The following is a 251,573-nucleotide window of genomic DNA, read 5'->3' on the forward strand; positions in this document are numbered from 1 at the left end:
CGACAGAAAAGAAACATTTCTAATGCTGGTTTTTCCCTTTGGATGAAATGAGCTTGTGTAGAGCTACAAAAACGAACTAACATTATAATGCCAGAGTACAGGCATGGCATGCTCCATGAAGAATCTGTTCGTATCTTCCATATGCTGTACAAACACAAAAATAATGATGTGTCTGAGCAAAAATACATTTTATTTATGAAGAGAAAATTATTACTAAAACTATTTTGGGATTGCATTAAAAGCTACAATGATAAAAATAAAGGTAAGTAAATAGCAAAAAGTGAGATGGTTTTGAATGCTAGACAGGTATACGAATTATTTCCTAAAACTTCTTTCAGTTACTATTAAGTGTGCCATTCTTTATGGCTCATCTTTGCCCAGAGAGCTCCACTATTGATCCAGTGCAGATTGTTGATTAATTCTTCATATTCTCTGTGTATGACTATATTGAAGTACAGAAAAGTAAAGATACACAGGACTTACACCATCTTTCTTTTCAGTCAGCAGTTACATCTCTTATTTATTTTGTTTAGTCTCTCAAAGGGACAAGGGAAGGAGAACAATAGGTTTTTTCTGAAAAACACTGTTCATAATATATGATCTCTACTTCCAAGTATTAAATTCAACTTAATATACGCAGTCATCAATAGATATGAACTCCATGGAGCAGTGGGGTAGTAAGGCTACAGCGATTAAACACTACCATAAGTCATGAGTACTGCTGGTGGCTATTCTCTGTCTTTCTACCCTAAAGGTTTTCTCTTCCCTGATGTACCAGTAGATTTACATTATAAACCTGATTTTTTCTTATGCATGTGATATATTTTAATATATAAGTTCAGCCACGACAATTGCAGCAGTTTAACATTCAACACTTATCTCTTCTTCATGATCTTCATTTACCTTATTTATTATCAGATAATGCATATACATAGGATTCTTACATTCCATTGCCATCTATGAATTTTAACAGCAAATGAGATAATTTTTTCTTCATAACAAACAATGCAGCATGTTATTTTTATGTACCACTAGGAGAAAACTGATAAAGAGGAAATGAAGCAGGGGAACAGAAAAAAACAGTAAGAAGTGAAATCCAAGTTTCTAGTGCAGGGATGTAATGCCAAGAAACTGCTCCAGAGAAACAGAGTAACTGCCAGCTTTTCTACCTGTTGCCAAGAAAATGTTGCTGTGTTCACTGATCCTGTAATTAAACTGAGAATGTTCTGAAACAACTTCTTCTGAATTGTGCCATCTTCTGTGACGGGGGAGGGAGCTTCATTCCTATAATACACCAATAGAAAGATGGTTCTTCTCCAAAAAATTAGGTAGGAGAGCAAGCTTGGTTTAATCATGAACACACATTCTTTAAAGAAAAAAAACGACATTTGGAAAGAGAAATCTTATTGCCTACAGACCTTTGGAGGGAAGCACAGAACTGTAATTTGCATCATTCAAAATACTCATGTGCAGGGCAGAAAGTTTTAATAGCTATCCTTTAATGTCCTGTAAAAACAGCAGTCTTGCTGAATTCTGCTGTTTTATCAACATTTTAAAATGTGAGTTACTAATTGTAGTGTCTTGCAGCAAATTCTTGCTAGGACTTTTGATATTTAAGTTATTACAATTACCCATGCTAGTCAAGGTATTTGTATACAAGTATGTCAATAAGCCAGATCATACCAGTATACTCCTCTTCCCACATTTTATCTTGTTCAGCCCAATGTTGGTTAACCATGATTTCGTAAAGGCTGACTATATTCTCTTCACCTCTACTGTAGTCCTCTGGGGTCTTCTCGTAAAGCTTTATTTTACTTTGCACATCTTTTCTGCTTTCCTCATGCTTTTACACCTGATGGGTTAATGAAATGTTGGCTTTTCTTAGCCGAGTAATTCTTTGCTCTGTGGCTGGCTGTGGTAGGCAGGACAGTGGCCATCTCAGACATTTGTCACAGAGAAGGACCGAACAGTTGGGGTTGGAAGGGATCTCTGGAGATCATGGAGATCATGAAGCAGGTACACCTAGAGCAGATTCATAGGATCACATCTTTATTGGATCAAGAAATGTCTGGATCACCTAATAAAAGTGTCAGAAAGCCCTTGCTTCCAAAACAGTTCCTAATATTCTGCAGCAGGTATCTGGAATCCCAGTGGAAGATACCACTGCTCCCTTATTCTTTCTGTGTGCATCCTTGGTACATTCCTACCAAGCCATTCAAAGCAGAAACATCCCTGTGTAGTCTTACTACTTCTATGAGCTCCATTCAACTCATCTTTAGATTCAAAGCTCTACAAATCTATACTGTACAACTTCCTTTCAAAGGTCCTTTGCATCACTGGATGCTTTGCCATGCTCAGCGTGAGCTCTGCAGTTTAAACCATCTTGACTTTAAGCCAATTTACTGAGCTTTCTTTTTAAAGATACAATACTTATGGAACTAAGAGGTACTGTAATTAACAGCAGTTTTAATGCAATTTTTGTCATATGAAAGGAAATTTAGTTTGTATCTAAACGATCAAATATGAAATATGTTTTTGTTTGGTCATTAGTTTCTTCAATCTTTTTCTTATTACCTATAATTATGAAACCAAGTATTTTATTTGGTATAAAGAAGTCCAGAAAATAGCAGTAAAACTAAGTTCATTCTCTAATGGCTTTGCTGTAATTTACTAAAATTATGTCTTGTATGCCACTGTGGGGTATACCCAGCCACTGCCCTCACTTACTATTTCTACAAAGAAAAAAATTAACACAATCCGAAATATAATAATATTAATGATTATTAAACTCACAATTTCCAGTTTTCCTATTCATTTTTGTTAATTATCTCAGCAGTGACTGAAAAATGACGATTAGAAAGGAAGACCTCAAAAAGGTGGTTGGGGAGAGTGTGTGTATGCTTGATAGTCAAACTGAAAAAAATTTAAATATAAGAAAATATTACAGATAGTGCCCAAAGATGACAAGGCAACATCTCTGCCATGTGCTAGCTGGTATAAATTTTGAGGTAGTCTGTTGCTCATGACCAATCCTCTCTTCAGGTCGAGGAAGCAAAATATACCTTGTTAAGCACCATGCTTCAAATCATACCCAAGGGCATGATCCCTTGGACTAAGGACCTACTGCAGACCTAATCAAACACAGATTTTCATTCTTGTGCAGAGGTTCCCTAATGGCACAGAACAGCCAGAGCTAAGAGCATTCAGTCCATGATGTATTTTAGCTATGATCCTCTCACCTGTTCCTCGCTATACCTCTAAGACAGGAGGGACTTGAGGGGAAATGCAGCTGTTGCATTTGTGTGGAGTTAAGCTCAGAAGCCCTTTGTGTCAGAAGTATTTTACACCTGTCAAAAGCATCTGTAACTGGCTCCAGCTGTGGAGTGACTCCAAGCCAGAAAGAAAGCTACTTCCATAGGCAACTGAAACTTTAGGAAGGCTGAGCACTGAAAACTTACTTGCTCCGAAAGTAACTTTCTGATGATGACATGGGACCTCTTAAGATGACTACACTCAAAATTTACAAACCAGCACCTAAAGTTATGCTGGACAAAATACAGTCTGTGAATGACTGAATGAAGGTGTGCTAACAGAAGAATACTTCCTCCTTACTGTTATGGAAGTATTTTCCAACTTTTCATAAAGATTTTTTGCTGCTCTCACATAAATGAATTGTTTGGATTTGGACTCCAGAAGACTTTATCTGAGTTGTTCTCAATATCTTTTCTTTGATCCTCTCCCCACATATAGTGATAACAACTGTCTGAATGTGCAGGCTGACAGGTTCACTCTGGAGCAAAAGCTGAGCACAGCTGGCACCCACACTCTGCTTCATTTGCAGGAGAGTTGCTTTGTTTTAATTCTGTGTTGGCTTATTTAGTTGATGAGTAACAGATCAGAGTCATTCACCAGACAGAAAACTCTGCTACTAATCTGCCTCCAAAACAAAACTCAGAAGCAGACCCAGGTCACTCTTTACTTTCTTGGCTTGCATCAGTCCTGCTCTCTCTTGCTGACATCAGCACTATCCACTGACTTGAGTGGACATGAATATGCCCAGGTGGTCCATTACTGATCATTGCTTCTATTCCTAACATCAGCTAATTAATTCTTGTGCTTCCAAGCCAAGCTTTGGACAGTTTAGCACAGAATGAACAGTTAGCTGTTGGTGTTGATTCATTATCACCTGTTATTTCTTAAGCTGTGAGCACTGGTTCCAAATACATCTCTTCACATTTTCACTGCTGAGCAGTTCCACTTGCTATGGACCAAGAAGCAAAAGGTTTCCACAGCTAATAATATTATGAGTACTTTTCAAACACCACTAAATCTACAGCAAGAGTAACAGAAACTTTTGTATAGATTTTGACTTGCTGTGAGAAAGGCCAGAAGACAGACGCACAGTTATATTGCACCTGTTCAAAACAGAGTATGTTCAGTAAATACTGGGTTTTCAGTAGCCTTTCCAGTTGTTATCAGGAGAGCTAACAAAGCTGGCTAGCAGGCAGAGCTCAGCTTCTTTGAGCTATTACGTGTTACAGTGCTCTCATCCTCTGTTTGTGTCTCTGTCCTCGTGCCTGCCCTTACAGCAGGGCTCACTGCACACTCATCGGGTCATGTATGAGAAGCCACCAAATTTCAGAGGCGACATTACCAGCACAAAGCATCTTGTGTGAGATGTGACATCTCACAACTTAATCACATAATTTGGAGAGGGAAATTCAATCTGGCATACAGCACTTAATGTTGTCAATGTATGACCTAGATTGCATTTTTCTAGATAGATTGAGACATTTTTCAAAAGCTTTATTAAAATTAAAATATACAGCTGCCTATTCCTCATTCACAAGAGCTGCTACCCTGTTGTAGAGGGAAATCAAACTCGCTTAACTCGGTTTGTTGTTCACAAACTCATCCTGTTACTCACTTCTTGCTTATCTTCTGGATGACAGAAAATTATTTTCCTTAGTTTATTCTACAATTTTTTATTTTCATACTTAGTGAAAGAGAAATGACTTGGATTACTGAATAAAAGTAGTACTTGCAGTTAAGTTACAGGAAAATTCACCTGTTCTTTGTAGTCTGCAATAGTAAAAGACATCTAATTTGATCAAATGCTTTTAAAATAGGTTTGTTTCTTCATTTTTCCTCTTAACCTTATACTGTTTTTAACATGCCTGGTTACCCTTTACAACTCTAACAGGATAGTGCTGTAGCAGCTTTGTGTTCTGCTGTCCCCTTCCTTTTTGACCATCCCCCACGACGTTCAATTTCATATTCTGCTATTATTAATAATTTTTAAATCTTCCACTTTATTAACAAATACATTATTAATGGCATTATTATTAAAATACCTTGTTCATATTGCTAATCTTCAAAATGGTTAAAAAATCCACAATCAGTTCATGCCTAAAATCCTTTGCAATAATACTGTCATGTGAAAACTCTTCTTTCTATTCCAATGTATAGAAGCAAAACCTTTACAGCTGCACATGGCTTTAAAAAATAAAAGAAATAACACCTTGAACTTCTTATTCTATGACATGTTTTGATAATTCAGTCAACCTTTGCAACAGGTGAAGTTGTCTTTGAGATTGAAGGCCACACCAAGTTCTTTTAGAGCAGTGAAGACATTAAACAATCTTTTTGTGAGGCAGATTGCATACTTGCCATTGTTTTACTGGGCTTATGGGTTAAAATTCATTTGCAGGGAGTTTTGGATTTCCCTTTAACATCAATCTACAAACTATAAAAACTAAAAGTGGTTTTTCTCTATGGATGTTTATTTTATGTATCACCACATACACCACTTGGAATATAACAGTAAGAAGAGCTTTTTATGTACTCAAATTCATTAGTTTATAAGAAAAGATTTGACAAACAGTGTATAGGTTAGTTCAATTGCTTACTTAACTGCATTGATTGCAAAATGCTGAACTCAAACCAGCTCACACAGGATTTGTTTTAATTTATCTCTGTTGGAAGAAACAAAACAAATAAAACGTATAATTTGATCCAAATTCCAATGCTGTGCTCTGTGTTTTACTAGTACATGCCATCTAAAATGTATTAATAATGCCAAAAAATGAAACACTGAATGTGCTTCTATTTATTCTCCATGTATCATTTTCTCATTTCGGGAATCAGGCTCTGAAGTGCTGGCAATTGAAGTAATCTGAACCATAAGTTTTTGAAAGCTATTCCTAAATATAGACCTTGATTACCTTTGTGGGTGGTGTTTCCTTGTACCTACATGAAAAAAAAAAGTTGTCATGACTCCTTTTTTATGCCCCACCTACAACTCCCTTACTCTTTCTAAAGGTTCAGATAGAAAGCTGTGTTTTTCTCCCTAGATCTCCTGATAAATATGACAAATGCATTTCATCTGTTTAGAAAGATGAATATGCTTCAATTATGAGAAAGTAGTATTGGCACACATTTTTGTTGGGCCTGAATTGTAAGGGATTAACTATTACACTTATAAAGATTTCTGGACTATTACAGTAAATACTTCTTTGCTCAATGGATTTAGATGACAATTTACTAAGTAAATCTGCAGGCTTGTTCAGTTACATTTTTAGAGTGAATTTAACAAGGATGTGGAATTCTTTCTGGACAGTGCAGAAGAAAAGGTCTTTCCTTTTTTAGTTGCTACCACATATGTGTATTTCACACAGGCTTTCTAAAGAGGACTCTGCCAGCATAAAATACTAATTGGAAGACTTTCTCAGTGCTTTCTATCATTGTAAGAAAACAAAGCAGAAGAAGCAGGACCCTTACTATCATGATTCAGGGGAATTGATTTTTTGTAGATACACCAATAAAATTGTTCATCTAAACCTGCACTGTCTGCACAATCTGGGGAAAATGGAAAGCAGAAAAGCTGCCTTCTGGAAGTGACTACTTCTTTACTGGGAAAAAAATGGTGGCCATTCCCTGGGAACTGACTCTTCAGGAACTCTAGAATAACAAACTGAGACTAAACAGCCAATTTTTAAAAAGGTGGAGTGAGAACATTGTTACAGAAGACATAAAAACTTAATCTCTGAGTTGAGCAAGGATCAGAACAATCAGCTCACAGAAATTACCTGGGAACTGGTCCATCAGAAATGGATGTTTGAATACACACAACTCATAGCTCTGAAATTAATGGTGTTGTTTGAGTTTTTTTAACTGGTGATTCCCTAGAACCAATCCTGCATAACTACAGACAGCTGCAAATCAAATGTAAGCCTACAGGTGGTAGGCCAATTTGTATTGTGTAGCACATCATGTAGCATTGAAGACTATCATGGAAACAACATTACTACTATGGAAATTTTTTGTAAGCATAATGGTAGCAAAAAAATTATTTTAAACTAACATTTACTCTTCAAGTTTGCAGCAAAATGTAGCTTTCATCTGAATGTGTGTAGGTAATGTCACTTCACCTCCCTCCAAAAGTGACATAAAGGATGCATCTTGTCTTAACAAAAAAATTGCTGAGAAGTTTAGACTCACATCCTTCACAAGTGAGAAATGTTCCTTAACTTTAACATTAAAACTTTGTCATTAGGAAAATACATATGAAGTACCTAAGATACATACACGCCACAGTACAACTGTGATTTTAAATCCACACATGCATATAAACAAATGGAACCAAAATTATTGGTAACAGTAATACCATGTTTCCATGGTACAAAGCCTGTGCCCAGAAGTTCAGAAATCTCATATTAGTACTGTAAAACATTCAAATGGCACTGCTCATCATTACAGCCACATTTTTAGTCTGATTTGGTCTGCTGCCTTCAAACTCTGCACGGTCTTAAAGAGCAATTTTCATGATCTAAGTTCCTCTAAGAATGGCACTTCCTTCCTAGTGTTTCGGCACTTTAGGATTACTGTTGTTTGGCTTTAAATCACAAAGCTAAAAGTGTCTCAAATACTCTATGTCATTATTTTGTAAATGAAGCTTATCAAAGTCTATATGCCAGGAAGCCAGAAAATCTGCTTTTAAGCACCAGTATATCTCTGAAGCCTTAGGTGTTATTTCTGGAAACTACATTCCAGCATGACAATAACACTACTTTAAGATGGACCACCTTCTGAAGGTAGCCCCAGTACAATTCAAGAAAATAATTGTGATTACTTATATATGTGCACTAAAAGGTACCCAACTATCCTAATCTTGTCCAGCTATATCCATTTCAACAAGTTCCTTTTCAGCTTTCAGACAACACAGCCACTTCCCTATTGATATTACCTTCCTGCTTTTGTAAACTTCTGACACCTTTTTTTTTGCTGTTCTATTTTCTTCTCGACAAGAGCAGCTCCTTCATTCTGTTTAATAAAAGGAGAACTCTGTGACTAACATAGTGCATGAACTTAACAATATCCTCAGAAACATCAATTTCAAGGACTTCTATATGTTAATTTGATAATATACTCATTTTTAAGCATACTGCACGCATTCAAGGACAAATAAGATTTCTATTAAGATAATGGATTGACTATTAACTATGCAGGTGGGTTTAGACAATACAATTATTTGCTAAGAACAGGATAAGCTACAGGGCAGAGATCAGCTTGTGGAGCAGCCCATGTTTCTGACATTTCCTAGTGCCAAGAAAGTGTCTGGGAATCACCTTGCTAAATTCATAAAGGTGTAAAATTCTTCCTGCTGCTCTGAGTGATCAAGACAGAAAAATGTGTCAAAAATCATCCTATACTAGTTTGCTGAAAATGTAAGATAATGAAAGAATATAGGGATTCACAATGGCTCTGGGAGTTCTTTGGATTACTGGGAGTAACTTGAACTGTTTTTTTAAGCAGCAATTCAGTATTTCTCAGTAAGCATTCATGATTAGAATCATGGCTTTTTTTTTTTTTTTTACTTTTTTGACCTTTTCTATCTGGGACAACATATTTGTGTTTTGTGAGCTTCCAAGGCAAAGGTTTTATTTCTTTCTTTCTTTCTCCCAATTCTTGTGCGAGTAGGACAAATTCTTTGGGAATGAATAGAAGCTATTTGGCGTACAAAACTTATCCTTTTTTGGTTCTATCTTTCTCCCATGATGTCATGCAGTTATTTTTCTGAATGACTTCAATGTGTTTGCCTCAACAAGTCTGCTATTTTATTATTATTATTATTATACATATCTTTTTTAAAAGGAAAGTTCCACCTTTTCATTTAAAAAAACCTCAAAACCAACAACAAAAAACCCCAAACAAGAGCACATTTTTCTTTTCTTTTTTTTCCCCTTTTTGGTTCATCATAATATTTGGGAATTGTATTGTAAGGAATATATAAGATGGTAAGTACTACATGTGTCCTGTAAATATCAACTCCTGCGACAATTTATGTATTGAGAATCTCTGATAACATCAAGCTGACTGTAAATAATTAGTAGGCCTCTTCTATAATTTTAGTCTTACTGTTTTTCAATCTGTTATTGTCAATACCTCTGTACTCCATTCTAATATTTAATTATTATTATGATTATGAAAGTATATTACATTTGATACAATTATATTAGTAGGAATTTTAAAAAGATTCCCTCCACTCCCACCCCTCCCCCCCCCAAAAAAAAAAATCTTAAAAGAAAGGTTTCAATAGAAAGGAAATTTTAAAATAATTCTAAAGATTTCTGTAAAACAAAGATTTCTGTGGTAACTGAAAATATACAGATATTTCCCTCTCATCTGGCTTCAGAAGTAAAGGGGACAAATTCCAAATTGCTAAAATGGAATTTGTCAATGTAGAGTTTGGAACAGGTAAGCAGGATAGCAAACCTGATAAGAAGATAATTTGTAACACTGACTACCTTTCCTGCCTAGCTTCTTGGTAAAACAAATTTGAATAATCTGATTGTTGGTCTCTCAGTGCTAAAATAACTACAAATTATTTCCTGAGAAGCTGGAGGAAAAGCACTGTTCTCCTAGCACTGCATTTTTTCTCTACTAGTGAGAATTTACAACAGTATCTTGTCTCTTGAGAGTATAGTGGACTTAAGTGGTTACTGTGTACACATTGTGGTACTTTATGGTGGCTACAGTCAGAAAAAACCCAGAATCTGTACCAGCAGCAGTTCTGACCTCGGGAACAGAGGTATTCTTTCCACTGCACTTTCCTGGGGTGACTGTTCCTCAGGAGGAGATGACGCTCATGGAGGGACTCAGGGACACTTGCACAGCTATGGACTACAGCAGTGTGGAAAAGAACTCCCCTGGGAACAATACCAATGACTACAAATCTGTCCTGAATATCTCTGATGTACCCTGTAGCATTGTTTCAAAGATGGCACATGTTATTTATATAATATTTAAAATCCCCACAAATATTCCGTTTCTGTTGGCTTATTTCCTCTTTATCCTCTCAAGTCCCTGACATACCACAGCTGTTTAAATATCCATTTTCATCTCAAAAATAAATTCAAAACCACACATATTCACCCAATTTTTTGACGTTTCTCACTTTCTGAAAGGCTTATGAAACTAAAATACAACCATTATGATTTTTAATCTATTTTGACATTAAAGATATATTCTTCTATACAATTGATCACTGACAAAATTACATACCTTTGCAAAGTCCTTTAGCTAGCTTTTAGACTTGAACAATTTGAAATAAAAACATCTGAATTAAACACTCCACAAAATCCTGAGTAATTTCAGAAGTTTTAAGCAAGACTTCTAATTCTTTTTCCATGGTCCCAAATCACATGTACAAAATAATGCCCCTCGGTTAGAACCTCTGCTTTCTGAAACTCTTTATACACCTCTGTTATGTGCTGTGCCTTTATTTGTATTATCTCACAGTGTGTGCATTTATAATACAGCAGGTAAAGGTAATGAGGAGCTGGTAATAAAACATGAGAAATAAAATCTTTGTGCTTCTCTCATGTTCTTCAATGCTTCTCTAGGAAAAGCCCAGAAGAATTCCACATTACAAAGCCACACAGAAAAGCTGTCAAGGACTCAGAGTAGGCAAAAAAAGAACCAGAAAACCTAGTCACACAAATATTTGTACTATGGGAATGTGGTAAGTGAGTCTCTCTCTGGTTATCAAGAAAAATTTTTTTGTACTGCCATTTCTCTCATTCTCCAAGTTTTCAATGAAATTCAGCTGGTTAAAATCTAACCTTTCTAATCAGAGCTTGTCAGACTGTGGTCTCCATGAGACAGAAGTTGCTCTATGAAATAACTGCAATTCTTTTTTAGAGTTCTTTTTGGGGTTGTTTTTGTTTGGTTGGTTTTTGGGTGGGGGTTTTTTTGTTGCTTTTTAATTCATGCACTTTCATTGCCACTCATGTAAAAAAGAAAACACCCCATTCTGCAACGGAAAACAAGGAATGGAATTCAACCCATACACTATTTTTATTCATTTATAAGTCATGCTTTTGGCAGTAATGCATGGAATTGTCTATGTACTTCTTTTTTCACTAAACTAAGACAGTTTGCTTTATATTTTCTGCATATTTAAAATACATTGTCCTCACTACCATAAGCTAAAATTAACATAAAAAAAACCTGCTTAATTTCTCATTGGAATATATATCAAGCTGCTTGAATACTTGGTGTAGGAGAACCATGGAATAATTACTCACTAAATGGAATATTTAAAAAGAAAAGCAAAAGCCAAAACCCCCTTCCTTTTCTGTCTCTTCAGTTACAATTTTCTAACAGACTGTCCATACAGATCAATTGATATAAAGGACAAATTGTTAATTTCTTTTTAAGCAACATTACATATTAGTAATTTCACATTTTTAAATTGTAAATAATGTTGCTGTTTTCAAGAAGTGCACTGTTAATGAAAATATGCTTTAAAAAAGGGGTAGATCTAATAGGCAAGATGCAAAGGATGCAGCAAACTCACTAGAGTTTAATTATGGCACTGATTTATCAGAAAGTCAGTTATCCAAAATATTTTGAGTTACTAGAAATTTTCCCAGGTATTTTCCCAGGACTGACAGGAACTGAGAAGCTTTTTAGCAAGTGGAGAGCATTCTTAGCAGATAAGCCTAATATTGAACATGATAGAATCCTTGCACAAGCTTTGCAAAGATGCAATAGGCTCAGGAGAAAAAGATAATCAACATAAAAGAATTGTTTACACGTAGTTTATTTCATTCTAAATATTATGTTTATGTCAATAAAATGAAAGCATAAAATAACAAGTATCTGGAGTTAAAAGGAAGTGATTTTTGGGGCCTTATTCTTTCCTTTGTGGCACTTGACATACATATTCATTTGTGTGTGAACTGTAAGTTAAACTAAGATTTTGTACTCAGTATTTTAACAGTCATTTGCACTAATTTTTGACAGACACTGGAGACAGCACAAGGTGAGAGATGACTTCCTGATTCCCCTTTGCAAGTTCCATGTGTAGCTTTATATGTGCACTAATGTGTGCTTATGAGATGATTAGAATTTTGTTGCTCGAGATTTATTTCACTGCATAGTTTTGTATGAATGATGAATTCTTTCTGCTCTCAGTTTAAGATGTAAGTATCCAGACCACTTAGTCATAGTGCAGTCAGGAACCCAATATTTAAACAGACTAATCATAAAAAATTAGTCATGACAAATCTTAATTATTAAAGATGATAAAGGCCTGAGAAAGGTCAACATTAAACTGATGTTCCCATCCCAGTGAATTATTTCTTTTAAAAAATGTTTTTTTCAAACATCTGGATTCTTAGAGAAATCCTAAATTACTCAGGATTTCTGTAAAATTAAAATAATTACATTTCATACTTATTTAATAACTACTACAAGGAGTGAAAGAAATTACAGAGAGCAGAATTCATGCTAAATCATTGAAAATAATTCATTTATACAGCTACCAGTAACTCATATAAGGTGGTTCACACATAAAATTGATTCTGTAAAGAAAAATCTCTAACTCACAAAGACAAAGCAAGTTCAGAACTTTTGCTGTTCAGTAGTTTTCCAGAATGCCTTGGAAAAACATCCTTTAAACCATTATAATCAGATTTAACTGTTGTGTCTCTTAAGTCTCTTAGCAGCAGGTGAAAAGATTGAGTAACTGCAAACACTTTGTAACCATTAACTGCTGGTAATATCAAATAAGGCCAACCTTTCACACACTATACTTTTTTCATGCTAGCCACATCCAAAATTTAGGTTCATAACCTTTTATGCTAATTCCTCAGGATAAAAACTGGGGGGAAATCTACAGATCACTGCTGAGCAAGTGAAATGAAGCTGCTATTTTTAAAATTTTAACACACAGACGCATGACCTGCAATGACCACAAAGCCAATATTCCTTTGGCTCTGCAGCCCTAGAATGGGACAGCTAAGCTGCAGAGCTGACAGATGAAGTGAACTCTGGAACCAAGAAATTCACCTACCTGTTCCCCAGATGTGGTCAAACACTTCAGAGACAGTTGTGATAGTCTTAAGATGTCACTCCTTTTACTAACTTTTTATCATCCTCAAGCCCCAGTAGATAGAACTGCCTTCCTGAGCTTGTTGGGTTCAGCTGAATTACCTTCTACAGCAGTTAAAGATTTCTCAATTCATTATGCCCAAATATCTGCAGTCCAGTCACACTGAGACCTGTGAAGGGACAGAGCATATCCAACAGCTCAGTGGAGCTCGTATGCACATATTTTGTGTGGAGAGAGGTTATGGAAATAATTGGGAATACAATTATCAAAGATTTCACTGTTTAAATCTAGCGGTCATACTAGGAGTTATTCCCAAAAGGGTTAAATCCTGGTTAAATACATAGATTTTTCACAGAAATAACAACAAGCACATGCTCAATGGGCAGGTCACTTTCCTGCCAATATCAAATCTCAATTCCAAGCCTTTGGGTCATTCCACTATTTCAAAGAATAAAGTTGCCAGACCTTTGTTTTTCAATAAGGATAATACAGAACACACGTCCCTAGTTTACTTTTAAAAAAAAATTTGAAGTTTACCATGTTGATTTTCTAAGTTGTCATTTCTTTGGACTTCATGTGTTTGTTTGTTTTAAGGATTGCTGTGGTATTCGTAGGTATCCAAACTACATCCCAGACTATCACATGTGGATACTTAGTACAGCAGCACAACTTCTAGGAGTACTCATTTAGAATTTGTAGACTTTTGGACTGAGTGCCAAAACATTAATCCCGCTGAATCTGAAGCATAAAATTTCTTTCAATTATATTCCTCATATACAAGAAATATATTTAACGCTATGAGATACAAGCAGATATAATAAAATGTACACTGATATAAAATTGGAACACTTAAAATTAGCTCTTAATAATTCTTCCTTCTAAAGAGTTTTTAACACTATGAGTTTTAGCTAGTAAGTTCATATGTACAATAGTCTGGGAAAATCTAAGTAAAGCAATTTAATTTGAAAATGCTCAACATGACAGAGAAAGTGAAGGAGCTAATGCAATGCAAGTCCTTAGGCACTAACATTAGGGGCTCCTCTTGTCTCTGGTCACACATTCTTACTCTCTCTCCCCAAACCAGCATCTCCTGACAAGATGCTGGTCAAAAGGACCCTGCCTATCTTTTTTAGTAAGCTCAAGGAATGAAGCAAGTAAGATGTTATCCTTACAAAAAGGGAATTATTTTCTGCCAGTTCACTTCCCTGAACTGGTATAACAGCAAGGAAGGAGTATGAAGCCAGGATCAAGATGACCATTCCCATCTGGAAGTTTACTGTGTGCAAGTCAAAAATAACAGATAATGCTATTATTCTCTTTGAAACAACAGCAGGAAAAAAAAAAAGATGTGGCTGCCCGGGGAGGTGGTGGAATCACCATCCCTGGAAGTGTTTAAAAAAAGATTGGATGGGGCACTTGGTGCCATGGTTTAGTTGAGGTGTTAGGGTTGGACTCGATGTTCTTAGACGTCTCTTCCAACCTGGCGATTCTGTGATTTTGAAACCACAACTTTCAAAGCCAAAATTATGTTTCCAAGCTTCTAGCCTTCTATGTGTCTATTAGTTTTTCTCATGTTTCTGATTCATAATCAGTATGAGATTCTCTTGCTCAGAGAAGTACTGGTTATATCTTAAGATTTATATAAAGCAGCTGCTGGCTTTGTAAATCACCTTTCTACTTAGAAGTTATGTGGTGTGATAATTCTCACTTTTCATATTTTATTCCACACTAACACCTCTTACATACTCTTCACATAAGAAGCAGTCAGGTGAGTAAGTATTGTATGAAATAGAGAATGCCACCAGCGCAGCTTGTAGGTAAAATGCTCAGAACTGTTAAGAAATTACCTTTGGAAAAGCTCTGTGCCGACGTGGGAAATCTATCTGTGTGTGAAGTAGGAATTGTGTTCGTGGTTATGAAACTGCTGTATCATTGAATACCTAAGAAGTATTAAAAGGATGTGAAATCAGCCATATGCTGTCAGGGCTGAGTAATCCATGTCTCAGACGTGGGGCTGTGGAAAATGTCCCACCCTAGCAGCTTCCAGTTAAGAGGGAACATAAAATGACAATGGAATGTCTGAGCCAGACGGCAACAAATTCACCCAAACTCTTCCTGCAAGCCAGGGTCTTAAGCTACAGATTTCCCTCAAAAATGAAAGGAAGATCAACAGCTACAACCAGACCTCAAAAGCTAAAGCATTTCAGAAGTGCTGTGGATCACAGAAAGATGGAAAACTTGTGCATGGAGAAGGAACAGTGAGGTGTGCTTTGCTAACTGAGGGCCGGCCAAATGAAAAGGAAACTGGCTTCAGAACTGTGACACAGACATGTATGCAACATAATTTAGCAAAGCTATATACAGAAGTGCATGGCACAGAGTGCACAGACTATGCCCAAAACAACATTAGAACTGAGGAAGGGAAGTATACACAGTATATTCAGTGTTTTCTCAGCTGTATGATAGACGCCAGATAATACAAAGAATCATTGATTTTATGAAATTTTTACACCTGTCCTTGTCTCCTTCAACTATCACATCTAAGAGGTGAACTATAAACCCTGAGTGAGTAAAAGGGGGGCAAAAGGAAAAGCTGTGCTTAATCTTTCAGAGAATGTAGTGACACAGCTGTCAGTGCTCATCCTTGGCGGGGGGCACACGTGCAAGCAGCCAGCAAAGTCTCACACTTACCAAGGAATAGAAGACAAATAATCTGACTGAAAGCTGAACCAGAGAGAAATCTGCTTTCCACTTAGATCAAACAAAGCTTAAAGGTATATGGGCTTCAAGAGAAAGAATGGAAACAAAGCAATCCATTTCCAGCTGACTGGACATTATGAAGCCTGTGACAAGCCTGTTTCTTCTCAGTTGTCAAATTTTCACTTTCAATAAAAGTTAACATAATTATGATTATTTCAGGAAACCTTCCATGCAGTCATACTTACAAGTGGATCTTCACTACAGAGATGCTCTTCATTAAATAACTTCTACAAAATTTGAGCTGTTACTTGTCTGTTCTTTCTATGCCAGAGGAAGATTTCGTACCTGAGACAAATACTTGCTCCCAATGAAATCTATATTCTTCAATATATTGTAAAATTACATCCAAGCTACTAAACTGGAATTTCAAACCATTTGTAGATATACCAAAAATAGGATCAGGACAACATTCAGAGCTGTTTTCTTAACACTATAGGTAACTATTTCTGTCTTTGACTTCTTTACTCATAAGAATTATTTATTCATAAGATAGCAATTTGCATTTTTAATACTTTCAATGCCTCTTCATTATTACATATTTCTTACTTGTTTGTAGGAAAAAAGTATGACGGTGCATTGTGATCTTCTTCTTTTTTTCTGGGTGGAGAACCACAAGCAGGAACTTTGGAAATCACACATTAGCACAAAATTCAAGTCAAACCATGTCCAAACAGCTCTGGCTGCCTGCACTTCAAAGCACTGGCAAACCCCCACACAGTGTTCTTCCAAGGTTTGCTCGATTGCCATAGTGGTGAATCATGCATGACCATAAAAGAAGCTGTGTGAATGTTGGTTGGGTTTTTTCTCTCCATACAGGAAACAATAAAACATTAATAAAAAAGTAAGGTCAAGAGAGAACTATAGAACTGTTCTTCAGTGAGATCTAAGTGGCCAATTTTTTTTTGACCTGGGACACCCAGTCAAAACATTCGTTACTGAAGATCTCACTGTGACTCACATGTTAAAATTCCAGAAACAGTTTTAACTCACCCCTAACTCTGACAAACTGTGACAAACAAACTCTGAAACATTTTATATCAATAAATCTGACAGAGTTTTGTATATGTCACTCCAGAGCATTCTAGCTTGTTTTGGGTTTATTACTCAGACAAAAATTAAAGTATGGCAAAATTTGTGTCACTTAGCTCATGGAAAATTTAATGTTTTGCAAAATTAGACATCAAGGCTAATTGACGGAAGCATTAACATATATCATGAATTTGCATTACCACAAATCCTGATACAGAGATTATGAAATGTTTGTCTTTTCTTTTGAGAGGCATTTAGAGTTTAACAAAAGATCTGCATGTTCTCAAAAAAATTGCTCATCTTGCCAAACTTTTAAAAGTAAACGAATCTTTCAACTGTATGGCAAATCTTGCAAAATCTTGATTAGTACAATACTTCTCCAGAAATATTTCCTTTACAGCATTTCAATTTTTTTTTCTTGCAGATATAAACCTGATTTTTATTTCAACTATTATTCCTGTCAGTGTAGGATAGGATATGATCTATAAAATCTTTACATGAATTCCCTTTTTTGAAAGCACATATCCATTTAATGACAAATAAATCATTATATAATTCAAATAGCTAAGACCTGCTACTAGTACTCTGAATAGTACAGAATGCATTCTAATTTATTTTCTCATTATGAGTATCTACTTGAGAAAAAAAGTGAATTGTAGGCTTGAATCTCAAGGGAGAAGAACAAGGAAAAGCAAAGCTGAGTGAAATATGAAGTTCAGATATCTTTTGGAACTCCATACTCATGTAGAAAATAGCCCTTCACTTCAAGATGTCAAAGTCAACATCTGAATTACCACTTTTGTACACCAAAAGCACACAGCAACAGTACAACAGTAGTTGCTGTATACTGACTTTCAAAAAACCTGTCTTTAAGGACAGTCAGTCAGGTATGAAAATAGCAGAAAATTTAAGACTTCTGTGCAGCATTAAATATCACCCATTCAACTGTCAGTCCTACTCAAAAACCTGTTTTTATTTAATAATTTTCAAAGTAAGCATTAAGCTAACAAATAGCTTTCAGTAGACAAATTTTACAGCTTCAGCTCTTGTCTAGATTAAGAATATTGAAATTTAAATATCATAAAAATGTAAAAGTAAAGCTGTAACATTTCAAATAAAAGACTTCCTATTTCCAGTGAACATATATCTGTATGAAATGTGTTTGCTGTTGACAGGGGCTGATGAGAGCCAACTGGATTCAGCATTAATTTACAATTGTTTCAAACATACATAATACAGAACATTATGCCAAAGTCAAATGAGAACAGTAAAGCTCCTTTACAAAATACAGCTATGTTTAACAGTTTCCATTAAGTTGGTTTTTGGCTCCAGAAAGATTCCTATGACCCAATTTCCACCTGCTTATTGGCTTTATATACCATCCAAAGTAAAGCACCAAATGGGAAACTGCTAAGGAAAAGGTAACAAAACATGAAGGTTTTTACAGTTTGCCATGTGTATGACATTATTTCTCCACTTAACTTATGAAAAATAATTATCGGTTAGGGAAGTGATGGAGACTGTGAACATTAAATTTCTTTAGGGAAATGCAAGTTAGGAGATCAACTGATTGGTGTTCTGACAATTTATAGCAGCAAACAAATAATCACAAACATTTATTAGAGTTACTATATAAATCCCAATATTTTTATATCCTGTGTGTGGGTTTCACATAATTATGAATGCAAGAGTCAACAATGCAATATCAGGTAATGCAAACACTAATATTTGATTCCAAGTCCTAGATCTTTTTCAAACAGATGGCTTCCCAATGGTGATATTTATTGAATTAAAATTCCATTTGAGCTTTTCAGGGGAAAATTGTTTAACTGAAACCATATTTAATAATTTCTAATTGTATATGGGCAAAACAGCTCAAGCTAATGGGCGGTAAGTTAGGAGGTCTCATGCTGCAAATGTAACACAACATTGGCAAGTGCAACAATGGCAAATTTATAACATTTCAAATAGAAAATTTCTCCACAAGGTAAAATTTACATCTTAAAATTCTGTGGGGAAACACACTGGCAACTCCCCCTTATGTGCAGCCTCTCAAAAAGCTTTATCTCAGTCTCTTTCAGCCACCCAAGAAACGTCAATAATCAAATCCATTCAAGCCACTTCAATTGCACCTGTTTGCACAAGGCTTGAAATCTAACTTGTCTGAAGTTGATTTAGTTACCAAAATCTCATTATATACTGCTATTTATTGACTCAGTAATTTCAAACATCTATTGGTTTGCATAAGCCTGTGCAAAAGTGAAATTAAGTTCAGCCCTGAATACATTTGGAGTGTCTTGTTTATAAAATTGGTCTTTTTATTAAAAAGCAGTTAATAACACACAGTTTGTACTTGGTCTATACAAAGTCCCTAAAGACTTTGAATTCTGCACTGCAGATTTTTAAATTGAGGTCAAAGAAATTACAGTATGCTTTTGGGAAAGAAGAAAAAGTTTTCAGGAAGGTCAGACCAATGAATCTTTGGAAACCCTGGCCTTAATATACTAATTAGGTCATCCTGAAATAGAAAGTAGCTTGTTACATCATTTGGCTCTTCTGCAAATAAAGATGGTATTTTCTTAATTCCCACTTATTTATTACATATTTTCATGGAATCATAGAATATCCTGAGTTGGAAGGGACCCACAAGGATCATCGAGTCCAACTCCCGGCCCTGTGCAGGACATCCCAACAATCCCACCATATGCCTGAGAGCATTGTCCAAATGCTCCTTGAACTCCTAAGCATCAGACCATAAAGGAAAATTTGCTTTGTACTTCAAAATTATTTTAAATAGGTGGCTTAAATACACTTCTCCTGCCCACTATCTTCCACCAAGGGAAAGCTTGCTATTAAAATCACTCAGATGTTTTAACCACAGTCACATTTCGATGTGTACCTTTCTCATAAGGGACTTGTCATATAACTGTAGTGCAATCTCAATCAACTCTGTTGCATATAATCAAAAACTTATAAAATCCAAATAATTCAATGTTAGCACAGTTTGAAGGTTACTCTGATTGCTTTTACTGTAATGGTAATAGCTCATCTAAGATGTAGCTATTCTTTTAGAGAAGATAATTCCCACAATATACTTTGTAGCATCTTCATATTCCCTCATCTTGGAAAAACTCCTGATCCTATTTATGTGATCTACACTAAAGAAACTAACTAAAGGTTACTTTTTAAAAAAACAAAAAAGAAAGGTATTTGTATTTTTACTTTGTATTAATAAATCTCTTCCTTGTATATTTAAGGAGAAAGAACCTCCAACTGAAGCAAGCCTGTTGGGTGGTGTTTCAACACTGCAATTCTATTAGTCTTGATTGCACTTGCCTTTTCCATTCCCCCTTTCTTTACCTACAAGGCTTCGTAAGGTGGTCAAGTCACTCCTCATGCACACTCCAACAATGCCGTCTGTCCCATTGTCACATGAGGGTCCAACAGCCCAGCACTAGGAGAAGAAAGATTTCTTCAGAAGTTCCTGTGATACTAAAGTTACGTGCATGTCCACACACTACTACTTCAGGGCAAGGGAAATAATGTGAAAACTAACAAATGTTCACCTTTTAAATTGAGAGCATTGTGTACTCCAGGACTCCACAAGCTTTTAATCAGAAGCATTAATTACAGTATTTCTGTTTAAAAAGGTGATTTTCTGTTGCAGCAATCTAAGACTGCAACTTCGAAAAAAAGTCAGATGAAGGTCAGGAAGCTATAAATGCTAAAGTTAATTTGCACAAAAATCCCTCTTTTACTGCACACATTCAACACTGATATCACAGCAAAATATTTTTAACTTTACACTGTAAATTTAAAAAAAAGTGTAAGTGACATGTATGGTTCAACTTGGCTAAATTATTTTGGACCAAAGTAAGCTCAAGTTCAAGCCTGAGGTGCTTCTATTACAGACTTGGATACTGGACTTTGCAGGCACTGCATATATTACATGAAGAATTATATCCTAAGCAAATTAAAAATTTTTTTTATAGTTTGCTACCTTTCTTTGTGAGCCCCAGAGACTTTTTCTCTACACTCAAAGAACTCTCTCTGCATAAATAATGTATTTTATGAGTTCCTACTCTGCGTGGTTTTTATATCCCAGACACCTTCAAGCCACCTTCACAAGCCTTCTCCTGGAGATATCTGGCTCACCGATAATGTGCGTAGTTGGCAGAATGTACGCAACTTTTAAAAAAAGCAATCTTTACTTTTTGCTTAGATGTTCTATTAAGTCCAAACACAGCACAAGAGAAAACACTGTACTGGAATAAAACAAAAGAAAGACTTTGTACAAACTTTAAAAAAAACTTGAATGTGAAATTAATGTTAAAGTCTTCATTCAAAAAATAAAACTGTAAGGATACAAAGAGAGCATACATGGAAGTTGAAATAAAAAATAAATTGAAGCATTGTTTCTTCTTTGGTATGCTCTGTCTTCCACACAAACTCAAAAGCAAAAATAATAATTAGATTATTAAAACAAACAAAATCCAAATTCAACTTACTCCCATTTGTAATGCAATCAGAGCATTCCAAGTAAGTGGCCTGAACCTTAAGAGTCCTGGTCTGTCTGTTAGGGAAGACGGAATGCACTAGATGTGAACTGAAATTAGTATGTCTCACAACACTGACCACATGCAACAGGATAAACCCTTCTCTTTGTGCTTACATGATGCTTAAACTACACCAGGAGAATATTTGAAGAGAACTGTAGCAGATACTAAATGTCACTGGAAAGTATTTTTGTGTATTTATTCAAAGAATTTTAAAAACATTTTGCCTTTTCCTACAAATATCAAGATGAAAAGTTTTATGTTGTCCCACAGAACTCCATTCCTGCATGAATACAGAAATATTAACCAAGAATACTTGGACTATGATTTCTAAGAACAGCTATTCTAATTGTTCTTATACTTCATTTCCCCTGCCTCCTCCCACCTGCATTATTCCTGTGCACCATTCAAGTTGCATTAAAAACCAGCTTCTGTGTAGCAGTGTAACTGCCCAGGTAGGTTTACAGTGAATATTTATCTGCGGGACCCCAGGCATGCTTTCAGTGCCTACTGTTGTGAAGACATCTCAAAAAGTAAGAATTTGTAATTTTGCCTAAGGGAACTGCTCAGAATGAGCTTCTATATGAAGTCTCTTACACAGTGATTATGTTCCAAATTCATAAAGCCTTCATACACATTGTTTAAACTAACATCCTCACCGAATGAACACACATTTCTAACTCCATGCTCTGTGCTGGGAGTTTACCAGGAAAAGTTGCATTGCAGGTCTTTTCAGGACAAGAAGGCGGAGAGGGGCAGGGAGCGAGATCACTGCATAAACTAAGACTCTATAAAACAACACTGTCCCCACGCATTGAATTGAAATACAGAATAACACAGCTTAGTTAAAACACTATGGAGGCAGAGGGAAGGGGAAAGGACCAAGACACAAAAACATGGTATTTTACAGCGCAGACAGACCCAGGAATGATTTCAGAAAGAACAAATGAGGCAGAATAACTTATGTGTTTATGGAATAAGTGTTTATGATCATATTTGTCAAATGAAATTGAAGAAAACTGTCATACCTGATTTTGTCAAAAAATTTATAATAGATGTAAAACAAGTTAATTCACTATGTACTGCTTTCATGGAAAAAATTCACGTAGTCCCAAGTAAAGAAGTACTAAATTCATTTAAGCAATTATTCTTTTAATATGCAATAATGCCTCACATGAAAATAAAATATACTTATGGAGCTTAACTGAATTCAGTCTCAGAGTAGCTTCAGATATGTAATTATCATTTCCATTTTACAGATGGAGAAACCAGAGACGCAGAAGGGTTAAAGTGTGTTGCCCAATGTCACCCTAAAAACTGGTGGCTAAGCTGACGGTGAGGAAAATCAGATTATCCAGCGCCATCCTACCAGGAAAAAAATTATCTGTCTCATAAATAACAGAGCAGCTCAGAAGTGTTTCTCCACTTTGCCAACATTGTGGATAAATGTTGGCAGTGTAAATGTGTGGAATTTGGCATAGAGCCTCTTTCCTTACAATGTGTCATTCATCCTCATTTTTAGCAATTCAGTGGCTGTTCCTTTTAGGTGGCTATTAAAGGGAAGAATAACAGAACAAAACTAGATAATAGAACACACATATTACACTAATGAAACATAAGTGAAGTACAACATCCTCTAGTAACTTTGTAGCATTAAAACAGCTCTACAATAACCATCAGATTAAGTGCCAGAGCTGTTCTAGTCCTGGGATCTATTGAAATATTCATTTTTCTGGTTTGATTTTGTTGGAAAAATGTGAAGTTGATTGTGATACGATTTTATAGTAAACTGAAAGAAGTGCCAGTAAAATTGCCAGAGCAATTTACTCTATCTAGAGCAAGCAAAGACAGGAAATACTGTACTGTTTCCCCTTACAATGCTGTAAATCTTCACAGCTTCCCTGAAGAATCATCCTCAACTAAAAACTTCAGCTAAATACAATATTAAATTCACATTTACAAAACACTTGAAATCTCTGCAGGTTGACTCAATTTTGAGTTTCCCAGCCACAGCTACTTACATATAGTACCAATAATTAAGGATTTCTGTCTTCCGAGAATAAGATTGTGTCTCAAGAACAAAAAGCACTGCGAAGCCAAGAAATCCTTTAAATTGTATCTTATTCTACACCAAGTTTGAAAATGCATTTGTGAACTGTTCTGGTTAAGTTGTATGCTGCTGTATAATCCTCATCAGAGCAGTGGAAATACAAATAAACTGAAGGAGAAGAAAAATTCATTATTCATATTTGTTATAAAATCTCAACTAAGTGCATATAATAACAAAGATCAAAATGTTTGCAGATTCCCACCAACCAGGAATTTCAGTGTTAAACTTGTGATAAACATTCCAGGGTGGAAGAGAGACAAATCACTCTATGAAGAATTGCTTTAGTTTCAGACAAATGATTTCTAGAGACTTTTCAGCTTCCAAGTTCAGGATAATGTAGAATACAATATCCAGTAGCACGTATGGCATAAGAATTGGGCGTTGTACAAGGGAACTCAGGCAGCTGCTCAAACTCCAAGCCTTGCATTTGTAGGCAAATGTAGAGCCTTGCATTCCCTCTCAACTCAGTGCTAAAAGAAAAAAACATCTTCCAGAGCATGAAAGGTGTGAGACAGTTGCAGCCACGTGAGAGTGAGCTGGATCACAGAGAAGTGCATGAACTGGCATGTCTGAATATGACTAAGTGCCAAGCAGTTCTACAGTGATTTAAACATGGCTCAGACTTCAGGAAATGAAGGGGGAGTGGGACACTGATTTTGAATGTGGCATAGTATTATTTAATCACTAAGCCATTACCTTCTTCTAATGAAATATAAGTAAAGCACTCATGATTTTCAATTCAACTATGTCAATTCTCCAGTTATTCTTCTGTTTGGATATTTCAAATTTTATAAGGGCTGTTAACTCCCTGCCTTGGTTTTATTATTAAGCAGATACTGTGTATCTATGATTATGGATGCTTTAACTTATTTATATTACCCATTTTTTCCATTCCAGTTTCCAGTAATAATTTCAGTTACCTAAAACCCAGACAGAGCATGCTAAATTGGATCCACCCAACCAGAGAGATCACTGGCACAGTTCGGAATTTCTCTCAGAATCATTCACACTGATTTCTGTTCCACAGAAAAAAGTCTGGAACATGGCAGCACCCTCAGTTTGTAATCTACAATAATAGCTCTGTGTGGTTTACACTAGAAGTTTTGAAAATTCAGTGTGGTGGGATTTTTTTTTTAGTTTGAATATAGATAGATCTTAGTAGGGCTCTCCTAATCTATGGAGTAAACACTGATGTCTGGTAGGTTCAGAATACACAAAGCAAGAGCAGCAATGAAAAATATATAAAACTCACAAGTCTTGCAAATTTTTCTGATCTACTACAAGTACTTGTATTTACATCTCACTACAGTAAACATTTTTACTTTCTGTTTTTCTAGGTTAGACTACATTAAACTTGGCAAGCAACTCACTTCTCCTTAGAGGAAACTTGAAAATCATCTGACCTTTTTGCCAGACTGAACTCTAAAGCTATCTGATATGCAAATATATTTCAGCATTAAGAAAAAAGGACAAACCCCCAAGTTTCCTGAAAATGAGTTAGCTGGCACTTACATTACTCAGAACACTAGACAAGTGTCAGCTTCCTGCTGTTTTTTCCCAGAAGTTTCTACAGTTGGACTGTTAGCAAGTATAACTCCAGTCAGATTTACAGGCCAGAAAGATCACTTACTCTGTTCTGTTTCCCACAGTACTGAGATGCCAATGCTTGGCCTTATTCTTCCTGTGCATATCATATACACATCTGCAGTCATCACATACTCCCATCTAGAGCTAGACAACACATTTTTGTATTTTATTTTTAGAATGTGCCTTGCAATACGACCAAGACCTCCCAAAACCAGGATGGAATAGAAACTGAATATTCTCTTCAAAGACTGCATGATGGCTTTCTCAGCAAAATCTGCTAACAGTAATTATCTATAAACTGAAAAACTAAGCAGAAAGCTGAAAAACTTAAAGTGTATCTAGCATCTTCCAGCTGTCCCAAAGAAACATACAGATAGTAAACCTACTAGGAATGCTTGATAAGAAAATATTTCTCACTTTTACAAACTAAAATTAAATGACTAAATGAGGTGTCAGGGTTCTTACTAAGGATGTAAAAAGAATCAAGTAAAGGAATTTGTACAATACAAACCATTTCTTTCATTTTACACTGTCTATTTGACTAAATGTTTGTGTATTGTTTGCTAACATAAAAAAAACCCCCTAGGTTCTTGTAAAGGTTTGTGATATAAATACCATAGTATTGGCATTTAATAGAAGAGCTGTGCAAACAACTAGTAGCAACCTTAGAGCTTGTTACACTATTACATTCATGTTAAACAGTAGTATATCAGTGACTATGAATTAGTTGTCGCTAATAAGGACAAGACACATAAAATCTTCCCCAGTGTGAAACATCTATATGCTGTGGTCCAGCTGAATGCTCAACACTTCCAGGCAGTGCTGATAGAATTGCATGCTATTCAACAAGACAGGAAAAAAACTTTATCTTTTCTCACTCTAGTGTCACATTTGTCAAAGGGCATCCCTGCACAAAATTTTACCTGCACAAGACTTTTCAGTTCTGTTTAAGAAACATTAAATGTGAAGACATAGGCAAGAGTTCAACAACTAATTAACTTCTTCTCATCTTTACTGATAACCTTTGTCCATTTTCCTTCAGGAATAGTAGGATTTTTTTGGTTTTGGTTTTGGGTTTTGCCTCCAAGCAAAACTCTTGCAGTTTTCTCTAGCTTTGATCATGTTTGACAATACACAGCTCTCAGGCTGTTAGATGAGCTCTTTGTCAGTGCCCCCAGCCTTCCCACTTGCAGGAATCCCCTTGCACTGGTGGCAGCACAGCTGAACACAATCCTTGCAGTAAGTTAAACAGTCACCATGCCAGATTATTCATTTTATGTTCCACTTCAGGTAAATATTCTGCATGTGGAGATGCAGTGCTCTACCCATGAACACACTGAGATTACACAGATTGCCTGAGTCATACAACAGCCTGTGAGAGGTAAAGAGACTGCAATTTCAAACACAGTGATAATTTCAGTTCTTGCAGAGAGAAACAACGTGAAGCCTATTTGCCAAAATGAGTAATAGAGCTATAAATACTGATTACAGTTCAGAAACCTACCTTAAACTGTGTGATTACATTTGAAATTGTACTCCATGTTCAATTCAAAGCACAACGTTTATCCCAATAATTTATTCCTAAATATAAAGGTAAAATACACACAAGTAAAACTATGTAATGCAAACATTCAACATTTTTCAAAGGTTTTTTTACTGCATTTCTAAATGCTGTGTTTATGTGTGTGTTTGTTTTCAGAAATGCATTCAGGAAACAAGAAAGTGTTTTGTTTAGCTAACATAAGTGAGCATTTTGTAAATAGAAGTAGATGAGAACGTGATAGCCACCTTTAAATTAGTTGTGCATTACCTAAAACTGTTGAAATATGCTCAGGAAGGAACGCAGGGAAGAACCTTTATTTAAGAAACTGGAATTCAGGACATATCACAATTCTTTTCTTGTCTGAACTCCTGTAGAAGCAAAACACAGAACTTTCCAAATTCCTTATATGAGAAAACATCTACACTAGATTGAAAAGCATCTACTGACAGAAAATCTTCTGTTTCACCAAAATACACGGGCCTGAGTGCCTGTTTTGGCAAGCCAGAATAAGAAAGTCTGTATGCTTTTGAAGATACTGGGACACATGCACAAAAGCTTTTAGCTCGTGCTCATAAAACTCACACCCTAAGATTAGGTATCATACACACAAAAATAAACCAGACAATGTCTCTTCAAATATGAGTTTGTACATTCAGCATGTCTTCAAAAATTGCCAGACTATACTGGGAATCCTCTCAGAACACTGAAGCCTTTTTTTGCCATGAAAAATAGTACACTTTCCTCAGAAAATGCTACTTTTTACTGTTGCTTATTAGATCTATTTTATATGTTGGAGTAGCAATTTCAAACACACATCTTTCACAGATTACTTCCGCGGCAGAAAAACAGCTCCACCTGCTAACATTTGAGTGCTACTAGTATGGAAATATATTAAATTGAGCATCATTCTGTTCTTTAGTCTTCTTACAAATTCAACAGTTTTGTAGAGTTTGTATAGCTGCTGCTATAATTTTTTTCAGGATAAACTACATTAATTTAGATTTTAGTATGAGCTAGTCTTCATACCTAATTGACTTACTACTACTGTCATCATCAGTGTTTCAAAATACCTTTCAGAGTAGTTGCAAGGAAAAGAGGTATTTGTTAAAACCATCAGTCTAAAATATTTTCATACTTAGTTTATATTTAGTCTAATTCTTCTAGCTCTTTTTTCAAAAAGCAAAAAGAAGGCATAAAGAAGCTAAAAGACATTAAACAAATGATTCTGCCACTGAATCGCCACTTTACTTCAGACACATCCTCATCCCAAATTTCATGTTAGACATGAATTAGATGGACAATAAGATGTTAAATTCCTGTTCTTGGACATTATTAAAACCAAAGGTGTGAGTCTCAAAAATTCCTCTCAGCATAGTTGCAAATATCCATTACAAATTATTAAGATGTTATAAACACTTCAGAACATCTTAGTGCTGCACCCTCTACGAGACAGAAGAATTTACTTCAATTAAGAAACCTGACTGAAGTACTAAAAATACAGTGATCTGTTCAATGAGAATGGAATGCTACACATTTCAAGCAACACCTCATTTACCTCCTAAAATTTGCCAAAATATAAACACTTCCCATTAACTTCTTCACAGACTCATCATTTAGTACCACCATCCTTTAATCTGTTTTAGTAACAACTACTGTAAAACCTCAGGGGAGTATGGCACAACCCAGCAGAAAGGGTGATTAGTCTACAGGTGAGGGAGCCCAGTAATACTGAGGTGAAATTCTCTGGTAAATCATCTCTTTGCAACACTGTGTCATTCATTGAAGACAACATGCTCAGCACAGGACCAAACAACTGAACTATTATTTCCACTTTCAGCAGTTCTACGTTATTGTAGTAAGAAGTTTCTAATCGTAACTGGCAGCTTCTCAACAGCACATCAAAAATAGGATAACTGAAATTAAATCGAGCATATGAGAGAATTGAAAGGAAAGGCTGAAGCGTAAACCTTTTCTAAACAGAACGGAGAGTCAATTTTACATTACTGTGATATTGTTAGCAAATATGTATCAGTTATTTATTGCAAATGAGGCAAGAAACTTCCCGTAATGCAAAAGACACATGCATATGCTTGGAGCAGACTTATTTTTGAAGTAAGAAGCATCCTACAATTAAGTCATCTAACATCTAATTTAAAAAAACTCCACCCCCCTGAGTATATACATGAACTAAACATGTTCAGTCATCCTTAAACATTCTAAGTTTAAAATCCAATTTGAAAGAAATATTCAAAGTTGTAACATATTCAGAATCAAACAAAATAGCCATTCTTACCTCAGTAACAGTGCAAAGCTTTTTGAAGCTTATAAAAGGAACTGGTAACTTCAAAAAAAATTTTTTGAAGCAATCAACTTTAATACAATCGTATTTTCAGTCATTCGATGGATTAAAACCAGATCACAGATTAGGATTCAACTGGCTCAGCACAGCCACAACGTCCAGACTTTCATGTTCAGCTGCACACCACTACCAACCCCATCACACAGGGTCACTCCGGTACAACATTGTTTGCAAAACTTGTAGACTATAGACTGGCTCATGTATAAATACAACTATCAGCTCTTTTAAGAAATTAATATAAGCACAGGGAAATCTAACTTTTTCCAGTTTGGCTGAATGTTTTCCATATTGCATTTCTGAACAGATGTGTTCCATACAACTTAGCCTTGAGCTGGGACCAACTTGTGATCTGCTATAGCACTCATGGAAGCACATGGCTGCCAATAATTATTCTGATGGGAAAAAAAAAAACTTTTTAAATGAGCTTCCTGCATACCTGTTAGAGCAAAAAGAACATCTTAAATATGAATACAATGACCCTACAAACCTCAGTCTAACCCACCATCTATTGCTCAACATCCAGTGAGGGTATGGCAGTATTTCTGTAAAGCACACATGGAGTGTTAGTTTAGTGTAAGTTTAAAGCTGCAACAGTACAATACAAACAAGCAAATGTTTATTCATTTACTAAATGTACTGTGGAGTAACTCAAGGAATCTGCTTCAACGTACATATCTGCTCTGCCGGCAGTAGTCTAAACACATCAAAAGCTAAGAACTTTTGATTTTCAGGACTCATCTTTATGCTCCGAATTGCCGAGGACATTTTTGTCTGCATTACATTTACTATGATTTAAAGACAGAACAAATCCAGGGTACTAGATGTTTTCTGGGCACCATGACAGAACTCAGAAGTTTAAAGAAAGAAAGAATTGCAACATTTACTTTTTCCCACAATCACCAGAAGTTTTAGCTTTCCATCTCTCTCTTGGTTTTACCACTGGGTCCATAATAAAATTTAGTTCTCCATCTAAATCATCTGAAGCTTTTAACTTTTTCTCCAAACCATAAGCTCAAATCTTACACCAAGAACAGGCCGTTGCACTCGCAGCAATCTTAATTTCACATGGAATTCATTCAGTCTCTTACCTGCCCCCATTCAAATCCATGCTTTAGGGACACTCACACTCCTTCCCGAGTCTAAATTACACAATTATCTCTACTTCTCATTTACCAGCAACTTCCTATATCCTGTGCTGCAATCCTGTGCATTTTGACACGTTAATACTTCTCACCCATAAATACTTGAGATAAAATTGAAAATTATTACTTCAAATACAGTTTTAACGTGCTTTCTGAGGCGAGCAATGAAGTACTCCATCACTACAGATAAATTATCACTGTCAAGTCTAAGTTCCAGCCAAATAAGCCCATTCTTGTTCCTCTGCGGTGGCAGGATTTCAGCTCACCTACCTCATTTGTTGCTGAGCCAGACCTCCCTCATGTTTCTCCACACCATTTCCTCAGATACTCCCATGTTCAGGTCTACACTGCCAAGTGCCCCTTTTTTTTTTAAACACTCCTCACAAAATTCCCATATTTTCTCAAGGCAATTCCTCACTTCCTTCAATGCTATCTTCCAGCGCTTCTATACATTGTTGATTGTTGCTTCCTACACCCTCCTCAGCGTCCCCCCAGCTCCGTCCCCTCAGAGCCAGCGGTGAGGACCGGCCGCTCCTGACCCTGCCCCAAGCAGGAACCCACCCAGCTGCACGGCTGCTGAGGAAAATGTTCCACGTCAGCGCTACCGAAGGCAAGGTAATACTGGCTCCTTCGGACAGTCGGAAGGCACAGGCACAACCCCTCAGGGCGGCTGCAGCCCCCGGCGCCACACGGCCGGCGGGGAGGGCAGGGGCAGCGGCCCCGCCGCCAGCGCCCGCCCGGCTCTGAAGGGAGCGGGAGAGGAGCGGAGAACCCGAGCGCGAGCTGAGCCGGGACAACGCTCCCAGGCACGCGGGGGAGGCTCGGGGCTGCGGGGTGCAGGGCCAGGAGCTGGACTCGACGATCCTCAGGAGATTCTGTGATTCAGTGACCTCTGAAGTCAGTTAACAGCACAAACCCCCAGCGAGCAGGAACCCCCAGAGCCATCACAACTAGTGATGACAGCTTTGCTTGCCCAAAACAAATTCTACACACATATTTTAAACGTACATTATGAAATAAATGTGGATCTAATTTAAGCTACATTCTTTCCCTCCTAGAATTAATTATTTCATTTAAGGCGCAGGGAAGTGGACCAAACCCCACACAACAGCGAGGCCTGGTGCAGGATCAGTGGGGCCAGTCCCTGCTTAGGACACCACCGTCCCTGACCTCTGACACTCGTCCACCCAAATTCAATGTTAGAAATATTACAGCCCCCTCAAGCAGAGTTTAGTAGCTTACCCAGGTTATCAACAGATAAAATCAAACACACAAAGACTAAGACATGCAAGAACCCTGCTTTCTTAAGAGGTATTAATTATTGATAGACATCAGTTGATGAGGCTGACAGCTGGACTGGAGGCCTCACAGAGTTAGACCTAAAGACAGTCAGAATTTACCCATGAAAATATTAGTGAAATTTTGCAGCTTCAGTGAAACCCACAGAGAAGGCCAAGAAGACAATCAACGAGAGAAGATGTTCTAGACACAAGGAGAGGATGTTCTTGTTATGGGACATTAAGAGTGTACAAGGAAGAATTTGTGGATAATATGTAGCAACTATACCTTTGCTTGTATAGCTAATTGTTTTACAGCCTCATCATTGTTTGCTAAGCAGCCAGTCTCAATAGGCCACAGCCATTGTGAAGAGGTATAAGAATTGCAGTAGAGAAAAGAAAAGATCTTTTCTATCTCTCTCGAATATGGATTATGACTAGTGTGTGCTATTATGTCCGCCTCGACAAAAGCCACATCTGGGGACTAAGACATGCAAGAACCCTGCTTTCTTAAGCAGTATTAATTATTGATAGAGATCAGTAACATCCTGCTTCTCACAATGACAACTGAGAGGAGGCACGTAGAAATACTGGGTATAGCTGTTAACCTTTGTAGTGAAGTATGTACGTAGCCTACTCTGAAGAAACAAGTTATAAGGGATTGTATTGTGATGTAATTAAGACCTGTATTTTCCCTGCAGGTATGTAAGCATTGCTGTTCAAGAGTGAAAAAGATCCTAATGGCCTCGGGGTACAGACTCCAGGTGGATTCTCTGTGTCAGCTCAGCCCTCTGTGTCTCTTGAGCAGCTAATTCCTTGCCCCTTAACCTGTACTTCTGACAATCCCTTTAAATGCTTTTGTAGCCTTTTGTCATCATGACTCTTAAGCTCTGTCCCAAATCATGTTATGCCAGTTCTTTAGGATATACAGTTAATAATTCACTCCAACATTTGGAGAGAACACTGTGTGATTTACCTGAATCACCTCCAAGAGAGATGAATGCTCTATACAACTTTTATTAGGTGTTGCACATATTCAGAGAATTAAATTTGCAAATTGGTTTGGATACTCAAGATCAAAGTGATTTAAGTATTTAGTCCCAAGGTCAAGAGAGTCCTGGGGAAGAAAAGTCTCTGGCTCCTTGAGAGCAGAAGAGTTCAGTTACTAATTTTCCCTTGCATCAGTAATAGCAAGACTTCTTTCCCACATTTTAGTGTGAGAATGTGATGATAGAGCTGCTATTAAACGATTTAATTATAGTACTTCTGGGAGTATTCTAAGGTTAGAAATGCAACATTTCACATTTAACATCTTGAAATTATTTTTCCCTTTGCAATGCCAGTTCACAATCATTTAAAAACCCATGAATTTTGACATACCTTCAAACAGGTTATTCCATGTTTAAATGGCAGTGCTTCCCACTCTAGTGTAAATACTGTATGATGAAGCCTTCTTAATATTCCACTCTTACCCAGCAATGGTTTTGAACTTGCTGATTTGTAGAACTCTTTTGTTTTCACCCCTCCAAGGGAAACACAGAGCAATTTAAATCTTACGACAACAGGCTTGCTTTTCTTGGTTACATTTCACAAATATCTTGAAAATAGTCCATGAAACAAAAGGGTCTGATACTCAGGATGGCCAAAAAATTGTTATATTAGGAAGAAGGAAAGAAAAGAAAAAAAAAAAGATTTCACTAAAACCATTTCAGGTGCTAATAAATAAAAACAAGCCAGTTCCTAAGAAAATGTCTTTAATTTTCATGTTATGGAAATACATATTTTGGTTTTATTTCCATGATACAAAAATTTAAATATCAAACATTTTCTGAAATCTACCAATGCAGATCCTTTTTTAAACAAATAAAGGTCTGGTGCAGTTAGCAGGTTTATCACAGGTACCAAAAAACATTTTTTACAAAATCAGGATTTAAAAGTGGAAACAACAACAGATGTGAAAAAGAAAAACTACCTCCCACCAGGAAAATAATGTTTGAGAAACTTTCAAGTTACAGTTTTTTGAAAGGGTAAGGTATGTGTAATGCTGGTATTTAGATGAATACCACCTGCACAGGGGGTGGGGGTAGAGAACAGAAATTCAAAAAAATGTTCCCAGGTAAAGTAACTGGTAGAAAGCAAAACATGAAACTGCAGTTCTACCTGTTTCCAGAATGCTGACAGCATACTGATGCTGCCTGAAAAAACAGCTAAATATTAGGAGAGCTGTGGTAACTCCCCAAGCAGAGAAAACGGCCTAGCACAAAATCACAGAGTGCCAGTTCTTGTTGTACAGTTCATAGCCAGCATGCCAAAGGAGGTGACTAAAAGGACATTGAGTCTTGCTTCTTAAACCTAACATCAGTTACAACAGCAAGGATTTCACAGGATCAACGACAAGTCATATACTAGGTGATATACACACAAGTAAAATTGACAGTGATTGTTCAAGAAACAGTTTAAAATAATTAAACTGATTTTCAGGACACATACTGCTTTGTTAACACCACTTTATTTAAATAAAGTATGGCTTCCAAGAGGTGTATTCTCTTAACTGCTTTCAAACAATTCCACTTGTTAAGGCAGTTGTTTCCTACCATGTTTCAGGGACCTCAAAAATTCCAGTGGAACTAGTTGTGAGGCTTCCTAAAAGACAGAATCATAGAACAAAAATTAAATCAAGCTTGGTGGTTTTTTTGTTTTTTCAGAGGATATTAAGACATATTTTCCTGTAGAGGGAAGCTCTAGAAACATTACTGGTAAGTCAATATTTATAAAGAGAAACCAAGAGACTGTTTATGAATAGGCACTTAAAAAAAAAAAAAAAAAAAAAGAAAAGAAACAGGAAAAAAATAAAGGTTCATTTCAGGCTTCTTACATAAATGGTAAATACTGTATTTTTAACCCTAATAATTAGGTAATTTCAGTTTTGCAGTTTTTGGGATGATAAAGTTAAATACTATTTCCCCAAGTGTACTTGTCGTTATTTTTATTTAGGCTGTTAAGACAGGGAAGAATATTTCCATCCCAAATTAATTGGAGAATAAAGATGACTCACACTAATACCGATAACGCATATTCCCATAATGCCAAACACAGAGCCTGAATTTTATACTCAGAATTACAGTACACACTCTTGTCATTTTGCATATGCTTACATGCCCCAACTGCCCTACTGAATAACAAGACGAAAACAATTTCCAAGGACAGCTTTGGAATCAGCTAAGAAAAGATTTTACCAAATCAGGAGAAAGGATGCTTGGTATATAATAGCACTTTCTGGATAAAAGCTGCTAGTGCAGATATTGAAATGAAGCTTTAATTATGAATATTTGAATATACTTCAATGCAGGCAGTGCTCCAGATGACTAATATGGTATGGTCATCTGGACCAAATTAAGATAAGACAATTTTTGTTATAGTCCAATTTCTGCAAGAAATTACTAACAAACATTGAAATAGAATCAACAATAAATGGATCAATAAAAATAAAATCTTTTGATGTTTAAATTCATGTGACCTAAGGTTAGTTATTTCCTGTTTTTTGTACAAGCTAATAACTCACAAAAACATTACAAAAAATTAACAGGTGAAACATCATCATATGATTGTAGCCTGCCTGCATTTAGTCAGACATTCACTTCCAAATATTTTGACTAACAAAATATATAGGTATTAAAATCTGAAAACACCCACCTTCACTTCAACCCTAGGTGAAAAGTCTTCAGCCAAATAAATCACAATAAAGGTTATGGCTACAAACACCACACAGAACATTGCATGTATTAATGCATACATCAAAACAGAGTGCCTTCAATTTTGCTTATGACATGCAAAACACATTGAGTAACTTTAACTACAAAGTCACATTAAAAAATGTTAAGAATAGCTAAAAAATATTCAAAAAGCTTTCTTTTAAGGAAGAAAGTTAGCAATAGTAATAAAACAACTACATTCTGATTCCTTTCTTTGGTTGGTGTCAGACTGGGTTTTCATTGGTTTTGAGTTTTTTGGTTTGGAGTGAGTTCTTTGCTTTTTGATGTTGTTTTGGGTTCGTTTGTTGAGTTTTTTTCACAATTTTTGTATGATGCCGTCTTCAGTTTCAAGAAGAACTTGGAATGTAAAGAAGTACGTTACTGCTCGAAGTGAAGACTTTCAAAAAAACATTTTCAGTTCTGTTCAGGCCTAGGACACTTTCAAACAGAAAAGAAAACCATGTGCATGAACATTGCACTTACCTGCTGGAACTTGCTCTGTCTTGATCTTTTTCAACTTTTTGGGTCTCTTCTTACCATCTGGAAGGGACTCTGCACAGGAGTCTGCCTGATCATTTTCTGGACCTTGGCCTTCTCCCTCTTCCATATCATCAGAACCAGTTTCTTCCTCAATAGGACTCATGCTTCTCTTTCCCACTGTACTGGTACCTGTAAAACTGGAACACAGAAGAAAGATGATCATGAAAAGTCAAGAGTAACTATTACATAGGTACACGTTGTTGTACATCTATTAAAGGTTTATGAAGGTAGAAAAATAAACTGTCATAAGTGGTGTACCATGAAATTACATTACCTGGAAGATCTGACTTCCATAAATTTACTATCTAATCCAATCTTATGTAGATCAAGGTATTCATTCTTTGTAGTATCGTTATCTCAAATTTAGCTGCTATTCTGATGAGATCACTCATCTGAAATGTAATTAAATCAGTTCTCTATCCTTGCACAGTTTTACATTTTATTCTCATAGTTATGCAAGCTCTTGTAAAGCACTGTCAATAGACACCAAATTACATACAACTGAAGCCTCAAAAGCACATCTTGATATTGAAGGATTCTACATGCTAACTTCATCCTCTCTCCTGGAACTACAAGTAGTTTTAAAAGCATTTCTATATAAAGGTAGAGAAAACCATCAAGCTCCATATAAAAACTTTAAATCCGGCTTTAAGAGTCCTATTATTCGTGGGGCTGGTAAAATAAAAAGCACAAAAAATTGCACACTCATTTCATTAGCAGCACTTGAATGAAGCCTGACTAACACAGTATAAAGATGAACTTAGAGCTCCACTTCATTCGGCGCACACCGGAATAACCCTGGGTAGGCTTTCGTTCCACTGGAATGCTATTGTTAAACTTCCTTAAAAGACAAATGACAATATCAAAACCAAATTAGCATGAGTATAATAAAGAATGCAGTAGCAAGGGGGCTAATTAAAAAACAGTTCCCATTATGAACCTCTAGATATGTAAACACCAGCTACTTAAATGTCTAATATAACGCTTTTAGAACACCAATTAAAAAATGTAGTTTTAGACTTATAAACTTCCATTTTTAAATTCGAACTATACAACATGGCTGTATGCACCTAAGCCATGTTCAATCCTGTGAGTTAAATAAATATTAATACTAAGTTATAAAACAAAGCCTTTCAAGGTATTTTTTTTCTTTTTAATCAACAGCAGGGAATTATGGTGTTTCAGTAAGGTTTCAGCCAAAGGAAGAACTGTTAAATTTTGCAGTATAGTTTTGGCTTTGAAATGGAATTTTTTCAGCTGAACATTTTGCAACTTAAAACAGACTCTGTCTGGGATGTCCAAAGGCAATAAACAAAGATGAAACATATGATTACATCTCATGCTCTTGCTTCCACTTTAGGAGCACAAACACCATTTACTTTGATGAATAGCTGGTTTTTGCTCCAAACATTCACACACAGAAGGCCTTCTTGCATGATTTCTTACAAATCATCATTGTGAGTCATACCACAACTACCACCAATAAAAAGATGGAAGCTAAAAAGCTGGATAGAATTGTTAATCCTATGTACACACTTCAATATTGCAAAACAGGCAAAAACTAGGGTCAGAAAGAAAAAAGTCTAGGGAAGAAGGAGTATTTAAGAAATGAAAAACTACTATTTTTAAAAAATATAGTTTAGAAAAGCCTGTAAGAATTCTACTTTGGGGAAAGCCATTCTGAAAAATACATTAGGAAGAAAAAACTCAGGAGCCATAAATTCTGATCCCAGGATTTCTTCAGACGTATGAGGAGCACTTGGCTCTCAGGAGGGAACTTGGACTCACGGTAGGAAGAAGATCCCTTCTTGAACGGTCTCATGGCTGAATTTACCTTTTTCTAACTTATGACTCTCACAAAATTATTGCAAATAAAGAGAAACAAGTTCTTGACCATCACTGCACATTTAGCTGGGTACCAAAGTACAACATAAAAATTAATTTTAGGCCTTATGGTCCTCCTGCAGATATCTTAAGGGGAAAAAAAAAACCCACCACCAAAAAGTGGCAGTACACAATAAACATATTTTATAATGAAGAACCATTGACTTCTTGCTTTCTCCCAAAATACTAATTTTATTTTATATTCATTTATTGATTGCATGGCTTCTAAAGGTGAAAGGCTTAATTTTTTTACATCTTTTTCTTCTTTAACCTAAAATAAGATTCAAGATTACAGCAACATTATTTATGCACTTAGTAGTAAATGAGTATGGTTGCATATACGAGTTAGAGCACCACTCAGTTCACTTTTCTAATTGTAACACTTATTTTGGATGTGTCCACGTATCTGCCTCAACTTCCTGATTCAGCTGAGAAACAACTGAACAAAGTTAAAGATTTAAACACAATAATAGCCTCAGTCATTGTCCAATGCAGACAGACTTCTTTTATGATCCTCAACTGTCTGGATACCTGAACCATTCAGAGACACAGATTTACACCACCCTCTAACTACGTAACACCTGTACAACAGCTATCCAGGCAACAACTGTATTTATTTTCTAGAGAATCTATTTCAAGAGGTACTAAATAGCAGCAATCCAACTAGTACCACGGTAATTAAATTGAAAGAATCAGCAAGTGGAGGGGGGCAAAAGATAGGAAAACAATTATGATCATGTAGCATTGAACATTTTCTGTTTTGGGAAAGCATATCTGAGTTTTAGAAGAAACACTTCATCACAACAAGGCATTTGAAACTGGCCTGGATATATGTGGAACTACAAATAAATTTCACTTACACAGAAACCTAAGTTCTCTTGACACTCAAAACAACATTGAGGGGTGTAGGGAGTAGATACTGATCCATCATAAAAATCAGTCATTTCAGCTTAAGAGCAGGTGAAATCACCTGAAATAACACTAGAACACAGGAATACTACAATAATTTGCTTGCAATATTTGTTATCTATACCCTTAATACCTCAGCTTCTGCCAATTATTATTCTTCAGTGGGTAATAAACCACTATAAACAAACATTTCTGTAAAAAAAAAAAAAGAATCATCGGTAGAAACATTTGAACATTCCAAAAATTAGATAATCTTTGGCAAAATGAAGACATTCAAGGAAGTGGTGCTACAAACAGCACCCTGACTTGACAGAAGATGCAGCATTCATAGTTTTAGATAGAATATTTGTAAGGCAAAGTGATGTATCCCTTTCCTGTACTTCATACGAGTCTTTTGCCATTGGCCTTATCCTATTTTACTACTCCTAGATGATGATTAGGAGAATAAATAAGTACAAATAGAGCAGGACACCTAGTTTTCCATAGAGCATACCCTATGTGACTTTTCCTGCTATGGTTTAACACTATTTTGCTAAGGAAAAACTCTTAAAGCCATGCATTTAACAGTCAGGGCAGAGCTGGCAGGCAGACATTTGCTAAGCACAACATAGCCAGTTCCATCTGTTTCCTAAGTGTGTTCTGAATAGCAACAGCTTTAGACAAGGGGATCTTATTTACTATTTGAAGTTTTGTCAAATGAAGCAGTTTTTCCTCTACTTCTCCATCGTATATCAATAATTAGGCATATTTCCATTAAAATAAATTTTTCTATTTAGCAGTAGTATTAAGTTACATGCAAGGAATATATATTAATTATAAATAATTTTACGTTGTGACTGCTACTAATAAACTTTATTTTCTGAAGAGAAGGTCCTCTACAATATAGGACTACAGTTTTATCAATAAGACAAGAATTAAAGAACCTTTGTTACATATTTATCAATCTATCTGTCAATTTAAGACAAAAGTTTCTCACAAGAAATACCCAACAACTTCCTCACTCTATGAAAAAGTAGTCAGGACATATTGTCATCATGGAGACAAGCAGCTATTCTGCAGCTGTGCTCCTTGGCAGAAGCTGATGCAGCAAGCTTATTAAATAATAAATAAATAAAGGATGCAGTAACATGAAGCTATTATAAGGGATCAGCTGCTAGATACATCACAGTACTGAGTGCTCAACTAGATATGACTTCAACTAATCTGGACAAACATACACATTTATACATGCATACACATATAAATCTGTCCTAATTGTTTATATAAACATTGATATTATATTTTACATAAAATTATTATGGAATACATAAAATATAAATATTTTATACACCTTTATATATAAGTATTTTTATATACCTTTGTCTGGAAAAATAAAGTGTTCATCTTGAGTGACATGAAATACCGTGGTTTGCAGTTCCACATTCTATCTAATCAGATTACACTTCAGAGGAAGCATTTACAAAATATAAATTGACAAAAGAATAAAATATAACTAGTAGCAAATAAAAAAAAATTAAGAAAAACATGTCAAAAGACCTGCATGAGAAGGAATTTGGGACAGAACCAAATCACTTTATTAATGGAATAATAAAAGAACAAAAATTTATGTAACATCAATTACAAAAGATGATCTCTCAACAAAATAAAGGCTGCTATCCAAGGATATCAAAATGTTGATCATGTAAAAACAAAAAGCTACTTGTAGAATTTTTTAACACTAGATGAAAAAATATATTAAAAATTTTCAAGGAGAGTAGGAGGATTGCTTAGACAAACAACCCTTTGGGGTATGTCAAACTTTTAAGGAAAGAATTTACTGAAAATTTTGTTCAGCAATTTTCCAAATTACACATTTGTGTGGACCTTAAACTTCTTTGCAAGACAACAACAAATCAGCTTTCTGTATTTCCTGTTCTCCATAAGCTGCCACCGTTACCATCTGACTGGAACCTGTGAGGTACCCAAAACCCAACGCTCATTGAGAAGAGACACTTCCTCTGGCAGAAACAAAACTAGGACTTAGTATTTCTTTGCAGCAAACTCAAGGAGCAGTAAGTGTTTTCACACTGTTTAATAGTTTACTGCCTTAGTTACAGCCCTAAGCCTTAGCCACGTGCAGGCTAGTGCCAGGACAATCCTTAAAGCTCCTCAGCTCCTCACAGCATGTACTCTCCACGCTTCCTAAGTACAACAGTTCAATTAAACTAACTTTATTTCATACGGACTTTATCATCAGCTTCCTCCATATGTTTTTTGGAATCAAACATGTCTATAGCACATTTAGAATTCCCACCATGACAAAAGCCATGAACATCTGACAGCTGGCCAAAATACACACCTGCAAAATCATAAGGTCATGAGAAGAACAGAAAAAGTTCAGCAAATTTGTTACACAACAGATTAACATTTACAGGAAGATATAATGAGAACTAGAACTTAATGTAACATTTCCAAGAAAGATAAAGCAGAAATACCTCAGCACCGGTTTTATGACCACCATATTTGGTTTGTCTAACTATGGAGCAGGGAAGAAAAGGAGAAACAAACCCCCCCCAAACGAAACCAAAACATAAGCTTAGAGAAATGTAACTTATACACTCTACTTAAACTAATTCTCATATAGAATTGATGGAACTGGGGGGACAGTGCAGGAGAAGGGAGGGGGGAAGAATGGCAATAACTTGATGGGTTATTTATACAATCATATTAACACTGAAAAACTCTTCACATGCTCAGCTACACAGATGACTGAGAAAAAAGCTACCTGTTACCATCATATCCAAAACCTGTCATTAATATCAGAAAGTAAAAATGGAACAAGAAATACACACAGCAACACAGGAAACATACTGTACCAGAACCAAAAGTGGCATGTCCTGACTGAATTTTGCCCCTAAATAATGAACTAAAACCTTTTTCAAGTTTTATACTAGAAGTTTAACACCATGCAAGTATCATCATTTGCTATCCTGTTTCTGAAGCATATGGACAACTTCATCAGGACTGCTCTAGAAGGGAATTTATACCCTTCTTTGTGGCACTATTATCACCACAGAAAGTCCAAAACCAACATGGTCTTTACAAGGATATATGATGACAGCTAAGTATCCACATGACACAAGCCATCTACAAGTGTCATATGAATAAAGAAAATAATTTTTTTATTTTGGTTATATGAAATGGTGCTGCTACATCAAGCTCAGAAGCTGTGATGCAACCTGCCCTCAAGATCCCAGAATTTAGAAATCTGTCTAACCACATTTGTGATGAAATTCCCTCTGTTCCTTTACCTATAATCTTGTGATAGCTGATACACCACTACTGATTTATATGCAAAGAAATACATACAGAAAAGTGTCCTGTGTTAGTTAAGAACTACCTGAAAATTGTTAGATTTTGAATAGAAGTGCAGTAAGAACATGAGCTGGCAGCACAGACATCTCACCTGTTAACACAGTAGTATCGACTCGGGGAAACGTAAGGTGTGCACTGGGTTTTTAACCTCTTCCTCTCCATCTCCTTCCAACTATCTTCTGTACATTTTCTCTTGGCCTGTTTTTCTTCATGTTTTTTCTCCACATATTCTGCATATGTCTGGATCCTATAACTTTCAGCATACCGGCTGGTGTTTACAGCTATGGAGAAGAAGGATGATGTTATATACAAAACACTTAAATGACAGCATGCCCTCTCCTGAAATAACTTGTTTTGAAAAGCAGAAGGCTGCAAGCTATTTGTTCTGTTCATAAAACACTTTTTAGTTCCATTGTTAGCAATTAAAAAACAAACCAAAACAAACCCAAAATGCCATGCTCTCCAAAAGTCACTCTCTCTGAATTAGATGCTCAAAGCTCTTCTCAAAGTCAGACTTTGTGCAAAAAGAGTTAAATCTGCTTAAGACGTTTCTTTTAAATTAGAAACTATCAATTCTTCAGTCGTAACCCTCTTCCAGATTGCTTGTTGGCAAGAAAAGATTTCCAGGATTTTTTCCCTTTTAGTCTCATTACTTAACCCAGCAGGTTTATTTTGCAAGTCTGCCAGGAAAAGACGACATTTGCAAAGCCTTTGCCAAAACTCTGTTTGATTGCTGTGAAACATAAGCTTATTTGAGCTGCATTTTTGGTTGCACAAGATATCCATGGAAGAAGCACTTAACTAATAGCCAGCTGTTCCATCCTTGTATCTTTCTGATGTCTGATCTCCCTTCAACTAAAAAAGACTGCAAGTTCAAGGTAGAAAGATTTCTGTCAATGCAAAATTAGAAGCACTTCAAAACTAAAGACAAAAACTTTCACTGCCTCCACTCAGTAACAATTTAACAACATTCCTTCAAGTCCCAGCATCTTCACAGCTCTCAGCCTTTAGTCTGTGAGCCAAGCTCTGGCCTGATGCCATCCCTGTAACAGATGAATCAGCAAATTAAACTGACAGTCAACTGGTGTCTTCTGCTGCTTTCAGCCTAGCTCTCTGAAAGAAAGTATCGTAAACCAACCAGTAAACCAGTTTAAATGTAAAACAAAACAAACCACCCCAAACCTCAGATTGTTTTTTTGCACATTTTAAAATACTGCAATTGTAGTGGAGACAAAATCCTGATATTATTATGCACTTTCAATTTTTTTTGAGCAATTTCAGATGCATATCCAACTTTTGGATTCTAGCTGAGCTGTTTGAAATACAGGTATTCTGTGCTACGTCTGGTGCAAATGAAATGGCAAGCTCCAACATCAAATTTCAGAAAAAGTGAGGAGGATGGAAGTACGAGTTTTTTTCTCCTCTTTCAGGATGGATCATCTATTCTGTATATTTGCTGTGTTACAGTGAAATGAGTTATCCATAATACCTGCCATGGTATATAGATGCTGCTGTTCAATGTCTGTAATGCACATAAAACCAGGCAAGAGTGTTGTCTATTTACTTTTAATTCCAAGTACAGATATCAGTAGTTATGATTAACAGCCCCATGAGATTGTTGCACTAACCAACAAGTGTCAGACATACCTCCTTTCACCCCCCTTCTATTTGTTTTGAACTGTGAAGTTACAGGATCTGTAAGAATTAGAACAGTATTTATTGCCCATGAAGTTATGCTGCAGGCATCATGAATGAATTAATAAGGCTCACTGGAGTTTACTCCATGCCAGCTGACATTCCTCAGGGTAAAATTTGTTTAGTTAAACTCAAGCATGTTTTTACTTGCTAAAATCAAGCACAAAGTTACCATGGATCATCTGATACATACTCATTTGTTAAAACACAATAACATTATTTGTTTTGCTACAAGCTATGAACCAAAGTTATGGGTCTGCCATTTAATTTCCCAACAAACTCAGCCCTTTTTTAGGAAAAAAACCAAACCAAATCATTTGAGGCCTAAAGGTAATTCTAAAATAAATCTGTGCAAGAGTCAGTATTTTTCAACAAAGACAACCCTGCTTTCTTGAAATATGGCATGTATTTTGCAGCAATCCATTCTTATGGCACATACACACACAAATATATGGATATACATATATAACATATAAAAAGTTATGTGCTGAATAAATTGTTTCATCATTGAACAACTGAAATGAAGGCATATGGAGAAGTCTAAGGAGCCACACAAATAAATAAATCTCTCATGGTCTTGAATTAAAGAGCAGCTCCCTGTATGAGTTTAATACATTTGCTGATACTTTTTTGATAAATGCTGTCCATATTGCCTAACAAAGCAAATACAGTTACGTTGTTCTGCACTCCCAGCAGAAGAAATGCATTGCTAGAATGCTCTGTGAGTTCTAAAAAGCTGAAGAGAACTCAGGGGGGCTATTTACTTATTTCCTTAAATTGTAAGAGATGAGAAAAATCTTTCTGTGAGAAACCTGACCTAGTTACCAACACCACATGGCTGCCATTTCACATTACTTGCAGCCCTAAAGTTTGTGTCTCATAGCAGAATAACAGTAATTGCAAATTATTTTAGGAAAAGCATTTCTAGAGGATGGCACCTTCCCTTGTTACTAGGGAAGACATTGAACAGGCTGACCGTCATTGAGTGGTCCAAGAGGAATGTGTACAAAGATACCCTTTTGCCAAGTCCTTGCTTTTATGCAGAGCAACATCCTGACAGATGGACACTGACAATATTAAGCCTCTTAATAAATAGACAAATATGTTGGTGAACTGTGTAGGTAAAAGAAAAAGCCACAATATACAAATACAATAAACACACAGAGCTATACAGATTAAGGCTGCAATACTAAACACTTAAGCTTATGAAATACTGAAGTAAAATTTCACCTGTGAAGCCTTTAAGTGACCTCTGTATCGATGCTGCATTAATCTTATCTGATCATGTTCTACTTAAAACATGGGACCATTGCCGCAGCCAGAGCAACAGTGTGAAATTAGTGAGTAGCTAACTTAGTGTTTTGTTTTACTCTCAATACTCACTGTATGGTTCCACAGCCTTATTTATTGACTACTAGGGCTATTCATGCCATGTAACAATCATGATGCTTGCCATGATGACAAAAGTGCACATGTATAGTCCACTATTTCAAAGTAAAACTCAGGAGTGGAAGCAGCAGTGCTGTGTGCCTATTTTATACACAGAAAGCAGAAGACTCAAGATCCCAAATTAGAAGGCATCTTTTTAATTAACCTAAATGGAATTGAAGTGTCCCCTATAGAACATTCAGGGCTGAGCTCCTCCACAGCAAATGTACAAACATATTCCCAGAGAAGCCATAAATCCTAAAGAAACAGTACATGATCACATAACCGTGGACATTATCAAGGCATAAGCAGAATTCAACTACATTATGTTAAATATTAGTGAAATTGTCATTGTAATATTAATGGCCCTTTTTGTTAGCCTATATACAGTTTTCAGTCTTTCAAGCATACCTGGACAATTTCTGCTGCAAGGCATCAAAATGTTAACACACATGACTAATTAGTTAGACCAGAGTCTCTTAAGTATACTTGATAATAGGAACTATCTGCAGGCTGTACCCAAACTGGTAACACCAATTTGTACACGGTGCTGCTCATCCCTTTGTTTTCCTCTCCTGTATCAGTTTAAGATTGAAGGTGCCTAAAAAAGAGTGTTGTACAAAGGTGGTCATCTCTTGGTATCTGAATGCAGAGCAAGGAGCAGTATTAATGCAGTGAAAAAGCAGCTCTTCACCTTGCAAAGGAGGATGGCAAGTTAGACAGCAAACCAAAATGAGGCTTTAAACCTCCATGCTGGATAACAGGGGAAAATGGACAGGTAGTCTGAAAGAAAATGGTTTTACAGAAGAAAGATAAAGTACTAAGTACAAAGCATGCCAAAGAAAGAGGAAGGATCCTTATGCAATGCTTAAACTTAAAATATTTCCCTCAACAAAGAAGAGAGATGATAGTGTAAGTCCACTGAGACATTTCATGCTATGCACATGTATGTAGATTGTTCTAAAGGACTTTAACTCCCTTACAGATGAAGTTATTTAATTACCGAAAGAATTCAAGCTACTTAACCTTTGCACCCTGCTAATTACCTCAGTAATTAATACATTTCACAGCTTTTGTTTCAACTCATTTCAAAAAATCCAAATCAAACGAAAAGGCAGTCACAAGACTTCCAATGTTAAGAAAAAGCCCTGTTCGAACTTACGGAGGACAAAGGGCATTTGGGGTTTGGGGTGGTTTTTTGTTTGTTTTGTTTATTTATTAGCTGATGAGAAAAAAATACGGCTGCAGGTGCCTTAAAGGCAAGTCTATAATCTGTCCTCTTAATATCACATCAGTAGTGCTGGATGTTGTAAAATAGCTATCTCTAATATGATTTATACCACAGGTTCCACTGTAATTCAGTAATTAATTTTCCTGCTGCAGTTGAGATTCCTGAACACCACAAGCTGAAATTCACCACATCTCAATCCCTGCATCCACTACAGAAATGATTTTAAATAAACACTAGAAAATTTTTACTCCCAGGATTGCTAGTGAAGTGTTCATATCTGTGAACCTACAAATTAAAAGCGTAATGTGTTTAGAACATTTCCATTCTAGTCAGAAATTCTCCATGTCTATTATTACTCAAAGCTCAGAGAGCTCAGACCTGCAGGACTTTCACACAGAAATGGGCACAGTCTGGCCCCACAGCTGATTTCACCTTGGTACCAAATGGGAGTACCCTGTGCTTTGCTCCCTAGCCACTGCTCCAAACCACCTGGTCCCACTCTTTTAAATACCTCCAGGGATGGTGACTCCACTGCTTCCCTGGGCAGCCTGTTCCAATGCTTGACAACACTTTCAGTTAAGAAATTTCCCCTAATATCCAACCTAAACCTCTCTTGGTGCATCTGGAGGCCATTTCCCCTTGTTCTATCGCTTGTTACCTGGGAGAAGAGACCGACCCTCACCTGGCTATAACCTCCCCTCAGAATGTATCTGGCATGAATTTCACATTAACTTATTGCTGAGTACACAGTCATATGAAATGTAATTTTTCAGACTTTGGGTAATACAGAATCTACTACGTGCACTTTCCCCAAATTCAGTGAGGAGGGACTGATACACACACAATCTCAAAATACTTTTTAGATATTTAAACTGTGGTGGTAAGCACTCATGCTAAATAAAAGGCTCTATAGTAAACCTCAGAGAACACTAATAAACCATGAAGTCCAGCCCTGTCTGAGAAACTCAGAAGTTCAGAAAGATTAACGATTTAAACACAAATCACTGAAAGGCAGTCACAATTCCAGCTGCTGCACCTGCTTTAGTCCATTGCTCCCCTGCTGTCTGAATGCACTGGGCTTCTCAATGCCGAGAGGAAGAAGATATCCTGCACACACTAGATTCTATATGAGCTCATGTATCAGGGCACCAACACATGGAATAACTTAACATTACTTCAATGCTTGCCATTTATGACAAGCAGTTGCTTTCCATATGTATTTAAAATTTCAGGTTAAGTATATTTACTGCATTTTAAAACAGCAAGAAACACATTCTCAGGAAGATTCTCAGGTTAAAATTACTTCAAAGTTGAACCAGTGGTCTTAAAATACTGCAGAAGTTATTCATAACGAAAATAGAGATATTATTAAACTGCACCTAAGCCTTAGGTAAAGGGAATTAAGTGCAAGTGTTGGCTGCTAACGGAAAATAATTGAGGTGTATTTTTGAGGTACCATTGATAAATTTGTCCATTATTTTCATTAACATATAATCATGTAAAATGTCTCAGAAGCCCAATTTTATTTTCAAGCACTTTAAAACTTTAAACATATTTATAAGACTTGCCCATGTTTTAAAAATTAACCCATTCCAAGTACCAGTGGTTTTTAAGAGTACATTTTAGATGGCCTATAAAGACTCCACAAGCGCAAAGACATCTACAGGAACCTCCCTTTAAGAGTCTATCAAGGTTCTTTTTAGACCAGCAACCTGAACAGTCGAAGTTGGATGACAACAAAATTCAAGGAAACCATGAAAAACAAGAGCTTAACATCGATTCAAAGCATTCACTGAGGACTCTCAAAGTTAACTGCACAGAACAGTTGAGGGGCTGAAGTGGTTGAAACACAAATACTTCAGGTTATACCAACTTATTCATTAAAATAAAATACTGGGCTTACTTGACAGTTAAGACAAGCTGAAGTCTCTCCCATTTTTCCCACCATTTCCAAACTATTTGGATGAAGTCTAGACCCTTGTAAGTCACAGGATCATTGAAACAGCACTTACTCCATATAAACCTCTCCAAATGAAAGGCCAACTTTATAAACACACAAAGCTGAACAGAATCCAAAGGCAAACTTATCTAGCAAGACAGGAATCTTAAGAGCCAGAAGTTGTAAGCCAAAAGTTAGTTCTGAAGTTTCTTGTGTTCATCAGCTCTAAGAGTGCACAGTGTTTATCTTTTACCACACACTTCACAAGTATGTGCTTCACATTTGACAGAAATGCTGAGACCACTTGCAGTGCAACTTGGCAACAGAAAGTTTTGTCTCCCAGATGTCCAACTAAAGGAATATCAACCATTTAATCAATTCTTTTTAACTACCTACTTTGAACAGCAAATCCCAACAGAACATAGATTGTGTTTACTGCCCATTATAGTTTTCAGGTGCTTGTAGCCTGGAAATCAGTTTACAGCACAGCATATTGCAAAAAGCTAGACAAATTAGAGCCATTTAAACCGCCACTGTCATTAACCTGTTACTGGCTTTAAGATGACATTGTGGCAGTCCAACAGTAAGAGTGACACAGAGCCCACTGGAAGCCAAGAACCTTCCCCTGGCAAGGATCAGGTCCAGCTGGCACAGACAGGCACAGCAGGGTGACTGTGCAACTGTTCCCTTGCATTTGTCAGGCTGCAGCTTCCACTTCAAGCTATAGAGAGCAATATGATTTTATACAAGGACAAACCTTTTCTATGCATAATAAATCGGAGAGACTGCCAATGTGTGAGTGCATGAATAACCAAATAAAGTGAAGATTCTTGGACATTACTATAAGCAGCAAAATGAGAAGTTTAAGGCATTTGACTCTTGTTTCCCAAGGCTTCTGGTTTGTGCGTTTTAAGCATGCCATATTCAGTTGGAAAGTTAGAAGCAGCTCCAAAATTGCCCATAAAAATACTGCCCTTTTCCCTACTTAGTTTTTCAGAGGAAAATAAGTGGAAGAGGAAACAAGTCTTTCTATATTATGAAAGATTCATAGGTCCTTCAGGGTAACATTTTAACAATTAAAAAATTGGAATGCATATTCTCCCTGGCCACATAAACACTACTGATTACCACATGAAATTTGAGGAGCTGCTTATTAGCTGAATTCAGCTAATCAAATGTATATTTCATAAATAGAAAATCTAATGGACCAATGTTATATCAATCAGTTTTGGACTAGGTTTTAATGGTTACCATCCATGATATTACCTAACTCAGGAACATTGTTTTAAAGAGCACTGGGGGATGAAGAGATACATTTTATTCCCTACACACTCAAAACGGATTTTTGAATCTGTGAGAAATCCAATACATTCCCAGGGTACTGATGAAGAAGTTTTTAGCCCATTTAAAATACTGAAGCCAGGGGAGTTAGAAGCAACAGAAACAGCATAGCATAGCAGAAACAGCTTATGCAAAGTGCCACATTTTGAGAGGTCTGCTAAAGGTTAAGCATGATAATTAATTATTTGAAATATGAAAGACAACTATCACAATTTCAATATTACCCTTAGATACAGTTACACAAAACTAGTAGTATAGACAAATCATATTTCAAGTTGTCTTGTAACATCTATGAAGCTGAACAAAATTAAAAGGCATTGGAGATAAATTGTTAAGAAACCAGGTAGATTCACTAACTGGTTATCTTGAGCATGCACATCAAGGGAGGACAGCAGATCAGTCTTTAAACGATCTGCTGTTCAAGTCTCTAACTTTATGTTAGTTCAGACAAATATCCAGTATTTGATCACTGCTGCAACAGAGAAATAAAGACACCTCCCAGGTATGAACTGGGTTTCAGAATCTGATAGACCCAGAATCACTTAACGCTCCATGCAGATAATTACAAAACCAGTCCCATTTTCGTTGCTTTTTCACACACCAGTTCCTTATTATAAAGATGCAAAGTAAGTCTGGATGTTTTTACAGTGCTTAAGACTCATCTATTATGGAAATCTGAACACTTTAGGGGAAACTTCCATACACTCTTCATGTCCTTGATCCATTTATGTCCCACAGATGTTTTTGTTGCACTCATGTTTTCTTAACTATATGTATTAATACCAGCTCAAAGTCAGAAACCTCTCTAAGAGGTAAGCATAGAAGCACACCTGTAGCAACATCTTGCCTTGTATTCATATTGTTTCACAGGCCCCCAAGGCTTTTTATAAAGTCCAGAAGATGAAGACATTTATATAAACAGGTTAATAAACTGGCCACATTATTAGTTTTTCCTAGGTTCTTCACTTAAGCACATCTCGCTAAATCACAAATACAAACAGTGACTTTTATTACCTAAACAGTTCATTAAAGAATTTAAGATCAGGAAATGGAATAACAAAATTGATTTTATGATGTATTTATTACAGAAAAAAACCCCCAAGCCAACAAAATACCAAGAATTTTAAGCAATTTTACAGTAAAAATCACACAATTTTTGGTAATTGAGGTTGCTATAGTTTATCAGCTTGGTTGGCTCACTGCTTTCAGTATATGAGCTTCCACTAACCTGATTTCATAAAAACCTATGAAAGACTATAATCACTTGAGCTTTCAAACAAATAACGTTTCCCAGCACACAGGCCACAGAACAAGCCTCCCTGTTTGTCAAAACAGAAAAAAAGACACAGAACAGTGCCAGAAAGATTCAGTTTCAGTATTTTGTAGACATTCAGTTTTTTCCAAAATATGTAGCTGTTATAATGAAAACAAGAAAAAAAACCAAAACCAAGCCAAACAACAGAACAATAACAAAAAAAGTAGTGGTGATAATGTATATGCCAAGCATTTACACAATGGCTAAGTAACTGAGGTGACAGCAATGGCAAATTTACTGTAGCACCATCTAGGAAGGCTTTATTTGACATAATTCTTTATCTGGAACTTCTCATTAGAAGTTATAACATTCTTACATCTATATGTAGATGAAGAAACAATGACTCTTGCTGCTATGGAGCAACTGCTGTAAGGAGGCTGCTGGTGAGCTCTCAAAATCCTCTGCAGAGCTAGGAATGTATTAGGAAGTATGATAAACACTCCCAGGATGTTAATAAGGAATTAGAGAGATGCACTGATTGTGCATCCAGACCCTGAAAGCTTCTCTATTTGAGCTTAGTAAGAATAGATGATGGTCAACTCAGTGGGGTTTTCTAATCTGTTTTATTCCTTTTTAGAACTTAATCATGGGAATTCTTTCTGTATAGCTCTTAAGTGCAACAAGACTTCAGCCAGTTAATCAGAAGTGCTACATATACTGCTGTTCTCACTGGCTCCCCAGCATTGGGTGCAAGTGTTTCAGTAAGTGGGGATAACACCACCAGAACATATCCCACATGGATCATCTATAATGGCCTACTTCCAGCCAGTGCTCCCTGAAAAAAGCGTATGGGTCAGTACTCAAATATATACCCAAAAGAACTACAAAAAACTACAGAAACTACAGAGCTTGTGGATTCAACTACAGTCAATCAAATATCTTTAAAGAACCCCATCCCGAAACACAAATAAACCACCCCCAAAACAACATAAAATCCCCAAACCACAAATAAACCCAACCTAAAACCCACACACACCAAAAAGACTGTCCTCCCACATAACTAATAGTAATATTTTCAAATGTTTAAATAAAAATTTAAAAACTTAGGTCTGGAGAGATTGCACATTGTTCATACACAGACTGTAAGCACATTAGCAGTCCATGCTCTTCGGACACTATTTTTTTGCATGTGTTCTACAATGCATCAAAAGGCTTCTCACTGCTTTTGTTCCTTGCAAATATAAGCCAAACTAAATGTGCATCAGTCCAAAGGGTATTTGGAGCCATAGACCACAAAAGACTTTGATAGTTCTACTCTGTGCAAAGTTACAGTAAAAAACCTCAATAAATACTGCACCAAATGAAGAAACCAGGACTACTCCACCTACAGGTTCAGGTACTTGGAGGATCATGGAATGAAACACAAAAATCTCATCCACGTCCAGTTTGGGCTTGTCTTTGCTGCCACACATGTGCTACTGCTATGGAAGTCCAGTTCCACCAAGCAAGTCAGTGGTTTTGCCATCAGAGTCACAGACCCTGCTGGCTCAGAGCATTCTGCAGGAGCCAGCTAAAGTCTTAATGCTAAAGTAAATTCAGTAACACTTACCTATTTGTACTTGCTCTGGCTGGCTCAATGAAACAAATGCTGATGTATCATCAATCCATGAAACCTGAATGTTACCTAGAAAAAGCAGAAGAAATTATTATGACCATTTTTATTTTAGACTCAGTCACAAATTTTTATCTGATGTGCCATGACATAAAAGAGCCAACTAAGAGTAACTTGCACCTCAGGCTTTTGTCCATAGGTGTGTAGTTACACACCCAGTTGCACAAGGGCCTGGAACTGTTCAGAAAATTAGGGCTGCACGTGCATCCTGTACACCCTCAGACCCTCCCATCCTCCCTTCATGGCTTCTGTATAATTCTACTAAATAAATTGAAGACATTTTCTGGGAATTTCAGCCCTTTACTCAAATAAATAACAGCTCTTTGAGTGATGATAAATTCCAGTCAAGCAGCTGGTAGTAGGTAGAAGACTGATCACATCAACGGAGAACTCCAGTATTGGGACACTAAATCTTCAAACACTGGTTTGTTTGAATTCCACTATACATCATTTCCTGGATGTGAAATAAAAACTTAATTTGAGTCAATATGAGGACAAATGCACAAAATCATGGACCTCATTTGGAAGCTGTTACAATGGAACAGTGACTGGAAATAAGTTCCTCTATTCATCAAGCGTTAGTGCCTTTTCTATGTGAATGGCACTAGCACTAAAAGAGCTCATAATCAAACAAAAGCAGAGGAAAGGATTCCCATTCCAGACACAAGGTCTGAAATCCATTTACATCTCCTGTCCTTATCTAAGTGCTTTACTGTTAGTACAAGTCACATATTGAAAATTGGTGCCTTTTTTTCACGTAGACTAGAAAAATCAAGTTATATATAATGTTACACCACCATTTAACCTTCAGACATTACAAGGTTAAAAACAATGATGCAAAAGGGCTTAAAATACATTTATTCTCAGTTGTTTAATCTATTGAAATCTAATTTAGTCTACAGGTTACAAGGTTACAGAAGTCTCTTCTGAAATCCAGCCAGATTATAAACAGATTTTCTAATTATAAGAAAATAAAAGCCTAGATAGATTTCGTTCACATGCTATACATTTGAGTAGCCAGCTATTTAGGAGTTTAAATTATAATCATTTTGATCATTGCCAAAACCATAATTAATTCAGTATGGTTTCTGACATCTCCCTGTACTGAAGGGCTAAGGGTGATATCAAGATGAGCCTACACCATGAAGTTAGAATTTCTTTAAACATTTTTTAGGGCACATAAATTCAATTTCTAATAGTTCTGTCTTTGAAGAACATAGAACTTTGCTGCCTATGGGTAAGGGTCTTTACTGTAGGGAGAACATCCTTTTGGCAGGACACTAACTTTCACAATACAAGGAAAGCCTGATCTGACTCAGGACTGCAGCTCAAAACTGTAGTGCATTTGGCAGGACCCTGACACTGAGCTTCCCTTACAGGACAGAAATTACTGTACAAATTCATATTGCTCCACATGCATTGACAAGTCATTGCTCCAAAATTCTTCATGTATCAAGTTCTCCATTTCTGTATTACTAATTATAAAATTTTCTAAACAATTATTTGAGACATCTGAGACCATATTCTGTTATAACTCTGGAACACAGAAGTGCTGTTCAGATTGTGTCCCTTTCCTATATATACAGTTAATTAATTTCAATCTACCTGAGCGGACTGAAAAAGATCAGAAAGAAAAACTCTCCTGAATATCTTGCAATTGTGCCCTCAGTGAAAAATAAGAAAGAACATCAGTGACAGACGAAAAAAAAAACCTCCTAAAGGAATTCAGCTACTATTCAATTGGACTTTAGCATCCATATTTTCACTAAGTACCAAATAAAAATAAATTAATAAAAATCCAACCTATTGGTGGCACATCATTTCAGTATCAGATCCTTATTCATTGTCGCAGAAAGGCTGCTACTCTCTATATGACCCCTGACTTTGTATTTTTGGCTAATAGAGGGTTTCAATGCCTGCCAACATATGGTGCCTTTATACTCATATTTATACATTTTAAATACAGAATTTAAAGAAAGTCAAACATTAAATAGCAGCCACTGAGTTACAATCTGAAGTGAACCACAACAAATGCTCTTATGCAACTCTCCATGCTTAAGAGATGCTCTCTTCAGACTATGCCACGATTCATCATTATTAAGAAGTAAGAATTTAGGAGAGATAAAATTAGTAAATTAAATCATTCGGCAATGCTGCTAAGCACTCAGTAAATATTGTGCATTTCAAAAGTATGGTGAAATGCAAATAAAGACCTGGAAAGCAAATGCATCTGTACCTGCAGTACAATATTTAGCAATCACTAGAGCCCCGTGCCAGCTCACTGCAAGGCCAGTCCAGTTAAGCCATGGACAGCAATGTAATGGAATACCAGCTCTAGAGAAATAAACCAAGAAACTTCTCTCTCTGCACTTCTAGAATACATCAAGAGTCTTCAATACTTTGAAGAATGCCACTGGCAGACTACGACATGAAGGTGCAAGTAACATATATTTCTTCTATAAATAAATATGAAAATTCTCTATGTATCAACTCAAACATGCAAACAAGATTAAATCCACAGAATAAAATTATACTGATGGATTACATCACTGAAGCATTTTCCTTTTTATACTCAGTTCTAATACATTTCCTACATGGCTTTTACTGGTAATTAAGCAGTAGCTTTTATAATACTTTGATAATATGAGTTTCAATTAAAAGCCCAAAGACATTCATTTAAGTAGAAGTGAAGGCTATACATTAAAGCTGTATTCTAGCAAATCATATTTTAATTACTTCATATTTCACATCAGCATGACCAAATAAACAACACCAATTTAAGATTCTAAAGTGTTCTAAGAGACTGCATAGTGCTGCAAGTACTTGTACAGTGAAACTACATTCACCCCTGAGACTATAAAAACATCTTGCATGAACAGGTGTCCATTTGGTATGCAGGCAGTCCTGAAGGATTTCAGAATCATGAACACCCCTTCTAGAGTAGCAAAAGTAAACCAGTTCCAAGTGTGACACTGCAGCCATTTCAGCTGTTTCATTGCTTTCATTAGAAGCTTCATGGAAGATTATAACTTTGCCTCAATTAATTCTAAAATAATTTTTCTGTAAAATTTGATTAATACTGCTTGATTTTAAAACACTTTTTTTAAACTGATGTAATATATTAGGATAATTCTTGTCTCTTACTGCCTTTTTTTTTTTTTGCTTTTGGCAAATCACTGAACCTCATGCTGCTCCACTCTGCCCCTGACCACCTACAACTGGAAAAGCATGGATACCTTCTGTATTCCAGAATTTTGGAAGGAATAACCTGCAGTTTGTTTTGAGACGCCATGGCAATTAGACCTAAACAACAATATTGAGTAATTATCGAACCTGGAGTTTGTAAATAGAAATATGAAAACATTCGGCTCTAAAATCTGGAGAAGTGCGAGAATTGACAATTCCCAACCCGAGCATTCCGCGGTGGGCAAGTGCGCCCCCTGGCGGCCGTGCGCGTCCCCTGACACAGGGAAAGCCGGGGAACTGAGTGGTTGAAAACCCATGGAAATTCGGTCCAAACGATGTTCTCATCCCGGAACGGCAGCTCCGGGAGAATTCCTGTCATTTCTACATTCTCACATTCTACATTTCCCAGTCGGGACTATTAAATTCTATCTACTACACCGGCCCCTGCTGCAGTGAAGATGAAATGGTCTGAAAGAACTGAGGGAGTTTTATACAGGTCCAGAGAATGTGCACGTAGTACAAAGCCACAAGAGTAAGGAGCAGAAGACCACCATCAATTAGTTCAGCTCCCCAAGTCCCTACATTTTATACTTAGTAGAGCAACACCACAACTACTGGTCCTCAGTTATGAAATACCCTTTCTGCTGTTTCTTCTGGCTTGGGTGCTGTTCACAGTATTGAAAAATTGGTTATTTTCAAGCTTGCTTGCCTAGACTCACACATCCTGGAGTTTGGTTTTATGCAGACTGCAGGATGAACCTTGTTCCTAAAGCCTCGCTCTGCCTCACACCAATCCCCATTTCCTTTATCCACCTATATAAACTCTTACCTCCTTTCAGGAGAGGCTGTAAATAAAAGGATAAAAGATCCACAATATATTCAAAAAGCACCACATAAAGATTTCTAAAGAGCAGTTAATAAGAACAACAACTTTCAACACATCACTACAAAGTCCACACCATTAAAAAATTACAAAAAGACATTCATCATTATGTACACCAGGAGTAAGTCTGCACCCACAGACTAAAAATAACAAAACAAACCAGAAGTACTTGTCAATAATAACAACAACAAAAAAGAAAGACAGACTGTATCACTCACCAAAGGCACTAAAAAGCTGGTATAGATCACTAGTCTTCCACTCTTTGGGAAAAGTAACATGAAGAACATTATCTCGTTTTGGCTGCACTACAAAACAAAAATGCTTTTGTTAAAGTAAGAGTCACTACTAGTATCTTTAGAATATCCTAGAACAGTCATCTAACATGGTCATGTAGCTTTTTTTTTTCCCCAGTTTCCTTTTTAAATAAGAAAACAGGCCAAGATTTATGCAACTAGATAAGGCACAGCAAGAATGTGCGTGCACTTAGGCATGAAAGACATACTAAATCCTACTAGCTCATCTGTATAAGAATTGAAACAGCATTTCCTGCAGTGGGGAAATGCCCACAAAACTAGTCCTTCCCATCCCTTGCATCAAACCAAGTTCAAGGACAGAAGGAAAAAAAAAAAAAAAACAAAAAAACAACAGCCTCTTCACGCTCCACCTTTAAAAAATTCTTAGCAATGATTCAATTTTGCCATTTTTCTGTCAATAAAAAACTTCCTGTGAAAATGTTCAACTCAGTTTTCATGTAATATTAGGTACAAGCTAGAATATACACACTGACTTTTTATTTCTACTACAAAAACTTATTACTCAAAACTACACCAGGAAAAAAAGACAGCTTATCAAGGCCAACATCTAAAGAAATGCAGAAGTCTTTGGGGTATATTGAAAGTCATTTTAAGCTTTGTCAACTTGAGAGACAGAATCCAAATCAAACTGCTGGAAGAGGTAAGAGTACAGCAGAAATTATCACATTATTATTATATATCTTACACACTTCTCCTAACTGAAGTTCCTTTCACTAGAGAGGTGAGCTTTTATAGCCTGTGAATTCCTATCATATTTTAAAAAGAAAAAAGTGGAACACTGTATTTTCAGGGGCAAAGATACTGAAATATTTTACATTTTCCTACAAAACTATTTGCAGATCATTAATTAAGCCTCTCCCCAGGTATCTGCAGAGATCTATCTTGTAATGTACGACACATTGCTAAATCTTACATGGTGTTTTACATTGGACAACAGAGGCCAAACCATTAAAGTCGAGTGCTCCACTTCCCACTGTAGTGCTCCAGTTTGTTCAAGGTAACTCAAGGGTTAACTACACACAGCTTGATGTGATCAGATTTTAATGTGACCACCTGGTAACACTCTAAGGAAAAGCTTCTCTCTTCTTTTGGTATAGCAACATAGGGACTGTTTTTCATTTTAGTGAATGAACTAGCGACTTACCCTCCTGAATTTTTTTGTAATACAAACTTTTCTAGTTTCTGATCTCCTTAGCTTTCAGCACTAAAACTGGAGAGCTTTCCAAGATGTATCTCATTCATAGAGCAGGTGTCCAAAATCAGACCATCAACCACTCGTTATTGCTAAATAATTTAATCTGTTTCACCTAAACAAGTGGGTTAGCTTGAACCGGCCATAAACTCCCTAGTAATAAATTACAGGTGTACATGAGCATTGAGAGCTCAGGCAGGCTGGACAGAGACAAGTAATTAAGGAAAGCAATCCCTTCATGAGCACAGGTGAAATCCTGTTCCCTAAATCTGCTACTTAAACAGAAAGGACACAAAATTTTTTAAAGACAAAACCTCAATTTTTTTTGCACTATGCAATTCAAAAACCAAAACCCCATAAGCAACAGAAGATCAGTTCATTGCTGCACAGCTTACTAAACAGAGAGCAACTCGAAGTTTAATTATTTGTAATCCAGTAGTAGAAAATCAGAGCATGAACAACTCCAGTTTCAGATATTACAGCCTTTTTATATTGATTAGAGAAAAGAAACTATTCCTAACATTTCTGTATCTGTTCATTCCTAAATTCACTGTGAATCTGCTGTTAAAATCTCTAACTTCTACCTTGGGCGAAAACTATTTGATTCCTTTTCTGCTTTGCAGTCATTTTGCGCAGCAACTTCATTCTTTTAAATGAGTTTCTAACACACGGTAACAAAAGAAGATGATGAAATTCACATATTCAATACTATTTAACTTAGCATATGTTATTGAAATCCATTATTTCAGGAAAAATTGCACAAACCTGCTATTTCACTACCTGACAAACAGAAACACACAACTTACAACAGTCACTCAGTGAGCTGTGCCTCATCTCTTTTTTAAAAATAGACTCCAAGTGCACCTCCCACAGAAACATGGCGGTACTCTTTAGGTGGCTTTGCTTCTCTGCACAACAGTCCCCCGCAGACAACCACCAGACAGCTTCCTCAACCTACAGTAGTGTTTCCATCTCAGAATAGCAACAGAAGTGTCTAAAACAGCCAGCCCAACATGCCACCCCCTACAAGTGCTTTCTGTTTCGAGGTTTAGAAAGCCTCGCTGGCTCAGGTTCTCCGTAACATCTGCATCAGTCTGTTCTACAGGAGTGGCTTTCAGATAAAAGAGACAGACTTTCAGAGGCAGACTCTTTTTTGGCAACCCTTCTTGGCAAAGTATCAAAACAATCCTGTAAGTCGGCCAGCAAGTGGAAGTAGCATCTTTACAAATTAGTAGCTTTGGCATTCTCTCAATGACCCAAAGTATTTACCCATTCTTCCACTCAGTATCCAACAGTTGGGGAAGGAAGATGCAATGTAATTAGATTACCATTCCAACAGAGCCAGAGCTCAGTGATCTCACCACCTAACTGAATTTAAAATTAAATATATGCCCTTACAGCATGTATTTTTCTCTCCAACAGTTACTTCCATCTCTCTAGAACTGCATTCTGTTACTATTACACTGGCATCTAACAGAGTCACACTCCAGTCTGAGCTTTCTGATGCAAGGAGTGGAAAATGTATCCACATCAGTATTGCTTCCAAATGGGTATAATTTTCAAGACATTGTGTATTTGACTCCTCAATATAAAATGAAGCTTTTATCTAATCAAGGACCAGACTGACCTCCAGGGCCCCACATTCTCCTAAGTCAAGGCATCAGTGGGAACACTCATGCAAAGCTTTCCCCCTCATCATGAAACATCCCATAATAGTATAAGGACATTCAGATTAGTAAAATCTGTTTGCATTTAAATGTATTATTATAAACTAATTACAGCTCCAGGTTTGTAAACTGAAATAACCTGAAATGTAAAAATGTTTTAAAGTAACATTTTTCCATTATCATAATCCCATGTGGCAAAAGAATTCTGATGTTTAGGTTGAAGTCAAGGAGAGGTACTGCTGCACATCACTTGAGAAACAAAGTGGCCACAAGATTTTCAGAACCATTTTCTATTCACTAGAACACACACCTCCTGTATTTACTGCTGGGGTGAGGGGACAGTGTTAAGATCCCACTTTTTATGTGATACAGTACATAAGAATAGTAACCCAAATAACAATAAAGCTGCTAATTTCAAACTCTCTCATTTAGTAACAACTTAATTTGTTCTCGTCAACCCCCTTTATAATGCAGATTCTCTGGTCAAAGTTGAAGAATTTCTGGGTTTACTGTTTTGTTAAAGAAAAAAAAAGGAGCAGACACATTGAAATCATTTCATAAGTAGCTAATAGCCTAAATACAGCTAATAGATATGCTGATATCCATTCTTTAGATATACATAATTAATCTTTGCACTTCCTCCTCCAGGAAGTTTGTCAGAATGGCACTAAGTTTACAATGAAAGAAGCTACTTACAGTCTGGTCCTTCCAAATTGAGATACGGTATGTCCATTACTCTCATAAGAAACAGCCTAGAAGCAAAATGGAAAAGAACCATCAGCAAATTTCTGCCTGAAGACCTTTTCCTTTTAATAGTTTGTTCACGTTTCTTATGAAAAAGCAGAATTAACCATCCCAAACTTATCTTAAGCTATGTTAAAACAAACAGACCCTCTAAGCCCAATCTCTTAGCTAACAACCAGATTCAAAAAGTTACTTGGCATCATGACAGCAATTCTACATATTCAAGAAAACAAGGACAAAAAAGGCCCCAATTGTTACTGCTGAAAACAATAAAGACAAATGGGAAAGGAACATTAAGAAGCGGCAGCTCTGTGCAGTAAGAGACCCTTGCACAGCGGATAGTGCAAAACCTGCCATCATTCTAAATTTACATAAACCTCTCCATTTTCTGAGCACTTCATCCTGCTTTAGACAGAATGGATCTTAAAACCCTAAAACTGCAAAAGCCATCTTGACTTCTCTGGAGATAACTGGAATGAGTCTTTTCCTCTATAACACGTAACTGAAGAGTTTCTCAAAACATTCAAGAAATGCTTTCAATAAACGCTATTATTCAGCTCTGAAAACTATTTCCTTCCAAAATAAGATAAACAGGTTAAAATCCTGTCATAGGTACAGGTGTCACATTGATGTCACAAAACATTTGCTGTGCATAGTGCTCACTGGAAGGCTAAAATAAGTAATGTTTTCCATCATAACTTTAAAAAGCTTCTAAAATGCTTATCAGATTACAGTTACAGCATTCAACTAAATACTAACTGATGTAAACAGCTGATAAAAACATTTTAAGTGTACAGACTGATCTGTAGTTCCCTAGAGATTCTTTGTATCATACTCCACTCACTAGTAGTTTCTAAGAGTTTGAGTATCATGCCCTTTCAGTGGTTCCCTGTATCACTGAAAAGTCTTCTGGAATGCAGTTGTTAACTTGGCTTTGCTATAAATAGAAGAAAGAAAAAAAACCCCAAACAGAGGTAAAATGTACTGCAAGGCAGGTTCATGTGTGAGCCACAGGGTGTGAGAACTGGCACCAATTGTGCCAAAACTGTCCCACCTCAGTTATCTTTGGAGTCTCAGGGAAGACACAGTATAACATGCACTGCATCCTCCTGAGCACTGTAGCACCTAAAAGGATCTTTATCAATAAAAATTACAAACATCTGCATCAATTACTTCAGAAACTTCACCCATTCCAGCACAGCACTGAGTAATGAAGACATTCTACAAAGAAGCCAGAGTTTCTTTTTATGTTTGACTTTAGGTGCCACACTTCTGTAGACTTGGCTTCATCATAGCTGTCTGTCTAAACTGGACAGGAGTGGCACCTTGGGAACAAAACGGGCTTTAAAAACAGCTCCCACAAGGAAACCAAGGAAGATATCCTTACTCTGACATATCCAAGAGAGCCAGGGTAATTGTGAGAGCACTGTTGGCTCAAAAATGAAACATAAAACCGCCATCCACCCAGAAAATAAGGAGGCACAGTGATCACACCACAAGGGTATCTTTTGTGGAATTAAAGGAAGGGGGAAAACAAAGAGGGAGCATGGGACACATCCTCCAAGGAACAATAGAAGGGATGTGACTACATTCCACCTCCGGTGGAAGACATCAGGCAGGATCACAACACCATAGCAGTGCACCCAGCTGGGCAGAAAAGAACTGGGATCTGTGCTCTGCCAGCAAGATGGACTGCAGACTGCCAGAAGACGCTCAGTTTGATTTATTACCTACAATCTGTGCTCACATCTTCATCTGTAATGTCAGTGTCACTGTTAGTAAGAGACACAGCCTTCTTCAGACCCCAGTGCAGGTGATAAGCACAGCCTAAATAGGCTAAATACAGTTTTTCTACCAGTCAGTAAAAGCAGTTTAGTCTTTGCTGGATAGAGGACGTCATCATCCATGCAGGACAGCAAAAGTGGGAGGTTTTATTAAAAAAAAAAAAAAAAAAAAAAAGGCAGGTTTGTTCTAAGCTATCTGAACAAACATTTGCCAAGTTCTTGAAACCTACTACTTTTTAAAGCACTCCAATAACTGGTTTAAGTTTTGTAGGTAGCAGTTTTCATAAAAATAAAAATGGCATCTACCAAAAACACAACAAAAACTTCTGAGGAGAACACTACTTAAGCTTCCCTCCTGGAGGTTTTATCATATTCAGGAAAGCAATACAGTGGCCAACCCCAAGAACAGATTTATGCCAAAAAAATACATATACCTGAAGTGAATTAAGATCAGTTTTTTATTCCCTGAGACAAATCCTCCATTTATTTGTTTGGCAAAACAATTATGTCCCTAAACAGCACACATACACACAAACACACATACTCCCTGTCGTCTAAATACTGATTTTAGTATTAATTGCACTTTAGGTATGTTACAGAAGTAACTGCATCTTGTAGCACTAACTTACACCACGTGGATTATGAACACTGAGTTCCAACATAATCCATAATTAAGCATCCACACCTATTCTAAGATTCCTCATCTACTTGTAGCACATTTAAATTAATAAGACTTCTCTGTATGACAGCATGAGCTCAGTATTAAATTAGCTAGATTCATGAGGTTGTGAGTTAATGTGAAAATCAATGTCATAGTTACACTTCTTTAAAAGGTAAGCAGACCAAGCTAAAAAAATGTTATTTCCTACACTGTTCAGGGACTATAGCCAGATCACACAGTCAGAGGACAGAGACCCATTTCTCAATAAGAACTATGAGGTATTTTGAGGAAGCTACTTGAAAGACAATTATTTCTGTGGCAAGTCAAGTAAAATGAGGAGAGTAACATTATCATTGTGCCATTCACAGCAGTGCATAAATAGTCTCAAGGAGTCAACATTGTTCCTCTGCACTGAGCTAGGATGAAAGTTTTCACAGCTGTGTGGTGAACTGTGTAGAGAAACTGATCCAGCTGAAAAAAGAACAGGCATTTTTTTAAACCCAGCTCAGTTTACCAGTCCAGGTCAGTGACTACTTCAGCCACATGTGGCTGCAAGCACAAGAACAGCAACTATTTACTCCAACACCATGAGTGCAAAGCTACTGGTCAAACTGCACAAAAGCACACCAATCTCCTTTTGCAGTAATTTTGCAAAGAAAATTAAACATAGAAAAGCTGAGGGATTTGCAATGCACGCCAGAGAACATAGCTCCCTATGCGAAATTTTCTACAAGTATAGCACAAACCCAAGTGATTTGCACAGATTTTGGTTTCTGATATCCATTGTATAAAACATTTCTAAGCTAATTTATATTTCTACAGACCATGATGCTATTCAGCTCAAGAAAACATGGTGTTCTCATTTCTCTACACCTCTTCCACCCCCTGCCTCCAGCTACATCAAAAGAATAAACAGCATTCAAACAACCCAAAGAGATACAAAAGAACATTGTCATTAAAAGTTTGTGAGGAGCTTGTGGGTGAGGGCAGGAAGATACGAAAGGAAAGAGCTCTTGCCCTAAACCAGTCAAAAAATTTCAAATCAACTCCAAAGTATATGAGATAATAACAGTATCCAAATTATACCTATAAGAGTTTAGATACTGCAATAAAGAGTCCCATCATCTCAACTCATAAATGTTCATCAGGGATTACTCACAGCAGATGAGCAGGATTTTTCAAAGATATTGCATATACAAGAAAGCATAAAGATTACAGAAATGCATCTCTGGAATTCCTGGCTTATTGAGTTGTTTATCATAGAACTTACTGCATTATGCCTAGAAGAGCCAAACAACCCTAAGGGAATGTCTGTTTTTAATCAGTTCCGCTCTCACAAAAGCCCTAAAACTAAAGATTTTACCTATGTTCATCATTAACCTATATGAACATTAACCTACACGCTGGCCATCACTCTTGAACAGGAAGCCGGGAAGTTCCTTAATTTTGCTGACATAATGAAAGACATCAAAAATGCTCTTGAAGAAAGTATTACCCTCATTTGAAAGCTAAGTTCATAAAAATCAAAGCTTGATTTTTTAATGTTAAATTTACTCCCACTAATCACATTAGTGACAAACCCATTCAAATAGGAAACATTTCCAAAACCCTAGCAATGATGTTAAAAGTTTAATCACTAAGCTGTACTTAAGTATTAACATCTACTACTCAGAGATCTTGAAATTAAGATTTTATGAGCAACCCAAAGAATCACGGTCTGCTCTAAAGAATATTTTCAAGACTATGTGGATAATAGTTCAAACTGAGAACACTGCTTCTAAATAGCTGCCCTACAATAAACTCCTCTGCTCAGCTTCTTTCAGGAAACACTTGTGACATAAGATATAACTTTCATTTGTTTAGCTTACTATTTGCATGTTGTAGTTTGTGTTTTGCTTGAAGAACATGACTACAGCACAAAGGAAAAGGTTTCCTTGTTCTGACTGCTGCCCACAGGATCAGGTAGAACTTCTGGAGGAAGGAGGAAGATAGTTTTTTTTCTCCCCAGCAGGAAGAGAGGATGGTCAGCTAGGGAAAGATTCTACATCACAAACTAGAAACAACTAGGTGTAGCAGGAAGCTGGCTGGCAGCCCAGAGCACACCTGCCAAAAAGCCCCAGGAGCAACACACTCACTAGGGACCTTTAGGTAACACTGAACTGCAGAGCCTTGGATGCTCCTACAGGTGCTAAAAACACCACATGCTGCAGACAGAGACCTGGTCTGCAAGGACTGAATGAATGCAGAAAAAGACCTGTCCATTTAAACACCTCACAGCTCCAACTTCTGACATGCAGTTAAATCTTATTAAAAAAAAAGAAAAATAGAGTTGTCTTATTCTGGTTTGTTAGTTTGCATTATAGGAGAAAGAAAACTAGCTCAAAAAATACAACCCTTGGCCTGCTCACTGTAAGGAAAAGGTGAGACAGTCTCATGTCTAGGCTCTGACTTAGGTGATGTGGCAGATGGCTGATGTTAGCTAGAAAATGGCAAAGCTTCTAAAATCATGTGGAAGTTAAGACACGGCAAGTCTTCCAAGTTTCCATGATTTAAAAATAATATAATAGCTTTTCTGAAACAAGAAGCTACAAGTTCTGAATAATGACAGAATGGATAAACATTCTTTTCTTGCAAAGAGTAATTTTCAGTTCTTGCTTAAAAAAGAAAAAAAAAAAAAGAAAAAAAAAAAAAAAAAAAAGGCAGCTGCTCTCCCTACAGTTTTTTTGTTAACTCTTCCTTTCATTACAGTTAGGCAGTGTTAACTCTGAAGCCAGAACAGACACAGCAGGTTTCCTCTCACTTACTCTCACAACTTTGAAATGTCACTCCTAGAGGAATATTCCATTTCAAGTACACAACTAATTTGAAAAGCTTAAATTTAATGTATTATTGTGACAGTTTTAGAAGTTGCAGTTTGTACTTGTTGCAAATATGCATTTCTAGAAAGAATTTTGGTTATGACTGAAAAATTAACCTGCTCAATTGGCACCTACTATTGGTATGTGTGTGTTGGTGTGTGTGTGTTGGTGTTCCTGAAAACAACCTAGTGACAAATCCCATCTTAAAATGAAATTGTACCGATCAGTTCTATCTTCACCTTCGCATTCAAATCAAGTCACTGTGGGTCCACGTTTAATCTACAGAATATTTGTAACATCTGCTAAATTATATGGAGTTACTGCCTCACATGTCTCAGTGTCAAGAGAATCACATAACTGCTGTCACTATAATAATATGATTTTCAGAACAATGAAAGGTGAAAGCCACTTATCACAATTATTTCCTAATTTGTGAGGGCCATCTGAAGCTAAAATAATTAATTTTGCCAACCCTTGTATTACACGGTTTGAAAGAATGGAATTTTTCCCGAATTTAAACATTTAAATTCAAATTAATTTTTTAATTCAATTTAAATTCAGCATTAGAACCTTTTTAATTTCAACTCCTTTTCCTTTATGTGACAGATTGCAGCACCTTTAGAAGTTTCCTAAAGTAAAATCTACAGATTAATTATGTAAAGGATCAAATCTGTGCATAAAGGCTTCTAGATTCCTCAAGTCCTTCCTTACTTCAATTTGTTCAAGGAGTTTGCATGAAGATCCAATTCAAAAGCAAAATACTTCTCATAGCATCATCCCATAAATCATGTATGTACAGTTCTTATGCCATCTTATAATTGGGTTACCTGACAATGTTAGTATCAATGCTTTGTGTTATTTGAATTGACATTACCAGAGGGATATTTTAGTTTTTCCAGACTGTTGAGCACACTCAGTTTTCACTATCACCGGTTTCTGAGGCTCCTACAACATAAAGAACACCTGACCAGTTTTTCTTCAGTTCCACTACTCCCAAAGCTTACTCCAGAAACAATTTTCTAAATTGTAAATATATCCTCAACACTGGCATAAACAAGGCCATTAAAGCAGTCCGGGTACTCTTCTAAGTGTCCTTTCACAGGTCAGCAGAAAGTAAAGAAAAGGTATTTACTTCATAGATTCTCTCCAGCATTACCAGCATGAACCAGAAAGCCAATAAAACCTCAGTTTAAAGAAAAATGCAGTTAGTTATTGATTCCAAGGCTAGAGGTAGATCTGCTAAAGCTGATGCTGTACTTCCCTGTTTTAGCAGGTTTTTTAATACAACAACTACTTACTTGTTAAAAAAAGGTTCAATGAGTTTTGATCTAGCAGACACATGGCTTTTCGGAGGACTGAGGAATGAACCTGATGAATGAAGAATAAATTCAGTATGTATAAGCAGCTATGGACAGCACCAGGGAGAAGGTTTGGAAAAGACATTGTAAGTACCCAGGAAATTAGCCATGGAAATGAAGCACAGTCCAGTAATGTAAGCGTCATATCCTGCTTCATGGAGTTGTTCAGATGCTGTATCATAACTTGGAAATCCTTCTGCACTTTCTGAGGGGAAAAAGACATTTATAAATATATTATCACAGAAGATAGATAGTCCTGTATGCTTACCCACAGGCTTATTTTGTCAGAGCTTAACATCATTTGGGGAAGTCTATACAATTTTCAGACTCTGTGAAATTTCTTAAGCTCTTAAAAAAGCAGTTTTCTTTGGCATTTTTAAGTAAGAATAGGTTTGTAAGATGGAAAGTCTTTCCTACTAAAAAGCCCTTAATCCCCAGACCTACTTAGCCAAATGGAGTATTAATTCTAAAACAATGACAGCAGGATTCCCCATAAAGAGTATCTTTTTTTCTGACTTACTTGCATTTAAGAGAACAGACACTCAGTCTAACTGAAAGCTTCACTATTAACCTGTTTGCCAACCATGTGATTGACCTATGGTCAGATTTTTCAAGGTATTTAAATGAAGATGGAACTAAGTGATTTAAGGATGTCTTTATTGATAAATGCATTGGTGTTTATGCTCTGCACATTCAGCAACATAAAGTACTACTCATCTTGATTTTTATCAAGCATTGAAACTTTCCCTTTCAACATACTCCACTCTTCAATATCACCTTCCCTTTTCTAAATCAGCAGTTTAAGAAAAATTCCAGAACCTTGAGCTAAGATTGCCCCTTGATTAAATACCCTTGTGATCACCTCAAAGTAAAAAACCTTTTCCCTACTAGAAGAACTTCAGTAATGTCCAGAACACACACGACTGGTCATTACTGTCTAAGTTTTCTTGGTTTTGTTTGTCCAAGTGCCTCTTAGAGTGCTCTGGCTTTGATCTGAAGACAACCACCAAACGGAAGTTTTAAATGAATTTCAAATTAATCCTCAAAAATCAACCTAAAAAAAAAATCCATCATTAGAAGGTGATGAAACTGCTGTTCACTGAACACATCCATTCTTTTACTATCTGGATTCCATTTAAGTTCCAGGTATACTTCTAAATATAACTGCACTGTATGTATAGTGCCCTCATTTAAAGTCCCTTCATCAAAACACTAAGTATCAGTAGGGGAAAAGTACCAAGAACAAAAATAGTCAAAACACTTTGTTTCCTCTGAAGGAGGAAAACATTTCAGAAATAAGAGCATTTTGATATATCCTTACCAACTTTAGGAGGGCTGAATGGAACCTCTTTTAAACGCTTTTCCAGTTCTGCAAGTGATGTATTATTAATGATCTCCTGCAAGAAAAGCCATCATTAACTGCCAATGCCAAGCACATTTTCCCTGGAAACTGAAATCAAATAGGATCAAAGGAGTATTTACTGCTGCCACCTTGTGTTCTCTAAGGATTTACACACAGCCCCATTTCAAACTAAGGCACCAGAGGTGTGTCAAGACAAGTTTCAAAGTTAACTCGCCTCACCTGCATCATGAGTCATGAGCATTTATTAATGCTGCTCAGAATTATTGATAGATTATGCCAAAGTAATATTTCTGTCTGAATCTAGTTTCATGCAGGGCACATGTGGCAAGGGAAAAGACAGCATGAACAGCAGGGCAAAATATTCTAAATATTGATCATAATAGTTGAAGGCATTCAAGGTGAGTATTGAAATGCTTGCTGACTAGACATTCTTGAATAGTTTTGTAAGTGTAAATTCTGCTGATTTAAAGTAATACAGAGACAGTGAAAGAAGCCTGACAATCAGAAAGTTGCTCCTACACTTCAACTTGGCTGAGTAGCATCAGTGAATCTACTGATAAATTATATGCATAAAATAAAAAACCACAAAGATGTATTAAAGATTAATCCTTTACTGAAGTTCTTAATCAAATATATGTTGTCAATCAGTACTACCGAGACATGCAGAATCAACAGCCAGGGAAGGCAAAACATCTCACACAATCTTTCTTAAGGCTGTCTGAGATCTATGAGGACCAGATTTCCTGTGGTTCTCAATCAAGCTTAGCTGTTCACACTCTTCATCAAGTCTGCAGACTAAAAAGTTACCAAGAACTAAGTACAGTGAACAAGCTCAAATGATGCATTAATTTGGCATCCCAAAGCAGCATTTCATAAACATAGCCTAAAAACCCAAGCATCTGCTGTAGAATTGCAAATATCAACACAACTGTACCAAACATAAAACTTGTGGAGGATTCTTACTTTTCAGAATGCCAAAGCTTCCATTCTTAGAGAGCAGTGTGCATCAAAAACCTGACAATACCTACAAGTATATTGTAGTAGCACTTCATTATGCAATGCTCTGGAGTTACAGAGCTATGCACAAAGACAGATGCTGCTTCCTCAGCATGTTTTTTAATTAATTCAAAGGCACATGGGAAAACAAGAGCTTATGAACACTTATCTCAATACTTCTTTAGAGAAATAAAACTCATGCTGTAAGAGATTTTAAGAGAAACCTGTAATTTTTTTCCTCCTGCTGACTACCCACTGAGTTACTGGCCACAAGAGAACCTCATGATGATAAAGCATTTTTCCAGACAAATCTAAGTCAGCACTCACAGTACTCTAAGGTTTTGAGTATACAAGAAACTTCCAGATCCTGTTTGTTCATGAACAGCACTTTTTTTATCTCCTGAGGGGACATGCTACTTAACAAGAAGAAAATAATGTACTAATCACATTTTACATAGCAAAAATTCTACATATTTTGGAATCCAAAGCTGCCAAACACAAAAGTCACTAGTAGGAAAAATTTGCATTCTATACATTCTGTAGGTTTAGATAAGGGGTAAAGAAAAATCATTCTTCTAAGCAGCATCACAGAAAACGTTATTTTTACATTATATAGCTTTCTCTACAAAGAAATATACTTTGTTTCAATAGACATGTATTAATTCAAGTTTGTATCTTCAAGTCATTCTATAATATTAATTTACCTTAAAAGGTTGTGTACTTGCCATCAGTTTAGTATCCAGTAACCTAGAAACAAAATAAGAGCTAAATAGGTTGAAACAGAAGAATGCCCGTTTTGCCAAATCCTCAAAAAGTATTTTAGTGTATTAGCTTGGAAACAGCAGATACACCCTACTGAAAATTACTGTTGGATCTTGGAACAGCCAAAACATTCCTTGGCTTTGTTCAGCATGAAAAAGGACAGCAACTAAGGAACAGCAAGAGATGCAAACAACTACTAGCATATAAATCTTGTTCCAAATGAAGTGTAGATTCAAAACACCAAACATCATGCCAAACCCAGGGGAGTAGCAAAGGTGCATCTTTTGCCAAGAAGTGAACCAACAGCACTGCTTTTCTGAAAAAAAGCTGCTCAAAAATACTTTAAAAATTGTATTTATCTAACTTGATCCCAATTTCTTTTCCAGTAACAGCCAGGGTACAGGGCTAGGGCAAACAATATCAGCTTCCTGAAACTATACTGAAATGGTTGAAAGTTTGAACTAAGAACTTACCGGGGAAAGACACATGATGTTACTTCCTTGAACTCACTTAGGTCCTAATTTAACATTAAACCGGAAGATAAAATCCAAGTCAGTGAAGTGTTTACAATCTCGGGAGGACAGAGAGCAGTAGCTACAAATATCCAAACAGCCTCTAAAAGTGAGCTACAGTAACTGAATTCTCTCCATGTTAAGAGATGTATCTGTCAGCACTACCATAGACACCACCTGCAATTACACACAACTACAGACTAAGTATTTCTGATTTGTCTGTCATTAGCAAGAAAGTGTTCCATCACTGCCAACGCCTTATCCTATTTTATAACCTAGGCTACCTCTAATTCCCACCTACTTAACAGTTCTTCTTAAGTGTTCCCAGCATTTAGTATTTCAATGGAATATAAGCAGTCACCCCAGGTATACAGTCAGTGACTGACTACAGGTTTAGATGTGCCAAGGGTCAAAGTACAGGAACTACTGACAATTGCTTAGGTTCCAACACCATCCAAATCAGTCCCAAACTTCTTTTTCCCATCTTATGATCAAGTGTTTCCCAGAACACCCACAAGTCCTTTAAGACTGCAAGTAACAATGTCATGTGAGCCATCCTTCCAATGAGACCTTTGGCTTCTTCAGACAATGTTCTTGGTGCCAATACACTGCTCAGCTTAACTGAAGTGTGAGGCTGTGCAGTCATGAACTGTTAGACTGCCCTGCTGCAGTCATCAAAGTGTGCTCCCTCCAATTATTCTGACATTACACCTCTTCACCCCAGAGAACATCATCCTGCTACAAGACTGCTTAGCATTTTATTAAGTGCACTATATTATATGAAAATACACGTTCCCATTTTGTAAACTACAAGGGGGAAAATGCCACATAATTGTCATGAAGCTCCACACCAGTATCTTGTAACATGTCAGTTAGTTAAATAGAGCTGATATAAACAAAAAACACAATTCCACTGTTCGATTTGTATATTTTAAAAATGCAAAGGGGAACAATTCAATCCAACTAAACTTTCTACATAAAGATTTATGAAAATAAGGCAGTAGCCCAGAAGTACCAAATGGATTATTTTAAAATGCTTTTCTGTACTTCTTCACAGACTGACCAATTCTTCCAATCAGAAGAAAGTGTGGAGAACAAACTAAAAGACAAATACAGTAAGGCATTTATTTTTTCATCTGAACACTCAAAAGATTACTTACATCAGGTAGGGGACAATAGAACTGATGTATGGTGTGCATAACATCCAGCAGCATGTTGTGCCCAATAACAAGCTTGCCCTGCAAAAAGAACATTAAATGTCTGTTACACTTCCAGTCCTGGCCATGGCAAAGGGTATCTGTGAAAACCCCTCTCAGATGCCAGCCAAGGGCACCTGGGAACAAATACACACCAAACTTCCCCATTTGCTCTCTGCCTGCCCCACACACTCCTCCGTTCTCTCAGAGCAGCCACTCCTTTTTCCTCTACTCCCAACCATTTATCAGAGGCTTCTGCAGCAGCTTCAAATGTTGAGAAGATGCACTAGAACAGCTACTTACAACTTGGGTTCCAAATGTTATCTACTTAAGATTGAAGTCAAGGCATTTCTCAGTCCATTACCTTTTAATTTACTTATATAACAACACAATATATTCCTCATGGTTATAATATACAGTAATTATTAAGGGCATGGTCTGGCTCCTCACAGTGCAGAACCTTTCATGCCAGATTTTGTACAAGCAAGCTCCTTGAAAAAGCTCAAGCAGTTTTTTAAATGTTAACTTTTGATTCATTTGACATGACAACAACCCTTTTTGACAGCCTTTAACTGCCAGGGAAAAAAAAGAAAAAAATCCACAATCTTTTCAGAACAGAGAAAAAAAAGCCACCAAAGTTCATTTACGTAAGAGTCCTAAGAAATTGCTATTCTTGACTCTTACAGAGAATAAGATTCTTCATGTTATTCTTTAGTTTAAGCTTACTTAACTTACTACACTCAACCACTGTAAACATGAAGAAACAAACTTCAAAAGTCACTTTAACTTGAATTTCATCTTCTCTTCCAAAATGTAACAGCAAAAGAATGCTTTCTTTGAATAATTTATTTTTTCTTACTAACAAAGGTAGGTTAAAAATCACATTAACTTACAGAATTAGCAATGGCATGAACAACTCTGGAGAATCCTACAGCATCATTCAATTCTTCCTGTAAGCAAAAATTCTGACATTAGTGAAACATAAATACAAATATTACCAAAACTGTACCTGCAAACTGGCAGATGCCCCCAGTTTGCCTCAAACTGTTTCTCAGCCATAGCCAAGAACAGACCACAAAGGAAATGTCAATATCTGGAAGATACAAGAGGCCAAAGCAGGATGCTGCTCGCAGAATTCCTGTTTTATACATAGCTCTAGCTCACTGTCAAGTAGGACGAGTCACAAGCTCCTGTCCTGGGTTGCCCCTGGCCAGAAGCCAAACAGCCATTCTGCCCTTTGCTCACTCCTCATCCAAAATTCAAATAGAGACAGTAAGACTTGTGGATAAAGATAATGAGAGCCCTTCAGCCTCCTTCCTTTTGGGGGAGAGTGGGAGAGAAAGCCTTGACACTGTGCAAGTGCTGTTCAGCAGCAGACAAAACACATGGATGGTATCACTAGTGTTTTAGCCACAAATGCAAAGCACAGCAAAATACAGGCTGCTACAAAGAGGGGTAACTCCACCCCAACCAGAGCAGTAACAGCTGCAGTCAGTTCACTGTCAACACATGATCTCCAACAGTGCTCAGCAGCTATTACACTGCAAACAGCTCAAAAGGTATTAAAATTAACCTACATATCTTCAGCTGTACTTTTTACATCTATTGTTTAAATGCAACAGGTTGAATCCTGATTGTTACTCCTATTAAATCAGACCATATTTTTATGCTAACACAGATTGGGGAAGAAACATTTTTCATTATTATATAAACAAAATCAACAAGAAACATTAAAATGTGTGACATATTATATAACACTGTAGTTGTATAAACTGACTCTTGATAGATTTGGAGGGATCTGACTACAGCACAAACTGTTCTGTAACAGATTTTTCTTTTTCAGGTCTAGGGAAGTAATTTCTGCCTTGTGTTATCTGTCTTTATTCAACCAGAACTGAAATTCAGTAAAAACATTCACTGCTACTTTAGTTCAGCTCTGAATGCTGCTAGTCCAAGCAAGTAATACCCCCACTAAAAATGCTTCAGAAAAATCTACAGTAGAAGTAAATTGTTCCTGACTTGCCTTCTGGAAAAAGAGATGCCACATTAGTTAATGTCTCTTTAGATATCTCTTTCCCTCTTAAAAGGCGTTCTGCATCGAAGTATTAGTTGCTCCACCCAAATTGACTTTATCTTGATACATGAAAGCACAAATCACAAGAGTCTGATCAGGAATTTCCACAATTCCAGTCTTATGACCCCCTGAAACTTGCATCACTCAGTAAGCAAAATACAAAGACCCATAAACAGTGAGAGTTCCTGAATATAGCAGGTGTGACCTCCTGGTCAGCCTGTTACCACAGCACCTAGTGTACAGTGTGTTTCTATCAAGAAATGACACATTAATTGTACAGGACACTAACTCCAACAACTAAGAGCAAGCAAGCTTTGTAAGAGAAGGGAAGACTTCTTTGTGAATCCAAACAATGTGCCAACTTACTCAAGAATTTCTGCAAGAAACTGATGTTTCCTATTACTGGGCCACGCTTCTGTGAGAGCGCAGATACCTGTAAGGAGGTATTCACTGCTCCAGAATACTCATTCAGTACTCCACAGATTCTGATTTTTTAGAATTTTTTAGAGTGCCATGCAACTCTTTTTGCTCTGTTGCAAAGCCTAAGTTATCTGGTAGAATTTAGAAGATCAGTTTCAGCCAGCCACAGCAAACCAAAGGGAAACGACACCAAACCCTATCCCGCATTTTTGCATTGCTGAGAGAAGTCAAAGATTCTCACCCTACCCCTCTCACATAAACAAATGAAATTGAATTTATTTACCTGTTCTTTTGCTTGTTTCTGCTGCTCTCTTCTTCTTCGTTCCTCTTCATCTACCTTACTAATAACTATGTATCTCTCCTTCTAAAGCAAAAAATGAATCGTTTAAGGAATGACTCTGAGAAGTTCAGATTTAAGGCTGCTGCAAGTTGCTGTAAATTTACATTGTAAAGAAAACTGTCATACCTCAACAGCAGTTACTTGGCAACACAACTGTTTCTATTGTAGGCACCACATTATCACCTACTCCCAGAAGCCTACTTTAGAACGATGTATTTGATTCATCCACCAAACCTAATTTTTCCTAAACTCAATTTTTTCTTCTCAAAAAAGGTTATCAGCATTTCCTTGTAAATAGTTTGTGCCAAATACCTTTTGAAGCAGAAAACTGTGATGGGAAGTGAGGACACAGCATGTGATGCTGCTGTTTTTCCTTTAAGATCACAGCCTACTTTTCCCTAATATTGAACATCAGATCCACTGTACTTTAAAACATCTTTATTATCTGTTTAAAAAGTAATATTATGCCACACAAATACATGCCCACCATACATGTTGGTCAGATATAATGTTTAGGAACTAGTTCGCTGTATTCCATTTAAAACGTTCTCCATTTGCATAATAACAAAGCTCAAGTTAGATCTAAAAGTCAGGAGAGATGGTGAAATTGAGAAATACAATTTCCTTTAAACAGAACAAATGTTAGAGGCAGTAACAGGCCTAGTTACCTTATCTGATTCCAGCGTTTCCACATGGATACCTTTCGGATACCTACATCAAAACAAATGAAAAGAAAATATCAATAGCTATTCGCTTGGCATTTAGCATACTGAAACCACAAGAGTGATTCAGTAATTTCATGTTTCATTATTACTGTAAGTCTTAGGTGCAAAAGAACTACCACAAATCTCTTTTTAATTCTAATAATGGAAAATTTGAAGCAATAGGCTAGTTTAACTGGCTCCTTACATTACCTAACAGTAACTAGCATTTACACAATTTCCCATGCTATTGTTATGGAACCTGTAACTTCTTACTTTAGTGATATTAAGTAAACATCATCTAGATATTTCATCACAATCTAGAATCTTTGCTTTCAAGAAATCCAAACCAAAAATTCTGGTGAGAATGCTCTTTTTTACTTGCAGCCCCAAGACTGCATGCCTTTAATACATCAGTTATTTGGGGATTTATTAACAACTCTGAACTTTCTGCTAGCAGTAGATTTTAATAAGAATTATTAACTCAAATGTCATCACCTCTGCTACAGGGTTGCATCATGCCACTACAGTCACATTTAATTTCCAAAGTACTGCCATACACAGAGCCACAGAGCATCCAACTGATAGCAAAAGTAAGAGAATAGTGCCTTTTACTGCTAAACCAGTAGCAATTACTCTCATCTCATTATAATAAACTAACCACAACTGTGCAACCACTACAGAACCAGCAAATTTCCTTGTCCTCTGGCTCCTCCTAAAATTAGTACTGGAGAGCACACTCCAAACACTGTTGTGTCCTCTCCACGCTGACTGCTCACAGTTGAGAGCCTCAATCTCACTTACGAGCTGCCTCATGCCACAAACCTTGGATGCATCAAAACACTGATGCACAAGAGAACACTTCAATACAGAAAATGAGCTGTGAAGAGGTCAGGACACAAGGGCAGTCAATAACTTCACTCTTTTCTGCTTTAATTATCTCCATGCTACCTTCACAGCTTGGCTTTCTCTCTCCAACACACACAGAGTATACTCGTGTACAGCAATACTGCTGAATGTTAAAAAAAACACAACTCAAGAACACATTCTTCCATCCACTCAGGGAAGACGCAAGGATAAGTGTCGGACAAACATAAAACTACATACTACAGGAAGCAATAGATATTTTACTGATCTATTAAAAAAAAGACACTGAAAAATTGTCAAAAACAATTCCACTGTTCTTCAGGTTAGTTCTCGAGCTCACTTCTTGCGATTCCATTTTATAAAGAGAAGCTTTATTTTATCCACTTTCAGTACTGCAGCACTGAATTAACTAAACATACAAAAAAAAGACTTGTGTATTTTCCACATCTTACTACTGCAGTCATAACAGTGAAAATCTTACTCTACAGCCTTATAGTTTCTCCTAAGGCCTTAAGGGATATATTTAGGCAATATACTAAGTTATCAGAACTGCTTATGCTTGGCATCCAACAGAAAACTATAACCATACCAGTACCTACTACAGAGTTACTATTTTTTCAGGTACCTACTACAGAGTTACTATTTTTTCAGGTAAAGTCCACAATCTGTATAAGCACATGCACTTTCTGTTCAGTAAAAACCTAGCATGCTGCACTTGTTACATAACTCTAGGCTGCACTGCTCTATTCAGAGATTTTACATAGGAATGAAAAAACAAATACTAAGATTTAAAATATCTACATTAATCATCACAAGTAAGTTTAATGTAACTTATCTTCAGAACATTACAAAAGTCGTCTGTTAAAGGGAAAAAAAAATGTCTATATGAATCACCCCAAAGTTAAGTAGATCAGCTCTTACCCAGATTTCTTACCAAAAGTACTAAAAATATACAGTAAGGCAGTATTACCAGTAACTTACTTCCAGCTCAAGGTCTGATAAATTAATTTCCTTTGAAATCTAAAACCAAAAGACAATAGTGTTACTAACAATCCTTTTACAGAGTGTTTCCTAGTAATGATTTTCAGTTTAAGCTGACTCGAAATGTACGTTTGTAGGAAGATTTTTTAAAGCAAGAGTCACTGCAATCAGAACCTATAGGCTAGGAAGAGATTTACTGAATTCCAATATTCAGTTGCCAAGCTGTAAAGGCATTTACACCATGTTTTACAGTTACCCACATATCTTCCCCTCAGAGAGTATTCTGTAGTCATGGTCACTCTGTATAGATACAGTGATGGTACCTTATCCCCAGCTTCACCATGCTGTACTATTTCTAAATTCAATTTTTAAAAAAAATTTTTTAAATAATCATGCTCTCCAAATATCTACTCTCCAAAGCAAATTAGATTTTTGGGAAGGAGACCTACTAGAAACAGTCATACACTGCCAACAGTGAACAACCAATAGCTCAACAGATTTGAAAAGTTTGTTTATAAAATGCATCTCCAACGCTTATGGAACACTTCAACAGTAACAAAAGGCAGCTCACATATACAAGACATTTCTTGGCTATACTTAAATATTTTACCACTACATGCAGAAGATACAGCTCAAAATAAATTACAACACCCGTATACATCACCACATTTTCTCAACATTCAAAAATTAATCAAATGTAGATTTTGCTACAGTTAACCCAAGTAAACATATTCTTCCCTATCACTCCCCCAATTCTGTATGACCAAAAAAAAAAAATTTTTTTCGAAGAGATGCAGTTTCAGAAACTGACCCTGTACATGGCTCCAGTTCCAAACTTTCACTTTCTTCATTCTTTAATAAGTCTTCTATCTGTTCCCTGGAAGAAACAGATTATTTGCTTCTATAACTACTACTTGATTTTTTGAACATTTACAGCCCCTCCCAAAAGACAAGAAAATGCTTCAAAACAAAAAGAGCAGTGTTTGTTACAGTGAACTAATAGAAATGTCTTCAACATATGAAAATGTTACTACTGTTCACATTTTAGTTTTAACAACATCAGAGTACATTAAACAGCATTACTTACATTACTTTCTCAACAAATTTTTTCTGATCTTCAGGAATTGTTACAGGGCACTTTGTGGAATTAGGAGAAATGTATGACAGAGATCCTGCACCATTGGCTTGAGACCGTTTTTCATCATACTGTTCCCTTAGCTGTCTCTCTTCTTCCTGATTTAAATATGGAATTCCTAACAAAAAAAGTGAAAGCTCATCATAATTAGAGACAAATTAGGGATGTGTAGGGATTCAAGCATTTGCCTCTGTTACACCCCTGAAGGCTGAAATCAAACCCTTCCCTTTCAGTCATCTGCTCTAGATGTGTGTCTGTCCAGGCATCCAGCACATGCCAGGTTAGCTGGAACCACTGCACTAAAGAGCCTCCTCTGCACAAGGCACGAGCCCCAGCACTGCAGAGCTGCAGGTCACCACAAAAGTATTGAGCACTTCTATCCTTGCTATCTGCATCACTTCAACAGCAGATCTGTAGCAGCCCCAGTCACAACGGACTGGTTCCTTTCCTAGACATTACCACTGATGTATTACACAGCTCCATACCTTGTTACTCTCTCTATTCATGCTTTGCCTCTATACAAAAATAAACAACCAAGCTCTCATGTAAGTGGGAATTCCATTCTGTTGAACTATGCAATGAATTCTTAGGAAGGGAGTTACCACCAGCACAACAGTAGACTGGATAAGAGTAATTCAAGAACTTCATTAGGAGTTAAGACAGTGTCATGGATGGCAGCCTTCTTTCTCTTTGTGGAAAATAATGAAAGGTGTCATCATAAATTTTGCAGACATTGAAAGAAATTTTTAAAAAAACCACAAAACCACAACAACTCACCGTTGCGAAAAACTTTATTAAAATCAAATCCTTGGTTTGCTAAAAAATCTATACTTGAACTCTGCAACAAGAGAAAAAGGCTTTACAATTGGCAAAAGTAGCTGTGGCATTAAAGATCAGTTCAGTTATCTTCATGCTTTTTTAGAAATTACACAGAGTCCAAAGCCAAGAACAACCAAGTTTGTGACCCTAACGAAGACACTGAGAGTTTAGCCTATGCTACTTTTCTTATTGGTTTTCAAATTCCATAAAGTACAAAAATAATGAATATGCTAAGGGTTAAAGATGAAAGAACAAACTATGTGGAGAGAGGAAACTAAAGAAAGCAAAATGTGGTTCAGGAGAACAAATCTGAGACCAGAAAAATGTTGGCAATAGCCAGGGAAGCAGTGAAAGCAAGATAAGCAGATGAGAACAAAGGATTAAAAAAGCAAGGAAACTGGAAGTTCAATGAGAAAGGGGAAAAAAATAGAATTATCTTGCCAGGTTTGGAACGTTATCTCCAATTCCAGAAACCACACAATGCAATGCATAACAAGATTTAAAAACTGAAGTCAAGGATATTATCTTAAAGCTCATTTTTGGGATTGCTCTTAACTGATGCTTATTTTTTTTTAATAAGAAAAAAAACCCCAACCCAGAAACTTACATTTTTCTATCTTTAAAGTTGAAGTTTGTTTTGGGTATACCTTAACCAAACAAAATTTAATTGTTTTTCTACTAACCTGACAGACAAACTTGACATCTGGTGAATTTCTGTTAAAGGGTTTTGGAAAAATATAGAAGTTAAATGACTTCATTATATACCTGTAGAAAAGACAAGTTACATATCAATACAGCTTATCTGTATTACTTTAGAAAATCCCCAATTAAGAAAACAAGAATTAAAAGAATAACATACTTTTCTTCTGTGTCATCATATTTAAAAGTGCAAAGGCCAAACTGAAAGAGCAAAAAATCCATGGAATGCTGTAAAGGAAAGGAAAACTTTGCATAAGAATAAAATACGCACACATTTAAAGATTATCAGGGTGCATCCATATATGATTTCTCTCAATTTCAAAATTAAGTAAGGTGAATCTTCTTAACCAATATTTGTTTTGCTGGCAATTTTACACACCAGATTTTTTCAACTAGTTTTCATCCCTATTTAATCATCTTACTATTGGCCCAAGATGACTTTAATATGCACTTCCATTCCACAAAGAGACAAGAACCATGTCTCTTCCTCCTCTTGGTCACACACACAAGATGCTGCACCAAAAGCAGGTTCAGTTTTCATTTTAGTCCATGTAAACACTTTACCTTTTTAAGTTTCTGATACCTTTCTTCTGGAGTGTCAAAGCCATTTGTTAATGCACTAACTGAAGGCCCATCACTGATCCCTGAAAAAGTAATACGTATTTTTCTTTGAGTAAGCTTTTCAAAATTAACCACAGCAAAGAAATGCAACAACCAGTAATTTAAGAGAACCGTTTTCACTTAAAAGTACGTGTTACAATTATTTCAGTTGAGAAAAATACTACTGCATAAAACCCATTCCTTTTAATGGCGGTGTTCTAGAAGCAAAGCTCTTCTGCAAAAGTTCTGTCATTCTGGCTCCTATTCAACATACCAGTAACAGGCCAAGACCTACCAGTACCCTAATGTAAATGGGCTTCACAACACAACGCAGGATCAAAGCAAAACTAAAAATGCGAAGAGTGTTGCCCAGAGATTCATTGAATAACTTACATCACCTTAACCAATATGCAACAACTGTATTTCCACAAGCACCTCATGTAAGAAAACCTAGTCTTGCTCACATTTGTGTCTCATGGATGAAGTGAACTCTGCATCCCAAAAGCAAAGTACCTATTTGAAGCATCTCTCTGCTGCATGTACCCTCTGGGTTTCAAAAACACACAAGTTCTTAGTGCTGCCTTTCCATGTCCAAACATTTGTAGGGCCACCCTCACTTATCCCAATCCATTGCTTTCCTGATGCATACAACACCTTCTGGTTTTTTCACCCTCAGCTGCAACAATTATCAGTTGTCATGTTGAAAGATTACTGTGGGAGCAGAAGCAGCATGAGCATGACACGTATCTTTGACCAAAGCCTTGCTATCGCGCACGTAACAACTGGTTTAATCACTTTGTGGTAGCCTCAGCTTTAGCTTTTCAAGCCAACCCTGAGACACATCATAGGAGCAAACTCGGGCACCGAGGTCAAACCACCCCCCCTCAGACACTGCCAACAGTTCACAATCACAAAACAGGTGTGACTGTACCTGAAAACTCCCCATCGATGGCCAGGAAGTCCGACTCTTCAATGGCTTCATACACTTTGTTTAGGTTATCCTTAAAATCTGCAGGTAAAGGGGTAAAACACACCTGAGACTACAATCGACATCGTCCGGCAGCCCGGCGCCCCTCGGGCGGGCAGGGGCGGCCAGCGCCGGCCGGACACGGCGGGGCAGGGGCCTTCCCGCCGCCCGCTCAGCCTCGGGGCCGCGCCTCCCCGCTCAGGGCTGCGCCTCACGGGTTGGGGGGGGAGGGGGGGAATGGGGACCCCTTCGCCATGAAGGAGAGGCTGAGGCCGGAGCGGCCACCTGCCCAGGGCAAGGAAGCCGGTACGCCGGAACACCGGGACAGCTATGCGCCAGCGGCGCAGAGCTCGGGGCGCAGGGCCGAGTGGTCACTCACTGCTCCTGATCACCTCCATCCCGCGCCCCCGCCCGCCGGAGCTCGGCCCGGCACCGCCCGCCGCCGCCGCCGCCGAGCGCTTCCGGGACCGCCCCGCGCGCCGCACGTGAGCGCGCACGTGAGCCCGGGCCGCCGCCATTTCCTACCGGGGCGGAGCCCTCAGGGCCGCACCGCCCTGGCCGGCTGCGGGCCCGGCGCCGCCAGCTTTGAACGGTGCCCTCGGCCGGAGGCAGTGTGCTCTGAGGGGGACCGGAGTGGCTGCAACCCGGGGGGAAGTCTTACACCAGCCGCAGTTCCGTGGGGTGTAGTGAAATGTCATAGATGTGGCCTCGCTCTCAGAGCCAGAAATGCGTAACTAGCACCAGCAAGGAAGAGATAGGAATCTGCCTAGGAGACACCGGGAGGATGGTGGAGAACTGCTCGGGACGATGCCTTAATGATTGTAAGTCCAGGGGAACTGGAAATCTTGGCTTACTGCAGAAGAAGCGTCTTCCTATTACAAGCGGCAGTTTGACACCTCCTTGTGGAAGAGCAGAGCTCAGCACCCAGCAGGATGTCCCCGCAGCAGCGCTGTGGGAGGAAGACCTGCCCCAGAGAGAAGGTGCTGCACGAGGGCAGAGGGCAGGAGCTATGGGCACGGGGGGCACAAGAGTTCAGTGTGTGTGCTGCAGGGCTGGAGTTCACACGGCTCATGAAGCATCTTTTCCAGAATTCCAGCAGAATGAAAACAAATGAAAAATTCCCCACAAATTGGGGGGGGGGGGGGGGGGCGGTAATTTCTGTATACAGAGAAAGATAAATAATTGTGCAGGCATTAGTGGAGGGAGCTTTTAAAGATTCTTCAGTATCAAGATTTGCCTTTTCAGTATAAGCTATTTATTCAACAGACATTCCCAGCAAATCATCTAATATGGTTAAATGGTTCACAATAAGATGTTAGTTAAAATTGCAGAGATGTTTTTATTTTGCAGTAAATTGGCTGAAGCCTAAAATTTTCATGTTACTCCTCAGGTTTTTAATATGCATTTCTGCAGTTTCTAGTTAAAGTGCTCATAGCACTTTAAAGTTTTATTTTATATTTATTTTTAAAAGCTGTTTTAGAAGCCTGACATTTTCCCCCAAGTAGCTGACAAATCTGGGAACTCTTTGCTTCCTTCACCTACAAAAGAAACTGCACATTAAACACTAAGATACTGTAATAAAGTACTTCAATAGGAATTGAAGTACTATGTCTTACAGATTAAACATTTGTTACTTCAACATGTATGTATTGTTAAATAAGCAGAAGGAACATCGAAAAAAGTGGGAGAGGGCAATACAGGCAGTTAGTTTTGAGACTCCATAGCTTTTTTAGATGTCAAAAGTTTTATAAACTAGAACAGAAATGCCATATTTTCACATCATTCAAGTCTGCTGCACAGACTATCAACCATTTGTATGTTCCGTTACTTTACTGAACATTGAATGTGAAGCTAAGTGAAAACACACACAAAAAAGTAGTAAAAAACTATAATCTAGAACAAGGCCTGAGTATTCTGGGCTGCATTTTCACCTTGTGTACCAAGGTAGATCTAGATGAACTCCCTCAGATCTAGAAGAGGTTGAATTCTTTCATGCTAGGGTAGTTAAACGATTTGCTGATTGGTTCTGTGGAAAAAATTGGCTAATACAGGAGAGAAAACAATGAGAGCCTACTATTTTATTTTTTGAAATAGGCTGGAATAATTAACTGAAATGGCATTTGAACTGGACTTGTAGCTTGCATCAAACTGGAACAAAATCTTCAAGAAAATGTCACTGTGTTGAACAGTGAAAAAGTACATCTCAGAGGTACTTCAAAAATTCACAGAATCACAAAATCGATTAGGTTGGAAAAATCCTCTGAGATCATTGAGTCCCACCTGTGACCAAACACCACCGTATCACCCAGACCGTGGCACTCAGTGCTACGTCCAGTCCTTAAACACCTCCGGGGATAGTGACTCCACCACCTCCCTGTGCCGCCCATTCCAATCTCTAATCACCCTTTCCTAATGTCCAACCTAAACCTGCCTTGGTGCAGGTTAAGACTATGTCTTCTGGTTCTGTCACTTGTACCCTGGGAGAAGAGGCCCATCCCGACCTGGCTACAACCTCCTGTCAGGGTGTTGTAGAGAGTGAAACTTTTTTTTGACTAGTCAAAAAGAATTTCAGTAAGGGAACAGAGACTGATACAAGTATTGTGAACGTGTGGAGAGATAGACTCCTATGTGGTAAAAATAGTTTCTGTGCAGGCTGCGTTAGCACTGCAATCAAACTAGCACCTGAAAGTCTCATTTACTTCTGAGAATACACCTCGAATCTTTATTGTAAAATCAGCCTTGAAGAGTTTCTGCGAAGGAAGGCTACCTGGGTACGTAGTGCACAGTAAGCACACGTACCTCAGTTCTCACGAATATGGAAGTGCGTGTATTCCCAGAAACGGGAGTGTAGCAGTGCTCGTGTCTGGTGATTTTAAACGCTTGAAATAAAAAAGATGAGCGGCCATGGTGTCGCCCAGCGGCTGCGGCGACGGAGGAGCCGCAGTGCCGCCGTGCTCGCGGGGCGGGGCGGGGCGGAAGCGGCAGGGCGGGCCTGGCCCGGTCTCTACTCAGCCCGTGGCTGCAGCCGGGCCGTGCGGGGCCCGAGCCTCCTGCTGTATCGGGCGGGGGCCGCCCCCGCGCCGGCCCGGCCCGACCCTGCACTGCCTTGCCCGGGCAGGAAAGGCCGCGGGCCCGCACCGGCCGTGCCGCGCCTCAGGAAGCAGCGCGGAGGGCAGGAAGCTGAAGCTGGGAAGAGACTGGAGAGGAGAGAATTATTCTGCTGCTGGCTCTTACTTGGCGCAGACTGAGCGGTGAAATATTTTTCCTGTATTTTCCACAGAAGTCCTGTGCCTCTGTCTTTCAGGAAAACTAGAAGAATGTTTTTAGGTGCAAAATCATGTTTTTATTTCTCCATTTATAAGTGCTGTTTCAGGTTTGTGTTTTAGAAAGCCAGCAGCCTGTGCTTTGCCAGGGAAATGCAGGTTTGTAAGTCTGAGGATTTTAGTTTCACTGTTGAACTATTGGTTTCTGTTCTTGAGGTTTTTTCTTAATTTTTATTCTTTACCTGCTTGCATGCTTGCCTCTTTGTGCTTGATCTGGATGGCAAGTTGGTAAGTTAAGTAGTAAGCAGGAGCCACATGGTGGAGAGTGTAATCATATTTTGGTTTGCTAGTGCCTGAGGAGAAAACTGTCTAGTTCTTGGTATCTTCTAACATACCATGAGTGATGAGTGAATGATCTGGATCAGTGTTTTTATTAAGAAACTATATACTGTTGTGTAAGAGAATGGAGTAGGAACATCAAGCAAATAGGTTTAAATTTTTGGTAAGCTTAGAACCATCTTAAACTCCTCTTATCTGTGCATTTTCTGTAATACTAACAAAATAACTACAAGTAAAGTTAATGTGGAATTCAGACCTTTGAGAAGGTGTGCAGATCAATCCTTTATGATTCTGAAGCATATGACTTGGTTGATCAAACTTTTCTCTTTTTTTTAACGTTGCCCAGCAATGTCTAGCATTGACCTTTGTTAGTAATGTTTTATTCCATATGCTTGGAAAGAAGAGAGATGAAGTAAATTAGATCATTACATTATATTGGTATTTTATCTTTGTATCCTCTGATGGTATTTTCTAATAATATTTCCTTTGACTGGTGTATTTTGCTAAAACCTTGATTAAAGCTACTGTCAAAAGTCATGTGAATCATAGTGAGTTATTTTGTTTCACTTTCATGTATTTTGTAACATGGGAGAAGAAAGTACCAGGAGATTGACCCCAGCTATTTACATCTAGAATCTGGTTTTGATTGTAGTTAGCAGTGAATGTGTTGTTGAAAAAGTAGATCATGCTTCATTTTGGGGGGGGCTGAGTTACTTAAAAAGTTTAAAACCATCCGAGTGACAAAAGCGGTGCAATGATAAACCACATTGCTTACAATTCTAAACTTCTGTAATAGCTTTTTTCTTGTTGCTTTACAGAAGTAATGCCTTACCTGGTTTGAAGATCTAAGAGAGCTTTCTGTTTGTGTAAGGCATAAAAGAGAATGGAAGAAGATGAGAGTTTACGAGGGGAAACAGAGAGGGCAAAAGTTGAGCCACGTGCTACTCCTGGCCCCGGTCGGCAGATATCAGTCAGTGAGTTCCTGTGCCACTGCTGCTACGACATTCTGGTCAATCCCACCACCCTGAACTGTGGGCACAGCTTCTGTAGGCATTGCTTGGCCTTGTGGTGGGTATCGTCCAAGAAGAATGAATGCCCTGAATGCAGAGAAAAATGGGAAGGATTCCCCAAAGTCAACATCCTCCTCAGGTGAGTGAACTGTTTTGTGAATGCCATTTTTGTGTAAATGAAACCACGGAAATTAGCTGTCTGGTTTCTTGAGCTTGCTGCAGATTTTCTTAGTTTATTGGTAATCTGAACTGTCGCAAAAATTTAAATCCCAAAAGCTTTCAGCTTCTGCACTTGTAATGAATTATTCAAGTACATGGAATTAAGGGGTGGGTTGGTTGGTTTTGTTTTGAGGGAGGAGGTTTGTTTGGGGGGAGGGCTTTCCCCCCCTTCTAAATGTTTTGGGAGATGGAGAGGCAGGATCCTGAGCCTTCTAATATAGCTGGTTGTTTTCTAATAATTCTAAGTTAGATTGATCTTGGATAATTGTGTAGTTATTTCTGTAATAGGTACTATTTATTGGAAGAAATGTGATCATATTGCAGAACAAAGCTAGAAACATCTCTTTGACGTCTTGAATTACCCACAAGTTGTTTTGTTAATAACACTTAATTTGGGGTTAATAATATTTTAATAAATAGATGGTAGGATTGATGGTAGGCTTTTATGTTGTCTTTTGCTTAGCACTTTTCAATAATTGAGGCTTGCCAGTAGCACACAGAATTCTAATTTTATTTAAGAAATGACTTGGGAGTTATGTGGTATTTTAGCTTTAGAAGCTAAGGAAAATGTTGTTTGGCTGTGACTGATATAATTTTAAGTTTACTAAGATTTAATAACTAATTTTTTCTTGCTTTCAAAGATGGTAGTCTTCAGTAGAGACTGGAAAACACAAATCCAAAAATTAGTCCCTTTTCTGAATATTAAGCCTCAACGGTTACAGTATAATGACAAATATTTTTCCTATTAGGGATGTTATTGAAAAGCTATTTTCTGATGCCATTGAACAAAGAAAAGAAGATATTCAACAAAACAGTGATGTAGCACACAGCTTAGCAACTTTCCAAAAATATGGGAATGACCAGATGCCGACAGTTCCAAACACAAGAAGAATTAATCCTCGAGGAGGAGGGTTTTTCTCAGGCGTTCTGACAGCTTTAACTTGTGTAGCAGTAAGTTTCATCTGATTGGTTTTCCCTATTTGCTTAATTAAGCATGCAGTCAAATATTCTTAAATTACATGCACAGAAAAAAGATTGTCAGGACAGACGAGACTCCAGCTGGGCAGACTAAGTAAAGTGGCCTTCAGAGCTGTCTGTCAGGAGCTACAACTGCAGTGTACAGCAAATGGAAGTCAGTGGATAAAACTTCAAGATACTTTCTTATGAATATTCTAGTCTCCATGAAAAGGAAGATTCTACATGTCAAGCCCCTTACTGTGTGTTTATTTATATCATTAATGTATTTGCTTTGCAGGTAAAGGATCTTTGTTTATTTATCTCTGTAATCTACCTGTAGGTAGTTCTACTTGGCTATCACTGGAGTAGCAGAGAATTTGAAGATGATCTTCTTGTCCACAAGCCTGTTGCTAAGTGGACTGCTGAGGAAGTGATACTCTGGTTAGAGCAGCTGGGCCCATGGGCTTCACATTACAAAGAAAGATTTTTACTGGAGAAAGTAAATGGAAGGTGAGAGGCCTGATGGTCAAGGACAACTATCATGTGATTGGACTACTGATAGATTCATTAGGGATGGCTTGTTGTGAAATGACCATACTTTGTTACATAGATTGTGGGAATATTCTGTAGATGTATCAGAATAAATTTCAGAAGACGTTTTACCAATTGCCATTGAAAACTTTTAGTAGTAGATACTTACCAAGCTACCTGACAATTTTTGAAGAACTTTTTAAAACACTGACGATGCAGACTGAAGTGATACTGAGAGTAAAATTCTACTGATGTATTATCCACCCCTTCCACTTTTCCTTTCTTATGGAAACATGCACGTGCTATATGCATATGTATTCCACCCAAGAGCCATGCTGAAAGCAGGCAAGAGGAAGCTGGAAAAGAAGGAAATTTAAAACCCAGGCTCTGAGATGCAGTTGGGGTAGAACTCTTGATATGGAATGTAATGATGATCTTTTAAAGTCCCTGCCAACTCAAAGTATTCTATGATTCTTTCACCCAAAAGGTGCTACTTTGTATCAGTAGCTTAATGTTTCAGTATGCGGTTGTGTATTTGTTAGTCCTATCTTTTTTTGGTGAATAGGCACTGTTTACCTTCTGAATTCTTCTGCTTTTGTAGACTCCTCCTAACACTGACTGAGGAGGATTTCACCAAAGAGCCTTACAGTGTAGAGAACAGTAACCATAGGAGAGCTATTATGGCAGAACTGGAATGTGTGAAAACTTTAGGTGTTAAACCACCGCAGAACCTTTGGGAATATAAGGTAAATTTTATATAAGTGTGTCATGTCATGTATATTGATTATTTTAAAAATAATGTCTTTAAAACAAGATTCTCTTAAAGCCAGGAGGAGTGTTAAGGTAGTGGAATTACCTGTGTAAAAACTACTCAGTTTAATGAACTGTTGTTTTGAAAAACAATCCTTTGAAAAATGATTGTCAGAAAATCTAAGAACTCGCATGTCCCTTTCATTTTATTTTTTCACTGATTGAAACTTGATAATTTGATACCTTTATAGGCCGTAAACCCAGGAAAATCACTCTTTCTTCTGTATGCAATGAAGAGTTCTCCAAGACTCAGTATGTTATACCTATATTTGTTTGATTATGCAGAAGCTTTCCTACCTTTCATCCACACAATTTGTCCACTTGAAGACAAGTATGAAGATACTGTCACAAAACTGCTAGTAAGTATTCAGAACATTAAATATGCTACTTGCATTAGTTATAGGCATTTCAAGACTAGCAGCATAAAAACACATGATGTAATTATTCATCATTTCATCTATTTACACTACAACTTTAAAAACAAAAACCCTAGAGAGTAAGTGCTTCCTTGATTTTATTGTATGCAATCACCACTGTTGGAACCATTACCTTTAATAGGATTGATTCAAGGCTTTTAGACTTCAAATGTGTGAGACTGATTCTTCTGAAGTTCACATGACTACAGAAAGGCTCTTCACTCAAATTACCTGTATTTTAACAAATGGCATTATTGGGTCTGGCTGGCTGTGATGTTCTAATCTAGTGGAAATTACTGCATTACAGTATTACCTACTAGCAAGTATAATAAAGATAAATTACTGTTTTCAGTGTACAAAACCCCTAGCTTTTCAACGGAAGACTAGTGGAAATAAGCCAGTATTAAGTTTGTTTAATAGAAAATTGATTAACAGTCTTTTTATCCTAATTTACAGGACCTTAAAGATCCTTCTTGGAGGCAATGGAGAGAATTCATTGTAAAGTATTTATTTTTGCCATACCAGCTGATAGCTGAATTTGCTTGGGATTGGCTAGATGTGCACTACTGGACATCAAGATTTATAATTGTAAATGCCATGTTGCTCTCTGTTTTGGAATTATTGTCCTTTTGGAGGCTCTGGTCAAGAAGAGAATTAAAGTAAGTCTTACTGAGCTTGTGGAAGAGGGTAGGAAGTACATGGCCTTATAAACAGTCTTACAATTTCACAGTTGCTCACTGAAGTGAGTGTCTAACCTGAGCTCTGAGGTTAATAACAACATGTGAATCTGAATTACCACATGTGCTACTGCTTGCTCTTGAGTACCTTTATTTCTGTGAATGCTTCCAAGGGTTTCTTACAGGTGGTTTTACTGATCAGATGTAGCAAATGCGGAAACAGTAACAGGCATGTTCTTAACCACTGGGAGATATTAACCCTTACCTTGAGAACTGCTTCTTATGGTGTCTGGTATTAGCTGTCAGCTCAGAACGAAATGCATCAGAATTTAGTCATGATACAGTGTAGTTATTACAGGATGAGTCCTCAGAATCCTAAGTAAGTTTAGTTATACTGATACTAGTTCTGATAATTTATCAGAATTTCTGTTCTACCTCAGTCTTAATTCAAGCATATTAATATTCATAGTTGGTGGGACCTTTTATTTCCAGTTTTTGCAAATTGTATGGGAGAAATTCTTGTTTTGGTGTTTAGTGGATTTTGCCTTTGCCAGCCGATAGAGGGCAGAACGTGCCCAGAACAGCACAGGAGACATGGGACAACCTGAGGAAGAGCTGGGATGTGGCACTGGAACCTGCTGGGCACTGGGGTCTAAGTGCACTGACTCAGTGCTTCTTCTTTAAATCTGGTGCTACTGGGTTTTAAGAAAGCTTTTCCTGAAGTGCAAAATGGTGGTTTTTACAGGTACCCGAGTAAGGGCTAAGTAATTTAAAGCTGCAGCACCTACTAGCTGTTCTTAGAACTGGGTAAAAACAAACCAGAAAGTTCCTCTAAGCCTTTCCTTTTCCTTTTTCACAGGACTATTCCTCACAGAATGTGGAGACATTTCTGGAAAGTCTCAACCCAGGGACTTTTTGTTGCCATTTTTTGGCCTTTTATTCCTCAGTTTGTCTGCAATTGTTTGTTTTACTGGGCCTTGTATTTTAACCCAGTTATAAACATTGATCTTGTGGTTACAGAGATAAAGCGTCTGGAGACACAAGTGCAGTGATTGGCATTGGAACTTTTGAGTTGTTTAGCTTCTAAAAATGGACATTTTTGAATAAACTTTGCTTTTCTTCTTTATGTACGTGGCAGTGAAAATGGTGGATTATGTTAATTTAAACATACAAAAAAGCTTTAAGGTAAGTTACTCTTAAACCAGCTGATTCCAAATTGGAGGATGAAGGAAAAAGGAATTTTCTGTTGAAAAAAAAAATGCGCATTCGTGTATAGCCATGTAAAACTCATACAGTCATCTCACCCTATTTTTGGTCAGATAAATTTCTTTATTCTGTCCTGAGCATTCTGTGTATTTTCAAGCCTGCCTTAAAATCACTGTCTTCTGCACTGCTTCAGCGATTTCTTTTTTTTTCTTTTCAAACTTAGCATTTCATACTTAGCAATGTGTTCCTCAACTTAAGTTTGCCAAAGGAATGTCCTTCCTGGATAAGCTTGATGTTGAAAGTACTTCATTTATTTCAATCTTCTTTACATGTAAAGTTGTAACTACCTTATACACAGTCTCACAGTAGAGTTTGTTCCAAAATTCCTGAAGTTGAAGGCAAAGACTACTTGAATTTTCTTGTGTCTTGGAAAATATGGTGATTACCATGGAAAATTTTTTATTCAGATCAGTTAGACTTCATCAATAGCTCCTATCATTCTCTCTTCTTGAATTCTGTTGCTAATTCATAAATTCAGGGTTATCTCTTAAAAAGGATTATTTTGGAAAAGTGACCTGACATTGTAATTACTTATGGCAATATAATGTGTGTATCTATGTCTGTGAGCAAATATTGACTGGAAAGTTAGTTTGTGTAAGCAGGATTGACATTTGTTAATGTATGTTCTTTTGACTGAAGCAAAAGGTAAGATTTTTTTGAGAGCTTTGTCCCCTTGCATTCTGCATTGGTTTGTTGTTTTGTTTATTTCACTTGTGTCAGTAATATGAACTAAATTTCCATATGAATATTTTTCATGATTAAAGATCTCTTTTGAAATCTTCACTATTCCTATAGAGGTGGGTTATTTTGTTTGGGTTTTGATTTTTTTTTTATTTTTAAATATTGAAGTACATGTTATTAGCTCTGACTTGTGCAAACCTGTTCTCTAGCCTGCATCTTTGAGTAAGTTGAGATGGGTGAAAATAGACATAAAACACTCCTGGCTCTATAACTGTTAAAGTTAGCAATTACAAAAAAGTGTATTATTCAGCAATTCAGGGTATTGATTTCTCTTTCCAAAAGGTTAAAAACGTCCATGAAGTGACCCTAGCTAAAACCATCTTTACATCTTGATGAGGTATGTACACTTCTGAACTTCATAAACTCTTGCTGTGTAGGATCAAGCACATGTGGGAAAGCCGGCTGGTCCTAACGACTTCTACATTTTTTCATGTTTCTGTTTTGGTGATGGTTTGCATTTGCATTTTTAAATCTGGCTTTTAAGTTCTAAGGGTAGAACTCCTCCCTGTGCTTACAGGAAATTCTGGATGTACATAGAGTAAGGAGCTTGAGCCATAACAAATAAGCAGCTGTTTAGAAAACTCTATTTAAAAAGTAAATGCTAGAAAAAAAGAATTATATTAGGCTTTCTTTAATGCAGGTAGGATTACTTAAGGTGAATGAGATTCAACAGTTAAATTAGGCTTTATAAGTGTTTAGTGTAGATGAGAGGGCTCTTTGTGCTGACACTGTCACTTCATGCACTTTATCCAGTCAGTTCGACGTTAACAAATGCTAAGATACACGTTAGTGGAGAAGTTTGGTTTGTATCTTACAGCCACTGGAGGGGGGATAAAAAGTTCACAGTGAATGATATTATGAATCTGAAACATCTGTGAATCTGAATATAAACAAAAATTAATATTGTCGGTTACTCCTTAAGCTGATAAACTCACATTTCTGTTTAGTCAATAAAAATGCATGGGAGAAGGTAAATAAGAGGAAAAATGTTTACTTCTGCCATTCTGGGGGTGGAGAGACTGAGGTGGCATGAAGGAGTACCAAGAAAGGGGAAAATCATTTGTTGTCATTACTGTGACCAAAAAAAAAGTCATTTTAGATTTAAATATATACAGAGTTACATATCTAATACCTACACAAAGGCTGAATCTCACCACACATAAAGTCTGGCCACAAAAGGTATTTTCTATGGTAGGGAGCTTTAGAAAAACATTTGGCAGCTTCACGGTCACATTCACATGCCATTTTTTGACATTTATCTTCTAGTGAGTCTGAAAGAAAACACAATAAGTTTGATATTAGTCTGAAGAAATTAAAAATACCAAATGGAATACCAAGAATTGCTCCCTCACGTTCCATATTTGGCCAACTATGCCTCTTCGATTTCAAGTGCAATAGGAACTGTACTGAACTTTGATAAGACTGAGAACCTGTGGATCAGTCAGTAATCACCAAACTTGGCAGGTGAAAATACAATAGCCAGATAAAAACTTAAATACTCCTCTTCCAGTTTTTTAATAAAGGAACTCTGATAACTGATCCCTCTTTAGAAAGTGGTATGTGACCGTCCCTGCCTTCCCTCTTGCTCTAGTGAAACTTGACTTTGGGAAGATACTTCCTCCATTCACATACCCTTTATAATCTACTATAGGATGTAGCATTAAAAATAATATATGGGATTTATACATGGCATGCAAAGATGTTCCACGTCCAGCCTAAATTGTCCACCTTTATTAATTTGTGCACTAAGAAGTTAGGTAAAGTGTGTTTGTGTGATAAAATCCATGTCTTGTCATGTTTGTTTTATAATTGTCGCGTTGTAACTCAACAGATTTCTTGGCATGAGCCTTTCTTCTTGGCATGAACATTTTCTTCTACAGCAATGTATTTTGGCTTCAGTGTGCCAACCCAGAAGTGTGTGGTTTTTTCTCTCTGTAACTGTAAACTGAAGAATCCTTGATTACATTTTGTCTTAGTGTTTGCCATTTTAAAAGCTTAGCCAAAACTCTGCTTGAGATTTGTCCAGGAGCAGAACAAGTGTTCAGTTTTGTGAATGAACTCAAATTTTGCCATGAAATGGAAGTGTTCTTAAAGTATGTATATGTTTATGCTGCAACTAGCTGTCCTAAGACCTACTCAATAGCATAAGTAGCATGAACAACATGATAGGATAAAAAAATCAAAACATGTTAACTGAGAACTATTCTTCTCCTGGTATTGCTCCAGACTTTATCTTCTCCATGCTGCACTTTGTTTCCTGACAACATGCCTGCTATCTTGGCCGGTATTTTAAATATTGTCAGGAGCAAAATCTTCACAGCCAAGTAAGGGTGGACTGTAATGTGATTAATTAGTGTGAGAGAGAAGATGCTTTGTACATCTGGGGCAGGGGAAGAAATGAGCAAGTAGAGATTCTGAATGACACTTGGGCAAAGTAAAGGTTGAATGTGAAGAAGGAAAGGAGGTATTCCAAAACTTTCATTTGTTTTTGAGGCAAATTCTAAATTGAGTTATGAAAGGGGAAGTTTTTGTGTTCTCTGTGAATGGCCAACTGTGTTGCCTTTAAACCATGGTAGTCAGAAACTCAGACTTGTTTTAAACGAGTTTATGTAAGGGTTTTTGCATTTCTGTAGTGCAGATAATAACCAGTTCTCAAGCTCATTTGCATTCTAGGTAGAAGCATAAAATTACATGCAAAGTAACTGACCTAGCACCTGATTTTAAAAACAAAACAAACAAAACCCCAAACAACACACAGACAACAAACTAATACAAAAATTTGATCACAAGAAGAAAAAAGCTCAGCAAATGCTGGGGATTTGTGAGAAGCTACAGTTTCAATCAGTGTTTGAGGTATATGGAAAGCATTTGTTAAAATTTTGGGAGTTGTGAATAAAAAATACAAAAGAAAGCTGCTGTTTTCCAATAACCATTTTTTGGGGTTTTTCTTTCTTTGCGATCTCTTTGTCCTTCCCTTACTTCAGCATGACAAGTATATTTAGGATCAATCAAACAAAATTTATCAGGATGTGGTCAGCAGTCTGTTGCAATTTGTACACTTGTATTATGTAAATATTTTCAAATTAATATTTGTTAATTTAACTTCCAGAAATAAACATACTCATCAAATATTTTATTACCTCATTGTTTGAAACTGTAAACTGTAATTATGAATTCATTCATAAATTGCAGCCATCAGTGCAACTGATCAGGGGTAAATCTGCCAAAAACTTGTCCATTATAAACTTGCAAATGGTATGAAATATTTTCTGCCAAGTAGGGAAAAGATCCTTTTTAAAATGTTAAAATTTTCTTGTCTCCTGTTTGTAGTTGCTCTCCAGCTGGAGACCTGCAGGGAGTAGCATAACATGGGTTCTTCAACAACTGTCAATGCTCAGTAAAAGAAGGAGGGTTTTGATTGTGTTTTCTGAAAAGGTAAGATGCTTCTAGATCACAGTTTTGTTTGCTTACTCAGTCAGTAGGGGTGGATTAAGAAGAAACAACTGCATTCAGTTGGTTGGTTTAGCTGTGCTTTCTGGAGGCACAGTGTATCCTGGCAAAAAAAGTCACAAAAGGAAGGATACTAAACTAAGAGTTTTACAGTTAATTAAGAAAATACCTTTCTAATGAGATAATCAGTAGAAGTAATAAACAAACAAACAAAACAAACAACCCACCCCCAAAACCAACACCAAAAAACTCCCAAGTGCTCACTCACCACACACAGCAGAATTGTCTTTGCATTCCCAGTGGTAACTTTCAGTCTTTGGCTGACAACCTGCTTGTTCTGCCCTACCATAGCAGCAGTCGTGGTGAAAGCAGCACCTGAGAGGAACAGAAATGGTGATTTATGGTCACACAATCTGGGTGGGGTTTATCAGTGGGTTCCTACAGCTGTGAAATAATAAAACAGTCAACATCAGTGCATGTACAAACATTACCTGCTCAGGAACCAAACCAGGGTAATTGTTTATTAGATCACCTGGAAAAAGTTACTGCTTTAAATGTCTGATATACATTGAGCTAGTTGAATCTTCAAAGCATTCTGTTACATATGTGTATGCCTTCCTCCTAGCCCCTTCTACAAAATAAACTGTTAGCTCATTATCATTAGAAAATTTGGAAAGTTGCTCAAAATTATTATTTCAAAATTGTTCTTGTCATAATTGGCACAAAGAATTTATAGACTTTCTATGGTGTTGTGGAACTGAACAGTACAGGTAAGAATTAATGACATTTTAATGCTTAAAAAAGGCATTAAAGTATGCTGGTGCAGTGTCTCTGGTGCAGAGTCATCGCAAACCCAGAATACCAAGGGGGGGAGGTAACAAGGACCTGAAATTAGGCAGCTTGTAAGTTTTTGCTGCAAACTAATTACACCCTTTCTTTTTGACTTGGTGGAAGAACAGGGTGTTTCCACAAAGTCAGTCTTCATTCATTCCTTCTTTCCTTCATTCCTTCAGTTTCCTCCTGGTAGCCTAAAACTATCAGATCACAGTAGGCACGTGGTGTTTAGATGGTGTTTAGGTTGCCTGAGGAATTTGTGTCTGCAATAGGAAAAGTTAGTGCTGTGAGCTCTCACTTCGCAATTACCATTTTTTCCTATGCTTATTAAGTAATTACCTGGTCGTTCCCCACAAATCACTGTGTAAAGATCCTGTGGTACATAACAGTTGAACAACACAGCTCAACAACTCCATTTCATGCATAGAAATTAAAAAAAACCCCAAACCAAACCACACAACAACAAAACAAAACCAGAACAAAACCCAGAAACTCATCATCGTCAGCTAATGTTCAATTATAAATTACATTGATGATAGTCAGTATGCTGAGATATAGTACTAAATGGAAAGGTTTGGTTTTTAGAATTCTTATATTTCAACAGGTTGAATTTTGCATAATTTTTAATGTATTATTTTGAATACTAGTAACATGGAAGATAGTAAAATCAAATGATTTTTCAATTGCCTTTTAAAAAAATTTTTACATAGCTTCAATGTTTGAGGTTTAAAGCTTCTCCAGTAAGACTTTAGTTATTTAGCTCTTTGCCAAAAAGCAACAGCAAAGGAACTCTGTTGTACTGTGAATCCTTTATTAAAGCAATGAGAATTTGAATTAAAGGCAAGATCATGTACATCTACGGAAACACAATTTGAGTGCTTCAGAGTTTCTTAGCAATCTGAGGTGTGTTTAAACTGAGTTCCCTCTCTGCAACAGGCCTAATTTATATTTTAGTCCTTTTATCTGTCATCCGCATTCAGCACTTAATCACTCATATAAAAGTTACTCTCACCAGTCTACTCTGTCCTTGGGCCATCCTTTTCCTCCCAGGCCACAGTAGCATCCATAGCGTAGGTAGGCAAAAGGAGAGCGGCCTGTGGTGCATCTGATGGCTCCGGCTAATTCCAGAATTCCTCTTCGATTTCTAAAATGGGCTTCCCCAAAAGTGCCTTTATAAACTGTGGAATAAAAACTATTATTGAACTCATCAGCAAATATGAAATAGTTGGGATTGTTTGGGTTTTTTTAAGCATTGATAAAAAATGACAGTACTTGAAAATACTCCAGTTTTATTTTTGACACTTTGGGGCCACACTGCTTGACCCCAGTCCCTTTTTCTCCAGTCCATAGTGAGCAGAACACTGAACACTGAGAACGGCTGCAGTGGTTTCCTCCCATGGAGGCAGTATATGATGGCAGATTCCAGTCATTTCCAGTCCTCAAACTGGCGAGGGCCAGCATGTGTTCTGTGGCCCAGGCCCAGCCATCTGCTAAGTTTAGCTGCCCCAGGGTTGCAGTATTTTCTCTTTAACGTAATGTGCAATTTTGCCCATGTTATTTTGTAGAATGTAGTGCTTTACATTGGAACAAATAGGTCCTTTATGATAGGGTTTTGGTTTTCCTCAGTTTTAGACAAAGCAGCCAAATAATTGGAGGGGATGATGTGGTGGATGTAAGGCAGGGAAATGCGTGGGTGCTTGGAGTAATTTCCAGGGAAATTAGAAAGGTGGTGTTTGGTTATCTTTTTGTTTACTTTTGTTTGGGATTGTTGTTTTTTAAGTGATTCTCACTTGTTATTTCTCCAGAACAAAGATTTCTTTAGGAACTATATTTTAACTATCTCATGTCAGTACTAAAGGAAGAGGTCCTAAGCAGCAGAAAACTGTTGAGACTCTGGGTGACACTTTTACAGGTTCATGTCATCCTGACAGATTGAACTAAAACACTGAAGAACCCCAATGAGAATGGGCAGCCTCTCCTTGCAGTGCAGGCTCCAAGCTATTCACAGCAAATTTTAAGAAGCTGAATGACTACAAAACAAATTAGTTTTACAAGGTTTCTGGTTAGAATTTCTTATTAATTACACAAATTTCCTGTTTTGGTAAGAGGAGAACAGTTTATAAACCTAAACTCCCAGTACTGGTTACGGGTTGCAAAAGACATTAAGATTTCATAACTGATAACACCTGTGAGGCAGACAGCAGAAAAAAATAGTTAGTCTTTGTTGTTGAAGGCTTTGATAGTTATTTTCCTACAAAATAACTATATGATGATGCAATTTTTATGTAATCTGTATAATCACATAATCTATTATAATAGCATAATAGAGTAATCTTTTTTAATAGATTATATTATAATAGATTATATGATTAACTGTAATCAGTTAATGGAAAATCTGTCAGAAAAAATACTGGTCCCAGCACAGTTGAGTAACTTGAAACGTGTGGGATGCTGGTGACCTCCAGCACTTGTAATTTCATGAAACAATGGAATTTAAGCACCTCATGAAATCACCTCACTAAGAAATTCAATTGATTTGTGTGTGAGAATGGTAAAAAAACACTTCAGGAAGAATTCTGAGGCAGCATTTAGTATTTTCCTGACTGATGACCACTTCCAGATCTTTTCCCTCCTGCTTTTTGGGCATGTGATCTAGGGACAGAAGTGTTGAAACAAGGGTGCTTAAACTTGCACATGCAGCTTTGGCCATTGATTAAAAGCAATCATATCATGAGGAATTAAGATTGTAGTTGATTGCAGTTTCATCTCAAAACTGAGTTTGCACTAAACCTCCTTGCTAAGATAGTGAATAGTATCTGTTGTGCGTGGCTCCTGTTCCAGAATATTGCCTGTATGTTTAGTGTGAAATTTTGGTTCTGGGTAGCAGAAGCATCCATTTGGTTATAAACAAATTAGTTTTATGATAGCATTGAAAGTGTTATGTTATTTGTCAGTACAGGGTTAGTAAATTCTGAGCTGAAAAAAACCCTGCAATGAGGCTGCAGCATTAGAAATGGCAACTGGTTATACTCTTCAATGTTTAGTAATGGTTACTCTTGTACTCAGCCAGTAATGTCTGGAGGAACCATGGTTAATGGCAAATCTGGGTTTGCTCTGCATGACCTTGGGGATTCTGAAAAAGTGAAGAATTTTTACATTGTGTCTCAGTTTCTGGCAACTGGGGAAGGGCAACTGGGTATAGGAGAGATACAAGTCAGGAAGAAGAAAATAAGAATTTCCAAGTCATATTCCTGGTTTCATCAGAGCGTTTTTTGCTAACTTTGGACAATTCCTAGTCCCTTGATTTAAATCCATGACAAGTAGAAGTGATGAAATGTCTGGTAGCTGAGGAGTTCAAGTATAATATGCCATGTATCTTAAAAAAAGGACATAAACTTTCTGTCCTTGTAATTTATTTGTGTTACAGTATCTGGACATCCAGTAAACCAGCACGGTATTGTACCATAGATACTCTGAATAGGATACTCTGTCACAACAGCTTTATGACCTGAGTTGTTAAAAGCATTGAGATATCATCTGAGAATGCATAGAACTATGGAAACAATTAGAGTATCAATATGTTGATGATGATGATAGCATTGGTGTGTTTGTAATATAACAAAATCTCCAAAGATTTTTATCAGAACTGTTGTGGAATACAATTAGAGACTGAAGTGACGTTCTGCATATTTCCAAATGTTTTATGATTAAGTTTTTGTAATCTTCTGTGTGGTTGTTTTTGTTTTTATGAAGACTTTGTGAACAAGAGGTTTGATTATGTGTTTCTGAAAGAGCAGTGTTGTCTAGTCTGTTTTTTGGTTTTTGTCATGCAGATTGTGTGCAGCTCTGTCAAACACAACTTTGTAGGTGGGGAAAAAGGGAGTGAGCCAGATTGCATTTATTTTGATTTCATTGCTTTATGAAGTATTTTAAAAATCTACTCCCTTAAATTTCCATATGCAAACAGGGAAAAAAAATTAGAAACACAGTCATTTTTTGTGAAAGGTCTTATTTCCTATAATGTTTTACTCTTTGCAATGGGCTCAATGCAAAGATAATGATTATTTTTCCAGATACATTTTTATTGAAATGTACAACTTTGCATAATTATGGCACCTAACTACATTATTAGCATCTAATACAGTGTATGCTGTTTCATGGGTTTAAAAAGAATTTCTAAGCCATTCTTTCAAAGACTGAGGGTACAGAAACATCTTTTGATGTTAAATATATGTAAAATTTCCTATAGGGATATCTCTATGCAGTCATAGTACTCCAGTAGTTCAGAACTTGAAACTTGGGAATAAGCAGACTTTCTGATTCATCTCCAAGATCTTGCAAAAAAGAACTGTATGCCTTACAGAAACCTCTCCGTTTTTACTTAGACTTTTACCTCTTGTTTCATAAGCCATCAGGAATGGCGTTTTTCACCTCATTTTATTGCCCAGACAACTTACGTGCTATCTCCACAAACTCTGGTGATGTGTACATTTTTTGAAAGGTTAAATTTGCCTGTTTTGATACTTTGGACCAATTGAGAAACAGGTAAATTGCATTTCCCGTGCTCCTCACTGCCCACGGAGTGGGTGACTGAGATGCCTGACTCAGAGCTATCGGAGCGCAGCCAGGCTCTCTGTAATGAGCACTCTAAGCTGGCAGAAGCAGTGATTTCATTGCTTTCCTTAATGTTTTTGCTGAGGTTTGTGCCATGCAAAGGATGAAGTCTGGAGGGTGATCAAAATGCAGGAGGAATCATAGGGGCAATCTGAGGTCAGGAAGTAGAATTGGGGCAGGGAGCTTGGTGGGGCCCTAAGTCAGCCCCATTATGCAAGCACCTTACCTTGTGGGCTTTAATCACATGACTGCCTTCCCCCAGACCCAGCTCCATTCTGTGCCCAGAATCTGTTCTAGGAATGAATTGAGGCTCTTTTCTTTAGGATCCTGCTATTTGCAAGATTTGGTGTGGTGAATTTGCAAGCTGCGTAGGAATGTATAAAAAAAAAGTGGAAGAAAATCTTTTACTTAAGACAGCTGATTGCTATTCTGGAAGATAGGATTTTATCCTTACAGCTGTCACAAAGGTTCAGCATGAGGTTAATTTAATCACTTTAAAACAGTGCCTATTGATGTTTACTAATAGTAGGCTCCCAGCCGGCTGAATATTCTGGGGTTGGACTACCAAGCTACCACAGTACGCAGTGAGAACCAGGCTTTGAGCAGTTGAAGTTCCACATAATTTTATGTAGTTGTAGGTAAAAGTGGGTTCTTCTTCATGTCACCATGGGAACCTAAAATTAGAGGATGGTTTTTTGTGTCAGCCCACCTACCTATCTGAAAAAGAGGGACAATAATTTTCAGGTAAATGAGAGTATATTCAGATACTGTACTGATGAATACCGCAGAAAACCTATGAGGAAATAGACTGTGAATTGTTACAAGCGGTCTTTAATACTGCTTAATAAATAGGATGTAGGAGACAAAAAAAATAATTAAATATTTGCCAAGTGAGTAATTGGCTGTGTGAAGGTATGAGGCAGGGGTCCTTTAATTACATTTTCACATCATAACTTATTCATGAAGACTGACTCATTTTTCAGAATAACCCAGTTAGGGTTTTGTTGGCAATCTCAGTTCTAGCAATTCCTGCTTCTGAAATGCTTACTAACTCAAAGTGCTCCACGACAGCTCACTCCAATACCCGGAGAAGAGTGGGGGTAAAGATACTGGCCTTATAGAAAGATCGTTACTGCATGTGCAAGCTGCAAACTGATTTGAAACACGGAACTTCGTTAGCAGAGTTGTACATTACCGATGAACTTTACAGAAGTGATGTAAGCCCCTCCAGCCCTGCTCCCGTGTGCAGGTGCGGGCTGAGCACCGGCCGGGCTGTCGGTGCAGCTCCAGCGGGGGTTCCTGACGGCGAGTCCCACCCAGCTGCGCCCCAGCGCTGGCCAGCTGTCACAGGGACTGCTCTCCGGCGTGGGCAGACAGGCACTTCCCGTGAGTGTTTCTGCTAACACTCCTTTCTCTACCCCTCTTCCCACCTGCCCCCCGACGCTGCCAAGCCCCATCCGGCCGGGCACGGGCAAGGGAGCGCGTCCAGCAGAGCCCGTGGAGGCGCCGCTGCACGCGGCCGCTTCCCTGCCGGGAAGGACCGTGCGGATGCCGAGCCCCGGCCCGGGGCCCGGCTGTACTCACCGGCCGCCGGCAGCAGCGGCAGCAGCAGCAGCAGCAGGAGCGGGGGCAGCAGCGCCATGGGCAGCGGCGGGCCGGGGGTGCGGGTCCCGGCAGCGGCGTCCTGCTCTGCAGCCGAGTGTGTAGGTGTGAGCCGCGGCAGCGGCGTGCCGGCTATAAAAGGCTGCTTTCTGCCCCGAGCCGGGTCCCCCGGAGCCGGAGCCCGAGTCCAAGCTGTGCTGTCCATCTGGCCAGAAGGGAGGAGCTGCCGCTGGAAGAGCCGGGGAGAGCTGGGACCTGTCACTCGGGCAGCGGAGCGCGGTGCAGGCACAGGGGGTCACACCCCGCAGGTCTCTGATGGGGGCCGCTTCTCAGCTCCTCCAGACCTTCCTGCCCTGGTAGCTATATTTTCTTTTTGAACTACAGCAGTTCCTAGGTAATTTAATCTAGATCTGAAGAGTAAAGCAGGAACTGTGTTGTAAGTTAGTCTAGTGTCTAGTGGTTAATTATAACCAGTGCTGAAGACGTTCTCTATCTGGAGTCTGCATCAGCCAGACTTCATCTACTGATTGCTCCTTTCCTTAGATGAATAAAGAACAACCAACTCCTAAACTGGTTACGGATATCTGTAGCTTGATAAAAACTTCAATTGTACCTCAAATAAAACAGACTCTCAAAGTGAGTATTTTTTTCTGTACATTGTATTGTATTTGCATATTTTTCCATTCCCTTTCAAACTCTTGTATTATTTTGTAAAGCCTACAACCAGGTGTCTTACTACAATCTGTCTCATTCCCTCTCTCAACACGGACAATACCACTTGCTTTTATGTGAGTTGTTCTGTGCTCATATTTTCCAAGTATTTCTTCTTACCTTTTATTATTGCACTGAAACCAGTGCATTTCCTGCCAGTTGTTCGAGCAACCAGGAGCCCTGAAATTTAGAGTATTGTGTTTTGTCTTGTGGTGTTCTTTTTTTTTTTTTTTTTTTTTTGGCACTATTATATTTCAGGATATTACCCCCATTGGATCCCTTTGAGGCCTACACTACTAGGATATGGAAAGAGAAATAAAACTAGGGGGGTTTTTATGGAACTTACCAAGAACTTTTTCTTGGTCATGTCATCTTCCTATTGGAGAGCAGCTGGTAGTTTGGTGGAGGGGTTTTGTGAACGGTATTTTCATCAAAGAAATAAAAACATTTTTTCATGCACATACTGAAGGATAATTCTACTTTTGCATTAAAATGCTCTGATTTCTGTGTTATAACGTTCCTCTTTATTCAGGAGAGGTAGAAAATCATATGTGGTGTGATTCCAACATGCAAAAAGCATGCATGGACAGATCAGATTTGTTTTTGTTATGCTCTCATTAATCCAGGCCCTCTGAAATGTTTGTGTTGGCACTGAAGTGAGGGTAGCCTGGGATAAATGGAGGCAGGATATTGATAGGCTATTGTACACCTGGTAGGCCTTTGTGCAACCGCGTGCAGAACACCAGGTGAGCTGTGGCGGCTCAGCCAGGACTGTGCATGGCACTTGTCAAGGGAGAGGGTGATGGTGTGAACTCCACACAGCAGAAATCAGCAGGGTTCCCACCTGAGTGCTGGTGTTCTGCAGAGAGGGGAAGGTTGCCAGAGGCTTCCCGTGAAGCCCCGATGCCTTGCAGATCTGTACCAAGCAGCCACAGGTACGGTGTGCTGGGACAATGCTGCCAGCCCATGCTTCTCCTTCCATCCCTGTGCCTGGCTCCAGCCAACATGGGGGGCACAGCTACCACTGTGTGTCCCAACACAGCTGGAGTGGAATACTAGTGAAGTGGGTTGTGTGGCAACCAGAAAGGTTTTCCATGACCCTTACAAGTGTTGGTAGAAAACCCATCTATTGGGGATTTTTTAAAAAAATTATTTTAAAGATTTTGTTGCTATTGCCATCAACTGGGTCAGGGCAATTTTCTTATTACTCATGGAGTCACATTACTAATTACTGTTACTCTGGTCTCGTACTGTCACTTATACTTCATTTGTTTACCGACTCTTCCGGTCAATAAGTCACACCTATTAGAACATTTTAATGGTGTCCGAGAACTGGTTAATGAAACTTCCAGTTGAACAGTATCCCATCCAGCATACCATTGCATATGACAATGAAAACAGTATCCAAGGGAGCAAGATGAATTATATTTCATGTTGTTCTTCAGGACACTGATGCAATGTGTTAGTGCAGCTGATACGTTTTTCTCTGAAGAAAGGAAAGTAACCTTAAAACCACTGAAAAATCAAATGAGACTGAAATGCTCAGACTACACTGCTTCTATGAGAAAGCACACAAAGATGTGTAGGGATAAAAACTGTATGTAGTGATGAAGTAAGGAATGCAAGTCATGAGTTCTGATTCCCATGAGTGTAACAGAAGTTCAAAGAAGAACATCTAGTGAAATTGGTGAGAGGGGAGGAAATCTGATAGAAGGAAATACTTTTATTGAGGTGGAGCTAGATTGTCCAGTTAAGTGCCAGGTATATGGCTAAGAAAATATACTAGTAACAGATTGGAAGTTCATATGGATTACAATGATAGAGTCATATTTTTTTACATTAAATTTAGTTCCCTTAAAATTTCTTAATTAAAAACTTATGTGGCAGTGTAGATGTGTCATATTTCTTTTTGTAGTGTTTCTTTTCTTCTATTTGAAGCACTTGGAAACTGGCCAAAATCATATGTGACAAATGGCATTTCCCTCTTACTGATGAATTCTTTTTGTCTGTCAACTGGAGCTGTGCAGGGGCGGGGAGAAGCATTTGCTTTTCAAATATACTTTCTCAAGCAAGGCTGCATGTGCCTTATGATTGCTTTAATTGTTTTTAAATCTGAGAAACAGATTAATATAATTGAGACACATGGCTGTACTGAGGAACATTCTCACAGCATTACACTGTTATTGGCAACTTGTTAAATGAGTTCTAAAAGCCTCATTTCTCAGTGTCCAGGATTATGTACATGCAGGAAAATGACAGACTATAACAACACAAATGTTAAAATGTTTATGGAAAGTGCTAGAATGGTCTAAAATAAAGTTAATGTAAGTGCAAGTTAGCCACTACCCTGTGATCAGGTGAAGGTAGTGATTTTGAGACCAGTGTAACAGTAGATTTACTGCTGACTAAACAGCTGAAAAACGGTGGTTTTGGAGTAATAATAGTTCCATTAAAATATTTTTCTTTAGTAAGAGCAGTTATTTTTCCTGAGAAATGAAAAAGCATGGCACCTACCTTGGTAAAATTTATATATACTCTGCATTTAGCTGTTGTGAACAAATGTAATGTCGCTGATGATGAGTATAGAAGTACTAGGGTCTGTAGGTGTCTAACCAAAGCCCTAAAAAATTAGGATCCTACAGGATTAAGCATGTGGCAGTTAAGCCATAGGACATACTTGCTGCCCCACTGAATTAATGAACTAATAAAGAATGGTGAAAGAAATTATTTTCCTATTGCTAGAGATGGGAATGGAGGCAGGATGATTTGCTTAAGGTGCTTTATGATGTCTGTAGCAGAGCTGGGAAACAGGAATTTGATGTTTTGCATTCCAGGTTAAGTCCCAGATTGGGTTCCTCTGTGGCACTGACTCCTGGAGGAAAATAAGGAAAAGAAGCACGTGCCTTACTGTGAGGGTATCAGAATAATTAAACCTGAAGAGTTTCTTCCCAGCAGTTAAGTCAAATGACTGTGTTTACTTGTTGCTATACTTGGTAAATGTCTCTGAGTTATCCCACATTTTCTTAAACATTAGATTGGGACACAGGTTCTGCCTGGAATACATCCATTACAAGTGTATGTTCCTTCAGATACTGAGTATCCAAGTAGTACACAACTTCTTTATCATTGCTGTCTTCATAAAAATACCAAACCAAACAGCCTTAATTATCTATTTGTTTGGAAACATTCAGTGCCTTTGTTCTTATTTTTGGAGGTTTGGCTGGGTTTCCTCACTTTCATGTCCTTCCATCTTCTCTTAGTTCCTTTTCACAACCAATGCTTCCTTTTTACTAATGTTTTCTTCAGCTCATGTTGTTGGAGATGTTGTCCCAAAATGTACAAGAGTTATAAAGCAAAGTTTGGAGAGACAAACTCCATGTGGAAGATTAGCAAACATTCTGCTAAGCCATTTTATAGTATTTTGTGATGTACATGTGTTATCTCAAATCCAGTTCTAGCATACAGAACAAAATACAGAACTTTAAGACTATACCAGCCTATAGCATAACCTGTAATGTCTCTGGTAATAGTAAGTCTCTGAGTAGCACAATATGTCCTGAGAGAAATTTGGGGATCATGTCTGTAACATTGTCCTTTACATGCCCTTTGGCAGCAATGTTACTCTGTCCACGCTGCAAAAACACCGTGCTAGTGTGTGACTGTCCATAACAGACAGTTGTGTGCTGGAAAGGTTGTTATTACAGAAATGTTCTTGAAACTGGCTATAATGTCTGCAGAGGAGCTGAATTACTCCTACAGTTTTCTTCTCTCTTCCTTCTGGTTTTGTTTTTTTTCCTGTTCCCCAATCTCTCCTCTGCTCCTTAAGTAGAACAGCTGCTAACACAGAGTCCATTCCATGTGTACAACCACCCAGGCAAGTAATGAGATTGCAAGAACATCCTCAGAGCACCACGTGTTTACTGATGCAGTTCTGTCCATTTTTATGGCATGGAATTATATTGTCTGTCTTTGAGCAAAGGCACACACTGGAGATGCTGGGGAAGGACTCTCTAAATAACTTCCAGCTTGCTTGGCTCTTAGGCTCTGACAGTCATCTCTGCCTTCCAGAAGATTTGCACCCTTGAAGTCAAGTTCTACTTTTGGCGTTTGCACCCATAAAAAGGCCCATGGCCTGCTTCTTCTGGAATCCAGGGCTACTTCTTATTTTCATATCTTGAGAAAAAAAATACTTGGCAGTGCAATGTGTGCATTTTTCTAAAACAAAATTTGAAGTCTCCAGCATATGTCTGGAAGGATATTTTACTTGCTTTCTTTATATAGGTTACATCAACTTGGATTCTTGAAATGGTTGATGTAATGACCAGGATGATGGGATAGAGTGACCTCTCAGCACATTTGTGGGTGATACTAAATTGGGGGGAGTGGCTGATACACTGGAAGGCAGGGCTGCTACTCAGACAGACCTAGTCAGACTGGAAAAATGAGCTCTTGGGGACCTCATGAAGTTCAGCAAAGGCAAATGCAAAGCCCTGCAACTGGGCTGGCATAATCCCACACAGTGGGACAGGCTGGGAACTGACTGGATAGCTTTCTAGAAAAGGAGCTGAGGGTAGTGGTGGACAAATTGAATGTGAGTCAACTGTGTGCTCCTGGAGCAAATGTGCCCAGCTGCAAACTGGGCTGAGTACCACTGGTGGGTTTGGAGGGAACTGATTCTTCCCCTCCATCTGACACTTGTGACACTACATCTGCAGCTCTGTGTCTCATTTTAAGAAAGCCCTTGACACACTAAAGCAAGGCTAGTGAAGGCCTCCAAACTGCTCAGGCAGCTACAGTTCATGACATACATGAAGAGAGAGCTGGATTTGCTCAGGTTTAAAGAAGATGGTGAGTGGAGATCATCATGCTGTGTACCACTTCCTAATGGAAGGGTGTAGAAGAGATGGAGCCACATTTTTCCCAGAGATGCTCGAGAAGCAATGAGCACAACCTACAACAGTTCAATATAGGAAACAATTTTCTTTTTTTTTTTTAAGGATCAAATACTGAAACAACTTGCCCAGAGAGGCTGTGGGAACTCCCTCCTCAGAGATATACATAACTCAACTGAACATGACTAAAAGCAACCTGCTTTAATGGGATCTGCCATGAGGAGAAAGTTGGACTACAGAACTTGAAGAAGTCCCTTGCCACCTACACAATTCTGATAATGTGACATGATAGTAGATACATTCAAATTAGCAGTTCCACCCTGCCAGGGAAAGAGACTCCAATATCACTTCCTTTTGCCTAAAGGTTTTTATGAAACCATGGCCTGTAGGCAGGGAAGGCCTGTTCTGCAGTAACAAATTAATTGATAATTTTTTCCATATATCACCAAGTAAAATATGCAAATACACTGGAGAAGTCATCTGACCTGAATTCAAAGAGACTGGAGATTTTGCCTGCTTTTATTATCTAGACAGCTTTGTCACAAACAGAAAGAGTGCCCTTTTCATAAAGAACTACTTTCCTACCATTTTAACTCACTGTTATGAAATCCCATTTCTCTGCCTTTGTCCTTGTTAACCATTTCTGAATCTTCTTCCAGTTCTATTTTTACTGAGACCGGGGGGAGGCTGCAGAATTGAATGCAGTATCCAGGGTGGAGACAGAACATGGATTTATAGACGCTGCAGATTATATTTCATTTAAGAGAGAAGAAATAGAAATGCACATTTTGTGTAACTTTTCCTTTTACCATGTCTACTGGCTTTTCGTTGTCTCTAAATGTTTTAAATTGCTTGAAAATAAAATGAAGATTTTTGTTACCTGTTTATTTTTTCACCTCTTAGTTGTTTTGTCCTTCACCCTGTCAAGAGTGAATACTCTATTGGTGTGGTCTGCTTGTCTTGCAGTTTTCTTTCAGGACCTGTCTTTCTTGCTGCTCCTCAGCTGTGCAGTTTTGTGGCAACTGAACCCTTGTCAGGATAAACCCACTAAATAATGTGTCCATCAAAGGAAAGGTAGTATAATGTAGCCCTCATCTGTTACAGGCTAATCTGCACAAGAGCCCTCTGTCTTTAAACACTTTAAACACCATCCAGACTGCTTTGGGAACTGGGAAGTTACTGAATGTATTGTTGAGGGTCAAAAAAATCCCTGGAAGTACTGAGGGGTAGGGCACACTGGGATTAGCCAGAGAATTTAAGAGTAGGAAAGAAGTGAGTATAGGAAAACTTGCATCTTAAGACATGTAAGATCAAAAAGGGGCTAAATAGTGCTCAAGAGCTGAGTATGTGTCACTTGTCAAGTAGGCTCTGAATTTCTCATCTACAAATCTCTGTGGGATGGTCTCCTACTTTTATTCTTTGCTTTTGCAGAGTGGTTGGGATGAGGAGTAATTGAACCAGAGAACTGTAAGCACTAACATCAGGATTTGCTATACCTGAATTAAACCAGGTACTTCAAATCAGCCAAAAGATGCAAGAGTCATTTGCTGAGAGTATGCACAGTGCCAGTGCACAACAGGCAGGTTGATGTTCAATAAAATGTTGTTTAGGCACCAGCAGCTGTTTGATTTTCAATAAGAAGTGGGGACTCAATAGAAGGTAAGAGTTTAAATGTATTCACAAATCTGGGCCAACATGACAAATTTACTATGTTTTCTATGTAGACCTATTTTCCACTGCACTGGAAGGCAACAAATGGCATGGTTACTATACAATATAAACAAATTAGAACAATTTATATAACCTATAATTATAAAGACTTAAGCTTATGTTTCTTTGAAGTATCAATTACTGACTTAAGAATACTTTTTCCTAAAACTAAGAAAGATTTTATAGTTCTATAGACTTTATATTTCCTTTAAAAAGCTCAACTATGGACAAAAGAAGACATGTTCAGGACTCTTATGAGCAGAAGACTTGTAGACTCATTGCCATAAAGAGCTAAGGAAACAGTGGAGTGTGAAGGAAGCTGCTGAATTGAAGTCCCAGTACCTTGTACATGTGACAGTGCTCAGGGAAGATGATATTTAACTCTTACAGAGTTCAGTGAATCTTCAAAGACCTATAGAAATGTTGCGTAATTTCCATAGTACAGATGGAAAACTAGCACACCAATGGGTTTGGCAGTCTTCAGACACAGTCATTCTTTTTGATTTCATTTTAATACAAGGAAGACAATCTGTGGGTGACCAAGCACTGGAACAGGTAGCCCAGGGTGGCTGTTGAGTTTCCCTCACTGGAGATATTCCAGAACCATCTGGATGCAATCCTGTGCCATGTGCTCTAGGATGACCCTGCTTGAGCAGGGGAGTTAGACTGGGACTGTGGTCCCCTCCAACCTTACCCATTCTGTGATTCTCTGACCTAATCCAAATACATAAATTGCTTCCTTGGTTTAATATAAAACAAATTCCTCATGGTGATATTATATTTATAGAATTTCATAGTGAGCCATCTAGAAAAACTCTTACCTACAGATCCTGTGACTAATAAAGTTCATACCATCCTAAACACTGCTGCATTCTTTAAAATAACATGTATGAAGACTAGTGTTCCTACATATAAAGGAGAAAAAGTTTTAATTGCATATTAAATGCCATCATAAATTAAGAGACCCAATGCCATGAACTACCCCATTTGTACCAGCAGGGATGGAACCACCATTCTCTTTGCATTTACTATACAGAATGAGGGAGTTTGCTGTATTGTGTGTACCAGGCCTTGCTAATTGGCATCAGGATGTGCAAGACAGAAAGATAAAAAGGGAGTGACAAATCAGTCCTAGTAAAGCTTTAAAATGAACAGTTTTATCTTCAGCTGTTAGAGGTGTGAATCTTACTAAATGGATTTAAATTCTGCTGAGTACTTATCCTACTATATATATATATGTAGCATCCAGTCAAGGGTGATCTCAGAACCAGCAGCCAAAAAGTGACTGGGAATAAAGTAGTTCATTTCTTTGACTCCTTCTTTGATAGCTTTCTAGTTTCAAGTCTAGGTTATAGCCTTCACTGATTAGCCTTTTAAATAAACAGACATTTGCCCAAACAGCCATATTACAGTGTTCATGGAAGTCTTTCAGTTGGTAGGTACTAAATATATTTTTTCCTTTTTAGGGTGTAAACCAGCACATTTTAATTGTGTCTCAGTTACTTTACCATAAGTATCTCCATCTAAATTATGCTGAATGATAAAAATTTTGTCTAGCTTCTTTTTGTGACTGATACCCCAAAAATATGAGTAATATGGTGCATACAAAATTTTATGCTGATCATATTCAGATTATCTTTTAAAATACACATCTTATGCATACTTGACATTTTTACTTCACAGAACAAAACAGTTCTGCATACACGGAGTATTCTGAATTCTGTGTGTCTGCATATAGGATCTGCATATTTAAACTTAATGGTGATTTGATGCTGCTGGGAGACTCACAACCACCTAATTTCCCAATTCTGTATGCAATTTTTTAATGTTGCGTTGATGTTTTAATATTTCTCTAGTTAATTCCTCTCTCAGAAAGAAGAAAAGATAAAGCTTTATTAGTTTATGCACCATGTAATCCCTAGGAAGGATTAACCTGGGATAGATAATCTTTGCTTGTGTTCAAGTGTTATTTAGAATGGAGGGTCAACTTAATTACATAAGCAAGCCTAATTTTTATTCTGTAAAATACTATATTGAATTTTTGTTTAGATTGATTCTTTCTGAAAACCACAAAAAAAACCCCAACCCTGAATAGTTTTTATCAAAAAACCCAATGGCCAATACTGCACATCACTCTTCCAAATGCACTGACATTCACGGATAATTGTGTGCAGAGATGCTGCTGAACATCCATTTTCTTCCCATCAACTGGTCTTTTTCATTTACTTGCTTTTATTGAAGCAACACACAGTTTGTCTATGGATGTGTGCAAACATGTTTTGCATATTCATACAATAAAGTAGAATTAAAATGTAAAGCACTGTAAAGTAGTTAATTCTCTGAAATTACTTCATTCCTGTTCCTAGGGGAGGGAATGCATCTTAAGATCTAAATAACACAAGCATGAAAGGATCACTTGTTTCATGTAAGGAGAGAAACATTTCCTACCATAGCACATATATTGCATCCCCCACCTCAGTTTTCTGTAATCTGCATAATTAGCTGATTACTGCAGAACTGGAAGGACTGGAATTAGGTGGGTCCTTTTATGATCCTTATGACAGCAAGTTGAAGGAAGAGGAGGAGCTGCAGCAGTCCTAATTTTACTTGAAATACTGGACTTAGAAACCTATGTGAGAACACTGAGCAGCACAATCCCTTGGAGAAGGGTGGCCCTTGAAAACAAGTGTCACTGCTTACTGCTGTGCTGTTTTTGGTTTTGGTCTTTGAATTTTGTTTTTCATCACTTTGTTCTGACCTCTGTCCATCATCTTTTTATCTCTGGCTTCTTAAGTCACTGGTCATTTGTTCAAGGAGCTGAAGGTCAGATCATCTGATCTGACTTTATGCCATAGGCCCTGAAATTTCTTGTACCAGCCCAAGTAATTTCTCTTTGAGCAAGGCATATTTTCTACCAGCTTAAAGCATATAATTAAATTTGGAGTCACACAACATTAGAAGATAAAGAACTTCCTGTTCTGTTATTACAAGAGCATCTTGTAAGGGGCCTATGTCTGGAAAAAGGCTGAATGGAGTAGGCACCAGAGGTAGAGATGGGACAGCCTAATTAGGGAAGGATATATTTAAAGCTGAATGACTTACAATAAGATGGGACTACACACATTTGGAGTGTGTCATATTTTTATAGTAAAAATAAAATTTAATAAACACTACTTTTTTTAACCCCTCAGAAAAAAGGTGGGCTACTAATTAAATATTTGTTATAAGCAATAATTTGGACCTTTGAGTAAAGGAAGGAATGGTAATAAGTTCAATACTAAAATGTTTCAACTAACCGTCAGAGAAGGTTTAGTCTTCAGAAAATGCAAACGAAGTATAAACAGTATTTCTTACAGGTTAGGTTCTGACTTCAGGTAAACCAGTACATACCTAAGAGGTAACAAAAATATATAAAATTATCTAATGCCTGAGATTCAGCAGTTTACAGAAGAAAATACATTTTTAAAGAAAATAGTAATCACAGTTGCATAAGTCCCATTTTACAAATTTAAGTAGTGAGACCCAGGATAACTGAAGCTCTCTACAAAGTCAGTGGTAAGGTGCAAATTTGAAGAGCACAGTTGCTTGTCATTTTCTGTGCTACAGTGTGCTACTGCTGCTTATTGATCAAGAATAACAACGTTGTGGTTTTAAGGAAAGGCTGACATGCCCAGACTACATGTATATAGAAAAATCTCAGAAGGCAGGCAACATTTCCTTTTAAAATAGCTTCTAACAATGCTTTAGTATAATTATACATGCTCCAGACTGAGGTTTGGAAGAATGTTAACTCTCCTTTCAATTAAAAACCTCCTTTTGTATGCAGCCAATGGGTGGGATGCCACATTTGAGAGTGCAGCATTCAAGTTAAAACCTCAACCATCCAAGGTTTGTTTTGAGTCTTACAGCACACAAACTCAAACTTCAAATTTTGTGGAAGCCTACGTTGTTTCTAACAACGTAGAAAAAAGATTTATAAAACAGATTTTAAAAGCATGAAAAAAGTGAAAAGTTGTTTAGAGTGAAGTATGAGAAACAGCAGGACTCTGCCTGTTGTAGCAACTTCAATCTTAATGGCAGTGCAATTCTGTTGCAATTGCAATTGTTTCCTAAAAACATTACTCCATGTATCTATGTACTACGTTGCAATAGCTGTGTGGACTTGCGAAAGGTCTTGCTGCTCCATCCGTGCTATTATTTGTAATTGCTACCGTAAACTTCCTATTCTTCTGGATTCTCTTCCATACTTCAGAATTAGAACTCCATGAAACTAAGGATACTGTGTTAGTCTGTTAGTCCACTGTCATGGAACTCTCTTCACTTCTGAAATTGCCTGTTTGTAGGAGTAATCTGTCTATACCTGGATGCTTCCAATCCAGCTCACAGCTGCAGTTATGTCAGCACTACTAAATTAGGCAGTGCTAACACAGTAGTTCACACTTGCTTCCCAAAAGTCTTGAGCAGTGTGCTTACTAAGGAATACTGACTCTTTCAAGGAATAAGAAAATGTGCTAACCTTGTTTTTAGATATATTAATTTCTTCAGAATAATTCTTTGAGGAATCACTAATTTCTACGCATTGTGTTGCTTATATGGCAAATCAATTTTAGCCTGAGATTTTATAATTTTAGGGTCATATTGGTTTGAATGGACAGAGGGGTGCAATATACAATTCTTTACAGAAAATACTTTCCTAGGGTATCTATGGCAGCATTCACAGGGTCATGGAATGGTTTGGGTTGGAAGGAACCTTCAAGATTATCTTGTTCCAACTCCCTCTGTCACAGGCAGGGACACATTCCACTAGCACAGGTTGCTTTAGGGATGCATTCAAACAATTCTCATGCTTTCCAGCTCTACTTGTATGATTTCCTTAAAATGCTAATCCTTCTAGTTTGACAAACAACAATTAAAATACTCTTTACCCTTTTTGTATTTGAAAACACTTACTTGCCCAAGAAAAGTCAAGAATGGAAATGAAGATTGCCAGGAAGGAATGAAGGGTGAATTCTACAAAGAAATCTTATTTGGAAAAGTGTGAGTGGTTTAGGAGGATGGGAAGACTATTTTCTCCCCTGCCCTCTGAAGAAGATGTATTTTGAATCCTGTATTTCAGTAATGATTTTAAAGAAAACAAAACCAGCTCTTATCAGTTTGATGCTCAGCAATACAAAACCATTAGTAAGTACATCAAATGTGTCAGCTAACTTCATTCTCCTTGTGTTTCTGCAGAGGTATTTTCTTTGAAAGACCCTAGTCAAGTCTGGCCACTCTTTATTTAAAGTTTTATTTAAATTAAGAATTATTCAGCGCATATATAAAATTGTTAGCTTTGTAACATAGCTTTTGTTTCACTACATTTCAGGAGACATTAATTTTTTTTTTTCAGTATTTTCGCAACATGAAGCAGAGTGATAGAAAACAAAAGCAAACATTACTGTTAGGGATTTGAAAGTGCAATTGCTTGCAAAGTGTCAGAGGTGAATGTGAAGAATTCCTTAAGTATGTTTTTATACTCAGACAGCTTGAAGACACTTTGCCATTTTTACTAGTGCTTGTAAACCTGCGTTTTGGATGACTTCTTGACCTTTTGGAATAAGTATGACAGTTAAGATAAGCTGATGAATAAAGGCTTATCCTGTTTGCTGGAATTAGAGTATTGGTCTATAACTGAGCGTCATGGTGATATTCTCTATATGAAGGGCCTGAGCTTCTTCCATAATACATGGAGAGAGTTGAGAATTCATAAGAGCCAATAAGATCATTGGGGAATTTCTGTTTTAGTCACATGGATATGATTAAGCAAGGCAGAAAGGTGTAACATTTAGCCCCTTTGACCTAAGACTGCAGGGAAGCAGACTCAGTGCTGATGTGTTAATAGCTTTCAGGATATGAGAGATACAGTTTAGAGGCTTTGAAGATGTTTAACCTACTTAGCTCACCTACAAAAAGGATAATCTGATTGCCAGCTTCAAGAGGATTGTTAGGAACCCTCAGCAGTCTCCTGCAAAACTTGCTTTAGAGAGATCATTACTGCTCAGAGCAATCTAACTCACCAAGTGTGTGTTTGATTTAGCACTTCATTCTGGCTCAAAAGTGACCCAAACTGATTGCCCCTGTGTACTGTGCTTTGGTTCATTTGATAGAGCTGTCTCAGAGCATGGAATTCCTTTGGGGAATAAAACAGGAAGGTGTGCTCCAACCACGACATTCAACCTGTGTTTGGACTAAAGCCATTCCAAAGTTAACCCCTGAAACGTGCACTGGGGCTGAGCATTCAACAGCTACACACAACATTTGCTTTCCAAAAGGGCTTCATTTGGATGAGTCTGCTTGCACACGGGCATGAGCATGTGCAAAGTCAGCAGCACCAGCACACACCTTCCTCTTTGGTCTCTCCCAGACAGCTTGTACTAAATATACACTCCTAAAAGTCACACTAATTTGCCTTTGACATTATCAAGGGATTGAGACCTTCTAGATCTTGGTAAAGCTAAAAAACAAAGAAAGGTTTTTTTGCTATTCTGGCAGGAAACTCCCTGTGGAGAGAGGTATTCCTCAGTTCTGCTGTGTTACTTGGCAAAGCACCAATCTTTAACTGAATTAGACTACAAACCACTGTTTTCCCCTCCCCCATCTTCTTTATGGGCAGATTTAAACCTCATATATAACCTGTAATAGAAAAAAGATCAATTCACTTTACCCCTATTCCATCATTGCAGTTACAGCAGAGTTCTCTAGCATTAAAGACCTGTTGTAATCAACCTCTAAATGGAAAGCAGAGCAAATATGGGCAATGTCAGGTGAAAAATCAAGATATTGAAGGTAATACATAGCTCTAAAGTACAGCTACAATGAGCATTATGGATTTAATAAAACACTTCCTGGGTTTCATGCTAGCAGTGGATACAGTGATAGTTTCTGTCTTCCAAAGGAAGTACTCAGACACACCTTATGTTGCTAAATTAGTCAGTGCAGCCACAGTTACAGAAAAGCAAATGATAAAATTGAGATGTGATGTAAACAGCTGAAGCTCATGATAATGGGTTAGCTAGTTACAACAGTGAGGTAAATATTATATTAGCAAACAGGTCAGAAAAATAGGTGTAATTTTCCTCACCTTAATCTCCAAAGCCTGTTTATTACATACAAATAAAACAGCAGTTCTGAGAAAACGGAATAGAATAAAATAATCTAATAGCATAGGACATAGATTGCTACATTTAATCATTCCCAACCATAATAAATAACAAGGAAAAAAAGGGTTATTTTTAAAGGGTAGGAAAAATTCTAGTATTTTTTTTTTTTGAGAAATGGAAAGACATAACGTAATATTAACAAAATGAAAAGTGTCTCTGAAAGAAGAGTTGGCAAACTAAAAACTTCATTATGTGCTTCCCTTGAATCCCTGAAGTATCTTGATACAAATAAAGCAGTATCTCGTTTTTCAAGACAGATCCTGCCCTTTCAGAAAGGGTCCTTATCTCACTGGACATGAAGTGAGAACTGCTCACACAACTATCTGAACTTCTGACGGCTCATTACCTATAATCAGCTAGGATAGGGGTAAGTTATTGTTAAATCAAGAATTGAAGCAATGTATATATGATTCCTATTGAAATATAGCCTTTTTGTCCACACAGATGCATTTCTCCAATAGTAAGAAAATATGCAAATGTATAACTCTCTTAAGCAAATAGTAAAGCACCTTAAAAAATGTACAAATCTTAAGAGTATGCAGTGTCAAGGCTCAGTAAAGTGAAAAACTGAATTTAATCTACTAAGAGCCTGCAGAACAGACCTTTTATTTGTATCAGCCTCTCAAATTTACTCTTTAGTATTCCTTGTTTGAATTAATACAGAATCTTCCATTTCATTTTTAAACCACATTTTCAAAGCTCTGTGTGTGTGTGGCTCTGCAAACGAATTTTGAATTTCCTAGTCCAGCAAAAAGCTTTATTTGCAAAGTTTTACGTACGTTGGACAACTAATGCTTAGGAAGGCTACCTTAGGCAGGCACCTTGATTGTAATGATTAAAAAATTAACTACAGCATTTTTAGAACAGCATGCTTGAAGAGAGGGTTTGGGTATTTGCTCTAGAGACGTTTTCAGGAATGGCTTCAGTTTTGCCACTCTTCCTGTAAAAGTGTGTGTGTCACCATCAGGAGACAGTCTAAGCTGTAACATCACCCTCAGCCTAACGATTTTGTCTCTTATCCTTCCCCCTGCCAAAGTGAGATGGTGCAGTTTGATTTGTTGCCAAACATACTGAGAGGTTTGAGTAACTTAGATACCTCAGGGACTAAAGCTAGCTGGGGAAAAAAACATGGATCCACCTACCCATTATAACTGTTACAACCCTTTAGAGAAGGTTAAACACAGAGACTGGCATTACCCCATGCCCCTTCTTGTTTCCTTCTTCTGGCTAACAGAATACCTCTAATCAATCTAACCATTTGAAAAATGGTTTTGTGTTTTTTCTGTTCACATCCTCATTAGAGCAGTCATCCATGACTTTGTCGCAATGCAACGTATTTTACTCATGACTCTCCTCTGAGGCTATCCTGAGGCCTGAAGCTAATGCTCCTGATGGTGGCTGGCAGGACCACAATCCAGTTTAGCCCCGCTTAATATGTCTGGTGTCTGTGTGCTCAAACATTGCACCGAAATGGCTTGACTTTTTTTTTTTACTTTTTTTTTTAATTCAAGCAATCCTTTCTAACGTTGCGCCTTCCAAGCCAGAGGAATCCTTGTTCCTCGCCTGCCGCGGGCCGGGTCAGACACGCCCCGGGAGGGACTCGCTCCCCCTGCTGGCTCGTGGCAGCGAAATTCCCCTTGGATCGAGCGAGATACTCCACGGCGAGGCGCTACGGAATGCTGCTTACGAGGGTTTAATTTTTGCCGCAGATTACGATTGAGACATTGAAATCAATCCAAAATATTATCTATTGTAAAAACCCACAATTTTCACTGCTTTCCACCAATTCCAATAAAATTTTAACATGCAAGAAATCTTAATTTTAAAACTGCTAAATAGTTTCTCAAGGAAACTAACGGTACATAGGTAACCTCGGGCTCAGAGCATGTAAGTTACAGTTTAACTTGCCCTTTGGCTGTTGTCACATACTCTGCTCCCCCTCCACCACGGTCAGTCTCCCAGCGATAGCAGAAATCACGTCTCTGCCAGGGCAAGAATGGTATGCAAAAAGCAACTGAACTTCAATGGTTGTTAGAGTGACAAGTCACAAATACAGCTTTGCAACATCCCATATGTGTAGTTGGAAGATACTGATACACTATTTAGCTCAGGTCTGAGGGTAACCAAGTTACAATATACAGATGTTTAAGAAAGAATAAGCAAAAAAGTAAAAAACCCCGCCACAATCTCTTCATTCATACAGAGGTAAGTGTTGTCTACTATAGGATATTTTTTCTTGCATGGATTAAAAAAAATGTACAGACTCGTGTAGTTGCTGCTAAAGTAAAAGTCATCCTATTTTCATGGCTCAAACCCATAATTTGACCAGTAGGTGGTGGAAATTATAATGTACAATTTCATCAGCATTTAAAAAGGAAAAGCTTTTGCTGTTTCAGTGATGCAGTGGGTCAGGGTTTTCAAAAGCATGGTATCACATGACAACAAATAAAATACCACAAAGAGAATAACTTGCATGCAACAATCAATGTTTTATCACAGAGATATTAAGAATCCATCACTACCAACAAAAAAGCAGAAACAAAACCTAATACCGGCAATACCTTCAGTGAGAGTCCTCCTCCATACGCTGGCGAGCTGCAAGAATGTGCCCTAGATCTTCCTGTTGTGGCCAGAGAAATGTTCACTCACCTCTGGGCATCTTAAGCAAACGAGCTGTGTCAAGCAGTGGCAGCAAACTGAACAATAGCCACCAACTGCAAATTGACTTTTAGAATGGATTACATTAGACTATATTTAATTTACACATGATTACTTTGACTAAAGAGCAGTATTCTGGTTAAGTCACCTTTGGAAAAGAATTGTTCGTACTCTAATTTAGTTAGTTTAATTTTGCAGGTTTCTCTTCTCATAAAGTTCTAATACGGTTTAAGTATTGCAGCTTGATTAATTCAGGTCAATACCCCAAGCACACCTTCACCAAAGTTCCCCTTTTCATACTCTTGTTTTGTATAAAGCTCTGTCTTGGTGAAATTTTATAGAATGTATACATTCTTTGTTGTGGAGTATTTCCTTGGGTAGTAGTTATAACAAATTCCTGTCTGACTACAACTGGCTCTTTTTACAGATATTTAAAAGAAAAATATTTAAATTTCATGGTTAAATTATTCAATTTAGATTGAAAGATTTTTTTTCCTTCCCATGACACATGCAGAGTTGGAATAACCATATATTCCATAACGACTGTTTGAGGAAAGAGAGCAACGTCATCATCCATATTTATTATGGAATTCTGAGAAATTCTGGGAAAGATCAAGAACTTGATTCAAATTGAAAAAAAAAAATTGAAACAGCAAAATCAAAACAGTTTTGAAGGGAGTACATTCCTCAAATTATCTCCACACAGAAATAATTCATTCACATCAGAAATTCCAGTGAGCTGTAATCCTCATGTCAGAAAGTGTTGCATGATAAGGACTTCAGAGACTGCAGATTAAGGACTGCACTGGAAAAACTTACTTGTCTTCCACTCATCTGGAACTGTCATTCACTCTTGATCAGTGAGCACATAATAAATATGGGTTCCAAAGCAATTTACTTTATAATATTTGAATTATGAAAAGTCAGACTGGTTTTGTCTCCTCTCCAAAAGTTTGTTTAGAGTTCAAGAGAAGTCCCTTTGCTTGTTTTGTTTCATAAACTTATTCCAGATTTTATAGGAATGTAACTTTTAAAGTCAAAAGCTTGTTCAACAACCTCCTAATTCTAACCCAAAAATTATTTTTTTTTCTAACAGTTTGAAAGGCAGGGTATTTGTATAGATATTTTAGTAATTTAACTTTACCTGATGGGAATTTCAGGCTCACATTTTCAGTCTGTATTACATCTGAAGTATTTCCAAAGTAGTCAGGAATTCCCAACAGGCCATTCTCTCCAGGTGAACAGTATGCAGCAAATCCTAACAGCAGGCTTGGAAAAACCAGCAACATGATTTATGTAATACCTATAAATCAAAAGGATTAATGGCTAAGATTAATATTTTTACTGTGTTACTACCAGCCAAAAGGTTTTACCTCAGCAGTGGCTTGTTGTTCTGGATGAGAATGATCATACTGCTTGCTTTCTTAAGCTGCTTAGTGTTCAAACAATTGTAGTTTGGAATTGGATAAGCTATCTTACCATTTTTATGGTCTATTTCATGGTTTATGATCCATGAATGTAACTGTTATTCTATGCATGATCTTTTTTTCTGTTTCTCTCATGTCCCTTTAGATCCTCTGGTAAGCAAAGGCCCAATTTCACAGTGACTCCTAGGGATCTGTTAAATGCCATATCATACACTTAGGCACTAACTGTTAATATCTGACTGCTGTGATTGAATTGTCACACTTAGTCTCAAGAATCACAAGGGCTGAGATCAGGGGGAGGTAATTCACCCTTTGGAATTCGGAAAAGCCTCAAGGCAAAGCTTCAACAATTTAGACAGTCCCTATAGGGTAATTAGACTGGAACAATGTTTAATACATTATTTATTAATAATTAATGTTTTAGGCCTTACCAGGTCAAGAAACATTCCATCAGTATCACTTCGCCAGATAAACTACTGCATTTCTTCCAGTCTTGATTAGTGGTAGTTTAATCTTCATACTGTTCTGGTTAAAACTTCTAAAACTTTTCTTTATGCAGTCCTACCATACAGCTCACATCAGTTAGTGGGGGTATCTGTGCAAGACTGATCAACTGCACTATTGACATTGCCATCACTAATGCTGCTGAAAAAAGATAAACAGGATCAGAAAATCCTTAGTTGTAAAGGACCCATAAAAATAATTGAGTCCAACTCCTGGTCCTACACAGGACAGCCCCAAGAATCCCACCACGTGCCTGAGAGCCCTGTCCAAACATTCCTTGAGCTCTGTCAGGCTTGGTGCTTTGATCACTTCCGTGGGGAGCCTGTTCAGTGTCTGACCACCCTCTGGGGAACCTTTTCCTTATATCCAATCTAAACCTCCGCTAACACAACTTCTGCCATTCCCTCGGGTCCTGTCACTGGTCACCAGAGCAGAGATCAGTGTCAGCCCCTCCACTGGCCCTCATGAGGAAGCTGCAAGACCACAACGATGTCTAACTTCAGTCTCCTCCAGGCTGAACAAGCCAAGTAACCTCACGTACTCCTCAAACGGCTTCCCCTCCAGACCCTTCACCATGATCGTCATGATGTTATCAGAACACAATTATGTCCACTGTCCGAGAAGAGAAAACCCAATTCCTCTCATTTGAGAGAGCACTCAAGAGAGCTCCAATCTGGCCGTTCCGCGGGCAGGGGGTGTGCCACCTGCCCGGCCAACGGACGGTGCTACTGCCTGTTCCTGGGATGGTGTCCCCGTCCGGCCAGGGGTTTTACTGCCTGTCCCAGGGAAAGTGTCCCCGCCTGCACCTGCCGCTAGTCAGACTGGCCTCGGCCGTCGATTAAGGACGGCACAGCACCCCTTCGGCCTCGTGCTCACTCAGGGGCTTTTATCGGGCAAAGGCGTTTCCATTTTGTGCGTTCCGACATGAGGAACCCCAGATCACCGCAAGCCCCGGGGCTCACACGCGCTCCTGTCGGCTAAGCGCGGCCCCGCTGCCTGACGGCCCTCAGGGCACTGGGGCGCGCGCACGGCGCGAGGCGCGGCGGCAGCTCCGCCCCCCCAGCTCACGCGCAGTGCCGCCTCCGCCAGGCGTGACGCCACTGGGCGCCAGGAATCCCGCGATCTGCCAACGTCACGCGGCTTCCGGGAGAACCAGCAGGAGCCTTAAAGGGCCGCGGCGTCCCGCTACCCGGAGCGGCGGCCCCGGGTGGTGGCGGCCCCGGTCGTATCGGTGTCTGTACAACCGGTCACACGGTACCACCGGCACACCGGCTAGGACGGGCTCCGGCCCGCTGAAGGGAAAGGCGCGTGAGGGCGGGGCCACAGGCAGGCACCCAATCAGCAGCTAAGAGCTTCCCAGCCGCCCCCAATCAGAAGCACCGCTTCCCAAAACGATCGTGGCGAGCCAATGGGAAGCCCGCACTGCTCAAGCTCCGCTCAGGCCGCCCCCGGGCTGTGCCCGCGGCCTCCCGGCAGCAGGGGGCGCGCGGGGGCGGCGGCGCTGCGCGGGCGGCGCGGAGGAGGCGCTGCCGCCGCTCTCGGTGTCGTTATCGCCGTCGCCGCTGTCGCGCCCGTCCCGCCGGCCCCGCCTCCCGCTGCGCTCCCGCGGCCTCACAGCAGGTACGGGCGGGGGGAGGGACAGACACACCGCATCCCAGTGCCCCCGCCGCACCCTCCGCCTGAGGAAGGAGTGCCCTGACGCGGCCGGCCCCGTTGCCGTTCCGCCCCGCTCCGGGCGCGGGGAGCCGGTCCCGCCCGTCCGTTCCCACGCCGCGGGGCCGCCGCTCCCCGCCGAGGTGGAGCCGCGGGGCCACCGCGCCCCTCCCGCGGGGGGTCGTGTGACCGCTCCCGGCCGCGGCCACTGTCGGTCCTGCCGGAGCCGCGGCCGGGCCGGGCCTCCCCGAGGGCTTTCCCCGGCTGCCGGAGCCGCTCGGCGCGAACAAAGGCGGCGGGCGGGCGCGGCGCGCTGCGGGCAGCACAACCGGCGGGTTAGGAGCTCTCCTGTTGCGCCGTGACTGGAACCAACCGGGGGGAGCGCTGACAGTGGCCGGGTCGCTGCCCGTCCTCTGCCCGCGTCCCCCCGGGACGAGTTTTTGGGGCTTTCCGCGCTAACAAGTGCGCGGTGACTTCTGTCGTTCCTCCGGCCCAGGGAAGGTGCCCGTGCGCCGTGCCTTCGCTGTGCTTGGGCAGCTCCGGGCGTCAGCCCTGGAAGTGTTTTGTTACGGAAAGTCAGAATTGTCTTACAGGAAGTGGGAGAGAAACCCCAAACCAACCCCAGAACCAAAACCATCAAGGAAACTCAAATATTGTCTATTGAAGTAATCAAAATCGGGTATCAAAGTTTATCTTGCTTTAAATCCTGTTGATAAATCTGGATTATTGGTAAAATGCTCCTCCTTCAGTTAGGTTTTTGGATCTGTTCTTTAAATATCTGAGAGGACCATAAACCGAAGTCTTCCAGCCCCACTTCTTAATTTCCTGGGGAAATGAAGTGACTTCACAAAGCGTCTTTGTTTTCTCATGTTTTTCACATGGATTTAAAAAAAAAAGCCGTGAAAATAGAAAATAAATCTTGAACAGTATCTTATTCTTTTGTGGGTAGGGAACAAGTGGGAGGAGATGCAACTAAATACCAAAGGTAAGTAAAGAGTGGGAAATGAATAGGTCTTAAATTACTGCTATATATTCTGTTTACTTTTATTCAGATATTTCATTTTGACTACAGTCAAGGTCACTTCTCAGAAATAAAAAGTGGAACTGAGTTATGTCTCTGTTAGATGTTTTTTTGAGCTGACATAACAGAATTCTGTGATTGTGGCCAGAATTGTTAGATTAAGCAGAGGAGTTAACGTGGAACTATCGAAATGTGTGTTGTGTAATGTTTTTCCTGTTTCTCCCCCATTATCTTACATGTTTGAAATGTCTCATATAACAGCTCAATGATGCATGAACATAAAATGTTTTGTGCTTTTGCTGTCTGAGGAACATATTTGTTCTATACAGATTTTGTGTTAAGATTTCTGTTTTGCATTATTTTGGTGCCAGTCCAAGTCTGCTGAGTTTACAATCTCTGTAAGGCATACTTTGGCTTGCACTGTAGTTTATTATCTGTAATTATGCTTTTAATCTGTCAGATGGTTGGGGTGGGCAATAAAACGGCTTTGACAAGTCTGCTTTCTGACAAGGCTTATTCTATAATGACATGTGCTCTGTGTCCAGTTGTGTCCTTGGCTGGGTTGGAGCTGGGGTTGGTGGACATGTTTGTCTTGGTGGCATCTCTTGAAGAAGCGGTTTGGGTGTAGCTGCATGTGTGCCACTTTCTCACTTGGCTCTGTCGAGGCAGAGTTCTGCTTTCCTGTGCCCCTGGGGTGGGAATTACACGTATATAGCTTTTGGATCCAAGTGCCTGAATGTATTATGCTTGTTTCTGCTGTTAGTGGTGCAGGAGGTAGCAGCAGAGGTAGACTTTTGCTTCTGTAGTGAAAGGGATTTATACTGCCTGTCTTCTTAGCCATATCTTCACTCCTGCTGTTCTGTTTCAGTCTTGCTCTTCTCTCTGCAGTATTCCCTTTACTCTAGGGTGTTACTTCTCTCCTCTGGAGTCCAGTGTTCCTATATGGAAATACTGGTGAACTGTTTGTAATGTTGTTTTATACACAGGCGTCTGGTTTCACAGCTTCTGACCAAAGTTTGAGGTAGGATGGTGCAGATGATGGACTAATTTCTGACAGAATTGAGGGGGAGAAGGCTGATGCTAAAATATAGAAGGGGTCTCTTCACCTGGCTGATTTCACTCAGTAATTCAGCTGAATCACTGAGGCTGGTAGAGATCTATCAACTACAATAATGATAAAATTTTCAATGTGCTTTGTACTATACAGAGATCTAATTTGAGATTCCTGTAAGCTAGTAATTGTATTAATAGTGAACTCGGTGATACATGGCAAGAGGATATGCTCCTGTAATTTAAAAGAACACATCTATACACTGACCTTGCTTTGTAAGTTTTAGTTCTGTGGAGAGGGAAGTGCAACAAGGATCACTGACTTCCAGTTTTCAGCATTTAGGCCTAAAGGTGCAGAGAATACTTACTTGAAGTATTTATAATAGCCAGAGCCATAAATACCTACAACAAACAATAACAGAATTATTTGGTCAGCTGAAGGTCATTAATTCCCAGGGGAGTATTTCTGGTGCCCAGATGATGTTATGCTTTTTCACAGCATTCTCTATTCATCTCTAAATAAGCAATGTGCAAAACTCTGTGCAAGAGGAGAAAGGATCAGTCCTTCCCAGTTCCCTGTCCTTTGGGACTGAGTTTTCAGCTGGGGGAACTTGTGTGCATGGCAAACTGTAGATAGTTGCTCTCTGGTCCTGCAATTTAGAAATGGAAAGTCTCGACTCTTAAATTTTTACACAGTGTGACCTTCCTTTTTACAATAGCCAAGGCTTTTATTCCTTCTACAGAAAAACCCAATTTCTACATTCTGTATGAATTTATTCACTTGCATTGCAAAGATTTGCTTTGCAAAGATAGTCTAGCGATTGTATTCAAAGCCCTTGCTCCTGAATATGGCACATGGTGTATGCTAGGCATTGGGAATGTCCTTTAAAATGTATCTTGAATGCCTTAGAAGTGCCAAAATACAGAAAAGAAGAAAACTGTCTTGCCATGTGCTGGGAGGAAGGCAAATAACCAGAAAGCGGCATAAGTGGCTTTGTAGAAGAGAGAAGTGGAGGTATTCCTGTCTGCCTGCACTGGCACAAACCTGTTGTCCTTCATGTCTCTTGTTTGTGTAAGTGGACCAGCATCTGTCAGAGAAGGTGTCACTGGCTTCTGGTACGGTACTTTCTGTCACTTGGCTTCTGCTTCTGGGAAACAGGATGAGTTAAAGCCTGTGATGTAGATAAAACAGGATAAATTGTTCTTTAAAATGTTTGGGTTTAGGCAACCTTTTTTTTTTTTTTTTCTCTTTACTACATTTAGTAAATTGAGCTTGTATTGGTATCATAGGAACAGTTGTAGAAATACTGCATTTAATGCCTCACTTAGTTTTGCCTGTGATGTTAATTAGTGATACATTAGTCTGTGTTGTTTGGGGTTTTTTTCAGCTCCCATACTATTTCTTCTTTCCTTTAGGTTGTTTCTGTCAGTGAATTGCACCAAGAGTTAAACAACAGTACAGGCTTTGCTTTTCTTGTAATTTTTCAAGCAACAAAGCAACATTATACTGTTTAAATGTATGTATGTGCCTAAGTTCATTCTTCTTTAAATGCTGTCCCTGCAAATGGAGAAGAATTGTTGCTAAGTAGGTGGGGGTTTCCTCTTGGATGGACGACATTAAAAGGCAAGACATGATTGTTATTTGCCTGGTGTATAACTGAGTCTAACATGCTTCTGGTTGCTCCAGAGGATATAAGGAAAATTTGGGTGGAAGAGATACTGTTAAAGGTGATATCTGAAACAATTTTAAATACTCTGCAAAATCATCAAATATTGGGGCAATTTGATTGTCAGAGTATTCTAAGAAAAGATAATTTTTGCCTGAATATCTTCTGGATGCAAATGAATAGGAAAAAACCAGAAAACTGCTTTGAATAATAAATTTCAGCACTCACATATGTTCATCACTTGCTAGCTGTTCTTATATATGTGATGCCAGTTTGTAACATTTCCATTAACTTTATTGTTGTGGAGAAACTGGATCTGCACATCCTCAAGTTCAATATATCATTCTTTAATGTTACGTTAGAGGTGATAAATAAATGCAGGTGTTACTGTGTAGGACTTCCTTCATCTCCTTGCAAGCTGGGGTGGAATACTAGGATTTCTTAAAATTAGTAAAGCTGATATTAATATTTGCCCAGATTGTGGTATATGCCAGACTCTTGTGTGGCAAGGTATTACACTGTCAGCTGTTAATTCACAGGACTGAAATGTGTTTTTCAAAGCTTACTTCTGAGGGAAAGCATGTGCTAATATTCCTGCTTTCTTTGGTTAGCGTGAGAATTTCTTATTCTTACAAGACTTTTTTGAACTCCAAAAGCTAATCCACGAGCGAGTAAATAAAAACTATTCAGATGCCCGATAAAATGTCCTTTAGGCATTTGTATTTTGATTTCTTCATAGATATGCAGTTATTTATTGAAACCTTTATTATGTAGTAAAAGTCTTTTAATATAGATACAGAAAGCACAATATGTATTATTAACTTATGGGAGAAAAGGTGATGCGTAAAATGACATGAAAAACAGTTCCTCTCTGGAAAGTAGATTACTGAGGGCTATTTATGTACCCAAGCAAACAATATCTGAGAAATTCATGTTAGTGGACTATCACAGCTGTCCATGATATTTATCTAGAGACTGAGTTTTATTTTCATGTTTTTTATAAAGCTTGCTCTGACTAGAGGTCACAGTGGGAAGTGAGGTGAAATGGGGACCTTGGAGTGCTTCCAATAATTTGTTTGGTGACCTTAAGAAAATTGCTCATTTTAGGAATGTGTTACAGTAGGACTAACTCGTAATGACTTGAAGTAGTCTAGACTTCAGACATTCGTTTAAGGGGCTTTGAAAAGGTTTGTAAACGTTATTAGAGCTGTAAATTCTTCATTTTGTTTCCTTATTCCAAATCATTCAGAGAAAGTAGGTATCTTCTGCAGCCTGTTTCCGTCCACAGTTGGGATTTTGTGGAGTTTGCTGGGGTTTAGTTTGTTTTTCATTTTGCTTTGTTTTCATTCTTCTGCCATTGATGTGAAATGGCAAGCTGGCACAAAATACTGGCTTTTTAAAACTTAGTTTCGGGACAAACAGAAATGTACTGCATGTAGTTCAATTTATTTTTTTAACTATGAATTCCTACAAGAAGTCATTTTATTCACAAAACAGGCACATTTCCTCTAGCTAAAAGCCTTTTTCTGAACTTGAGCATTTTCAGAATAAAACGTTGTCCTATTGGTCCTTTTTTTGGAAAAATAAGTTCTATTCTTACATCAAAATTGGGCATAACCATGTACAGTGGCAGCATACTTCAAATAGCCTTATACTGAAGGTTATGCAGTTCATTTTAGCTTGTTTAACTTGAGCATTTGTAAATCCAGTAAATTAAAAGACACAAACTAAAAAAAAATCACTGATTGAGACAAATTAAATTGAGATGTCAAGCTGATGATGTGGAATTACATTGGAGTGATTCAGTTTTTCAAGTGAAGGGAGTCTTTGCTACTGGTGAAGTGTCCAAGGTTTTCACCTTGGCTGACTGGTAGATATTAATAAAGCAGTAGTGTTTGCTTCTAATTTCACCCTAGTGCTTGGGGAATGATGAGATGCTCTAGAACTAGACTTCATGGTAGCTATCTCATCAGCTGGGGTTTTATTAATAAATATACCAGGATCTTGAGTTCATTTCTACTTTAACAAGCAAATAAAAGAAGTGTAAAGCTGTTAAAAGGGGCCAGTGTAGAGCTTCAGTTTAGCAGTAATACCTGAGAAGCTGGACTTGTAGCTTGGTGCAGTTACACTAACAGGACTCTGCATCATCTGGAGGAAGTGAGTGGAAACTAAAGATAAATTAGAAATTGGAAGAAAGGTTCTCTGCAGAAATGTTGTGTAACTGGGCGCTGACAGAGGGGGTGCTGGTTGTGACCTGGGGCTTCTCCCTCTGTCGCTGTGAGTGCTTCACTTGTGTCAGGGGTTTCTGCAGTGGTCTCTGAAGCTTGGTGCAGAATCATCGTTGTACAGTGGACTTAGTGTTGATGTGAGAGTGGATCCTTCTGGTCCAAATGCACACTGAAACGTATTATAACAGCCATTTATCTCTCTTCCTTTTTGAGGAGTGGCATATCCGAAAAGTGGATGTTCAGGATAACATGTCCAATGTGTCGGAAGAGAGAAGCACTAGACAACAGGACATTAAGAAAGGACTCCAGTTTATAGAGTATGATTTTGTGGTTTTTATTCTTGTATGTTCATTCATATGTGTATATCTATTTCTATGAGATGGATAGCTCTGGGAAAGGCCTTTTGTGTTTCTCCTCAGAATATTTGCTAGCACTAACATGTTAAACAGGGAGCAGCTTTAAAGAAAAGACAGCACTTTTCTTTGTTCCTAAACAGAGTAGATTGAAGATGAGAGGTTATTCCTTTCCTGCCTTTGAGAAAAATTAGAATTTAATCTTTTTTTTTGTGGATAGGAAATGTTGCTAGCCTGAAAATCCACCTTATGAATAGCTACACCTAAGACTAGGTTGCTACTGAAAGGGATGGGTTTGTTCACCAGTACCTAAATGTTTTAACTCTGGAGCTAAAATTTAAGCTATTGAGAAATCATCTGGGTAGTTAATTTTCATTTAGGTCAATGCCCAATTCTTTTGAAGATCCTGGCTATCTTAAAATAATTTTGAAATTTCATATTAGTTCACTGTTCATATAAGGCATTCTTTGAAAACAAAAACAAAACAAAAAATCAACCAACCAACAAAAATACCAACAACAAAAGCTTCCCCTGCCCCCCCCCCAAACCCTGACCATTTAAAAACAGAATCTCAGTTAACCTGTATGCAAAAGGAAAGGATTCCTGCTTTTCTTCCTGAAGATGTAGCAGTAAAGACCTCTTTTCTGTGCTAGAGAAAATCTCTGTTGCATGTCATATAAAAGAGCTCTTAAAATTCCTGTTGTGTCATTGGTATGACTTAATTAAAAGTGATGTGGTTTTTGACAGATAATTTGTCATTTTATAGTACTTACAAGAATATTGCAGTTCCCCTCATCTCTAACATGGTTCTGTACAGGGGAGGAGAGGAAGGAAATTGTTTTTAAACAAACAACAGTGATGTCTAAAACTCTCAAAGCATTCAAAACCTTAATACATTTTGAACAGCAGAGCTCAGACTGATTATGTAACTTTAAAAGAAAATGAGCCATTAGTAATGAGAAAGCACAGTTTTTTAATCAAAACTCATCTACAGCACTCTTCCTTGTTCAGGGCAGGCTATGAGCAAAATTCAGAGATTTGCCTGTTGCAGAAGCAAGGCTGCTATTACTAAGAACCATCATTCATTCCTCAGAGCGATTGTCTTTTAACAGATATGTATAATAAGTGAAGTTTGTGATTTTTTTTCTAGATCTACTTTGCCCTATCCAGGGACACAAGAACAATATGAGGTAATGAAATGACTTTCTAATTTCTAGAAGTGTTTTTAATATGGACCTATATTCTTACATTTAATGTTGGTTTGAGTCATCATTTAGGTAATGATATAGTATGACTGGTAATTTTAAAAGTCTCAGTATTGGAACTGTACAACTACTAACATTATTCAGGTATTTGGGTGTCCTGAAGTTACTCATACAGCAGTTCAGATGAAGTCTTTCTCTACTGGTGTTGGGGATAAATTTGGGGCATTAATTGAATGAAGCAATGTGCTATTCTGAGTAAAGTTCAGAGTAGCACAGCAAAAGTAAGATAAAAGGTCTTCAGTCACAGAAGCCTTCAGAACATATTTTGTTTCTGTATGTGTTATGATTTTGCATAATTTTGGCTTGTATTTTCAGACTTGTCTTTTTAGTTCTTTTTCCAGTGATAAGTGATTTCATTGGATTTTAGAACATATTAGATAAAAATACAGTCATTCACATTTTGATGAAAAAACCCTTTCTGCAAAGCAGTTTTTGTGTTCTGCTGCTTTCCCAGTTGCTATGGCTGCTGCTTGCTGAAAGAATATGTGGAACATATATATACATCTTTGAGATTGTATTGGAAAAATGTCAGAAGAAAAACACTAATGCAGACAAAAGTTTTGCATTTCACTCCGATTCCATGAAGTTACAAGTATAAATTTTCTACTTAAAATTTTCTTTGGAAGTATGGACAATAAACAAGAAACTGCTGTTGATGAGTTTTTCTTTTCTTTGTTCCAGTTATTTATACGAGATCTTGTTAGAAATCTTTTTCATGAAGGAAATGACGTATATCGAGAAGGTGATTGGAGAGGGTCACTGAGTCATTATACAGAAGCTATAAACATAGCTGATTATGCTAATTCTGAAGAAATCCATGTTTCTGATGATGTTTTAGAAAAGCTGCACGTGAACAGGATCGCGTGTTTCTCAAATATGGTAAGCTTCTGTTTAAACTAGGATTTCTCCAGGACAGGATGCAAACAGGGTATGAAGACTCAAAGTCTAGTGAGTGAAAAGCTCTTAATGGTAGTTTGAGGACTGACATGTTTCAAATCATCACTTTGGCACGTTCTTTAAAAGCTTTTTACAAGTATAATTGAGGTGGTTTTAGTTACTAATACTAGAATTAGCATAAAAGAGTCATACTAGGCTTGGAATTTGATGAACAGTATTTTTATCCATTTCCACTGCTGACTGCACTGACTTGGCTGCTTTCTCTATGGAACAAGATGGCTCTTGTGAAAAAGCTAAATTTTCTTTTGTAACTGTTACTGGATTTTACATAATTATGGCCCCGCTTCTTTTTAGTTGCCTAATTTGGTGACTTAGCAAACCTTACAAATGCACTGTACAGTGGCCTTGGTGAATGCTTGATAATGTTTCAATACCTGTCTAATACAGTTCGAATTCACTATTTCCATGATAATAGTTCTGATTAGTGTCTTTTTTTCTTCTTTCTCCTCCTAGGGATTGCATGAAAAAGTTCTAGAAGACTGTGAGATAGCATTAAGATTGAACGAAAACAATTTCAGAGCTCTCTATCGCAAAGCAAAAGCTTTGAATGAACTGGGAAGGTATAAAAAGGCTTATGATGCTGTAGCAAAATGTTCTCTTGCTGTGCCACAGGTGGGTAAATTGTATATAGGTGATTATTATTGAAGTTTTGAAACCTGTACTTATTTCAAGACCAAGGTTGTTTCTTCTGGTTTGGAGTTTTTTTAATGCAATAAATTATTTTTATTCCTCTAAGCATTATTTTTTCTTGTAGAAGTGCAGACTTGAGGGCAGAGATTAGTCCCCAGGCCCAGTTTGTTGTGTTAACTTTCAGCAGAAATGCAGGTGGGGTCAAGTGCCATGAATGTTTGCAATAAGCACTAGAACCACTTAATTAATTGCTTAAAATTCTCTATGACATGAAGAGAAACCCACCATAATTATAATGTACAATTCTTTTGATAACTGTAGTTTAGCTTTCCAAATGTTTAGTAACGTTCTTACCAGTGCATGTGAATCACTTGCTGTGCACCCCTGATCTTGGGCTCTGTCTGTGTTAGCAGGCAGTGTGTGGTGTAGGAGATGATCTGTAGACTGAAATGCTGGTCCTGGGGATCTGCTTTCCGTGACTGTTTGTGTGGTTGGGTTGTGGTTTTTTATTTGTTTGGGTTTTTTTAAGAGCGGGAGTGCATCAAGTGCATTCATGCAGGGCTTTAATTATATCCAAAACCAATTTGGTTGTCTGGGACCCTTCATAATGCAAACCAAAATGTTGTGAGTGAGGATGATTACGAGATTTCATTTCAGAAATGCATTCCTGATTTGAACTTACATGCTGATGGAATCTTAACATGCTTTGCTCAAAATAGACTGATCACAGGGTAGAACACTGACTTGCTGCTTCCTCACCTTTCTGCATCAAAACTACAGTGAGACGCTAGACAAAGTGTTGGGCATAGGTTTGCCTCTTGATAAGGAGAAGGTTTCAGTTGTGTTTCCAAAGACATAAACCAGTTATTTGGATGTGTAACTTTTGACTTTGGATCCTCACTTTGCACCTCCAGATCTGAACGTTTTTGCTTAAGGTTAATATGCCTTTATATAAGTTTTATAAATAGCTTCTTCTAGCTGTAGGACATGATCTGAATACTAAATCTTAATTTAAATGGGTAGTTATAACTGTAGGACAGAGGGAAATATGATGACTTTTTAACTTAGCTTTTGTAGTTGTATGATGTAATTCCTCCCAAAATACAGAGTGCTCATTAAATATTCATCAGTGTCATGTAGCAGCTCATATGGTAATCAGGAATATGGCCCTCAGTTTGTGTAAAAGCAAATCAACAAAATAAACCCCCATCCGCTGAAGGAACAAATGCCCTCCTCAAGTAAACAAACAAAAAACACCCACCCACAAAAAAACCCCCCCGAACAAAACACTTCTCTGAATTTCTCTTGTTTTGGAAAATCTTTACATTATTTTAAGTCCAGATAAAAGGAAAAGGGGGGGGGATACTGTCCATTTTCTGTCAACATAGTTTGTACTTGAAGGTAGCTGTATTTTTCAGGTTTAGGTTTCAGTCCTGTGTTTGTGAAAGAATAAAGCTGCATTTTGAGACATCCTGCATATAGGAATCTTGCAGAATACAGACTGAGATATAAACAGATGTCTTTGCTTGATGACAGTACATGTAAGTTATAAAATTTTATTTATGTCTTTTAGGATGAAAGTGTGATTAAGCTTACCCAAGAACTAGCTCAAAAACTAGGGTTAAAAATAAGGAAAGCATATGTAAGAGCAAAGGTAAGATTTTATTTTAACATTTAACATTAAGATTTCCCTCTCTTGATATCAAATTTGTATTTAATGGAAGTATCTTTTCTTTGTAGCCACCCTCAAATTCAGTTTCTAGTGATGTATCAGCTCAGGTAAGGTTTTACATGTTCCAAGTGCAAGCTGACTGTAAACTACGGTAAATAATTGTTTCATAATTTCATGATGATAAAGGGACATTGGTGCAATTGACATTTTATATTAGAGGCTGTTATTTGGGACTTTAGGGCTCTTTTGATCTTTATGTTCAGTTTTGCTGTATACTTATGGCAGACTAGGACATAAAATTATCATTGAAGTTATCTTTATAGAATAAATGTTAGCTAAACGGTAAAATGCAGTGCAGTGCATATATTTATTTTTCACGTCCTAAGGCAAGAGCAAAGTTAATGGGTTTATTTTTTATTTTATTTAGTTGACAGTTATCAAAATGAAGGGTGCTGTGATAAAATCCCTTTTACTTACATGTATGAGTCCAAATTTGATCCTCATTAGCAGCTGAACTTGGATTTATCTTGCTCTTTGTAATGTGTCTGAATAGCAGTAGTGAAGAGGAGTTGATCCTTATCTTACAAACTTCTTTCACATGAATATAGACAATTTAGCTGTGAATGAATGAGGAAATGTAGGAATAGCTCATTTAAGATACCATTCAGACTCTTTCATTCCCTGAAGTATCACTCTCACTTTTGTTGGTTGGTTGCAAATTTTTAGTGATACTATGAGTGGATTTCAGTCTGCAAGTGGATGCTTTATCTAAAAAATTATTTGACCTTTAAATTACAAGAGACTTCATAAATTTGAGATTTTATAAAACCTGAATTTGAGAGGGTTTACATTCTTTGTCTGTAAATACGTATTTGAAAATTTTTAATGGCTCTTGTGGAAAGTGCTGAGAGGTATTTTTTTTCTCATTTACAGAATTCTTCTGTAGAAGATATTGAGTTAGGTGAGTTTTGTTGTGTTACATTACTAATGCTAGGGAGCTAGGTATGCCATACATATCTCATTGTGTTAGGAAAATTCAGAAGAAAATTCATCTGGCCATTTGAAAGTACTGGGGTAAAAGTCTGATCTGTTTATCTCTAAAACTGCATATTTAAATGTCTGAGCAAATTTCCTTCTGCTCTCCTTAACCTGATATGATTGTAACTGCTCCTGTAGTGATCATCTCCACACTGTCCTTTTTAACTTGAAAAAATAGGGAGGGGAGACTCTGCCAAAGATTTAGTAAAGTATCAGGTCGGTAACTTTTTCTGTCTGTTTTAGTTTGAGTAATAATTAAACATCGAGATAAAGGTACACATTATTTGGAAGCTGAAAACATTTAATGTGGTTTTGCTTAAACATTCCTCACATTTCTTTACTACCAAACCCTCCATGTTGTCAGGGTAAAAGTTAGGCAAGAACTTCTCACATCTTTGAACAGAGGTTCCAATCATTCCCATCTTATCTATTTCAGATTTATCTGACCAGAAACAAGAGATGGTTTCTGCTGCTTTTTCATCAAACTTTGTTTCTGAAGTGTCTAAAGTGTCACCAGTACCTGTACCACCTTTACCTACTGTTATGCCTCTTCAGATGGAAAAGGTTCCTTTGCCTTCTGCAGTGTTGGCAAATGGAGGGAATGTTTCTTTCTCTATGCCAGAAGCATGTTTAGATTGTGGAGATGGAGATATAATTATTGGAGAAGAACTTGATGAGTTACTTGATTCTGTGCCTGATCCAGATGAAGGTGTAATGGTAAGACTTTTTTGTCTGTTTTCATTCTCAAAAGACTCTCCTTATGAGCGGGATCTCCCTATTTTGAGTGGGCGAGTGGTGAAGTGTGTGCTACCTTTCCTAGTTACGTTGAGCTGTCTTTGTGCATAGTCAGGTTGGGTTTTTTTCAGGTGCAGATTCTTGTAAATGTGGCTGTAAAGATAGTAGGACTACTACTACTTCAGAAATACTGCTATGCTACTACCAGTGCTACTTACAGGAAGTACTGTGAAAAGTGAATTGGACATTTGAAGTCTGGACTAACGTGGTTTTTAAGGGGTTTTTTTTGTGCAAATAAACGCTCTTAGAACTTGAAGAGTGTGTTGGAATGCTCACCTTGTAGCTGTAGCAACTATAGTTAAACATGAGCAAAAAGCTTTGCAGCAGAGTAGTACTTGGGCTGTGGCCTTCAAGGGTGCTCCCTGGTATCTCTTCAATCAGAGCTTTGTCTAGATCCACCACCTGGCGGAATAGAAATGATCCATCATGAGTCTGACTTCTTGTATTTTTGGAAGAGCTATTAGAAATCTAGTTATATGAGGTGTTGTTCCTACTTAAACTGTTATGCCAGACCTAGAGTAGACTGTGAAGCCTCCAGAGTTCCTCAGTTGTTAGTCAAAATGAGAGCTCTGATTGATGAGCAGAGATGTCTGAACTTATTACCAAGGTTACTGACTCCCTGCTCTGGCCCTGCCAGTCATTTGCATTAGTATTGCAGTGTTAAATGAGGCTGTGGCACATTCAGTTCTTCAGTTAGCTGTGATTTTAATTCCTCATTCAACTCTAATTTACAGTTGTAAATCTTTAAATCAAAAATCCTTGGCATTCTAATTTTCTGTTTTATGCACTTCGTGTTTTAGAAAGTATTTTGGAAATGGATAAAATAATTATTTTTAAGAGATCCTAGGACATTTGCCACAGTGAAAGCCAGGAGGAAATGCAGCCTTCCAGGAGAGACTGCAGTCTTGTGGAGTGTAGAATTGAGTGAGCTGTACAGCTGACCTGAGTGAATTGCAGGCAGATAACTGGGGGAACGTGGAGTTTCCCATTGGGCCGACTCTGTGCAGACCTACTCACTCAACATCCAGACAGGGAGGGAGCTTCTTGGGATGGCAGGAAGAAGGGAGGGGAAACTCCCTCACTTGGTATGTCCTTAACAAAAGTGTACAGAAGGATATGTTATTTTTCATGGGAGGAAAGAATGTGACCTGGCCTTTGCAGAACATGTTATCATTTGATTGGATCTGAGGATTTACCTCAAAGCCAACTCGTACCTCTTTGCTGTACTGCAGTTTGAATTACATTCTCTTTATTTAGAAACAAATACTGTTGATAACTGGCTCTTCCTACTCTTCCCTGTTGTCTGTGTTTTTAACATAATTTGGAAATTCAGCTGTGATCTGATCGATAAAAAAATCCAAATCTGTTACAAACATAGTAAGTGTCTGGTAACTGAACCTTTAAGGTACTTGATGAGTGGATAAAGCCTTGCACCTAGGGCATTGTTTAGGATTTGGTTACTGCAGCTCTGTGCAGGACTGTAGTGTACCTTTTAGTGATGTTTTTCAGTGGATTTATAAAAACTTCACAGAAACTTGACTAAAAGAAATACTATGGCAGATTATGTTCTTGAGGACTTTCTTTCTTGGTCTGAACATTCTTTTTAAATTTTTTTTTTTTCCAGCAAACTACAGGAGCCAGAGGACCTATTCCTGCAGGAAGTGTAGCTCCTAGTGTACCTTTCTCTGCCTCTTTGTTGGGGACACTGCCAGTTACTGCAGGATTTGTTCCTTCAGCTTCTCTTTCAGAAATCTTTTCACAGCCTTTGGCTTCTTCGCTGGAAAACTTTTGTTCACCATTAAGCACCTTTTCAATCAGTGACCCAAAAAGAGGTAAGAAATGAGTCTTAATATTTAACCTTTCATGATGATGAGAGTTGTGCATGAGCCAAGTGGCTTTTCTTTTTGACAAATCAGTTTTCACAACTATTCAGTAATATTTAACACATAACATTTGATCTGTGCTCATAGTTTTTGAGTGTTGGTTGTGTACAAGAATTCATAAATAAAACTTTTGTGTTTCTTTGGGGTCTGCATAAGCATGCTCCAAGCTCCCTCTGTGTAGTTTTTCTGTATCTATTATGTAAATTTATTTGTTTCAGGTGAATCAGTTTAAAGAAGAAACAGTATTCCCTCAAACTTTTTATTTTAAACAAACTTGCTCTTACACCTTAAGCCATTTGTCATGATTTGGCAATAAACAAGAATTCTAAAAGGGTAATATAACTGTGTACTCTGAAAAGATACCAGTATTACATGCTTGGATTCAAACTACACAGACTATAATTATGTAGTGAAGCCAGGTATGTGAAATAACAAGATACAAATAACGAACTACAAAAGATAAAATAGAGTTTTGTCTTTAATTACCAGTGTTACAGGACCATGCTGTCTTCAGAACAAAGCCAAATTTACAAAATAAAATCAAAAATTGAAGTATCCTCTTACCCTCTTTCTTCTCCTCATTTTTTCATTGTCACATATGGCTTATCTTGCTACCCTTTTTGTACTGTACAAGTATCTTCATGTTGTTTTAGTATCTGCCTGTGAAGCTACTGCTAGTGGTAACCAGGTGTATATTTTGAAGATGATTGCCTAATAACTTTTCAGTCCAGATGTTTACAAGGGACATTTACATAATTTAAAAAAAAATTATTGTAGCAAACAAAAAACCTTTGGTGTTTGTCAAAAAACCCAAACCTCTGATATTTCTCAGGAATGGTAAATTATTTTTTGCATGGGATGTTCTGAGGAACTCTTATAATTAAAATATCTTTTTATTCCTTTAGACATCGCAAGTTCAGCTTCTAGAGATGGAACACCAACACTTAGCAGCAATAATTCCCCATTGTTTGTACGTATTTTTAATGTTTTTGTTCACATCAGTTCATATGTTAACATCTTGGAGGCTTTACACAAATCTGAATTTCTACAGCTGAAGTATCTATTTTAAAAAAAACCAGCACTTCTCCCATTAAAAGTGGGTTCTGGCTTGGAGAACACTTGTATGGGAACTCACAGGAACAGTAACACAAGAAAAAATGTACAGAGGTTGTTGTATGTATGCAAATTTTGACTACTGTCACAACCATTTTCCCATTCTGAGGAACTTGGTGTAAAATACTGTTGAATTATAAAATAACCAATCTAAAATCACTTATGATCGGAGCACCAAACACTAGGCATCCTGAAGAACTGTCCTAGTATAGGAACAGAGCAGATGCCACCTTGTGTCTGAGGATCTGTCTGCTCTCTGTATTGCAGTTGTGCTGTGCATTTTCAGTCATGCTGCTGGCATTGATTGCGTGGGGAAGGATGGACTGCATGAAGGATTGCATCCTTAGGAGCCAGGAGGGAGTAATAATCAGCCTGACAAAGGCTGTTGTTCTGCCTGTACCTGGTTGGCTCTTGTTTTACGCTTAGTTTGTGCTGTGTCTGTGGCCTTTGTAAAATCTCCGCGTCCCTTCTCAGACGTGTCTTTGAAGTTCCTATTATGGCTTTGAAGAAAAATTTCAGTAGGTTAAATTTTAACTGTAGATAAATAAATTCTATGTATCAACTAAAATATGCTTTCTTTCAACAGATAAATGGTCCTAGTAGTTTGTTTGGGTCTGAAAATTACATGGGAATTGCAGGCCAAACTAGAAATGACTTCTCCAATGTTTTTAGCAGTACAACTGCTAGTATACCTGTATCTCCAGCACTGGCAGGAAGGAACCCACTGGAAGGCACACATGAGCTAAGACAGGCCTGCCAGTTATGTTTTGTCAAAAAAGGTAAGGAGCTATTAGACTTGATTTTTTTTTTTTTTAATTGAAAAGCATACATGTAAAATCTTCAGAATTTAACACTGTTGGCTTCTAAACCATGTTAATCCTGACTTGTTCTTTGCAGATGTAGCATGATCTTATGATTGGTGAAGTATTTCAACCACTATTGTATCTTCTTTCCTCTTGTCTTTATTTCTTGTCCTAATAGATTCTTGATTTCTAAACCCACCATGAATCACCAAATGCTTTCTCTGTGTGTAAGGTCGTTCACATTCTGTATCCACTTTCCTCCCAAACCCCAGGGTACTGTGAAGAATGACACCTTTGCTCAAGACTAAATAAAACTTGCAGTACTCTCTCTGATTGGCCATGGGGAATTGAACTGCAGTTCAAAGTAACTGGTAACCTTCACATCCCATCTGTTTTATCGTTCTTTCAAACTAATTCTAAATCATAATCATGAGGCTTTCAAACCTTAGTAATAATTAACTCCACTGTATTGACTTAAAGGAGCTTAACCAGTATTGGTCATTAATATAACTAATCTTTTAGACCTGACCTGTTGCTGTTAAACAGAGCCATATTCTAAAGGCAATAGCTTCTATTAAAACTAATCTTAAAAATAAGCATTGTGTTTAAAGTTAAAGGTATCATTGATATTGATATACTAATAAAGAATTGTATCAAGACCTTTAGGGGATGACTATTGTACCCTTAAGAACTTCTCTACTAGTTTAAAATTATTTTTACTAGAAAAATCCACAAAGTGAAGTTTGAAAAACCATAGAACATGTTCTGCTAAAGCTGGAGCTGTAAAATATTGATGAAAGTACTTGGCATGTTCCTAGCTTCACTTTTTGTGTCAATGCATCTACTTCCTCTGTTTCTTTCCATCTCTATCAAAGCCTTTTAAGTGTCTCCTGCTTTTACTGCCTTTTGAAAATTACACTGTTCTATCATCTTCTTGTCCAGAGAAAACTGCGTCATGGTCTTGTTTTTCAGTCTTGCAAATAGCAAAATTCACTGAGCATTGCTCATCTTCAGATGCTCTTCCTTTAGTACCATCCTAAAGACCGAGTTTGAAGCTAGGTGTATTTTTGTTTCCAAAATCACAAAGTTTTGGGATTGGCATTTATCTTTTTGGCACATGTGAACTTCTTACCGAGTATGTTTTGTCTCTGAACATAGTACCTCTCCTGATAAAATAAATGTTGAAGAGAGCCATTTACTGATTACTGGAATTCATCTGCATTGACTTAATATGGATAAGCAATTTAAGTTTTAAACTAGTGTTATTGGCATGGATACTTTGGAATTTGAAAAAATGCAGCAATTTGCTGACCCACAGTAACTTTAAGGTTGTAACACAGCATCCCTCCCCAAATATAAAATAACTTGTGGGTTTTTCTTGCTGAGACTGCCTTTTGTAAGTATTTGGGGGTTTTTTTCTATGCTGCTCAACATGGTGGTTAATGACTTTTGGTTCTTCAGAGCTGCTGGCGCAAGTAGGAATTCTATAGAGTGTGTTTGTGAACTTTTCTTTTGGGCTTCTGTGCCAGTCTGTGTATGGACATGTTATTGTTTGATGCAATTTATGCAAATACAAGCAATTTTCTGATTGTTTCAGGTCCTAAATTATTGGATTACGCTTACCATCCCAATTTAGAACATAAATGTAAGAAGGATATTTTAATTGGCAGAATAAAAAACTCGGAAGATAAATCATGGAAAAAAATACGTCCAAGACCAACAAAGACACAGTATGTGGGACCATATCATATATGTAAAGGTACGTGTTACAGAGAGTAAATGGTGATGCCTACACTCAAAGTAATACAGTTTAGCTTTTCCATAGTGAAGTATAGAAGGAATTTTCATTTATGCTTATGGGAGGTGGAGAAGGAAGTTCTGGGTTAGTTATAATTTCAAAGGCTGTAAGAGAAGCCATATTTTGACCATTAATATGATTATTTAGAGAATATGCAGTGTACTTCTGTACCGTTCTTCATGAAGAATAAATTTGCTTTTGAGTATTGGATGATTAACTGTTAGCAACAAAGAAGCATTTTTTTTTCACTTTTGCAGTATGAACCTCTACTTATGATGTAAGCAAGATGACTCATGGATTAATGAGCAGCTTTACTGGAGCAGAGGGTATTCTGGGTTCTCAGAATTGTTGCCTTATTAGTGCAGGATAGTTGATGGAGGTGTTCATTAGCTGTTTTGAGGAGTTTTACATTTGCAAGTCATTCAGCATAAGGTTTTGCTTCTGTTAGATTTAAGTGACCCATTTACAACAGATCTATATAACTTCTTTATTAAAAGTATATGAAACAGATACAGTGGAAATTTTAAGGTGAATTTCCAATGAAAGTTGTGTAAAAGCAATGTCCTGTTCAATGCTGTCCTTTGAGATGTTGCTGCTGAGGAGGAATGCAGGTACCCAGGCCATTGCACGTTTGCCTATTGCCAAGAGGAGATCGACGTGTGGACGCTGGAGCGCAAAGGAGCCTTCAGTCGAGAAGCTCTTTTTGGAGGACCTGGAAAGATCAACTTGACTGTGTCGCAACTTCTTCAAGAATACCATGGATTATTTATGTTTCTTTGTGAGGTGCTGCTTAATTTCTCGTAACACAATAAAAATGGTAATAGATAATGAAACTATGTGGAAAGAAATGCTTTGGTTCATGGTTAACTATTTTGTAATTTTTGAAATGGATTTTCAGTAATAATCTGGCTGCCTTTAGATTAGAGACTAGATGAAATATCTGTTAAAATCTTTAAGGTAAGGTATATTTTTAATTGTCTAAAATACATACTGTCTAATTACTTGTTTTTATATTCCAGAAATGTTTTGATCACAAGCCCAGAATAATAAGCAAAAGGAACAAGGATAACTCATCATCTTGTTCTCACCCTGCTATGCATGACTTTGAAGATAACAAGTATGTTTGAAATACCATCTCTATAAGTTGAAATTTAAAAGCAAAGGCAGTTCTTAATACTGACTTACATTTCTTACCTGTTGGTTAACTTCTCTTCCCTGCTGACTGTTACACTTTGGCAGTGTAGGCAAGACAGACTTAAAGAACAAGGGTTGACAAATGTAACTAAATTAAAGTGAGCTATTTCTTTATCAGTCATTCAAAATTAGTGATGTCTACCCTCATCTTTGAATCTTATGGGGTTTGGTGTCAGGTTGTTAATAGCTTATCTACCTGGTGAGCTGTATTGATGTAAATAGATGTGTAATGTTAAATTAAAACAGGAATTCATAAGTTTGCTCTTTCTTTGATCCATTTTGCTTATTTTGCTGTAGTTTTAACTCAGGTTTACCTTAATTACAGTGTATGAAATAGACCATGCTCCTTATAAATTCAGTTGATAAAAAACCAGTGTGAGTAGTGTCTTTAATTATTCTTGGAAAGTTAACAAAGTTTTTATTGTTGTAATAGTATAAGTTTTAGAGAATTAATAGACTTTTGTCTTTGTATGATTTAAAAGTAAGTGGCAGCATTGGAATTGCTTTGTTTGTACTCCGTTTTCTTGTATTGAGGAAGCACTGCTGCTACAAGTGCTAGGCTGTTACTGTTATGCCTCACCTCTTCCTTAAATGGTGCTCTATAAAAGAAGTAGTACGTGGGTTAGTAATTAGATCAGGATATATACTTGAAAGTGGACATGATCTGCTTTCCCTCTCGGAAACCAGGGATCCGGTCGGATTGAATTCAGTAAGGCTTTGCAGAAGAGGGATTCTGGATTCTCAGGAGTACTGTTTGATGTGTTTACTCAGCCTAGAAACGATGCTTACATGTGACCTCCTTCTGAGAGCTTCCCTGACTTTCTGATTTCAAGTTAAAAGTGATTGAAGGATATTTGAACAAGCTGTGATGAAGGATGGTTATTTTAAAGAATATGTAAACTTGACTGTTTTCAAAACAGGTGCCTTGTCCACATTTTGCGAGAGACTATGGTGAAGTATTCCAAAATCCGCCCTTTCCAAGTTCGCTGTCAGCTTGATCTGTGCAGACATGAAGTGCATTACGGCTGCTTACGAGAGGATAAATGCTTTTATGCTCACAGTCTGGTAGAGCTTAAAGTCTGGATAATGCAAAAAGAATCAGGTATGTTTAGTAAAATGCTCACTTCACTCTTCATTGTATTGCAACTCCTTCATTTTCTCAACTCCCTCTGAAATTAGCAGCTTGGGATCAGTGCAGGAGGCAAGCAGGAGCAACCTAGTGCCTCTCAGCTTTCATTTTGGAGAGGTTTTCCATGGTACATAAGACAGTGTAGCTTTTATAATTAGACTGACATTTGAGCTCTAGTACATTATGTTTAAATACTCAAAGATGAACCTTAACTTAGTGAACAATCTGTAATTTAAAAAGCTTGTATTCTTTCCATTGGGATGATACAGACAATATTTCTGTTTTGGATGCCCTCATGATGTTCTTAAGAGTGTGTATTTGTGTGTGTATGGATGTAACAGGATATCCATGATGTAAATGTATATCATGTATATCACAAGTGTGTGAATACTTACACAATATACAAAAAGAAAAACAGATAAAAGCTTTGGGGCTTCAGTAGCATTCCAGTTTGAGCATGTCTGTAAGGCTGCAACAGTCCTAAGTACTCAAAGACTGTTCCCCTTTCTTTACAGGTATTTCACATGATACTATAGTTCAAGAATCAAAGAAATACTGGCAGAACATGGAAGCTAGTGCACATGGATCACAGGTATTTTCATTTTTCCATTCAACTAATTCTGTGGTTTTATGCTTAGTTTGTGCTGTGTCTGTGGCCTTTGTAAAATCTCCGTGTCCCTTCTCAGACATGTCTTTGAAGTACCTATTATGGCTTTGAAGAAAAATTTCTGGTGATAATACTTTTTTTATGTGTGTATCATGTAGCTTATTTTAGAAATTACTTTTGTAATGATCTCCAAATAATCTCTTTCACTGTAGGCTTTATTCAGCTTGCTCACTTAGACTAAAATGCCTGCTTTGCTGCTGTGCAACTCCTTTTTTGCTTTGCTTGTTCTGTCCCAGGTGAAACATAAAATGTAAATATAAGTTCAAAATTAGCTGCTCTAGGGCAATTAATTATCTTTTCAATATGTAGCACTTTTGTGTGTTTTGTTTGTACATATTACCTGTCACAACTTCAGGGTACATATACCTAAATAAGAAATTAAGTTCAATAAAAAAATGCATTTGTTAAGAAATGTCTAGTTTTAAATGACAAGCTGAGTTATTACAAGGCATGCAGTGTAATATCTGCCTCCCAACATGTGTTGAAACTTCTGCCATAGGGAGTAATTCATAATTATGTATGGATTTCTTTGCAGATACAAAATACCTTTTATTGTTGTTGTTATTTTTTTGGCTTAAGATTCTTGGGAACCAAATGAAATATGGATCGCTTAATTTGAAGATGAAGTTTGTTTGTGGGCAGTGCTGGAGAAATGGTCAAGTTAGTGAGCCAGACAGAAACAAAAAATACTGTAGTGCAAAGGCAAGACACCCGTAAGTAAGACCAAACAGTGGAAATTCTACTGTTCTGTCAGCCATTTAAAACCTCTGGGAAACTGTTGCTTCTTAGGAAAGACTCATACAAGGAATTAAAAAAAACCAAACATACTGAAGTATGACAGAGTCATCTATTTGTAGTATGCTAATAATTGGTACTGAGAAACACTTAGGTGGCTACCAAAGTGTTTGTGTTTCAGTTTTGGAGGTTTTTTTTGGTATTAACAGTTTTGGTCAAGTTTCAGCAGGACTTCATTAAATCTTAAATATATGGCTAAAGCTTTAAAAATAACCTTTCTGAGCTTTTCTGGTTCTGCTTCTGTGCAGAAATGGTGGCTTTTTTTAGTAATGCTTTCTTTCATTGAATGCTTGTGGTTTCCAGATGGAGCAAAGATCGCCGTGTGGTGCTGGTAATGTCTAATGAACGTAAGAAGTGGATGACCATTCGTCCTCTCCCTGCAAAGAAGCAAGTGCCTTTGCAGTTTGATGTATGTTAACCTAAAACTAACATTTTGGTTAAGAAGAGAGATAACAGTAACTGGGAAATATTAGTAATTGGGCTGGTTTCATCAGTTCTGCAGAAATTCCCATGGGAGTTGGTAGGAAAATGTTCATAGTGTTTCTACAACGTTCAGCCTTAGAAAAGCACTGATCTCATGTTACTACTGAAGCCCTTACTTGTCAGTGGAAGTAAATATTTCTGAAATAATTTATACATATCTGTGGTCTGGTAGTGTGGCAAAAAATACTCATAGTACTTGCTTCCAGCAGTTCTCTTTTTCTAACTATAATAAATGAGGTTTTTTGTAAGATAAACATTTTTATTTTTCACATTATATAATTGTTTGACTGGGAGGGGAAACTCTGGATTCCAAGACTTTAAAAAATTTAAAATTCTACTAGCATCCATTCTGCTTTATATTCCTAAGGATTTTTTTAAAATTAATGTTCCAGTTGTGCAATCATATTGCTTCCGGCAAGAAATGTCAGTATGATGGAAACTGCTCATTTGCTCACAGTCCTGAGGAGAGAGAGATGTGGACCTATATGAAGGAGAACAGCAGTAAGTAGAAGAGTAAATCTAACATGTTGTAAATGTAACTGTTCTGCTTTTCATTCTTGTACTTCAATTACTTTTTAATCTACTCTCATTATCTTCTGTAGTAAACCTTGCAGGTGCCCTTTTCTCTAAATTTAAACAAACCCAGACTGGGCATTCAAAAACAGTATTAAATAAAAATAGCTGTATTGTGTATTCGTTGCTTGATGGGTTTTTTAACAATAAAGTAGTTTGTATTGGTTTTTTAGGTGTCTTGGGAATATTATATTGATCCTTGCAGCAATATTAGTTGGTATTTGTATTGCCACGTGCACACACATGGATTCATGTAATTACACAGGGGGAAAACTATTTGCAGAACATTCCTCCCCAGTGTATTTACTGGGACTTGCCATTCACTTTCTGTTGTTGACTTTACTATCCCCATAGAGTTACTAGGGAGAATGCGCTGAAAATGAGAAGGAATAAATTGCATAAATAATCAGATAGTGGTCTGCAAGAAAGCAAACTAAATTTACCAAAAACTGTAGCACACATGAGATTAGTTCTTTGAAATTCAGGTATTGATATGCAGCAGCACAGCTGTTATCTGTACTTTGGGTGCCCATTCAGAAACCTGTAACCTCTTGCTGTCCCCTCAATAGGCACAGAAGGTTCTTGGTAAGTAGCCAGAGATACCTGTTCCCCTTGGCTCTTAATCTCTAAACTGTGTAACTGTCTACATTTGTTTCCTTTCCTTTTTCTTCTTACGATAGGTGGGAACTGAATTATGCTCACAAACTCAGTCGATTATTTAGTGTTCTCAAACTCTTGCCTTAATTGCTAATTACTTATTTTAGCTTCTGCTCTCATTAGTTCAAGACTTGGAGCAGTTGTATGACATATGGCTAAAAACTCAAAAACCAGAAAAAGGAGATGATACAGCTGCTCAGGCAAACAAAGAAAATGGGAAGCAAATTCACATGCCAACTGACTATGCTGAAGTTACAGTAAGTAATCATAGGTATAATCCTAAATCCAAGCATGTGGGGGTTTGTTGGGCTTTTTTTTTTCCACGGTCAGTAACTTAGGTTGTTTCCCATATTTTCTTGGTGCTTCCTTAGACCACAGATACCTGCACTAAATGTAACTGACACTGTATACCAGTTCTTGTAAAGCCAGTGGAGATCATAAACTTTATGTGGTTGTTTAAATAACTGTGTCTGTTTAGGTAAACAAAGAAAACATTCAGAATGTATTAGGAGAAGTTCTGTGCTTACAGCATTGCATTTCTCAATGTTTTGTTTTCAAATTCCTTGTAAAACAGGTGGATTTTCATTGTTGGATGTGTGGGAAGAACTGTAATAGTGAGAAGCAATGGCAGGGTCACATTTCTTCTGAAAAGCATAAGGAGAAGGTTTTCCACACTGAGGATGATCAGAACTGCTGGCAGTATCGCTTTCCAACAGGATATTTTACCATTTGTGATAGGTATGTCTTTTTTAAGATGGCAAAAATGCTGAAAAATGACAGTTCATAGTTTAAATAATAAAGGCAGTTACTAGTTTTGAAAAAGTTTCTAGTATTTCTTGATTTCCCTACATCTTTCAACAAGAAATTAAGTAATTAACAGTATTTTAACATGTTAGAACTCAGGGAGTGACAAGGTGCCTAATTTTGGAACCAAATTAATTGCCTGTGTGATATTAATGAAGGGTTGCAAGTTCATTGCAGCTGTGTGAAGTAGATATTGTTGGTATTATTACAAGTTTACTTAGGCATCAGCATATTAATTAGAGCCCAAGAACAGTACTTAGCTGGACAGTGATACTGGAAAGTAGAAATGTTGTTAGCATCAAACTAAATTTGTTAAAATTATGTATTTGTTACTAGAAATTATTTAGGAACATGTGGAAGAGAACTTCCAAGATCTTTTGGTTTTCCCCAGCACTGGTTGTATGTTTTGCTGCTCCCTTTAATTCTTAAGTGCAGCCTGTTTTACCTGACTGCAATAGATTTCTTTTGTAAGTCTGTTGAAAATTCCTTCCACTGTTGGAATCTTTTTGGAAGGCTAAAAACTTTGGAATCAGCATTCTGGAGTTTAAGGTTCAGTTTGCTGGTACAGATACCTTTGTTACTCCATTTCCAGTTAAAGATTTTGAGTGTCTTGGAGATCTTGAGAAATGGCATAGAAGAGAAAGCAACTTATTTTTCATTTGCAGTCTTTGCATGGAAATTTACATGTCCCTTTACTAAATTTTTAAGTAGTATTCTAAATGTATTTGTTTTGAACATAACAGACCTTGGATATGCAGCATAAAGTAATACAAACTGGCATGTTAAGTTGTACTGAGTATTCTAACCTCAAATTTAGTTAACAAGGGCAATCAATTAGTTGGATTTTTTTAACAATAGTAGTTCCTTAGCTTAGTGAGTTAAATGATAAGGTGTTCATTAACATAATGAACTTGAAGGTTTCAAGCATTAAGTGTCTCAGTCTAAGTAGAAACATGAAGAATAGAAAGAGCCATCTTTTGTCTTCTGTAAATATTTGACAGCTGGGAAACTAAAATACAACCAAATGCTAAACAGAGCTATTATCATCTTACATTTTAAAGTAAATAACTCTTCCAATTTTTTTTTGTCCTTACTATGTAGTGTATTTGAAAAACATGACCTGAAGAAAATATAGACACAGTAGTGATGATGGTAATTGTATGAAAACACTGTTTAAAATCTGTCTTAACAGATATATGGCTGGTACTTGCACTGAAGGAAACAACTGTAAATTTGCCCATGGAAATGCTGAACTCCGTGAGTGGGAAGAACGAAGACAAGTTTTAAGAATGAAACTCAGCAAAGCAAGAAAAGACCACTTGATTGCTCCCAGTGATAATGACTTTGGAAAATATAGTTTTTTGTTTAAAGATTTAAACTAATACTGAGATGACACATACATGTTATCAGCTGGAAGCATAAACCAGAAAATTTGACAATAATCAAAAGCATGTGACAGAAAAGCTGCAGGTTTTCTGCTTTTATTGGCATACATTGTTCCTCCTGAACAGCAAAGTATGGTAGATTTAGGGGGATTGAGCAGACCTGTCTATGCTCTCATGAAACAGAGTGGTGATTAAAAAAATCTGAAGTATTATGTGCTTACTCACCTTCTGTTGGACAGAAAGTTAGGAACTAGAAGGGGGGAAGAGTGGTTATAATATCTAGAAAGCCCCCTAGTCTCAGACCTTCAGTTGAAAAACTTTAAGGCATCAAGGTATTGCAAAAGAGAGTGTTAGTGGGCTAAGAAAATGATGGATGAAAATTCTTCAGATCTTTTAATGGAGAGGATTTGTTTAAAACAAAGTTTGCTACTTATCTATATGTAGGTTGCTAAAAAGGATTTTCTTATTAAAGATTTTAAACAAAATAACCATTTAACTACAATATATGTTGAATGGGTATTTTTTCTCTATTTGTATGTTTCAATATAATTTACTGAAAAAGGAACTTGGGAGGAAAAAAGTATTAATTTTTGAAAATGAAGTAGTTAAAATTCTGTTTCTTGGTCTTTGCTGTTTAAATGATGATTTTGAAAGATTACACTTGTATGTCAGTATTGTGTATTACTGTATGGACTAATGTTGCCTGTAATAAAGAGAACTTTACACAAAGCTATTTTCTGCATGTAGCCTCTCAGGATTGAGATTTTGTAAAAACAATGATTTGCCAATTAGCAAAAGCTTGAGCACCTGTAGCTAAACATTTACTGAGTTGGTATTTGTGTCACTAGCAGCTTGTTTGCAGTTTTCTGTATTGTCATTAGCTCATGGCATCACTAAAGTTAACAGAAATGGCCAAGAAGTTGTGATGTAGACAAGCAGTTTGGAGCTATGTGGTGCTGGGACACATTTTCAGCCTTGGACATAGACATGAACCACTGCCTCAGCTGCACGGTGGATGGTGCTTCCCACTGCCTTTCCTGCAGAGCACAGGCAGTGGAAAACAATTTGCAGGCTGAGGTGACTCTCCTGACTGCTGAGCCTTTGGTCTTACCAGTCACTGGAGCTTCTGTTGTGTTTTGGTTTTTCTGCAGATCCTGCTTTCAGCTTTCTTTGTGTTTGCTTATTTCCTTTTTTTTTCCCAACGAAGCTTTTTTCAGCCATTCATTCAAAATAACTAAAACTAGGCTTCTTCCCTCCCTCCTCCGTCCCGAGTTTTTTTCTCTGTTCCTGGCTGACCTTACATAATTACAAGAGCTTTAACAATGGTCTCAGTAGTTTGAATGTAGTCACTGAGCATACATTGTGTATGTAAAAAGTGTTGAACCAAAGTTCAGTGATACTCATACACGACATAGATGCTGTGTCCCTTTGACTTCACAAAAGCACAACAAATTTGAAACCAACACATTAATGTGTGCTTCAGCCATAGCTTGGGGCTCTTGAGAAGTGACTGCTGCTCCCAGGCTGGGCTGCAGTATATTGGAATACGAAATTAGCTTGGTGCTTGAAATGCCACCTGCTGCAGTGCTGATTTTTTACGTCGTTTGTAATAAAGTGAGCGTGAGACAGAGTACTATGGACACTGTTATTTGTGTGACAAAACCTGATTGTATCGTGTGCCTTTCTGAATTGTTTTCTCAATTTTCTGCTTTCGTTGTTTAATGTAAGTGCTCTGTACATCATTGCAATTAATTCTAGACAAAACTAAACATGACATCCTTGTTCTATAAGGCCGGTGTGAAATCTTTCCTGGATACGGGGTGGGGCTGTGGGGGAATAGCTGCCGGGGGGGCTCGGGGATTATTCACCCGCTGATCCCGGCCAGGAGACTGGTAACGGTGCCGATGCGGAGCGCAGGAGGCGAACACAGTCCCGTTCTTCCCTATGCCGAGCGCTGACTGTAGGAGGCGAGCACAACACTCCCCGCCCCGTTTTTCCCGGTGCCGCGGGCAGGACGTGGGGCGCCCGGCCGGCTGTGCGCCTGCTCGGGCGGGCGGACGTGGCGGCGGCGGGTTGGCGGGCGCAGGGGCCGTCCCGCCCGGCCCGGCGCGCCTCACGGGCGGGCGGTGGGAGACGTGTGCGAGCGGGAGCGGCCGGGGGCCCGCGGCCCTGCCCCCCTCGGCCGGGTCATGTCGGTGTGCGCCGGCCCCGGCGACGCGGCGGCCCCGCGGCTGCGGCCTCGCGCCGCCCTGATGGCACGGCGGCCCGAGCTGCTGTGCGGCGCGGCCATCGTGCTGGGCTGCGCCTTCCTTGTCGCCCTCAAAGTCACCTGCAGGTACCGGCGGGGGAGCGGGCGGACCCAGGGCTCGGCCGGGGGGGAGAGGCCGCCGGCCCACCGCTGTTCCCAGAGGCGGTGCTGCATCGGGGCCTGGGGCAGAGCCGCCGGCGGGGCCCGGCGGGACGTGGTCGCCCCGCGGCGCCGTGTAGCCTCTGCGGCCGGGTCGCGTTGGGCACGGGCATCCCCGGGGTGGGGGACGGATCCTCCTCCCGGGCCCCACCTCATGTAGTTCCCCCCATGGCACCCGCTGCTGGTCGCATGTCGGAGGTTGCTATGTCCCCCTCAGCAGGGTGGCCGCGGGGCTGGCGATAAGAACGTGTCGTGGGGCGGGGGAGCGGAGTGTTTTAAGAGATATCTGCCCCACCGGGGGTGTCGTGCTGTGGCGGCAGGTTCGCGGAGGCACCCGCTCGTGAGGGCAGTATCGGGATATGCAGGGCGGTGTCTGAGGGTGCACCAGGCTGCTCCCTGGGGCCCAGTAATGGGACAGGAGGCATCGGGCAGGAACTGATGCCCAGGAAGTTCCGCCTGAGCACGAGGAAGAGCTTCTTCACTGTGACTGACCGAGCACTGGGACAGATTGTCCAGGGAGGCTGTGGAGTCTCCCTCACTGGAAATATTGCAGAACCATCTGGACACAGTCCTGTGCCATGTGCTCTGGGACGGCCCTGCTTGAGCAGGGAGGTGGGACCAAAGGACCTACTGTGATCCCTTCCAACCTGACCCGTTCTGTGGTCTTGTGACAGGCACGTTGTTGAGATGGAGCTGCTTTTGCTCATCTCCAGAGGTAACTGGGACCTCGCACTGCCGCAGAAGGGCCGAGGGGGATCTAGGCTGCAGCCCTGCCCTCAGCGCTCTCAGCGTCGGCGGGGGCCAAACGAGTCTCTTCTGGCTCATGTGTAGATGTCGTCAGCCCCCTTTGCCTGCACCTGCTTCGGATAGAAAGATGTTTCGTGGTTTCCGTGCCAATCTCTGGTGGTGCTCCTCTTGGGAGCTGGAACTTCCTTCTTTGCAAAGGGCTCTCCAGTTCCTGTTTGCCGAGAGCTGGTGTACGTGGAAGCAGGAGATGTTTGTACTGGAGGGGCGGGAAGCGGCGGCAGTGAACGATGGGCACAGGCTGCTCGGTTCTGGAGCCTAAACCAGGGTCTAAATCTTCTGGGTGGGTTTTAGGTCAAGGTGACTGTTACATGCTCCGGGTCATACTATATTAAGAATATCTACTGCACGTGCGGTTTAATTTTGATTTAATTTTAATTTTTAATGCAATGATGCTTCCTGCTCTCCTCTATTTAAAACCTGCTTATTCCTCTCAATTTTCTGCTAGCTGTGTTTGAAAGCTCACGGATGGAATGTGGTTCTCACCACCCTGTACTCTGGAAGTTTGATTAAAGGGGTTCAGCTTTTCAGATCGTCGTTAAATAGACAAACTAATATCAGATAGGTATTCCCTGTTTGGTTGCTGTCAGAAATATAGAAGATTCAGGTGTAAAAATTCCTCATGCAATTTGGAGGATAGTTAATTGCACATGTTAACTATAAATACAGGACATAGTTTCTCACCACATGTCAGTATGACTTACTAGCAAGACATAGGACCAGGGCATAGGTAGTACCACTGCTCTTACAATATATAACTTTCAAGATCAATGGATAAAAAGTATGGAAAGGAAAAATTCCTTTACTACAAGGCAGCCCATTAGTGGGATTTGAAATGTTGCGGGTTTATAGTGACTCAAGGAATAGCCAAGTGAGACCATGGGTTGTTATGGAAAGCCTGTCGTCTAGAACCTGAATTATTTCTGGCACTATGCAAATGTCTTTGAGATGATCCCACTCTCAGGACCGTGCAGTCAAAGGGGCTGGTCCTGTAGGCATTTGCATGTACTTCTTCCCTTTATTACCAGGGTGTTCTCATGGAAAGTTTAAGTTTTTATAAGCTCTGGCAGCAGGTAAATAATGCAATCAGTGTTTTAATAAACAGTTTGTGATTATTATGTTTGTGTAATAGTTTCTTATGTAATCCTCAGTTGATACGTGCATAAATTTTAGGGGTTTTCTTAGGAAACCTGGGAATTAGTCAAGGTATTCTGTTATATGTTTGGTATTGTAGAGGAAGGCACTACTTAGCAAATCTCCTGAAGCAGCTGTTAGCTATTGATTTATTATGTTTTGGTTTTTAATAATTACTGGAGTTCTTTTCATATTTGAAGGTAGTCGTGTAGTTTCTGACTCACTCATGTCACGGGACTTCTGCTGATACGTTCTACTCATTCTTGGAATTTGGAGCCAATTCATTATCTAATTTTTAAGTCTTACGCTGTAATTCTTGAACCAGTCACCCTCTTTTGGTTTAATCAGTAGAGGAAGCAGAGGTTTTAAACATATTGAGATTGTCTGTTTTCATTAAACTAGGTAAAGAGAAGATATTCTAGCTGATGTCTCTGAAGAAGTGCTGTGCTTTTAGCAGCTGATCAGCCTGTGTGTGCCAGAGCTGACACTGGAGCTGTGTCCTGTCCAGCTGGCAGGCAGAAATCATGGGAAGAAGCTGGCAGTTTGGATAATCATGGGGTGCAGGAATGGCAGAGAACCAGAGGTGTTGTTTGTGAGGTGACTGAAGAACTTAAGGGTTGGGAAGAAGGTGCTGAGTTGGTGACTGGGGGAGAAGGGAAGGAACACAGGTAGAAGTCCACAGAAGAAAGATTTTTGATCCTCTGTGTCAAACCATAATGTTGTGAGTAAAGGAATTAATGAATTATAAACATGAGGAACTCTCTAATATTTTCAAAAGTCTGGATTTAGAAGCAATTTTCTCTTATATGTGAATTAAGAATTTCCATTACTTACAGAAAATATACTGGGGGCAATTCTAAAATGTTAAGCTTTAAGTGAGTAGCCTGGAAGTGAGAGAAGAGCTCCAATACAGTTTTTTGCTGTGTTGTAAAGACAAAGGTACTTCTTAAAAACTAGAAAGACTGTAAAGTTTGAAAGTGTGGCAGAGTTGTTAGGAGGTTGCTTAATATGAGTTTGACAGTGTTCAGGGCTCAATAATTCTATCACAATTACTAAAATTTTAACCTGAGAAGGATCAAATATCCATAATAAGATTTTTGTATTAGCTTTCTATTGCAACACAAAATAAAGAAATGCATGATCTTTCCTAAAACTTCCAGTCCCATTATGAACCATGGCAAAATTGAGCATGACAGTATTGTCCAGTTTTCAGTCTGACTTACTCTAGTGTAAATATAGCTAGTGGAAAATTTTAAAATGAAGAGAATATAAAAAGATAATAGGATCATTCACTTGCATTTAAGGCAGTTTATACCATAGCAACTTCTGAACACCTTGGAAGTGCCAAATTCTGGATTGTTTGATTGCTGATTGGATAGAAAGGGTTTCTTGAGTACTTGGTTTATGTTCTCCGTATTACTTACTGGCCAATCTAATTTCTCTTAAAAAACTTAATCTGTCATAATCTCTTTGAATTTAGACTGTTTGTTGATACTGTCCTTAGAGCGCCCTGAACAGTTTGCAGTCCCTGCTCTGATCAGTAAAATAAACTAGCACACATTTCCGTATCATTTCCTAATACGATATAAAATAACAGAAGTATAGAATACTGTAAAACAAAGCATAAAGCAGGGTAATAGGCTCTGTTTATGTAGACATCACATCACAAAACTTTATGACCAGTATCTCTTTTCTTATCAGGGTGCTGTTACCTAAAGTACAAGTGTTAAAAGAGGATGAGGCCAGGGAAGAAATCAAAAGAAATCACTCTTCCTGGTAATTTTGTGCCCTACAGCAACCAACCATAAGAGTGTGAGCTAACGTACCCATAAACAGTGCATGGTATCACAGTGTGACTTTCTAAAGCTTCTGAAGGGTGATCTTTAGATTTTTATAGTATTTCATGAAACTAACTCAGATAACATAAATTGTAGTAATTTTGCATCAATTTCTAAAGTTTTGTCATTGCATGACTTTTGCTAAGAATAAAACTTAGGGCTTTGGGCACAGTTTTTTAACTACTACTGTATAGTCTCAATAACCACTCTTAATTTTCTTCCTGCAGCCGAGCAAAAGATGTAACAATGCCAGCGAAGCTTCCGGTGAATTTTTTCTCCACAAAATCTCCAGTCATTGATCTTTTTCGGGGGCAGTTAGACTATGCAGATCAGCTCCGTCAGGATTCAGAAATTGTGCTGTATTTCTTCTACGCTCCGTGGTGTGGGCAGTCCATTGCAGCAAGAGAAGAAATAGAACACGTGGCCAGCAGATTGTCAGACCAGGTAACTCCAGAGAAGATACCAATCTTAAACATGACCTGATAACTTTTCAATGTCCAAGCTGATGCTAATTTCTGTCTTCTCACGGGAAACAATTGGACTTGAATGCTCACATTTTAGGGTGACTCATCAGTCACCTTAATTTTAATTTAGCATACAGAGTGTTAGAATAAATGGAGACAGCCTGTGATTCCTGCTCAGTTGTCTGTTATTTCTGCTTCTGAATGGGGAAGTCTACAAGTTTCTTGTGAAGTGTTCTCAGATTTATTCACCTGCCTTCAGACAGAAATTCCATGGAATTTGCTTCCAGTTCTGGGATCCTTGGAGACACTAGTAATCATATAAAGATTGTACTTTATATACCATAGAACTGCTTTCAAGCAGTTGGGTGCCTGTGAACACTTCACAGGTACAGCTGTCCTAAACCTCCACTTGTTGAGCTCCACTCTGCAGAAAAAGTAATTAATGTGGGTTATGACTAAATTAATAAATTTGAAGGATTTAGATTAGGAAGCATAAAAGCTAGAAAGAGCAGTGACCAAAAGGATTATTGTTGCAAAATGACAAAAAGAATAAAAAAAAAAAGTCTGTCTGTGACAGATATGGCATACTGAGTTGAAAAGGCCCTGAAAATACCAGATGAAATGGATTGGAAAAAGTACATCAGGTACATCTTGGATAAAAGAGGTCACAGTAGTGTACTTTGTTGGCTGTGAATTTTTACCTGCTTTGCAGGTGCTGTTTGTGGCTGTAAATTGCTGGTGGAACCAGGGGAAATGCAGGAAGCAGAAGCATTTCTTTTATTTTCCTGTGATACACTTGTACCATCGGAGGTAAGATTTCGTATGTACAGTCTAGGTTTTTTAATTGTTGTTTTGGGAAACAGATATCATACAAAGTGCTGCATTTTGAAAATGTTACATTTCTGGCTTCAGTAAATAGTTCTTGGGTAGATTCTAGGTGAGCTCATCCTGTGTGCTACACAAGTGCTGGGTAGGGCTGTAACTGTCAGTTAAATGACATGCTGGGCAATTCTTCATCCTTATGGAAATTTTGGTTTGCCTGTGCATCTCCTGGAAGTTCTGCCTCCAATGAAAAGAAGTCAGAGTTACGTATTAATTTCAGATGTCTGCTTGCTCTGTAGATGGATTATAGCAACTGGTCCTAATTTATGACAGCATTAAAGAATGTACCTAAGGGTTGTTGAAGGAATTTAAGTGCATATTTAAACTGCACTATGTACTGAAGATCTTGTTCTAATTTTGAACTTTGCGCTCACTTTTTTGTTCCCCAGAAGCTAAGATATCATTGTATAAAATTTCATGTAACCTCACTTTTATTTTTTAGTATTTGTATGTGTTGTCCTTTTTTTCTCTTTGTGTGGAGCAGAAGGTAAGGAAGCACAGTTCCCAACAGTTTCTAATAAAAGCATTTATCCCTGTATTTTACTTTTTATTTTGCTAGTTTTGAACTGCAGCTCTCTTTCATTACAGAGGCTGATTTTGCTGTTGGGGGGAATTTATGCATTGAGGAGGAGCAGTCCTGGTCTTTGTTAGCTGAACTTGTAATAGACACAAGAGACACTGGCATAATTCAAACTGTAATAAAAGAATCCTACAATGCCACTTGGATGTACATTGACTTAAACTTACTTGATCTTGAAATCACAACAGAGTAGATGGATGCACTTGGTATCATTAGTAACATTAAACAGTTGTAACAAGACGAGGTGTAAATTGCTGTGAATATTTCATAAGATCCTGAAGGACAATGCATCCCTCATGCCTGAGATACTAAACCTCACATGTGGTGCCCTGGGCATGTGACGTGTTGAGCAGTGAGTATTGCTGTGAAGACGGAGGTTTGTAATAAACCAGTGCAGGATGTAGAATGATCTAGTGGGCTCTAGGAGACCATTCTGAAGCACCTCAATATAGGTATCTCAGTGCGAATTGGGTATTTTCCAGTGTGCCTGTATGTATAAGGTATATTAAAAATGCATCACATTAAATTCTTCAGTGGAAATGGACTAATTCTTTATGCTTTTTGTGTTTGATTTCGTTTGGGACAATGATGCTTTGTCCAGCCCAGTGATAATCAGGAGGAGAACCTCTGGAAATTGTAGCTGCAAGCCCCAGCCCACTTTATGTTTTAGCACTGCCTAACATGGTGTGAGCTGTTTTATCAGATGGCTGGGGGGGAAACGGGAGCTTTGCCGAGTCTGTTCATCTGCAGTGCGACTGAATTTGTCCCTGCTTTGCTGATTGCTGCTCATAAAAGCCTGTGTAAAAATATTGCACCTTTTCAGATTGATACTGCTTGAGACACTGAAAAAACGAGGGAAAATAGTGACATTTTTCAGATCTGTATTTTTAAGTCACATGTGTTTACTTTGGACAAAGTGGAAAGATATGTATATGGTCATGTAATTCATACTTGAGTTTTACCAAGTTCTTTAATGGGACTCAGAAGTGGTCTCCATCCCTCCATGCTCACCAAGACTCTGCCCCTTCCACAGATATGCTGGCTCTTCCCACTGGTAACACAACTCCCTAATCAGTTACAGAAGCCACTGGTAAAACACAGAGAGCAATTCCCTAGAGGCTGAGCATGCTGTCTATGTAACTCCTATCTGCCACCCCCAGGAGGGACTCTCTATTGTTAATTTAAGTCTTAATGTTTTATTATTTTTTTTGGTACTAGTTTTGGACCAATTGAATACAAAGGCCCTATGAGTGCTGTTTATATTGAAAAGTTTGTTCGCCGGGTGATGACACCACTACTCTACATCTCGTCTCGATCAAAATTACTAGATTTCCTCTCAAATTATGAGGTACTTGTCTCTCTTCTCTAGCTTTACCACTGTGGTTCAGAAAGAGTTTGACTTGTTTAAGGATTAAATTTGATCTGCTCCAAAGTACTAGTTTATTTTCAGGATCCTGAAATCAGTGCCCTGTAAATTTGTTAAAATCATAAAAATATGAAAAAACAAATTCATAATGTTGGTTCCTTGTACAGTTACTATTATGATTTAGTGATGCTCTTAATTTACATTACTTTAGTATCTAGAGACAACAATCAAAGTTGTTACTTCAAGAAAGAAGGGAGAAATCTTTTCACAAAAGTCTTGCAGTCTAAGTTGGGACAGCATTTGAGAAATATATAATCATTACTTTAATTTTAAAAGGAATAATAAGCTTTTCTAGTAGGATAAGTCTGTTAAGTGAAAACAAATGTGAAACCAGTTGAAGTGAGGGCTCCTAATCACTTTGTGTGTGATAACTTGATGATTTTAATCCACTGGAATATGATGTTTTATTCATTTCAGTCTGTTGTGTTCAGGGATGCCAAGATTGGTAGCAATACTGTTGGATTAATAACTCCCAGTTAGACAAAATGTGCTTACAGCAGAGCCATTTAAAATCCCTTTATAACTGTTCATTCTTATAGTGCACAGTGGAGAAGTACCATAATCTTACTAAAGCCCAAGCTATTAGATCAGTGTGGAAAACCTGACCCACAAATCAGTGCAGTGGCAGTGGGCACAACATGGGAGGGACCCTCCAGTGTCTTGGACTGAAGAAGATCCCATGTGAGCACCTGGTGCATGTTGCAGTGCCTGGTTCTGCTGCAGGATGCAGCATGAGCTGTGCTGTTCAGTGGCAGCTGCCACGGTGTAGGGGACACACACTGGTAGTTCCCCTGAGTAGGACACTCTTCATGCCAGGAACTGCTACTGGGTTTGGTTTTCCAGTGTTTTAAGTGGGCACTGTGAGTCAGGAGCAGTGAGTTGTGGCCTGTCTCTGGTGCTGATACTTTCTTTCTATGATCATAAGCAATTCTGTTGTCCTTCCACTGCTTCAGTTTTGCTGTTCTAAAATTCTAAAACATTTTTTTGCCTCTTACAGAGATTTGAAGAAGGCCATGCTTGGTTTTTGGTTTGTGTTCTGTCATTTCTTGGTAGACTGCAGAAGGTTACTAATGAGCATATTAAGCTTAAATTTGCTTAACAGTAAGAGGTGCACTTCCATTGGAAAAAGACTAAGATAAAAGACAAATTGAGGGGGGAACAACAAATAATTTTAAAATACTGCTTAGCAGTTGAATAGATAATTTTGTTTCTGTGTTCAAAGTTCCCCCCTTCCTGTGCTTGAAATGCAGTGGCTCCAAGTGCTGAGTTGCTGTTTATGTTCAGCATTTGTTGGTTCTTTTTTTTTCTGCAATGGCCCAAGAGTAGAGGCTGTTCTGCTGTGTTGCCCGACAGTCATTCATGCCTGAGGTTCTGTCCCAGAGCGTGGCTCCAGGTGCTCAGTGTCTTGCCTCTGTAAAGTTAAGCAAGAGGGGAAGGAGGGGCTACAAAAGTAACAGATACAGATAAGATGAAAGAAACAAAATTGTTTATGAAGATGGATGCAGAGAAAAACATAGACACAAAGGAAAAGTTAGTTTAAACTAGAAATAAACAGGTTGTTTTATCACTTCAAACAGTCAGAAATGTGAACGTTTTACAGTGTTTTCCATGCGAGCTGAGAAATTGATACCTTTTGTAGGAGAAGATAAAATCCAGGGGTTAGTCCTGTGTTTAAGAAGTGAGGAAGTCTGGGGAATAGAGTAGATTATGGGCAATTGGGACATGTGTGGCACAAACTAATTACTATTTTGAGACCCTTGGCTAGTGTCTTCCTTTGACTTTTGATCTCCTCTCTCTAAAAAAATACTAATTTTTAGCAGAAGGGAAAGGACAGAAGGCTGTCAAGGATTGCTATTGGGTACTTTGGCCCCTGTCTGCTGCTGGATCATGTTTTTGTGATTTCACTGAAAAGCTAATTAATTTCAAGCTCGAAATAATTCGAAAGATTTGTCATCATCAGTATCTAATTTTCGGTCCTGTGTTCTGATAGCAAATGTGTTCTGCAAACTAGGAGAAATACTGATGGGCAGAGTGCAGTTAATGTAAGAACAAGTGGTTGTCGCTTGGTCTTTAGTTCGTTCCGCGACCTGATCACGTGACATGCCGTGTTGCTCTCACTAGAGGGCGCTCAAATCCTGTGAAAAAAAATTTGGGATCCTGCGTTCTCTGATGCTATTTAAGGTTGGTTTATATGGGGTTGTGGAATGATGCTAGTGCAAAACTGGAAATGGATAAGAATAAATTTTTGAGAGCAAGGAAAATATGCCATTTGGGAAGCAGTTAAAATCTTGGAACGTTGAGGAAGATCTAAGTTAAATGACAAGAAAGATGCAGTTCTTGCCATAATTCAAGGTTCCTGTGAGTACCTGTAATCAGATTTTCTTTTGTTTTCTTAACTGCAGAGATGTAGCAGTTTGATTTTAATCCAAACTGGCATCTCTCATTCCTCATCTGACTGACCCAGCTGCTAGAAATGGCCTCGGCCTCCTGAGGCACAGAGGAAGAAACAGGAAGCCACTGTAGTTAGACAAAAAGCTTCACTCCTTTATGAAAATTAAATGTGCCCAGGGAACTCATAATTTTCCGACTTCAGGAGAGGTAGGAGAGGAGTTGGTCTCTCTGGGAGGTGGCTGGTGTGTCTCTTAACATGATGTCAGCTTTCTGCTGTGCTCTCTTTGTGTAGGAATGCTTCCTGAGCATCAGCCAGCTGTGTGAGATCTGTCGCAGCTGGGTCTTGTGTGGTGCCAGTGTTAAGTGATGCTGTGAAAATTTGCTTTCAGGTCTGGGTGCACAATGATTTTAACATCACTGAAAAATGATGTTAAATGTAAATTTAATGTCATATCAGTCAACAATTTCTTTGCATTTCTGCAGTACAGATTCAGTGGTATGTAATATTGGTTCTTCTGTTCCCTAGAGAAGACACATTCCTTTGCTCTTGCTGTTTTCTTACCCATGTTCACAGATAAAATGAGGCAGGAATTGCCTGCCTGCACAAGTCTGAGAGTCTGAAAAAAGTAATCTCCCTGACCTCAATGCAGTATAGCCAAAACATTTTTAAAAATTACAAACTGGGATAGAAATAACTGGAGCATTAAAAGCATTTATCTAACTGTAAACTAATCAATAGGTGTGGGATTTTCCTATCTCCTGTTCCCATTATTTCACATTTTTGGCCTTTGAATTTCAGAGCTCTTTCATCACAGTCATTTAATGCTGCGACTAATTTCTGCAACTCTTCCAGTCAGCTGTAGTTTCAGTGATTCCCACCACCCTATGCAAATTTTGTTCCTCACCCTTTTCTCCCTTTTCTAAAGTTCTTATAGAAATATGAACTGCTTGAGTATCAGTACACATCCTGGCTGGCTGTCTTTGGCTGCTGAAAAACATGAACTTCTAACGGTAGTTTTTTGTCTTTCCTACTAATCTGGAAAAGGGCCTTCCGTGTTATTCCTTATCACCTTAGTTTCTTCCGGAGTCGTTGGTAACTTCTTCTAGACTTCAGGGAATTACAGCATGCTGCATGGAGTCATCTACATGCTTGCTTATTCCTTCCAAGAACTGTGATAGGCCTGAGGCATGGTTCAGTAATAAAATTGTGCTGGCTTTTCTCCAGTAGAAATTACTCATCTGAAAATCTCTGTTCATTCTGAAAGTTTCCATACTTGCTGTTTTGTAATTGTTGAGATTCTTGGTAAGTCTGTTACTTGATTTAATTACATGCCATCACTTCCCATTCCTGTGGTGTAGAGACCAAGCAAGAAATAGGCTCCACTACAGTTAATGATTTTGTATTTCCATATATGAGCTTCATTTGGAGATAGCGCTAAGAAGTCTTCACTAATGACATCCTCGGGTTTGTTCCAAAGCCCTTCCTACAGACACTTGGTTGGAGACGGGGACTGAAAATTGTTTCATGGAAAGAAAAGCTCCAGCAAGCTCCACTCTAGCAATGCCCGTGCTCCTAATGCCCCTAAGCACCCCTGTGTCACATGTCAGTATTTACTCCTCCAACTTTAGACAGCAGCAGGTCATACCCTGTTCAGCTGATTGCTCCTCACTGCCTTCATGAGGATGGGCACCCAGAGCTGCACACAGGTGGTTGCTTGGAAGCAGGTGATCATCAGTAACAGATTGGGTGTAGATGTCCTCATAAACTCTTTGCAGGCAGCTGTTACTGAGTTTTGGAGGGTCTTACATGAAAGAACGTGGGAGTTGTTGCTGTCAAGCTCTTCTTGGCCTACTTGTACTCCAAAATAAGAACCTCTTGTTTACATTGCGATACCTCTTCTGTGCGACTTGAACCTCACTTGTGCAGAGCAAGAATTGTTGTTAGTTGCAATACCTGGAAGTGTTCAGTCTTGTTAAAAGCTTCATTCTTACAGACAGGGAAACTTTCACTGTACTTTCATTGTACCCTTTCCTCATGTATAATTGCAGCCTGTAACAGGGTGAAATTTTTAACTGGTCTGGGCTGATCATTAAAAGGACATTAGTTAACCAGATTACTGATTAGGCATAGAGCATTAGTAAATACCAGTATATATAGTAGTGTAGTATATATTAGTATATAATAGCATATATTCTCCCACTGCAATTTTTTTTAATTGAAAAAAAACACTTTCCAAAAATTATCTTTGGGAAACATTATTCACAATCTGGAAGTCTTAAGCTGCTGTTAGTGTACAGCAGAACTGGCAGTCTGAATCAGAAAATTACCTTTTAAATAACATTATAAATATTTCTGCATATGACTTCTGGCTTCTTGCCACATTTTACTGTCACTTTTGACTCTTCTTTCATTCACTGTTTGGTGTCCTAAATTCAGTTGGTACAGGATTAGTATTCAAGAATGGTCCTAGAAAATGGGAAGCTAAAATTTTGATAATCTTATCTGTCTCCTTATTTTGGTTCAGTTGAATGCTTTAAAAGTTTTTTAGAAGAGATTGTTTCTTTTTACTGTCTTAGTTTGGAACCAAGAGAAAAAGATGAAGATTAATTACTAACCTGTGTGTTGTTTAAAAATGAACACTGAGTGCTATTATTTTGCTGTGTTTTTTCACTACTATTTTATTTATATTTGTATTTTCTTCTTGGTAATTAACTATTGCAGAAATTTCACTAATTGTTTGTAACTCATTTTTATTATTGATAATTTTCTTGGGGTACCTCCCAAGGAATCTTTATGAACAAGGGGTTTATGCTTAGCATTCATCCATGTAAGAGAATTCCTGCCTAAAAAGAGAAGTCGTGAGGTGGAATGGGCAATATTGCTATTGGTGAACATCTTCAGATTGCTAATTAGTACTGAATTATGTCAGTGTGTAAGGCTGATGTGAATAACTGAATTCATATAAATAATAACAGGTAAAATGTATGCTCTTGTTTTAAGAAGAAATTTAAAATTTTATATGTAGAACTCAAAAAAAACCAACCAAACAAAGCAGCCTCTGAAATGCCAAATCAAAATACTTATGTGAGGATATATTTGCCACACAAATGGGTGCCTGGTGAGTCTGGAATCTTCTGTTCCACAGCAGTCCCTGGAGTGCTCTTGCTTTGTGTGTCAAATGACTTCTGTATGCACTAGTGGAAGTGAGAAACAAATACACAAAATAACGAAATTCCATCACTTACTCTGTCCTGAAAGTTTATTAAGCCCACTCGAGTGATGTGTTAAAAACACAATTAATAGTAACTTTGAATGGATTATATTTGGAAAAATGTAAAATCAAAGCTTAAGTGAAATACTGGAACCAGAAAAGTCTAGACTTTTTTCCCCTCTGTTCCAAGTCAGCTTCTCCCAGATTCTCTTCCTGACTTTAATAGGAAGTCATTCACCTGGAAAAATCAACAGACCTATTCTGGGATGAGTTGTTTAAATTTTGAATTGTCTATCTGGCAATTTGAAGAGCTTTATGTGTATGCAGATGGGATATGGAGTTCTCAAGATTTTTATGCAGTTGGTCTCACTGACTCTTGCAGGATATACTGAAAGGATTTACAGTGACTGTAGCTTAAAGATGATCACTTGTCTTAGCAGTTCAGGTATTCACACACAAAATGTGTGAATTCTTATGTAAATTACTAATTATGTGCAACATAAACAAAGTATTACTGCTTAAGCCCTTTATACTCTGAAAAATTGTATTTCATATTCTAGTTCTAAAAGAAGTCTTTATGATGCTTATGGTTCTTATCTTGGTGCTGGAACTGGTTCAAAATACAGTTGCAAAGCAAATATTAATTGTTCTTGGTGAACTTCAAAATGGGAAACACACCATTAGAAACGTAACATCCATAAAGCCCCTCTCTCTTACATAAGCTTTTGAATGACAGCTTCATTCTTTGAATGAGAACTGATTTTGATTGTCTTTTAATATTAAAATTCTTATTGCAGCATAAAGTGACTGTTCTTCAGTAAACATTGTTGTCTTTTAAGAGTCTGTTGTGTTTTACTGTAGTCCCATATATTTATACTTGAAAATAGCTTAAGTAACTCTAATTCTTATTATTTCAGCCTGGAGTTGTGGGATTTTTTGAGTTCAATGCTTCACCTCAACCTCCTGGTTATTTGACATTCTTCACATCAGCATTACATTCATTAAAGAAAGGTAAAAGCTCCATTTTCATAATTTAAGGCCTCTGTGAATGAGTTATGTCTAAATGCTTCAGTAGTTTTTTGTAATATTTAGTCTTTGTCTTGTGCAGCATGTTCAGTGTCAGAGGCTTTGGGATGAACTTGACTCTGTCAGCACTCAGTAGCTGAATTCAGTGATGTGGTCCTGGGTGGAGTTACAGAGCTGCTACAAGGCAGCTTGAGCAGGGTTTTCTCCCCCTCTTGTTTTGCATCGATAATCTAAAATACAATACCTCTTGTTTGTGTTTACACATGTAAACTGTGTGATGATTAATACCTCCTTTTTGGGTCATGAATTTTGGATGGAACTTTCTCAAAGTTAAGATTAACATGTTGTATAAATATTCTTTCCTGTCAGCAAATGAAGGAGATTCATACCACTCTGCTTATTTTTTACTGTGCCACTGATGCGATAAAGAGCCTGTTCTATATTTTGTTCTGTGATTTTCGCATTTATATGTTGGATTAGTTCTTTGCAACCTAAAGATAAGCAGTCTGTCTTTATCTGTGCATATTTATAAATGTAGAATAAATATTTATAAATTATATATATATACTCTAAATGTACAGTAAATGTACATCACTTAAGCAATGTTCATGCCTTTCCCTTACATGTATCATCTTGGCTTTTGAGATGCCATAAACCATTGCAAGGTACATCTATGATACCAGATTCTATATTTCATAAGCAAATTGGGGATTTGGACAATTCAGGTTAAATAGACAGGACTCTATACATGTGCAGGACTCTATACCTGGAGTGCAGAAAAGGAACACGTTTGTCCTTCTTGCCATCTTTCTTCTGCCTTAATCACCAGTGTTGGCAGTTGCTATTCACAGATTTCTGTGCCTTTACACAGCAGTGTTGTGTGTTCTGGTCTGAGGGTGGTATTCTAGGCCTTTCAGGGGAGTTCAGTATGTGTAATTGTATTCAAAGATTGCGAATCTGCCCTTTCAGATTACCTTGGGACGATACGCTTTGGAGTGGTCACAGATAAACGGGTAGCAGAGGAGATCTCCCTGGTGCATTCTGGCAGTGTGTATTTGCACAGACATGCCAACACATCTCTTGTGAGTATCGCTCTCTGCTGTAGGGACTCTGATTTGGTACAGAGATGCTCAGGGATCAGAATTAGAAGACTACTTGAATGAGGATGTGGACAAAGATTTTGTGAAGGGATAGTAGGAACAGTGAAAACTTGCATTTTGGCTTAAAGGTATAACATGATACTGTTTTGAAAAGTCACACAAATTAAGTTATTTGAATTTATAATAAATCTTAATCCATGTGCCCTGTTTTTTGAAAAGCTAAGGCTGAAAATACTAACTTTCAGATTTACTCTTTGGCATAGACACACTACCTGCCCACACTGGCACCATGAGTGAAAACTCCGTGAGGATAGGTATTGTGATGTGTATTTTATTCAATTGAGACTAGGGAAAACAGGGATATTTTAGGTGAAATAACATAAAATATGTCAAATTACTTTTGTCTATACAAATTATTTAGGATAAGCTTGCTTTAATACATTAAAATTTATTCTAGAAGCTGTGAGCACTTTTTGTTACAGATTTCTTTTCTCTGCATTCAGGAATAAGAAATACCAGTTTTAAATGCAGTCATGATGTTTGGTTCTTAAAAGGCTGATTTAAAAAGAGTTACTGAGTAGTGGGAAAAACGTTCTATTATGCTGTAAATTAAAATATGTGATGATACCAGCTTAGAGGTCTTTCACTTAAAAAGAAAATTTGTACTATTGAGAATATAAAGATGCAATAAAAGGAAGAGGAGCTTCCCTGGTAGAATCCTTTTTGCTTGTGGATGTTACTATAATCTGATGAGCATTTGGAAAGCTTTTCCAAAGGAAAAGGGTGTATGAAATGCTGAAGTTTGCGGACACTCATTACATTTAGAAAAAGAGTTCTAGTCATTACAGTAACAAAGCATGCAATACTGAAGAACTGCATTTGTTACTAAATCAAGTGAGGACAAAGAACTATTTTTTTTTCCCCCTTCAAGATCTATCCAAAAGACATCATGAACTTCACTGCTGAGAACATTTGTAAGTGGGCTCTGGAAAATCGGGAGATGCTCATACGTTGGCTGAGACCACATGGTGGGAAAAGCCTTCTTCTAAACAATGAGCTGAAGAAAGGACCAGCACTTCTTATATTTATACCTTACAATCCCCTAGCAGAAAATCATCCTCTTTTAGCTGAAGTAAGTGAAATAAGTTTTTTTTAACTTCAAAAATACTAAAACTTGAGAGCTGTAGTCAGGGGTCTGAGCTTGACTGTGACAGATACCTCATTTTATTTCACTATTCTAAGTATCCAGTTTTGTTTAAAACCACTTTCTCAAGCCGTATTATCACAACTCCCTTACACTGGTTTGCGTCTCACACAGCGTGCCTTTGTCTCACTCAACAGCTGTTTAGAACAAGCATCTAACTCTTCTTGACCTCCTCCTTTTTGTGGTAGGTGCTGTGTAAGAAATGCAAATCTTTGCCAGCTGGAACTGAAGACTTGTGTGTTTTGTCTGCCCCATTCTATTTCTCCTCTCCTGTCTTTCCAGAGGGGTAAAACCAGAATGTTATTTGAAATACAGCCCAATCAAACTACTCAGAGCCAATCTGATTTTTATATCCCGTATGCTCCTTAGTCACCTTCCAGTTTTCTCTTTGTCTGAACTGCCTAGGACAGGAGCTTGTGGAGCTGTGCAGAAATGAGATAGGGAAACTAAGAAAGGGAATTCCTTTTATGGTCCATACATACACCTTTTCTCTGCTTTGTTTTACCCTTGGTTATGAAAAGCAAAATGGTGATGTAGCATAGGAATGTTTGCATGGAGGGACAGGTTGTTTTTTTCCTATTTTCTTTCTTCTTTCAATATTTTACTGTGCAGAGTACACTTGAGTATTACAACTATATGCCTGTGGTTGGGAGAATACAAACATTGCTTCAGCATTCTTAGTGATTGTACAAAATCTGTGCGCTACCTATGCCAGAAGAAATCTCTATTCCCTTTCCATGTGGGAATGCTTTAATTTATTTTCTCCTCCTATTGGAAAATGAGGGAAATTCAGGAACCTCTACTCACTAACACTTCATGTAGTGGGGTTTAACCATAGAATGTAGTATTATTGCACTGTAGTAAATCGGATGCATAGAGGACCTTGCAATTAGTGGATGGAATAATATTTTAAAGTGACTTTATTGTTCTCCATATTCAATGTTTATATGCTGAAATACTTGAAAATTTAACTTTTTGTTGTCAAGTGAGAGCCCCTGTAATTTTTTGAAAGAACAAAGATTACTCAGCTTCATGTTTCTGAAATTCCATCTCTAGTTGCATATAATGTTGTTAAACAGATAACTGCATTTGGGTGAACTGTGTACAGTTAATCTTGATTTTATTTTTTTTTTCCCTCTCTTTTGTTTCCCCCCCATAGATTACCAAAGTGGCCTTGGAATACCACAAGTGTAATAAAAGCCAGGCAGCTGAGCCAGATCTTCAGCACTTAGGAGACTCTGATTCGCCAGCTTTTGATTCCTCTGTAACAGATGCGCATCTGAAGTTCTCCGAAACATTTCCCATAGCCAAGTACCCATGCTGTAACACGGTGGTGCTTCCACAGTGGCACTCAATCTCCAGAACTCACAATGTCTGTGAGCTCTGTGTTAACCAGACTCTTGGTGTCAAGCCAAATAAAGTCCATGTGCCACACTGTAACTTTTTAGAGATAGAAGCAGCTTTGGATTCTTTCTACCTCCAGGAACATACCTTTTTTCAAGTAATATCAAATACCATAGAATGCAGCAATTTCTTAAGTTTCTATAGTCCCTTTAGCTATTACACTGCATGTTGCAGGACAGTAAACAGGCATTTTTTAAGTTTCATTAGTTCTGAAAAGACCATCTTTCAGACCCCCAAAGTAGCATTTTCTTCCCATGGGAAGAAAGATAACACTCAATTTTCTATTCCTCACATTGAGGATAGGAATTGTTTTATTCCTGACCTTAATATTAGTAGCACGAACATTACTGGTCTGAGCTGCAGGACCAACAAAACCTTGAATCTCTATCTACTGGATTCGAATCTCTTTTGGATATATGCAGAGAGACTAGGAGCATCAAGATCTACTCATCTTAAGGAATTTGCTGCCATTGTTGACCTGAAAGAGGAAGTGCACTATGTCCTGGACCAGAATCAGTCACTTGTTGGACCTACCCTCGGTACAGTATCCACTATACAAATGCTTGAATTCAGGCAATTATGTTTCCAAGCAGGAATGGAAAACTTGCTGCCATTTTGAAAAGTGAGACTATTTTGTGAAGTTAACATTGGGAATTATAATTTATTCTATTCTATTTAGTAGTTAACCAAGCATTTATGAATGATTTTGTTGGCTAGAACAGAATCATGTTGTAGGTGACGTAAGAACTAAGTTCCTTATACCAGAATTAATTTACTTTATAAGAAGTGAACCTTAAAATGTGTGATTCTTGACTGCCTGATGCCTTGGTGAATTTTAAAAGCTAAATTAATTTGCATGTGGAAAAAAATTTCTATTCATTTAAAATATTTGATATTACAGAAGATGTTTGTATACTAAGGGTGGTGTTGATGTTTGCTCAGCTGTTTTTTGTACTAAAATATCACAGAATTTTGGGATATACTGACCACTTATCAGCAGAGACTTTCCCATCCTCTTGTCCTCTGAAACTAACTTAAATGGTTTTAAATTTGTTTTGAAAAGTGTGTCTGTTCTCAAGGTAGCAGGGTAGATCTCTGAAGTGGTTGTGGCCAAATCTGCCAATTATTATTTCCTGTCTGAATTGGAAGAGAAAACAAAAAAAAAAAAGAAAAAAAACGGGAAAAAAATCTGACAAAACAACTCAAGGATTGCAGTTATGATTTATTTGCAAGTTCTTGAATAAGACAAAATATCCCTAACCATGTGCATTTGCCTGTCATGCTGATGTGCAAAACTGAGTCTACCTTCAGAAAATACTGCGTTTCTTAATGTTAGCTACGTAAGCCAACATGGAAGAAAATTCAGGTATTAAACTGCTCAAGAACACATATCAGTATAATTCTTACAGCACTAATTACAGTTCTTTTTTGCCATCAATCTAAGTACAGAAGTATGCACAACATAGAACAAATAGCCGTGTTATTGTTAAGGATCACATGCAGCCCTGTATCCTGTCTCTATCCCAACCCCTCAGGACAAGACTCTGGAAAAACAAACAAAAACCTCAGTGACCATAAAAAGCTACTTGGGAAATATTAAGATAAGAATGAGGACATATAAATTTCCTTCCCCTTTGTGCTCCCAGTACTTTCTGTCTCAAACATTTCTTAGGTCACAGGATTTCCTGAGCATGGTGAGGGTTTCTCTGCAGAGCAAGACTCAGTACATTTCTGTTCCATCATTTGAACTTCCAGAAAACTTCTGCTTTTACATATTTTGTCAAGGAGTGTCTGATTTATGCTTGGGGCTTGTGCTTTTTATTTTAATTTTTTAAAATTCCTTAAGATCTTAACTTTTAATATTTCATAAAATCAAACCAGATTGGTGCTTAATACCTTTTTCAGATCTCACTCTTTGCAGATAGTTTCTAGAAAATCAGGAACATGTCTGTAATTAACCCCTTCCTTTCAGTTGCTACTTAATCATGCATAGATATTCCAAATCTGGAGATGTAAAAAGAAAAAAACCTCTTTTGGCCTGGTGTGAGAATTTAATGAAATGCTGAATAGTTAATAAAGAGCTAAGTGTACTGCTGTTTGCATTTCAGAGATAAACTTGATGGTCTGGTATTTTGTATATCTGTACAAAAGTGACAGTTTTACTTGGGCTTAGTTTTTGTGCTGGCAATACAAGCACAAGGTTGTTTCTATTTGACCAAACAATTATTTTTATTGTTTTTCATATTTTACCTTTTGTCTTGATTATTGAATAATCTTATTTTTTAATGCACAGAATAATACTTCTCTATCCAAGTTGAAAAGAAGGATATTGTTGATATCTTGCAGCAATTGAGAGAATGTAGTTCAGGCTCAGAGTAGTGTAGCTGAAGGTAGTTGAGGGCTTTGGAGCTTACTTTAAATTTTTACCAGTGGCCAGCTACTTGTTACATATCTTAAGATTAAGGAGAAAGTAGAACAAAGAGAAAGGTGGTCCCTGGTAGACAAAAGGGGGTTGGTTGTATTGGCATGGTAATAGCAGATATTTAAAGGTCCAAAGAAGGGAATTGCAGAGAAAGTAATTAAAAATGGAAGAAAAAATGCAAATAAATGTGGAACTAAGTGGAGCCTTTCAAGATAATGTAGGTGTTAAAAAATGGAGAGGTTACTATTTATGACTTAGCAGGTATGTGGTTAGGAGAACAGAATACTATTATTATAGCACATTGATACAAGATTAAAGTCTGGTGTGGCAAGTGACAAGACTGTAATGAGCAAATTAAAAAAAAAGAGCAGTGAAACTTTTTCCTGTTTTCACATCAGTTGTGGTTACTCAAGAGTTGATCCAAAACTTAGAAATTAATGACATGAACCCAGGTTTCAGTTTGTATTTTCTCTGTACGTTCTTCTGGATTCTAAAGCAAAAACTGCCAAAATCCTCTTTGCAAAACTGAAATAACTTTGTTATGTATCAATTTCATTTCAGAGAACTTCATTAAAAATTTCAGTGTTCTCTACAGTCCCTTGAAAAGGCATCTGGTTGATGACCCTTCAGTCCATTTTCATGAACAGCATGTGGTGACTGAAGTGACCACAAACACCTTTCACAAGACCGTGTTCCTGAGTGCCAAGGTACACCGCGTTACTCAACAGCTTTCTTGCAGATAATGGCACAGATTTTAAGGAGGGGTCTCAGTCTTGTTTAATATTGATATGCTTTTCTTACTTGTAACATAAAATATGGTGTTCTGTAAAAATTCAAAGCCTTTCCAATTGCATGCCATAAAAATAGATGTCATCCTGAGTACAGTTAAATTACCTTGATTTTTTAAAATACATGATTGTGAGGATTAATTAATATCCATTGTCATTCAACTCTGCAGTGAATGTCTGCATCTCCAGCTGGTTTCCAGCAGCCCCAGCCCCTGCTTTGCTAGTCAGAGGCAGAAAGCAGAAGTCTGGACATCATTTTTTTCCCCCCCATATGAAATGTACAGTCAGTGTTAGATATATAGGAATTTAAGATTGCAAAAGAATCTTGGGAAGTGTAGTAAAGTTTGGTGCATTTTCACTTAAAGGGAATGATGCTAAACTAAGTAATTTTTTTGTTTTGACTTTATGGAAAGAGAATTCCCCAAGAATTTTTGTGTTGACTCAGTAGTCAGAAGGCAGCAGTAAAAAACTTATTATAATAAAGTTCATTAATACTAGGAAAAAATTTGCTTTCACCTTTCAAGAGTTCCCATGCTAGATGTTGTGAAAACTACTCCTCCTTTCTGCAGATTTCCTCCAATAGATAATCAAACTCTTCTCCATTTCATTTTCTAGAATGTCTTGCTGCTCTATTATGCACAGTGGTGTGGATTCTGTGCTTCTCTTAATCACATTTTTATTCAACTTGCTCGTCTTTTGCCTCCCGACAGTTTCACCGTGGCAAGGTAAAAAGATTCTGATTTCATCTTTCTAGAATAATGTAAGATCATTGAGGTCATCAGCCTAGAAAATAAATACTTTTTTTCTCTCTACAACCATGCAATATAGATTTGAATGTCATCTGCTTAATATTTCTTTGAATGCATTGTTTTGTTTTCCTTTGTATAAATGTGGTGGTTTTCAATCTCACTGCCATAGTTATCAACTTCCATTAAAATTAATTTTTAAACTGTGCAATTAACCTTGAAACTTCCTAATTTCAGGAAGTGAATCGATAACTTTCTGATGATTTGTAGCAAATAGTAATATGCTATTTGTATATATGTCTTTGTTAGCAACACCATTTTCATCACAAATCTAAAACAGCAACTTACATCCTACTATAAAGAAAATTAACTCTATCCCAGCCAAAACCAGTGTACAGAAATATATCTATATATGCATGTGTATAATGTATATTTTAAATATATATATTAAAATATATTTTTATATGTAAAAAAGACATATTTTTCTTTGGTGTTTCCAGGGTTTTTAATGTTTCAGTTGCACTGAAACATTTTTGTTCATGTGTGTGATAATAATGCATAAATACTTAAAACATCTGCTCTGATTGCATCTTTGATTCTGACTAAACTTACTCCAGGAGACAGCATGAGATGTAGAGAAAAACTTAATCAATTAATAATCTGGATTTTCATCCCCTGTTTATAATTGTGGCTTTATTGCCACAGATGTGATGTTATTCCCAAGGCTACACCTGTTCTCTTGCCCGACTTTGAAGTTCTCTCATTTGCTCCATTGTTTTCACAGCAGTATTACTGATGTGATTGTCTGTTTAGTTCTATAATAATTTGTAATTAATAAGAATTTTATTTGTGAAAAGAAACCCTAAAATGCAGAAAAAAAACCAGTAACAAACAGTTGCATCAAGTGTTCCTTTCTACACAGAGCTTTAGGAAAAAAAAAAGCCTTTAAGAATGTGCTTGTCCTTGGAAGTAGCAAAGTAATTTACTCCCAAAACTGCTCAAGGGGACAATATTAAGAGAGATGTACTTGAGGAACAAATTAATGAATAGGAATAACTTGTCTCATGTTTGGCATGTCTGTCTCAGAAAAAAGGTGTGTACACAATGCATGCACTGTGTACACAGTGAGCGACTGGGGTTTAATTGATAGCTGAGAGCAGTTGCAATATTGAACATATTTTTCTAGAGAAAAAACCCCACAGATATTTCTTAAACTGACAGTCATCATCTTGAATATTGGTAATTTTATCTGCTGACTCATATGCACAATGTATTTCTGGCATAACACATTTAGACTTACTTTCACAGATACTTAAATTTCCTTCTTCCCAATCCCTAAAATGGCATTTTACAAGAAAAAAATTGCAGATTGTTTATCTGCCTGTTCTCTTCATCAGTATGTCTTTTCCTCACAGAATTGATGTAACTCGAAATGACCTTCCCTGGGAATTTATGACAGACCGTCTCCCAACCATTTTATTTTTTCCTCATCAGAGGTAATGTAATTCTTTTCCCTGTGGATTTTTAACTTCCATTTTACTAAGCTGCAGCAATTATCTGGTTACGTGTCTTAGCAGAGAAAAAAGCCAAAGCGTAATTCATTTCCATATATGCATTCTTACTTCATACATATTCTAATTAAAAAAAACCCCACCAGCAAAACAACAAAATAACCCAACCAACAGTCACCGATTTCCACCCTTCTCCCTCAAGGACTCTTACTATCAGCAAATGGGAAGTCAGACTGTTAGTACTGGGCAGTGAACTACCACCAAATCTTTAAACCTGTGCCTTAAGTTTTGCCATTCATGTTTTAATCCAGTACAGTTTTGTTTATATCAGTTCTGAGTCACCCCATTTCTTCTCCCATCTCCCTATTTCTTTTCATAGGTACTCATTTTGTCTTGGTCTCTGTAATGCTCTAGACAGTCTCTGGAGGGACAGACTGAGTAGTTTTAATAAGATTATTTTTGTAATCTTCCAACTGGTTTTATAAAGGTACCTTACCTCTAGGCATTGCTTTCACTCCTGCTTTTCCTTTTCAGTGTTTTTTTATATTTTGCTGCATGTAGGTAATCAAGAAAATTAGGATCTGATAGTATTTTGTAGTATCTGTAGCACTACTAGAGTAGTCATACATTCATTTTGGATATGAAGGTGTCTCATATTAAGGCTTTTTATGCAGCTTCTTATCCATTTGCCTTATGTGACAATTTTTGCAAATCAACTCTGTTCTCAATTTCTTTCTACCACATGCTGTTAATATTTTGCTTTGCTATTTGTTTTACATAGCCTTTTAGCTTCTTTGATACATGCTGTGGTTTTGATCAATAAAAATGGATGATGATGTAGTAAAACATTACCACAGTATAATGAGTCATGTTTGATTTAGCATAGACTATTTTTTGCCTAAATTGTGTCATGATTCATTAATCTGGGATGGGAGCTGATTGTCAGCTGAGAAACTGCTGATGGTAATTACAAGAGTAACTTGGTTGATCACCAGCAGTCTGCAGAGGAGGAAAACTCATGGTGCTTACTCTGCCAGAAATAGCCTAATCTTGGTGAGCAGGAGCCTCATCTGACTGAAGTTCTTGAATTATTGATAAAATATGGTTATCTATCTTCTACCTGAAGTACAATAAGTAGTTTTCAGTAAATGAAATTAAATGTTTTTATATCCCACATGCTTATGAGTTGGATTTCACAGAAGGCATTGTTCAGGGAAGTGTAATTGGTAACTGAGGAACTCCCCTGTTCCAGATGCGTGTTGTGATTCAGGACATAGTATCACACACGGGGACACAAGAGTTGTCCGTGGTGTGGTGTGTGTTGTACAGGAGCATCATGAGGCTTTGGCATTATACTTGAATCTGGCTTTCTTGCTTTGCAATGATTTTTGTTTGGACTTACTATGTCCTTTACTCTAGTGATGAATTTGACAGCCAGAGGGAAGCAAACTAAGCTTTTCTTGTTTCAATGGCTGCCTCAGGAAGGAGAATACGCTGCTGACTGGCAAAGCTGGAGGAGACCCAGAGTGATAAACTATTAGCTGGCTTCCCAGTTACACATAGTGAGGTGGAAGTGGCTGTGCTGCAGGAGGGAGTGAACTTGTGTTACACGGGAACATACTGAGTGAAAGGCTGAAGATGGAACTGGTTCAGAAAGAGAAGAGCAAGAGTTAGTTCCAGTCTAGTCCTTAGTGGACAATTTAGCCTCGTGTGTGTGCACAGGGTCCACAAAGGGCAGTAATTGCAACATTTGTCACAGCTGGAGCTGGTGTTTTTTAGTAGTTGGTAGTCTTGAGGAAGAAATTTGGTACTTGCTGTTCTTGACCTCTCTTACTAGGCTGTAACAGGTTATGGAGTTGCAGAAAGCAGGGGGCTTACCTGCTCCATATGCTGGGTTTAGTCTTCACAGCTTTGGGGGAGAGAACACCAACAAAAACCAACAGAAAAACATTGTTTGGTTTGCTTCCTTCATCACCTCTGACATAAAGCAATAAGAGGAACAAGTAAAGAGACTTTTTTTTTATTGACAGCAAAAGGGCCTTACTTCTGACTGAAGTGACTTACTGTTTAAAAGCAAACTGCTCCCTTGCAGTGGCTTTCACATGCTGGAACACACTAAGCTACTGCTTTCAGGGTAAGAGAGAGGTTCAAAATAGTCATTTCCCATCAGGTAGCTTTATGTATCTGGACTTAAATTCTAATAATGTATGTAGACTTACAAACATTTAAATGTCATCCTTCAACTTAAAAATATTAATGGCACACACAGCACTGCTGCTGTATGTACTTCAAGCTCATAACCCATGACCATGATACTTCTTTAAGAGTGAAATCTGTTTTCTGAGATTTAACAGAATTTTTTCTTCAAATACTAGTCCCATGCAGAGATATTTATTATAGCATCCAGACTGGAACACAGGGAAAAGAGTTCATCAATCTGTGTGCTCTATCTTTATTACAGTTTAGGTTTGTCTTAGCTGCTGTACTAACCATACTTGATAAAAAATAAGATACCAAGTTGGAGTTGAACAGCAGCTGCTTAGATAAAATTATCATTGCTTAACTTGTTATGTCTTTCTAGGAAGGAGCAAAGTGTGAAGTTCCCTGAAGACTTCTCAGTTAACCTTCCTAATCTCCTGAAATTTATTTTACATCACTCAAGTCTTTCTCCATCAGAGCCCTGTACCAAAGAATGCCTACATAAAGAGTCAGTTCTACAGCAAGGACACATCTCACATTTAGAGAGAGAAATTCAGAAGTTAAGATCAGAAATCAGTGCCCTTCATCAGGCCCATGACCAGCTTGAAGCACAGCTTTCTGAAGCCAGGAGAGAGGAGCAGAGACTACAGCAGCAAAAACACACACTGGAAAAGCAGCACAAAACTCTGCAGCTCCACAGTGAGCAGTTACAGGCCACATATGACCAGAAGAATCAAGAATTGTTAGAAATGGCTGAAAAGCTTCATGAATTAGCTGATGCATCAGAAAACCTCCTTAAAGAGAATGCTTTACTGAGAATTCTGGTGGCAGCGAGGGGAGAAAAGCTACAGAGAAAAGATGAAATTAAAGAACCCCTTCAATCTGAGCAAACACTTTCTGAAGATAATGATCTATCACTTTCAACAGCTACTGCCACTTCAGAGGAAAAAAGGATTGACAATATTGATACCATAGAGACAGAGCACAGTAGTGGAAATAGGACAGAATAATTGCTTATACCAAGTCAAATGATGCAGTATTGGGTAGGTATTTATGCAAATTTTATTGACATTCATTGTAAATAAAGACTTCTTCCCCCACATGATCTAGAAAAAGAAAAATCAAATGGAGTATTTTTATATACTTGAACAACTTATTAGATACCCCCATCTTAAGAGACGAGGAGAACGGAAAACACTTTCTGCACTTTACTATTGCACTAACTTGCAAACACCTATCCATTTAAATTAAAGATACTGGTTTGTAGGGGCAACAGTGAAGCACCTCTGACTAAGGACCAGTTAGTTTTCACTGGCTTTCTCTTACAGCTGCTAGAAGGGAAATTAGACCTTTGATTTATACTTTTCCATAATTTCTGAAGTTTGCCCTTTACACTGCATTCTCTTTGCTGAATTAAAATAGATACTTCATCTGTGTAATCAGTAAACTTGAATGGACAAAGTCATCTTGCTACAACTGTTCTGTTCTATAACTTCCAGCACTTTGTATCACTTTTGTATACTGGTATTCTGACTGTCCTGGAAACCACAAGAACCATGTGTGAACTGTTCTCTACTGAAAACTAAAGGAAGTCTTACTGAATTAATCCTTTTTTCTTTGCTTTTAAAAGGTCTGGAATACAGCAAGTGTACAGGTCTGACTATACATGCAAGTCTCTTAAGAGTAGCATCTTAAAAAAGCACGTGTCAGGCTAAGAACATTATCAGCTGTACCCCATATGTTGTACTCAAGAGGCAACAGCAAGAGCTTTTTGCTACTTTTTTGCTACTGACAGCATTTATTTGGCTTCAAATTATAGCTTTCAATTTAAAAACCACAAATGTAGCACTAACAAAGCAATTCAACCTCTTAGTATAAAAGAAGGGGACAACTTACTGTCTAGGCCATTCTTGTCTTGCATATAGTTAAAATTCTCAAGCAAGCTTGCTAGGCCTTAAGTTATTCCATATGTACAGGTACAAGAAGCAAATCTCATGCTTCCTCTGGAGCTGAATTAAGGCTAGGCAATTAAGTGTTTAAAAATACCAGTATGCAAAGGAGGCCATGTATAAAGTAATAGAAAACAGGCCAGTGACCTCTAAAGCATGTGTGCCTACACAGAGTTTCAGAATATGTAAGCTGCCATTGGTTGCTCAATGTTGTTTCTTCTCCTCCCCTTTCTGGCTTTTCCCCCCAGACGTTTGCAGTCCAGAACATCCCATTTAACACCTTTTTACAGTTCGTATAGCTGAACTACAGCACAGAGCAGGAAATGTATGTTCTCTGGAAGGACTTGGCCATTGCTAGCTAAAAACTTCTACTGACCAGCAATAACCCTTGCCCCTACCAACAGTAGAAAAGACTGAAACTTCTCCTGTTGTAGTACAGTTCAATCAAAAGTTATATACAAGATACATTAACTGAATTCTAGAGTTGGCTGACTGTAGACTAAAATACCTTTTTATAACAGGCTGTTAACATACACCCTATCTGCTAAGTACACAAACTAGGGTTCTGGGAAGAATTCATACTAGTTGCACTTAAGCCAGTTTTGCTAAGTAATCACTTCTGCAGTTTCAGCACACAGACCTATGGAAGAGAAAAAGTCTGCTCTACTGCCATTCAAACACCTGGAAACCTTCTGGACTTCCCCTGAGGGTCCAGTATCCATCATTAGTTTCCATGTTAGAATCCATCAAAATGGCAGTTTCCTTGCAGTAGCTACATAGAGAACTCAGTCCTAGCAGCTTGGAGCTTAAACAACATAGCTGCAACTAAAGGAACTCTTCCTTCTTGTAGCTCCTGTGTGTCCTCCCTCAGCATATGACTAAATGCTTATCCCTTTTCAAATGAAGTACTCTGCATCAGCCCAATAAACTGTTCAAAGTTCTGACTTAATGGCTGCACACTCAATGTCATAGCAGAAGCAAGCTTTTTAACTGCAGATTTGGTTTTGAAGGTCTGGAGTCCCCTTGTGTATTACATACAAGTGCATCATATTCCCATATGCTACAGAACACAAAGCAAGAAGTTTCTGGCAGCCTATTTACAGTTCACAGTTGTAAAGTAGTTTACATTACAGTAGTAGTTCCATCAAAATAGGCTCAGCTAAACATTCAAGTAACAAAAAACAGTAGTAGTCTCTTCACACCAGAGTATCCCTGTGCCCATTGCTGGCAACGGACATTATGCCAGGCGAGTCAGCTCCTGCCATTGAGGAATTAGGATACACAGTCAATGCACAGTGCAACTTCTCAGTGCACGCAGTTGCAAACAAAGCTTATTTAATTCTCATCAGGGTGTGTTGCGATGAATGGTGTGCACGTGACCAGGTTTTTCACAGTATTGAGATGCTTCTGCTGGTTACACGTCACGAGCATAGTCCATCTGCATGTGTTGCTCCGAGTTAGCTGTGTACTTCTGGGCCATTTGGAGTTAGCTTTGCTTTCCTTTCCACACAAGGTCCTTTAGCAGAGTACTGCACCAGCAGAAAGGGCTCTTTGGTTTCTCCTTCGCCCACAATGCTTTCCTCATCCTCAGACTGGCTGATCTTCTGCAGCCGCAGGTAGCACCAGCAGCCCAGGATCAGGGCTCCCAGAGCTGCAATAGCGATCAGGGTAACAATGACAGTCACCACTCCGGTGGTGGGGCTGTGATCCGTGATAGACATGGCCAATAGTTCAGGCTGTACTCTTCTTCAAGGAGATTTTTCTGTCCTCACTATCAGTCTTGATGCATCTTCGAACTCCTGCAGGGTTAAAAATAAGTAATGAAGTTGTACAGTTTTACCGCACTCAGCAAGATTATATTCATGGCTGGTATCCTCCACCAGGGCATGGGACTCTCTTGCACTTAGTGCTTTGTGCTGTTCAGTCATAGAATCACAGAACCATGTTTTGGCTCTTGACATGCTTGTTGAGATAGCACATCATCAGCATACTAAGAGATAGCAATTTTTACGTGGAGATGCAAGATGAGACAAAGCTGTATGGAATTTATACAGTTCAGTATAGGGAGATTTAAGACTATTGATACAAATGCTGTATCACAAGTCAGATCTCAAATCCATGACAAGGTAGCAATTCAGCTACCTTTAGTTTTCCTCAAGGAATCCTACAGAAACAGTATATTTGAGTGTCTGGCCCTTTTTAAAATTTAATTTACAACCCTCCTTCTTACATACTAAGAATTTCAGGATTGGTAGGCTAATTGTGAAGGTAATTACAGTGCTAATGCATTACTGTAAGTCTGTCCTTAACAGTGGTCTGCTTACAAGGGCTGAGTACACGCTAATTAATTGTTTGTTCACTGAGCTGATAAACACACATAAAACATCTGTTGCTTTTTTCATAAAAAGCAGTTAGAGCTATACTTAAGACTAATGAAGCACAATGGGAATATCATTATTTTAAGCTTCTGCTCCTCTTAGTGGCTTTAAAACCATAAGAGAAAGGCAGCCTGTTAGGACCACAGCTGGAATTGGAAGAGAGGCAGCAGGCAGGAAATTGGAAGATCTCCAAGAGTTCCTTAGTTTGCTGTAGTTTGAGCAGGACAAAAATGTACAGGTAATGTCTTTTGCTACTTCCCCTTCCAAATTCACAACCCTATTTAAAAAGTCACGTGAGCCTTGTCTTCAGTTTCCAAGTTACTGTTTACAAAGCTGATAGCTTCACTTTTCTTCCTTCGGCTAGGACATAAGTAAGTATGCATTCATTAGCTTTTCTCTCCTACTACCCTAGGTCTTCAACAAAACACAAACTCATGGAAGACTTTAGTAGAGACCAGAGCCAGTCCTACTCAAGAAAGTCTCTTACCTCTGTGCTATTGTAAAAATCAGGTTAGGGCTCAGTACTGCCATTTCAGGTACAAAAGGTGCAGTACCCAAAGGCTCTAAGGCCATCTGTAAGTGCACACCTGCCTTTCTCCTGACCTGTACCCAACTGACTAGCAATGGGGTAACAGAGTATCTTCTGGCTGCCAGTCTGTTGAGGGTCACATAGACCTATCCAAGAAAGGCTCTTTCCTCACCATCACTGCTGCAGTCTCAGCTGCAGGTGCAGCATCTTCATACAAAAACTCCTCAGGAGAAGTCAGTCTTCAACCTTGAGCCAGGACCACTGGGTGTGTAACACAGTGAGTGTTACCCACTGCACCAGAAGTCTCACCTGCATTTCAACATGAGTCAAGGCAATTGCAGTGCAGGATCTTTACCAAGACAGCTCAAGCCAGAGACTAAGTTTGTTCCCTGATGTCTCATACAATGACAGACCCATGTGTATCACCATTTCAGCAAGGACACCTCCACTACAAAGGAATTCAGCATGTGTCATTAGAGTCCAGTGTCACATAACTTGCAGACACTCTGGTTACATTCCCAGCCCTGTAAACTACAGCAATCAATAGCTTGTAGTGTATCTGATACAATCAGCCAAGTTCTGCAGACCCAGTTTTGCTTAAGTAGTAAAACCAAACCTGACCACACCGCACACCCTCAGCAGGGCTGTGTGCCCACTGCAGCCAGAGAAGTGTATGATTTGTCACAATCACCTTGGTTCTGCAATGCTTATTCAACACAGGGTGATCAGCTGAGGGTGATTAAGAGTGACTTTCATGTAGTTCACTTTCCTCAGGGCATGTCTGAACAGCAGCACTGTTTGATCCAGCTAAAACAGTACAGCATCAGCATAAAAGATACTTTACCTTGCTTCTCATGCAGGCACTGCATAGCTACACTGAAACCTCTTCTGCAGCTTGCACCATTGCAAGCAGCAATGACAACCTACTGTTCCTCTACAGCAGTTTGGGGCAGCATATAGCCTTACATTAAGCAGTTACTATCACCTAGGAAATAATTTTTCACAGTGGAAACTATTGCAGATGCTACCCCTCTGCCAGTCTGACTGAGTAGACAGCATCAACTATATAAACTATGAAACTTTGCACATCACCAGCCTCTGCATCACCAGGATCTTCTGGCAATCTTGTTTCAGGACACACGAGACTGATTTATGCTGACTAAATTTTGAGTCCAAATTCGAGTGCAACATAGCAACTTACAGATTCCTCTTGAAGATCTTTCTTGGCCAAATCCATAGGTTTTTAAAAATCCAAATGTTTTCTATTTGGTTTACAATTCAAACAACTTCACTTCTCAATGACAAAAGTGTAGGCATCCTTCCTTCAGGCATATCCTCTTCCCACACAGGTACCTGAGAGCCACCACCCTATATAAAGTCTGGTATGAAGCATCTGTACAGATTAACAGTGGCACAAACAACTATTTAATAGTGCATGACAGTAGCTTTAGATAGTTTCAAAGCTATAGTGTTGCTAGCTCACACTGCTGTTTTTCTGGCCTTAGGCCACAACTAGTTCTAGTTCAGACTCACTTTCCCCTTACAGCCTACCTGAGCTAAAAATCCCCCATGAGCATACCAGGCACAGCAATGCCTTCATTTATCACTTTTGCTGTAAGATATTAGAGGCTGTAAATTCCTGATCTTCAAAGGGATTGCCAGCACCATCCATATACATTTGGTGGCACTTATAAAGCTATGTCCCTTCCCACCACACTTGCTATCAAATCAAGCATCTAAGCGTATTTACTCACAAGCAAGATTAGTCAGATCACTGGCGTGAACTGCAAATAGCCTGTTTCAGTTCTTACAGCAATCAAGCCGTGAAAACATCAGCTAGAAATCATTTTTCCATGCATAACTTGCTGCTTTTCTTTTTTGCCTAATACCAGCTTCTACTCAGAAATTCGTTTGTGAAGTTTTATTATGCAATTCAGAAGCTGTAACTAGAGGACAAACAGGCAGTTTAAATTGCAGAAGGCTGCTAGGGGACAAATGCAGTGCAAGACTGGAATTAGTTTCTAAACCAAGTTTTTCATTATTACAGGCATTATGCTGCTAAGTTCACTATTAATGCCTGCAGGTATGTTTCACTGCTACCATTCAAGCCAAAGCTATAGGAAGAGGCTTCAAAAGCAAATCTACTACAGTTCACCCAAATATACTAAAGTTCTCATCAAGCAGTCATGTTCAAGGTTCAAGTATTAAGTCTTTGGGCTTTTTTTTCTTTTTTTTTTTGGGGGGGGGGGGGGTGGCAGGGAGGGGAGGAGATGGGAGCTACTGTCTTATAGTATTCCACCTAAATTAACTGGGGCACAGTAAAGGAAATGAGAATAAAACTACCAAGAGTGGCCTTCAGCTTAATTCTTTTTTAAAAAATCAGTAAAAGCTGTTTAGTTAAAAAGCCTCCAACAACAGCTTGTAATCAACATGCTTCTAATTGTGAAAAATGCTTTCTTCTATTTCTGCTAGTAAAATCCCTTTTGAGGAATGCTGCATACTATCATAATAGCATCCTTTTTGCCAATGGAAGACAAGGGGAAAAGCCACTGGGAAGATCAGTGCTGTACATTTACCACTGGCACACAAGGATGTACAGCACCCACACTATCCAGCCACAGAAAGCAAGGCCTTTACAATACAGGAGTGCTCAGGCTTCACCATTGCAAAAAAAAAAAAAAAAAAAAAAAAAAAAAAAAAGGCATCACTGTTATTCTTCATTAACTCCAGTTAATACCACCTCTTTCTGATAATGCCAAGTTACCTTGCACAAGCTGGGGCTTGGCCAGAGGCTATTTTAGAAGCAGGGAGCTGTTTAGTAGAAGGCTTCAATGCAAATAAATAATCTTTTCCCAACCCCTGTTAGTTTTGATGAGGAATAAAAGAACAGGGCTTTTCTGTGGCTAATTAGCTGTGGAGAGTATTCCAAGAACTTAGCATTCAAGCAACTGTTAGAAACTCTAGAGCGAAAGCCAATACCTAACAGCATTGGCTGGACCAGCAGTTAGTTCCCACATGAGGTGTAGTGGTGCCTTACACTTAATCAAGACTCACTTTTAAAGCTTTGCACCAAGCTAAACCACACAGAAGTTGATAGTTTACAGAAGACAGCAAGATGGAGAGATGAGAGAGTAGCGGTCTAAGATGTTTTCCAGACATGACGACAGTTTCAAGAGCAGACAGACTTTCTCAGCAGCACAGCAAGTGGAAGAGGTTTATGCTGTAACTGCCTGTCAGGCAAGTCAGCCAGTCAATGCAGAACTGGAAACAGGCTTGTAGTGTTAAGACCATGTTTGCTTCAGAGGCAATTGCATGGCTTGCAAAACATCTGTCAGACTCCAGATTTTTATCTGTCAGTGTCACATCCACATGGAGCTCTAATGAAAAGTCTGTCCTGACATGATAACAGTCAATTCTGACATTCCATTACCAGAAGTAACATGTTGTATACATCCCCTGGCATAGCTTAATTCTTGATATACTAGAAAAATTGCTGAGATGCCAACATTTAGTCTGCTGATAAAAACATGTTTTTCTATTTAGATTCAAGGTAGCTCTCCAAGTGTGTAGTTTCGGGTTTGTTTTTTTTTTTTAATGGCTTTGTCTAACAGCAGCTACACAGCACCTGATGTTTCTGATAGTCAAACAGTTTTTATACGCAGCTCAAATCTTCAGACAGCAAGTACTCCAGGAGTCAGTCACATACCTGCACCAAGCAGCTCTGGCTAGGAGTCCTCTATGCAGAGTTTCTGAGTCACCTTATTAGAAAGGCAAAGGTCACACTGGTTTTGGATCTTGTCTGGTAAGTCTTCCCTCTCGCTCTTCCCCTGTGGAGAGGGAACACATTGGTCTCTAGCTGCTGCTCTGCATCCTGAGTGCCTTTCATTTTTGGCTTTCCAGTTACATAATCACGTTTAACTACTGGCTTCTGGCACAAGCTGTCAGGGAAAGATCCCTTAACTGTTTCACCTACCTGCTAATCAAGGCAAGAGTCTCACAAGTGGTTTCAAGTTCTTTAGGGTTATTCAAAAGCAACATCTACTGACAAATGTAATGTCTACACCTGCATTTGTGTCAGGAAAAGGAAGAGCACGAGACGGCACGGTACACTGCAGATACTCAGAGGAAGGAACAAGACTCAGTTTGAACAACTTGCGTTACCGAAAACTCCCGAACTGTCATAAAGGTCGGTTTGGACATACCCTGCAACACGTACCGAACTCCTCGCATTGGGCGAACAGGGACGAGCCTCTCCTTCCGAAAGGAGCCCGGCGCCCACCGCGAGCAGCCGCCGACGAGCCGTGAGGCATCGCCTTGTGACTGCAGCACGGCAGGGCGGCTGCAAACCGCCAGGAGACGGGGCCGAGCCCCGGGGCAAACGGCGAAGCAGCACGGGCCGCCCGGGCCGGGGAAGTCCCGAGTCACCCACGGGGCCCACGCGAGGCCTGCGGGGCGCCCAGCACCGCTCGGAGCCCGGCAGGGCCGGGAGCGGACCCTCCTGCGGGCCGCCGCGGACACAAAGAGCGGGAAGGGGCGGCCCCGGCCCAGGGCAGAGGAACTCGGGGGGAATCCAGGCGGCCCCGACCCCAGCGCGGGTCCCTGCCCGCCTCACAGACCCCCGCCCCAGCTCACAGCACGGCGAGCCCAACCCCGGCCCCGCACGGAGCCCAGCTCAGCCTCCCCTCGCATCGCTCGCCCAGTGGCACCGTCCCGCACAGACCCCACGTACCCACCGGCCTCCCCACGGCCGCGGCAGCTCCTTCCCCACCCGCGCCACCGCCTTATACCGGGGGCCGGGCGGCGCCGCGCGGCGCCAATCGCGGCCCGGGCAGCAACAGCCAACGGGCGGGGCTCCCTCGGCCCTTCCCTCCCTTTCCGTGACAGCCGCTGTGGGCCCCGCCCCGCCCGGGGTGAGAATGGAATTACAGAACAGAATCACGGAGTCAGAGAATCATAGAGGCATGGAATCGTGGAATCATCAAGGCTGGAAGAGACGTTTAATACCGTGTAGTCGAACCGTCAACCCAGCACCACCAAAACCATCCCTAAACCTCTAAACCACATCACACAACGCCACATCCAGACGCCTCTTAAACACCACCAGGGATAGTGCCGCCACCACCTCCCCGGGCAACATATTCCAGTGCCTGACTACCCGAACAGCCCCCGTCTCAGCTTAAAGCCATTTCCTCTGGTCCCCTCACGGTAGGCACGACAGAAGAGACCGGCCCCAGCTCACAACAACCTCCTTTCAGGCAGCTGTAGAGTCATGAGGTCCAGCCGGCGCCTCCTGGGGACTACACAAGCCCAGCTCCCTCAGGCACTTTCCACAGGACATGTTTTCCAGACGTTGCTTGGCGGGTCTCGGCGCTGGCGGCCCGCGGAAGGCGAGGCTGTGCTCAAGGGCTCCCATGAAGGGCTGCGCTCCTTCCCCTCGCCGCCTCAGCCCTGAGCCCCGCGCGGCGTCGAGGCGAGGGCGTGCGGGCACAGCCGTCCCCGCCAGGGACTGAGGGTGTCCGCCGTCGCTGGCCCAGCCCCAGCACCCTCCTCGCCAGCTCCGCCGGGGTAAAACCCCTCAGACACCTCCGTGACCCCGCAAGAGGCGCCTTCTCGGTTCGCTGGGCAGCAACAGGACAAGGGCGCCGTTACCGGAGGCCACGCCTGAGCCGCCGCGGTGTTGGTGGCACTGACGGCCCCGCCGAGCCCGGCCAGCTCTCCTTCCGTGAGCCCCGAGCAGACAACGCCGGCCCCCCTGAGGGCGTCTGCTTCAAACGTCCGGTAAGGTCTCATTCCCAGTATACCCATTATATTTGGTAATTCATGCCATGGTGCTGCAGTTAGGAAATTGCCCAGTGCAGGGGTTTGTCACCCTTCGGCTGAAGTTGGTCGTTATTGGAGTTATCAGGGACTCCTCTGATGTGGTATAGTTACTGGTAACACAGATTCCAACTTGTTTGAGGTTCATCTGAAATCTGGCAAAATGAGTTTTGAGGGAATAGACTGTGACAGAAGACCAAGTTTGGAAGCCACCATGACTTATAGAAAAACTTGTTTTACAACACAGTTTATCTCGTTGTGGTTTAACCCCAGTCAGCAACCAAGATCTCCATCAGCAGGATGGGGGAGAGAATCAGATGACTTTATTCTATTATTCACTTTTAATTATCAACCCCCCTTTCAGAGCAGATCCAAAACATAGCCCTACACTAGCTACTATGAAGAAAACTCACTCTATTCTAACCAAAACTAGCACAACTGCAAAATTTTCTATGGAGTAAAAATAATTTTTCCTTCCATAAATGCAACAAGGTGCAGGGTCTCTTTCCATTCTCATTCAGTGGAAAGCGAAATATGGCCCAGTATCCACATGGATGCTTCAGCTCCTCTATGTGCTCTCTAAGCCATCCAGACAGGAATCATCTTTTGCCTGGGAGCTGTACAGCTCCCTTCACATATGTTGGTGTGTCAGGAGACCTTCCTAAGATGACAGGTAACTCTGGACTGCTCCCGAATCCTATCTAGCCAGTTTGCAGCATTAGCAGAGCAGCTGTTTCACGGTACACACTGCCCTAAGCACACCATCCTGTAGTTTGTTTAATCAAAAATGTATGGTGGCATGGAATATCTGAGATACCACAGCCAGTTAAGAACATTTTTATAAAAGTCATTGTTTAATGTAAAATTAATGGTTTAAGATTTGGATCTAAAAAGTATAGTGCAACACCAGTTTCTACTGTCTTTATGCATCAACTGCCATAGAAGAGATGATAAAACATTACTAAACATTAAAAGCTCATAATCTTTTTTGAAAGAAGTGGAAGAGCAAGCACAGACACTGGCTTACTTTCACCGTTGGTAACTAGTGGTCTGGATTGTCTGTATTGGCCATGGCAGTTACCATCTGTCAGGTGAGCAGATGCAGAGGTAGCCTTTGGGCCAGTACTTTAATAAGATGTCTAAATCTCATTTAGATACTTGAATCTCTACAGGGATGCCTATTTTACTTACATAACCATGGATGGAGTCTCCACTGTGTATGTGTCCCAATCCATTTCAGTGAGAAGGGTCATGCCCTTTTGTACAAAAATCATGAATGCAATTATGACAAAGCTGACTGGTAAAAGCCACCCAATAATAGCACAGCCATAAGAGAAGAAGACCAGCAATCTCTTTTGGTATAATTTGAAAACTTTTGCCTTTGAGAAAGTTTTAATAGTCATTTTGTATCTCATATTTAGTAAATGGCACAGAGAACAAAGAGGTTCATTCACATCAGTTTCTTATCTTTGTAAACGGGCTGCTTGCTCTGCACAGGCTTGGATGGGAAATTTCCAGTCTGTTGTGGAGAAAGTACAGGGCTGTTAATCCTTCAAAATTGCTTAAAATCTCTTCCTCTTACTTTCCCACTTTCACCCATCCCCAGTTAATGCTTAAGGCTTTTAGCAGGGACAAGGGTCTCATGATCTCAGATCCACATATGGGGAGCAAAGAACCCACTATATTTTTCACCAGGAGCTGCTGAAGCATACTCAGTTAAAGCCATTGAGTAATATGTTTTTCAGCTGTGCGAAGGATGAAAAAATGAGAGTTTTCTCTCATTTATTTACTGTTGCTCCTTAGCTGTGCACAAACAATGTACAACTGTGAACATGCAATATGCTAGTACAGGAGATAGTTTTCTCTTCCTTGGAAAAGAATTACAAGTTTATCAGTAAGATTTCTTCCTCAATATTCATAACTTACATAAACAGATTTGACAATTTTCTGAATTTATACTATAATTTAAAACATACACTTACTGCTTTGATGTTTTCATATCACAAGCACTCAGTAGTTTAAACCATTACATATGCGTATGGATTTCACTGGGAATTACCCACAGAAGAATTCTGGGGTCAGTTGTAGTTGCCATTGTCACAGTCATCTGGCTCTCTGCTGGAGTTACTCTGACCCCAGCATAGTTTCCAGCAGTGTTGATTTTAAGTGTTACTAATTATAGAGATTCTTTGGTTTCTCTTCAGGGACTATACCACTGTCAGAGAAAATTAATGACCAGATTATGATTTGCCTGTATTTTGTTTTGTTGGAAATCAATTGTTTCCATTGTTGCAAATTCACATTGCACACTCCTTGTCTGCTAATGTGGCTATTTTGAAAGTACTTATTTTTGGAGTTTCCTTCTGTCAGATCCTATGCCCTCTAAGTATATTCTTTGTATATTCATTACCCTTAAATTTTGAACAGTTACTGCCAATATTTGTTCCTTTATTAGGGGCGTATGCGGTGTTATTTCTGAAATGGTGGCTAGTGAAATAAACCATGTGCTTCCTCCATTTCCACTTGGAAAGACAGCGAATATGCAGGAGATGTGTGTTACACCTATAATATCTATTCAATTTTCTGTTGTTCTGTAGAACTCCTTGGTGCAAAATGTGTCCAGTAATCACTGTGCACTCTAGAAAGTTTATCAGGGAAAGAGACCACACAGCACAGTTTTGCAGATCTGTAGGGGGATTGTTAAAGAGGACAAAACACTGCTGTCTCTATTTGAGGAGGTCTAAATGACAACTTGCACCTTTACTTACTGGAGAGCACATATACAGAGAAAATGGGACCAAGCTGACCCTCTCCAGCAACTTGAGCAGGTTTTATCTTTTCATATTTCATGAAATTATTAATCCAGCTCTGTGCATGAAGAGGAATGAAAGTATATGAAGAGTTTGTACAGGTCAAAGTTTAATTTTTTAAAGTTTTGCAAAACCTCAGGGTAATACTAAACCAAGATTTACTTCCTCTACCAGGGAATGCTGTACATGACCCCGAAGCTTTTCTTGCACTCTTCTGCTGTGGAGCCCTACCAGCTACCCTTAGCCTTCTGCTTAGGAAAGCATCTGTTGGGGTTTGTACTCAGCTATTTGTAATTATGGGTATGACTCATGAAGTGTAAAAGCATTTTTAAGATTAGTGTGAGAATAGACTCACTGTACATCTCAATAGTAGAATCAATCCACTTCTGCATTAGTGCTAGGAATACCCACCATACCTATTTAAAAAGAAAACGCTTAAAAGATAGTTTTTATATGACAGCATAATTGAATGATGCATTTTTAAATTCTGATTAGTGCTGTAAATGGTCCTTCATGATGAGAGACTGTGAATTCAGGCCAGGGAAAATGGATTGTTTAAAACCCATTTGAGCATAAGCTTTAATTTAGGATTCTGAAGGCTGTAGCCCTTTTTTGGCATAGAACCTAAACTGAGACAAGAGGTGTTTCTGTTTGGATGCCTTGCCTTCTGCCCTGAAAGGACAGCTTTTATATGTAACACCAGAGATGATAAAAGGTGAAAACAGTGCTATACATCATATTGACAATGAAAAGTACAATCTTTATTTTGCTGCAACACTAGGAGAGAGCTGCAGCTATCTCCTATTCACTTCTACTACTTCAAAATATGAAAAAAGATGAATTTGCTGTGTTGAAACATCTTTATCTCATGCTTTGGAGACTGTTTTAGTACCTGAAAACTAATGAACAAGGTACAAAGTATTTTCTTTGTGCAGCAGTTGTTTCTAAAGCTCTCTGCCAGAGTTGTGAAGCCTACTGAGAAAAGGCATCTGATGAGAGTGCCACCATTTCAGGCTCACTCTGTACATCTGGGTGCAGACAGTTCCTCATCCTTCCAGGATATTACTTAGCATCCAACAGTCATTTTAAAACATGTTCTTTTAAAACTTGACGCCAGACAGGTTTTAGCAAAATCAGATGTTGGCCTGTAGTCAGGCTGCAGGCCCAATGTGTAGCAGACAGGAGAGGTGGCAGTTTCCTAGTTGAAGGATCTGGCAGTGTGACAAACTTCACTTTGCAGGAACAGTGTTTGCTTGGCACTATAGGTAACTCTGGTATGCTGAAAAATAGATTTCTTGATATACATTTGGTAAGCACATTTGGTAGAGCATTTCCTTCAATTTAACTTTACCACAAAGAGATTTACAACAAAGCTATTCCCTGTTGCAAGACTGGAAGCAGAGGCAAAAAGTTTTTATTTTCATTCCTTCTCTCATCCATGGATAAAACCCCACATATTTTATGTTCCTGTGCGTAGCAGCCTTTTCCTACTCTGGATGAACCTAGCATGCTCTTGTTTCCTTCTGTCATTAGTAGCATGGCCCAGTATATGCTTTTCCTTTGGCAAAGCAGTCTGGGTTTTTTTTAGGACAAACAGTCTGCAATCAGCTTCTCAGTGGCTTCTTAGCAGGAAACTGAAGGACTCCAAAAATGGAAGATTAGATAAGCATCAGCTTAGCAACCTTAATAGCCTGCAGATAGTCCAGAGTATCAGGGACCAAAATACAAAAATTGTCTTTAAAAATGACATTGCTAACCATTATGAGTGTGGTTGGGTTTTTTGCTTTTTTTTTTAAAGAAACATTTAATGAAACATGGGGTAATTGATCTACTTTCTGGAAGAGTTGGTCACATGAACATAGGATAGTATGGAAATATGCAAAGAAAAAACACATTACTCTCCTTTTACCAGGTAATATTAACATCATGCTGAGTTTGTCAGGCCTGTAAAATCAGCAAATGTGACCACACCTCCCCACACCCCTTTCCACCTCCCTGAAGAAATCAAAAAGCATTTTATTCTGGTTTTGCTTCTTAGTCCTTGAATCTTGAATTCTTTTCACTTTAAAGCTTGCAGATACTTACAGTATTTGTGAATTTCAGACTTTCTGTTCTTGCTTTTCACTGTAGATATTTCCAAGGGAATCTTCTGGAAAGACTTCCCTTGTTATGTTCTCTCTAGCCCATCCTTTCCAGAAGAGAAGCACGTGTATAGGTTTAAAAAAGTATTCATCTGTTCAAATCAAGTAATTACAGTATTAGCACAGCCAAAGTAGTTTGGTTGTAAATCTCTTCCATTTTCATTCTTCTCTGCTCAATAAATTTTCATTTATTGATCTATTTCTGAGGTTACACCTCTTCCAGTTCTCCAGACACCATAAGCTTGACAAGGAAAAATTTTAAAGTAATACCAGAATGTCTTTTAAAAACCCCAGCAAACAAACAAAACCCACAAAACAAAACAAACGAAACAACAAACAAACACTCCCCCCCTACTCCCCCCCATCTACCTGCTTTTAAAAAACAAGCAAACAACAAACTCGAGCTGCAGTCACATTTTTTCAGCTTTTCACTTATATATTATAAGGAAGGCCCCAAATTTTCTTTTATTTTTATAAATTAAATCAAGAAGGAGAAAAGAAACAATGGATTCAGATTTGTAAGTGAATCCAGAAGTGGGGGGAAGTGGGGGGCACTACAGGGAGAGCAGTGCTGAGGAGATACTTGCCTCTGACAGTCCACAGCCTCTAGACTGTGGGCCCTTAAATGTTATTAAGTAACTTCTTTCTTCCGGGTATTAAAAAATCCAATTGTAAAGAAGTCTTCAGTGTTTGTTTATGGATCTTGTTAGACCTTGGCCGATTTGGAGGTATGGATGAGTAAGTACTCCATCCTGTACACTGGAACTGAAGCTTTCTTTCTCAAGTTTACCATTTTAAGTGCATTTGATCAAATAAGCAAAAAGTGGCTTTGAACATCTACCAGATTTTTAGCCCTCTCCTTGTTTACTGCTTCCCCTGCTTGAGCCGTATTTCCTGTGTGGTCTTCAAGATACGTATTGCATGTGTTAGCTGGGGAAACCCAAAGAAATTCTGTTTAGATTGCAAATTTGTGTGTTTACAACACTTTTTTTTACCGTTTCAGCATACAGAGTAGAATTTGGCCCATATGCTTCACAGTGTACTTGAACTACATTCACATTGAAGTAGACATTCAGATTGGAGTAGGATTGTTTTGAGACTGAGTAGTCAAACATTTAGTAACTTCTTGACAGTCTTACTAGACTTTATCACCATAGTTCTGCTTTTTACAGCAAGTGCTTCCTGAAACAGTGTAAGAGCAGTGACACAAATCAAGGTGTCCCCCAGTGCATTGTATTTACTGTGACAGATTGCATTGCAGTGAAACATCTCTCCAGATGAAGCCTGGTTTGAACCTTCCCTGCTGTAGCAAAGAGAAGAAATCCCTTGTTATCTCAACATTTGTGCCAATTTGCCTGACTTAGCTTTGAATTTTAGGAGCCTTTCTGAAAACAAATCCCAGTAAACAGTTCAAACTGGAAGTGTCAGCTCTTATGGAAACCAGAGAACACGACATGGCTGATACCTACCCAGAATAGAAATCTAATGAAACATTTGCTATTGCACTTTAGGACTAACTGCCTGGTGTTAGGAGAGAAGCTAGGGGTGGTTTAGAGGCAAAATGGGGGTTTGAGTGATGTAAAAAGGGAAGATAGAAATAATCTGGACGCCTAAACCCAAACTGACAAATCAATTCAGATGGCTTCATCTAGTCTCTTGAAAACTTTGGTCATCATTTTTTTTCTCCAAGTGTCCTGGTAAATTTTGCCTGGATGTTGTTGTTTACTCCTCTGGGAATAAACGCAACCTATGAAACCCAGGATAGGAATATTGCACCAGAGAGCAATCAGAACATTTAACATAGGCAGTTTTTTAATATATGAAGGAGCTATTTTATCTACTAACAGGGAAGACTGTTATAGTCTTCTGATTGTAATTGTTTGAGTTGCAATTAAGATCTTCAGATTAATTTCCTGAATACCAGCAATTACTCACTATACTACAAACTGAGCCATAAGCTGTTCTGATGCTGTTTGTTCAAAGGCCTTCACTCTGCTTCAGATTCCTGCAACTTAATCTATCTGTAACTTTCCCCTCTTCCATTTACTTCCATTGTTTCAAGTGTCAAGTAAAGATTTTTTTTCTCCTTATTAGGATTAGGTGTACTCTCCCTCTGAAAATCTGCAGCTGGACATAACTTGGGCTAATTCCGCTACTGTAGCTGCATTATGCTGTGTCAAATCCTAAATGTCAGAGTACGTGCTTTTTGCTACATTTTAATTGTTGGTACCAATCTGTGACCAGTTTAGACAGGGGTAGCAGAGATGAAGAGAGTATGAAAGGAAGTTTGCAGTGGTAGAGGATGCACTGGTCACTATGTGAGGATCACATCTCCTGAAGAAGGCCACAAAACTGCAAAGACCACTGAGTTTAGAGTGTGAATCTAGGGGGAGTACTACAGCTACCAACATATGCAAATCATTAGGGAAGGGGGAGTTTGAAGACTCAGGAATTCAAGGTGTTAACTCTGCATGGTGAGCAGTGCCCAAGAAGTCAGCATTGGTGCTTGACTATTTTGCAAGTAAAATTTTATATCCTCGTTTCATCAGCTACAATGCTTATTTGAGCAGTGCTAACTTCCTCCAGAGAGGGCAGAGTTATGAGTGACTGTAAACTGTGGAAGGATCAGAACAGCCTTTCCTCTAGTGACCTAGCTGTTTTGTTGACTCAGCTTTTAGAAAATTCTGCTTTTATAAATTTTTATCTTGAGAAATGTGGGTTAAGTTGTGTATGTCAAAAGTTCAGTATAAATGTGATTTTTGTGGTGCTTTTGTTTGGAATAGCTCTAGTTTAGAAAATCCTTTATTGCAGAATTTGTGCAGTGGTAAAGCTGTTCCTATGAAACAGTTTACAGTAGCTGTCAGCATCAGATGTTTTGTAGGCACTACATTTGCCACCTAGCAACTACAGTAGGGTAATTGTGCTGCAAGTCATCCGTGTGTGCAGCCCTGTCAGATAAAGCGACTCTGCTGCAGGACTACCCACCAGTCATTAGTCATTAATGGCAAAATATCTTTCTACAGTACAAAGTCCTCTGGAGATTGCCCAGGGTGAGTGCACGGGGCTTCAAAACAGCACTTCATTTTTCTGTAAAAGGAAACCTATATGGTATTCCTTATGGTGAGGTCTCCAGTCAGCAGTTATTCCCTGCAAGACAACTTTTGTAGGAAATACTTGAGTTTTTTTCTTCCACTGCATTTCAGAATTCCAAAACTGGACGTGCATATTCTTTGAAGCTTATATTAATTGCTGTAAGAAATCAGATTCACTGTGCTACATGGAGAAGTATATAATCTTTTAAATACAATGAAGACATTCTTCTTTTTCCTGTCTATTCTGTAGATGCTCTTACACCCCCTCTGGATACCTGCTCTCCATTTTAGAGACCTCTTTGTTTTTTGAAGAGTCTCATATCTACTAGACTTTGCTGTGAAGCTTCTCTGCTATTACTCATTACTGCATCTATACTAATGATGGATATTCTGGACAACCTAGACTCTCCAGAGTTAGACACTGTAGCTGTTCCCATTTTGGCAGCTGGCCATGGCACTGGCTGAGTGCTGGCAAGGACAACATGCTGTATTGGGGCTTGTGGGATATTGCAAATTGAGTAACAGGACTTACAGTGAATGCTGCTGCTGGGAGAGCAGTTACTTATGAATACGGGGCAATTCCCTTAATTCTTTTAGTCTTCTGAAGAGTCAAGGACTCTATGGTAAGAATATTAGCAAGAAAAACAGAGAGCAAGCAATCTGAAGGACAAGAAAAATGCTTAAAAAGCTAAAGGAGAATACAGAACACTGGGAGGCAGTGTCAGTATCACCCCAGAAACTGGTGGAGATTATCCCAAACATGATAGCTCCTCTCCATTTTACTTGTTGAAGCACTGTAGGGAAAGACTGTAGCTTTAGGTGGGATATAAGATATCAGACATTAAGTGATTCTGGGAATAGTCTTCTGGATTTAGGTACACATTCTTTTAACAGAAAAATCAGGAAAATGTGTAGGTATTCAAACATGAATGGTATTACTAGGGTGCAGTTTAGATCTGCTCACACTTGTAACTGTGAGCAGTTTAGCTTTATATAGTGTATGGCTTCTCTTGGAGCTTATTTTTTACCAGATATCTGGATAGGGATGTGACGAGTGTGATTATTTGGATCTCATATTTCTATTTTATGTAGTAATAGTTACTTCTGTTTGCTGGAGTGCCAGTGTGTAGCCAGAGTTCCTTTTCTTTACTTTAGTTCCCATCTCTGCAGACCTGTCTGTTCCTGGCAGAAATACTTTTGTTCCAGCGTAGGCTGGTTGTGTTCCCTCAAATAAGTTGACTTCTTTCCTTGCATACAATTTTGTGTGTGGCAGAAGGGTGATAAAAGTGGAATCCTTGCCTGCACTGTTTTAAAATAAACCAGATATTTTCACATTTTCAGAAGATTAACAGCAAGATTGCGATAGCTTTTCACATATTCTGGTAGAATCCCCTTTCCTGTTGTATTAGATTACTGTATGCAGTTTTAGAGATTTGAATTTTTTCTTCTACTTTCCTCCAGACCTGTCCTTTCACTTAAGCAAATCCAAATCTACATTTGTATTCTGATGACATAAGACATAGCCTAATAAAAATAAACACCACCACCTGTCACTGTCTACGTATCAGCGGCCAGTGACAGAAACTGTGGCCCACACTCACATATTAGCTAATTTACTGAAAAGGAAAATCCATGACTGGAAGTCATGAGAGGGTATTCCAGTGAAAATCACATTTAAAACTAGCTAGTATAAACCTGTTTTTTCTTTCTTTCTTTTATCCCTCCTTTTTCCCTTTCCTTAACCAAAAGCTTTGCTCTGACTTTATGAGGCTAAGGTAATGTGGCCACGCAAACAGTAGAAAGAATTCAAAGTTTGTTTGACTGAGCAGCAGTGGGTTTTTTGCTCACAGTTTTGCACTGTCTAGGTCACTGCTTGTAGCCCAGTTTTCTTCAGGTAGAGATGCTGTGACACAATGCTTCTTCAGATGGCAAGTGCAGTGCTCTCTAAATCCCAACTGCCAACTGGAACCTTGAAGCTATATTTAAGTAAAGGTACAACAAAGAGATTCCTTACCAGCGTGGAAGAGTCAACTTCAGACACTCAGCTGCACTTACTATGCAGCCAGCCATCCTAGTCTGGTGTACACAGAAACTTTATCCACATTTATCAAATATTTCAATTAGCTTTTTTCTGGTGAAAGTTAAGCTCTTTTGTAGGAGGAAGCTTGCTCCTACTCTGTTGCACTCTTTTCAGAGCAGACTAAACATATTCATGTTCTAAATGGTTTTTTTTCCCCTCTTTAATTTCCAAGTCCTAAAGTGACTTTGTCATGCCCATGCACCTAAGCCATTTTCACTCTGTAGATACTACATTTGCCCCTCCTCCCAGTGTTTGCTTTACCTCTCCCTTCCAATATGCAGAGAAGTGCCTATAAAAAAAAAGGGAAAGAGCTGTAATTAGGACACCAAATGACTAGATACACTTAACTGCAGAATTAGAGATCAAGAACTTGGCACGTTAAATCCATCTTGGCTCAGCTTTTTTGGTTATTGCTGAATCAGCTTAGGGCACAGCTTTAAAATTGCATCAGCAACCTTATTATTATAAATGGGAAATTTTGTTAGGCTTTTCAGTTGGTGTTCCCTCACAAAGACCCATCTCTTCTGGAAAATACCTTATACAACACCCCCATTTTCTGCTGTTGATGTGTTCTTTATGAACAGTTCTTTTGTGAGCTAAAGGAGTCACATGAACTGTACCAATGCCTGGAATCACTGCTTTGCAAAGCAGTGCTGGCAGAACTCTTCCAAAGCTCTTCAGATGCTTGTTTCTCCTCACAGCATGAAAGACTGTGAATGATGTGACCCATGCAAATACAGACGATAACTGGGTTTTTTACATAAAATGACGTAACAGAAATTTCCAACTGCCATGTCCTGTAGCAGTGAGCTTGCCTCTACCTTGAGCCAAGTGTTAAAGGTGTCCAAGCTTCTCTGTGAAAGGCTCTAGTGAATTGCTGCTGCAGGAACTTGAAATAACTCAGCTATTTCCAGCCATGTCTGCATCACCAGAGTCTTGAGTGGTGACACATGCAGAACGAAGAGGTGTAAGAGGAGAACGTATCATACACAGGACTAAGTGCCGTGACTGGAGTTCCCTTTGGGATCCACCACTACCATAATCTGGGAACTGGAAGAGTTCCCCCACTTACCAGGTGTGTGTGATCTGTGGAAATTGTTTTCGAAACAAACCAAATCATGTCTTCAATGGTGACAAGCCCTTGGCCATAATCATTAGGTAGAATTAAGCTACAGGATATGTGTGCTCTTTATGGCCCTTCAGGTACATTCTGAGTCTCCTCTGGCTGAAGTGACTGTAACAGAAGGCACTTTGTTTTGACTGTAGTGGGAGAAGCCTCCAATATCCATGTTAAATGTTCTGGGTTGATTCCTGCTGACCTCTCTATAGGCAGGCATCTTATATATATAAATGATTCACAGTCTTTCAGCTTTATTGGATGTTCTAGGTCTTAAATTTCTACCTAAAAATAGATTGCAGCAGCACAATTTATGGGGGCACAGTAACATCTCTTGAAGACACAGATTACCACAACGCTTCCCCCTCCCCACTTTTTAAAAAATGTGCTAAATTTACAGCAGTTTTGGCTAGTTGACAGCTTGGCTTTTCAACAAGAGTTTAAGAAAATGTTAATCAAATGATCATGTTCTAATGAATTGTTAATCTCTCTAGACTAGACAGAAAAGATCTACAGGATCTCTAAACTGATTTGTCTGGGAAATGGGATTGTAGCTCCATGATACTGCTTGCTATAGAAAGTGTTTAAATGCATAATGAATCACTTTGTACTTATATACCATGTGTTAGTTTATTCAGACTTTTGCTTTGCTAGGTTAAGCAAATCAGCTAATGACTTCTGTGTGTGATTAAACGTGGAAAGGGTCAAAAGCAGTAACTTAAATAATGAGAAATGCATGCCTTTTTGTTTAGAATGAGAGTGATGCCATGGTTGTCAGATGTATGAAGAGTGAATTAGAATTACGTGGGAAGGAAGTCAGAGTTTTTCCACAGTTAAAAATTAGACTTGCCAATTGCATAAATAATTCTTTGTATGCATATTATTAATGAATAGATAAATACTATTTTCTAGTGCTTCTATTAGGTATGTCACATGCCAGCTAAGTTTCAAAAAAGCCCCCCAAAACAACCCCCACAACATTCTAACAGATACTTCAAAGATGGATTTACTAACTCAAGATTCAGATTCAGGTGATAGTGTAGAACCCTCAGTACAATATTATTGCACATATTCATATGAATGAAGTGGCTTGTTTGTATAATTCTACAGACCCCAATCCTCTTCATTTTTGGAGCTGCTGAGCTCTCTTAACTCCCCAGGCAGCCACTGAGATCTCTGTGTGCTCGAATCTTCTAGAAATCTACCCCACTGCAATAGAATTCTAAATCAGAACACGTCCCTGTTCTGCATGACATCAGTCACAGATTCCAGTTATTTGGCCTCAAGTGGAAGAATACATATAAAATTGTCCCAGCCATTGCCTCTTTTTACATCTTGAAAGCAAGTTATTTTTCTTCTCTAACACAGAACATAAAAATAACACTGAACTCTCTCATATGGTACTAAAAAGACTGAGAGAAAGGATTAAATTTATGGAAAATAATTGGCTCCATAGGAAATGCATGCCTTGATTCTTACAGCATGACAGGTCTGAATGCTTGCACAATCAGGAAAGCAAACACCAACATACACAGGAAAAAAAGTAAAAATCAAGATCAGTATTTTGTGGAGGGGAGGGAAATGCAACTTACTGTTTTCTTTTCACCACTGTTGTTTAAACAAAACAGAAACACAAAGAAACTGTGGAATTTGTATATTTCTAAAATGTGCAATAGGATTCAAAGTTAATAGTGTCAGATTACTATCATGGGGAATGAACTTGTGTGCTGCTGTGCCTCACAGATATGGTAGACTGCTGACATCAAATGAAAACACACAGTAAAAATATAGCACTTATGTGCTAGCTGAAAAATGATTAATTTATGACTCTGCAGCTTTGAATGTCCTGACTCTCTTTGAACTGTCAGTTTTCAAAATGATTTCCAGAGTGCCTCTTTTATTTATCCTCTCTGCGCTGAGCAGGGTATGGAAGCGCTTTTCCTTTTCCCTGAAATGTGTATCTGATTGGAGGTGTGAGGACAAAAGAGAAGTAAAACTGTTTTAAAGAGTCTGTACCACCCTGGGAAATGCCACAGGGCCACTTCAGACAGTTCTGCAACCTCTTCATCCTGGCAAGCCAAAGAAGAAAAGCCAAACTCAGGAGCTTTAAATTAAAACTTTTCAGTCTATCCTTCTCTTCATGTAAATAATTGTTTCTTTTCACTTCTACCCAGTAGTCTGGATTTGCCTGCACAGCCAGTCCAAATTAAGTGTATATTTCTTAAGCACCTTATTTTAAAATAACCTAGATAGTGGAACAGTGCAGAGGCACTTATCTTCCATGTGATGACTAGTAAAATTATTTTTTCTCACCATTTGATATCTACATTACAAAAGGACAGATTTCAGAAAATTCATCATTTTTGGACTTGGTTTAGATCGAATGTCTTTTCAGATGAAAGCAGCAGAACAGGGCATTTTAGGGCATCCTGAGTGACCTGTAAATGTAACAGACTATCAGTGGGTTTAAGTCTTTGCCAGAAAGAAATCTGAAGTTTGAAGGCTCGTTGCCCTCCAGTGTTTGCTCTCTCTGGAAAGCCACCTTCCCTTGCTCTGCCCTGAGCTCTGCGCTGAGTGCATGGTGAGGGCTGGGAACCAAGCATGTTACCAGGACAGTGCTGGATGTCTCACACTGTTCCTAACACACAGAAAGTCCTCCCTCCTGCCTTGGGGAATAATGATCTGTTGCACGGGGATATTGGGCAGACTGCTTAGTGATTGGGAAAGAAAACACTTTTGAAAATGTAGAGAACAACATTTCCTAGATTTTTCCTTTACGCTTATTTTTGTCAGTTCCATCCTGTTTGGTGTTACTATCTTTTTTATTCCTCTTTTCCATGTATTGTTTTTTCCTCTCTATACAACCAATACTGTTTCAATGCCATCTTAAAGACTTCTGCTTTTCTTGCTCACCTGTGAACTAATGTGGAATTGGGTTAAAATAAAATTTGTGCTATAGTCATAAGTAATGCCAGGAAAAGGAGTCTGTACTTTGTGAGTCTGAAGTGTATTTTTATAGGTAGGTGAGTTCTAAAACCTCTAAAATAGGAGGCTGTTAGAATAGAAATGTTGAGATAAATGTTACTGGAGTGACCTGACTGCAAGGAACTGAACTTAAAGTTCTCTGAAAATAATGAGGAGTTTAAGTATTGCCACAGTAACACAATACTGGTATTTTCATTTTAAATGTTGATTTAAAATGGATTTACTTGATTTTCTCTCAGCTGTTCTGTACTCAGTTCTGCTCAGTCTCTTAACCCTACACCGCCTGCAATGACCCATGGCTGCCCTGGACAGCTGCTTACCTAAATGGGCACTAGGAAAAGACTACATAGCATTCAATTCAGCACACAAGCTGCTGCTTTCTAAATTAAAATAACAGTTCTATTATCTATCAAGTGAAGAAATTCATGCAAGAACAGAAAAATTGCAACCTGCCAGCTTCTCTAAAGGCATCCACCAACTTAACGTTGCATGTTTCTGCAGCTAGTGCTCTTTGAGGTTGGCATGGCAGCCCTAACCATTGATCTCTGCATTTTGGCACTAATCAAACTGATACCACTTTTTATCCCAAAGTTGTACAGAAGCTGATTGTAATTCATAATTCCAAATGTGATTCATAATTCCAAATTATAATTACATTTAAATAGGCTGTTTATTTTTAGGAAATACTAAGATCCTCATCTTTTACTAACTGCACTGGTAACTACATAGAATAGTGAATGTAACTAGGTTTAAAATAGTAGTTGTCTCATGATGTTTCCAGAAACCTTTAGGGTGTCTATTCTGTGTTGGATCAACAGTGTGCTGTGAGCCAGACAATTTCATGTGCCTGTGATTGTAGTGCAGGGTCTGATTCTGTGCTTGTGAGAAACTGCTCAAACAGGCATTCCATTCATGTCAAAGACATTCAGAATAGCAGGAGGATTTTCATACTCAGGGTTTTCATACCCTTTTTGAAGAAGGGCCTAAATTATTGCTGCTGGCAGAAAGGGAGATACACTGACGATTCCTAAGCAAGGATTAGCATTCCCTTTCCTGTGTCTGTGAGTCAGCTTTAGCTGACTTGACCTTTTATTCTTTAGTATTTGCTTTTGCATTTTCATTGATGTTGAGCCCTCAGTGGGAAGAGACGGTGATTAAATTCTTCCCAGGGCTCTGAAGTGGAATATAGCAATTGAAGGATGATAATTCAGTGAGTGGCTGTGCAATTCAACCAGCCAAGGGGCAATGCAGATACATTGTGGCAGCACTGTATGATACCCTAGAATATCTCCACAATAAACAGGGCTGGTTTTTTCAGTCCTTTACTGGTGGTGCAGATATCCTGGTGGTTTTGATGGCTGTCAGATCTTATTTGCAGAAAAATTAATATGCCAAAACTCACTATGGTAATGTAAGCTGCAAGACTTTCAAATGTCTAGGCTGACAATCAATGGAAGGATTATTCAATGAGAGGCATTTCTATCCTTTATATGTTTTAATAAATTGTTAAGGCTGAAACCTTTTTTCGTTTTCTTAAAAAAAGTTCTAGATGTTAAGCAAAATAAGTACTTATTAGCACAGGTTGTAAAGCTAACCATTTTTAAAAGAAAACCAAAGCTCTTTGTTGTTAAATTCAACAGACAGTGACTCTGCTTACTAGGTAGGATGATGACATCCATTCTTCCTTTTTGGCCAGTGTGAGCTTTGGAACCTCCCCACTATTTCTAGTGAGGGTTAAACATCCTATCACACATTGAGCTTATTTCTAGTGCACTCTATTAACTTCTCTGGGAGCTTTCCACCAGTGGCAGTGTGTTGGGGTGCCAGCTTAAGGAGGGCTTTGGGAGGTGAAGTCTTTGTGGGTTTGTGTTTTGTGATGGAATTCTGAATAATGTGACAACACTTTATACAGATGGGCAAGAGTGGGGAATTTCAGCTCCTGCTTCTTCAGTGCAAGGTTGCAGTTGAAAAATGGAATGTGTATCCAAAAGGAAACAGTTGGGATGAAGCTGTGTAGTGTTCACTATTTTGTACTTTTCTCATTCTTCTAATTCCTGCTTTCCCTTTGCCCAAACCCTTCTGAAGGGACAGCCTTCCACATCTTCCTCCTTTAATATCTAATATCCTTCTAGTAACCTATTAATGAGAAGAATTCTTTATTACTCTCCTTTCCCTGCCGCATAGAACATCTGCAATTGCCACTTTCTAAAAATTTTGTTTTACTCAGGTATTTCATGTATGAAAGACAAGAAAGATCTTCTTGAAAATCACTGGCTGATCTATATGATAGAGACGTTTATATGGTTACTGTGCTATGACGCTACTTTAGCTACTGTCTTCCACTGCCCAGGTGTAAATGGTCACCCAAATCCTAGCAATGTCAGCTGTTTAGTCTTGAAGAATACTAAAATAAAAAATAATGTCATAAAAAGCTTGAGAAGAGAGATACATTTATGAAAAATAATTGCCTTCTCCCTTAGCCTACAAGGGGAAAATGGCATCATTTCCTTGTGGCACTGCACACAATGACATTTTCCGAGTGATCGTTCAAAGCACAAGGTGGAAGGAGTTTTCATGCAGCTACATTCAGTGTCATCCAGACAGTTTGGTTTTAACTGGTGTAAAGAAAAATGCTGCAGGATTGGCTTCAAGTTAAAATCAAATGAACACAGCGACTTAGTGCCTTCTAGCCAGGGGCCTCAGCATCTGCAGAACTGGCTGCCCACACAGCATCCTGTTACTGTGAAGGATGAGATTCCCCCATTTAGGAGGATATTGAAGGGAGCTAAATTATAATTAGAGAAGAAGTACTGCATTACAGTGGTCATTAATTCCCATACTTGTCAATAATGTCAGTGAAGAATATATAGACTAAACAGACAAAGACTAAATTATATACCTGAGGCTGGTCTCACCAGAGACAGCTGAGACAGTCCTCATGCAATGCAGGGTTTGTAATACTTGTGTGCTTGTTTAGGGTGTGGAGAGCCTGTAGGACTGTCAATATACAGTCACATTTCTTGGGATGCCTTACCTCTGTTATTCCAGGACAATTAATTCAGCTTCTGTTCACTCGTGTAAATAGTAGAAATCAAGATATCTGGCACAGTAGGTTAAAAACTATGCTTATAAACATGTGCAAATGAGAAACTTCAAGACGCAATAGAACTGCAGAGAAGGAAGATGGGTCTGTAGTCTATAGGTTGGCGTGAGCTGAGGGAAGAGACAATAAGTGATTATAAAGACAAATTTCAGTCTAGAGCATTTAAAAGAGTATCATAAATCAAACAGAGGAGGTAGTTTCTTCACTCAATAACAGGCATATAGAGGCAATCATTCACACTGTGAGGTAGCTTGGAAGGTCTCTAGTCCAACCCACCTCTGAAACCAGGGCAAATTTCAAGATTAGAGAAGATTGCTCAAGGCCTTGTCCAGTCGAGTTTTGAGTATCTTCCAGGCTGGAGATTGCACAGCCTCAGTTTCAATATGTTCCAGTGTTTCCCCCTCACTGTAAAGAATTCTTTAAAGTGATTTAACAGAAATTTTCCTTGCTGCAACTTGTGACTGTTAATTCTTGTACATCTGTTTTTTTCAGCCACTCTCACAGTTGCATGAAGTGTTTTACCTCGGTAGCATATCAGAGCTCCATAAGTAGCTCTGTGCAAGCAAGCAACCTATCTCCAGTTAATGTATCCACTGCAAACTCTTAAGTTTTTATTAATCTTACTTATCATGATCCTTTAGAAAAATGTAAACCAGCAGGGAATACTGGACTTGGTAGATTTCCAGAAGTCTGCTAATTCATTTCAAAGAGTGAGTATTGCAGTTACTATTTTGACAGATGTTTCCTTGTTTTGTCCTAGACTAACCGTTTGATTGCTGATTTTTAAAGATTCTCGAGTTAATAGTGTGCTGACAACCTCAAGGGAGGAAGTGAGAGTTGTGCTTTCTTTTTCTTTGACAGGAAATTAGTCAAGGTTGACACACTGGCAGTTCAATATGGCACATGTTCTAGGTAAATATTGCTGCTTATTACTCCTTCTCCTTTGCATGCCTCTGTAAAAGGCCCCAGTAAGTATGCATCACTAATGTTCTCAGTAACCCTGCAGTTATTAGTAAGCATTTAACTGATTTGGCTCCCTCTTTGGAAGTGAAATACATGTTTATGTGCATAATTTGCAGGTTTGAACAACAGTCCAAACCATCAGCTGTCTCTGAACTCAGGTGGGGAGACAGAAGGAGAAGCTGGTTTGAGATTTTGTTCAAAAGCAGGACTTGTTTAATATTAACTTCTTCTCTACCAAGAGGTAATTGCAGGGTTATTCTGTCCTGCTAAATAGTGTTATTTGCTGTGTTTCAAGTGGCTTCAGAAGGTCCACGTATGAATCTTAAATGCTGTAAACTCATGGCTGCCCCCAACTTCTTCTTGAAGGCAGGCAGCAACAGGGGATGATGCGAAAAGAAAGGTTAGTACAATAGCCAGTGGTGTGGGTGCAACAGCAGCAACTATATAGACTGACTGTTTTTAAAAAACCACATTGTAGAATTTTAAATAAATGTTTGACAATATTCCACTGCAGAATTTTGTAAGAATCTTTTCTGTTCATGATAAACATAAGGAAGGAAACAGCAGGCTGCAGAGGTGAACAGTGGAGCTTGCTAACAGCTGAATATGAACAAACAGCAGATCAGCTCTAGGAGCACATAAATTGAGAGTATGACCTGAAAATAAGGTAGGGGTAGATTAGGAAAGGTTTAGGACAATGAAAGTAGGAGAATCAAAAAAAGCTCTTCCAAGCAGGTTTTGATGGAATCATTTAAAAACTACCAGAGTAAAAAGTGTTGTTGAAGAAAGTCAATAGCATAAAGAGACTGAAACAACAGTTTTAATTGTACCCCTAATATATTAGGGGAAAAACAAAAGTAAAGAAAAATTCAATAAATAAAGTACAATAAGTCCAGAATGTATTAAGACCACTGTGCATGAGAAGTTTTTATAGTGCTGCTTACAAGGGGCCAGGTAAAGAAAGTGGGAGAAATGAAAACACTTGGAGCAAGGTGATTTCAGTGTCATGGGTTTATCCGGAGGAGCTGAATAGTGAGATAACTGCACATCAGTATAGCTTAGAGAAACTGTGGAAACTCCTGTAGCAACAAAATAACTGCTAGAAGCAATTTAAAATGAAATTGATTGCACAGAAAAAAAATCAATGTGTAGAAGTCAGTCCAGAAGGAGGACTGAGTTGTGAGGGGAAAAAAATCTACACATTCCTCTAGACCTCATTAATCAATTTCATTCTTTGAGTTATACACATAAAATCACACAAAATATTTTGCAGTTTCCTCTGGGGCTGTACCAGTGCTTGCTGAAGGGAATAAAGGCAGCATCTGGGCTTGAATGTCCAAGCAGTTGTGGTGGTGGGGAGTATTGAGGAAAATTTGTTTACTAGCGTTTCATCTCCCTTTTCATTACCTTTTTTTCCCCAGGAAGTAAGTCAGTATAAGTATGACCTTTCTTCTCAGTGGCTGTTACAGCCAGTCCACCGCAGGAGTTGGAGTGCCTTCATAATTTCCTGCTGAATAATACCTGGTGATCTGATTACCATGTGTCCAAAGCAATCTGATTAACATGTATCAAAATTAGCAATTTTTAATGATGAACAAATAATGGCCAATACAAAAGCATTCACTGCCAACAACTATTATATTCTCTTTGAAGCCAGAAGAATTTCCTCAGGATTTAAATTCATTAATGACATTTTTTGTTCTGCTGAGCCAACTGGATTCAGTTTGTCGTGATCAAAGCTCTCTGGGTAAAAAGAGAATGAAAAATGAAGAGAAGCAAACAAATACTTTTTCTTTCCAGAAATCTGCTCTATGTATCTATGTATCTAATTTGTTTAATGTATCCTTCAAAAACGCTTATAGACTTTTCTTATTTCCCTCTGTACACTTCTTATAGTGAAGGATTTTTCTGTCCTTATTAAAATAACAGCAAATTTATTAAAAAAATAGGAAAGTCTTCAGGGGGAGCAGATTTAGCCAAGGAAAGCAGCTGCTTTGCAATCTGTATATCATCATCAGAAAGACAGAAATTTATTGTATGAACTTATGAGCAGCGAAGTCTTGTCTAGAAAAATGTACTCTGTCTCAGAGTATCTGAATGTTATTTCTGGTCTGAGTCTTCTAAGAATGTAGGATTTCTCTAGACACTTCCTCTGTACTAAGGGAGGGTAATGAGAGGTTCTCTTAAATAATGCTGTTCACTGCTTGGATTAGGTTTTTGTCTTCTTTAATTTGGATTATAACGGACACTGTAGAAACTGCATGCCTGGATCAGACAGGGTGAAGCAATGAAGACTTCACATCCAAGTGTGTGGTTATGCAGGATGCTGGCTGCTGGCCCCAGTGAACTGGGGAAAGTGTTTGTGCAAAGGCACAAACACACTCAGAGAATACAAAAGCATGTGGCATTAGCTCTACATTCCATGTGCTCCACTAAGAAATTCTCAGCTCAAACTGCTTAGGTCAGTCCCTATGTGCAGCAGGAGTCAGGTTTTGAGAAGTCCGTGGAAAATGGTATTCCAAAGTGACCAATGATTTGGGTACCTCTGTTTCCAGAACGGAATGTGACATACTTAAAAGGAACTCATCTTCCAGCGTGGTGTTCCTACTCCCTGGTCACAAGCATTTGGAGATTATGGTATTGTCTCATCCCCAATTCCTTGCTGAAGAGCTGCCAATGAGCAGGGACCATCTTGGATACATCTGTGATCTCTGCTTGTGGCAAGGGAGAGGGAACCCCAGGCAGGCTCACTATGGAAGCCTGCCTGTATGACCCACAAAGGTGTCAATACTAACCTGTGTTTCAGAGGATGCTTTCCTGAGGATGTGTGTCATGAGATCCCCTGGGTCCATTGGGATCAGCCATCCCAAGTCCCCTCCCAAGTTTTCGTGCACCCCCAGCCTCCTTGCTGGTGAGGCAGTACAAGAACAGAAAAGATAGCTGCTCCTGGCATAATGTTGGAGAACATTATGATCCTTCCTTGGGGCCTGAAATAAAAGTGAAAGTAGGTCACTTCTCTTGATTTGGATAGGTACTCATTGGCACAGTATCCTATTATTCTCTTATTAAATATTTCCAGAAATTGTGACCTAAGTGGGTCTTGTTCATAGATAACTGGCAAAACCCCCTCCCTTTTGATGTACACAAGAGATGTTTTAACTTGATTCTCTCGTAAGTGTGGCAAATGGCAAGGAAACCCCGTTCCTTTCTGCTGGAGGCATTGCTCTTGGCTCTTGTCTAACACTGAGGCAGAACAGGTGTTCTGATTTTGCTCCTAACACAATCTCTATGTGACCATCCATGAATTTAGTTGAAATCAGGTTGTCCATCAGTGTTGCCCTTTCCTGGAGTTATCATGAGGAGTTAGTAAACCAGTATGTTTATTTGATTTGAAATCAGAAATGTGCAAAACACCGTGTTAAAATATAAGGAATGTTTATTTTTAAAGTTTCAGATTAAAAGTATTTAAAAGTATTCAGATTTCTGGGCATAGAGCAGTGATATGGGATACACATCATAAAGTCACCCCAAGACAAAAGTATAGGTTTACTGGTTTTGTCTTGTCAATCCACCAACACTAACAGATGCATCAAATGTGAAAGGTGTATTCCTACTGATTTACAGTAATTCCAGTGAACATGTCTGATGTTCCTTGTATATGTTAAGAATATTTTGAAACTCAAATGCTGATTTCATAGGTATCATGAGGAAAAATGCTTTTATGACCACATAATATAAAATGTGAATAATCTAAATTATTGTAAGCTTCAAAACACTCTTATTCCTTAATGACCAGCAGATCTGAATAAATTTATTATATTGATCAGCTCTTTATTATAATCCTGCCTACAGGAATTAAAACCCAGGGTGAATAGAGGAAAAATGTCATCCAAATAGATGTGAAGATAATAGTTCAGTCCTGAGTGCAGTAGATTCATACTTGTAAAATATTCTGCCTTATAATGCATCACTTCATTTGTTTTTAAGCCAATTACATTTCGTTTTTCAGACTGTTTGGTGCAAGAAGGGAACTGGATTGGACTTGGAATCCAATAAATATTGAGCTGTGTTGTTCTAATGTGCTTTCTGGTTGTATTCCATCTACCCTACTCACAGATGGTAGATCAAGCCATATTGGCTCTACCAATATAGATACTGTGTTCAATAGACCTTCATGCACTCAGGCAACGGAGATGTTTTTAATTAAAACATATAATTATTCCAATCAAAGATAAACTAGTAAAATAAAATGCAAATTTCCAACATAGTTCTGTTAGTTATTTTGTCAAGAATCTATTTTAATTCCATCTTTTACATGGTAATGACGTTGCCTTTTTGAACAACATATCTCGAAGATTAACTGTTTTTCCCTTTCCTCTCTTTTCTACATAATGTTTAATTCCAAATGTACAGAGAAGTCCAGAACAAAAAGAACTTGCATGAGATCTAAAATTCCGTATTTTACAGTAAAAGAACTACTTGGTTCCTAATGCTTAGACCTACCTCTGCTGTCATATTATCCTTCAGTTGTAAAGATTTATTTTTCCTGGACCAGTTCCAAACTAAACCTTAATGCTGCAGTCTCAACAGATGCTGATATTTTCAAATAAAAATGATTCATTTGTATTTTTAGAGAGCATCCATCTCTAGGTTTAATATTGAAGTTTATAAATTTGGAAGGAAGACTGTCTCGTGATGATAAGTTTCTAAAATACTGTACTGGATCTGGCAATTTATTTGCAGAGACAGCTCTTGGTCATTCAGGTCAGGTCAGAACTGTAAATACAATCTGCATTAATATGGTGGAAGAGCAGATCTGAAATGTTATTAATCAGTCCGTAACTGAAGACAGTCATTACTACCCTTAAACTTGATGGGAGGGGAGGGAAGGGTGGAGAAAGGAGGGGGAAGGAAGAACATGGAGTCTACTACTGACATGTTGTCCATGTGACACAGGAAGAAGTCTGATTTTTCCATAAGATACCTGGAAAATTTGGACTTGGCCAGTGTAAGAGAACTAGCTTTCCTGTGAAGGGCATTGCTTGCCAGACTAACTTTAAAATATGCAGCAAACCGAAAAGAAATTACAAAAAAAATATAGGTGTGGAAGGAAAAATGATATAATTTTTAAAATTTATCTACAGAACATTTTTAAGCCTGCTGTATGTCACTTTCACCTTTCAAGGACTAGGATAATGCAGCTATTTTTATTCTCTTCCCTCTCCTTATCCACTGCCTAAAATATGCCAGCCAGCAGAATGGATTAGCATTTTCTGCTCCACAGAACTTGGTAAGAAAGCGTTCGGGCTGCAGAAGGTGCCGAGAACTTCACTGGCCCTGCTTTGTACAGGAATCAGAAGTTTAGGGCCAGAGGATTAGGCAGTAGAATCAATATATTTGTTCTATATTTGCCACACTACTAAGAAGTCTGGAGTCTTTTAAAGCAAGAAGAAAGTTTGTAATATATTTTTGGTACTATCACCGTGTAGTTTGCTTTCTGTGGAAAGTATCAGCCCTGCACTTTGCTTTCAGTCAGTGCCTAAAGGGACAATATCTTCATCTGCTCCTTTCTATTTATGGCATGACAGAGGGCAGCCCTTTAAAACAACTTGCCAAATTGTTTCTAAAGATCACAAAAACCTTCTCAGCTTGCTGAAGTTTCTTTTATGACTTTCTAATTTTTTGAGATGTGGAAGGAAATTGAGTCCAATGTATTGTATCTTCAGCAAAAGAACTTTTTTTGGTACATTTTCAACATTTTTTCCATTAAAAACATTTTAAAAGTATCTTTTCATTTAAATGAGGCCTTCATTCTTAAATGGTGTGCATAGATCCATCATCATATGTATTGCTTTTAAAAAGTTAACTTCTCAGGACATGCCACCTGTAGTGGTGCTTCTCATGCAAATGCTGCTGTTTTAGTACTGATTTCAGTGGAGCAAAACAAGGCCCTTGCAGTTCTAACTGCAGTTATAATATATGGAAACTGAACAGATACAGCTGAGGGCAAAATTAATTCCAGTATTTGGAGAGAGGGAGAAAGCTGTACATTTGGCGTTTATGAGGAACCAAAAATATTTTGAATTAGTTACAGGACATTCATTGTCTTAATAGCACAATTTAAGACCCTAACATAAATAAACTCTGCTTCTTCAGAAATTTGTATGCAAGACAGCAGTAAATAGGCTGAGCTAGCAATCCTGTAGAAATATTAGCATTCTCACTGGTTTCAAGGCATCAGTCATCTACAATTATGTGTTTGTAATAAACCACTATTGAAGACTGAATTGGAAAAATAAAGTAGAAGATCATTTCACTGCTGACACAGGACTAGTTGTATATCCAAACCTGAACATCTACTTTCTGTAAGTACACCCCTTTAGTAAGAAAGGTATAGAGAAGTTTGGTATTTTGAGCAAACCCGTAGCAACATTCCATGGCTGATTTCTACTTTTGTCATACATTTTCAAGCGCAAGATGTAAGAAATTCTTCTGAATTCAAAAGTACCCCTATCAGAAGAGAGCTGTGTATGTCCTATTCATCACACAGTTCTTGTGTAAGGGGAAAACTTGTGTTGCACTTTTGTGGAGTTCCAAACACAACAATTTGAGAAAACTGTTCCCAGCATAGCAACTTTCTTGCACAGAACTGGTGTTTATTTATTTACTTCTATGATTTTGTACATATTCAAAATTTCTGCAATTTTGAAATAGCTCCAAGCTATTTCTCCAATTTTTCAATCACAATCTTTACATTTAGGCTCTAGTGCTTAATTGCGCATCTTGTGGTGGTACTTCAGTGATTTAAATGATTGCACACAGATTGTCAGCATGCTGCAATTGCTTTGAAATTCACTTCCCATAAATGTTTTTGCAGCTAAATAGAGTTCTTGGTCTTGCATCTGTATTCAAAGGGCATCCAATCTCCCTATAGCCTGTGAAATAGAACTCCAGCTGAATAGTCACAGAATTATTTAAAAATAATCATTTGAGCAATCCATTGTATGATGGAACACAAAATAGGATCAGATCAAGAGCTGAATGTGCAGTTCCCCAGTGTCCTGAAAGCCCTTACTAACAGCAATTAGAGACTCTGGCAGCAGCAAATTGCAAATGTGATTAACCTTAAATGGAAACAATTTTATTAAACTAAAGATCTGATTAGCAACTGAACTGCACAATACAGATTTTCCAGCAGGGGTTACAATACTACCACAGCCTACAATTTAATGCTGATATGAGTTGATTTGTTTCTTAGCATAAGTGCTGTGGTAAAGAAATTTTTTTTAAACCAGAAATGTCCATCCTTAAAATAATTCCTAGTGAATTTGTTGTTGCTAGTCAGTGAGCTGTGTTGGAAATGACTTACAGAACATTAGGAAAAAAAAGGAAGATGGCTACTCATTCACATTGATGGGCATCCCTTGTTTTCTGGGGTAGGTATAGCAATAGGTATTGCTGCCTCCTTTCCACTCTCTGTAGAGATATTACAAAATGTCCACAGTTTATTTCCAGTATCTTTCCTTCCATGTTGCCCAGCAGAATTAAGGAACAGTCCCTGTTTGGAAGGTGTAAGAAATTCTGAGATCATGTGCAATACTGTTCCATAAATTCCATGCCTGTTTGTTTTTAAGCTGTTTGTACATTCAGAACTACCCAGCCAAGCTGTGACAAACAGAGGGAGACAGAATATTTTAGCCAATGTCTAGTGCAGTCAGCTTTTATTTGTTCAGTTTGTGCATTAGGCTTCTCCAGAGAATGTGACATACATTCAACTCACGACACACCTGGAATCAAGCTCTTGTGTAAGATCCCCGCAGATCTAAACCCACCATGCTCAGTTTTATGGAAGCAGGGAATGTAGGCACAGCTCATGGACAAGGGAAGACCATGGTCTATGTATAAAAACCAGTAAGACGAGACCTCCTTAATTTGTAATTTCTAGGGATGTTATTCCTCAACTTTTCTTTCTAGGGCCGAATTCTATACAGTTGAAGAAGAGCTCTACAAAGAAAAGATTTTACCATAAATTGACACATCTTAACTTTTCTTATAGCATTTGGCCCGTTTCCTGTGGAGTTGAGGTAGCACAACATACCAGTCTTTATGAATGTATATGTGTGGGTGGAAACAGAGTCCTGTTTACCATTTCATGTAGGAAGTGAAATGTTTATGCAATCCATCAGCAAAATAAAATGTATGTGCCTTTTGATACTTCAAGGCTTGTTATCACAGTGCAGTGATGTAGACTTTGACATACACTGAGCTTTTCTTGCAGGCAATCCAGTTTTTGTTTTGTGTTTGGGTGACAGTAGTTCATTCCTTCCAGAGGAATGAATGGAACATTGTGTGTGCAGTGCGGGGATGTCTAATCCTCACTTGTGAGACTTCTGGCATTATAATGGCCTCTTTTGTGTGGGGAACAATGTTCCTCTTCCACTGCCTTCCCAGTTCCCTGGTCGGTGCTGCAGTCAGTCCATGCAGTCCTTCTGCCACTGCTGCCATGTGTCTGCTGCCTCTCTGCTCCCCAGTATTTTCTGTGGGAAAGGAATCTCGGTTCCTCATTCAGAAAGCTGGGAATGCAGCTCATTAGAATCTCGGGAGCATGAATGAAGCTTGTCATCTAACATCAGATCTCATGGTGGCTCAACAGAAGATATAAATTGTCAGATAGGGAGCAAAACCAGTACATTATGGATTTAGTAATCTCTTTTCCCCCCCCCTCTATTTTCATATGCTTTTTGGGTATGAAGTAGAAGACTTTAAACTTCTCACTGAAGTGTTTTTGAAAGTGATCTCATTTCTTCTAGATCTCCAACATTATTGTGCTGCCCTCTTTCTGCCAGAGAATCCAAAGGTGCTTAAGGAAATTAAGTGCTACAGATACGATGCAAGAGTTGCTGAAGGGCAACTCCCTTAACAGGGGAAATGAGTTTTATTTATACATTTTCCTTCAATTCCCAAGGTGTCTCCAGGCATTTTGGACATCACATAAAGGATGCCACACTTCCTACCAGTTCTGGGGTGAAATTCTTTGAGCCTTAAGGAATGTGCACAATCCTCCTATCAATCCTGTGCACATTCTGGAAAAAGGCACAATTTGCTCACTTCCCAATTTATAATCCTGTCTAGTATGTTACTGTTGAATTCCTTTGGTCTTGAATTATTCCATGTTACTGTTTTAGGCCGGTTTTACACCTCTGTGTGATGTCATTCCTACCCACTTACTCCCACTCCTTTAGTCAGTCTTTTTTGCCATCCTTTCTAAAAGCACAAGTTCTCTGTGTATATATCTATATCTATATGTATACTGCCGTTACAGTTGGAAAAAATGCTTTGTTGGCTTCTCTGTCACAGTTTTTCTTGATGCAAGCTAAGAAGACTGCAGTTGGGTAAGTTATTGTTTGTGGCAGCAGATTCTTAAGGTACAAACTTACATTCCCTCCCTCAATCCTTGCAGCTCTCTGGGACAGTCTGGCCCTCATTCCCCTATGGTGGGGGACAGGCAGCTGCTGCCGTGCATGAGCCCTGCAAGGGTAACGACACAAAGGAGGGAAACAGAGGCAGGTCTTTTTGGCATTACTTTAGTCTTGAGAGCCTTGCTGATGGAAATCTGCAGTAATGCCATTAGCACTAGCAGAATGTCATTTACATTGATGCAATCAGGCACAATCTTTCTCTTCATTCCCAAAATGAAGGGAGGAGAGAAAAGAATCCTGACACAATCTGCTATGACCATTGCAAAGGCACTGGTGCAAGGAAGGAGGTACTCACTATCCCTTTTAGCCTCTGTTGTAGCCAGTTCACCAAGTTTGAAATTATTACAAAGAAACAAAATCAGAATCAAGTAATAACCAAAAACATGGTGAAAACAAGCAAGGTTATATTATTGAGAGAGAAAGAGAGAGAAGCAGAGAAAGAGAGACAGAGGAGCTTTGTCCCCACTGTTCAAGCTGCAGTTACCTATGTCATCTGTATATATATTTTAATTTCCTGTTGACTGTGTCTGTTTCTGTGATACCTTCTCCTATTTTAACAGGTATTCTTCTGTCAGTTATGCTGTACATGAGTCTCTGTACTCATGTCATCCATACTTACAGATGCAAAGTTCCACTTTCACAGTAATGGAAATACTGAATGTCTGTGAGTCAAGTGACACAGCTTCACTAGATGTTTTTAAGCCAGTGTTGTCAGAAAAACTGGAAGATCTTTTAATGAATAAACACCAGTTATGATTTTAGTTATTACAAGGAACAAGCTGTTTACACTTGTTCAGCTTGTAATTTTGAGCATTTAGAGTACCAGAAGGTATATGGACATTTATAGCTTAGAATAAATAGAATATTGAAATTACTCAAATCACACTGAAATTAATTTCTTAAGAGTCTGAAGTAGCTTTTAATGTTTAACCATGAGTATCTGCAGTAGCTGAGCTGCAGTGAGACAACCTGTAAATTAAATTAGTATCCTTGAAGTGTTTTCCACTGATTTAACTAGATTGCATATGATTCATTTTGTTTTAATTTAAACTGCAGTTTATACTCTGTAGCTTTCCTTTGTGAACAAGGCCTCAGAACTGAAGGTACACTAGAATGAGGTCTTGCCCAGCCCAGCACATTCAACATCACTTGTTTTTAAATTGCGTCTTTCTTCTCATAGGATGAGGAGGTGCTAAAGAAGTGCCAAATCACAACACAAGACCCGTGGTTAAGTCATCTCTACAGTCTGGCAGGAATTAAACTGGCCGTGTCATCTGTCTTCCTTTGTTTCTTCCCAGACACGCTCCGATTTTTCCCTGAAGCAGAAAACTCTGCTCTCAGCTTAAGGCTGGGTGTGCTCTCTTCAGGGCACTTTGCATCTGTGTTTTGTTGGAGCACAGAATTCAAGTACTTTCCAAACCTGCCAGTCACTGATGCAGTTAAGTTCCGACTGCAAGTAATGGAACTGCTGTAGAAAAGCGTAGCTTCCCTCCTTTATTAAACAAAATACAGAAGTACAGAGTTTGTTAAAGGAAATCATAAATTACAAAGCTGAGCACTTGCTAAAGGATGCTGTCTTTGGGCACCTGTTTTGTGCAGTGTGGGTGACTGTATTAACAGATCAAATGCCTTAGATGCCTGAAGTTAGGTGGGATGAATAGGGGTCTAAACCAGTTTCAGGCAATTACCTGATTTGCTATGGCTTCTGCAGCTAACAGTGCATAAAAATAACTGTAGCAAAGATAAAGTCTCCAACAAATAAGCCAGTGTTTAAGGTTTATATAAAATAAACAGTTATTATAATCCTGCATGCTGGATCGTTGCCTGAGGTCCAAGGGCTGGTGCAGTGTAAGCATGGCAGCAAGGTCTGTACTGTCAGTGCTAGTTGCTGTGGAAGGAGAATGAACAGTGAGTTCTGACTGAACAAGTACTTGACCTGACTGAGAAGGAGAAGCCGAGCCCTGCCATTACCGTGAGTTTTGTCAGTAGATAAGTAAGTACTAGTACTTTATACAAGTGCATGTACTTACAGCAGAACTCTATCTATACAATGGTGGTGGTTGTGTGAATGGGGACTGACAGCAGAAAAATTTCAACCCAGTTTATGAAAAGCTTAAGTAATTTCTTTAATCTAAAAAGTCCACTCAGCCAGTAATGCAGCCTTGTGATTTTATCATATTCCATGTTGCCTAGCTATTTTGTGCAGAATCAAAGATGTTTGCAGGCCATAACTAAGATGTGGGTTTATACAAATAACCTGATAACTAAAAAAAAAAAAATCTGTAAGACTTAAATTGATTTCATTCATCTACAGTCCGGGCTGTAGTGCTATCATCTGTTTTTATTAGGGCATCACTGAAAAAGATATGCTAATAATTCCCTATGGTCACCAAGCATTTAGTAGAGTGGAGAAGTTATTAGAACAGGTTATTGTAGCTATTTAGGCTTGGGTACTGGGTTTGGAAGTGTAGCTCTTCCTTTTGCTTTCAAATGTTTTGTTGGGCTGTTTCATGGAGTATTAGTGTTCCCTAACTCCTGTGTTCAGAAACTGCATATGAAAACTTCCATTTTATGGCTAAATGTCTGGAAAGGGTAAGGTATTAACCTGTATACAGCTAGCCTAGTTGTATGGAACATAAAAGAGATGTATATGAGATGTCTCTGTAGTGTTCTGGTTTCATGTTTGAAAGTGTTAGCCGAATAGGTGTGAAAAGAGACAACTTTTCAAGGCTTCGAAGTTCTTTTTAAAAATTTTGTCAAGTTTTCCTACTACCAAGCAAACCTAGTAGCAGATGTTGCTTTTCTAGTCTAATATATATCCAGTATACATTTTTATGACTACTGATGACAGCAGAGATTCCTCATGGTGTGTTGCTTTCAGTGAGGTAGGGACAAAGGACAGGATCTGACAGCTCTGCTGTAGGGGTGACTCATCCACACACCTTGAGATCCTGGAGATGGCTGCCCTGGGATTTGCTAGCACAGCTCATTCAGTCCAGTGTTGTCTCCTGTGGGAGGAAAGCAATGGGTCTGAAACTTAACGTACTTACTATAAGGTATTTGGAGGAAAGATATTTGCAAGTGTTTTGTTAAATTTAAAAGAGATTATGGCTCTCTAGAATTTTTAAGTTTAAAGACGCTTTTAATACATTAAGCCTGGTTTTCACTTTATTGAAGGGTTTAAATGTTACTTAAAACAATGCCAAGCAATTATGTCCTAGATACAAACTACCCAGTTCTCTCCTTACATGTACTGCAAAGCTCAGAATGTCTTGGTGCTGCTGGCTGCAAGGCATTTTCTAGGCATGTTTGATGGGGAATTACATGCCCTAGAAAGAAAATTAATAAAGAGATCTGCTTTCAACTCCTAAATTTTCTACATAGTTCTTTCTGTGATTAAAAAGCACATATTTTAATATATGCAATCCTAACACTTAAAATTACACAGTCCATTTTTTTGTGATGTCTAGGACTTCAATAACTCAAGCAATTCATGGGAGAGTAGTGGGAACATTTGTATTATCTCTTCCAGATGAGCTGGATCTGAGTAAATAGGCTGTATACAGTTCTGAAAAAGCAGCTTGTTTCAAAGGGATCCTTTCAGCTGCAAGCCATTATGTCATTCCCTCTGAAGGGCTGCCCAGGCCTGCAGCTCTGGGAGAGTTCAGAGTGCCTTTCCTGGGGCTGGCTGGACAGACTCCAGTATTTGACTATAGACTGGGATGCTGGGTGAGTGGCATATTCACGCTGGAGGTGAGAAGCAGACTTGTTAGTGATGCTGGCAAGGTGGCTATGAAGAAAAGTATTTATATCACATTTTTAAGAATCTAAGATGTTTTTATGCAGCCATTCTTTATAGCTGTATAACCAAAGTCTCGTAGAATGCTGTGTTCTCATGACTCAGAATACGTCTCCTGCAGTCATTTGTTTTGAAGACTCACCACTGGAGTGTAAAGCTGGCTTATGTTAAGATCTGTGATGAAATGTTACTTCCATTACTTTTGATACATGGGCTTCATCCACTTTGTTCACTGTTGAATGGCTTTGGTAAACACCCATCTGTGTGTGATACACAAATTCTTTCCTAAGCTGCAAAATCTGCAGAAGCAAAGTTAAGTATTTTTGACCCCTATGTTTCTTTATCCTTTCTTGTATCTCTTTGGGTAAAACTTGCCTTTTTTTCATTAATATCTCTTTTCATCTTCATTTTAACTGGTGATTTCTCTTTCATCTGCTACTGTTACTTGGGACATCCATAATAGTTTTAAGGTTCAAAACATTGGCAAAACTTTTTTTTTCTTTTGGACAAAAAGTTTAGTTTATGAGAATGTGTATTTTTAGTATCTCTTTACAATGAAGTTCTTCCGAATTGCTGTGGGTGTGGTGTCCAGATTACCCTACGGATTTCTAAACGGGAAGAAGGAGGAAGATTTTTGTATGTGGTTTCAGGAGACTCTAAGTAAAAGCTTAATAAACTGAGATTGAATGCCCTTGGTAAACAACTGTACATTACCATGCTTAAACCCACTTGTGACTGTTACATCCCCCTTCAAACTATTTACTTCTTATCTACTGGAGGTTAATCACTGAATTAATGTTCAGTTATATGTTAATCAAGAGAAAAGCAAGGCTATAAATTAGCACTGAGATTAGATTGGTCAAACAGCGTTCTGAATTACTCAGAAGCATCTGATGAGCTTCAACCACTTTGGAGGATAACATTCTGTATTACAGGCAATCTTGAATGCCTTCATGGGTTTACTTTTTTTATTTCATATATATTATTTCATGGTCTTAAAGCAGGTCTTGAACTTCGGTGTATTTGAGAATCTTTGAGAGAAGATTGAGGAGCTGTCAGAGTAATTACTTTGCAGGAGTATAAAGAGTATAAAATTATAAAAAGTAAAAAAAGTATAAATTCCCTTCAGAACACTCATTTAATGGTTTGAAGAAACAACAGCACCTTGTGGAGCTCCAGGCGGGCCGTGTGTAATGGAAACAGAGGATTGGTGCTGTGAGATGGAGCAGAACAAGGCTGCAGGGCCAGAGGCCATCCCTGCCATGGGTCCCACGGCTCTCTCGCAGCCAGCCAGGGCTGTGTCCTGCGGGATGGAGGCCAGGGAAGAGCTGCTGTGGTTCCAGAGGTGGGATGGCATGGAAGCACAAGGTGGAAGAAAAAGATGACTGGAGGAGCCAGAGTTGATGAAAGGTCTTGTCAGGAGCAGGAATAATATCTCGTGGATAGTGAAACACTGAAGTGGAATTAGGTTCACTTTTATTGCTATACTCTAATTATTAATAGCTGTTATACACTTGTGTCTGATTAATAAAGGAGCTAAAGGGAAAGAGGGTGATGGTAGTTCTGCCATCCTGATGCAGATGGAAAGAAGAAAAACACAACTGAGTTCACATATAGGGAATAGCTTTAATAATCTGGATTTAATCTATTTGTAAAAGTTTAAAAAGATAAAAAAGGAGCATGGGTGATATGGACAAGAACAATGTTTTGCAGCAAGGTAGTTTATGTAGGTACCTGTAAATTGCTCTTGCTGCTGTGGAAAAACGTAGATCCTGTTCAACTTGGAAAGGATGGAGAAACTGATTTTAAGAGTAATGTGTGTAGTAAAGAAATAGCTGCAGGAATCCAATGAAATACTGCCTGTCCTAATAAATCTTTGCTGTCTATAGGTAGTATTTTGTTTGTCTTTCTTGTGGAAGTTACATTTTCAAATGCAAAATAACTGCAAGTGCTGTTATAAAATGAACTTTCGCCCTTTCCTGGTGCTTTTATTTGTGAGCCTGAAAAACCTGGATCTTGGGTAAAGGAATCTCATTTTCCACATAAGCAGAAGTATCAGTTCTAAGAAAATTCTTTGCTAGAAAGTGGAGCTGTGTTTAAAACAGGGCAAGGAGATGTGTGCCCTGCATGCAGCACTGCTATTGTTTGGCAATCCATACAGAATAAAATAGCCAAGAGAATCTGCAGCTGTATATGTGCTGCTGGTCCATAATCATTAGTAGTGATTCTCTTCAACAGAGACAAGAAATTTGTTTACCTTATATTACTTAATAAATACTTCTAATGTAACAGACTTGAAGGTGGTGTTGTTTTTTGTTTTGGTTTCATTTTTTTCTTTTGGGGAAGAAGGTATAAAAATGCTCAGTTAGCTTTCCAGCTCAGGCTGCAGATGCATCTGTCCTGCTTGCAGTCTTTCAGAGGGCTAACAATATTTACTGCTGCATACACGAGGACTGGACACACTGGCTCCTCTGGGCTGTGTAACCTTGCAGCCAGAGTAGCAAAACTTCACAGATCCTGTATACCTGCCCGTCAGGGACACTGTATGCTTGTGTACTGGACACAGGTTCCAGTCTAATGAGAGGACAAGGGAGCCAGCATTCCAGCCTCTTGAGCTGAGCAGAGTTCAGTTTTCATTGTGGAATAAGCAGCAGAAACAGCTTTTTCCAACTGTTGTGCTTTCTGGCAGCAATGTGGTCACTTGGCTTTTTTACAGACATGGCTCCTTCTGTTCCTCACCCTGTGGTCTGGCACACAGTAACTAAACCTTCAGCACCAGCATGTTGCAGCAGGAATATGCTCTGACATATGCCATGGAAGGTAACAGATGGTGCACAGTCCATACAAGAGTGTACAAGAAATGATCAGAATGACAGCAAACATCTCAGAAGCTATTTCTGAGTCCCTCCTTAACAGACAGAGGCAGTCCTGTTTCATGAGACCTCAGAGGGAATATGGAGAGATAGGAAAGTAGCAGGGTGCTATTTTAATAAAGATGACCCTCAACCAGCATGTCTTAACATACAACTTAACATCCTTTGTACAGCCTCTCTTTGTCTGGAATGTAAGCAAATGACTTACTACTTCTCCATTTCCCTTGTATAGAAGGTAGACACGTATTGTGAGAAGAGAGAGCATAGATACCTTGCTGACTTGTGTATTTGCATGGTGAAATGTGAAAAAATGGTGAAAAGTGACCTTTACCATTTCTGAGGCTTGTCAAAGGCTACTGTGGCACAGGTGTTTAAGGGCCTCTTGTCTGCTTTCCCAACTGCACAGACATTGCCTGTGGACCATTCTAAAGTCACAGGAAAATCCTGCTGTGGATTGTGCAGGTACATTCTTGGGACGTCTGAAGCTACTTAGAGGTCTCCCAGGAGGTACATCCATGCAGGGCAGTAGCCCCAGGGAAATCCTGCCATGGGGAGGGAGCCTCATGCACTTCCTACCTTTAGCAGCATGCTTTCTCCAGGATCTTTCACCCACTTAGTGCTGATCTCACACTTCTCTTGCGAGCTTTAGTAATCTTCTGGGGGTTTAGCCCCTAGCAGCACTCTGGCCTTTCACTTAAAAGGACAACATCCAATGCTGTGTCACACATAAATTGAATGAAAAACCTAAAAGCTGATGCTCAAGTCCTTTTGGTAGGATTCTGATACAGAGTGTTCTGATGAAGTGCTGCAGCTCTATCTTTTTGCACTATCATATTTGTCAGATACAAATTTTATCTAATTCAAGCAATAAAAGATTGTATGGTGATTTCTAATTGTTACCTGGGAGACCTATTTGCATTATCCTGCAAATTCAAATAAGGCAGCTTTAACTAGGATATCCTGCCTTTTCCAGGGAATCATTTGTATTTCCCAATTTGCTTTTACACAGCTGCTGAAAGAGCAGAATTGCAACTGCAGCACTGTCAGCTACAATCCTGGCAGGCTTGTTATCACCCATCCAGCTTTCCCTGTATAACTGGGAATCCAGTGCAGCTCTTGTTGAAGAAAGTTGGAGATTTTGAGTTGCACTGAGATTTCGTAAGTGCTTCAGATAACCACAGCTAAAAGCATCCAATGTGCTTGTACTGAAGCAAAGACAAGTAGGTTTTTCTCTTTTTTTCAGGTCAGTGGTCTCCAGAATAATAATGTATGGTTGAACACACAGCCTCAATTCCAGAAGGATGATATTGCAGCTTCAATGTTTGACATTACAGCACTACAAATTCTAGCCTCTACACAGGGCTGTTTTTACCCAATTAAAATAGTTCAGCAGCAGTGTATTAACACAGTGGTGTGCTTATTAATAAATAAATGCAGTCCCTCCTACTCTCAGACAAAACTGATCAGTGCTTTCTCAAAAAAGGAGAAATGTTTCAATCTCTGTAATATTTCATATCTGTATCCATTTTCTACCTATAGTGTGGGGGGAAGTAAATGATACCACATGAATAGATTCTTCCTGATCCGTGCCAGCTGTCTCCTGCTCTACAACATCACTCCCTCTGACAGACTACTACTGTAAAACCCTGAATGTGGTGGAACTCAGCTTGGTGGCCATCTCAAAATCTGCCTCAATCTCATTAGCCTGAATTTGGGAAATTAGTAAGTCTTTGGAGTAAATTCATATCTGTTATTAAATTATATATACTTCTTTTCCCTGTGATTTTTAAACTGAGACTTAAAGTTATTGCAAGCTGACTGCTTGCTTTGACAGTTTTAATACGCTGTTAGGACTTCTAAAATCTAACTCCAGTGTGGAGGGGAAAGTAATAATTTCATAATACCTATCCTGAATTTTCCTTTTTGTCCTCTATTCTTGACCCAGAATACACCAGCTGACCATGAGAGGGGTGTTGCACCATGAGCTGCAGTTATGTGTTGTTTCCTGGAATCAGTCTGTGTCTTTGAGCACTTTACAGAGTCGTGTCTGAAACTTCCTGAACTCAGCTACTTTCAGAGATGTCTGTAAGTGAAGTCCATGTGTACAAAGTGTTGGGAGAGTCTTTCTGATAACCCCCAAAGAATGTATCTCGTGCAATTTCTGAAATAGTAATCCCAAATGTACTGAGTTCTTGCACACAGACTATAAAATCAGAAAAAACCACAAACCCCTTAATCTGTAGCAACAGTAAGACCTGGCAGAAGCCATGTAGAAACAAATTTCTGATCCCAGTCTGGTGTACAGAGCTCTTTCTTGGGGAAGGCACAAAGAATAGTGGTAAGGAAACACAGTTCCCACTGACTTAGTTTAAAAGACACTTAATTGATTTCCATTTTCCTCCACAATAACTAATTCATCCACATTAAATGGGACCCATTCCATTACCTCCAAGAAAAGCAAACAGTTCAATCTGTAATAAAGGCTGACCTAAATCCACACTTTATTATATACCACTGCAAAAGATGTTTTGTGGGAATAGGCTTGAACTGGAGTAAATACACTATTTTGCTCTCTGCCTTGCATTCAGAACCTGAAAGTTGATTCATAACTATAATAAAAAGATAAGCTGTAATTTCTTAGAATGCTCATTGTGGGGCACTGAGAATAAAAATTTAATGTGTCAGCAGGAGTTTAACCAATTTGCCCATTTTAATTCCATTTTCTGGGGTCTATTTCACATTCATAACTAATCTGAAAAATATCGACAGGCTGACATTTAATTAAAAGGTATGTCACATTCCTCTCTATGGGGAAATTAGATGCTGATTTCACACTAATTTAACATTGCTCCTCTAGGCCGCTTTTGCAGCTGACATTTGTGTCTTTCCTCTGGGTATCCAAACCCAGTGTCTGACCTAATCAGAAATGGCTGGACATTGAATGGCTTGGGCATTCTGGAACAAAGTAGGCATATTCCAACTCAGAAATAAACGAATAGCAAATGTGTTAATAGTATCATATACAGTTAGTGGTCCACACCAACTGATTTATTAGAAGATAAAATGCCTGGTCTGCTAGACCAACTTCTCCTCTAATTTTTCAAGTTCTCAGGATAGGCAGCATACTGATACTGCTGCCATCAATCTCCAGTAACTTCATGGAGCAGTATAACTTCAAATAAGAAGGAATACCACAGAGAATGTTGTGTGCCTGAATAAAAGATTTTTCTGATGGGGATTTCCATTACACACTGTGTAAATCTCTCTGGGCTTGAAATGGAGAGGAGACATTACATGGACATGTAGCTCCCACTTTAGAGCTGGAATAATTAATGCAGATTTTATTTTTTATATATATGTGTGTGTGTGATATAAGGTTTTTGGGAGGATTGGTGGCAGGGTGAGTTTTTTGGGTTTTATTATTTTTAATGAACAATTTGTATAACTTCTACCTCTGCACCTGGCTGATTTTTAAATTGATTTTTCCCCCTCTGTTTTGTCATCAAACACTAATAAGTAATGGACTGTCCATTAAATTTGCTCAAAATACAATCCCATATTAATCATCTGCAACCGAAGAAATTCCATGTTCTGTTCTTATTGATCCACCTCATCTTGCCACTGTGGATGTGGCTTTCCCATGTACTTTGCTGGAGGTCGCCTTTGTGAGCTCTGAGTAACAGCAATTAATCTCATTTTGTCAGTGGCAGCTCTGTGCAGTGGAATTGGAATTACTTTTGTAATTATTTACAGAGCAATTCAGTAAAGGAAGTAGGAAACGAAACTTGGGTACTCAGACTACCAATATTTAATTCTACTGATCAGCTGTCCCCTCACCCAGCTTTCTTATTCTCAAGTACTTAGCGGGGTTCAGGTGTTTTCCCCAAGCCTGGAAGCAGACCTGATGCATACCTAAGAGCACTTTCTAGCTGGAATAAAGCACAAAAGTGCAAAGTAGGAGTTGGAATAGTGATAGTTGTATGCAGTTATATTTCTTCATTTTCACAAAGAGTCTGCTTTACCTTGTGTAAAATAAAATTTAGCCCCAAGTTTCCACAGTGTCTTTAGTTTAAATGTTAAAAAGAAAAGGCCTCTAGTGCGTATCTGTTTCTCTTACAGCACTTCTGAGCACTTTCACAAGTTCTGTAGAGCTGTTAACCTTAAAATAAATTTCTTCCAAGTGTCCTTTCCACTTCACACTCACTACCAGCCAGTTCACAGCTCAGAGCACTGCCTGTTCACTGGTGCATTGTAACTTCTGAGTGTCTCTGAGCTGAGAGATGCCCTTCTTGGCACTACTTGAAACCTTCTCCTTTCACTCTCAACAGTCCAATCACTTAGCTGATTTCTGCTCAAAACTTCAGCTGTGGCAGGTGGAGGACTCAGCACTAACACAGAACAACCCTTGCCGTGCAGCACGTGGGCGATTCTCTGCTCTTTTCTGTGAAATGGTCAAGAGCAAACAGAAATATGATGTCAGCATTAGAAAGGGACCTTGTTTTGTGGGAGCAGTGGTGTACTTATTGCACCTGTTGTATTTGCTGCACTTATAATTCCAGGGATTTTAGTCACTTCATGTACACATTGCTGAAAATCCCTCCTCAGTGACATCTCAAACCCTTGTTGGCCTCTGAGACTTCAGTTGCCCATTGTAGCAGGAATTTTTCACTCCCTTGAAAGTTTGCCTATAGGACAGAAACCAAACACATTTCAGTTTTCTGAAGAGCCACCAAGGGACAGCTTCCTTCACGCTGCTTGAAAGCAGCTGGGTGGGAAAACCCGCCCGGTTGTCTTGGTTTAGGCTAATTCCAGTTGGCAGTGACAACAAGGTCAGTCTGAATGGGGGGGAAAATGAACACTGAGGGGTTTTATTTTTAATCTGAACAGACCTGTGAGGGCTCTGAGAATCTGATGTCTTTCAGTTATCAAGTATGTAGGGATAAATTCTTCTAGACTGTTACTAATTTTATCTTCCTAGGAAGCACTGTTGCCTTCACTCTGAGTTTTTCAGGTTTGGTCAGTTCTTTAAACCCTCAGCCCTTTCCACTCTTGCCTGCTTCTCCTAGGCAACAGGCTGGTAAAAAACAGATGTTCAGTAAGGTTATAATATTTCTCCCTGCAATACCTTTGCCTCTTGTGTATGACTTAACTTGGTTCCAGCCACCTGAAATCTGAAAGAGAAAAAATAGTTCCCCTGGATGACAGACGTTTTCTGTTTTCCATGTGAACTGAAGTCTGCTTATCTCTGACGCAAGCAGATTTTTGGATTATATAAGCAAACCAAGAAAATAATTACAGACAGGTTTTCTTCTGTGCTTGCCTAGAAGGATAAGGAAATTAAGAAAGATAATTACCATGAAGGTTTTTTGTCCCACAGATGTTACAAAGCACATTTCTGTGTCAGTCCCTTCTGGATACGGTGTGTGCCATCTTGTGGACAAATCACACTATGTCTGAATCCTTGAGACAAATATTTAAAGACCATAATATTTTGCGTATAAAATTGCTTAGTTATTTGTAGCTCAATGCACACAATCTTTCTTCTTGGGGACTTATTTTTAAATTGAAGTTACTTCAGTTTGCTTGGTTCCCTTACTTTTGAGGATGCTTGATTTCCTTTGTTCCATTTGTCAACAGCTGTAAAACTATCAAATGTAAAATTCTCTGCAGTTTTCTATTTAATTAAGTTTAAATAATGACCTTAATTAAGTTTAAATCAAAATGTTCATCTGTGTACAAATCAGACGTAATTCTGAGAAATCTGCCAAAGCAGCATAATTGCTACATGCCAACAATAGGGAGAAAATAATTTTAGAAATTCTTTTGCTTCAAAACTTAAAGCAAAAATACTCTTCTTATTACAGACACAACAGACTTGTACAAATATTTTTATTTGAAGTTAAGATGTATATATTCTTTATATTCTTTATTGACCTATAATAGCTTGATTCTTTCTTGGTAGAATGCAAGTGACCACTCTTATGTCATTCTTTAGTGAGTGAAAAATCCTTTCCAAATGCAATAAGGCTTCATTTTATGATGAAGGCTTTAATCCCCCAATATTTGTCAAAATATTATACTTGCTGAATGAGAATTTCCCTTTTGTAAAAGTCCTTTGGAGATAGCCCACTGCCTGTTTTTCTAAAGTTTATGGTAAATGTTCCCAAAACCAAGTATATAAAACTTAAAACAAATGGTTACAAAGGTGACATTTTTGCTCTTACATTGAAAGTACAGTTCTAACATGAAACAGCTTCAGCTGTTGGTCTGACTTAAATTCTAATTTGGACTCAATTTTTTGTTTAAAATAAAGAAGACTCTAATTTAAATTTGATTTAATTAATAAAATTTAGTGGACAAATAAAGTATTGTCACTCCCACCTGATTAAAGAAACATTAAGGTTCATTGTGGTGGTAGCTGTGTCTGCCCTACAGGTGGGCAGAGCCACTCCTGGCTTTAGGGCAGGTGTTCTTAATTGCTCATACAGACATACTGGAAAGGTGGCCAATTACCAAGCTCTCCCACCATCCAGGTGTAGCAGAATTGGTGCCACAGAGGTGGCAGCTTCTTAAATAGATTTGTGAGGCAACTCTGGAGTGCTGAAAGCTATCAAGGAAGTGGTAAAGCAGCTGGGTCAGATATACAAATGAGGGTAACATAAGCTGCTCAGAGAACTGATGACTTACTAAACAACCATCTGGGGCTAAACCCAAGTGTTGTAGGTATTTGAAGATACTAAAATAGCTGGCTCTAATGACAATTGATGAGGTCGTGCACAATGTGATAGTCATAAGCACATAATCAATGCATTTGCTGACCATTACTGGACAGTTATTTATGAGCTGGACTAACTGAGTCATAAATTTGCAGAGAAACAGTTTATTTTTAGTTACGGTAGATTCTGTTGTGATTGTGTCACAGAACACATGATTTTGCTACAGGGCAAATTCAGGAGGAGCTGTGCATGCAATCAAGACTTGCAGAATCTATGCAACCAGCAGATCAGTCAGTTCTCACAAGCCCACGTGAGGCTTTCTAGTTCACTTTATTACTAGTCTTTGTAAGCATATTCATAATTGTTTACTGATTGCTTTGCTTATCACAAAGGCTCAGTCTGAAAAGACAAAGGTTTCATTTCAAACAAGGAGTCTCCTAAACATTTGGCATCCAGTGTAACAAGCCACTCAAGGCTGCACGCAAATTTGGAGAAATGTTTTCTTGGTGTGTAGCAATGGCAGATGAGATTGCATTTCACCATGATTAGTCATCAGTTTGGTAAATGGCTGTTAATGCTCACATTGCTGCTGCTGTTTTAGCTCTGTAGCCATGACACTTTTGCCCAGATGATAAGCTTCCTGGCTTGCTGCTTCCTACAGACAACCAGTATCAAGTGACAAGATATGACATATAATGTCTGAGTTTCTGAAAGAGGAACTGACCCCTTCTGAGCTGAGACTTGAGAGATTCACTGAAGTGTCTTCAATTAAGGCAGTCTTGCCAGAGGTAGGGAACTGGAATGCTAAACATTATGTCTATTCTTAAATCATGCAACCTAAGTAAAAAAACCTAGAGATTATAAACCAATACAGAATTCAATATCAATAGCTCATAAAGTGAGAGGAACATAAGAAAATAAATGCTTATTGGAATCTAGCTTTGCACATAATGTGTGAATGATGCTAGAAACAGTCTTTAAGAGAAGTGGTTATTTGAGGCCTGAAGGAAAGCCTTATAAGATAACTATGAATTTTTAGTAATATGGTCTTAATCTTTACACATATTTCTGTATTTCTTCCCTATATCCCAACTAGATTACAATAATTCTGGTGTCCAGATGACAGCTGTGTGAATATTCTGTCAGAATTATGCACAACAGAATACTGTATCATTCCTTACTCACTTTAGATCCACAGAGTTGAATCAAAGCACTTCATTAGAACATGTCTGGCTGCTGCCTTAAGCAAAATAGCAGGGAGCTTCACTGCAAGATTCAGATCAGTGATTTCAGTGGTCAGGTACAACAAGAGCTGGCAAGGCTGATTTATGCCAAGACTATACCACAGCTTGGCCAAACGCAGGTCAGGCATTATTCTGGAGGAAGGGTAGGAAGAAGGGGTTTTTGCACCCCTTCATTCAGCAATGACATCAAAGCAGTGGAAATCTTACTTCAGTTCTGTCTACAGGAAAAATAACCAGGCAGCTTTATTTTTAAAATCACATCCTTCCTGTACCCTGTCAAGGGAATAGGAAGATGAATATGAAGGGTAAATGGTTGGAGAATCATAATTTTTCCTATATGTTTTGTTATGGCATTAATAGATAATCCATCAAATAATGGATGACTTAATCAGGACAGATCTGCTGTTTTTAAATGTGAAGCTTTTATATCATAACTATTTCTTTTTGATTGTTCATTCTAGGAGACCCATTACTGGCAGTGAGTGGTTATTCTCCATGTAATTCTTTATGTGAAGTGCCAAGTGTTCTGAGAAGAAGAAATCTATCATTAGCTCTTTTGACACCACACTTCTGTCTCACTCTGTAGGGGAGATAATATGATTTACATACTTAAATACTTTGCTGTAGTGTGACACAGTGTTGCAGTCTGGCAGCTGTTGTTATGATGATCAAATAACACTACGGGAGTTGGTAATTAAGAAGGAAGCAATACTAGAAGGACTGCAAAGTACTAATATTTAGGTTTGGATTAATTTCACAATTCTGTCAATCAGTTGCATTCCTGGGGGATCATCTGCAGTTTTAGACTTGATATGCTGCTTCTGTTTCATGTGATAAACTCATTAATATTCTAATCTTTCACAAGCATATTACCCCACATACTACCAACCTTTGCAGATGAAATAAATAGGTCAGGAAAGCTCAGCTTCAAGCCGGGCTCACCAGAGAGCACTGGGCAGATGTGTCTGAGTGGCTGTTGTGAAGGGGTGGGGTGAAGAAACTGGAAGGAAATGGGGGCTGAGAAAGAAGATGGTTTAACGTAAGATAACATGTGTCTGCAAGCTGACTTGAAGTCATCATTTTTCTGTCATGAGGGGGTTTTTGGGGTTTTTTTCCTCTTCCACTTCTGTATTGGTATGGAGCAATAGATTTGTTTTGATATATAAACGTAAGCAATGATGCAGTCAGACACTGGGTATTTATCTTCACTAAGTAGTTTCTGAAAGGTAGGGTGTGTTTGTTGTCTATCTACTCTCTCTCTTTTTTATTTTCCTTTTTCCTCTTCCCCCTCTATCACAAAATTTACTTGAGGATAGTCTAAGTTGAAGTTATTAACTCCCAAAGGAACGCTGCAAAGCCTCTATCACAGCTTTTCTATTTTTTAAGCCAAGTGTTTGGAAACCAGCATTCAAGGTAACCCACCTCCTGGCAGCTTTGACTTCAGGCTCTGCTCTTGTTCACACAAGGAAACTGCACCACACTTTCCCATGAATTTGGCATCTCTAATGTCAGGCTGTTTGATAACTGCTCATGTTGGTAGAGTTGGTTCTATTGAACAGAGCTCACCCAAGCAGAAACAATACAGCAGTGTTACCTAGGCCTGCCTCTGCAAGCTGTTAATGATTTAGCTCTGAAGTATTTTGTGATCAGGAGTTTTGCAGTAATAATACATAAGAGGAAGTATATTATGGTTGTACTTAGTTTTAATTATTGCAGAAGGTTTTATGTGCATTCATTCAGAAGCAGCCTAGACAATAAAACTGTATTGTTGGAAAGTGCTGAAGTTACCAGAGGGTTGGTCTGGAAGCTGATGAAACCCTTAAACTCTGAGCTCAACAAAACCCTGAGGCTCAAGTGGTCCCTTTAGCTATTGCTCTTCTGCCCTACAGGGTTGGAGATGACCATGTGGAAGTTGAAATTAATTTATCCTGTATCACCAGTATCACCAATGCTTTGAGGACACCTCAGCAATGTGAACATGCATTTTTATACTTGAGTGTGGGATCTTGTTGTCATCTTTGAGGTTTCTTGTGTGAACCTCAACACTTGTGTCATTGTACTAACTGTTGAAATTGTGTTGAAGTTCTTGTTCTGTTTGCTTAGCAACTTGAATCAGCCATTGCAGCAGTGAAGAAAAAAGCAAACATTCTTTCGGATTATTTGGCTTAATGTATCTACCTTGCTTTCTCTTTAAACTATCTATCTATACCTGTACATTGGTTATTGGTCTGAAACTGCATTCTGGCATGACCCATTATATCTATATCCATATCTAGTATTGCTGAAATGATTGAAAGTCATAGAAATTCTTACCTAGCTTCAACAAATCAGTATATGCAAAATGACATACACAAATAAAAAAAATATCTATTTGTATGCATGCAAGTCCTGTGATTTTCAGGCAGGAGAAAATTAAGGTGAGATTAAAGTTTACTTATTTTACACATTGAGAACATGTTACAGTATGTAAAATGTGGCTAACAGGCTTTTAAATGTGCATCAACTTTTGAACTTCATTTAGCTTCTTTGACAGAAGCCTACTGCTGTAAAAGCAGAAGCTAATAAATCCAACATGCAATTATTTTTGGGGCTAAACTGACATCTGCTGGTGTTCTGTAATACTGTGTGTACAATCAGGGTGATGACAAAACATCCACTATTTTCTGTGTACATTTCCATGCTGCTGTTAGCAGCCCTGGTGATGACCCAGTAGAGTAGAGCAGAGAGAAGCCAAACAGTGAATAGAGCAGCTGGGGCTGCTGAGCACACCGTGCCACGGGATGGAAATGGAGCGGAGCTCTCCCGGTTGCATCCTGCTGCATTCTTACACCAAGCTTCTGAAACTGCCATGGGGCCCTTTTTTCTTACGACTTTTTAAAAACAAGTTATAGTTTCAGGTACGCAGCTCTTGGGGGGATGGGGGAGATAAAAAGCTGTATCCGTTTTTAGCCACTTTTCCTCATGCATGCCTCGAGCTGGCGCTGGTTGTGTCCCCACCCAGTCACCTGGTCTGCTGCAGGAAGAGAAGCTCTGTGGGTGCCAACGCGCAGGCGGCAGCTTCGGGGCAGCTCTGTGGGTTTGCTGGGGCAACACCCTGCCTAACCCAGGTAGGCTATCGGGCTGCAGCTCTGTTCCATTAGAGTATGAAATTTGGCACAAAATAACCCACTTGTGTTGGAGATCAGGGGGGCTGAATGTGGCTGGCCTTAATTTCTGGTTATTATCAATTTGGCACTGTAGTCTGGTTGTGTTTAATAAGAATGCCCTTAATCACAGATTCACAAATAATGCTACTTACTGAAGCAACAGGAATACAGATTTGGAATTGCTGTTGATAAATGCAGTTACTGCATTAGCACCAGCCAGTGGTTTCAAGCTGAATTAAAAACTCAGTTTTTCATTATACATAACTTCACAGTTAATTAACTGTAGTTTCACTGAGGTGAAAATCTTACTAAAGAGGCATCTCTGTTTTGGAGAGGAGAGAGGAGCAGAACAGTCCACTTGTCCTTGAAATGGGGTCATATTCTCATCCTCTACATGGAGGATTGAAAATATCAATTTTATACTTTCAGATAAATGGAGGTGGGACTGTAGTCAAATATAATTGGTTACCTGTCACTTCCATCTTAGACAGTGGGGGGGAAGACACTTTCTCAGTTGCATATTGGTGTATGTTTCATATCTAAACGAGGGATAATGAGGGTTTTGGTTACCTTTGGTCAGGCTGAGTCAGGATTTATGGTTGAATCAAAGGCAGAACAGAACCATGATACTTCAGGCTCGCTTCCTCCTCCACTTGGCTGAGGCAGCAGTACAGGCCATCTGACCTTTGCTTGATCATCTTTACGCCCATCAATATTTTACAACTGCACATCATCATCACAGAATCATAGAACAGTGTGGGTTGGAAGGGACCTTTAAATATAATTTAGTCCAAGGCCCCTGCAATGAGCAGAGACACCTTTCAGTAGACCAGGTTTCTCAGAGCCCTGTCCAACCCGGCCTTGAATGTTTCCAGGGGGATCCACCACCTCTCTGGGCAAGCTGTGACAATGGTTTACCACCAACATTGTAAAAGCCTCCTTTTTTATATCTAGTCTAAATTGATCCCTCCTTCAGTTTAAAACCATCATACCTTCTCCTGTTGCAACAGGCCTTGCTAAAGTTTGTCTCCATTTTTCTTATAGGCCCCCTTCAAGTACTGAAAGGAGCAGTATGGTCACCCTGGAGCCTTCTCTTCTCCAGCCTGAACAACCCCAACTCTCCCAGCCTGTCTCCATAGCAGAGGTGCTGCAGCCCTTGGCACATCTTCATGGCCACCTCTGGACTTGCTTCAGCAGCTCCACGCCCTTGTTATGTTGAGGGCCACAGACTTGGATGCAGCCCTGCAGGTGGAGTTTCATGAGAGTGGAGCAGAGAGAGAGAATCCACTTTCTTGGCCTGCTGGCCACACATCTCCTCACAGGACCAGATTTCTACTTCTAATAAGGCCTGCTGTGCGTGGACAAGAGGGCTGAGGCCCTGTCTCCATACCAAAGTGTAAGCACGCTCTCTACTTCACTGAGACACTGGGCTGTGAGCCCTACACTTTACCCCAGACACCATGCAGTGCTTAAGCCTCACTCAAGTTAGGTGTAAGATAAGCAAGCACCTCAACTCATGTCCTTGCTCAACCAGCCTCATCAATTCTCCACACCAAACTTGCCAATTTTCCACAAGCTTGTCACTGAAAATCAGGAATAAAACTCCTTAACAGCAATGTAGTATTAAGAAGCAGGGCATTACTTTTAAGGACAGGATAACTCTGCCTAAAGCGCATGCTTGGCTCAAGGCGGTACAAGTATTTGTTAGCAAGGATATATGTATTCCTCAGAAAAGTGTTAGTTTGTTACTTAAGGTGGCCACAGAGCCCTTCAACTGGCTTGGGCCAATTTGTTCCACTGACCACTACATAACATTCCATTAATTGTGACTTCTGTGGAATTTTCCACAAGCTCACAGGTGCTGTGGTGACCGGCTGAAGCTGATGCTTCTTTCACCCAGTGCCATCCAGCAAAAGGACTGGAAAGGCAGGAACTAGCAAATGGTGAGCTAGGTGGGAAGAAGGATGGATAGTGAGAGGAAATACACTCATGTACCAGTAAATGGATCCAAACCGCCTATTTGGACATTTGGTGGAAACAGTAGTAGGGCAAAAAGGAGGAATGTTACTGGGGTCCCCAAGGAGGAGCACGAGCCAGCCTAGACTAGATGCAAAACACTACACATGAGAGAGATGGCAGTTAGAGTAAGAAGGCTTTCAGTTGAAGGTCATGCCTTATTTCACCCTGGGAGATGTGTTCAGTCATGGCTTTTCTCTCCTGTGGCTCCTAAGCTGCTCATAGCCATCTGGGGAAGGAGATTTAGTTAGTAAGAGAACAATTACTCCAATTTTAGTTAATCCAGGGCACCAAAGACCAAATTACTCATGTTCTGCTCCTTAGAAAAATAATCTGTAATGTGATTTCTTGATAATGGTATAAATTTATTCACCTCTTAGTTCTAATCTCAGTGCTGATAGATCACACTCCACACTCCTCTCTCTGTTCCCCCCAAATCGGGGGACTGGGACTATTCATGCCCTCAATAGTCTCAACATCTGATGACATCCCCAAGTACCCATACTTGCAGGTGATTTAGGTTACTGTGACTGCAGAGCTTCATGCTGGTTTATCATCACTTGGGGTAGGACCCCCTTTCATCCTATAAAACCTGACTCCTTGCTCCAGGATGGGTTTGAATTGAGGCTTTTTGTGTGTTCCTTATGGCAAGGTTCAAGAAAAGATTTAAATACAAAAATTGGACTTTAACAGATTTTAGATGCTTTCAGCCAAAAGGCTTTATGAACTGTCCCTGCTGAGCCCCCAGGGGTTATCAAGTCCCTTCAGTCCAAGGTAGATTCACACAAACCAACGTGTGAAGCAGTCCCTCTTGAAGCCCTTTCAGGGATCTGGCCATAATTCACATTTTGTGTTATCTTGGAGCTGAATAGAGGAAGGAGTGATGTACTCTTGTGTTTTCTAAAGACTGAATCCAATTCAATTGCTTGTAAAGACACTACGTAAAATCACTGAATCTTGAACTTGAAAGTTTTGTTGATCATTTTATGTGTTCTTGTATGTTGTCTGAAATACCTGATCTGGTAACGTAAGGGGTATTGTAGAATTAGGAAAGTAATTTTCCTGTAGTGTTACAGAACACGGTGCTTGGCTGCGCTGCAGACGGGAAAGTTGAAGATTACTGGTTTAATCGCTGTGAGCTCTTGGCGAAAGCCGAGGAGTTCCCGATCACCGGGACTGCGAAATGCGTCAGGAGTGCCTGTACTTCCACAGGCTTTCCCCCTTCCTTTCCCTTCCCGTCCCGCCCAGACGCGCCGCTGCCGGGAGCCGGTGGGTCCGGGGGAGCGGCCGAGGCGGCTCCCAGGGCACGGCCCGTCCGAGGCCAGCGGCGCGCCCTCCCGAGCTGCGCCCGCGGCGCTTGCTCACGGTTCTAGGGGGAAGGGCAAGAGGAAACGCGGGTGGGGTGGGGACGGGACGGGACGGGACGGGACAAGCCGTGCTGACCGTGGTTGCGCCCGGGCAAACGGAGCGGAGCGGAGAGGAGAGTCGGTAAGGGCTGTGCCGCGCCGCCCGGAGCCTGGCGGTGCCGCGGGCAGAGCACAGTGGGGCGGCGGGGGCAGGCTGTGTTCCTCCGCCGGGGCCGCTCTCGGCCCCGAGCGCTGCCCTCCCTGGGCCGCTCCCGGTGCTCCGGCCCGACTGCGGGGCGGGGGAGCAGCCTTGGCTCGGGGGCCGATCCCTCTCCGCAGGAGCCCGCGGGGCACCGGGGGCAGGTCGGGGCTTGGCGGGCCAGCGGTGTCCCGAGTGGCGCGGTCCCAGTCCTGGTTCCGGGACGGTCCGGGAGAGACCGTGGGCGGCGGCTCCTGCCCTCGGCGATGCCGGCTGGGGGCCGAGCGAGGCCGGAGTTTCGCCTCCCCGAGCGTGGCAGGCGGAAGGTGGCCCTTTCCTTAGGGAATGCGCTCGGGAGCCGCGCGGCAGCAGCTCCTCTCGGACCGGCCCTGCGGTGCCCCGGGGAGTGGGTAACTCACAGGAGGCCACTCAGGAATGTTCCGAGACTATTGATTACTTGGTAAAAGTAACACAGTAACCTCTGAAATGTCTCCTGCCCGGCAGAACACACCGTGTGGTAATATTTCTACTTCGCCAGTATAGAATTCAGTGTGACCTCAATGCCATTGGTTTTTAATGAAATAATAGTATGTCGAAGTCTTTTTTTTGTTGTGATTACTGGATTTTATTCTCTCACAAACGCCTGAGAAATTTAAACAACTTTGAGATAATATTCCTCAGCAGGTTGGTAAACAAGAAAGTTGTTGTCCAGAGTTCCGATGAAGCTGGTGGTCCAAGAGGCTGCTGTGTTAGGACTTGCTGTGCACTGAGTGCTCTGATAAACCTGTATATCCTGACAGGTTGTTAAAAAAAATTAGTCTTCAACCTGTGTTTCATTCCAGATGTTGCTGATCAGTAGCTGTCTTAGACTCTGCTGTGAAGGTAGCCGTTCTAAACCACCTGTGTTGTTGGAGGGCGACTTGGGATTTCTAGTGAAGAGGACTGCATAGGAATTGTTTAATTTGAGGGTTAAGTTGTGTCAAATTTTAGCAAGAGATTAAGGGAAGGGCAAAAACATTTGTTTGGCCAGACCAGGTTAGGATAGCTGTAATTATAAGCAGTTCTTTACTGGATGGGTTTTTGGTTGCTTGGTTTTTTACATACCAAGCAGAGACTGGTATTTCCCTTGTCCCCAGCCTAATATTCAAGGCCTGGAGTGTGAAACACATTCGCACTGGCTGTATGAAGTGATGGTTCAAATATCTCTTCAAAGTTGACATTTAAAGCAGGAGAGACATTAGAAAAATGAAATTGAAAAGCTGAAGTTGTGGTTACATCCACAATACTCAGATTTTGAAGAGGCTTTTTTGTAGTCTTCATCTCATCTTGATGTTTATTAGGAATTTTTGTTTTGATAGATAACTTAAAGGAATTCATACACAGTTTTAGTTTTACACCATTCACTGTAGTACTTTGTACATGTTATTTGTGCTACAGTTTTGAAACTTTAGAAGATGAAAAGGGATGCCACAAAGTGCTGTGAAGACTTGAGACCTGTTTGCATTTGTCTACAGAAAAACGAAAAAAAAAAGTGAAAGTGCAGAAAAAGGGTAGTGATAATGTTTAAATTGAAATGGCTGTTCAAAACCACTTGGTGGTAAGAAATGAACAGCAACATAATTTAAAAATAAGTAAATATCAAGACTAGAAGCGTTCATGCTGGAAGTTATGATCATTTTGAAGTCTATGAAAGGGTGTTGATTTCTTAGAACTTGCTCATCAGTGAAGCAGAGCTGAGCAGCAGAAGGAGCTGTGTTTAACCCCACCTGGCAACTGAACACTACAGAGCTGCTCAGTCACTGCACCCCTGAAGAAACTGGAAGGGCATGAGAAAACTTATGGCTTGAGATAAGAACTGTTTCATAATTGAAATAAAACAATAATTAAATAGTTGTAATGAAAAGGAAAGTAACAGAGGAGAATACAGTCCAGCAAGTGAAGCAAATGAGAATAATTGCTCACTACCAACCAACCGATGCCCAGCCAGTCCCTGAACAGCATTTCCCTCCCAACAGCCTTCTTACTGGTGTTATGGCTGAGGATGATGCTTTTATGGTCTGGAATACCCCTTTGGTCAGCTGGGGTCAGCTGTTCTGGCAGTGCCCCCTCCTGGCTTCTTGTGCACCCCCAGCCAAGACCAGCACACTGACTGGGAGCAGTAGATTGTGATTCAGCTTTGTAGTTTAGTCACAGGGAGAAAACTTCTCTTTTCTAAAGAAAACAGGACATCAGTGGTTTTTTAAAATATAGCTGTGAAATACTTGATACTACAAAAACTTACTGAGTTTCAACATCTTCGACTGCTGTCTTGTTCCCTCTTCATTCTGCCAAAGCTGCAGTGTGAGTATGAGAATGGTGGGAAGGAGCAATGTCTGTTCCAGGGTTACCACAGTTACTGCTCCTGCACCTGTAGCCATGTCTGTTCTTCTGTACCAGCTCCTGTATTTGTCCTGGCCATGGGGCTACTGTAAAACCCACACTTGATTGAGTACACAGTTCCCTTTGTAACACACCTTTCTGCATTTCTGCTAAATCAGCTGGGAAGATTCCTGAATGTATAAACACTGGTGTTTGCTGGTTTATCTCCCATGCCTCCAGTGCAGCAGATTAGTCCTGTGTAACCTGGAAGAGTTAACAGACTTGTGACAAGTTCTTCATGGAAGTGTTTATAGACTTCACTGAAATCTTGATGAAAGCTGTGTTGTGTGAGGAAGATAATCAGCGGTATTCCAAGGACTTTTCCATGCTCTGGGAGAGTGGAAAGGCTTGTGTCATTGTTGGGAAAGTTGTATGCTGGTCTCACCCGAGCTTTGTGTGAGTGGAGTGATGCCAGCCCTAAACAGATACTTATGTCTGAAATTCTTTTACTTTGTGCGTTGTCTTTTGTACCTGCAAATTGCATCGGTGCAATTTCTCCTCTTTTATTCATAGTAGTCCTATACAACTATCATAGCATCATAGAATTAATGTTCCAAGTACAGCTTGCCTTTTGCAGATAGTACTGTGTGAAAAGACTTGCATATGTATAGAGGGATTGTATGTGCAACAGCAGAATGGAGTGTGGCTCTTGGAGAGCTGTCTGATGGTTCTTAGGAGGAGGGGGAAAAGGGAGATGCTTGGTCAGCACTGATGCCATGAGAGCTTGTTCCACGAAGAAAATGGTGGGTAGAGTCTGAAGCGGGTAGGTGGGGAGGAGGAAAGGAAGTCTGCATTGAAACCGCAGTTGTTTCTTTCCTCTTTGGGAAAAGGCAGTGGTCAGCATTCCTATCCTCTGCAACAAAATAACAGTTGGTGGAGGAAAAGTTGTACTACAAGCTCATTAAAATTTTTCTAAGAAGCAAAAATGGCAACCTTAGACATATTTGAGAGTTGTAAAAGTTTTGAATTGAGTTGGACATGCTTAATTGTTTGGGTTTCTTTTTCCTTCAATATAAATACTTATTTCAAATTACAGCAGAGGCAAATAGTATTTTTTAAATATTTGAGCTTCACCACAAACCAGGCTCATGTTGGTTAGCAACTACCATGTGGCCTGTCATACTGTTCAATTTTTCAGGTGAACAAGAGGGATTAGAAATAGTGTTCTTGGAGAATTAGGAGACTGCCAGATATTTTAGTATACTAATAAAGATGCCTCACCTCCCTGCTTTAGTATATTTAATTTATAAAGGAAGAATTGGTGTTGGGACAAAGTGTAAGAACTACCCTGTGAAAAGGAAGTGGGAAGCACACAACAACAACAGTGAAATCAAGATGAACATTTCATACTATCAGAAACAAATACTAGCAAATTAATTTTATGCTGGTAAAAGTCCATTTTAATCTAGTTATCTTCTTGCTGCTGAATTGAGCCTAATTATTTGTCACTTTCCTTTAATAAATAATGCCTTTTGTTAAGATTTTCTCTCTTTTATGTTTTAGATATAATGTCTGCTCCAAGTGGCAACTCTGTCCCACCTGCACCACCTTCTTATGAGGAAACCGTAGGAATCAATGTGAACTATCCTCACCCCTATCCCATCCCTGGCCCTGGACAGAAGAAGCCAGATGGGAAGGGAATGAACCCTCCCCCATCCATGGGACAGCCTCCACCAGCAAATAACCCCAGTAAGCCTCCAAAACTCTTCTGTACCTCACCTTAAGGTGGTGTCAAGTGGCTGTGTAATAGGTGCTGTCAGAAGATGAAAAATCGTGGTTCACAGGTGTTCACCACCTGCCAAAAAATATTTTTGAAGAGAACAAGGTGAATCAATTCTTGTGAATCACTAAGTGTGTACTGATGTCAATAACATCATTTGGCTTTCTGCAGTTTTTAGTGCAGCTTTATTTTTAAGACAGTGTATTTCTGCATTAGGAAATACCATGGTGATTTCTCTCTGTTGTCGTGTATTTTGTTCCTCTGAGCCCTGAATATTTCAAAGTTATACCTGGTTCAGAGGAAGCTGATCACTACTCTTTTTTCCTTCTGTACTCATTGAGTAAACAGCCTATTTCTCTGCTCAGTTACTGTTCAGACGGTGTATGTGCAGCAGCCAGTGCTGTTTTATGACCGCCCGGTTCAGATGTCCTGCCCTTCCTGTAACCAGGTGATAGTGACACGTCTCTCGTACGACGCAGGAGCTTTGACCTGGCTGTCATGTGGTGGCCTCTGCCTGCTGGGGTAGGTTAACTCCAATTTGCACTCTTACCTTGACCTTTTACAGCTCTAACATGTAATGGAGCTCTCAGCTTTGCTTTCTCTGTCTGGGACCTGAGCCTTAGTGGTTCAATCAGCCTACATCTGATCCTACAGGACCTTAAAGCAGTTCTGGAACATACAGTAATGGACTCCATAGCCACGTGTGTTCATCCTAAAGCTTATGGCACCAGTTTTACTGATGGCTTTTGGATGAAATACATTTTACCTTCTTGTGTATATAAAAAGTGTAAAGCAGTGTTTTTCTCTTTTTTTGCCTTTGCAGGTGTATAGCAGGCTGCTGCTTAATTCCCTTCTGCATTGATGCCCTAAAGGATGTGGATCACACCTGTCCGAAATGCAATACTCTTCTTGGTTCTTACAAACGTTTATAGGCAGTGTTTAAACACTGATGGATGAAGTTAGTTAGCACCTCTACAAGCCCTCTCTGAAGCTTCATGGAGACTTCCTGTTTTTTCTGTGCATCCTATCACTGGAAACCAATAAAAAGTAATGTTTATTACTAGATGGTTTGAATATGCATTTGCTTGAGAGGAGTTTCACTTAGGTCTGTAAAAAGCATACCTAATCCATATGGGCCACTCAGTCCAGCACCAGTGGAGAGCAATGGAGTGTTTCCCTTTTTGCTTTATACATAACAGTTTGGTGATGTTCTTCAATTAATCTCGTCTCAATCATGTTGCACACTGTGCTTGCATTCAGACTGTGAGATCTCAGCACAGAATAAGAGGAGGATATGTATGGAGAACTATTTAGGCTCGTGCTTTGGCAGCAGCACTGTTTACAGACCAGCAGGGAGTTGCCTCAGAGACAGATGCTCCTCTTTGAAAAAAGAAATGGTTTGTTGTCTTCTTTTTATGAGCACTAGAATTCACTTTAAAACTTTCTTAGTTGGAAGAGAACCAAACCTAAAGGGTTCTTCCTTCTTGGAGGTAGCTTTTCCAAATGGACAACTCAGGTTATTGTGTAAAAATACTGATTGAATCTAATATCTGAATTTTATTGACAGTTTCAAGTCTAGTCATATCTCTAATCTGAAGTGAGTATGTTCATACAGAAGATACTTGTTTAGTGTTTTTTGTTTTGCTGGGAGTTTTCTTACTGCTGATTGAAAGTCTGTGAAGTGTTCTCTTCACCCCAGTGGAAATGCCCAGAGAGCCTTGGTTAGAACATCGGAAAACTTTGTTGTACATTTACGTAAGTCATCTGATCAATCATAAACAAACCTCAACCTTATCTTAAAGCTTGAATTCCACCTGAAACACATAAATAAAATACCTGGTCTTTTAGTTGTTGATCTGCTTGTTAATTATTGTTTCTTTACTAAGAAGGTAAAATGTTTGTTAGGGAGTTTCTCTGATTTTTCTAAATTAAATGAAAGATGAGTTTTGCTTTTAGAAACTTAAGATGGATATGCTTATTTAGGATGATAATCACAAAAAATTAGGGAATGAGGCTCTGAAGGTTTAAGTAATTTCTGTGTCATAAGCAACTTGGTCAAACAACATCTTGGTGCATATTACAGAATCAGAATCACAGAACCAGCTGGGTTGGAAAAGACCTTTGAGATCATCATGTCCAACCTGTGTCCCAGTGCCACCTTATCAACCAGACCATGGCGCTGAGTGCCACACCCAATCTTTTCTTAAATACCTCCAGGGGCGGTGACTCCACCGTCTCCCTGGGCAGCCCATTCCAATGTCTAATCGCCCTTTCTGTAAAAATCTTCTTCCTAATATCCAACCTAAATGATACCTGTCCAGAAAAGGCAGACAGGTGTTTAAGCCGGGCTATGTTGGTAACACTGTATTAATGTCTGTAAAAGTAAAAAGCTAAAATAAATACAAATAAAAAATACTGCATTTCCTGTTCTTGCCAAATGTGCCTTCTGTAAGTATTTGGTGTAAGTTAGTTTTTCAAGTCTTTCAACACTTTATGTTTGAAATCCAGTAATTTTGTAGATCACGTACAATCTCTAGGCCTGGTTTTGATTAGGTTTTGTAAACTGCTGCTGCTTGTGAGTCAGTCTGCAAGTGATTTAAGAGCTTCCTTGTGCGTTTGGAAAAGGTTTCTGGTCTCCTCATACCATAAGAATTTACATGAGCAGCTACTAACTAGCAAGAGAATGATGGAGATAAAAAGCTGGTAACTTTATAGCTTTCCACACTGATGACGTGGTACCAGCATATGCTTTTGTCTGCTGGTGCACCACCATAGTGCTCTCTTTGTTCTTCAAGGGCCTGGGTGATGCTGCAGTGTTTTCTGTTCTGGTGACACAAGCAAGTCCTGTGCCTTACTGGGAAGCAGAATTCCCCCACTGAGTGTCACAGAAAACGTGCTTCTTGTCAGTTTATTGTCAGAGCGAAACAGAAAGGAGCAATGAAGCTCGCAGCGTTTCCAAGCTTGGGATTTGCTTGCATGGTGGGGAGGATTTTTAATTCTTTTAGTACCCTGTCAGTCTGGTCTGGATAGTCCTGCCATGTATTCATTTGCTGAGTCTTCCAGTTGTTATTCCTTTATCTCCCCTTTTCTCCCCAAAGTGATGGTTGGAAAATCTGAGGTGGTGGCACCAAAATGCAAAACACTGACCAAAAAAAAAAGTGTTTGTTTTGATTTATGTGCATAGTCCATTGATTCTCTTTAAGTTCCATGTATGGATTAAGATTAGGACACACAATGTTGGCAGGTCTTCCTTCGAATTCACCATTCTGCAAAGCTTTCTGCTGCCTCTTCTATAGTTATATTTTCTTAAACGCAAAGCCTGTGCTTGTTCTCTTGTGTATGGAATGAGCTACAGACTGCCAAAGTAAACTGCTTTGTTAAACCTACCTTGGACAAACAAATGCAGGATATAACTTGATTTGTGTGAAAGCGCTTTGTGTTTGATTGTGTTGAAATTACTGTTTGTTTTTAAAACTGACTCTATTTAAAATAAAAAACTTTGTCTTTCCTATCTAGTGCTTGTAATTGGAAAATCATAGCATTTGGAATGTTTCCAAATACATGGATGGCTGAAATGTTAAGTGAAGAAAAGTAATTACAGGGAGAAATTTTTCAGAGTCTCACCTGGGCCAAGTCTGATAAATGGGATTGTCTGCCTGGCAGACCATCTGTCAAACACAGAGCCATACTGAAAATGTGTTGTTTTCCTGCAACTTGGGTGCTATAAATATTTTTTCAGTTAAAACTGTTGGGTAAAACTTTCACTTACAATGCAACTAAACAAACACATATAAATATAGCTCCATGTTCACATACCAGGAACCACTAGAGAAAATAGCTATCAAATACCGCTGTATTCAGTGGGAAAGGATCCCTATTAATCATATGAGAATACCCTACTTTCTTTTAATGTCTAAATTTTTGTTTGGTTGGTTTTTTTGAGGTGCAGAAAGAACAGGAAGGCAAGGTTAGTACCTCAAACAAGTTTGTTCTAATGCACTGATATTTATTATTTTTATTAAGCACCTTAGGGTTATTCTGGTAGTAAGTGAGTGTTGTATGATTAGTTTTTCTGGGCTAGTAGATACAGAAGGAACAATGCTGACTTTATGGGCTCAAGCTATTTTCATCTAAGGAAGGAGCATAGGCCATCTGAAATCCTCCAGCCTCACGTTAAAACTTCAAGTAAAACCTTCCCTACCTCCACCTGCATGAGCTTTCCAGGATGACTTTACCTTCCGTCACATTTTGACAGTGTTATTTTCATTAGGCTTCTGTTTTTAATAGACAGAACTTGCACAATTTCAAATTCTGGTGAGGCTTGAGCCAGAAGGAAATAAAACTTGTTTTGTCATGCAAAGAGGATCCAAAATAAAAGTTGTTAAAACAGGTAAAAGGCAGCTGATGGCCTTACAAGAGGGAGTGTTGAGCAAGTTCAGAGTGGTTTTGAGAAGCTGCTATTTACTGCAGTGTTTGTGAAAGCACTTCTGTCAGTCTAACCACAAGGGGTTATTTGAAGAAATGATTTGTTTATTCAAACCTAGTTAATTATTATTCATAACTAAGCAGCAGGAGGTCAGTAATGGAGTATACAATAATGTCATCCTAGGAGTAAAAGCTAAGTATAAATCCTATGACAAAGGTGTGTTTTTGTAGTTCAGGTGATTGTATTTTATAGCAAATTAACTTTTGTGTTCCATTTGCTTCATAAGATCCTGCAATGTGATACAAGTTTATTATCTTTAGGATGACTTCTAATGTATTTTTGTGAGATGAATACCCTCAGGTATGATATGCTGGATGGGAATCCGGTACAGAAATAAATTTGCCACGAGCATCTTAGTACTTTTCAAACCAAGACACAAAAGGTGCATGTGAAACCTACTGACTTCAAAGGAAGTGCTCCTTATTACCACTTAAAATTGAATATTTTTATCTGTAAGAACTTGAAAATTTAATGTCTGAAGAGGAGGTGTTGTGGTCTGGAGGTGCTGAAAGTAGTTGTGCCCAAGTTGAGAATAAACCAAGAGAGAGTAGGCAGCTTTTTGAAAGTCCTTTTGTGGTTGGCTGTTTTGCTTCATGCTACAGCTCTTTCTTTGTAACAAAAAAAAATACCCCCAAAAAGCAGCTTCAGTGAGTTCCAGGGGGCCATTGCATTAACAGGGTGTATGACACTGCTCTAGGACTTAAAGCCATCATGCACCTGAATGTGACAGCAAGGAGCTCACAAAAGCATTAGAGGGGGGAAAAAGACTATCCCAAAGCAATTTCCATTTCTTAATCCCCACAGCCTTTGAAGAACCTTCTCCTGGTGCTACTCTGAGTGCTCTGTGTCTTGGTAACTTGTGAAAAAGTTACCTCAGGCCCATGCCTCGTACAAAGCTTTTATTGTTCACAAAGTAGCACTGAAGATATTTTTTTTACTCTAGGATAACAGAATCATAGAATCACTACGGTTGGAAAAGACCTCTGAAGATCATTGCCCTCAACCTGCTAGGTTCACCTTTCAACCATGTCCCTAAGCACCACGTGTAGGTGTTTTCTAAATGCTTCCAGGGATGGTGATCCCACCGCTTCCCCGGACAGCCTGTTCCAATGCCTGACCACTCTTTCGGGCAGCTGAGAGGGAAGGGCCCTCTGAGAGTCCTTTTCTCCAGGCTGAGGCCCCCCCAGCTCCCTCAGCTGTTGCTCATCAGGCTTGATGAGGAGCTCCATTGCATGTCTGTGCTCACGCTGCTGCAGGTTAATGTCCTTCTCGTCGCGAGGCGCCCAAGACTAGACACCGGATTGGAGGTGCGACCCCATCACCCCGTTTCACCGCAGCCATCGCTGACCCTTTCTCTCTCCCCGGCCGTGCCGCAGGTTCCCCGGCTGCCCCTTGGCGCCCGGAGGCCGAGTTTGGGGCTGGTCCGCCGGGGAGCGGCCGCCGCCACAGCCCTGAGGCGGACAGGTTGCCCTTCCATAGCTTAATTCCCGCTGCGAAGAAGGCCTGGAAAGCGTCGGTGTCTCGCAGCGCTCTTACGGCGTTTTCCTCAGAGAGGCGGCGGGTTCGGGCCACTGTGCCCGGAATGCTGCCCCGGGCGGTGCCCGGTGCTGTGAGGAGCCTCTGACCGCGGGCTCCGGACGGTGCCCGGTGCTATGAGGGGCGCTCCGGGAGGTGCTCGGTGCTGTGAGGGGCCCCCCGGCCGCGGGCTGTGGGAGATGCTCGGTGCTGTGAGGGGCCCCCGGCCGCGGGCTGTGGGAGATGCTCGGTGCTGTGAGGGGCCCCCGGCCGCGGGCTGTGGGAGATGCTCGGTGCTGTGAGGGGCCCCCGGGCTCGATTCCGGCCCGCGACCGGGCGGAGCTCCGGATGCGGGATGGCTGCGAGCACAGGGAGGAGGAAGGGCGGCGAGCACACAGGTGGGTGTGGAACCTTGGCCAAGGGCACTTCCCGCCTGCCTTCGGCTGTTAGGGCGAGACGTCAGTGTCGCGATAATACTAATTTTATTATTTGTGGGGCCTATAAAAAGCAGACTTTGATAGTTTGTAAAAGCTCATGCTTTCTTGGCAATACTGGAGACCAGTTCTCAGGTATCCACGGACAGGCTTACCCTGTTGTGTGACAGATGGTCATTTTTATTAAATTCATTTTCCAAACTTGAGTACAGTATCCATTAAAATGGATGAATACTTTTCTGAGACTTACAGGCAGTGGGGGTCTCTTGTGTGTCATTAAACCAGTGTGTTTGCAACACATGTGCCAGGTTTTCTTCAGTATTTTAAGATTATCTAGGACAGCAATGTGCTGGAAATTTCTCTTCAGGAGGTTCTTTTTCTCCCTCTTTTGGAAGTGGTGTTTTGATTTTTTAGAAAAAGATCATCTGATGTGAGGTAGGAAAAAATGCTTACAAGATGTTGAGTCTTGGGCTCCATCCTGCACTTGCCAACCACTACATGAGGGAAGTCACATGAGTCAAGTGCAGAGGACACTTTATGTCATATTTTCTCTTAAAGGTTTGGCTTCAGTGTGCATTTAAGACCTAAGTGCTATTCAGGCATTTAATTCCATATTTAGAAGTTTCAATAAAAACTGCCCCTAATCTGTGCTATACTGAAAACAGCTGTTTGAAATATTTTTAGTGAAAAAAGCCCTAGAGTTTTGTTCATGAACTTCTTTGTTCTTGGGTCTATGACATTGTCAAGATTCAAACAAGCTCAGATTTATAAATTCTTGAGCATGTTCATATTCCTACTATAAGATATTTTTCTTCTTTTTTATTAGTATAGTTTCTTCCCTAAGAAATGGGAAGCCACAAAGCTAAAACTTGAGATTAAAATGCAAATTTGATTTTTTTAGGAAGTCTAAGTTACATGCTGGTCCACTTGAACCAGTGTCTTGATAAAGCAGAAATTCTCTCTAATTTCAGAGTTAATGTTCCTACTGACTTTGGTGTAAGTTTTATGCTTTAAGTTTTGTTTTTTTTCAATAGCTGTGTGAAATATATTGAAAAATCTTATTATATAAACAGTTAAAAGTCAGACTGGTGTGGGCAATAGTAGTGATTGAAGAAAACAATTGAAAGAATTGTGACAATATATCAATTTTCTGGTAAATTCATCATGTTTTTATGTTCCTGCCTAGCTGTTGACTTTCCTGCTTCTATCCATATTGATGATAGTAGATTAAGAGCTAAGTGACTTCTTACATAGAGTACATACTATGCCCATATGAGCTGTACTCTTAAATGAAAAATTAGAATGAGTACCAGACTGAGTAGCTCAGCAGAGTAAAAATGGCAAATTCAGCAAGTAATTTTCCACGAAGAAATCTCTGAAGCAGTTTCAAAATTAGAATATTATGAAAAATCACTGTGAAGGCAGAAGAAGGCTTTCTCAGTTACTGCTTTGGGTCGGTTCTAGGAAATTTGAGTTGCTGTATGAAATATGTAGGCTTTGGGGTTTTTTTTTTAATGCAGTTTCAAACCTGGGCTGACTCTGAGTTGAGCATTTGGTAGGTCAGGGATTTTGATAGAGGAGTCTGTTTACATCGTGGAGTATTTTATTAACTCTTTAGACTGGAATTGCTCTCTCTCATCTTCTTTAGTAATTGATGTTTGCAAAGCACACATGAGAAGTTGCTTTCCCTTTAGTATTTGTAAGCATTTAGTGAGCAAATGTTATGTGAGGGAGGAAGTAAGTTCAGGAAAGAGGCTGGAGCAGCACAAACCTAGTGGGGGAGAGTAGTACCAGTGACTGGGATTGTTATCTAAATTTCTACTTGTGACTCTTGTTTCGAGAAAACAGTAGCTCAGGCTAGACCAGAGGGCTTGCAGTGGGAGTAAAGAAATATTTGCCTGCCCATGCAGCTTCCCTTGGGAGGTGTTGGCACACAGGAACAGCTGAGTTGTGGCCATGTCTCTGTGCTGTGAGTGACCATCCATTCATTCTGCTACATGTGGACTCTAAACATGGGCTCAGTCTGCATGGGAAGTGTGGGAAGAGTCCTGGGCCTGCCTGCATGAGGGGTCTGTAAGTTTGGTGAATCCTGGAAGGCCTGTGTCTGATGTGTTGTACAAACCTGGTTGGTACCAGAAGGATGGTGGTTTAGTGGTTTTGTGTCTTATTCACACACAATTTCACCCATTTGAGATTTGGGACTTGGTGGGATGAGCTGCCTCCTGTGAACTTGCTTGCTCCCAATGGAAACACCTTCCCTTTAGTCCCAAAGCTTTGGCTTTCATCCTATGTGCTTTTTGGTTGATTAATCATCAAGGAATGATCACTAGGGTGACTTGTACATTTATTTATTTGTTTTAAACTCACTTCATGGGATTGTTCTGAGCATTTGCTCTGTTGTGGTGCCATATACCTAATTTCTTATCCTTGCAGTTTTGTGGGATTTCTAATAGGTTAACTTCTCCTTCTCTTCCTTTGCAAAAAGGCTGAAATGCTGTTGGAGATGGGGTCAGTGGTTATGTGTGTGTCTGTCTCTCCCCCTTACTACAACCTCCCCCTCCCCTCTGCAGGCTGTCCTGCCAGAGCCCCTCCTCTGGCTGGAAGAGGGGAGTTGAAATAGTGAGCTCCTGCTTTGTGAAGGAAATTTTCTTTCAGTGCCTTGCTCAGAGGTGCCTTTGAGAGCAGAACTGATGTGTTTTTGTTAACTTCTGGTCTGAGAAGGTGATTTCGATGGCCCCGGGGTTGCTCGCCATCATTTTACTCTGTGCTGTTGTGGCAGGAACTTCAGGGAGTAAGTAGAAGAAACTTTTCCTCTGCTAAGATTGATCTCTCTCAATGCAGAATACTTCTGCTAAGAAATGTTCTCATTAGCAAAACTTCAGAGAATTATGTTACAGTTTGTAGTAATTTTTGAAGCAGCTTTGTCTGGATTTTGAATGTGGTGTAGCAGTTTGGTTTACTGAGCTCTTTGGGTGGTACTGGGCAGGTGGGAGAGCACCCTGCCTGGAGAGGAGGCATTAAATAGTGCATCTTCCTTCAGCATTCTAGGGAAAGCAACAGAAACAGTGAGGTTGTGTCAGCCATTTAATTATTCTTACCTGAAAATAATATGTTAGTATCATGTTCAACATTTGTGCTCAGTTTGATATTTGGGAGATGAAGGATTTTGAAAAGTGTGAATAAATTGTGAACTGTCAATACTGTGGTCCTTTGTTACTCTTGTCAGCTGAAGAGAGAGGAGTGCATGCTGTTTCCAGAACCAAAATAAATGATGGAAGAAAATTTAAAAAGAACAAATGAAGAGCAGAGACTCTAAGTTTAGGCACCCTAATAAAGTTGACCAAGTGCCTGATTGTCCAGGCTGCTCAACCCACCACACTCTCAGTCTGTGATAACCACAGTTATCACTTAGTTCTGAGCTCAGCATTCCGGTAACCACACGAGCCTTCTGATGCTCCATAACAGATTTATTTTCCATGTTTGTCTTACCATATTTGTTTTAAGGGTCTTTAATAACTTGTGTATGTTTTATGTATAGATAAGTCTATTTATAAAAATTAATAGTTGAGTGATAATTCTCATATATTACATGACCTGGTCTCTCTGTGCTTGAAGGCTCTCTCATTTTGCAGATATTTTAGCACTAGATCAAGTTAGCTTGAAAATAACATGCTATTCATATTTTTGAAAAGTAAAAATCTGAAGTTCCATACAGAGAATTAGTTCTGCAAACTAAAAAGGAGCATTTACTGGGAGGAGGTATAAATGTGGGGTAAGACGTTTTCAAGAAAAATGTAATTCTACTCTCTAGAAACTTAAATTTTAACTTGGTAATAAAAATGTATGTAAACTTGAAGGGGGACTAAGGAAACAAACACTTTCTTGTTTTTGTTCCAAATCCAATGAATTTCCTTCTTTCCTTCTGCCAATAATTTTGACATTAAAAAAAAGGGATTAAGAGAAGGGAAAATATGCTTCAAATGAATAATATAAATGTGGATTTTTTTAAAATGTTGTAATTTGACAAGAGCATTTCCTTCAGGCATAAAACATCCAAAAGCCCAGAAACAGAAGAGAGGTACTCTTCTGTCTGCAGCAGGAGACAAAGCTGAGCAACACAGGGGTGTTAGTTACTGCTTCACAGGGAGGCTCATTAGCCTGTGATACAGCATAGAGGTTGGGGTGGTTATACTTACTATTCAATCTCTTGTGGGAGTTGCCATTATTGATAAATCTTTTTTCAAAGTAAGTTAGGGCTGAATGTTTTTAATACTAATTAAATAATGTCATACATGATTGTGTTTTCCAGCAGTGCTTTCAGTAACTGCTGCGTGTAATTCTTCCGGGTTTATTTAAGCTCATTCAGCATCACAGCATTAGAATGAAAGTCTTGCTA

General features: G+C 38.8%; 7 protein-coding genes and 1 long non-coding RNA gene across 23 annotated transcripts; 5 read left to right on the forward strand and 3 right to left on the reverse strand.

The window, feature by feature from the left end:
* Positions 1 to 34,252: 34,252 nt before the first annotated feature.
* On the reverse strand, positions 34,253 to 82,299 carry PARN (poly(A)-specific ribonuclease). 2 transcript variants are annotated; one of them, XM_048320888.1, is made up of 24 exons: positions 82,221 to 82,299; positions 81,806 to 81,883; positions 80,839 to 80,918; positions 80,435 to 80,502; positions 80,259 to 80,340; positions 79,534 to 79,594; positions 78,709 to 78,874; positions 78,433 to 78,498; positions 77,622 to 77,660; positions 75,741 to 75,783; positions 75,016 to 75,096; positions 73,132 to 73,188; positions 72,203 to 72,280; positions 71,004 to 71,047; positions 70,473 to 70,515; positions 68,731 to 68,806; positions 67,504 to 67,614; positions 67,350 to 67,419; positions 60,701 to 60,756; positions 57,050 to 57,136; positions 52,700 to 52,774; positions 42,293 to 42,482; positions 35,998 to 36,191; positions 34,253 to 34,405 (listed from the first exon to the last, which is right to left on the reverse strand). In XM_048320888.1, the coding sequence occupies exons 1-24, from the start codon at positions 82,237 to 82,239 to the stop codon at positions 34,353 to 34,355; spliced, it is 1,917 nt and encodes a 638-aa protein (XP_048176845.1). In that variant the 5' UTR covers positions 82,240 to 82,299; the 3' UTR covers positions 34,253 to 34,352. The 2 variants fall into 2 exon arrangements, with proteins under 2 accessions (XP_048176845.1, XP_048176846.1); XM_048320889.1 differs by having other exon boundaries at positions 82,234 to 82,267.
* A 61-nt stretch (positions 82,300 to 82,360) lies between these two features.
* On the forward strand, positions 82,361 to 92,112 carry BFAR (bifunctional apoptosis regulator). 5 transcript variants are annotated; one of them, XM_048320778.1, is made up of 8 exons: positions 82,361 to 82,662; positions 86,262 to 86,592; positions 87,422 to 87,623; positions 87,970 to 88,139; positions 88,762 to 88,906; positions 89,162 to 89,329; positions 89,843 to 90,045; positions 90,923 to 92,112. In XM_048320778.1, the coding sequence occupies exons 2-8, from the start codon at positions 86,327 to 86,329 to the stop codon at positions 91,113 to 91,115; spliced, it is 1,347 nt and encodes a 448-aa protein (XP_048176735.1). In that variant the 5' UTR covers positions 82,361 to 82,662; positions 86,262 to 86,326; the 3' UTR covers positions 91,116 to 92,112. The 5 variants fall into 5 exon arrangements, with proteins under 5 accessions (XP_048176735.1, XP_048176737.1, XP_048176734.1 ...); XM_048320780.1 differs by lacking the exon at positions 82,361 to 82,662 and adding an exon at positions 82,669 to 82,821; XM_048320777.1 differs by lacking the exon at positions 82,361 to 82,662 and adding an exon at positions 84,845 to 85,168.
* A 933-nt stretch (positions 92,113 to 93,045) lies between these two features.
* On the reverse strand, positions 93,046 to 121,963 carry LOC125334178 (phospholipase A2-like). 2 transcript variants are annotated; one of them, XM_048320784.1, is made up of 5 exons: positions 121,599 to 121,963; positions 120,885 to 121,043; positions 97,367 to 97,532; positions 95,789 to 95,895; positions 93,046 to 93,341 (listed from the first exon to the last, which is right to left on the reverse strand). In XM_048320784.1, exons 2-5 carry the CDS (start codon positions 121,027 to 121,029, stop codon positions 93,196 to 93,198), a joined length of 564 nt encoding a protein of 187 aa, XP_048176741.1. In that variant the 5' UTR covers positions 121,030 to 121,043; positions 121,599 to 121,963; the 3' UTR covers positions 93,046 to 93,195. The 2 variants fall into 2 exon arrangements, with proteins under 2 accessions (XP_048176741.1, XP_048176740.1); XM_048320783.1 differs by lacking the exons at positions 120,885 to 121,043; positions 121,599 to 121,963 and adding an exon at positions 102,553 to 102,945.
* LOC125334179 lies at positions 103,129 to 109,058 on the forward strand. The gene is made up of 2 exons (XR_007207093.1): positions 103,129 to 103,206; positions 108,279 to 109,058. It is a non-coding gene; the product is annotated as an uncharacterized LOC125334179 (long non-coding RNA).
* A 1,101-nt stretch (positions 121,964 to 123,064) lies between the features above and the next one.
* Positions 123,065 to 151,074, forward strand: ZC3H7A (zinc finger CCCH-type containing 7A). 4 transcript variants are annotated; one of them, XM_048320837.1, is made up of 23 exons: positions 123,183 to 123,291; positions 129,504 to 129,607; positions 130,794 to 130,833; positions 131,590 to 131,787; positions 132,319 to 132,477; positions 134,069 to 134,149; positions 134,236 to 134,274; positions 135,101 to 135,128; positions 135,642 to 135,922; positions 137,625 to 137,832; positions 138,789 to 138,853; positions 139,583 to 139,775; positions 141,397 to 141,558; positions 142,184 to 142,380; positions 142,617 to 142,714; positions 143,712 to 143,893; positions 144,436 to 144,512; positions 145,167 to 145,300; positions 145,686 to 145,791; positions 146,258 to 146,366; positions 147,219 to 147,352; positions 147,670 to 147,833; positions 149,092 to 151,074. In XM_048320837.1, exons 2-23 carry the CDS (start codon positions 129,540 to 129,542, stop codon positions 149,279 to 149,281), a joined length of 2,913 nt encoding a protein of 970 aa, XP_048176794.1. In that variant the 5' UTR covers positions 123,183 to 123,291; positions 129,504 to 129,539; the 3' UTR covers positions 149,282 to 151,074. The 4 variants fall into 4 exon arrangements, with proteins under 4 accessions (XP_048176792.1, XP_048176795.1, XP_048176794.1 ...); XM_048320836.1 differs by lacking the exon at positions 123,183 to 123,291 and adding an exon at positions 123,652 to 124,309; XM_048320835.1 differs by lacking the exon at positions 129,504 to 129,607 and having other exon boundaries at positions 123,065 to 123,291.
* A 355-nt stretch (positions 151,075 to 151,429) lies between these two features.
* TXNDC11 (thioredoxin domain containing 11) lies at positions 151,430 to 178,287 on the forward strand. 3 transcript variants are annotated; one of them, XM_048320341.1, is made up of 12 exons: positions 151,430 to 151,619; positions 155,695 to 155,911; positions 156,644 to 156,741; positions 158,612 to 158,741; positions 165,340 to 165,433; positions 166,418 to 166,530; positions 167,480 to 167,680; positions 168,912 to 169,695; positions 172,140 to 172,285; positions 172,982 to 173,091; positions 174,528 to 174,608; positions 177,205 to 178,287. In XM_048320341.1, the coding sequence occupies exons 1-12, from the start codon at positions 151,474 to 151,476 to the stop codon at positions 177,830 to 177,832; spliced, it is 2,748 nt and encodes a 915-aa protein (XP_048176298.1). In that variant the 5' UTR covers positions 151,430 to 151,473; the 3' UTR covers positions 177,833 to 178,287. The 3 variants fall into 3 exon arrangements, with proteins under 3 accessions (XP_048176298.1, XP_048176299.1, XP_048176300.1); XM_048320342.1 differs by lacking the exon at positions 151,430 to 151,619 and adding an exon at positions 155,290 to 155,405; XM_048320343.1 differs by lacking the exons at positions 151,430 to 151,619; positions 158,612 to 158,741 and having other exon boundaries at positions 155,827 to 155,911.
* Positions 177,862 to 186,510, reverse strand: SNN (stannin). 4 transcript variants are annotated; one of them, XM_048320347.1, is made up of 3 exons: positions 186,408 to 186,510; positions 185,385 to 185,505; positions 177,862 to 180,570 (listed from the first exon to the last, which is right to left on the reverse strand). In XM_048320347.1, the coding sequence occupies exon 3, from the start codon at positions 180,490 to 180,492 to the stop codon at positions 180,229 to 180,231; it is 264 nt and encodes an 87-aa protein (XP_048176304.1). In that variant the 5' UTR covers positions 180,493 to 180,570; positions 185,385 to 185,505; positions 186,408 to 186,510; the 3' UTR covers positions 177,862 to 180,228. The 4 variants fall into 4 exon arrangements, with proteins under 4 accessions (XP_048176304.1, XP_048176305.1, XP_048176306.1 ...); XM_048320348.1 differs by having other exon boundaries at positions 186,412 to 186,507; XM_048320349.1 differs by lacking the exon at positions 186,408 to 186,510 and adding an exon at positions 185,895 to 186,110.
* A 47,600-nt stretch (positions 186,511 to 234,110) lies between these two features.
* Positions 234,111 to 241,805, forward strand: LITAF (lipopolysaccharide induced TNF factor). Of its 2 annotated transcripts, none has more exons than XM_048320346.1 (4): positions 234,111 to 234,439; positions 240,526 to 240,711; positions 241,108 to 241,264; positions 241,566 to 241,805. In XM_048320346.1, the coding sequence occupies exons 2-4, from the start codon at positions 240,531 to 240,533 to the stop codon at positions 241,672 to 241,674; spliced, it is 447 nt and encodes a 148-aa protein (XP_048176303.1). In that variant the 5' UTR covers positions 234,111 to 234,439; positions 240,526 to 240,530; the 3' UTR covers positions 241,675 to 241,805. The 2 variants fall into 2 exon arrangements, with proteins under 2 accessions (XP_048176303.1, XP_048176302.1); XM_048320345.1 differs by lacking the exon at positions 234,111 to 234,439 and adding an exon at positions 236,440 to 236,547.
* Positions 241,806 to 251,573: the final 9,768 nt, after the last annotated feature.

The sequence above is a fragment of the Corvus hawaiiensis genome, chromosome 16 (genome assembly GCF_020740725.1).
Source record: "Corvus hawaiiensis isolate bCorHaw1 chromosome 16, bCorHaw1.pri.cur, whole genome shotgun sequence".
NCBI lineage: Eukaryota > Metazoa > Chordata > Aves > Passeriformes > Corvidae > Corvus > Corvus hawaiiensis.

What these genes read in the sequence shown, in the direction of transcription:
- TXNDC11 (XM_048320341.1), top strand. Translation starts at nt 151,474, where the DNA reads ATGTCGGTGTGCGCCGGCCCCGGCGACGCGGCGGCCCCGCGGCTGCGG. An exon ending in CCAGCAGATTGTCAGACCAG is followed by an intron (nt 155,912 to 156,643) that starts GTAACTCCAGAG and finishes CCTGCTTTGCAG; the next exon opens with GTGCTGTTTGTGGCTGTAAA. An exon ending in GACAGTTTCACCGTGGCAAG is followed by an intron (nt 173,092 to 174,527) that starts GTAAAAAGATTC and finishes TTTTCCTCACAG; the next exon opens with AATTGATGTAACTCGAAATG.
- PARN (XM_048320888.1), bottom strand. An exon ending in TATGATGACACAGAAGAAAA is followed by an intron (nt 80,341 to 80,434) that starts GTATGTTATTCT and finishes TCTTTTCTACAG; the next exon opens with GTATATAATGAAGTCATTTA. An exon ending in AAACGCTGGAATCAGATAAG is followed by an intron (nt 75,097 to 75,740) that starts GTAACTAGGCCT and finishes TTTTTGCTTTAG; the next exon opens with AAGGAGAGATACATAGTTAT.
- SNN (XM_048320347.1), bottom strand. Translation starts at nt 180,492, where the DNA reads ATGTCTATCACGGATCACAGCCCCACCACCGGAGTGGTGACTGTCATT.
- ZC3H7A (XM_048320835.1), top strand. Translation starts at nt 123,080, where the DNA reads ATGGGAAGCCCGCACTGCTCAAGCTCCGCTCAGGCCGCCCCCGGGCTG. An exon ending in GGACACAAGAACAATATGAG is followed by an intron (nt 130,834 to 131,589) that starts GTAATGAAATGA and finishes TCTTTGTTCCAG; the next exon opens with TTATTTATACGAGATCTTGT. An exon ending in GTTATGTTTTGTCAAAAAAG is followed by an intron (nt 139,776 to 141,396) that starts GTAAGGAGCTAT and finishes TGATTGTTTCAG; the next exon opens with GTCCTAAATTATTGGATTAC.
- LOC125334178 (XM_048320783.1), bottom strand. Translation starts at nt 102,775, where the DNA reads ATGGACAGCACAGCTTGGACTCGGGCTCCGGCTCCGGGGGACCCGGCT. An exon ending in CCCAAGGACAGAGTAGACTG is followed by an intron (nt 95,896 to 97,366) that starts GTGAGAGTAACT and finishes TGTTCCTCTCAG; the next exon opens with GTGCTGCTTTCACCACGACT. An exon ending in AGACAATTCTGCTGTGTGTG is followed by an intron (nt 93,342 to 95,788) that starts GTGAGTGAGCAC and finishes GTTTTCTTTCAG; the next exon opens with ACTCACTAGAAGATAAATGT.
- LITAF (XM_048320346.1), top strand. Translation starts at nt 240,531, where the DNA reads ATGTCTGCTCCAAGTGGCAACTCTGTCCCACCTGCACCACCTTCTTAT. An exon ending in TCCACCAGCAAATAACCCCA is followed by an intron (nt 240,712 to 241,107) that starts GTAAGCCTCCAA and finishes TTCTCTGCTCAG; the next exon opens with TTACTGTTCAGACGGTGTAT. An exon ending in GGTGGCCTCTGCCTGCTGGG is followed by an intron (nt 241,265 to 241,565) that starts GTAGGTTAACTC and finishes TTGCCTTTGCAG; the next exon opens with GTGTATAGCAGGCTGCTGCT.
- BFAR (XM_048320778.1), top strand. Translation starts at nt 86,327, where the DNA reads ATGGAAGAAGATGAGAGTTTACGAGGGGAAACAGAGAGGGCAAAAGTT. An exon ending in CAGCTTTAACTTGTGTAGCA is followed by an intron (nt 87,624 to 87,969) that starts GTAAGTTTCATC and finishes ATCTACCTGTAG; the next exon opens with GTAGTTCTACTTGGCTATCA. An exon ending in CTGGAGAAAGTAAATGGAAG is followed by an intron (nt 88,140 to 88,761) that starts GTGAGAGGCCTG and finishes CTGCTTTTGTAG; the next exon opens with ACTCCTCCTAACACTGACTG.